This window comes from Caretta caretta, chromosome 9 (genome assembly GCF_965140235.1).
Source record: "Caretta caretta isolate rCarCar2 chromosome 9, rCarCar1.hap1, whole genome shotgun sequence".
Taxonomy (NCBI): Eukaryota; Metazoa; Chordata; order Testudines; family Cheloniidae; genus Caretta; species Caretta caretta.
In genome coordinates, this window is record NC_134214.1 from 28,821,261 (window position 1) to 29,043,595 (window position 222,335).

General features: G+C 41.4%; 4 protein-coding genes and 1 long non-coding RNA gene across 13 annotated transcripts; 1 reads left to right on the forward strand and 4 right to left on the reverse strand.

The window, feature by feature from the left end:
• Positions 1-6,729: 6,729 nt before the first annotated feature.
• On the reverse strand, positions 6,730-32,848 carry GYG1 (glycogenin 1). Of its 4 annotated transcripts, XM_048862831.2 has the most exons (9): positions 32,300-32,387; positions 26,283-26,406; positions 25,990-26,125; positions 20,844-21,018; positions 20,382-20,544; positions 13,339-13,465; positions 9,529-9,748; positions 7,838-7,888; positions 6,730-7,586 (listed from the first exon to the last, which is right to left on the reverse strand). In XM_048862831.2, exons 3-9 carry the CDS (start codon positions 25,992-25,994, stop codon positions 7,401-7,403), a joined length of 927 nt encoding a protein of 308 aa, XP_048718788.1. In that variant the 5' UTR covers positions 25,995-26,125; positions 26,283-26,406; positions 32,300-32,387; the 3' UTR covers positions 6,730-7,400. The 4 variants fall into 4 exon arrangements, with proteins under 4 accessions (XP_048718788.1, XP_048718784.2, XP_048718785.1 ...); XM_048862827.2 differs by lacking the exons at positions 26,283-26,406; positions 32,300-32,387 and adding an exon at positions 32,734-32,848; XM_048862828.2 differs by lacking the exon at positions 26,283-26,406 and having other exon boundaries at positions 32,300-32,397.
• Positions 32,849-32,905: 57 nt separating this feature from the next.
• LOC125642093 (uncharacterized) lies at positions 32,906-171,507 on the forward strand. 3 transcript variants are annotated; one of them, XR_012669883.1, is made up of 5 exons: positions 32,906-33,405; positions 86,692-86,770; positions 88,767-88,912; positions 94,410-94,547; positions 171,445-171,507. It is a non-coding gene; the product is annotated as an uncharacterized LOC125642093 (long non-coding RNA). The 3 variants fall into 3 exon arrangements; XR_007358269.2 differs by lacking the exon at positions 171,445-171,507 and adding an exon at positions 118,977-119,329; XR_007358268.2 differs by lacking the exons at positions 86,692-86,770; positions 88,767-88,912; positions 94,410-94,547; positions 171,445-171,507 and adding an exon at positions 35,730-38,730.
• Positions 58,687-75,541, reverse strand: LOC125642090 (mast cell carboxypeptidase A-like). Of its 2 annotated transcripts, XM_075132188.1 has the most exons (12): positions 75,383-75,541; positions 75,219-75,294; positions 72,890-73,014; positions 70,567-70,669; positions 69,803-69,904; positions 68,340-68,441; positions 66,986-67,096; positions 64,873-64,963; positions 64,488-64,693; positions 61,515-61,642; positions 61,225-61,309; positions 58,924-59,034 (listed from the first exon to the last, which is right to left on the reverse strand). In XM_075132188.1, the coding sequence occupies exons 1-11, from the start codon at positions 75,451-75,453 to the stop codon at positions 61,228-61,230; spliced, it is 1,197 nt and encodes a 398-aa protein (XP_074988289.1). In that variant the 5' UTR covers positions 75,454-75,541; the 3' UTR covers positions 58,924-59,034; positions 61,225-61,227. The 2 variants fall into 2 exon arrangements, with proteins under 2 accessions (XP_048718782.1, XP_074988289.1); XM_048862825.2 differs by lacking the exon at positions 61,515-61,642 and having other exon boundaries at positions 58,687-59,034.
• On the reverse strand, positions 90,598-126,348 carry LOC125642091 (carboxypeptidase B-like). Its single transcript, XM_048862826.2, has 11 exons — positions 126,278-126,348; positions 126,095-126,170; positions 119,684-119,808; positions 111,395-111,494; positions 111,202-111,303; positions 110,243-110,344; positions 106,038-106,148; positions 105,850-105,940; positions 104,949-105,151; positions 94,677-94,761; positions 90,598-93,231 (listed from the first exon to the last, which is right to left on the reverse strand). The coding sequence occupies exons 1-11, from the start codon at positions 126,346-126,348 to the stop codon at positions 93,044-93,046; spliced, it is 1,254 nt and encodes a 417-aa protein (XP_048718783.1). The 3' UTR covers positions 90,598-93,043.
• On the reverse strand, positions 168,485-220,132 carry AGTR1 (angiotensin II receptor type 1). 3 transcript variants are annotated; one of them, XM_075132189.1, is made up of 2 exons: positions 219,863-220,132; positions 168,485-171,473 (listed from the first exon to the last, which is right to left on the reverse strand). In XM_075132189.1, exon 2 carries the CDS (start codon positions 171,422-171,424, stop codon positions 170,345-170,347), a length of 1,080 nt encoding a protein of 359 aa, XP_074988290.1. In that variant the 5' UTR covers positions 171,425-171,473; positions 219,863-220,132; the 3' UTR covers positions 168,485-170,344. The 3 variants fall into 3 exon arrangements, with proteins under 3 accessions (XP_074988290.1, XP_048721177.1, XP_048721176.1); XM_048865220.2 differs by having other exon boundaries at positions 219,845-220,132; XM_048865219.2 differs by having other exon boundaries at positions 219,681-220,132.
• Positions 220,133-222,335: the final 2,203 nt, after the last annotated feature.

Consider the following 222,335-nt stretch of genomic DNA (forward strand, 5'->3'; position numbering starts at 1 on the left):
ACATGAACTGGTGCTATTGTATGCTCTTCCTGATCAGCCTTTTAATGTTTAATTTGTCCGAGGGGTGGGCAGACTTTTTGGCCTAAGGGCCACATCGGGATTCCAAAATTGTATGGCGGGCCAGGGGTGGCCCAGCCCCTGACTCCTATCTGACACCCCCTTCTCCCCCGCTTCTTGCACCCTGATGGCTCCCCCGGGACTCCTGCTCCACCTCTCCCCCCCATTCCCTGTCCCCTGATGTCTACACAGCAATGAAACAGCCCTGTGAGCCCAAGTCAGCTGGCATGGGCTAGTCATAGGTTTTTCTTTGCTGTGTAGACATACCTATTGTTTGCAGCTGAGTTCCTCCTTACTGGAGTGAAGCAGAATAAAATTAATTGTGGCTGGCAGGGTGTTGAGTGATTTTGCCCTTTATTGCTGCAGTTCAAGGGGGCTGTATATGTTTTGTAGTGATTAGAAACTGCAGTTTAGCCGTAGGCCTCTGCCTTCCTTCTGAACCTGCTAATTCATCATTGCGTGCTGCTCTGATGCTGAAGGACAGAAACCACAGGTCTAGCCCCAGGAAGCATACATTGACTATATCAGTATTGCCTAAACTGAGCTGGGAAATAGCATGTCCCAGAGATACGAATGGGGTGTCATGCTGGAGCAAACGTCCAAGTCACTGATTTGCCCCCTTACCTAAAAGTCAAGACCAATAGTTTAATACATCTAAAAGGACTAGATAGGTAAATAAAAACATCTGCTGTTATACTAGGTACAACTACAATGAAGCTTAATCCTCAGACTTTGTAACAAAAGCTGCTCACAAACTGACATTCAAGTCTCTTTGTGATAACCCAGTGCAGGGTTAGATACATGATGGGGAATTTTGCACCTTCCTCTTAAAAATCCACTACCCTATTGCTCACTGCTGAAGATGAGATGCTAGGCCCACTCATCATAGAATCATAGAATATCAGGGTTGGAAGGGACCTCAGGAGGTCATCTAGTCCAACCCCCTGCTCAAAAGCAGGACCCATCCCCAATTAAATCATCCCAGCCAGGGCTCTGTCAAGTCTGACCTTAAAAACTTCTAAGGAAGGAGATTCCACCACCTCCCTAGGCAACCTTTTAGTGTAATGCAGCATGGCATTTCTCTGGAACCCAAAAAAGCATTTGATTCTGAACTGATTGTGCTTTACCACATGCTGCACAATGAAGGCAGCTTTCAGTAGAAATACTTTAGGGATACAGATGGCTTCAAAAAGGCTACTTTAAATAATTTGCCTGTAATCTACCTGACCATTATACTATAGGTGGATATTAAATTTCGTCTGATACTTCTACTCCCGTTGAGCATGTCTTCTTCATAGTACCACCAGTTCAATTTGAATATGGCCACCTAATATTAACTTTAATCAGTCATGCTGCCTGTTTTGAGCAAAGTGCCATGGGAGGGTAAACTATGGTGAGACTTGCTCCATCCTAGTCCTGATCCAGTTCTGCCTCCCAGTAGACACCCTCCATGTTGCAGCAGTTCCTGTATGTGAGCATGAATTTACTTCCCCACTCTATTGAAGGTTCAGGTACAATGGTGCTGGGCAACTTTATAAACAGCCAGTGGGAGATCTCACCTACATACTAGTATATTGTTTGGGAGAAGAGAGTAGTTAAAGCTCAGGATGAGAGCTTTCTTTTCTGGGCCTGTATTTCCTGCAGTATGTCTAGATAAGATAGGTATTTGTCTTAATTGTGGTTGGCTGTATTGAGTGGCTTTCCACTTATTGCTGTTAAAGGGGGCTGAGCAATGAAAGACTCTAGGGGATTGATTGGGGGGGGAATGGGTTCTAAGTGGTTATTTACCCCTTTGGGATGAAATGTAACAATATGCTTCAGTCTTTGCTCTTAAAATGAGTTTTGGGACTACTGACTTTTCCATTTGAAGTGCCCCTGGCTGCCAAGGATGGGTAATGGGGCTTTTGTCTGATTCTGGAAGAAAGCGTATCAGTAATTCATAGGGGAAGAACCTGGAGTGCAAATTTGGGCAACATTAAATACCAATTTAAAATGCCCCTTGCCAGGGGCTTCTCCTTTTGTTAGTTACTCCTGAGGGTATTCTGTGCCAAAAACTTAAACATTTTGCATACAATATTTTAAAATTCTGCAAATTTTATTTGTCAAATAAATGTGGTGGCTCCAGCATGGCATTGGGGAGCACAGGCCACTGGTTGCACAGAGATGGGAGATCATTGTGCAGCTCCCTCCCGGGACATGGACGCAGCAGTGAGGCTGCACCCAACCCCGACACAGCGCAAGGACCAGGCCTGCCCCTCTATGCCAGGGTGAACCACGCGTGGGCAGGCAGGCTCAGCAAAGTAGGATCCAAGTGTAGAGAGACTTAGTATTGGGGAAGCCAGGTGTGGGTTGAGGGGGTTCTGTGTGGGGTAACCTGGGTGTGGGTGGCTCAGTGGGGGATCACTGTTGGGCTTGTTGGGGGGTTCTGGGTGCAGTGGTAATGGGACTCAGCAGGGTGGTCCAGGTGAAGGTAGTTGGGGCTCAGTGTGGGGTGGGGTGGATGTGGGGGGATAGAGCTTGGTGGGGGGGTCTGGGTGTGGGGAGCTCAGCTGGGGGGTGTCCAGATGCTGGGGATATGGGGCTCAGTGTGGTGGGGATCCAGGTGAGGGTGGCTCATTGGAGTGGTACAGGTGTAGGGGGAGTGAGGTTCATCAGGGGGGTTCTGGGTGCGGGCAGGGGTGAGGCTCAGCGGGAGGGTCTGGATGCATAGGGTTGGGCGGATGGGCAAACAGCTACCTGCACAGTGATCCCTCCCCCTGCAGCTGGGGAGTGATGGGTGCAGGAAGTGTGTGGGGGTGGGGAAAGGAGTTTGAAGAGCTTCCTCCAGCCATGGGAGAAATCTTTGGGTGGGACTGACACAGCGTGGATGCCGTGCAGGGGAAGAGGAAGTCCTGTCCCCAGCCCAGCTGGGACTAGCAGCTGAGCCTGGCGCAGGGTAGGAGCCACCAACCGGGTCTTCCCCAGTCCAGTCCCTGCCCCTCAGTGATTTACCTCTCTGCCGGCTGCCCTGGCTACTGAAAAAATACTGCTAAGGAGACTTGCATGACTGTGCTTGTGGCTTCCCTTTGCTTCCCCTGTCAGAAAGTCATTTTTCTGCAGGGAAGTGAAGAAATCTGAAGGGGACATAAATTCTGCGCATGCGCAGTGGTGCAGAATTTCCCCAGGAGTGTGTTAGTGCTCTCTCCACCATGTTACAGGTGTTGTTAGCATGAACAGTTCAAATATTGTGCTTTATAAAAGTAGTCACTCTAGGAGCTGGAGCCTTATTGCTTGAATCACTGACCATATCCAAGGCAGGCTGAGATTCTTGGGGCATTAATGTCACGCACTAGTGATCTTTTCATCTTTGATTGCACTTTTATGTCAGGCATATGAAAACACACTAAACTGGTACATGTTTATAATGCAGAAGCTGGTACTAACCTATAGCATGGATCAATAAGGTTTATTAGCAAAAGTGATATATTTTCTGCAAAGACACAAGCTACCTACATCATTTGGGAAGGAGGTGTGCATATGTCAAAAATCTCAGAGCAGAGAACATACAGTCGCATGAAAATATGTGAGAGAGAGAACAGAGGTGTGTTTTATCCTTTTTTCTGTCACTATGGTGAACATCTGACTTCAGCATTAGAATATGACAGGAAGAATGCATTTGACCATGCAATATTAAACCTTGGAAAATGCTGTGGGAATGATCACTGCACATGCCGGTCAATGTAAATACTACTGCAGTTAAACTTTTTGTTCAGCTTTTACACTGTTTCTTGCCATGTGCTGAGAACAGAATTAAGGCATCTATACCTTACACCTTTACTTCGGAGTTGTTAAAATTGGGGACTTGCATTTTGAGGCCCTATCTCACTGCAGTATTTGAAGTAGAGATAGGAAGGGTGTTACTTTGGTAACACCTAAAAGATCAGAGTAGTGGGAATGGGTATTTCTTCATCTTTCTGCATCTTGGAAATAATATTTAATGAACCAGCAGAGGCTGGGAATGTAGCTGTCTGCTCACATGGTGTGGTTGGTAAAACTAAAGCCATGGTAGTCTCTGCCTACTTGAGATAAAAGTTTGTAGTAAGTGTCAATTTTAAATGACCTTTCCCTACTTTTAAAAAATTGAAAAGCATGTTGTATAGAATTTAAGCTCTACATGCTAAATAGCTATGGCTTTCTTCCAAGGCTGGGCCAATAGACCTTTTAAGTTTTACTGAACTATGATAACTATGGATTGAAGAAGTTGCAGTCTACAACAATGGTAGCAGATGCTTGTAAGTTCTGAGATCAAATTAGCTCATACTTAAGAAATTTTCAGACTACTCTAGTGAACTGACTGCATCTTTCATCAGGCATAAATGGAGGCAATTAAAAGACTGCTTCTGCTCCCCAGCTCTCTGGAGCAGTGATGTATAGTCTTTCTGCTTAATAAAACATTTACTTAGAATATTTGTAGCCACTAAATATTTTTCAGGGAAGAATCTCTCCTAAAATTAGAACTCCCATGTTAGCTTTTAGGCCAAAAACTTCATTAGTTGCCAAGTTGGAAATAACACACTTTAAGGACCTCATCTTTTAATAAGTTTAAACAGTAGTATGGTTCCATGTACAATCTTAAGTCTGATTTGTGTATCCTCCACCTAACAGGGTTAGGGGTTTTTTTTTTTTTTCAAACAATGGAAACACTTAACAGAAGGTGGCTACTGTCTTTTCTGTGGCAAACTGGTGAAGCCTCAGCTTTCTTAGTGAATGTGGTATTGAGAGCTATAGAAGAGCTCCTATGCTTTAAGTGAAAGTGCAGCCCTTTGTCAAACTCCTTGGGAAGGAAAGACCTTGCCCTTAGTGAGTTGGATGGCCAAGGAATTCTGAGATTCATTTATATCAAGTTCATTTTAACTGGCTGTTTCCTTACACTGAAGGAAAAAAAAAAAAATTCAAATGCATGCAGTCTGCTCAGATACTTGCCCCTTCCATTTCAGAGGACATGGGAACTTTTTCCTTCCTAACTGAACACCTAGATGCTTTTGTACAGACCTTCATATACCACTTAGGGCCCACACCAGACTCCCATTAAAAAGAGAGCACAGTACTAGGTCATAAAGCACTCGCTGAGTTTTAAGTCATTTCAGATTCACTTAATGAAAGTGATGTAAACAGTCTTGGTCGAGAGTGTTCTATTTAAAAGCAGAACAATTGCTGTAGCTACTATGCACCCATAGTTGGTCAACAGTACATTGAGAAACATGCTACCACAAGCTGTATGCACAGGCCCAGTATGCTAGTATTGTGGTATTCAGGCAGTAAATAAATTAGTGTGCAGAGATGGATGCTGTTGCAATACTACTGATTGTGTGCCTCCATGGAAGAGCCTCTGGAGGACTGTTTCCTGGTAGTAGGGGATTGGGGTAATGAGGCTAGTCCTGCTAAGTAGGATGCTAAACTCAGAACTATCAGCTGGAACCCTGTCAATACAGTTATGAGCCTGGACTCTCCACTACATCTTGAGTAAGACAACATGCACCTTTAAACATGTGCACAGGCCCTATTAGAGCAGTGATCAGGCACTCACACAGTAAGAAGAATTGGTGACTGCAAGCTAATGCCATTGGCTGCATCCAAAGACACAGGCCGATATGGACTAGTTGTGGGAGTGATGGTCAAACCCTTGAAACTTCAGCATGAGTGGTTCTTTTATCACAGAGCTGTAGCTTCTCTTCTCCCCACACTACCCCTGCTACACACTTCATGAAGCGGGCATGTGCTTGGAGCTATACTAGGCTTCAGTGGAGTGCCTGTGCTCCTGTCACATACTGCCTCACCTCTTGTGGCCTTGCCATTCAGGCCAGCAACTAACAATGGTGAGGAGGCAAGCCACAGTACCTTGCGAGTTTTGTCTTACTCTGTGCATGATTCTTATGTAGCCCTTCTTCCATCAGGGGTACATTTATGTACAAGGGTGCTATGCTGGAACCTGGTGTAGTGGACTTTTAAGCCACAGGTTTACTCAAGACAGTGATGACAGCTTCTACTGACAGTGTTCCTTAGAGCACATTTTAAGGTATCTGTAGGGTTAGAAGTTTTGTTTTTTTTTAAGGCTGGGGAGTAAGCCTACTTACATGGCTAGTCTCTCCCAAGTGTTGTATGCTAGATTGCTGATCTGCCCCCTCCAGCAAGCAGACATCCTGTATGCTTGGTCACCCTGCAGCAGTTTTGGTTGACCTTTGAGGGATGAGATCCTCTGGATCTCAGGTCTGCTTAGCTGACTAGTTTGTTTCAAGAGGTCCCTACAGGACTCCTCTGCTCCGAGTCGGACCAGCAGAAACGTGAGTGTTTTATACTGCTACTCATCACTATTTATCCATCCAGTGGCAGCTACACCAGATAGTTATGTGCTACCTGGAAACTAGGGAGCTTGCCCCAGTCAGCTGGCTATTTGAGTCCCTTTTTTAGAACACTCTTACAATGTCCCCAAAATAAAGATGTCCATTAAGTTGTAGATTCATAGAAGAGTTTGTGAATTTAAGGTTTGGACTAGGAATACCACTAACCTTACAGTTTTTTTAATTACTGCAGTGGTCTCCCATCTCAAAAACAGTCAGGAGTCTGAGACCTCTGCAGATTTCTCCAATATTTTACTTGGAATGGCTCAAGATTATGAGTTAGGGAAGCCAGAAATGCATCATGAGTTTTTATTTTGCAATGAGTGCAATATTACAGGTAAAATTCAGTTTTACTAGTCCCATAGTATATAGAACTAAACAAAAACATTCTACCATGCTGTATGTACTGTACTTAAAACCTGGTCAAGATCTTCAGTGTGAGACTAATACCACAAAGCAGTGCCTTTGCTGTTAGAAGTTGTATTAAGTTTGCATGTATGCTAACAGTTTAGTACTAAACATTTAGAGTAAGGCAGTGTTGCAACCACTTCAACTTCTAACCAATCCCAAAAATATAGGGTCGCCTGTATAAGATAGCAAGAAAAAGTAGTAACGCCATTCATCTTTTAAGAGGTAAAGCACAGCCCTACATGTTTAAAGGAATAAGTGTCAAGCCAGTTTAGTGCCCTGTTCCCGAGGGGTTTGGTTGGTTGTTTTTAAAATAGGCATATCCAGCAGTCTTACTTAGAAGGGAAGGCTTCAGGATTGTGCAGGTACAGCCGGCACAAGGATTTCTACTCTATAGCTTTTGCTCAGTTCTCACCTGTAGTACTGCAAAGATCTTCAGCCTGATGAGTATTATCAAGCTACTAGCAAGCTTAACTGACCATATTCAACACTTTCCTAGCTGCTATAGCTCTGGAACAAGTTCTTGCATCTCTGTGAACATCGGCAATAGAAGTGCTTCTATTGGAGGTAGGTGTCAAGTTTTTTCTTGATATTGTCAAAGGAGTCTGCTCCCATATAGTCAGCCTGGCCTTGTTCCCACTTCTCCTTCCGTTCTTCTGAAGATTCAGCTGGTGGAGGAGATGGTGGTGAAGTTGGTGCTGCTGCTGAAAGTGATATGTGGGACACTGCCTCTGTAACCTCGTCCTGGAAGGAGAGCATAGTAAGTAGACAGTATAAGAGTTATAGGGCCTATTTCTAACCAAGCAATAGAGGGCTGAAGGTGGGAGAACCAATGAGATGTTCTCATGCAAAGCAGCAAGCACTGTTTGGGGGGGAAAAAAAAAATGCAAGGGTTATACAACTTTCCTAGCCAAAAAATAAAAATGAACAAATTGAGAAGTCAATGGAGAGCGCACAGGAAAGTACTGGTCAATATTGGTTTAAGTTCTTCATACCTCTCTACAGAAGCCACAAGAGAAAGCCAGAGAATAGACCAAGCCCGACAGCTGCAAATAGTTCATTAGAAAGGTGTAAGATGGACAAGAGAAAGCATAGCTCTAAAATAGATCAGTAACTTTGGGCTTAGAAAGGTTGAGAACTTAAAAGCTACTTTTTCTGTTATACTAAATTTAGTATAAAGTTACTGCAAAGCTGCATTCCATACATGCTATTAAACTCCATGTGTGAAAAGTAAAATAAAGATAGAAAGTTGCTGTAACCTATACTTTTCACTTACTCTACAGATGCAATCTTCCTAAACTAGCTTTTCTGGCTTCTTTTAGATTAGTCTGACTGAATCCCTAGCGATGTAGGATTCACTTTTTCTCCCCTCCCTCCCATGGAGGGATGGTCAACACCAGCTTGTGGAGTGTCGCAGGAGCACTCATGGCATGCCAAGTTCTTTTAAACATGCTTATAACTATCTGCAGCCTCAGTCTGAGATGCATGAATATTAGTGCAGTTAGTTTACTTTTACAGAGTAGCTTCTGAACTGCAAGGCTGATCACAACCATATATAATATCATTGCGGTGGTGGCCATCATTGTGCGCACACTCATCCAGGGAGAGATCTTAACCACTGTATGAGATTGCTTGTTCTCATCTAACACTCAGAATTCAGTTTTGTGATAAGGGGAAACCTCTAACATAGGAGGGCCCTCCTCAATCCTAGTTTTAATTTTAGGCCATTCAGCATCAACATTTTGCTCTTCATCAGTATTTAGGGAGCATAAGATGAGTGTTTGCTCTGGCCAGCAAAGGGTGGGTTACAAGATAGTTCTGTATGGTCTTTTCCACTGAATGGAATCATTTCCAGAATATCCGGAGTAAGTCTTGATATTCAGTAAAAATTCAGTATTTTGTTACAAGACAAAAATCTTTAAAAAAAAAAAAGATAACTGGGTTAATATTTCTGCAGTATTAGCAGAACTTCAATACTAGAAGTAAACTGAGACAAAGTTTAGTCTCACATGTTCAAGCACTTTCCAACTTGGGATGTGCGGACTTTAGAAAATTAGAGAGAATATTTAGTTCAGCATATTTAGGAACACCTGTTGTAGAACTATTCAAATTTAATCTGGTGAGCTTTAAAACGGTTAACAGCCAGGTAATTCCTATTAGTGAGTACAAATGTTAAATTGCTACAAATTACTTAAGGACTTCAGGATCCTGACTCCTTGTTTTGTCATACAACCTTCTTGTTTGGGTATCACCTGTGGGAACTGACCCCCCAAAACAATTAGCCTTTACTGCTTGAGCTAGAAGACCAAGTCTGTTTGCTTGAAGTCAGTAAGAGACAGGCCTCTGTATGTAGTTTGGGGGGTGGTGGTGGTGGGGGATTTACCCCAATTTGGTTTCTACACAATTGTTAGTAGCCACTTCTTCAGTAATTCTTTAGAGTTCACAGTAGTTATTTAGAAAGGGAGGTGGGTAAAAACAGTTACACCAGCGACCAGACTAACCCAGTTATTTCCTCTGTTCTATTTTATTTCAAACCTTAAACAAGGAGTTGAAGAAAGCTATGCTTCAAGTCAATGGACTCTCCCTGAAGCCTTCAGTAATTTGAAGTCTGGGATGGGGGAAGTACAGAACATCCGCATTTAGACTGTTTCAATGCAGGTATCTAAGATAGAAGATGACGACATACCGCCTTTACACCTGTAGTGGCATCTTTAACAATTCCATGTTGTTCGAGTAGTGGTAAGATGTTGGTGATGAAGGTATGCCACCACATGTTGAGGAATTCTGGGTGAACCACTGTGGGATCACTTGTGTCACCTTTTATGCTTTTTGTTTTGGAGTCATATGTGTAATTCCATGGTTTCATTCTTCCTAGGAAATGCACCACTTTAGCATTTGTGCCAAACCTGCCAAACAAAGGAATTTGAATTAGACATTAGATGTCCAGGAAAAGTACATACAAGATAGCATTCCATCTCCTAAAGAAAAAGCTAAGAAATTGCAACTGCCTACTGGCACTGAAAGCATCACTATGCAACAGGAGAATGCAGATAGAATTCTACCTCAAATAGCTTATTCAGATTGAAAACAGCCAAAACCTAGTGGTTTGGGCCATTTCAGTACTTACAGCAGCCAGTCTCTTGGTAGTTTGGTGTCCATGAGAACTCAGGATGGAACAGTCTCAAGCAGCAGTTGCAATCAGAACAAGTTTTAAGAGTGAGAGTTTCCACTACAGATTCAGTGATCCAAATAGCTAGACACCATACACTTAGCCTAATCAGCCATCAGTGACAAGATCACTGGTTTTTAAGTCTTCAGCCCTACAGAAGGGGAGGTTGGAATTGGTCAGAATATCCAGCTTCAGAAAGCTTCCGCCACTGCAGCTCTGCAGAGGGTAGTTCAGACATCCTAGAAGGATGCAGTCTGTCTCACCTGCCATGGAGAGACTGCACGGAGGTGTTTTAATGATTCTCCCTCCACCCCACTCCTGCCTTGACAAATTTCTTTCTTCAAATACATGGCTGTTCAGAACCCTTAAAATCTCAGCTCTCTAGGTAGATCAAGAGTGTCTAATTACTCTTATTTTTTATGGAAGGGCTACATAAATCATCATGCAGCTATAGTGGGTGTATTTTTTGAAGTCTCTTTACCTTGCTAGTAGTAATCTAGTAGGATCAGAGAGCCCACTCCAGTGGGCTCTTGGTGTTACATTGCTATAGAGTTTCTAGCCCTTCCGGTTGCAGAGGAAGCTTTCTATCAGGAATCTAGTCAAGCAGTATGCTGTCTTCTCAAGTCTGCAGGCAGAAACCTTCCAAACAGTGAACTGCCTCATTTTCATTTTAGTGAAAACTTTAAATCAGTGTTTTTGATCTCCATATTCCCCATTTCACTGCTGATCATTTCAGCAGAAATCAGATTATTCAACAAGCCCAGGTTACGTTCCCAGGTGCCGGATGCCCTGGCTCTCTCATCGGCAGCAGGGAAATACTTCCCATTTCCTCAGATCTTGGGGTAAACATAGCTCCATTGATAAGATCTACAGCATGTTAAAAATTTAGTGTTTTGTGGTAGTTAAACTAAATTTTATTAAATTGTATGTTTTCATGTGTAGGTATAAATGTTTGAAAGTGATCTGAGGCGGTCTGATTTTATACAGCGGAAGGAATCTTACTGCCAGAGTTTAGGTCAAACGCTGTTAAATACAAGCAACATAGAAGAGATTGCTTTGAAGAACTTTGTTTTCAGGCTTTAAGTGCAGGGCCTGAGAGGCTAATAGATCAGAATAGATGGCCAAGTTTAGTTTTTAAGCTAGTCAGGACCACTTTAATGGAATTAAGACAATTCCATTTTGTCCTCTAGAGGGCCAGCCTTCCCTCAATTAGATCTGTTCCAGGGAAACTCTACGCTACAGCACTACATCGGTCCTAAAGAGAATAGAAACAAATGTGCTTTGCACATTCTTGTCTTTTGTTGTGGTTGTTTCTTTTGCTCTGTGTGTGTGTGTGTGTGTGTGTGTGTTTTGCTAGCTAGTAAGTCTGTTTCTGTGAAAAGTGATATTTGTATGTGAACACTGCTTTCCCCCTCAATCACTGCCCAGGAGGCTGTGGCTGCACAAAAAGCCCCTAGTGGCTCCATGTAGCTATAGTGGCCGCATTGGTCGCCACATTTGAGAAGTGCTGGTTTAGGCTGATCCTTCCTGTTGTGTGAATAAGATTAGACTTGTAAAGGAAAGTGGTCTTCTACAATAGTTACACTAGAACATTCCATGCATTCCTGGATTGATCTCTGCTGCTGCTCATTTTAGAGTCAGTCAGGATGAAAGTGCCTTTATTTTCTATAGAAAACTGTTAAGTATGTTCAAATGGATTCCCCCCTCACCCCCCAAACCAGGGGTACCTCCACCCAGTGCTTTGAAGCTGGACAGCTTGTAAGACTTTCTATGCAGGTGTGAATCTTAGCCTCATGGTACAGAGGCTCTGAAGGATTAGATAATGATGTCAGAGTAGGGTTCAAGTTTGGTTCATTACAGCTATTGAACTGTGTCTAGTGGATGTGGGCATCTACATCAAAAATAAATTAATCTAGAATGCCTATTCTGACAGCCCATGTGTTACTTTCAAAATCCAGAAACCACTATCTTTAAACAGCTCATTATGTGCATCTAACTCCGTTCAGTTTGAAGGAAGTTTTTGCCTGGGCCAGGCAGATTCAGCTGACCTTTCATGGCAACAAGGTCAATTGTAAGTTTTTTTTTGTGGCATGACTAATCTCAGCAAGGGAGTAGCTGAGGAGAGTACGGTGTATGTCACAATAGCTTTTAGCTTACTGAATGCTGTTTATTTTGACTACTCAGTAGTGAGTATTCACTGTGGCTTGCATGTATTTCTTCTTAAAATAAGCGTTCTAATTTTAACTTGACAATATTTCAGACGTTCAGATCACAAGACATGGTTTGAACTTGAGCCAGCAAAAATACTGCTTATGTTAGCTGTTGCATTAATCTCTAGCAACTTGATGTCATCTAAAGATCAGTTGGCCTTTTCATGCAATTGCTCCTCATTCGCTTTTGAAGCTAGCAGTTAACATGGTCCAGTTGTAATAAAAAGATCGTAAATTGCACCCATGTTTGAATAGTTTTTCACACTTTATGCTGTAACAATCCTAGAGTTTAGATCAGAATTAGGCCAGTAACAATGCAAAGTACCATTACATGGGGAAAATGTCGCATGCCAGTAATACATTTTAATGTTTTTAGAAGGTCTCTTTCTAGGTCTATAATATATAACTAAACTATTGTTGTATGTAAAGTAAATAAGGTTTTTAAAATGCTAAGCTTCAATTAAATTAAAATGCAGAGCCCCCCGGACCAGTGGCCAGGACCCGGGCAGCGTGAGTGCCACTGAAAATCAGCTTGCGTGCCGCCTTTGGCACGTATGCCATAGGTTGCCCACCCCTGATCTATATAAAAGTTGTCACCATACCCAGCCCACACTGGTTTGGGCTAAACCTCACTCAACTAAACTCTTTAACAAGGACAACTGCTGTGCAGATAATGCCTCTTTGGTCACAGTAGTATACCTGTGATTAAAAGAGTGTTGAGTTATACTCTTGCAATAGAACAGGTCCTTGTCAAATGCACCTGTGCTAGGTAAATTAATTCAAAGAATGAGCTGCTGCCACTGACAGAGGTAGTTTAGGCCACAGCCATGTAAAGAATACTTCCATAATCAATACTTCCATTGATTAGTTTATCTAAATTAAACCATTACATGGTTCAAAGCGAAATTAAGAGATTGCACTAGCTATCACATACCCTTCATTTGGCCTAACCTTGAATCTCCGAACTGAAATTGAGTCAAAGAACTGATTTTATACAGCCTTTTCATCACCTAGTAAGAGATAGGTCAGCTTCACAAGAGCTCTTTTAAATCTGGCCCATATAATGGCTACACTAGATTACGAATCATTTTTCTACAAGAAAGAATGCTGAACTTACGCTTTAAATGCTGGAAGGTAGGAGTATAGAGAAATGCTGCTTAAGTTATAAATAAATGGCAGGTGTTTGTTGATATCTGTTGTTGCCCAGCTGTTGAAGAAGGTGTTTAATAACCCCTGGTCCCCACCTGAAAGGGAAAGATGGAGAGTTATCAGTATTCCTGTTTTAAATTTCTTCACTAAATCACTGATTCAAGACTCAGTTTAGTCACGTGAGCTAGCATACCCAGTAGGAATTAGTGGCAATACAGTAGTATTCTATTTAGAGAAATTAGTTTTCTTAAACTATAACATTTTCACCCTTGGGAGGGCACATTAGCCCTCTTCCTCTTGCCAGAGGCAGCTACAGATTTGTAAACTTAAGTCATACTTTAGGCTATTTTACCTCCCAGAAGACAGCCAAAAGCTTAGAATCCCTAGTGATATAATTTACATGTGAACATGCATTTGGTCTTGCATGATGCAACTCAGTTTCCATTCACAACTTGAAGTGGAGTTAAATTGGAGTAGTAAACATTGGAAGTGTCAGATTTGTTATTTCAGTTGCAGTGAGGCAAATACAGTAGGCCAGATTATGATCTGTCACTCCAGATTTACACATGTAACCAAGATAACTCTGACCCACGGTTGATTATTAGAGGCCCACATGTGGCTCAGCAGTCCTGTACATAATGAAAATGCTTTTTTGGATCAAGGACTGATTGGTTTGCTAAAAGCAAATCTAGGCCTTCATTACATTTTCTGAGAGATGTCATACTAGAAGTCAACTATATTAAAGCTCTTAGTTAGCTTCATAAGCTTATGTGAAACTAGAAGTTTTATGTTTCAGCTGATGCATGCACGAAGTGTTCAGACCCCCATTTTGAATGTAGGCTAGTTTACAACAGCAGAAGACAGTAAATGACTGCCTGGATGCAGAGCAATTATGTGTTTTCCTAAGAGACTTGGAATGCTGAACAGAATGCAGGAATTTGACGAGAAAGTGGATTAGTCAGAGAAATGGATTCGTTTGTGGTGTTCACCTTGACATTTGTTCTTTACTTACAGAAATAGTGTCAGCACTTTTCCAGACCAAGAACTATGCAAGTCCCTCTCTCAGCCCCTTAACTGGGCCATTTCTGTTTTAGGACATGATAGTGCTATTTTGAATTTGATCTTATGTTGGTAAAGAGAAGACCGCTTTGACACACAAGTGAGATTCCTGATGTATGCTTCTGGATTAAGGTAGCATTAAAATGATTGTATTACTACTCTCCCCGCATTGTTAGTCTGACTAACAACTCCACTATATTTACTCCAGCCAGCCAGTTTGGGCAAAAAAGTGCATGAGAAACCAGACGATCACTTGTCAGAATGAAATCAGCACTAGCGGAGCCAAAAGGTGAGCTATAACCATTCTGAAGGAATCATGGCAGTGTTCTACTATTACCTTTTCGCCAAAGCAGCCAATTGATACAGCAGTAAGCTAGAAGTGACATGTGTAAGGCCCTACCAAATTACCGTCCATTTTGGTCAATTTCACGGTCATAGGATTTTAAAGATAGTAAATGTCATGAGTTCAGCGATTGAAATCTGAAATCTGTGTTGTAACTGTAGGGTCCTGACCCAAAAAGGCGTTGCGGGGAGATCCCAAGGTTATTGTAGGGCTGTACTGTGGTACTGCTACCCTTACTTCTGTGCTGCTGCTGATGGCGGTGCTGCCTTCAGAGCTGGGCAGCTGGAGAGCGGCGGCTGCTGGCCGGAAGCCCAGCTCTGAGGGCAGAGCCGTGCCAGTAGCAGAAGCAAGAATGGCATGATATGGTATTGCCACCCGTGCTTCTGCGCAGCTGCCTGCAGAGCTGGGCCCTCTGTCAGCAGCTGCCCCTCTCTGGCCGCCCAGCTCTGAAGGCAGCAGTGCAGAATTGAAGGGTGGCCTGGTATGGTATTGCCACCCTTCTGCGCTGCTGCAGGTGAGGCGCTGCCTTCAGAACTGAGCGCCTGGCCAACAGCCACCCCTCTCCGACCGCCCAGCTCTGAAGGCGGCGCAGAAGTAAGGGTGCCAATACTGCAGCTCCCCCCAAAATAACCTTGCAACCTTCCTCTTCCCCCTCCCCCCCCAACTCTTTTGGGTCAGACTCAGGACCCCCAATTTGAGAAACACTGATCTCCTCTGTGAAATCTGGCCTTTTGTGTGCTTTACCCTATAATATACAGATTTCACAAGGGGAGACCAGATTTCATGGTCCATGATGCATTTTTCATGGCCATGAATTTGGTAGGACCCTAGCCATGTGGGATAAATATGAGAGAGCACAGAAGCTAAGGGAGTTTGTCATCAGATATTATTAGGAAAGCGCTTCCAAGTCAAGAGATATGCAACTATTACTATATGTTGGGAACTTGCATGCCTTTCTTTTGTAAGACTCCTACCATATTAGAAAGCATCTTTGCATGACCTCCCATGTTTTATGTTTGTCTGTAAGTTTAGACAAAGTGATTCTACTATCCTGAGTGATTGTTTGGAACAGATGTGTGTAGACCTAAAGAACAGCTGTATGTTTTGCATCATAGCACTAGTCGTCCTGCATAGTACAGGTTACTAAATTCCTCCCAAACACCATCATCCAATACTTCCTCTCCACTGCATATTCTTCGCTCCTTATGTTATGGACAGTTTCAGTGTCCTAGTCTTACTGAAAACCAAGAGCCCCTCCAATCCCACCAAAGGGAATGCCAGTTCAACTTAGCACTGTATAATAATTGTGCCATATGCTATTATAGTTGCAGGTATAATCAGTACTTTAGCATCTTACATCTATATGTTGTTTTAGATCTGAAACTATTAACTGCTCAAATACCAGCTTGGATCCCAGGCTAGAAGGAAGTCTAGTAAATTACATAACCTATGGAAAGTTTCCCTTGCACTGCTCTAAACTATAAGATAAGCAGACTTTTTATTTTAGCTAGTCTTGCTTTTAAATTCATAAAGCCCCAGGTTTTTAGAAGTTTGCTAGAAACACTGAAGGTAAGCATTGGCCATTCCCGTTATGAAGTTCAGTTTCCCTTCTCCCTCCCCATTAGGTACAGTAGTGTGGACCAAGATTATTGCATCATGTTATCCTAAACCTTTAGGATAGCTGAGTTCACAGATAAGATCAATTTGTCATGTCCCAGAAATGGAAAACTAGTGGATATTTTTAGTCTGTCTTACGAAATAGACATTTTGACTACTTTGTAGTCATGTATTACCAACATTTGAGGCAAGCAGTATCATACTGGAAGATAGGTCCCCAAGAAATTTGTGAACATAAAGAATTAGTATCCAACAGTTGTAACCACTGTGTGCTGTATTAAAATATTCAGCAAGTCTTATGGCCACTGATAATTGCTTTCTTTCTGTAGAATCAAAGAATATCAGGGTAGTAAGGGACCTCAGGAGGTCATCTAGTCCAACCCCCTGCTCACAGCAGGACCAGTCCCCAACTAAATCATCCCAGCCAGGACTTTGTCAAGCCTGACCTTAAAAACCTCTAAGGAAGGAGATTCCACCACCTCCCTAGGTAACCCATTCCAGTGCTTCACCACTCTCCTCGTGAAAACGTTTTTCCTAATATCCAACCTAAAACCTCCCCCACTGCAACTTGAGACCATTACTCCTTGTTCTGTCATCTGCTTCCACTGAGAACAGTCTAAATCCATCCTCTTTGGAACCCCCTTTCAGGTAGTTGAAAGCTGCTATCAAATCCCCCTTCATTCTTCTCTTCCGCAGACTAAACAATCCCAGTTCCCTCAGCCCCTCCTCATAAGTCATGTGTTCCAGTCCCCTAATCATTTTTGTTGCTTTCTGCTTGACTCTTTCCAATTTTTCCACTTCCTTCTTGTAGTGTGGGGCTCAAAACTGGACACAGTACTCTAGATGAGGCCTCACCACTGTCGAATAGAGGGGAACAATCACGTCCCTCGATCTCCTGGCAGAAAGTGGCACTGAGTTAAAATGAGTATTTTAGTGTGAATCTTGTTTACCAGGGTGTAATACCTGAGCTATATATTTTCTTGTACCCGATCCCTTAAGGATTGGTGCTCTGATGAAGATAGCTCTGGTGAACAGATATGTTCACAACAGAATGGCATGCTACTGGAAGACTTCAGCAGTGACATGTGCGAGGTTTTTTTTTTTGGAGTATGGCAGAAATTTAATAAAGTGCTCCTGTTTTAGTCAGTGACTGGTGTAGGAGTATAACAGACCCAGTGGTGGAAACAGTATGAATAGAGTTAAAAAACATTAACAGTGCTCCTCCACTACCCTTATAGGTCAGCCTTAGGCTTGCTTCTTTTTTGTTGCTAGATTCAATACATATAACCAGGTCTATAAAAAAAACAGCTGTTACATTAAAACCTATTGATCTAATAATGCTTATGCACAAAGTTTTTAAGATGGTGACATACTGACAATTCATCTCCCATGTTTAGAAGTGAGATTTTTGAATAACATGTTAGAGTCCCTATCATAGCAGTAATGTAACTTTTGCTTTATAAACAGTGGTTCTCAACTTATTTACCATTGTGGGCCTCATATGCAGTTCTCTAGTCTGTGTTACGTGGGCCGCATCCACACAACATATATACTACCTGTAGGGCCCTGAGGATGTCCATGGGCTACAGCTGTGTACTGATTGAGCAGCAAGTGACCCATAGGCCATGGATTGAGAACCACTGCTTTATAAACATGGGACTAGCTGAAAGTTTGAAGAATGCCCGAGTTTAGCACTCACTGAAATAATTTGAGACAGGCATGCTGGTTCGCTGCACTTTTAGATCATTCGCCATTGTACCATTGTCAATGATGAGGTTATTGTCTGACCCCAAAGAAGCACAAGCATGATTTATTCTGTTAAGTTTGCTGTGTGCTACACTAGTTGCTTTATCAAGCTCTTTATGGCTACACTGGGGATTTTGCATGATAGAGATTAAAGTCATAAACTTCCTGTCTCAAACACCAGTTTGTCAAGCTACCCTAATTTGAAATAGTATTTTAGGATAGCTATAGATTAGGAAGCTATACTATTCTCAGGAAGAATCGTAAGCTTCAAGTGAACCACAGCTCCTCTAAGGTTTAAAAGGTACTACAGAGTTAGTGGGAGACCAGTTGTCAGGAATTTGTCCCAAGTAGATTGGAGAGGCAAGTAGATTGGAGAGGTATTTCTTGATACTAAATTAGATCAAAAGCCTGTTTACTCACGCTTTTATGTATGCCACAGGCATATTGCTTGACTGACATTTTATAACGATATCAAGCAAAATGCCTGTGGCATATGTAAAAACATGAAGTGCAGCGGGACCTGGAGTAGAGCCAGGTGACATGGGGTTACTCAACCCACGGCGTTGAAGTTACCCTTTTGATGCGCGGTTTTCTTCATGAAGTTGAACTTAATGCAGCCACATATGAGTCAAAGCTTCAGTACTACAGAAATACTAAAAGCAGTTTCCAGAAGCTGATTAGTCTAACTTCAGTGTATTCTTGTATGGCTGATACATCAAGTAATTTTGTACTTACATAGCTTGCAACTAAGTTCTATACTTGTTAGCACTGGCTGTGATTAATTCATCTTCAGTCTGTAAACTTTCTCATTACTAGAATTCTAATAGGGATTAACACTGACTAATTCAAAGGCTAAATCTCTGCTTTTTATTGCAGTTGAGGGCTAAAACCTGAGTAAGGGCAGAGTTTCTTTACCATTAAGTACTACCTATGGCAAGTCTTCTCATATCCCTCAAAGTGATAGTCCTGTTTAGTTTGCTGGTCCACAATGTAGCAACTGTATGGGATTTCTGGACTGAACCAGAATCCCTTTTTTGGCATGTCCAGTTATTTAGTGAGGCAGCAAATTCAACTGTACTACCAACTTACTTGAAAATGGTGCTCCAAAGGAAGTTAAACACAGGTCACCTACAGTCAGTAGGCCACCTGTAGAATCTCATTTGGCCACCATTCTAGATTCAGGGGCCCATTAGCAATACCTGCCAGAATGAATACAAAAAAGCAAACAACTGAATGGGATAGGACATTTACTCTTGGGACTATTAGATCTGAACTCTTTGGAGGTAAGAAGCATGCAAGACAGTTTGCTACTCAAAACAGCATGAACAAGGTTGTTAAAACTAGTTAGTAACACCAGAGACGACCTGTGCTTGCCAACAGTGTGTGTTCGGGGGGAGGAGGAGGAGAGCAGAATGAGGGCAGCTGACTTCAGCAGTTGTTACTGAGCATGCTCAGTACAAGCCAAGCCGCAAATGGGTGGAGGAGAAGGGAAGCACAGGACCCTACATGCTTCCCCCACACACATTGCCTCTGAGTAACACCACTGTTGTCTCCAAAGAGACAAATTCCCCCCCCCCCCTTTTTTTTGAGGAAATGCTGCTACTGATTGATAAAAACACCTAATTTTACTCAAAGCTATTTGACTAGCTACTGAGAGTAGAAGAACGTTTCAGAACAAATCATTTCAAAAAGCCACGTAGAGCAATCCAACTTTGGCAATATCATGTTCACCTTATCTCTAAGGATATCCACAAATGATTTTTGTGAAAAGTTGAGTTGATGGAAGCTTATTTTCACTGATTTAATGTTTAAGATGCCAACACAATCAAATCCATTAGTGACTAGTTTTTATCTAAAATGTAGGATACTATACTGGTTTATAATCCAAAGAATGTTCATTCTTCTAGTTGAGAGCTACAGAAAGTTTTAGAAATGGCTGTTTAATTTGGCCTACCTTTGCCACTTAAGACTCATTAAGGTGCCTCTGAAGTCCATCTAGGCCTTTAATACAAGATAAACTTATTAATGTTTGATGTTTGAGTCTGACTTCACTATAGTCAGAAAATCTATCTATAAGAGTCCATGCATATGAGTTTCCTGTAAACATGAGTACTCTTTCCAATGAGGTGCTGGAATTCTAATGTAAGTGGTGTCCTCTAAGGCATGCCCATCTGAGACATTCCCCCGCTGCCCCCATCATTTCAAACAATCTAAACTTGAAAATTGGAGTTGGAGTCAATACATACCATCAAAGCTGCCTTTCTCTGTGGCAAGTTGTAACAGCTGATTGTATGTTTCAATGGAAGGTCGATAAACAAAAACTCCAGAATTAAAACAGTCAGGCCAGCCTGGATCTGGTGCTGCAGATAGCTCTTCTTTCTCAAAAAGCTCATCAATATTTGTTAAAACCTAGTTGTGGGGGGGAAAAAATTGCTTTCTGTTTTCTAGGCTAGACGCTTCATAGCATTATGTTTTGTTGATTTTGCCATCCACCCCAAGATATGAAGGTAAGCATTCATATCAAAGGTCTCATTTTTATGGAGGACAGCTTTGACAGAGATATTCCCTTATTACTGCCAATTACAAAGTTGTTTTGTAGGCTTAAGAGCACTTCCCTGCATACCAAATTACAGTTCCCCAATAAGAAGAGGTTCCTATTGCAAGCCACTAGACGGAACTGTATTCTGAACAGCAAATATATAACTTACCATTGTGTCCGCATCCATGAACACACATTTTGAAAACTGAGTCAGTTCCCAGCAGTGGAGTTTTGTTAGAGTGACACCCAGCTCAGGTCTTTTCATTAGTGCTAGATGGGCTGAATCTCCACTGTCCAAGACATCTACCAATAAGACTTCATCGAAGACTTTTTCTAGCACTTTCCTGTGGAAAGTAGGAATCATTGATTTATTTTTGGAGTTAGTCTTTCCAATATCCCCAACCCCAAGGCAGCTTTGTATTGCCTAGACTCTTAGTGCACAATAAGGAGTTGACTGTCTTGTATTTAGTCTACTTTTATTTAAACAGGTGCGCTACAGTCTTGTCAAGTTTCTAGCATAGAAATACCTTAGTTACCAGTTAGTACTGCTGACTGGTGCTGGAGCAGTAGCAATGAGAACTGAAACGCTGTGTATATACACAAGTCAGGCAGATCATGTCTTGTAGTTTGAGCCCCCTACCCAGTTTTTCAGCCAGACCTGAGAACACTGCCTCTTGGTGAGGTGACAGACTATTTTAAGCTTATTGCAAAGAAACAGGAAGCTATTAGACTGGTCTGTGCAGGACTTTGGACAGCAGCTGAATCCTGAACAGTACTTGTTGATCTTTAAAGCCACAAGGACCAGACCCAACTGCTGCTAGTTTATCTGGCTCATCAAGAGAGTGTTTACTTAGCCACTTAGCTTACTTCAGGTGGCAGTGAGTGCAGTAGGCATCTAGGTAGTTTAGTTTACTTCTTTTTACTTGGAAGTGGTTTCTTGGAGCAATGTTGTGTCCACTGTGAGTTAAAAGCATCATATTAACGCTGAAGAGCTAAACTGAAATAAGATACACTATGAGTTCTTAAAGCTCCTGGCAGTTATGCAAGTCCAATTTATATCATCATTTAGTCAACCTACTAAAATTAATCAGTATCCATAGAGGGATCTTGATTTCTACAGACTACTTTGAGGGACTAATGCTTATGGCTTCAGATTTCTTGACATTTTACGTTTAATGCCGGTAGTCAAGTTGGGCTAGCCAACCCATAAATGTCCTGAGTATTTTGAGCTGCTATCAGGGAGTAAACTGTATATGTGTACAAGCTGAATGGTCTTGAACTACAACTTTACCCTCCAGATTGTCAACTTTTTATAATGAATCAACCATTCCCAGTCTCTATTCAAGCCTAAGTTAATTGTATCCAATTTGCAAATTAATTCCAATTCAACAGTCTTTCGTGTTGGGTCGTCCTTCAGGATAGGTTGTAGATCCTTGATAATGTGTTGGAGGGGTTTTAGTTGGGGGCTGAAGGTGACGGCTGGTGGCGTTCTGTTATTTTCTTTGTTAGGCCTGTCCTGTAGTAGGTGACTTCTGGGAACTCTTCTGGCTCTATCAGTCTGCTTCTTCACTTCTGCAGGTGGGTACTGTAGTTGTAAGAATGCTTGATAGAGATCTTGTAGGTGTTTGTCTCTGTCTGAGGGTTTGGAGCAAATGCGGTTGTATCGCAGAGCTTGGCTGTAGACAATGGATTGTGTGGTGTGGTCAGGGTGAAAGCTGGAGGCATGTAGGTAGGAATAGCGGTCAGTAGGTTTCCGGTATAGGGTGGTGTTTATGTGACCATTGTTTATTAGCACTGTAACTACCTAGTACCCCTCAGACAGGGACGAACACCTACAAGATCTCTATCAAGCATTCTTACAACTACAATACCCACCTGCAGAAGTGAAGAAACAGATTGATAGAGCCAGAAGAGTTCCCAGAAGTCACCTACTACAGGACAGGCCTAACAAAGAAAATAACAGAACACCACTAGCCGTCACCTTCAGCCCCCAACTGAAACCCCTCCAACGCATTATCAAGGATCTACAACCTATCCTGAAGGACGACCCAACACTCTCACAAATCTTGGGAGACAGGCCAGTCCTTGCCTACAGACAGACCCCCAACATGAAGCGAATACTCACCAGCAACCACATACCACACAACAGAACCACTAACCCAGGAACCTAGCCTTGCAACAAAGCCCGTTGCCAACTGTGTCCACATATCTATTCAGGGGACACCATCACAGGGCCTAATAACATCAGCCACACTATCAGAGGCTCGTTCACCTACACATCTACCAAGGGGATATATGCCATCATGTGCCAGCAATGGCCCTCTGCCATGTACATTGGGCAAACTGGACAGTCTCTACGTAAAAGAATAAATGGACACAAATCAGATGTCAAGAATTATAACATTCATAAACCAGTTGGAGAACACTTCAATCTCTCTGGTCACTCGATTTCCGATCTCAAAGTGACTATCCTTCAACAAAAAAACTTCGAAAACAGACTCCAACGAGAGACTGCTGAATTGGAATTAATTTGCAAATTGGATACAATTAACTTAGGCTTGAATAGAGACTGGGAATGGTTGATTCATTATAAAAAGTAACCTATTTCCCCTTGTTTATTCCTTTCCCCCCCCACTGTTCCTCGGACGTTCTTGTTAAATCCTGGATTTGTGCTGGAAATGGCCCACCTTGATTATCATACACATTGTAAGGAGAGTGATCACTTTAGATAAGCTATTACCAGCAGGAGGGGGGGGGGGAACCTTTTGTAGTGATAAACACTCATTTTTTCATGGTCGGTGTGTATAAAAACATCTTCTGTATTTTCCACAGTATGCATCTGATGAAGTGAGCTGTAGCTCACGAAAGCTTATGCTCAAATAAATTGGTTAGTCTCTAAGGTGCCACAAGTACTCCTTTTCTTTTTGTAAGTATTAAAGTTTGCAGGGGGCATGAGTTGTTTCAAATTTGAAACTCTATCTAATTTACCTATATGGCCTCCATTATCCAGGTGCCTCGGCTTTTGATGCATTTATCCTCAAAACACCTATGAGTTAGAGAAGGACAAGTCTCCCCCGTTTTACAGATGGGAACAAAGGCAGAGAGATTAAGACTTGAACAAGGTCACACAGGAAGCTTTGTAGAAGAGCAGGGTACTCAGCCTTGATCGGAGTCCCAAGCTAGTGCCCTAAACTAATGGGCCATTTCCCCCCCTTTTTAATGCAAGTTGTGCTAGGCAGCAAAACAGAACCTTCCTTGAAGAGCTTGTAGTCTAAGGCAATGTCTATACTAGAGATCTTACAGCAGCGCAGCTGCGCTGTTGTAAGCTCTCTAATGTAGCTGCTGTATGCCAGTGGGGAGAGAGCTCTCCCATCAACATAATTAATCCACCCCCAATGAGTGGCGTTAGCTGTGTTAAGAACATAAGAATGGTCTGACCCAGTATTGCCAAAGGTCCAACCAGCCCAGTATCCTGTCTGCCGACGGTGGCCAATGCCAGCTGCCCCAGAGGGAGTGAACTTAATAGGTAATGATCTAGTGATCTCTCTCCTACCATCCATCTCCACCCTCTGACAAACAGAGGCTAGGGACACCATTGCTTACCCATCCTGGCTAATAGCCATTAATGGACGTAACCTCCATGAATTTATCCAGTTCTCTTTTAAACCCTGTTATAGTCCTAGCCTTCACAACCTCTTCAGGCAAGGGGTTCCACAGGTTGACTGTGCACTGACTGAAGAACTTTCTTTTATTTGTTTTAAACCTGCTACCCATTAATTTCATTTGGTGGCCCCTAGTTCTTATATTATGGGAACAAGTAAATAACTTTTCCTTATTCACTTTCTCCACACCACTCATGATTGTATATATCTCTATCATATCCCCCCCTTAGTCTCCTCTTTTCCAAGCTGAAAAGTCCTAGCCTCTAATCTCTCCTCATATGGGACCTGTTCCAAACTCCTAATCATTTTAGTTGCCCTTTTCTGAACCTTTTCTAATGCCAGTATATCTTGTCTGATATGAGGGGACCACATCTGTATGCAGTATTCAAGATGTGGGTGTACCATGGATTTATATAAGGGCAATAAGATAATCTCAGTCTTATTCTCTATCCCTTTTTTAATGATTCCTAACATCCCGTTTGCTTTTTTTGACTGCCACTGCACACTGCGTGGACGTCTTCAGAGAACTATCCACGATGATTTCTCCTCATTAGTTGTAGCTAAATTAGCCCCCATCATATTGTATGTATAGTTGGGGTTATTTTTTCCCCCCAATGTGCATTACTTTACACTTATCCACATTAAATTTCATTTGCCATTTTGTTGCCCGATCACTTAGTTTTGTGAGATCCTTTTGAAGTTCTTCACAGTCTGCTTTGGTCTTAACTATCTTGAGCACTTTAGTATCATCTGCGAACTTTGCCAACCCCCCTGTTTACCCCTTTCGCCAGATCATTTATGAATAAGTTGAATAGGATTGACCCTTGGGGAACGCCACTATTTACCATTTATTCCTACCTTTTGTTCCCTGTCTTTTAACCAGTACTCAATCCATGAAAGGATCTTCCCTCTTATCCCATGACAACTTAATTTAAGTAAGAGCCTTTGGTGAGGGACCTTGTCAAAGGCTTTCTGGAAATCTAAGTACACTATGTCCACTGGATCCCCCTTGTCCACATCTTTTTTAGTTTTTACTGGGTTTTTTAATTTGGGGTATACATTTAAGTGTTGGTGGGAGAAACTCTCCTGCGGACATAGTGCTGTTCACACCAGCGTTTGTTGGTGTATCTCATGTCACTCAGGGTAGTTTATTCACACCCTTGAGCAATGTAAGTTTTATCGACATAAGTGGTAGCATAGATATAGCCTTAAAATACAACACAAACAAGGGTAGGAGAGGAAGCATTATCTCTATTTTACTGGATTAAGGGAGGCGGAGAAAGATTATATGACTTGCCCAGCAAGTCTGTGGTAGATCCAGATATTGAACTTTGATCTGAGTCCCAGACCACTGCCTTAACTACAAGACCATCCTTCCTCTCGTTGGTTAGTGGCTTACGTTTAGCTATTTGTCAGTCTCTTCAGTGTACTACTTGTCAACCAGTATGCTCTGGTTGGATAGTTTACTGCTGGAAGCAGCAAGTGTATAGAAGCTCATGGAATACTAATTGGCATCTACTGCCCTTAGCGTTTTGTAATATTCTGACCAGCTTTAGAAGGTCACTACAGAGAGCTTTCATTTGGGGGTTAAAAATTATTGTAACAAGAGCACTGAATGAACAACTAGGTGAAAATACTCATGAAGTGACATACCGCATGGGAGCAGAGACGTGAGGCGTTATGAGCACAGTTAGTTTCTTTATCGTTCTATGGTGTTGCAGAGATGAACCCAAGACCAGTGCTCCTTTAACATAAGAGTCATTTGTAGCTAGAGTCACAAAAGACTGATCTTGAAAAGGAAGAGAAGTTCTGTTAGTATACACATTTAGTTTTAAATCAAAGTATGCTTGCTAAAATTATTCAGCTCCACCATTGTATTTCACGCCAGAAGGTGCTAGGTAGAGAGTTATGTTGAGGAGCCTCAGAAGAGTAAATAAACCACTCACTGTGTTTAAGATCCCTTGTACATTAGTAGGCATGCACAACATTTATGGAAGAGGTTGGCACAGTTGAGGTATGCTACAGCAACATGTCTTGATTAGATCAGCCAGTGCATTGACAGACATGGTCCTAAATGTAGAAGGAAGCACATTCCATATTGTGTGGAGAGAAATTATCCGACCCTCTAGTTTACCAAATAGAAACTTCATTCTAATATACACTGTGGATACAACTCAACTAGGACCTGGATGCAAATTCCTCATCCAGAAGGAACTCAAAATCCACACCATGGACTGCTAGCTGGGATGTAGACATCAGTTGCAAATGTAAGGTGTTTTTGTTCTGGCCAGCCTGCAGTGAGTATCTGTCTGCCAGATAGTACTACTTTAGTTCTAGCATCAGTCCCTCAGAGAGGCGTTTAAATCTGAATATTCAGGGAGTTGTGTTAGTACATTTGAGATCTACATATGGAGTAACCGTATTCTGAAATTTGATCAGACCTTGCAGATGTGTTTAGCAAGACTGTTGCAAAACTACAATGAAAATACAAGCTTTTAATGGGAAGTGTCTTGTTAGCTCCTATCTAGTAATATGAAAAGGAGTGAATTGCAACTTAAATTGTGGCAACAGTTAAGCTTGTAGAAGTTCATAGTATATCAGGGTTGGAAGGGACCTCAAGAGGTCATCTAGTCCAACCCCCTGCTCTAAGCAGAATCAATCCCCAATTTTTGCCCCAGATCCCTAAATGGCCCCCTCAAGGATTGAACTCATAACCCTGGATTTAGCAGGCTAATGCTCAAACCAGCACATCCCTCGGCCCACGCCGCTTTCCGCAGTCCCCATTGGCCTGGAACGGCGAACCGCGGCCAGTGGGAACTGTGATCGGCCGAACCTGAGGACGCTGCAGGTAAACAAACCGTCCTGCCTGGCCAGTGGATTTCCCTGACGGGCCGTGTGCCAAAGGCTGCCGATCCCTGGTGTAAAGGCTCTATTTGGTAGCCATTAAAATGTTTGTTTGCAACTAACTAGTAAGAATCAATTTTTATTTTACTAAAAATATATATATATGCAAAATGTGATTTAAATAAGTGATTTAAATCAAGATTTTCTGTTTGCTGATTTAAATCAAAGCAGTTTCAACCACCAATTTAAAGTCCACCTGGGTTGCTGCCAAGGAAGATGGATAGCTGTGTTGAGAATTGTGTTTACTGAAACAAGTTTCAGAATTTTTATTTTGCTTTAGGAGATTTAGCTAGATTCCATTAATTTAGTTCATATTTTGAAAGATACAGAAATGTGACTGCAGGTATTCTTCGGGCAACAAGATGGGTGAGGTAATATCTTTTATTGGACCCACTTATGTTGGTGAGACAAGCTTTCAAACTTACACAGAGCTGTTCTTTGCGTCTTTTTAGTAACCAGAGACTTCTGAGCACCTCAGGTGATTGCACGTTTTACTTGAATGTAGAATAAAAGAAATAGTGACCACTTAATAAGTTTGCCAGTTTAACAGCTTTGACACAAACCTTGAAGGTGTGACAAGCTGAGGTAGACTAACACTGTCAAAGGGCTACACTCTTGCAGGAGTTGTTCTGCACAGAAAAGGCTACATTTTCTGAGTGCCACGTGGAGCAACTCAGTGGCAGGTATCATTCACTTACTGCAGTCCACAATGCAAACTGCAGATTTAGGGAGCTGTTCAGAGAGTTGCCTGAGTGTGCAGCGCATATTGCTGTGACAGTTCTTGTGTAAGAATGGTTTGATTAGAATTTGAGGTCTGCAGCTATGTCTTGGCCCAGGGATCTCAAATTCAAATCACCATGAGGGGAGAGATAGCTCAGTGGTTTGAGCATTGGCCTGCTAAACCCAGGGTTGAGAGTTCAATCCTTGAGGGGGCCATTTAGGGACCTGGGGCAAAAATTGGGGATTGGCCCTGCTTTGAGCAGGGGGTCGGACTAGATGAATCTCCTGATGTCCCTTCCAACCCTGATATTCTGTGAGGACTAGTACATTGGCCTGAGGGCTGCATCACTGACACCTTTTCATATAAAGATACAAACCTGCCCCTTCTCCAAAGACTCCTGCCCCTATTCCAACCCCTTCCCCAAATCCCTGCCCCACCTCTTCTCTGCTTCCTCCCCTGAGCCCACAGCTCCCTGGTCCTCCTCCCTCCCTCCTGGAAAGCGCTAAGTGCTGATAGACAGCTGTTTGGCAGCAGGAAGCACCTGAAGGTAGGCAGAGGAGCAGGGACACGGCACAGGAGGGAGGGAGCAAGGGAAGGGAACTTGGCAGCTGCAGGAAATAACTCTGTGGGCCGTATGCGGCCCGTGGGTTTGAGACCCCTGTCTTAGCCTCAAAATGGCAACTGGAGATTCTCCCCCCGACACACTTCTTTGCTGCCACCACCACTCCCTAAAATTTTAGTGGAAAATTATAGTAAATTGGCCACATTAGTTAGGAATCAAATTAAGATTCTTATTACAATAAAATCCAGTCCTTGCATTTGAAATGAGATATTAAAGTTCACATTTAATTTCTATCTAACATTGCAACTTTATATTTTTGCATTAAAATTTTGTGTGGAGTCAATCTTGACTAGTGTAACAAGCTGCTGTAGATGAAGAAAGTGGTGTTCTCAATCTCATAGGGTGGGACACATCTTTGATATTAGAAGTGAGAAGTTAAGGGGTCCTCTTTAAGGCATACATGTTAATTTTTTCCAACTACAGCAGAAGTTGCCTATATGGCAAATTGTAAGCAATTGTAAGAGTCTGATGTACTTTAGGGCAGTTTAGTACCTGGAACCTACATAGCCAGTACCCTTGTGGTCAACAAGTTCTTTAAACCAATCTGAGAACCTTTGGTTAGAATAGCAACAAAATTAATTTAATCTTGGGTCATCTAGATCAGTGCTACTCAAAGTGGTGGTCCATGGACTGGTGCCGGTCCGCAAGCCATCGGCTGCCAGTCTGCGTGCATATTGGGGGGGAAAAAAATTGCCAGTCCCCCACATCAGATAGCGTAATGTAGATCAGTGCTTCTCAAGCTATTTATAAATGTTTTCAACCTAACCAAGTTTTAGACTTCAGAAGAGTTTCTACAGAGTCATGAATGGAAGGGGATAGGTTTCCTACTTAAATTCACTGAGTAGTGATTTGTAGTAGTCCATATTGCTTGGTGTACCTAGGGCCTGTATAGACAGAACAATTCCCAGTCTGTTAACTTCAGAAATTAGTAGCACTAATGGTAAACTACAGCTCTAGAAGTCATGCATACTGTAGGTGTAGTTATCTGGCAAAATTCTGAAGAACTATTTTTCCATTCTGCCCCCAAGGAGCCAGTCTGAATGCAAAAGTTATATAAACTGCTTGCATGAACTGTATCAGACAAGCAAGTTGTTAGTGTCTTAAGCAGTGTAAACATTCCTCTAGTAGCAAACACTTGTGTTCTTGTCCCTGGATTTGCAAATTACTCTTCTCACATTCCCAATAAATGAAAAGTTTTGCCTTGAAAAGCTAAGAATTCACTAGGCCTGAGCCACCAGCATATTACACTTAAAAACAGGGATTGTACAGACAATAATAGTCTGCAAACAAGTGACTGCATCGCTTGTGCCATCATTCAAACTAAAAATCTTTGTCCAGATATTTTCTAGGCAACATGGCTCTTCCAGTGATCTAACACCCTTTTTACTTGTTAAGACCTTTGTATGGCCTTGGGGGGGGGAGGGAAGGGGAGTGGGGAGGGTGTCTGCCTGCCTTTTTGAAACTGCATATTCAAGTCCCACACTGCCGGATTTACTAACCCAACAGGACAACTGAGCAATACAGGAAATTCTTAGAGTAGCCAACATAAGATGTATAAGGATTTATGGTCAGACAAACATTAAATTAAGTTTGAGGATGAACAGAGGAAGTATGGGGAAAGCTAGAAATAAGGCAAATCCCAACTACTGAGTTACTTGCTAGTTTTTCTCCCTTGGGACAGCAAGGCTTTATTTACTTTTGCTTAACCGAAGTGGGGTGCTGGCAACCCCTTCAGAGGAGGGTCATTTGACATAGCTCAAGTCTATGCAGTCTGAAACAGGACATGTTAGTATTAACATGGAATCTACCCTCTCTAGGCTGGTTATTAATGTTTTGTATTTGTGTGGAGATCCAGGCCACTTTTAAATTTGAATACACAACAGTTGTCAGAAATAATGAAGTTGCTCCAAACTGTGCTATCAACCGGCTATGTTGTCAATTGACTTTTTGGTAACGTCTTTCCATCAACTCAGTCCCCTAGCAATCATTTCTTCCCCCCTCCCCACTTTGCTCTATTTATAGGCTACAGCAGCTGAACAGGGGAGTACCCTTCATAATAGTGTGTCAGAGAGGTACTGTGGACACATGTGCAGATCTATAGCCTAGGGCCACCTGCTTTACTTGCCTGAACATAAAGCTTTTGGCTCCCTTCAAAAGGCTGTCTTAGCCAGTGTAGAGCTATATAGGACTGACCTGTTGCTAAGCAATTGTGACTGGCCAAACACCTTCCCTGGAGCAGCCCTCCTTCACATATGCCTGAGGTCATTATATTTACAAGTCTATATGTGCTCTTTGTTTCCATTCTAGGTAGTTTCTTTTTGAGAGAGAGAGAGAGAGAGTGTGTGTGTTCAGATTCAGCCTCTCAGAGTTTTGGACGGTAATAAGTTTAAATTCTGCAAATACAAGTTTAATTAGAAAAATCTATGTCAGATCAATAGGGGCATCTGTATGAGCTGCTGGAAAAAATGCAAGGAAAGTTGTTTAAATAATAATAATTACCAAGAAGTGTGTTAAACCCAGACAAGCAGTACTAATAATCTGAAAGCAAAACTGACTTCCTCATTCCACTTCTCTTGGCCTGGGCCACTAGTAATGACAGATAAGAAATTCTTGTGATGAAGTGTTATTAGGAAAGATTAATAAAGGTTTTGAGTGGACAGCATCCCTTTAGCATTTGCAAGGCAGAATCAAACGAACATCTTCAGACCCATTTAAAAGTACCTCCATTTTTTGTTAGCCACACTTTTCTGAGAGATATTTGCTATTACAAGAGCTAGTATTATAGCTGAAGGATCAGAGCTGTTAAACTTCATGCAATCGGGAGGACGTGGTCTTGTCAGTTTCCACCATGCACAGGGGTGTTACAGCGGGGGGGCAGCTGTCTCTAAGAGCACAACACGGAGAACTTTGCTAAGGACCCCAGGAACAAGCATAGCACCAGAAGGTAGTTTTAAGTCGTTTTAGGGCAACTAGATTTCGACTTGTCTCTCTTTCTAATTTAAGCTTGAGCTGTTTGACAAGCCCCGATCAAGAAGCTGAACAGGACTTTGACTTCCTGGAGATACACCCCCTGGATTCCACTTCAAGGCATAGGCGTCAAGTCCACACCCGACCTTCCCCCAAAGTTCAGGGGACATCTGGGGCCAGGCCCATCGGTTCTGTAAATTACGCTCCCAGGAAGCTGAACCGAGCTGGGCGCACACGGGCTCCTAGACCTCCACCCGGGGGTGGCCCTGTGTGACGGGGCAGTAGCGCTGCAGGGTCGCTTCGGGGTCGTCCCCCGCAGCAGCCGGGCGTGGCGGGGAGGGGAGGGGAGGGGGCATTCCGCGCGGGGGAGAGGCGCCCGCTGGCCGGGGGGAGCCCTGGGGCAGGCGGGCAGCACAGCCAGCCTAAAAACAGGAGCCGCCATGAGCGAGCGAGCGCGCGCGCGCTGGGTCCCCGCAGCGGGGACCAGGCTAGGCCGAGCTCCGCTTCCTTCCTGCTCCGCGAGGCTCGGGCGGCAGCTCCCGCTCGCTCTGGGGGAGGGGCCGCTCTCCCGCTACCTGGCCAGAGCCAGGGGTCGCGCCAGCCCGGGGCCGTGCGGGCAGGGGTCTCAGCGCAGCCCCGGCCGCGGGAGACGCCCCCGGGAGCCCTCCCGCAGCTCCGTCAGCGCCGCTCAGCCCCCGCGGGCGGCCAGGCCTGGCAAGGCCGGGCCGGCTCGGGCAGGGCGCACTTACCAGCCATGGTGCCGGTGCTGCTGGCCCCTCCGCCCGGGACAGATGCTGCGGCCGCCGGCTACTCGCGAGCCGCGACCGGAGCCGCCCTTTATATCTGGGCGGGCGGAGCCACGTGGGGCACGTACGCTGCCCGCAGCTAGGCAGCCTTTCGCTGGCGCGGGGAGTCTCGCCGGTCGTGGGGCTCCCAGCACGGGGCGAGGAGCCGCCCGGGGTAGCCCCCGGACACGGCGCCAGCTGGATTATCCCCCGTGTCAGGCCTGCCTGAGAACAGCCTTTCCTCGGGCTAATTCCTTCCTTCCAGTGCCTGTATCTGCTTTGCACGCACCCACCGCCCTGGTCTAGGTACTGTGTGCTAAGAGGCCAGTTCCTCCCTTCCTTTCCCAGGTGCTTTGTGCAGCCGGAAAGCTGCCCTGGCTGCCTCGCTGGGGATTCACCTGGTGCTAGGGAATTCTCCGACATGAAGATGGTTCCGCCACGTTCATTGCTGGGGTATCTGAAAGGGTGCCCGCCTGCTTTGCTGAAGGGGGGTGGCATTGCCTCCTCTTCCTTTCCCACTGCTAGAAAGAGTTTTGTAGCCTTCCTATGCGTTGCAGGGTTTGTGTGGGGTGCAAGACTCCCACCAAGAATGTGACCCCAAACAGCTTCTATTCTTTGCTTGGTTTCAGAGTAGCAGCGGTGTTAGTCTGTATTCGCAAAAAGAAAAGGAGTACTTGTAGTACTTTAAAGATTAACAAATAAACGTGTTAGTCTCTAAGGTCCCACTAGTACTCCTATTCTTTGCTTGTGCTTTTGGCCAGCCACAGGTTATGTTCTGATAAGTGACCCGGTGAAGTGAGTTTTTTGTATTGTTCTTTCTCAACAACTTCCAGGTCCAATTTGTTCACCTTACAAATAAAAATATATGTTATCTCCACCTAGGATCTGAGAGTCAGGCTGGATTTTGCCTGTTGCCTGCATCACTGCTGCTAATAAATATTGGGCAATCACAACTCCACCCTAAAGGATTCTGTTGATGCATATGAGAGAGAGAGAATCCAGCTGCCTGTTCCAAAGCTGTGTTGGCTCTGCAGGGATAACACAAATAAAATCTTATTTGATTCAGTAAGGTGAGTAGCTACAGGAAGTAAATTTGCTTAACATTTTTACATAGTCATTTTTGTGACTAGAAGTAAATACATTTCCTCAGGAGCCAAATGAAAGTGCTCAAACCGGCTAACCCACAGCCACTGTATTGAGGGTGATACAGTAACTCTTCACTTAAAGTTGTCCCCTTTAACATTGTTTTGTTATTAGGTTGCTGATCTATTAGAGAACATATGCGTTTAAAGTTGTGCAATGTTCCATTATAATAGAGGTGAGCAAACTATGGCCCGGGGGTCACATCCGGCCTGCAGGACGGTCCTGCCAGGCCCTTGAGCTCCTGGCCAGGGAGGCTAGTCCCTGGCCCCTCCCCTGCTATCCCCTCTCCCCCACAGTCTTAGCTTGCAGCGCAGGCAGTGGGGCTGTGAGCTCCTGTTTCTCTGAGCGGCATGGTAAGGGGGTGGTGGCGGTGCGCGCGGTGGTGGTTAGGGGCGGGGGTCCCGGAGGGCAGTCGGGGACAGGAAGCGGTTGGATGGGGTGGAGGTTCTGGAAGGGGTAGTCAGGGAACAGGGGGGTTGGATAGGGTGTGGGAATCCCAGGGGGGGCCTGTCGGGGGAGGGGGTGTGGATAGGGGATGGGGCAGTCTGGGCACAGGGAGCAGGGGGGTTGGATAAGGGGTGGGGGGTCCTGGGAGGGGGTGGTCAGGGGACAAGGAGCAGGGAGGGGTTGGATGGGTTGGGAGTTCTGAGGGGGGCAGTCAGGGGGTGGAAAGTGGGAGGGGGCGGATAGGGGGTGGGGACCAGGCTGTTTGGGGGGCACAGCCTTCCCTACCCGGCCCGCCATACAATTTCGCCCACCCCTGCATTATAAGGTTGTTTGACTCACCCTGCTCCTCCTGCCTGCCTGGTGCTCCTGCCAGGGAGCGGGGTCAGGGTGCAGGGGCTTATCCCACTCTGCCCACCAAGCATTCCAGCTGGGGAGCGGGCAAGCCCCTGACCCTACTTCCCAGCAGGAGCGCTGGACAGGCGGAATGGGGCAAGCCCCTGCCCCGACCCCACTACGCCCTGCCTCAGCCAAGCTTCACAATCATCATTGGTGAGTACAGTATTAAATAGTTTGTTTAAAATTATTTAAAACGTATACTGTGTGTGTATATATGTCTTTTGTCTGGTGAAAAAAATTTCGCTGGAACCTAACCCCTCTATTTACATTAATCCATATGGGGAAACTGGATTCGCTTAACATAATTTTGCTTAAAGTAGCATTTTTCAGGAACATAACTACAATGTTAAGCGAGGAGTTACTTTAGATTATTTTTTTAGGCTAGGGATGAGCACTGATTCATTGCTAGGTGATGTTCAAACACGTAGTGAGAGACAGTTCCTGCCCCAAAACATTTATAGTTTAAATATATAAGATGGGAGGAAACAAAGACAGAGAAAAGTGAAGCAACTTGCCCATGGCCACACAGCAAATCAGTGGCATAGCTGGGATTAGAATTTAGGTCTTCTGGATCCTTCTGAAACTGACCTAGCCACTAGATCAGGAGTGGCCAAATTTACTGACTCTCTGAGCTGTGTATGATGATCTTCAGAAGTTTTGAGAGCTGGGTGTGGCAGTCGGGGCTCCCGGCTTGAGCCCTGTGAGGCGTGTCAGCTGGGGCTTGGAGCATCAGGTGCCTCCCGCAGGGCTGAAGGCCCAAGACCCTCCCTCCCCACAGGGCAGAAGCCCTAAGATCCCCCCACCCCAGTCTGGAAGGTGGAGAATGGGGTGGGGGTGCTCCGTGAGCCGTTCTTTAACTGTAAAAGAGCTGCATGCGGCTCGTGAGCCATGGTTTGGCCACCTCTGAACTGGATTATACTATCACCCATTTGGAGCATCCCCAAAGGTAGGGATTATAGAGAGGGGCTTGGCAGAGTTGGGGTAGATCCATACTAGGAAAAAAGGTGATTTTTTTTTTTTAAACCACATTAGGGGTTAAACCACATTAGGGGATAGCCTAATGTTTACCTCAATGTGCTAACCTATGTTAGAACTGTACCTGCCTTGTCCACACTAGTCTTCTACCATGTTTTAGTTACGACATATTAGCTAACATATGGTAAAAAACCCCACCTGTTTTTCTAGTGAAAACAAGGCCTTGGAGAGGGAACTGCGGCTGTTGGGAAGGAGATAGAGTTCTGGGGAAGCATGGGGCTTTTGAAGGGAATGAGGAGAATATAGCTGACTTTGAAGCAGGGAGGAAGAAGGAGCATTGGTAGAAGAAGGGAACCTTAAAAATGTTTGTATAAGGGAGAATAAGCATCTAAACTGTTTGACTGTCTAAACAGAAATTTTTAACCTTTTTCAGATCTCCCTTGGACTCCTCCAAACTTGAAACCCTATCAGAGTTAAAATAGTGCATTGATTTAAGTTTTCTGTACACACTAAGCTTTTAAGTAATAAATGTTCAAACTATTTATTTGCTCTTTCTATGTTCACAACTATTCACTTCAGTCTACCACAGCTTATTTTCTATGGGCAAGATTCTTATTCGCACCCATGTAAAATGTGTAGTCGTTCCAGTGACATCACTGGAGTTTTACACTGATATAAATCTAGGTCTAGAGTAACTCCCTTGATTTTGCTAGAGTTTACACAAGTGTAATCTGGAGTAACTCCACTGACCTCACTGCTGATTCTCCAGATTTTACAACAGTGCAACTGCTATAACAATCTGTCCTTGATACAGAGTGCCCACAATGTTAAACAAAAATTTTCTGATTTCAAATCTTTAGTAACTATGTTCCACAGTTGCTGAACCTTGCACTGTCCCTGCTTGGGGGCTACCATAACGTAGTTCTTAGTATTTAAAATGCAAATATTTTCTCTTTTTAGTATTTTACTTTCTGATTCTGAAGGGAGTATGAGCTATTCTGTCCACAATGAGCTGTGATTGTTAAAGAGGCATATTGTATGGTTTAGTTGTACTATTTATCCTTTATTTTAACCACCATTTATCATCTGAACCAACCTTGCCCCAGACTACTCAGCAAGCTTTAGTTTATACTCTCCCTAATTGTGGTCTCTAGGTGCTATGAATAATAATATTAAAGTCTTGTATTCTCTCTGGTGAGCATTGTTGTGCTGTTATCTTAACATTGAATGAACTGTAAGGCATCTTGCATTTCAGAATTTATTGCATCCCTTCTGCCAGGAAGCCCTGAAATTGACAGCAGACAGCACAGAAAATGGTGCGATTCTCTGAAATCTCAAGATAAGGAAGTGTAGGCATCTTTCTAGAGGTTGGGAAGAAGCAGGGGTGATACTTACTCATATTAAATCAAAGCCTTTTCTTAGGTTTGATAACTATTTGTGCTGAGACTTCCTTGTTTTTTCACCCACCCTGTTTGGCGATTCTTGGATTTTACTAAGGGCTGGTGCAGTGATTGAGAAAAGGGATTACATGCTGGAAATGACTGACCCAATGTAGATTTGATCAGTTTTGTTTCTGACTGTATTTATTTGACTCTGTCAGTTACACCCCTCTGGGAAAACTCATTTGCTGTAGTCAAGTTGAGACACGTCCACTCATTTCATGCCCCAAAAGTGCAAACAGCTTCAGTGTTGCAAGGTAGGGAGTTCAGTAAGAATAGGCCTTAGCAGTTACCTTCTTCAAACGGCTCTGTAAACATTAATCAATTAATCCTCACAGCTATGACGCAGGTATTATCACCCCCATTTTATAGAGGAAGAAAATGAGGCTCATAGAGATTAAAGAGCATAATTTTTACTCATTTATGCTAGTGTAAAAATACAGTGGAGTTAATCTGGAGTTTATCTTAATTGACTTCAAGAGAGTTACTTCAGTCTTATACTGGTGTAAATTAGAGCATTGGCCCTAAGACTATGCAGCAAATCAGTGGCACAGCTAGGATCAGAATTCAGAAGAACCCACTCCTAGATCTGTACTCAGTCATCAAGCCTTTACTCATCATATTACACAGTAGACTTAGTGTGAGCCTGCAGGTAGATACTCCTGGGTTCTTGACCTAGGTGTGTCAGTGCATGGGGGCAGATTAATAAGGCTTCCTTTTTATAGGAGTTCAGTTTCATAAAGTTGAAATCTCTAGGACTGGCAGGTCTGCATATAAAAGCGGCCATTCATTAGTCAAGGCTTAAACTAGAGTGATGATTGGAGAGAGGTCCCTTTTATAATCCGTATAGCCGTGCAAACAGGCTGCACTAATGGAATTTAAAGCCTATCATGTAAGCAGCATAAATACACTGAAGGGAAGATGTCCTGCCACAGTAATGACTACATGGGTCAGAAGTAAATGTTAACTAAACCAGGCCCCGAGGATTCCCTCCCAAATCAGATTATAGTAATAGTATAGCTCTTATAAGATAAATAATTGTTCTTTTTGCTTCAAAATATAGAAAGCAACTTCCTACTGTGTCACATTTACAGCTTCCATAACAGCTGTACCAAGTATCTTTGCCATCTCAGCTGTATCACTCCAAATAACTCCCCCTACATTAACTGTTCAGTATCTGAATTTACTCCCTGTGTCACAGTCCTCACATCTGTTAGCTATAGCTAAGAGTCTTGCATACATCCAATGCAATTTTAAAAATGCTTTCAAAATAGCAGTGTTGTAGTGGTGTTGGTCCCAGGATATTAGAGCAACAAAGTGGGTGAGAGAAGATCTTTTATTGGACCAATTTCTTTTGGTGAAAGAGACAAGATTTTGAGCTATGTAGAGCTCTTCTTCTTCAGAGTTCTGTGTAGCTCCATAGTTTGTCTCTTTCACCAACGGAGGTTGGGCCAATAAAAGATATTAGCTCACCCACCTTATCTCTTTAAAATAGTGATTCAAGTTAAGAAACTTGGTATCATTTTTGACTATGCCTTTTCCAGAAATTAGCCCCCATGTGTCAGAGATAGTAAGAAGGTGTTTTTCCACATGGTTTGCACAGACTACACAACAGCAACTCATGCCCTTTTCACTTCACGACGTAATTCCTTCTTGTGAGGTTTTCAGCATCTCTGTTGCTCGCAGATTGTTCAGAATGGAGCAGCATGTTTTCTCACTGGGTTGAGCAATTGCAGTCATCTTACACCTGCCCTGTTTCCTGTTTATAAAGTGGCAGATTAAATTTAAGTGGTTGCTGTTGATTTTTAAATCCCTTAATGGTGTAGACCTAGCCTACATTTGCAGTCTCTTTCATGACTTGGCTTGATGGCTATTTGTACTCATATGTGACCTGTCTTTGCCCCGCATAAGGTGGCAGGCCCATAATGTACTTAACTCACTCCTCTGTTGTCTTAGTTCATATCACCCCACTTTAAATAAACAAACCCTCCTTCACTTTTTTCTTTTCCAAGATGTTATTTATGTTGACTACTGTTGGCCCCGTGGTTCTAATCTTACTCCCTGCATATTTTCCCCATTTTTAGTCTTTTTTGACTCCATTGAATTTTGATAAATAAACTTCACAATTGTAACCTGTTTCAAGAAACTGGGTTTGTGCAGTTTTTCACAGAGCCTTTCTTTATGGGGAGAAAAAGTTCGCTTGGGAATAGTGTAGGTGTGAGAGGATCAGTGGTAACATACATGTTGCTGAGTGGTAGTACCACATGTCGTTTGATGCATATATATTTACTGAAATTTATTAGTTGTTTTTTAAAGTTCAAGACAATGTCTTTCATGACATGTTTTGTTTCCTGCTTTGAACAATGTCAAAATTCTAGATGGGCCTAAAGCAAACCCTCAGATCTGAACAACACTGAATCTTGCATGAAGGTTTGGTTAACCCTAGGTGGCTGGCCCATAGCTCTATAATGGAATGAACCAAAACCTGAATCCAAACCCCGTGGAAGTTTGGATCTGGTGCCAAATCAAACTAGTGGTCCACCAAGTCCAGTACCCTGTATCTGACCAGTTCCAGGTGATTCAGAAGAAGATGCAAGAAATCCTGTAATGTACAGGTTTCAGAGAGCATGTTTTTTGCGGAAGTTTCTACATAACCACAGTAGTCAGTGCTTATTCTCTGAGGCATGTGGCTTTGAGTAATTTTTGGTCTTCCATAATTTTTGAATCTTGTCTGATGTAACTGTGAGTGTTTTTATTATTTAAATAAACCATTTTGGAATCCTGCCAAAGTCTTGGATGCAGTATTGTCTTGTAATAGTGAGTTCCCACAGGTTAATTTTACATTGTGTAAAATAGTAACTATAGATTGTAGATACCCTCCCACTTCAGAATTCTCCAGTATCTCTAAACAGAAGCACTGTTTAAAGTGGGAATAGTTTTCAATGTCTTCTAAATGGTTCAGAGGCCCCTGTTTTGATATTTGGAGGGGGTGCTCTATAACCTTGAAACAGTCCTGTTTTATAAGGTACGCAGCATAGTTTAGATCAAAATGTGCCTTTAAAATAATCCCATCTTCCACTGAGAGCATGCCTACTTTACTGAACATCTTTATAAAAATAATTTATAGCTAGGGAGTTTCACAGCCATTATCTTAAATCTAAATTTTGTTTTATCGCTTCTAATACTGGCTGATTTGTGTTAAGAATGTTGCTAGAAAAATAAGATGGAATACATTTATAGATAAAGTTAAAGCTGTTTCATTAAATGTTAATGGATATAGTTGTCCAGCTGAGAGAGCATAGATTTTAGCCTGTATTGTATTAGGCACTTAATGTTGATATGGCTTATGTTCAGGAAGACCATTTGGATAGATAGAGTTGAGCATCACTTACGTGAACGTGGATTGGGGAAGTGTTTTGTTCTGTCAGTAAAAAGAAACAGAGAGTTGACTTCAGTTGGTCCAGAAAACTACAGTTCTGAAGAAAGATGATAGATATATTTTAGTTCTGGAATTACCTTTAATATCAGTATCTTCATTAAAATTACTGCTCTTCCCTCCCCCACCCCATTATAGATATTTTAGGTTTATTTGAGGGCCACAGCTAATATTTGAGTCACGTGTGGAAAGGCTTTAATTGTGCCACATTGTCACATGTGTCGGAAGGAAACTGTATTTGTTATGTACATCTAAAAGTAATTAAAATACAATTTTTAAATTACTTTTGAGGGAATAACAAGACAGAGAAACAGAAAAAACCAAGTTTATACATGGCCAACATTTACAGAGTGCAAGTATATTCAGTTTCCATACCTTAGTACAAAGCTGCGTAGTAAGCAGCATTTGACATACAGCTGCGGAGAAAAGAAGATTTTAAAAAAAAAATCATGGCCCTCTGGTATCCAGTTTCATTCCCAAAGGAAATGGAGTCTTGGCTGATCACTGGTTTAAGAAATCTCTAATGAAAATTATTAATACAGTAACTCCTCACTTCACTTCACTTCAGTTATGTTACTGAAAAATACGACTTTAAGCGAATCCAATTTCCCCATAAGAATTAATGTAAATGTGTGGGGGAGAGGGGGGTAGTTCCAGGGAAATTTTTTTCGCTAGACAAAAGACATTCTATACATATACAGTATAAGTTTTAAATGATTTTAAACAAACAGTTTAATATTGTACACAGCAATGAATGACTGTAAAGCTTGGTTGAGGTGGCGGAGTAAGAGGGTGGGATATTTCCCAGGGAATGCCTTGCTGCTAAATGATGAACTAGCACTCGGCTGAGCCCTCAAGGGTTAATACACTGTTGTTAATGTAGCCTCACACTCGACAAGACAGCATGGACTGAGGCAGGAGGGAGGAAACACAACAGATGCAGGGCAGAAACTGCAAACACTTCCCTGCAAAATCTGAACATGATGATAAACCCATGCTATCCAGCTGGAGCACACCACTCCCTCCTCTTGACAGCACATGTACGGCTGCACAGGTGTTGACTTTCCAAAGTGCTGGGGGGTGCATGCGTGAGTGAGAGAGAGAGAGACGTGTATTGCCCCTTTAAGTATGCTGACCCTACTTCAAGTATGTTGCCCTTTTAAGCAGATCAGTCAGTTCAGACGGGAAGCAAGAGCTTCCTGCAAGCTTCCCCACCCTCTTCTGTCCCCAGCCCTGTCCCTTCCTCCACTTTGTGGAGAGGGGGTATGGAGCAAGAGGGAGGGGAGGGGAGGGGAGGGGGGACAGGAACAGGGGGACATCCTGACATCAGCACCCCTCTCCCCGCCTCCCCCAGCAAGCAGGAAGCTCCCGGGAGCAGCTCCAAGGCAGAGGGCAGGGCAGGAGCAGCATGGCAGTGGGGGGAGGGACAGCTGAATTGCTGCTGGGCAGCTGCCGAGCCACATACTTTACAGGGAATGTAGGGGAGCTGATGGGGGGGGGGAGGGGACTGCTGCCCCCCCCCCCCCAATCTCCATGAGGAGGGGCTGCTCTTCCAGGGTATCCTGCAAGGAGTGGACAAAGCCGACAGCTGCCAAACGACCTTATAAGAGAGCATTGCGCAACTTTAAACAACATGTTCCCTAATAGATCAGCAATGTAACAATTAAACAAGGTTAACCAGGATGACTTGAAGTGATGAGTTACTGTACAGCTTTAGAAAAAAATATTGGAAACACTTATGCTTGTTACTGCTCGGACCTACATTCTTTTGTTTGGCAGGCTTACAGCTTCTTATTCTTGACAAAGAATTTAACCCCACATTTAAAAAGCTATATGTCTTCAAAGGAAATTAAAGTGACAATTTATGAAAGAAAATGTCATGCTTAGATGGTTATGTTTTCAGAATCTGTTAGATTAGAATTGAGCCCAACCGAAGTACCAAATCTGATATCCCTGAAGTTTGGAAAAGTTTATATATGGATTTGAAATTCACTTCATTTCTAAAATTGTCTAAACCAAAATCCAAAGCTAAACAAACTTTGTGGGTCAGAGTCAGACCCATCTTTAGTTTAGCTAAACGTAGTTTTTCCTCAGACTACGAATGATATATTACAGTCGACCTCTGAAAAAGGTAAATTTATGAAAGACTTTTCCTTCTATACTTATTGATGATTTCAAAATGGTATTTTTAATTCTTAGAGATTGGGAAACACTGGGAACATTTGAATTGACAGAGATCATACTGAGTTCATAGGGAGGATCACTTCCCTATAATTTTCTAGTGAGTTCTGAGTATTTTCTAGCAAAGCTGGTAAGTGACATTGAGAAGTTTCTTAATGTCCTGAGATTCAGAGCAGTCCTTTCACTGGGTTGAGTGAGAATATTTTATTTTCAATATTTTGGAAAATTGAGTTTGGACCCCATTTAGTCAATTGGTTAAGATTTGGGGGGAAAAAACCCAACCCACCATTGTTATGTTATGATATTAATTAAAAATACCTATACCATTGTACTGTATTTGTAAGAGGAGTGTTATGCCCTCATCTGTATTTGCAGTATATATTTAGGGTCAAATTTCATAGTCCTTCATTGAACAAAACTACCAACTTGGAAATTGAAGTCAATGGGAGGTTTTCTTAATTAAGGATAATAGAATTTGACCCATATCTTCAGGCCTCTCTGTGGTGGTCATCACTGTAGTATCTGAGCATTTCACAAACATTCATTCTCACAACCTATAACCTTGGGTAGGTACCCTACATTCTAGGTGAGCATCGTAACACCCTTGAATTATAACAGAATTGTTACTCTTTCTCTCTCGCCCAATGACTATTCATTGTCTTTCATAGTGGTACTTCATAGTCATTCATCATTACAAATCATAGTAATTCATAGTGACAATGATTAGTCATTGTGCCAGGGAGCAGTACTAGGACTGATGCTGTAACCTGGTGGTTCAGGCACCTACCCAGTAAATTGGAGACCCAAGTTCAAATGACTAGTTTATTATTTATACAAGGTGGAACATCTTCAGCAGGGGAGCTTGAGAGAAAAAGCACACCTCAAAATATTCGATAGCTCTGTGACTAACATGCCCTTTTGCCATGTAGGAGACTTAAGTTCATCTCCATTCTCCATATCAGGCAAAGGGAGAACTAAACCTTGGTCTTCTGCCTCCCAGGTGAGTACTCTAACCACTGGGCTAAAAGTTACAGAGAAACTGGGTACTCCTCCTCCAGCTGTTTTGTGAATCTAGGCCTTGTTTGTTTTTGTTAAAATACCCAAAATCAAAATGAAAAATTTTGAGTTGGGTCAAACAAAACATTTTGTTCAACCTCACTTGATTTTTTTTCCTGACCTTTAGTTACCAGAATTAAAAAAAAAAATGTTTTCAGTTCAATCTAAAACAAAATGTTTTTTAGTTTTTTTTCTGGAATTGCCAGCAAACTGAAATATCCCTTATTTGCCCAACTCTAATTGTTACCTCATAGCTCCCATTTTTCCAGTCTCAGCTGACCCTGACTGTTTTTTAGGTTTCTGAGTGACCTCCCTCAAGCCATTATAGTCCTATCCGATCCCCTGCTGGCTGGGCAAAGAGAGACAGCTAGGTCTGTCATCCGATAGCAACCTCTCTGGGCCACACTGCAGCATTCTGCTTTATTACAGGGTAGAGCAGAGAGAGCAGCTAGGGCATGCAGTAAGGGAGCTGAAGTGAGAGGAGATGTATTCAGCTGCCATGTCTGCAACCCACTTTTCTGCAACCAAGCAGTGAGCTGGGATTGCAGGAAGAGCCTTAGGGGAAGGGAGAATGCATACAGGAAGGAAAACACAAGTTCTGAAGTGATTTGGGGTGAGAGAAAATGAGGTGAGTTTGGGTAAGGGAGGGGATGGGGAAATTTAGTGAAAGGCAGGAGACTGGATTTTTGGGAGAGGGCACAGGCACTAGCAATTGTGAGAAGAGAATAAGTGAGATTATAAAGGTGTGGAAGGAGAAACTCGGGAAATTTTAGGCCTGGGGAATATGCAGAAATAGAAAAGAGAAGGTGGGGAGAGGTTGGGGCTGGGGAAGGTGAGAACTGGGAAAGGGCAGTTGGGGAAGGAGAGACTTATTTAGAGAGCTAGGGAGGAGAGAACTAGGTGTTTGGGGTAAGGGAGGGAATTAGGTGAATTTCAGAAAAGAGATGTGTGCTGAGAGCAGAGAGAGAAGTTTGGGGGAATGAGATGAATGAGATAGAGGTGGCTGAGGGATTTTAAATAGAGAAGTCTAGAGGGGAAGAAGAGGAGGCCAGAAGTGCTTTTCCAGTGGGTGAAAACTTGTAGTGGCTTCCAAAAACTGCTGCCAGGAAAGCCCTGTGAAGGAAGGATGGCAGTCAGCCAAAGACTCTTCTTTAGGAGGAGAAGCTGCAGAGGCCAAAGTGAGCCCAGAGAATTTGTGGAGAGCAAGAGAGAAGGAAGTAACTTGTGTTGGCAATCTCAGTGGGGTTTTGTGTGTCTTATGGCGCTTCAGGGGCATGGGTTTGTTCATTCCAACTTTGGTGAAACCATCTTTCCTTAACAGAACCATTGCCTCAGCGTTTGAGACATATCTGCTACTAGTGTTCTTTGTCCTTTGTTTTCCTTTGAAATAATGAATAATGTAAATTGTTCAGTGACTGGGACTTGGTTTTGAATATCCAGGAGAACCTTAAGGATGGGTCAGATTTGCAAAGTTGTGCACAAAAGTAGAGTCATTCAAAATGCACGTCTTGTTGGATTTCTGCCTCCCCACCCGGATTAGTATGAAGATTTGAAAGAATGAAAATCTTATACTATAAAAGTGATTTTATTCTTCAGAGTGTTCTCTCTTGCTGTTCCATAGTCCTGCCTCCTTTTCATGGATGATAACATTATTTATAACTGTTTGAGCAATGTTCATGTTGAAAACTAGAAAATGTATACGCCGAGAGCCTTCATCTTGGAAGAGTCTTGTACGGGTGATGCAAAAAGAGGATTCAGCTCGGATTTTTTTAAATCTATCTTTTTATAGGATTTTAGATTTAAACATTGGGCACTGTGTGTAAAAGAAATCCCCAGATCATACATATGGGTTATTGGTGATAACATGTAAATACTTAAGAAATCATCAAACAGGATAAAGTAAAATGCACCCACTGTTAGCTGAGGGGTGGAGTGGTGAAGTCCATACTTTCTAAGAAATTAATACAGGCCCTTTCTGTCCATAATCGACATTCAGAAAACATAAAAATAAATTGATATTTTTACTTTAAGAATGTTTTGCTTGGAAGGATCAAGGGCGCCATTGATGCACTGGTCACTATGAATACTAGTGTGGTTTACAGAAAATGGCTCTTGGGTTGCAACAGAATGCGTTGCCAATTTTTTATTTTTTTTTTATTTGAAGAGAGGTATTTATATGCCCTTGTGGTTTACTGTGTAAAAAATGGTTAAGCCCAGTGGGCTAAATTCATCCCTGATGTAACTCCACTGAAGTGAAGTCAGTGACTTGCTGAATAATTTTAAGACACATTTTGAATATATAAACCTCTGGCCAAAGATAAATGAAGTCACATTTGTGAAATCCTAGAAACTAGTTAACCGGGCTAAGGGTCCTGCTATAGATCTCAGTTGATAAAACTGTATTTCTTCCCCTTTCTCTACACTTTTTTCAGCAGACCTAGGTCCTGATTCTCATTTGTACTAAGGTTGCTGTTTGGCTTGCCACCTTTGAGACACAGAAAAAACCACCTCTGGCAACCCACTGCCAACACAAAATGCCCTAGTGCTGACTATTGCTAATTATTACAAAAATGTTTTAGAGAACCATTTTACACCAAAAAACCCACAATATGTGGATTTTTGTTATTTTATCATTTTTCTGACCTTATCCTAACACGGCACCACAGTCTGGTCTACAGGGGTGTGAACTGTAGCGAATTGTAACGTGTCCCAAGTGGGGTTGGGGAGAGAAAGGCACATTAAATGTTTTAACTGGCAAAGCAGTACAAAAAAGAACCAGATGGCAATCCTAGCTACTGTATACCGCACTGGCAGTGGAAAGGAGATGTAAAGTAGATGGGTATAAAGTAGGTGTAGAGTGGGCCCCTTTATAGGCCAGAGTCAGATCCTCAATAGTGACAACATTCTTTTCCTCAGGATTCAGTTTTACAAACTCTTGGTTTTATTAACTGCAGAAGACTTGTATCCTCCCCCAGAGTAAAGCTCCATAAACACGAGTTAGATTTCAACTCCTACAGCCAGCTATGAACAGAGACCCTGCTCAAAAATGTGAGACTTGCTTCTTATCTGTCTGGAACAGGAGCTCAATTATTCCAAATAAAACTGACCAACATTTGTTTTAGAAATTGTCTGTACAGATCAGTGGCAAGTGAGAGAGAGGGAGAAACATTGCTAGCACATTCATTTTTATCATACTAAGCCTGCCAACTGCAGACAGGGCAAGGATAAATCCTGTTGACAAATTGGCTTTAGTTTGGGCTATGGGAGGTTAATAATGAAGGGACTAAAGTTCATTACGAGATTTAGATATATTCACTCACAAGTATTTAATGTTCTAATTTTCTCTTTTAAAGAGCGTGTATGGCAGGTAATGTGTCCTTTCCCTATTGGTATCCAGAGATTGTTCTTGTTAAATTAGCTTGAGAACCTGAAAGCTCCTTTTATTGAGACATCACACCCATGGATAACATTTTCTAACACTGCTCTGCAGCTCGTACTCTAGTCTAGTACTAGTGTATTTTGTATGCTGTTATTCCAGTGGAAGCCCTCCAGAAGGCATATGTAAATTTTTCGGGTCAAGTGGCTTGCTGCTTACCAGCTGCACAAGAGGGAAGATGGAAGAAGCTTTCCCCACACTGTTCTCCTTGTGCAGTGTCCTAGCACAATTGCACTCCCCGTGTGTCCTAGCACTTCTAGAAATATGTCATCCCAAAACGGGCTGGGGAGCCCCCCTCCCACCACCAGATCAGCAGCATTATCTGGCTGTGGAGATGGGATTATTCTGCACTAAGGGATGATGCAATAAGCACACTACCCTGGGCACCTGAGTGTTTTGGGCAGGATTGTACCTTCCTGAGGCTCCTCAATCCCTTCTGTAGCTTCTACGGAGGTGGTGTGAGTCTGCATCACCCCAACTCAGGGTAGTGTTTTGCTGCAACAGTCAACCCCTTCAAGCTTGATGAGTCCTATGAAAGCCTTTCCTGCTTTCATTGAAATTGCTTTGGAAAGGCAGTCTGGTGGGGAGTTTGTAGCTCTCATATCCTTCTTCTTCCCACCTACTGCCACAGTTTCACCCATGCCTCCTTCCTTAACTTTCTGTTTGCTTCCTTCTGCCACTCTCGTAGTGGTGCCTTCTCCCATGTCACACATTACTCTTGGAACTCCCTGCCTTTCATTGGTCAAATGACCACCTTGTTTTTATTCCAGTTGTTCCTTAACACATTTATTTTCAAAGCCTACCCTCGTTAATCTACCAAAGCCAGACGAACATTAAAAAAATCTGCACTTCTTTGGGACTGCAGCATCTCCTGGCAAGTCTGATGCACTGTATCTAAACTGTATTTTCTGTGTAATTTTAGAATGTAAATTTCTTAGGGCAGGGACCATGTCCTGTACAGCACCATGCACAGTATTGGCACTCAGTAAATTACTAATCAGGGAAAGTAACTGTGCTGATCCTCCTACCAGATTTCCTAAAAGTTTATAATAGTGCGCTACAAAGTTATTTTGTTCTTTTAGAAACTGAATTGCCTCTTATTGATTGGAAAACTACAGGCACGTAACCCAGGGGAGGGTAATTCAGACATCTTGGAGACAGAACATAAAGCAGAGATGACAAAGGGTATCCTTGACTTGCACCTGATGATGGGAACTGGCACACTGCCATTGCTTATTTGAGAACAGAACAATCTCAGTATAGTTTGGACCAAGTCCTATTTGTTTAAATCTCAAAATGGACAGCTTAACTCTACAGTGCTTTGCAGCAGAGCCAGTCCTAGGGTCATGCCAGCCCTTGACACTGGTACCCCCTAAGCAGCCATAAAGCAATTTTTGTTTGAGCTTTGGGGGCCTAGGAGGAATGATGGGGGGTACAGTGCGGGGGAATAAAGGAATTAGTTTCCCCAGGCAATTCTCACACTTCCTTTATATTATATATATGGCTGGCACTGTATACTGTGATATACACAATCATTACCACTTTGGTCGTTTGCCATGTGAAAAGTATCTTACAGCATCAGCCTCTCTTTTCAATGGTCTCTCTGATCTTGATGTTCCAATTTTTGTAAAATAATTATTTCTAAGCTCATTGCTGGAACCAGTGGCAGTTCTGCCCTTGGGACACCTGGGGCCTTTTCCCACTAAGTGAAACATTTACTTTACTTTTATTTTAACTCCGCAAGTCGATATATCATTTACAGCTATTTATCCATGTAGCATGTAGAAGTGTCCATTTGGGGACAGCTGCAATGCAGTGCCACAGACTATGTAGCACACACTACAGCAGAGAGCTACGGAAGATACAGCTGCTGTTGCTAACACTCTTTTCATTCCACTAGTATCTCTGGGGGATGTTAAACAGCACTACTAATGTTAGACATTTTAAAATTAGGAGGTCTAGATAACTTACATCCAAGAGTTTTAGAAGAGCTGGCTGAGGAGCTTGCTGGTCCATTAATGTTGGTTTTCAATAAACCTTGGAGCACTGGAGAAATTCCAGAAGACTGGAAGAAAGATAATGTTGTTCCAATTTTAAAAATGGTAAACTGAATCACCTGGGTTATTTATAGGTCTGTCAGCCTGACTTCGATCCTGGGCAAGATAATGGAGCAGTTAATACAGGACTTGATTAATAAAGAATTAAAGGGGGGTAATGTAAAACTAAATTGCTATCTTGTTTTGATGAGATTACAAGCTTGGTTGTGAAAAGTGATAGTGCTGATGTAATTTACCTAGACTTCTCTAAGGCGTTTAACTGCTACTGCATGACATTTTGATTTAAAAAAAAAACTACAACAATATAAAATTAACATGGAAGACATTACGTGGATTTAAAACTGGCTAACTGATAGGTCTTAAAATGGACTTGTAAACAGGGAATTGTCATTGAATGGGTGTGCTTCCAGAACAGATTAGTTCATTGTCCTATGCTATTTAATATTTTTATCAATGATCTAGAAAAAACATAAAATTATCATTGATAAAGTTTGCAGATCACACAAAAAATGGGGGAGTGATAGATAATGTAGGGGACAGGCCATGGATTCAGAGTGATCTGGATCACTTGATAAACTAGGTGCAAGCAAATAATGTGTTTTAATATGGCTAAATGTACACTGTGACTGGTTCCCCCTGGGGTGTCACCTGGAACTTGGGTACCACTCAGCCCCCTGACCCACCAGCCTGGGCTCCCTCTCACACTGTACTGCTGTGACAAGCTGCAAAGCCCTCCAGTCTGCATTTTCACTAGCATTCACACAGGTAGGGACACACCCAGCTGCAGTTAGATGCAGGCTCTCTAACCACCAGCTTCCCAGGCTAGGAATCCAGAGCTGTACTGTCCTATCCTGGTCAAATCTGGACAGTATATGGGTTTAATACCCGGTCCTCCTCTCCCTCAGTGTGAAGAGGACAATGCATACTTGTGGTAACCTAGCAGAGATTTCCCCCAAGCACTCCAGTCAAAGCTCACTGGTTTAGATTAAAACAAAAACAAGTTTATTAACTACAAAAGATAGATTTTAAGTGATAATAAGTGATAGTAAACAGATCAAAGCAGATTACCTAGCAAATAAACAAAAACACAAACTAAGCTTAATGTACTCAATAGATTGGATACGAATAGCAGATTTTCACCTAACTGATGGTACAACAGGCTGCAGATTCTTAAGGGGCAAGCTTCATTTGCTTTACAGCTTGGAATCTCCTGGTGTTTGATACACAGGCTAGAAATCCTGTTAGCCTGGGTCCAGCAATTCCCCGAGTTCAGTCTTTGTTCCTCAGGTGTTTCCAGGAGTCTTCTAGTATGGGGAGTGAAGAAGCACAGATGATGTCACTCCCTGCCTTATATAGCTTTTGCATATGGCGGGAACTCTTTGTTCCAAAGCTTGGTTCCCAGACCAGATTGTGGAAAAATACTGACATCCCAAGATGGAGTCCAGCATCATGTGGCCTGGTCACATGTCCTTGTACAGTCATAGCAGCCATCACTCACAGGCTATCTGAAGCATTCTCAGGAAGACTCACCAGGTGGGAGATAAGCTTCTCTTAAGGCGTATTGTTTTCCCTAATGGCTCATTGCCCTGAATAGGTCCTTCCTAATCAACTATCTAGACTGAAAGCATTTTGTCTAGTGGGCGTTATCCAGGTGTAACTACATTTGAAATAGTTACATAGTCAATATTCATAACTTCAGATACAAAAATAATATGTACACATAAATAAGATAATCATATTCAGCAAATCATAACTTTTCCAATGACATCTCACACGACCCATCTTGCGTAAAATGCATCAAAATTGTGCCATAATCATATCATATTATCATCCCTATGAAGAACATGGCATGCTGTGTCACATATACATATGGGGAAAAAAGACTGCAGCCCATACTTGCAGGATGGGGGACTCTATTCTAGGAAGCAGTGACTCTGAAAAAGACTTGGGCGTTGTAGTGAATAATCAGCTGAACATGAGCTCCCAACGTTATGCTGTGACCAAAAGAGCTATTGTGAACCTGGGATAAATGGGGGAAGGATGCTAATATTTTGTAGAAGTTTCAGAGAAGAGCCACAAGAATTCTAAAAGGATTAGAAAACGTGCGTTATAGTGATACTCAATCTAGTTAGCTCAATTTATTTAGCTTAAAGAGAAGGTTGAAGGGTGACATGATTCAATCTATAAGTACCTATATAGGGAACAAATATTTAATAATGGGTTCTTCAATCTCGCAGCGAAAGGTATAACACAATCCAATGGCTGGAAGCTCAAACTAGACAAATTCAGACTGGAAATAAGATGTACATTTTGAATGGTGAGAGTAAATACTGTAACAATTTACCAAAGGTCATGGTGGAGTCTCCATCACTGACAATTTTTAAATCGAGATTGGATATTTTTCTAGGAATTATTTTGGGGAAGTTCTATGGCCTGTTATGCAGCAAATCAGACTAGATCAGGGATCGGCAACCTTTCAGAAGTGGTGTGCTGAGTCTTCATTTATTCACTCTAATTTAAGGTTTCGTGTGCCAGTAATACATTTTAACGTTTTTAAAAGGTCTCGTTCTATAAGTCTATAACATATAACAAAACTATTGTTGTATGTAAAGTAAATAAGGTTTTTAAAATGTTTAAGAAGCTTCATTTAAAATTAAATTAACATGCAGAGCCCCCCGGACCGGTGGCCAGGACCCGGGCAGTGTGAGTACCACTGAAAATCAGCTTGTGTGCCACCTTTGGCACGTGTGCCATAGGTTGCCTACCCCTGGACTAGATGATCACAGTGGTCCCTTCTGGCCTTGGAATCTATGAATCTTTAAAAGCAACAGCAGAAACTCAGGAAGAGTATCCATAATTCAGAGAACAGCCCACCAGCCAGAGCAGATGCTAAGGGGCTAAGGTAGCTAAGGAGAACCAGAGTGACCCACCTACAATTTTGATGGAGAGCCGCCTCAGCATAGTACTTTGGCCTTATCGTGGGCTGCATCCAAGCTGCACTGACTTTAGTTTACAAGGAGTGTGGGGAGATATAAATATGGCTGTATGCCACTTTATGCTTCCCCACTTCTGGGGCCAGCCAGGGATCAATCCAACCTCAGTCCTGCTCTAAATTACACCATGGCCAAATGTGTCTATTTCAGCAGCAAGGAATTGCTGGGGCATAGGGATGCACATCCCTTTCTCCTGACAAATATCCCCTATGCTGGGGGCAGGCACTGTGCCATCCTAAAGAATCTATGCCACACTGGGGTTCCACTTAAACTATGGGAGCCCTTGGATATACAGCTATCTAGCTTTCCAGCTGCATTGTGCTTCCTGAACAGACCTGAGGCTCTGTGTCAGTGTGTTGCTTCCGTGTTCAGTAATGCTGCTGAGTGGCATGGCACACACAGTGGTGGGATGATTTGGTCCTTTGAGTTGAGATGGGCCAAATAGAGACTCCCTGGCTCTTATCAAGGCCCCTACAGGAATTTCACCAATAGCCAGCATTGTAGTGACCAATCCTGAGGAACAGGAGTGCACCATATTTTGATTATTACATAATTAATGGAAGACTGTATGGAATGCAGGACTAAGGAGGCGACACTTTCAGAAATGGTGATAACAGCTTTGATCAGCCTTCCTGAGTTTGGCTAATCTATGATTTTAAAGTCTCTACTGAGAATGAGAATGTAGTGTCTTTTACTTACCCTCCCCCAGCCCCCAGAGGTTATTCTACTCAAAGTCCTTCCCATAACTCCCCTCACACTCTCCTCTGCCTTATCTCCACTCTTCTATTTACCATCCTCAACTCCCTAAGCAGGTGAGGGAGTGAAGATAAAGCATCTTGCCCCTTAGGGGTCAGAAGGAGGCCGTTTAGCATAGAGTGCCCTGACCTTACCTCTGCTAGTTGTGCTTTAGGCTAGACATAGGTAGCAAAGCACCAAATGGTGCACTGAAACAAGAGCAGACCCCTCGGCTTGGGATTAAATTCAATGCTATTCCCACAAATTGAGGAGCCTTTCACCCCTGGTTCTGTGTTTTGAGTCTCAAAAGCTGCCTGTGACTGTAAGCACAGGCCCTTCTATTCTCTTAATATGGCCATTGCTCTAATTCTTTTTCTCTAAGTCACTCCCCGCTTCCCACACAGTGTGGCTGAAATAGCCGTGAGCCATCTAGGAAGGAATCTGTGGTGATTTCATGGAAGATCAGGGACTAAAAGTTGAGATGAGGTCAGTCTGAAGTAAAAGTGTGCTCTGCTGCTTCATTTCATATATATGCTGTCTCGCTTTTCCAAAAATTGTCCAGACAAGCAACCTGCTTCTTTTATGTGATACTGTGTTGATTTTGCTCCAGATCTGACCTACAATCTCATTACTAATTGAATGGGAAGAGCCCTCTAATTTAAGCATATATATATATTTAAACCAGCACCCCACTGTGGAGAAATAAGAGGAAACAGTCCAGTAATTTTGCTATTTGATAATGTTTTTTTGCTCCCTTTCTGGCTGTGCAGCAGCAGCTAAGCACTTTACTCAGAGCTGTGCTGACATCATGGTAGAAAGTGGTGCACAAAGCTGATTTATTAAGATAAAGCTGAAATAATTGTTACCAACAAAACAGGCAAAATCTTTCCTATCTCCTGGCTGTGCAAACAGAGCTGGGGGATCTCTGTCTAACTCCTAGATAACAGTATCAAAACACTATTACTAACCACTTGCAGGAAGATTTAACCCAGGACTGAAAGGTCAATAATGCCCAACCTATCTTCTCAGTCCATGAGCTGGTTCCTCTGGAGGCTTGTCTGCACAAATAGTTTGCAGCAAGCTGGGGTTTAAATCTACCCTGCACTAACCTGCTGTGCACCAAGTGTCCATGTGGACTCTGCTGCCACGCACTGAAAGTTTCCTACTATGCTTTAATTTGGCCCCGTCATTTCAAAGCAGGGTAGATCTAAGCACACTAAGGAACTTTTAATGACTGGCAGCAGGGTCTGCATGGACACTTAGTGTGCTGGAGATTTACACCCCAGTTTGCCATGAGTGTTTGTGTGGTAGACGAGCCCTGGATCAGGGTAGAGGCAGGGCAGCGTAGGGAAGTCTGCTGTGATGCAGTGTATGTACTCCATACCAGCAGAGCAAGGCTGGGGATAAAATTTGTCTCTGGAGATAGCAAGAAAATTTGCCCCATCCTGAAGAATCTCCTTGAGTTGCCAGCCCCGGAAAGAGCATACTTAAATGGGAGCTATTAAGGATCAGGTATAAAAGCAGTGATGATTATTTTAGGGTTTTATGCTACTGCCCATCAATCACTGTAGTATCTGAGTGCCTTCCATATCAAATTGTTAGCAATAGAGAAGTCCCTGGTGGGGTTGCGCTGCTTCTGATGAGATGCAGAACGTCTCTACTAACATGAAGAGGTCTCTGTTTGCTGAGCCCTAAAGCCAAGAGCCAGAGTTTATTCTCAAATCTTCCAGCCAAACCAGGAACTTAAGATTTGCTTTGCTTTCAGCACCTGCTGAAATAAACTAATTTATAACTCCCAAACCTTCATATGACTGTTTGTCATTTAACCATGCTAATGCTGGTGGCTTCTATTGTCTTATCATGAGTTGAGACTGCTGGTTTGTATGATGTCCTGAAGGCACTTAACTCACTAAGAGTCTGACTTTTAAATATATCCAATTAAAACTTGAGAGCACATCATAGACTTGACTCTATGATGGGGGTTCCCCTGGAGAAGGCATCTTTGGCTGTCCCCCACTCACCAAACTTAAGGAGTGAGAAATGTTTCTGTATTCTATGTAACCTACTTGGGTCCCTTCTCTCCCTTTGGAAGAGACAGTCTCTTAAAACCCAAGGGATGTGGTCATACTCTTCTGTGAGGTATCTAGTGAACAATGAGGAGATGACACGTATAATGATGAGGGATTATCAGGTAAGAGAGAGAGTCAAAATTTCAGAACTTCAAAATGTTGAAATTTTGAAGAGAAAAATAAAAAAGGAAAAATTTCTCCCTTCATTTTTAACCAACTATGGTGCTGGTCAAATTTTTTCAGATTTTGACATTTTGAATGTTAAAACTCTTATTTTATTTTTCTTGCAAATCTCTTCCCTTTTCTTTTTTGACTAGCTCTATGCAGTAATGACCATTGTGGAGTTTACTGACACCCATCTGATTGCATATGTAACATACCCTTGAGGGAAGTTCATGTCAGACACACATACAGAGGGGGCGCTGTCATAATAGAACAGGATGAACACAACTGTCTTTAGATTCTTATCTAACAAGCAAGGACCCCAACTCATATCACAAACACAGTCCAAACTGCTTTTCCAGTTGCAGTCCCTAGTACTCGTACATCTACCCTTTAGGGTTTTTGATGAATTCTGGAGCAGAAACTTGCTAGGTTTTTGCAGCTGATTCTGGTCTAAGGTAAATTGGTTGCTGTATCTAAGATTCTGTTCTATCTGGTTTGTCTGCACTGCTCTAGATTCCATTGGCAGTTAGACCTATTGTCTGGAACTTCTTTTGGAAGTCAAGTTTAGGTCTGGCTGTGAGCTGTGTGCTTCTCGCTGTCTGTATTCAGAGGGCCCCTTCTCCTGAGGCCAGCCATCTGATCTATGTCAGCCCATTTGTGCCCATTGTTTATTAGCTAAATTTCTATACCAGGTCTGTCTTGGCCCCTTCTTTTTGATAAGCCAGAATACAAATAGTTGTCACTTGCTAACTCTTCTCTTGCCTAGACTTCCTGGACTCAGCTGGCCTGGTTGAGCTGTATGTTCCCTTTTTCCCCTGGTCTGCTTCTCTCTCCAACCATTTTCTAGTCCATGAGAATAGTCAGGGCAGGAAAGAAGACTATTTTGTCCTTTCTATTTCTAGACCCCACACTTTCTCCCCACTGCAGCTTTGCTGCTTCCTGCCAACTGAAGTAATTTCAAACCAACTATTTCAGTGGTGTCCAGCCAGGGTAGGCCATCTCTGGTTGCGAAGGGAATACTGCTGTCTCCCTTACTTTAATATAATGGGCAACCACTATTTCCTGTAACTCAAGAATAGGGGAGAAGTTGTCTGCTCCACTTCTGCACATAGAGTCAAGGACTTTAAGGCCAGGAGGAACTACCAGATCATCTAGCCCGACCTCCTATATATCACAGAACGCCAACACCACCCAACTCCTGCACAATAAATTCAACTACTGAAATTAGACCAAAATATTACAGCCCACAAGAGACTAGGACTCAAGTCAGCCAGCCGTAGAGTCGTCTCACCACCCAATGGCTTCCTCACCATCTCCTTTGCTGCGTTTTCATGCCAGCCCATAAAAGATCTGAGAAGAGGGGCTGAGAGGTATTCTGAAGTGGCAGCCACCACCCCAAGAGGGAGCAGCAATCAAGAAAATTTTGGGGCTTTGGAAAAATCTAAACTGTAACATCTGGGGCAGGTAAGGGTAAGGGTCATAGCAGAGGGAGAGATGAAAACAGTGCTAAAGAGAAAAGAGGAAGGGCAGAAGTCTATGCTGGGTGTAAATCTAAAACTTAAATCCATTAAAATGTAATAAAACACAAGAAGGATTTGGATGATTGACTCCTGACTGCACAAATCACTGAGCTTGTACCCTCATAGCTATGCAACTGCAGCCCCATGAATAATTTACCTGTTTATTTTCTATCTCTGTCTATGTATTTATGGCACAGTGGGTTGTCATGGTATCTGAGCATGAAAATAGAGGAAATTGGCCTTTGTTAGCCTTGGAATTATAGTAACTGGTCTTCAGTATACATGTCTGAAAGCATCTGAGAGAGCACCATTCTGAACAACTTAAGCTGTTGTGGCAAAACCTGCCCACAGAGTGTCACTGTTGATCCAATTTAGAATGTTCTCTGGCAGCGGAAGATATATAAAGAGAAGCAAAATTATGAAATGTTTCTTGTGTCAGTCGTCACCTGAACTCTCAAGACCTCCTCTTCGTCTCTGCGTGATAAATGGCTGTTGAACGTTGGTTCCCAAATGTGCTGTTCCCCCATTGTAAGCACCTTAGAATTCTTTTTCTTGTTCAAAGCCTCTGGCTTCCCAGAATGGTGTTCTAATGAAAATGGTGTGTATAGCTGTGTAACAGGTTTGCCAGGTTTCATTAAGCTTGATGCTGTATGTGCACTTGACAGCACAACTCCCACTGAGGTCAGCGGCTGCAGAATAAGGCCCATGAAGTGCTTGTATGACACATGCAAATAAACTTGTCCATCATACACTTGTGACTGTTCTGCCATTATAGCTAAAATGGAGTGGTGTTGTACCTTTGTTGGTCCCAGGATATTAGAGAGACAAGGTGGACAAGAGCGTTGTGATTGTCTGGTTTCACCCACTTAGTTGCTATTGGGGCATTTAGTGCACTGGATGAGGTGCCCCACATGTTGTTATAGGTGTGAGTAGGAGCCACAGATCTTGAAAGGTGTGTTGGGGGTGTATGTGTGTTGATCTTTGAACAGTGGAGATATGTCTGCAGGCTTTGGCTCTAGTCCTCCAGTCCCCAGTGCTCTGGCTGGGGCTGGGGAGACTGGGGCCGTGTGCTGCCCACCTTCCCGGGGGGCTGCAGCTGCCTGCCCTCCCTCACTTGAGTTAGTTTCCCAGACCTGAAGAAGAGCTCTGTGGAAGCTCAAAAGCTTGTCTCTCTCATCAACAGAAGTTGGTCCAAGAAAAGATATCACCTCACCCACCTTGTCTCTCTCTTATAGCTCATACTTCAGTAACAAAGCGACTGAAAACATGGACGTACTGAGGGAGAAACTCCCCCTGCTGTTACTGCACTTGGCTGCATGTGCTCAGCGATCTATTCCTAGCACACCACATGTCCTGCTCCACTAGTTGAGATCCTGTGGTGCCAGGGTATAGAGCACTGCAGTGAGCTGTACGCTCAGTACTCGTTTGGTCTGATTTCTTCTATATTTACTCTTGTGTTTGTGTTGGCTTCCTGTGTGTGGATGACTGTTATGTCTCCCCAGCACAGGCACCATGCTGGGTGGACACCTGCAGGGAGGCGGGGGAGTGTCTCAAAGCTGATACAGTTTACTCGTTTTTGAAGTGCTCTCCTTCCATCGACCAACCAAATGCAAACCAAAATAGCCCCAGAAGCTTACATTGCCTGAGGCAGCATTAACTCTCATTGGGATATTCATGTGGTTATTCACAGGGCCAACAGGCGATGGTGTTGGTGAAAGCATCTTTATCCCAGCTGTTCTCTCTCAAAACCCAAGGAGCTCAGTACTCCCGGTAGACCAGTGTAACAGTTTCCACTGTGTCCCATGATTCTCCCTCCACTCCAAAAGTGAGGGGATTCTACTTCACCCACACTGGATTTTTGCCATTCACCTAAATGGAGGAAATAAGCTGGGCCCATTAATCTAACTGTTTTATGTTCATAGTGGACTAAAAATCTAATCCATGAGGGGTGGTTTCCTGTAGCCCAAGGCGCAAAATAATATACAGGAAATCTGGAATTGGAAGTGAAAGATTAGTTGCTCTTTTTTGTAAAATAATGTAAAAAATTTGGTGCCCCAAATGCTCTGTATCCCAATTTCCTCATCTGTAAAGGGGAGTTGGAAATTTTAACATTTCCAGAAAAAATAGGAGAAAATGTCTTTTTAAAAATGTTTTGTTTTTTCAACCAGTTCTACTAATTAATGGGACTATTCATGTGCTTAAATTTAGGCATATGCTTAAGAACCTAATTGAATCTGGGCTTAAGAATGAGAAGTGCTCTTATGCTCAATATTAGTGTTTTCTTGAACTCAATTTCTGTTGGCTTATTTTAAAAACTTGTTTATTGGTTTGTAAATATCAGCGATATGTCAGCAAATGCTACTAATAGGTACTGTTTTTTCTTCTATCGGTTGAAAGTGGCTCTGAAGGGAATCAATTTCTAACTATTTGAAAACAAAATATACTCTGTACATATGGCAAGAGTCATGAAGCATAGCTGAGGATATAATTGGCAATAGACTTGACTGCCAGCATAGTCTCCTTACAAGTTGACGTTATCTTAGATTCAGGGAGGAGAAAACCATAACTGCCCTTGTCACGGAGCTCAAAGACGAAGGAGTATTTGATGCCCTGATCATAAGCCCAGTCCACAGAGCTACCAGAAGTAGGGTCTGTAAAACATACAATATTAGCATAATTAGTTGGTACTACAGAAACATAGTGACAGGAGAAAAGGGGCAAGAAACCCTTTTAAATAGGAGGGTCTGTGTGTCAGAGGGATGGGGAGGTCATTGAGATTATTATTATTGTGTATATAGCACCAATAATGTGCTAGGCGCTTAGTAGTCAAGCATGAGGACAAGGTCCCTGCCCAGAAGAGCTTGCAGGAGTATGTATTAGACTAGTATGTAAAAGGACTGAACTATACTAGGGGAGGATCTGGCTCAGAGATTTTACTTCATTTCCTGTGTTGTTCTTTTAATCTAAAATAAAGGTACTTTTGACCAAAAGCATATGGCCATTCATTGAATATGGGAAGTGTAACAATAGGATGATATCTAAACAAAGACAAATTCATTTGGCGATAGTGAAGAAGTCCTTCTGGCTAAAAAGAATTTAAAACAAAAATGAAAAGGTATAGTGGCTACTTATGGGAAAGCAGGAGGCTACTCTTCTAATAATGACAAGAGGAAGAATTCGGGTCACAATTTTTATGGAAATACTATTGAAGATAGTGGCAGGAAAAGGTCCTATTTTTCTAACACTGGTGGAATGAGTGACAGTTGCCGTGTTTACTGTGTTGTTTTCTACTGGAACTGGGCAAGAAGAAGTACAAGGACTTAACAGATAGATGCTTAAAAAGCATCATGTATCAAAACAAGCTTTCTGTTTGAAAGATATAATCTCTAGAGCAAAATCATAAGTCACATAGTTCAATGTACCACCCTTTTTGTTTTCATGCAAGACCATGTAATATTTTGATTCACCAGTCAGAATGAGAAGCCTATTAATAATGAGCCCTATTCCCAAAACCATGATGACACTCTTCATAACAAGTTTGCTAATGCTGATGACAAGAATAAACACTTAGCAAACTATGGTAGGTTGGTTTACATGCTGTAAGAAAACAAAATCAGCATTTGCCAAATAAAAAGGATAAAACTAATGTTGATTTCAAGCTTCCAAACTTTTGTACAAACAGTGGAAAGTTACATAAAAAAGAAAACCTGTTTGGATACTTGACAGTGTCTCTCTAATATGATCCATGTTCCTCATGGTATCTGGGCTTGCAAAATGGACATTTTAATTCCAATCATTACATAGTAAATGTAAACAATAAAACAAGTAAACAGTCCACATGAACTGTTGGTCTCTGCTGTTATAGCCTAGAAGTTTTTTTAATTTTTTTTTTTTTTTTTAAAAAGCTTTTGCTCAGTGAATTTATTTGCCAAAGGTGTTTGGGTTCTCTTATTTACTATGCTTTAATTTGCAAACTTAAATGCTAGCAGCATATAGTGAAATGTCTTTCCTGGACCAAATACATTTTGGATCCTGAATCTTACTGTAAAATTATATATGGCTATCTCACATCTTTGCATGACAATTGTGCACTAAAGCTGCTCCTTTTTGGGTGATCAAAATATTGATGAGTTTGCATTCTTTATTATAATTTTTGATGTAATTTTCTACTCTTCTTCTCTGGTAGAGACAAACATGGCAAAACCTGGGCTTCATGCTGTATTTCTTCCATCAGATCCAATTATAGATCTCACAAACACTGTGCACAATTGTGTATGAGAGAGCTGTACCAGAGGAACATACTGTCCTTCACATGGGTCTCTCCCATGTAGGAGAGAAGAAAATCTTTATCTTCCAGTGGGTGGGGCAGCAGGGTAAGGCACATTAAGTGTGTGAGTGTGTGTGTGTGTGCGTGTGCATTGGCTCCTTTTGATCCCTTCTGCCTCCTTGGCTACCAGAGAGTTTACCTTGCTCCAGAAAATCTTCCTCTGGAGGGATTACTATGAAAGCAGGAAAGTTCATTTAATTAAAGTTAAAGCTGATGGGGTTAATACTAATGTCCTACAGGTTTGATTGGACAGAGAGTAGCCACCCCACACTTCCTGACCATCCCCTCCCCAGCTACAGATTTAGTATCTCCCATGGGGTCAGGGAAGGGAGTTAGGAATGGTACGCAGAGGCAACATTCCTCACTGCCCTGTCCTTGCCAGCACGCAGTTGGGAGTCTGCCCAGGTTTCAGTCCTTCTCTCTTGGAGGTGGAAGGGGCAGCAAGTCCCTGTATTACTAAATAACTGTGGTATGAGTGGTTTGTGTTTAAAAGAAAATGGATTCAGACACCTACAGATTAGAGTGGCCGATGCACCATATTCGTATGTTGTACCATACAGGCTGGATAAAGCTTCCACGGCTGCCTTTGCAACTTCGGTCTGGTTTTCAAAAGGAAGAATGAGAGAGAGTGAAAAGGAGAGCTAGTTGTTTGGAGATTTAAATACTTTGAGCAAATGCCATGAAAGCATATTTGTTTGTTGAACAAAGTCTGTCTTCTTAACAATTAGAACGTGCCTGCCTCTTTCTGCCTGTACTCTCGGAGAACATTACATCATAACTATGGAAAGATACATTGGCTCTTACGTGTAAAAGTTGTTATTGGTAACTAGGGGCTCAGTCCTGCACCTAGTGAAATCAACAAGATTTTTGCTATTGATTTCAGCAGAGCGGGATTGAGTCTCGTCTCCACACATGGCATCTGGCAGGTGATACTGTAAGAAAGGGGATAGATTACATTATTCTTAAATTACAAATTAAGTTCAAAGCAAAAGTGGCCAAGGAAATGGTCATCAAGGAATCACTTATTCTGTGGCCTCATTCAGTAGCTTTTGGAAGAAGGATTACAAAGATTGAGGGGCTTGGTAATTGGATGGGGATCCTTTTGAACCAGTTCACCATTGTATTACTCCAGTTCTGCATTGGTGTTACTCCTTTGGAGTTAACTTGGAATAAAACTGCAGTACTGCCCCAGACCTAAATCACTGGTCTGAATGTGGCACAAATTGGTAGGGTAGTGAATGATTAGACATTTGTTGTTGTTTAGTGGCCAGTTTTATTTTTCATTTGGTGGATTTAGGATATTTCCTATTGTGTCCAAACCACAAATGCCATTGTGGCAGTCTTACTTGAGTGGGTAAGGACTCAGCAAGCAGACCTCGATCCCGACAGATGGGCTTGCTCTAGATCAGCCAGTCACCTTTCTAAATTCACTTACGGAACAATTACGATAAAATCTGATATTTAACAGGAGTTGATCACCTGCAGCTGGCAAACAGAGAAATGGGGCAACAAGCAGCTAATAAAAAGGTCCAGCCAATCTAATAACCCTGACTTTGTTGTTGGATTGCCTAGCTAAGCAAGCAGCTGGAGGAGACACTTATATTGGAGGGTTTGGTATTGTGTCAAAGTTCCTCCTCTGCCTTGGTGGGTCCTGTGCTTATTGGCGGATTTGCTCGCCTCAGAGATTCACAGCAGCCCACAGTTTGGCCACTTTCGTGGCTCAAATCTGCCATTCACTCAGTTAACCTCATCACTGGCCAGCATGGGGAAAAGGAAGAAGAACAAAGGAAGAAGAACAATTCCCCACAGTCTCTGCTGATCCACCTAGTGGATCGGGGAACAGGCCAGAGACCTTCCCCTCTGGTGGAACCCACAGTCCAGTTCAACTCCTCCGGTATCAAGTAGGGAGTTGGAGGAATGGAGGGTTCCAGGGTTCCAGCCCTGGGCCCTGTAGATTGCAGCTGTCTACAGTGGCTCCTGTAACAGGTATGTGACAGCTACAACTCCCTGGGCCACTTCTCCATGGCCTCCTCCCAACACCTTCTTTATTCTCACCACAGGACCTTCCTCCTGATGTCTGATAATGCTTGTACTTCTCAGTCTTCCAGTAGTATGCCTTCTCACTCTCAGCTTCTTGCGCCTCTTGCTCCCAGCTCCTCACACGCACACCACAAACTGAAGTGAGCTCCTTTTTAAAACCCAGGTGCCCTGATTAGCCTGCCTGTCTTAATTGATTCTAGTAGCTTCTTGATTGGCTGCAGGTGTTCTAATCAGCCCATCTGCCTTAATTGTTTCCAGAAAGTTCCTGATTGTTCTGGAACCTTCCTTGTTACCTTACCCAGGGAAAAGGGACCTACTTAACCTGGGGCTAATATATCTGCCTTCTATCACACTCCTGTAGCCCCCTTTTGCGGCGTGAGGGAAACCCTGGAACACATATATTTGGAGTGTGCCAGGCTGCAGCCCCTATTCCGGCTCCTCACGAATATTTTATTATGCTTTTGGTTGCAGTTTTCCCCTCACCTTCTTATTTATACACTCCCTATCCGCGGCCCCACAAAGTCACGGGATCTTTTGGTTAACCTCCTCCTGGCCCTAGCTAAAATGGCCATCTATAAAACCAGAGTGAGGATGTTGGCCATCGGAGTCTCCTGTGACTGTGGGGCCTATTTCCGATCCTCAGTCCATTCACGTATCCGGGCAGAGTTCCTCTGGGTGGCGTCCACTGACTCCCTTGAAGCCTTTAAGGAGCAGTGGGCGCAGTCCGGGGTTCTCTGCTCGGTGTCCCCGTCCGGTTCCCTTCGTTTGACCCTTTGACCACACTCCTGTCCCTGTTATTTCATTAGTTGTCCCCCGTATTTATTTGGTGTCCAGGTCCTATGGATCCCCCTCTTAGGCTGGTGGGGGGGGGATCCTTTAGCAGTGAGCGGGCTTTGCCCAACCACTTCCCGGATCTCAATAGGATCACTCTCCTGTAGCCATCTGGCCTGACCCTGTCACAGTACATATATATTTTTTCTTTATTGGGTGGACATTTAGAGAGGGTGCAGTTTGGAGCTTGTTAAATTTGACAGTGATCCGGTAAGAAAAGGTTGAGTTTGGCTGAAAATGTAGAGAGGGGTATGATCTCCTCCTCTGAGGTGCTAATGGATTTTTGTGTAGATAATGGGAGCAGAGCTGGATTGATAATGGGGAGGGGGAAAATCACAAATAACTTGAAGTCATGTTTATTCCATGTGTTTTGAAAAGAAATGTTTCTGATTATTTGAAATATTTCACAATATTTGTTGAAAACAGAATATGGAAAAAACTAAGTTATCTTATTTTCCCCATTTCTCCCTCTTTCCTCTTTCCCCTTCATTTCCTTCTACTATTTTGCCTCTAAAAAAGAAAAAATACTAAATTGAAAAGAAAATGAGAAAGAAAATCTGACTAAATGTTTCATTTTCCAGTTCCATAAAAAATATAAGCAACACAAAGTTGTGAAAATTTCACATTTTAAAAAAAACGTTTTTTGATTTTTTAAAAAGTTTCAGTTGAAAAATTTTCACCAGCTCTAAATGGGAATTGAAGGTACACAAGAACCCATGTGAAGGTCTCAGTATCTCAGAGTACTGGATTCATAGTTTCCAAAAGTTTACATGAGTACGCTACCCAAGCTGATTCTGATTTCATTTTTCCTGGTGTAAATCATGAATAGCTCTGCTGAAGTCAGTGATGTATGAGATCAAATTCAGCCCTTACAAACTCATCATGGGTCTATTTTTCTCTACATACCAGTTCATCGTGATTAGGTGCTTTATGGAAAGTATAACCATAAGGGAACATCAACATCTGAGAATAAGCATGGATGGTCAGGTAAGCCTTGATGGAAGAGAGGTGGTTACGAATGAAGGTGGCAACAGCTTTAGTCTCATCCTCCGACTCTGGTGCAGATCCATAGTAGGTTTCATTGCATGGGTCATCTGAGATGAAACCAGTAGCTGCAAATAAGATTCGTATTCACAGTTTATCATTATTTGAATTACAGCCTAAATTCAGCTAAGTGTTAATTGGAATATTAAACTTCTTCATTTTCATTGACTGACCAATTTACCCACATCATCAACCAACTCCTGCTGATTAGTTTTAATATCTTCTTTATTTTAGTTAAATTACTTACTGCCCCATGCAGCAGCGAAGTTCCTGTTCAGGTCAGTGCCAATGCATTTGGTGCTGGAGTTTTTGGAACGGTTTTTTCTCCACATACGATCCTGCAAGACAAAATGATTGAAGTATTTAAACCTCATCTTCCTTATTTTCTCAGATTGGGCACATTGTGAAAGGTAAAAATTGATTCAGAACTTGTCTAAAATCCACATGGTTAACAGGAGGACTTTCATCTTTAAAATAAAAGACAATACCAGTCAAAGGAAAAGCAGTCCACAGGGAATGCACATCTAATGAATTTTTCCTGTGTCAGTCTGAGTCTCCAAAGCATGAACTGTACCTCAAGTCTACAATGTGTTAGCAAAGAACTGAACAATTAGAACAGGCATTTTTCTTCCCATTTGCTTGGATTTCGGTTCCCAGCTGGATATATGATGCTTTCAAGTAACTATAAACACAGGACCTGATGTGACTGCAGATAAAGTACTGAGAACTGCAGAGAATACAAAGAGAAAGCGTCCTGTTCTGATCCTTAGAACAATCTATCATATTTGAGAAGCAATGGAGTAATTATTAATGGCTGAAATTCATATATACCCCCTGATCCATATAACCCATGTAATCAAGCTTTGTACAGGGGCAGGGGATAGAATCTACCCCTCACATCCAGTCCATGGACTGCAACACAGCCCCTCCACCAATGTTGTCTGAATAAGGGGCACAGCTTTTGGTGTCCCCTATGCATGGGGTTGGGGCAATTGGATTGGTGTAAGTGTGGATCCACGTATCGTCATCCCATTCCAACTTAAATAGTCTTCTCTGCACCAGCCTGTTTAGGGCCAGTGTAGAGCCCCACTATGGTTAGCAGAAGATGCAAAAGACTGGCTGTGTAACCTCTTCATCCATTTCCCCATCTCCACAAAAGGTCAATGAGGGACTTGTACGGTATCAAGGACTTTGATCAAGCACTCCTACTTTACCTGGGTTAATTTTATCCTAAGATTTTGATAGTGACATGAACTAAAAATAAAAAACCTATGATCCTCTACATGGAAAACGATGTGATTCTCAGTCTTGAACAAGAACTTAGAAAAGCCAAATTGGCTCACAGCAATGATCCGTGTAGCCCTGTAGCCTGTCTTCTGACAGTGGCCAGTGCCAGATGCTTCAAAGGGAATGAACGGAACAGGACTATTTTGAATGATTCAGTTCCTGTCATCCAGGCCAAGTTTCTGGCAGTTGGAGGTTTAGGGACCTCCAGAGCATGGGGTTGCATCCCTGACCATTTTGGCTAATAGCCATTGATGGACCTATCCACCATGAACTTACCTAATTCCTTTTTTTAACCCAGTTATACTTTTGGCCTTCACAATATCCCCTGGCAATTAGTTCCACAGATTGACTGTGCATTGTGTAGAAGTACTTCCTTTTGTTTGTTTTTAAAGATGCTGCCTATTAATTTCATCAGGTGACTCCTAGTTCCTGTGTTATGTGAAGGGGTAAATAACACTTCCTTATTTAATTTCTCCACAGCATTCATAATTTTATAGACGTCTATTATATCCCCCCTTAGTTGGTCTCCTTTCTAAGCTGAACAGCCCCAGTCTTTTTAATTGCTCCCCATATGGAAGCTGTTCCATTCCCCTACTCATTTTTGTTGCCCTTCTGTGTACTTTTTCCAATTTTAATATATCTTTTTTGAGATGGGTTGACCAGAACTGCACACAGTATTTAAGGTGTGTGTGTACCATGGATTTATATAGTGGCATTATTATATTTTCAGTCTTATTATCTATCCCTTTGCTAATGGTTTCTAATATCCTAATAACAACTAGATCTTTCTTGGGTGGTAACAGTTAACTTAGACCCCATCATTTTGTATGTATAGTTGTGATAATTTTTTCCAATGTACATTACTTTGCACTAGAGGGAAGTATTGGCAATCTAAGGGAATCCTTGGTCTATTAAATAATTGGTTACAGTATTGTTCTAAGTTGTACTCTCAGAAATAATAACTTCAAGGTCATAGAGAGATGTTTTTATTTTAAGGGGGGGGTGTAAAATCTTAATGACTCTCAGACACTAAAATAGGTGAGTGATAGAAAATAACTAAATGTGGATAGTACTTGAGTCCAGCTCCAGATATAGCCATCAATGTTGAACACCGGGAGAACATAGAAGTTTAGACTGTCCAATAGATGTGTCATGATCTTGTCCTTCTTATAGGTGCTGGCTGCCTGTAAGAGAGAGACATGTACACAGAAGTATGGTTTAGTTCAGTGGTTTTCAAACTGACGGTCACGACCCAGTACTAGGTCGTGGAATGTAAAGCACTGGGTTGTGGTGGTTCTGGTCAGCAATGCTGACCAGGCCATTAAAAGTCCTGTCGGTGGTGCTAGGCTAAGGCAGGCTAGTTCCTACCTGTTCGGACACCACGCTGTGCCCCAGAAGCAGCCAGCAACAGGTCCGGCTCCTAGGTTGGGGAGCCACGGGACTCTGCATACTGCCCCTGCCTTAGCTCCGGACTCCCATTGGCCTGGAACCATCCAATGGGAACTGGGGGAGGGGGCGATGCCTGCAGGCAAGAGCCGCATGGAGCTGCTTGTGCACTTTCACCTAGGAGCCAGACCTGCTGCTGGCCGCTTCTGGGGTGCAGCACAGTCTGCGGTGCCCGGATAGGCAGGAAGCCTGCCTTAGCATCCCCGCTGCATCTCTGACTGGGAGCTGCCCGAGGTGAGCCCCCCAAACCAGGAGCCCCTTCCTGCACCCCCAACCCCTTCAACCTTGACCCCACCCCGAGCCAGCACCCCCAGCCCAGAGTCCTGACCCCCTCCTGCACCCCAACCCCCTGTCCTAGCCCAGAGCGCCCTCCCACACTCCAAACCCCTCATCCCCAGTTCCGTTGCATTGTGGGCATCACCAATTTTCTTCACCTGGGTCGCCAGAAAAGAAGTTTTAGAACCACTGGTTTAGTGCAGCTCTGTCCCAGCATTACATTGTTGAAGACTCCAATTATGTAATAAAAAATGATTTCACAAATACAGATGAGTTTCAGCAAACAAGTACTTTAACACAGAATATGCCAAGAGATCAAAAAGATCTTTTTCATTATAAATTTGCCTTTTAATTTAGGCCAAAACCCCACCCAGAGGGGTCTTTTTCAGATCCTGCTTCCCTTACTCCACCCCCACAACAGCCACATCGGAGAAAAGGGGCAAGTCTCCAATTTGGCTTTCTTCCCCTCTCCTACAGAACAGTTATTACAGTCTATGAGGTATCTTTCACATTCCATTTAATTGCTGGGGAAAGGATATTTGGCTACTCTTGGTGGAGCGCCCACTATAGGATACGAGTAGTACTCTGTGGTAACTGAGCATGGCTAGGCCTACATAGCTCCATACAGCAAAGGAAGTAGGCCAGGATGTAACCCCTAGCAAAATTCTGGATGTGGAGTATCTGAATGAGATCATGTTTGCTCACCTGCTTCACAAACCACTGGCAGAATGCAGGTGAGATCCATTCTCGTGCATGGATCCCACAGTCCATGAAAATGGCCTTCTTCCTGCCGCTCTCCTTCCCAACCTGCTCAAAGACAAAGATGTTACTCTTCTTCGTTGTGGAGCTGTTCCTCTATTAACTGGGCCCTGTAGAGCCCACACTGACACTTCTACAAGAAAAAACATGGCCCTTTTAGCCTGTGGCCCTTTGAGAGAACTTTACAGGAAAAAAAAAGTATCCAAAGTAGTGAATGCTACACTTTATATGTAGAACATTCAGATCTGATATGAATAGTGATGTCATGAAACCTGCCCCTCTCTTCTGTATGGTAGAAGGAAAATGTCAGTGTAGTTACCTATGGTGCTTGCAGCTATATAACTACTATGATTTTGTTTTCTTTTATGGTTGCTTTAAATATCACATAGACTATTGTCTGAAGAAGCAACTGCCATTTCGTGAGACACGAAACACGCTGCTGTCTCATGAAGACTTTACTATTTTTTGTTCTGATTGTTTTCTCTTAACCTACAGAAAGTCATTCACGCTGAAAATATATAGTTTTTGTGTGCAGAAAACTTATCAAGTGTTAAAAATGCAGTCAGCAAACTCATTTATTTTGCCCCTAGTCTGAATGGGGTAACTGAGAGTCAAGAATACTGGGCTTTTAAACCGTGGGTATTTTGTGTACAGCTAGAACCCAGTTCACTTTTATACTGGCTGCAGCATTTTTAATGCCTTTCTCCTCTGACACAGAATTGAAAAGTCTTGATGGGAAATGTTATTTCAAGCAGGATTAATTCCTTATTGAATATCCATGGCCTCAGTATGAGACAGTGTCACAGAAAGTGGCTGGGCCTCTCTTCCACCTCTCTTTCTGTCAGCCACAGAGTCCCTGTGCACGAGAGGAGTTTCTCCATGGACCCAAAAGAGGAGGGAAATGCTATGAGAGCAGCACTCCATCCTCACCCCGTGGGTGCGATCCATGAGATTTGAGTCCTTCTCACAGAAGTCTTGCCTAAGTAAGGCTTACGGGATTTGGCTCTAAATGAAGACCCGCTGATCTGTGTATTTTCATAGATCTTTTGTTAGGTATTCAGCATCTAGACCATATTTAAGGGACCATAGCTAATGTACTCAGTATTGGCTTATATCTGTCTGTCTGGGTCCTTTTACCACATACATCACTGCAGTATCCTATCTGTCTCTGCAAACCCTGTATCTCCATTGCTATTTCCCAACTGCAGTGTCAGTGTTAAATCTGGTCACTTTCTCAGGCAATATGTCATCTAAATGTGTTTCTTCATATTAGCGTTGGAAATGTAATAGACTAGAGCAGTATTATTTATGTATGATGCTGTTTTCACCTCTACTTAATTAATTTGTAATATATTTGAATATCTGAACCACTCTTCATGTGCGTAATCTCACCGGAAAGAAATGCATACCTTAAGGAGGTACATAGGTCGTTTTTCAAAAGTACTTCCAATCTGGATGCGGGAGACCAGTTTTGGATAAATTTTAGTAATTCTAGCAGTCCAGGCAGCAATCTAGATTAACAAATCATGTGCAGTTACGGAACAAGTTTTGGATTAAATATGATTCAGAATCAAAGGGAGGCTGTCTCTGATTACAGTACTGATTCAGGAAAGCATCCTCATTCAGGGTAGCATGTAATCACATGCTTAAATTTAAGCTAGTAAGACTTAAGCACATGCTTTCTTGTTTTCTTGATTCAGGGCTCCATTTGCCTCAAAGGGTTAAATATCCTTTTCCCCAACCTGAGTAATTTGATTGGCTGCTTGGGTTATATACAGGGGAAAATTGGAGCAATCTCATTTCCCCCTTCCCTCTTCCAGGCTTCAGGGCAGCTGCAGAGATGCTCCTTGGTGGCTACTTGGAAGCTGGAATGGCCTCTCAGTAATTTCTCCCCCTCCTCCCACTCCCTTTGTGCAGAGAGCAGGACTAGAAGATTTGTATGGTGGCAGATTGTCTGATTCCACTTCTCCCCCACAATGTCCCGTTCCCAAACCCCATTGCACATGACTAACCCACAGGGATGGGGCCCCATGCTGTACAAAAGGTGTACACTTTCTCTGTGGCCTTTTCAAATTCTGCTGGAGAGGCCTCTACAAATCCTGCCAAAGAGACCTCTGCAGCTGTGAAGGGGAGACCAGGATTTGCCCGTAAATCCATAAGCTTTGTACCGTACCTTGTACCAGTCATTGTACTTCGTGTAACTGTGTCTGCTAGTAAAATTCCTTTTGCCATCAAACTGTTTTTCAATCTTTTCTTGCAGGTTATGCAATAAAATTCTACAATACAAAATAATATATATGCTGGCTGGTAAAGAAAATATTAATCACATTCAATAAGTCCGTCTAAGACAGCGGTTTTCAACCTTTTTTCATTTGTGGACCCCTAAAAATTTCAAGTGAAGGAGCAGACCCCTTTGGAAATCTTAGACATAGTCTGTGGGCCCCCAGGGGACTGCAGACCACAGGTTGAAAACCACTGATCTAAGGTAATTATAGAGCCCATTGGCATAGCCTGTGAGCACCTCACAGACTTCAATGAGTTTATTCTTACAACACCTCTGTAAGATAGAGAAGAACTATCCCTATTTTATAGATGAGGATCTAAGGCACAGAAATACTTTTGCCTACTCTATACTAGAAAATTAGGTTTGTTTAACTACACTGATGAGGGGTATGAAAAATCCACGCCCCCATGCAGTGATGCTAATCCAACCTAAGTCCCTGTGTAGATAGCATTAGAAGAATTCTTCTGTCGACCTAGCTACCACCTCTGTACCAAACAACATCCAAGAACCATACAACGTCCGTGCAGTCATTCCTTTCATGCAACCCCCACCAACACTGATTCTAACAACAGATGCCTCTCTAATAGGCTGGGAAGCCCACCTAAATGACCGCAAAATCCAGGGCAAGTGGTCTCTCATGGAATTGTTTCTCCATAACAACCTTTTGGAACTAAGAGTTGTCATAAATGCCTGCGCACACTTTCTCCTTCTCATCAGAGATACACAAAAGTTATGACAAACAATATAGAATGCATGTTTTACATATATTGCCAATAGAGTGCCACATAGCTCTGGGGATGATCTGCATCCTGGAGAGGATTTAGGACTGGGTCAGATGCTGGTTTAAGAGTGCCCTCCATGAGGAGGAATTTCAGCTTTAGCTCCCAGTTCTTTCGGGACCTAGCTTTCAACTGTTGGCAGAAGGTGCACTTCTGCAGGATTTTTTTTTAGAATTGAAGAACGGAAATTTTAAAGTACTACTAAAAAGAATGGAAACTCTAAGAAGAACTATAAACTAACACTATTAAATATAACGTAAGTAAGTAAACTGGACTGCTACTCGTTCCGTCTCAGGGCAAGGGCGGCTGAGAAGGAACAAAGGGCAGTTGGCCTGTGCAGCGCTAGATAGCCTTATGGCAGAGCATGAGGGAGGGAGGGCATATGTGTGGGCCAGATGGACTCTGCTACCAAAATTCTCTGATTAGAGGCACAGATGCACCTACAGTGGAGCACCCATACTAGATCTAAGGGCACTAAGCATACTGTAGAGTTTTAAGTGTAGACAAGCCCTAAGAGACTTGCCCAAGGTCACACACAAATTATGTGTCAGAGCAAGGAATTGAGCTTGTGGGTTTCCTGATTCTGAGGCTAGCACTCTAACTACTGGACCATCCTTCCTCTCTGATCAGGTATATTTAAGAACATAGTATTATCAAGCCAAAGAAAAACGCTGTACAGACTAACTGTAGTAAAGTCCTTGTACTTGGTTCAGAAAGATAATAAACTTCCAGGACATTATTTTTAGTATAGTTGAGTTTACTTCAGACGATGGCTTAAAAGCGGTGACGAAAGTTTTAGGTCTCTAGGTACTCAATCATTCTCTCTCTGCTGAGCCCACTATATTAATAGCGTGTGCTATTTCTCTAGGGTCTTTTATCTGAGGATGTCAAAGCACTTGCAGACACTTACGAATTAAGTCTCGCTGTGATGTAATTATTATCCTCATTTTACAGATGGTGACAAGCAGGTTAACACCCAGATTTCCCTTTTTTGGGGGTATCCATCTGAGGACACATTGGGCTTGATTTTCAGCAGTACTGCACATCCACAATGCTCATCAAAGTCAGTGGGACTCCATGTATATGTAAGGGTTGGCCCCATGCATCCTTTACAATACTAGGGACCTTGGTTGTGTTGTTGGGATTCTGTAGCACTAAAACAAATCAGAGAAGTGGTTTAGGAAAAATGCAAAAATCTTAGCACTCGGAACCAAAGTAAAATCTAAATCCTTGGACATTTCACAACCCTAAACAATGGTATTCCTGTGTAAAGATTTTCTTGTTTGAGTGGAGTGCAACAGATATGGGATTAATTGAAAGTCAGAGGAATGTGAGCTCCTTAGACACTTAGGTGTTTCTGAATACCCCCTCACTGGTCTCCAGACAACTTCCTTTTATTCTGCATTGGGCTAGAATAATTAAGTAAAACTTACTCATATTGTATTTCATTCTGTTCCATGAGGGTCTGGACAGATCTAGACTGATGTGTACTGACATGGAAATCCACCTGCATCTGAGTGACTATATGAGGGGCTGAATCTGGGTGCCAGAAGTCAAGCTGCAGAGGGAGAAATTCAAATTGTCTCATTTTAGTATGTAGTCAAGTCAAGCATGCACTTGTGAATGGTGAGTAGTTTAATGCTCAGGAGAACCATTGTAGGTCAGTGTTTTGTTTTCTCTTTGAAATAAAGCCCTATTTCTATATATTTCTGAGAATGGAACCATCTCAGAAGTTCGAGTCTGCTATGAAGGACTGTTTTTCAACTGCTCTGGGATTGATCATTCAACAATAACTGTGCTAAATCATAACTGGTGTCATTTTAGATTATGATTTAAAAAAATATTTTTTCCTAAAATACTCCCTTGAATGCAAACAGGAGAAAAGAACTGCAATCATTGCTCCAGTCGCACAAAACATGTTTTAGCGTATCAACAAACCCGAAGAAACTGAAACTGGGGCCCCAATGAAAAGGTATTACATGTCTGCTCAAACTTCCATTGGTTTCAATTGGAGCTCGATCAGGAGGGTCCTTCATTTAAAACATGTAAGCATGAATCTAAAATTCATCCCATGCTTTTATGAAAAGGTGATGCTCCAGTTCTGCTGCTGTTTAGATGTTAGCAGAACTTCTTTTCATATTATAGTAGAAATCACAATGCTTCTGTTATTGTAGCCAATGGCAAAATTCCCATTACAAAAAGAGAATGTTGACATTGACTTCAATGGGAGAAAGACCAGGCTCTCAAGAGGATATTATGTAAATGCACAGCATTTCATTTTCATCAGTATAGTTAATAATGTGTTAGGCATTCCAAGATCAACACTTCTTTTTGGAGATGTAGACTGCATACAATTTACATTGCATCATGCTGAAAATTATGGAAACTTTCAAACAATATGTTTTTTTATTCTCCTAAAATATGGTCCAGTTTTGTTCAGTATTTTTAAGTGACTTTAGATGTTTTCTTGATGGGGGAGGAAAAATATGTTTAATTTGAAAAATTTTCGTAGCCCTTCAATGTTATTTTGATTATAAACTAGTGCTTCTTTTTGCTTTTATTTATTTGGATTAATTATAGTAACATAGTTTTTGAAAAGTCCTTAGGCTACAGTGTGGAAAAGTCAGCTTGTCATGCTGCCACTGAAGTCATAACAGTTCCATTAAAATGTCGTGGAACCCCTGCATGGTTTTCAAAAACTATTTTACAGTTTTGCTTTATAAACATCTTGAACATACATAAACCCAAAGGTTGATGTGGAAAGGTAAGTGTGCTGAAAGCAGCTGAATTTGCCATATATCTATGTTAGTGCCCTCTTTTCTGAACAGAAATCTTTTTATGCTAAGGTTCACATGAGAGCAACATTTTGTGACTGATTTATAAACTTCTGATAGACTCCTAAGTAAAATAGCCCTGGAGTTGCTGTAATATTGAAATGCTAGGTACAGTACTTTCTAAAAGGCTCTGTATGTAGAAAACCCTTATGTTAACATAAAGGCCACATAGCAGCTAGAAAATATTTTCCTCTGGTTCATTCCATCTGGGAAGAGAAATGGGTTTTCCTCAGAATTGGCATGGGAATTTTTCCCATTAAATCCATAGATCCCTCAAGATCTCTGCATCTTTGTCCAATCAGCAGAAACTTCCAGTTGGAAATCTGTCTAGTTTGCAAAGAGAAAGAGCTTTTGAATAGTCTAGGACTATGGGGAAGAATTCAGCAGAGCTGCAGCTCTGACCACCTCTGTGGGAGTAGGGGATTTTTGGGGTGCATTATTTTACCCTGTGTAGCACAGAGCAGAGGATAGCGTGTAGAGGCCTCTGTCTTCAGAAACTTGACTGCAACCTCCATTGAGTTCAATGGCAGCTGTGCATATATATGTTAATACAGAATTTGTGATGTCTTAACTGCTTTATCTGTCTCTAAACTAGATTGGAAGCCCCTGAGGATAAGGGCTGTGTCTTGTTTAATGTCTGTACAGTCCCAAGCACGTTGTCAGAACTCAATAAAAATATGACATTGTCTTGTAATATAGTCAAGTATCAGAGGGGTAGCCGTGTTAGTCTGGATCTTTAAAAGTGGCAAAGAGTCCTGTGGCACCTTATAGGCTAACAGACTAACGGCTTATGCTCAATACGTCTGTAAGTCTATAGGGTGCCACAGGACTCTTTGCAGTTGTAATATAGTGTTATTTAAAAATTTCCACACCACAACGTACCAGGTATTGAATAACCAGAACCCAAATCCCCCATAAAATTTCTCACCTGTTTAATGTTGGCCAGGTACTTCAAGAAGTTCACTTGTTTTTCATTCTGAGGCTTCACACGGTATACCTTTGCACTTCAAAACATAAAGGAAAGAAGTGAGTAACAGATCTGAGCATCAAAAATGTTTCTATCCAGGTTCAGTTAAAGTGAGAAAGCTCTACCTGTCAAAACAGCGAGAAGAAGTAAGAGCAAAAGTAGCTACAATCAAGCCTAAAGGCACCATAGACTTCATGTTTCTTGTTTCTCTAGAGCAAATACTGTCTGTCAGCTCAGTTCTACTCGTCTTCTTATTGCTCTGTGAGCAACTGACTTCCTCTTGGGGTTTTATTGGACAGCATGAGGTGGTTTTGTGGGGTTTTGTGACTTAACCTACATGCATATTTAATGTAATTAAGATTCATATTAATTATTCCAGGCTAGATGGGAGAAGAACACTATGCCTACTTTGTGTGATCATCTACATTTAACATCTGAAAAAAACCAACCCCACAACTGAAGGTTGGCTTGTGAATAAAAGTCTCAGTGATTAGTAACGTACTCCACAGGAAGTCTCATTTGTTTCAGTTAGTTGTGTAAGCAAGGTACTCTTCATTGTGAGTAAGGTCAGTCTGGCTAAAAGGTACAATAAGAAACAGTTACTTGAATGAAGATGTGATTTGTATAAATTAGAACCCAGCCAGCAACAGGCTACCCATGCCCTTTCACCTACAAATCTCCCATTGAAGTCAATGGGAGCTTATTTTTAAAAGGACTGTGGGAAATGGGCAAGTTAAATAAGACACACTTATTTAGATTTTTTCTCAGGGGATGTCTGTGGTTTCCCCTCCTTTTTTACTGTGCAGATGCATATGGGAGTGGAGTCACAGAGTTATCCCAGCTTGTGTCTAGATTAACTTGATCATTTAAATAACTCATTTATTTCTGCTTGTGGCCTTTTCTAGACTTGAGTCAAATTCTGGCTAATTGAAGTCAATGGGAGTTTTGCCATTGATTTCAATGGGAACAGGATTTGGCACGACGTCTTTAGATGGCTGACACTTTTTCTTCAGACAAGTGTTATGTATGTGTCAGCCACTCCTCAGAAATCTAAACTGCCATCAGAAAATGTCAAAAATGATGGTTAAGACCTGCTTGATTTTTATCCCCATGTCCTTTATCACATATACACATACTGTGTCTTATCTGGATCTAGTACTTTTTGTCAATAGTAGTCTTTCATATCCATTTCCTTTGTTACATGTGTACTATCTAACTCTTCTGCAAAAGTGCTTACCAATGCATTGACTTCCTCACATTCTCTGCTATCAACTGTGAGCTAAATTCTGCTCTCGTTTACACCCCTGTAACTTTAGAGAAAGATTGTAAAGTCTTTGGAGCAGGGATTGTCTTTTCATTATTATATGTGTGCAGTGTCTAGCATAATGAGTCCCCGTCTCTTGCTGGGGACTCCAGGAGCTACTGCTGCACAAATAATAAAATCAATACCTCACATTTACACAGGTATAGTTGAGAGAAATCTTTTCCCCATTTTTTCAAATTCAGCGCTTATATAAGCAGATAGTGCTTAACGGATTTCAATGGAGTTTTGCCTGTTTACACCAGGGCTGAATTTGACCCACTTTCTCATTTTTACTTTCATGCACTACAGATATGTTTGCTAAATGTATTGTTTGAATATTCTTTCCAGTTTGACCAGTTTGATGTTGTTTTAATGATCTATTTTAATACTTATTTTTATAGGTTTCAGAATCTTCCTCTCTACTAGATTTGTTATTTAAAAGTATTTACTTATCTATTCAAAAGTTTTATACCATGTAAATTCCATTTTTCCTTGTTCAACCATATCTCTGCTATTTTAATGTTTACCAAGGAAAAAGTATTCAGCAGTCATATGCATACAGTATTTCTAGATTCGGTTTAAAAGAATGAACATTTCTGTAGCACTTTCCCTTCTTACCTCCCCTTTATTCACCCTTTCTCTATCCTTGGGCCCTGAGCCTACAAATACTTATTGTGCTTAACTGTGAACAGTCCCACTCACTTCAGTGCAGTGAATCATGATAGTAAATTTAAGCACATGTGTAAGTATTTGGGGTCTTAATTAGGGATCCATGAACTTCCCTTTAAATTCTTCTTCCTGTCTCTCTTTCATTGATCTAAAATGCTAGCCAGATTACTTTCCATACTAGTAGTCAGACTTGTTTTGGTAAGGATGAAGTCCATTTCTCTGATAAAATGTTGCTTTTCAATTCAAAAGAATCCTGGGTTTTGCATTATTGTGTACATAATTCTCTCTGCTGATGGCTGAAAGAATTAAGTTCAGAGCAACATTGAGCCTTTGGCCACAAATACAATGTAGTTATAGCTATGTCTGATAATGCCATTAGCTCTTACTATTGCTCGGATTATCATCCTCCAAATGTAGAAACTGTGGACATTCTAGGAGGTGCATAAATAAATTGGGAACTGTGTTAATTGCCTTGCTTTCAGTATATCAGTCTCTTTTTAGTTCTCAGCTTCTGTTAGTGTTTTTCAGGCATTAGAGTTAAGTTCCAAGTCCTAGTCATTCAAATGTAGTTATACAGCCTATGAAAATGGGTAATATTTTGTCATTTATGGGTATAAACAGCTGCTGAGTTTATCTACTCTGACCTATTTCTACCTAGCAGTTCCTCACATGAACTGTAGATGAAACAGTCTCTCTTCTCTCTCAGGAAGAAAGAACAGCATGAGAGGTACAGCACGGACTGTAGAGAAACCTTATGCTATGTTCTCTCTTATCTCCCCCCACCAAAAAAACTTGTTAAGCTCTTTTAAGTCTTTCTCATATAAAGGAATACTGAATCCCCATTTTTCTTTACATTTATAAACAGATGGAGGCTCCATAGCAACCAAAGAATATTTCCGATGAGCATCATGCAGTAGGATTCCATGCATATGATGCACACTTTTACATTCCTTACATTCAACTACCTGAAGAATTCTCTCACCTGACATAACCAGGAGAAGACCTACTGTGAATTACACAAGATTTGCTAGTGTTTAGCAGCAGTTCTGGAAATAAATCTTCAAGACTCCAAGATTTCTTAGGGATGTTGGAGATGAGAAAGTGAACCAGTCCTTATAATAATTAATCCAGGCTCTGACAGTATTCTGAGGATTTGGCTGCAGCTAACACATTGGGGAAATTCTTTGGCGCGTGTGACATAGATCCCTGGCTCCTGAATTGTGTCCCATAGAGGTGAGGCAGGGAGGCTGAGCAAAATAAATTTAGGAAAAAATAATTGGGTTTTTTTATTGGGAGGGAATCAATATCCCTCTGGGGGGAAATGTCAAAGATAAGCTGTTAGGAACAGTATAAGTCACAACAAAAGGTCACTAGGGCTGAATGTTGCTCAGTGAGGTTTTACCTTAGGAGAGGGCAGGCAGAATGAAGGAATCTGCCTGCCCACTGCTAATCCAGACTCTGAATGAAAATGGTCATCAATGAGGACTTTCACAGAACATTACTGGAAGGGTCTTAACAATTCCTGGTAATAGTGGGTCTGAATCTGCTCTCACATCTCCACTGAAACAAAAGGTATAAAATTGGTGTGAGATCAGAATCAGCGACGTGTTTCTTCCTTATGAACGTGGATACGTATGAATTAGTCATTCTGGTTTTCATCATCTGTGTGAATAGCGACATATCCTTTTTCCAGCTGCACTTGAAGCGACTTACACTTTGGAGCGTTCTGTGTGAGAAGTACACGTTTGACACTAAAACACACTGAGATTGACTGGTATCTGGTGTTAGAGACATGGCAATGGATACAAATAACTTGACTGTTAGTTTTAATCTTTGTTTTTTAGAAGAAAGTCTGCCAGGGCTCCAAGATTTAAAAGTAAATAAATCATTTCCAGTACCCAGAGCCACTCGGAAGGGAGTGAAGGTGCCCCACATGAGTGGTGATAGCTGGAGGCTTTGGTTAGTCTCTAAGGTGCCACAAGTACTCCTTTCCTTTTCTTTTTGCGAATACAGACTAACACGGCTGCTACTCTGAAACCTGTCACGTATAACTAGTGGACTTTGCTATATTTTTACAAAAAGTGTTGCTGGTGCATTTCCAGCCACTAGTCATCCCCTTCTGCAGCGGGAGGGGACAACAGTCACCTGTGTTGCATCCTCTAGGGCACTCATCAGTGCTAGCGATAGCAGAGGCCTCATACTTCCATTCAGAGAATGCAGGTAGTTCTGTTGTGGCTGACTCCTGTGTACAAGTGCTAGGAGAAGGACAGGCTCCTGAGTGCTTTGCTCACTGCACACCCATACTGAGTCAGCTGTCACTTGGCCCATAATAATTTTTAAAAAGGCTTTGATTAGTACTTTGAGTCTGTTTAGTACAAATGACTGGAAAACTATTAAGAAAGTATCTGACCCAAAGAATTTGATGTTGCACAGGTATATAGATAGAGCTCCACTGATTTACTCTAGACTAACGTCAGTGCGAGGGAGGTCAGAATCTAGCTCTTTAACTATTTAACTGTCTCAGTGTGAATTTTCTTTAATGTTTGACTTATTTGAAAGAAATGTGATGTAAGTTCATTTTGTGTGGACTTACAAAAAATTGGTAAGAAAAATTGAACATGCTGATTATTTTAAAAGAAGTTTTTTATTGCAGAGTATATTGTCACCACCACGATTGTCTATGACAGCACAACTTACAACTGGAAAGTGCGAAAGGCATAATGGTGACCAAAGCTAAACATAAAACATTTTTCTATCCAGTCTTCCTTTTAAACTACATAAAGCTACATTTCATTTATAAGGATTATATTGTAATTCTTCAAACATGATTCAGAGAAGCACATTCAAAGAAGCAGAGCAAAGTATAAAACATCTTTGTCATTAGAAAGTCTAGCTCTGTTAGAACTGGAAATGTTCTGTTTAGGATTTTTAAAAGCAACTTTCAGCTCCATGAACAGTATTTCCATTTTTAGGAGAGTAAACATAAGAATAGCTGTTTGAAATCGGTATAAAATAGCGCGGTTACTATTCAGACAATTTACGTAATCATTTAATGGTCACATTTTAAAAAATACTGAAGAATTGGCAGAAGCAGCATGAAAACAAAAAAGGAAAAGAAAATACAATTAAATGTTATAACATTACTATTTTTAATTTCCTCTGTTTCTAGTTTGGTTTTGGAGTGGGGTCTGCCTCCCACTTCAGTACACTAGGACAAATCAAGAGTAACTTTACAATGGGATTAAGCTGTCATAAAACTGATCAGAGAAAAGAAGCAGACCCAGAACGTATAGAAAAGCTAGTGTCGAGTGTTATGTACATGAATATTTTAAAAGAAAAAATGATAGCATAAATGCCTCAGATTTCTGATTTGAGATGTACTGGAACTGGAATATATGAAGCACTAAACTTTCAGCACTTGATATGTACTCTCTAGTTATCTCTTTCTGCTGGTATAAAATATAAAAGAAGCCATAAAAATCAAGTACAGGATACTGTTTTTTAACTTGCTATTGTATTTGAGATACAGTAGTTTCAGAAAGAAAGAAAATTTTAATGGCAAGAAAAGCAAATATCTTTAGTATATTTCATTAATTCATAATAATAGAAAGCTTTCATAAAACATAGCTAAGGAGGTAATTGGCAATATACTTGTCTGCCTGCATAGTTTCTTTACAGGTTGACTTTATCTGAGATTCAAGGAGGAGAAAACCATATTTCCCCTTGCCATGGAACTCAAAGGCATAGGCATACTTAATGCTCTGATCATAAGACTAGTCTACAGATGAACCAGCAGCAGGGTCCGTAAAATAGAGATAGCAAAGATTATGTGAAAGAGAAATATCACAAAGCAAATGATTAGAGAGGAAGTTCTGATGGTTAAGCCCAGGACTAGGAGTCAGGAAATCTGGGTTCTCTTTCCATCTGTTCCACAAATTCATTGTGTGACCTTGGGGAAGCCACTTAATCTTTTTGTGTTTCATTTCCACCATTTTAAAATGGGGGTAATAACATTCACCTACTTCACAGTGGTTTTCAGAGGATTATTTCATTAATGTTTGTAAAGTCTGAGATCGTCAGAAGTGCAGGTGTAATAGGTGTCTTGTGTACATACTGGGGAAAAAACTTTTGACAGAAAATGAAACTATAATAATTTACAAGGGACTTTGTGGGTAGAGCCACGAATTAGAGGATGAATGTCTGGGCAAGGAGGCTGGGAGTTGGTGCAGCGATACTTTGACTGCAAATTGGGAGGGTAGACTGGGACTACCTGCAGGAAGGGATAGCTCAGTGGTTTGAGCATTGGCCTGCTAAACCCAGGGTTTTGAGTTCAGTCCTTGAGGGGGACATGTAGGGATCTGGGGCAAAAATTGAGGATTGGTCCTGCTTTGAGCAGGGAGTTGGACAAGATGATCTCCGGAGGTCCCTTCCAACTCTCAAATTCTATGGTTCTATGATTCTATGACTGAGTCAAGGTTCCTAGAGAGCTGAGAGTAGGACTGGGCTGGGAAGCCTAAGGTGTGGTGATTCGGACTGGTTAGGTGAGGAGAATGGGATGGGGATACAGGGGTGGGGAAAAGACAAGTCTATGACCAAGACAAGTTGGAGGAGATGAGGCAGATGGGGGTCAAACGTTAGAGTAATGGGCAGAAAGGTTCATGCCCACTAGAACACACTGCCTTCCAGAGACTGGAATGGACCTCAAGATTCCTGAGTCTCACCTTTGCTCTGCTGTTAGCAAATATCTGTGAAACTCACTGAGTCTCATTCGCTTCTAGTGATTAGTTCACATAAAAGAAGACAACCTACAACTGCTATCAGTTACTCTATTAGCTCAAGAGGCAGATATGTGCTATGGATCTAAAGATTTCAACCCAACTGAGGACCTCGTGGTTTCCATAGGCTGGCACATGATTGAATATCTGTTTGTTTGCTTTTTTAAAAACCTAGGAAATAACATATGAACTATATTAAAAATATTAATGAGGTTTCAAAGTCAAGCATTCAGAATTTAGGAGATGCAGAATTAGGTTGCACAGACAATTCCTATTTTCTGAGTGCTTGACTTTGCAACATTCAGAATGCTCTTGAAGCTCATTAGTGACATTGACAGTTTTAAACTCTGTTGAACAAACCTTCAAACACCTGTATAAATGGGTACATGCTACTAGGGCTGCATGTACAACTACCTGGTTTGTGTGTACAATAACTTAGAATTTGTGCAGCACACCCATTGTTCAGGCCTCTGAAAACTGTATCTGGCATTTCTATTATAAACACTCTGACATCACATGGACTATGAAATCTGGCATGTATAGGGTAAATTGTCTTAAAAAACATGTCAGCTCTTAATCCACACTGGGTTTTGGAGATTTGAAATGAATAACATTTCAGTATTTGACCACTTCTAGCTACACAATAGCTTAATGTTTTAAAGGTAACATATTTTTCACGAACTTTTCAGTTACAGGTATGAAATGCTCCTTGGTCATTACTTTTATTTAAAAAAAAGTGAAATTCAAGTATAAAAAGTTGAGATGTGCATCTAACTCTTCATTAGTACGGATCAGGAGATATGGACATATATTTATTGGGGAATAAAATTCTAGCTACATGATGTCAAGAAGTAAATACTCAGGCAAAATTCCCAATATCTTCAGCTTTGCATGAGTAAGTGCCATGTCAGGGATACAGGATTTAGCCCTCCACCTTGCCTTTATTTGGGGCCTCTAATACTTTATTCCATGAGTAGCATATTTCACACTGATTTCAATGGGACTGCTTGTGGAAGAAGGCACTATTCAACTAGAATAAGGGTGACCCTGATCCAGCAAACACTTAGTGGACACAGTTAACTTTATACATATAAGTTATTCCATTGATTTTAGTGGGATTGTTCACATGCACAGAGTTCTTCAAGTGTTAGCAGAATTAGGGCATTGGTTTGGAAGCTCTCAGGCTAGGGACTGTCATTTACTAGCTTGACGGGGACCTCAGGATGTTGCCTTAATACAAATGAATGACAATAACATACAGTAAAGATTCATCTCACTATATTGTGAGATTTGCTGATGGATAAATTTATACTGTAAGTAGATATTTAGGGTGTAAGTTTGTTATTCTACGTAAAATCTCAATTTAGTACTGTACAACTAAAGAAAAATAGAAAACAACATACAGATTATCTGGGCTATTTGTCCATATTTATATTTTGTGCCATAGAGACTTGATAAAGCATCCGCTGCTTCCTTTGCAACTTCATTCTGAGTTTAGAAAGAGAGAGAGGGAAAGATTCATTTTAGAAAAATTAAATGCTTTCACTTTGAGTCACTGAAAAGATCTGAGCTTTATTAAGCCAGCAAAATGTGCCTCCATAACTTTTGGAACAACTTCTTGTTTTCTTGATCTCATTAATCATGTAAGCCCTAGTTTAGTTGAAAAGGGGAGAGCAGTGGTAAATGCCTCAGAGAAGATCTGTCATTTGCAGGCTCTGTTTCACCCCTATGACAAAGAACAAATGGATTAATCATGTGTTTCAGGTCTAGCCTAATTTGACTGCCACTGGGCTAATGGAAGTTGGCCAATGGCTTTCTTTTTCTTTTTTATATACAAATTATAGTGGGGTTTTGAATTGCACCTGTTCATCTCTTTTAAACATGAATTATGTGGCCAATTTCATCCTTGTGTCTTAAACCAGAGGTATACAGTATGTTTAATTGTTGCGTTTTGCTCATCATTGTTGTATCTGAGAGCATAAGGCCACATAAGAAAGTAGTTTTATACTCAAGACTCCATGCACTTTTACTGTTCAGTTTTCTCTCCAAAGAATTATTGGAAAATGCTGTAGTTTGGTATTGGTTTGTGTGAGAAATAAAACCATAAGAGGTTTGATTTTTTTTAAAGAAAGAAGTATCATTCTGTTTTACACTGAGTGGGAGCTGGGTGTGATGTACAAGGTACTTCAGAACATCGGTGTGTTCTCAGCTGGGAAGCTGAACAAATGTCTTAGGAGTCTTTCTTCAGACAGAGAAGATTAGATTTCATTTTGAAGTTGATTACAGGGACACAAATAGATGGCTGGAGCCTTGCTCCTTTGGGTCCTTCATTATTTCCATCTCGGTACTTCACAATATACGAGATACTGTAATGCACAAAATGTGGTTTCAGGTTAAAGAAAAATTAATGTTGAGGTATTGACTTTACACATATGGCCCCTATGTTTCCCTCCCTGGGGCAAAGACAAAAGAGAGGAACATTTACTTCAAAACCTCTGCAAAGTTTGGAGAGCTAGATCTCCCCTGAATGCTGCTGACAGAAATGTGATGCAGGAAGGGATCATGGCCTGTCTTTATTGTATTGGCTGGTGATCCATGGGAAACACCCCTTGTAACATGGATTGTCAGGACATTGGGTGGAGGAAGTCTCACTTGAGCACCCCCAGGAATTGCAGGCTAGCCAGCCCGGTCTCTGTATTGCCTTTAGGCTCCTCTCCATTCCTCACAGCGCCACTTTGGTCGCCCATCGCTGGAACCCTGAGGAGGGCCCCCTCCGGAGTTTGTCATCTGTCACTGGAACCTTGCACGGGGCTCCCTGTCACCTATTGCTGCTGTGGCCTGTTGCTGGACCCCTGCCAGGGCCCCCCCGCTGGCTGTCAGCTCCAGTAGCCCCTGGGGCTGAAGCAGAGAATGTCAGGCAGGTCTCTGGAAGTCAGGGATTCTGTGACATCAACGTAGCTGTACTCATGGGTCTTAGTGCCACTCTCTCAAATTTGGCCTAGTTGGCCCTCCCTAAAGCCGCAACACCTCAAATGGGTAGAGCCCAGCCAATCCCGTGGGACAGGAGCCAGGAGGTAACAGTTGGTGTCATGTTCTCGGGTAAGTATCAACTGGCAGCCCAATATACCTCCCATCCCACAGCTGGGTGACATCCTGGTATCCATATCCTCTCATACCCCCCACCCTGGCCTCCATCCGCTTCTGCCCCCAAACTCCATCTCCACCACTGCTTTATCCTCTGACCCCCATGGGCCTGTGTGGGGGGCTAAGTGTTTTCTGGGTTGTGTCTCAGCTCACTGCCCCTCTCCCTCAGTTGCCAGTTGGAGGTGGGGGGTTTCTCCAGTTGTTCACATCTGTCCAGAGAGTCTGGACTTTTAGCTCCAAGCCCTCCCTGCATGGTGTGTTTGATGTGTATAAGTAAATGTTACACTCATTAAAATTTGAGAGAGGGGCCCACAATAAAAACCTGCACTGTGGCCCATCTTCCTGTTCTCGTGACACTGGCCCTGCTAACACACAATACTCTTTATGAGCAGTAAAGTAATTCCATGTACTCTGTGCTCTTTTATGTTTACAGACTGTACAAAAACACTCCAATTAATTCATTTGAAACAGTGGGGGGGGAGGGATAGCTCAGTGGGGGGGGAGGGATAGCTCAGTGGTTTGAGCATTGGCCTGCTAAACCCGGGGTTGTGAGTTCAATCCTTGAGGGGGCCATTGAGGGATCTGGGGCAAAAATTGGGGATTGGTCCTGCTTTGAGCAGGGGGTTGGACTAGATGACCTCCTGAGGTCCCTTCCAACCCAAATATTCTATGATTCTATGTTAATTTTTCTAAGAAGCCTCCTATAGATAGTATTGTTAGAACTTACAGTAAAGTATTTTTTGGTCCAACATGCAAATTCAGCTCCATGAAAAGGCTATAACCACTCAATTCTAGGTATAGCTGTAAAATACTTTAAAGGAGGTTTTGGGTTCCAGGACCTGGTCAGATTTGTCCATTAACTTTGAAGGGGGGAAAGAGGGAAATGCTTCATGTTCCTGTCCCCGCCATTTTCTCTCAATTTTCACTCCTTCACTGTCATATGTCCAAGCTATCATTCCTCCAGCTCAGAAATACTTTGGAGTAGCATGGCATCATTTAATGGTTGGTTGATTGAAAAAAAATTGGCTTTTATTTACCTTTTCATTCAGTTAGTGACATGTGTCTCAACACAAAAGCTATTATAAAAGTGTTTTAAATCAGACAAAGCCTCTATACCCTGAGAAGGTACATAGGGCGCTGTTCAAAAGCTGTTCCAACATGGATGCGAGAGGCCAGTTTAGGATGATGCTTAGCCATATTAGCAGTCTGTGCAGAAATTATCAGACCCTGAAATGTATTTAAATAAGGGTAAAGAGCAGAGATAAGTTTGAATATTATCCCTGCGCGGTGAGGCAAATCCCCACCCCCGTCAAGGTGTTGCAGTGCTTCTCTGGCATAATCAGCCCCAGCCCAGTGCACCCATGAGACCTGTCAAGCCTGGAGATGGGTGAGTCCTTAAAAGGGAGGATCCCTGCTCAGTCCAGGGTAGCACTCTGAAGGAATAGCAGTGTAACTCTTGGAGATTAGGGAACAGAATTTGTTTTGACAGAAAAAATATATTTGTTGGTTAAAGGAAACTGTCATATCTACCGCTTGTTTACAGAAACATGTCAACAGAGGGATATTGTGCCAGAGAAGAAAGTCAGAGAGCACATGCTTGTCTCCATTCATCCCCCAAGTAGGTGAGTAGCTTTATAGGCATTATGTACATTCTGGCACTCAGTTTTATTAATTTTGTATAACTAAGGCATGATGAATACTAAAACCATGCTGTAGAACAGTACTAGCATGACCAGGATACATGCTACAGGAATTCATGTAAGGCTGGAGAAGATGGAGAAATTAGTGTTTCTGTGATACACTGCCCAGATGTAATTTTACCTAATTATCCTCTATAGCAAATGACTTGTCTGTTTTGCAGGATTCCCATTGATATCAATAGGGGTACTTTGGGTAGACTAACCTAATATGGCCCTTAGTGAGCAGAATCCAGCTAGGCAGAGAGGCACCACACATTATCAGTCACAGAGACCTAATTTTTCAAGAATGCATTCAAAGTGAACAGTGAACCGTAATGGAATGTGCACAGATCAGAGGAGCAAATTGAGCATCTGATGTAATTGGGAATAGGAATGTTTATACATTTGGTTAGGTGATGGGGGCCTTAAACCCAAGTCAGTTGCAGGTGCATGTCAAATTTTTATAAAGATCATGGAGAAGTTTTGATAAGAGGTAGGGCTGCTCAAAAAATTTCTGTTGAAATTGTTTTTCAATGGAAAATTTGGTTTTCAATGATACGGTTTTTCACAAAAAGCATCTGCTTTCCATGGAAAAATTTGACTTTTTGTCAAAACATTTGTTTTAACAAAATTGAAATTGTTCATGGAAGTCCCCCATCATTTTCTGACAAGCTCTAGTGAGAGAGAGAGAGATGAGTGGGAAGTAAGGAAAGATTAAGAGAGAAGAGTGACATGAACCATGCTCTTGGAAGACAAGGTAGCAAAACTTGCACCTGCTATGCAGAATGGTCATTCCCCCCCCCCTCATTTCTTTTAAATTCTGAGATTTAAAATACAACTTATCTGTGCCTCATTGATACTGTGCATATACCTCTAAAAAGCCTATGTCTTTCTGTCCTTTGGCACGTCAGAAACACCTTATATATTTCCTTATACTGTGAGAGCATTTTTAATTTGAAATCTCTATGTTGGAATAATTTATTATGTGAGGAGTATGGGCAGGTGTATATTGGTGGGAGAGCAGATATCAAAAGGATAAAGGGAAAGGAGAAGGGGTGGGAAGAGAAAAATAAGAATGGAAAAGAGACAAGGGGGAACAGAATAAAGGAAAGAAAATTGGGAAGTTGGGGATTTTGAGAATTCTGAGAAGAGAGATATGTGAAAGGAGAATTAAGGGAACCAGGGGGAAGAGTGACGGAAATAGAGATATTTAGAGGAAGGGGAGGGAAAGAGGTAGGGGGATGAGATAAGTTGAGAGGCTAAAAGGAGAAAAATAGATAGTTAAAAGGCTGAAATGATTTGAAGCTGCAAATAAGAGGAAGCAGATAACAGGAGATGGGCAGGGAGGAGGAAGTGATGGCCAATTTGAAGTTTAGACATTTTTATGCATCCCTGCCTCCCCTCCTCCCAAACCCCCTGCTGGTCTCTACCATCCCTTTTCATCCACCTACTGGAACACTTTGAATAATGTCATCCTAGTTTCAACACAAAACTAGGTGAAATTTGATGGTTTCTACTAAGCTTTGTTTGAAGATTTGGGTTTTGTTCCAGCCTGGAACTCAGTGATCACTTAGAGCAAAACCTAAGTGACTATTCACACAGACCCTTGCAAAATGAAGCTCCTTTTCCTCAGAGCTTTGTTATTTACTCCTTCTAGTGACGGAGCCACACCTGACCACCTACATCGTGCAAGCACCACAGGGTGCCTCCTGATAGTATTGTAATATCTCATCCAAGTGGTCCATCCTCCTACTGTCATACTGTCTATTTTCTGGTCTCAGTATTAGAAACTGCTCAACTAAAAATCTGTAGACAGTTACCAACACACTAACCTAATTGATTACTAGCTAAGAGATTTCTGTTGGAAGAGACCACAAAGCACATGGTCTCCCCTTACTCTTCAATACACATGAACTACTGGTATTTCATTCTGCTCCAGGAGAGTCTGGACATATCTGGATTGAGCCGGAAATCCACTTCCACATTAGCAACTTCATCATAAGCTGAATCCAGATGATGGAAATCGAGCTGCACACAGAAATGAGGAGTATCTCATTTTAGTGCTTACATAGTGCAATTGGCCGGGTGAGTATGTACAGTTGTAATGGAAAACTGTTGGGACAGTGTTGCCACAACTCTAGACAATGCCTGATTTTATTTTTTGAATTGTGAACACACATTTATAAAGGTATTTACAATCCTACTTTCAGAAAACCTCATTTATTTTCTCATTCTTCAGAAGCCTTAGGAAAGCATTTATTTAAATACAATATTGTTAGTACACTCAGATCGGCAAATGCTGTGTATCCTTTAGGGTCTATATTTGGCTCATGGGGACAAATTCATCTCTGATGTGAGTGGATGCAATTCCCTTGATGTTAATGGAGTTCTGCCCACTTATACCATGGGTGAATTTGGCTCGTAGAGTCTTTCACATGTAGACTGTGGGTGAATTTGGCATATCTGGTCTTTCAAGTTAAGTCCATGTGAGTAGTGACCAAAATTGTTATATCTGGTTGTTCTGCTTGCTTGTGGGAAATAAATTTAATCACTTCAGTTCAATTTCTGGTGGACAAGTACCCCCATCACAGAAATCAGGCATTAATTGGCCCCCTTGTTGGCAGCCTCAGAAGAGAGAGAGAGAGGATTGAAAATACCTTCTCAGTACCTTTTGATGAGGCTTTTCTAGAACTGGACAGAGGCACATTGGCAAGGCATTGTCACTGCTGTACCTGTTGTAGGGATAAAAACAGGACTCTTGTCTCTAGGGCTGTTGATCTGGCCACTTCCACAAACACTAAATGTGCTCATAATTATTTTTTAGTTTTGAAGAAGTGCCGTCATTAGTTTAGAAGTCTTGGACTTCCCCTGATTTGTACTGTGGTACTTTTCACATTACCCTAGGCTGATACAATCTTTATCAGCTTCTCTGATAATTCAACAAATTTTTGTCTTGTTTTTCTTTTTTTTCAGTGACAAACATACTTTTTTCTGTCTCTAAACTGGGGTTACATATCTATATCACCCCAGTTACTGGAATACCTGACAATCTTTAATGTATTTATCCTCAGAACACCACTGTGGGGTATGGAGTAACTATTATCTCAATTTTACCAATGGAAACTGAGGCAAACTAAGACTCTGGGTGACTTTCCAAAGGTGACACAGGAAAGTAGAGCACAGAATTGAACTTGGGTCTCCCAAGTCTCTAGCTAATGCCCTAATCACTGAACTATCCTTCCTCTCTTAGTTTCTCTCACCACAAAGCTATCATAAATTGTGTTTATAGCTATATAGAATTCAATTCCTTTATTAATACATTGTTTGAAATGCTTCTCTTGAGTTAAGGGTGTGTTAAATCTTTCTCAGGAAGATGGTTTGTGGCTCTCATTCCATTCAATATCTAGATGGATCAGAACATGAGCCAAGGATTATTACATTTTGGGGAAGTCATGAAATAATCTATTCTGGAGAATGTCCAATGTACTGCTGAGAAGCTCCTCTCACTATAGTGCAGTATTATGGAAATTAGTACAAATTATTTATGAGATGCTAACATAGATTTTACAGTGCTAAAACTTAATATGCCTTTTTCAGGCTTTTCCGCATATATTGCTAATCTGGAGAATGAGCAGGAAAATGTTTGTGTTCATTTTACAACACCAGTAAGATGTCAGATATGACAATGGCTCAAAATAATATTGACACCACCAAATAGTAATAAAAACTAAACGTTTATGATACATAGATACTAAATGTAGCTTGTCAGCTCAGGAAACCAGAAAAAATAGACCACATATTCAACCATACTAAAAATTACAGCAGATCAATCCCTTCATTTCCAACGTATCCTATACTTGCTCTGCCAGTGAGATCCTTTATTGTTACGGGTTGTTGTAAATCCTTTGTTATACAGAGACTGCACCATGGTACACAAGGCTCCATTGTAATCCCAAGATAACAGGTGTGTGTTACTCTATATTTTATAAAAATAATCAGCTACTGGATGTATACGTGAGCATTAGCAGATTTTGTGGGCAAAACTGTTAGATGATATCTAATGTAGCATAACCCATAGATTCCCTTAGACTACTTACATCTGCTCTACCAATGCATAAAGGAGTCTAAATTAACATAACTTAAATGCCCAGGAGCTGGGAGAAGGTGTATATTAAGGTGTGGATGAGGATTCTTTAACACACACTTTCTTATACTTCTTCCACCTGCTGCTTATACTCCTTTGTACTGCAGTGTAGGTGTAAGAGAGAATCTAGCAATGCTACTTTAGGTACCACTTCTGAATTTGGCCCCATATTATAATGATGTATGTACAGTATATGGTGAGTTACACCTGCATATCTGATATTTGAGACTATTGCAAGAAGCTAAAAAAAAATTAAAGTGAAGAGTTAAATATATGGCACTCTGTGTAAAAATGTCTCAGCTGTATGATGCTGGCCAAGTCCTTCATGAAGTTCACTTGTTTGTCATTCTGAGGATTCCCATGAAACATTTTCTCACTTCAAAAGACATCAGTAACCAGTCACAATCATAACTTTACATTGTACAGTCCTGTTCGGTTCCAGCCCCTTTCTTTGCCTATTAGTCCATTTGAAGTAGGGGTCCTCTAATTTGTCTGGTACAGCTCTTCTGTGCTACAAAGTGTACATAATATCAAACTAATGTGATCATTGATACAATTTCTGCCAATGATCCTCAGAGAGCTTTCTACCTGTCAAAGCGATGAATGTGAGGAACAACATGAGTTGCTGCAATCAAGGCTAAAAGCAACATAAACTTCATGTTTCTGCTTGTTCTCTGCATAGCAAATACTGTCTGTCACATTTTATATTCCCCCTTCTTATTGCTCAGCAAGCAACTGACTTTCTCTTAGAGCTTCATTGGAGATGGTTTTATTATTATTTGAACCTTCCTACTCTTCAAATAACTGAGATGCTAATAACACTAATGACTCTAGCCTATACTAGTTGGGAAAACAGCACATCTATTCAGATGGAAAGCTTCTGGGACTTAAAGGTCATGGCTCAGAAAGAGGCTTAATTGCCTTTCTCAGTATACCAATCCATACGTAGTAGTTAAGTAGTTCCTCAAGTTCCACCAGACATCTGTCTTGCATGCAGAGAGAATCCATACAGAATTTGCTCCCGTGGCATTTTGTTTGGTTTTGTTCATTTCTGTTGTTTAGCTATTAAAGTTTTGCTGGGAGTGCAGGTGTTCCTGCATGTCTGTGCATTTGGTTCTCAGTCACAAAATGAAGCTAGCAGCTCAGGATTTATGTTTGTGGTTTTGATTATTTGATTCAAGGATTACATTCTATACATGTAGAAATATAAAGACATGAGCATACCTACCTGATGGATCATATACAACATATGAAATCAGTTACTTATCAGACTGACTTCTTAACTACTGCCCATATTGCTTTAACTAATTTAAAACTGTTGGAACAAAGCCTGAGTAATCAATGTAGCCATTTTCTATATAAGTGTGTGTAGAATTTGTAATGACTGGTGAAGTTTATCAGTTCATTCCTATGTTATTATTTTTCATATTTTCTTTACTTTATTTAATTTTCAGTTCAAATGCTAACCTGTTAAATTTAGTTTTCAGGACAGGACCCCTACCTCCATCCTCATTGTCTGATTTTTGATCTCTGTCTGCCTCTGATATAGGGATGGATTAGATATAGTTATTATTAGGTTTTCCCCCAACTCCATTATTGTTGGGCTCCCATTTGCCCTCACTCTTGTTTCACCTAGGAGCTAGCTGCTATTAAAGCTTCTGATTAATATTAGCCTAGTAAGAGAGGTCCAGCTTCTGCCCCTAGATCTATCATGCAGCTCCACTGAAGTCAATGCCCCATGATTGAATTTGGTTTAGTGATCATTAAAGGGCCTTTAAAAACGTGTTAACTGGCTGAACAGTCAAAATAGACACTGGTGGCTTCTTCATCCATTCAATCCAGTCACTGGAGTAACAGATGTTCTATCAATATTCAAACAGTAGGTGAGTCATTGTCATTTTTATTTGTGATTAATAGAAAAATCCCGAGATATTTTCATTGGCTCTAGAGCTCAAGTGTAAAGGAGAACTAACAGCATTCTGTAAAGCAGAAATCATCAGCCATCAGGGAAAGAGAACAAAGGGGATAGTATATTTGAAACAAGCTTTCTTGAATAATTTTGCAGTACCATTCTAATATAAATGGTCAAGGACGTAATTGGCAATATATTTAACAGCTTTTAGAGTCTCTTCACAGGTTGGCTTTATCTGAGATTCAGGGAGTGCAAATCCATATCTACCCTTATCACGGAGCTCAAAGGTGAAGGAGTACTTGATACCCTCATTATAAGCCCAGTCATCAGAGCCACCAGCAGCAGGATCTGCATTGGGAGAGAAGAAAACTTTACTAGAAAGGGACAAGTCACTGGTAATCAGTGGGATTTATTATAACTATAACTACCATACTACTTAGCTAAAAATATAGGAAGGGCAGAGGAAAAAGCAGTGAGAGTCAATGAACCATTTGTTTGCATCCAGAATATGGAATAGAGCTTGCCCAGCACTTTAATAGCCTTGAAAATGGAAACCTGTAGCTGTAAAAAGAAGAATATAACCATGTCCCCCTTCTAAAAATATAGAAGAAACAATACTGATCAGAATACAGACTCTGAGTTATTTTGCAGTGCTGCTCCCCGCTCACTGTAGAGATCCCTCCTGAGAAGGGGTGGGAGGGGTATCTTTTGCCTGAGGAGAGGACTGGAAGCATGGTATCTGCAGGAGCAAGGATCTATCACATTGAATCTCCTGTCTCTGGAGTATCTCCCTGAGATCTACACAGATCTTTGGAGATCCACAAAGCTGGGGATATGAACTCTGCTTTTTTGTTGTTGAAATAAGCTTTGCTCCTTTTCCTCTCAACGAGAGAATTCTGAGCATACTCTCTGGGTTGTTCCTTGTAAGGAGAGAATGGGGTACTAATATTTTTTATCCTATAGGTGGTCCTCAAAATTGCTAGGAATCCCCAAAAGCATTTTTCTCAATAGTTCTTTTAAACATTGACAAACAATTGCAGCCATTATATTTAAGACAAAAAAAAATTGGCTTCCAGATTGTTCAGTCCTACAATGCTGAATTTCAAGCAGGCGATAGCCTGAGGAATTAGGAGCCAAAACAGCTGAGCTATAAAACTCTGGAAAACTGGGTTTGGAGACACGAGGTCAGCTTTATAATGTCGCAAAGGACATAACACAACAGCTGGGTTTCAGGAGAGTGTTAGAGTGAGGCTGGAATTTATATATTTTTAAAATCACCATACAGTAACAGAAAGTAACAGTCTGCTGGCTAGAGCCATGAAGGCAAATTCTGGTCAAAAAGGTTTCACATACTATTGTCGCCCCTTGTAGGCCCTGGACATCAAGAAACTCACAGGCTGAACGAGCCCAGTTGTCTCATGTTTTAATCTAATTTTGGCTGTTTGTTTTAGGAACTCCTAGTGTGCCCATCACCGTAGTATTTGGGCGCTACATAGTTATTGTGTGAATCTCATTCGTACCCCCAGGTGCATGTTTGCACGTTTGCAGAACCAGATGTGTTGCATCCACACCTTCAGGACAGTGAGGTTAATGGGACTACTTGCGAAGAAAAGTACCATGCAACAAGAGTAAAGATATCACAGTCTACACCCATTAGGAGGGAAGTAAGTAGGGTGTGTATGGGCAGGGCTCATCTTATGGGGTTTTTTTGGGTCATAATACATAATTTCCTCCCACTGTCTAGATAAATAATTCTTACTACAGTTACTTATGATATTTAGGTTAATACTTACAGATTGTTGAAGCAGATGCACCAAAGGTATATTTTGTGCCATACAATGAAGTCAGCTCTTTAACTGCAGCTTTAGAAATGGTATTCTATAAGGAAGGACAATTGCGGAATAATTAGTTATTCCAGACATTTAAAGCTTTCCTTAGAAATTTGAGTTAACTCATGAGGGCCTCATTTTAGAAGTTTTAAATTATTTGTAACTGTTGTTCCTCTTTTAGAATCAGTAACAGAGTTTATGCTGTCATCGTCTAACGATCTGCAAATGTCTACACTTTGTTCATGTAGCATATCAATAAGTAGTCTGTACTCAGAGCTCTAATTATGAAATGTATCTGGAGTCTGGAAACTAAGGGCACAACAGGATCCAGGGATTACTGTATTTAACAGAAATGTGTACTTGAATCTGTGAGAATAAACTAGAATTATGAAATAAAATGATGGTGAGGTTTAGGCAACAGGGGATGTATATATGGAAATTATGAAGATAGCATTTTCTTCCCACTTACACAAGTGTAAATCCAGAGCAACACAGTAAAAGTGGTATAAGTGAAATCAGAATTAGATCCTGTAAAATGCAGATTGCAAATGTCAACAATACTATAGCAGGAGGTGCATGAATTACCCTGGAGTCATATACAGCACTTCTGTGATTTCAGTTTGCATTTCCTGTGCAGATTGGGATCCATCCAAGTCCCCCTGACTTCAGTGGGGGTTGCATAAAGTCTGTCAACACTAAAATGCAGCTCTGAATGTTTGCATTATGAAAGTTACAGACTTTCCTTTGGAATGTGTGGCTTTCCCATTTCTTCATAATATGGCATGTTGACAATAAAACTATGGAAAGTATTCCTAAGGGATGGTAAATATTTGTTTGTATATCGTTAGTTGAGAACAGATGTTCAGCATGCAGACAAACAATGGATTACCATATCTCCCTCTGTAGTTCAGAGTTGAACAGTGTGGTATTCCTAACAATTTCTTCAACTCTCTTGTTTCACTCTACATTACGCAATAAATTATTTTTCCCAAGGAGGAGAGATATTTTAAAACATCTTGACTTCCATTTAGTAGTTTCACATTTTTATGAATTTTCCAAAAGCTGCATTTGAAAATGTTTTGAAAAATGGATAGATAAAGTGACTATTTGTTTCTGTGAAAGTAGCAACAAGCCATATTAATGGTTAAAATGGCAGTTTTTTATATCATGGGATTGTAACTGCTCTCAGTGGGATAAAACAGGTTCAAGGTGCAAAATTCACATTGAGAACTGGGTTTTGTACACCCAAGAATTCTGGGAGTTTGTATGTAGGGCTTTGGTTTGTTGCATTTCATGGAGGCCTTTTACAAAAGCCAGATTTAGATCTGAGAGCAGGTTTCAAACACTCCCCAAAGACTGGGTGGGATTTAAAGGCAGGGTTTTTGTTCTGGCCTCTCTCTTCTCTATACATGTGCTGAAGAAGAGTGCTGTTGTGACATACAAAGAAACAATCTTGGAATTCTAATAATAATCAGAGTAGTTAAATCTTCCACTTCTGAAAATTGCCTTAATGAGATGATGCTTCTCCTATTAAAATCCATGGCAATTTTGCTATGTATGTCCATGGAACCTGTAGTGTTTGGACACGAGTATCTGCTATTAGTGATGTATCAAATTTTGTTCAGGCACCTTTTGTTTATATTGGCTTCAAATCAGTGTGCATGCGCTGAGATCTGCAGATAAAGGATTTCTTGTTCACCTCACAAAAGAGAGTTCTGTTGCAAATTTATAATTTGCCTCCTTTTATAATGAACATAGAGAGAAAACATACAACATGGCGATGTCTTGTACTGTGGATGGGACCTGGTGCTAATATAGTGTCTGTGGGAGTGTGTCATTTCCTCAGTGGCAAGAAACTAAGGAAAATAAAATAGGAATATTTCCTATAGGGAGGAGAGGCATTAAGTATCAGCCAGCTGCCAAATGGCAAATTTAAAACATCAGATACTTGTATCTGCCAAATTTAGGAGACTAGCGATCAGAAAAATATGCTGGGAAAGGTTCCTATGAAAAGGATGACCCTACTGTGGATCAGAATTACCATAATGATCAGGCAGCTGTAAAGAAAGGTGCTTGTAGATCAGTGGTGGGCAACCTGCAGCCCTCGGGCCACACACGGCCCATCAGGGTAATCCGCTGGTGGCCGCCAGACCGTTTGTTTACATTTTTGCAGCCGCCCACAGCTTCCAGTGGCGTGGGGCTGGCTGCTGCTTCCCGCAGCTCCCATTGGCTGGGAACAGTGAACTGTGGCCACTGGGAGCTGCGGGCGGCTGTGCAAATGTAAACAAACGGTCTGGCGGCCTGCCAGCAGATTACCTTGATGGGCCACGTGTGGCAGGTTGCCGACCACTGTTGTAGAGGAAGGACTGAAATTCTCAGCTGTTGAAAGACATCCTCAGGTTTTCCAGGTTGGAGCATGGTAATGGAAATAAATGGCCTATTTTATAATTCGGTAAATTGAGTGTGCCTGTGTGATTTCATCACAAAATGAGTCAGTAGCAGAGCTAGGAACAGAACCGAGGAGTCCTGATATCTGATCTCTTCTTGTAATCATCAGGCAACACTCTTTCCCAATTGCTCGGTTAATGTATGAAAAGGGTGGAAAAAACAAAACATCAGCACCAAAATGAAAGTGCCATTTTATAGCAACCAAAGCAAGAACATTTAAGTAAAAAAAAGAAAAGGACAGGAAAGGAAAAAGGAATAGTGGTGGCAAACAATTATCCTTCTTAAAACAACAGGGAAACTGGATGAGGTTTCACTCTGTGCCTCATCTTGTCTGTATTACTTTCAAAAGGGGAAACAGTATCTCACTTTTGTGAGATGAGACCCAGGCCTAGAGTCTTTATGTTCTTTGTGTTGCTGATAAAAGAGGAGGCAGTGCTGTGGCTTTCCCCCCCTTAACTTTGAAAAACTCTTAGCTCTCTACAGACTCTACAGGTTCTCAAGATTCATTTGAACATCTGGTTTGTTACAGGATTCTCTTTCTGCCTTCTTGGTTTGGGCTCTGTAAAAGGGGAACACTCACAACCAGTGCTGCCTAGTGGTCAGGCAGGGGTGCAGCAGGTTGTCACCCCTTTTCAGTTATAGTCCTGGCCTTCAGCTCCCCCTAGGGCTTCAGGGTTTTTATGTTAGTATGGGGATTTTGGGGCCAAGGTCTTCCCCAGCGGGTCTCTCCACCAAGGTAAAGGCTTTCTTCTTGTGTCATCTTTCGGAAGTCGGAAGGGGAGCCTGGGCCCACAGGCGCCAATCCACAGCCTGATGATGGGCAGGTATGTTCTACATCTTGCAGTGCCACGCAATTGCCCCATGGATCACTTCCTATCCAAGTCTCCCTTTTCCGCTCAGAGAAAATTACAGAACCACAAACAAAGTCTCTGACCTTCACAGTCAGTCACCTGTCTCTCTCCTCTGTAGGTTTTATTAGGTCAGTTTTCAGGCAACAAGAATTCCTGGGCAGTAGTTCCCATCCCCTCCCCCCCTCTGAGCGGCTCTGCCTACAGCTCGTGCAGGCTTTGCAGGTACAGCTGGGCAGGGCTGAACCCCTTGCTCTCCAGTGTGGGGTTTGTAAGACCCATCACTGGCTCCTGCACTGTCAAGAAACCTTCACTCATAGGGGCAAATTCTGGTGCTAGTTATGCTAGTGAAAACCAAGTAGTGTCACTGAAGTGAAAGGACTTACTCCAGATTTATACTGTGTAACTGGGTGCAGAAATGATCTTCCATTCTCTGTCTTGTTGCTGAACTTCCAGAAACTGCCTGTTCCAGGAGAATCTAACATTCTCTGTTCTGATCTCTCAGCTTTGTTTCCATTGCAGTTCCTAGTGATTTGATGTTTTGCTTAATCTTGTGCAGCATGTCAGCTAGTCGGTGTAACAAAAGGATCGTGTTCCCTGATCTCATTATCTCATTTAACTGAAGTTCAGTTACTATCAGTTCAGTTACTAGCTTTTAAAGAGAGGCATGTGATGCTGGCTCCCTCCTAACTGCTTGTCTACACTGGCAATTAACAGCACTGCAACTTTCTCACTCGGGGGTGTGAAAAAACACCCCCCTGCGTGCAGCAAGTTGCAGCCCTGTAAAGCGCGAGCATAAACAGTGCCCCAGTGCTGGGAGCACTCTCCCAGCACTGGGAGCTACGCCCCTTGTTGAGGTGGGTTTTTTAGAGCGCTTGGAGACCTCTCTCCCAGCGCTGCGCTTCGACCACACAAGGCACGTTAAAGCACGGCTGCGGCAGCGCTTTAGCCTTGCCAGCGTAGACTACCAGGATAATATGGCTGAATAATCACCTTTATCTGTTAATAGATTATCTTTTGGGAGCAGCTTCCCCATTCTTGCTCTCATATTCTCAACTCAGATTTGTCTCTGCAAATTGCTGCTGGTTAAAAACACTCCAGGGGCCTTGATTACGCAGTTGCTGCACACAGGCAACTCCCATTGACATCAGTGGGATATTTGATGGGATTATTGACATAATAGGACTCTAGGATCTTGAAAAATCTGTGATGGATAGCAATGCTTGCTGTAAAATTGGGCTCTATGGATCTGCTTGTCATTCTACCTCTATTGTCTTCTTTATTGCCTCTAAGCTCTGCCCTTCTCAAGTCAGCTTTCTGCAAAGAGCTCTAAACTGCACTCTCCTCATTGTAACGCTCTCACACATTGTCCAGGATCCCTTGATTTCCCTTTGAAATGGTAGCACTAAAAGTGAGTTCATCCAATGCAAGAACTTTAATATCACAGTATATAACACTGCCCTTCTTATACCCATCTTTGTAACTACCACATGGACATTCCAAGAAATATGTGCATGTTGCTAGTGTTTTTATCCAGTAGCATCAAGCTGAGGCAAATCTGCCCTGAGGCTATTTGAGATTGCTACATGAGCCAAGATGAAGAAGTGGTTACTGAAGATAGCTCAATTTGATAACAGAACACACCATTGTATGAGGTAATGTGAGAGGCAGGAATATATAAACCCACTTTCCTCTTCTTTACTCCAGTAGCCACTTCTAAAAATAATTTACACCTGTCCATCTTCCATAGGACAGAAGAATCCCATGCACTGCTACAGACTAGGGACCGAGTGGCTAGGCAGTAGTTCTGCAGAAAAGGACTTAGGGGTTACAGTGGACGAGAAGTTGGATCTGAGTCAACAGTGTGCCTTTGTTGCCAAGAAGGCTAACAGCATTTTGGGCTGTGTAAGTAGGAGCATTGCCAGCAGACTGAGGGATGTGATAATTCCCCTCTATTCGGTGTTGGTGGGGCCTCATCTGGAGTACTGTGTCCAGTTTTGTGGCCCACACTACAAGAAGAATATGGAAAAATTGGAAAGAGTCCAGCAGAGGGCAACCAAATTGATTAGGGGGCTGGAGCACATGATTTATGAGGAGAGGCTGAGGGGACTGGGATTATTTATCTGCAGAAGAGAAGAATGAGGGAGGATTTGATAGCTGCTTTCAACTACCTGAAAGGGGGTTCCAAAGAGGATGGATCTAGATTGTTCTCAGTGGTAGCAGATGACAGAACAAGGAGTAATGGTCTCAAGTTGCAGTGGGGGAGGTTTAGGTTGGATATTAGGAAAAACTTTTTCACTAGGAGGGTGGTGAAACACTGGAATGGGTTACCTAGGGAGGTGGTGGAATCTCCTTCCTTAGAGGTTTTTAAGGTCAGGCTTGACAAAGCCCTGTCTGGGATGATTTAGTTGGTGATTGGTCCTGCTTTAAGCAGGGAGTTGGACTAGATGACCTCCTGAGGTCCCTTCCAACCCTGATATTCTATTCTATATTCTAATCTTGGGTCCTGGCTCCTTAAGAGTTCCTTAAGATGACTTTGTTTACAAATAACTTCAAAACGAGCACTAGTAAAATCCAGAACTAGTTTACTGGACCTGGTTTTCAGCCAAGAGGTGAATAGTCATCACATAAATATTCATCATCTAATGCAGTATAGCAGAAATTCACACCTTTGCACATTTTAAGAGCTCAAGTAGGGCTTGAGTGGTCCATAAGCTTGTGCAGAAGGGTTAATTTCCCCTTATACAAACAGTAACCAATATATGAATAGCAAGGTAGCCAATATATGTTCAGGTAACCTGCCTCCTGCTACACATACCACCAAAGCCTGATCTCTGTTGATATAGGATTTCTGTTGCTTGTACACGTCTGGATTTGTCTAGCTTCAACTTCCAGTCATTGGATCCTGTTATACATTCTCTACTAGACTGAAGAGCCTATTATTAAATATTTGCTCCTTATGTAGGTACAAATTCAAAAAGTATGGTAACCCCCTCCAACACTGGCCAAAATGTGAGAAAATTCAATTTACAGCCTAAAATGTTTCTGAAAAAAGTGATTAAATATACACAGAGTTTTACTGAGAGAGCAGCTAAGTGTAAATATTGAAAGAATGCTGAAGGGAAGCTTGGCTGTAGAGTGGATGGACAATTGGTCTGTATCCAACCGTTTTTTTTTTCAGTTATGGAAGGCTGGGGGAAGCTTTTGTTCTTTAAATGGAAGATACAATTTTTTCTGGTTGATCCAAGCACATATTCTTTTTGTGCTGCGCAACATCTGGGGATATGGTAGAGAGTGAGTTGAGGGGAGTTGTGCAATACACAGAATGTATTCTTTTTGGAGGACAGTTATATTTTTCCCCCCAAGAAAACATCATAGGAATATTGTTACTTGTGTGAAATTCCTGAGCTGACCCAGTTTTTCCTATCTTGGGTGGCATTATCTTGGTTGTTCAAGCATTAGGCTCAAGTCAGTTCTAGGGTCAGCATTTTCACTGTTGTTCAAGCATTGCTTGAAAATGCTGACCCTAGAACTGACTTGTGTCTAATACAGGGCTGTTTCCCTTCCCATGGGGAAAAAACCCCATGAATGGGAAAATCCTATGTGCGTACCTTGTGCTCCAGGGAGAACGTACATGGCTTCAACCACTTTCCTCCACCCTGATACTGGAAGCAGTGAAGGGCTACTTTCGTCCCCAATTTAAATTAGAGTAGCATCAAGGCTGCTGTAACTTGTAATGGTCCTCTAGGCCTGAGATCACTGGAATTCCCAGAATGTCTCTAGATGCCCTGTCATGCCTTGGAAACCAAGAACTGTGGCACCATTTTACACACTTAGGGATTGCCTTACACAAGAGAAGGTTCCATCTTGCTCTTTAAGTTAGCTGTTTGTTCTCCTTGTGCTGCCAGGACAGTGCAAAGGGAACAAAATAGGGGCAAGGATCTGGTCCTTGGAGTTACAGGTACATTCTCCTTTCAAGGCTTTATGGAAGTGGCAGGGGGCGTGGCCTGGAAACCATCCAGAAGACATGGGGGCAATCATCTCCACCACTGTTGACCTTGGCTTCTGCTCCCTGTAGCCCCAATCCCATCTGGAAGCACAACTCAATGAAGAGTGCTGTGTCAGTTGCTAATTTCCATAGGCCTGTTCTCTACACTCCTCTTACAGAGGCAGTGAAGGTGTGTAGTGGCATTAATGCTAATTAACATCCTTGTGAATATTTTCTATATATCTGGTTCTAAGAGAAGAAGGCTGTATCGAGTGGCTGCTTTCCAGCATCACCCACCTACCCTGATGTGCCTCCTGAATACCTGCAGAGTCCCACTGCAGACTGTGTCCAAAGGAAGGTTCAGTGGGCTTGGAAGAAAGCTATGTTGACTCCTCTATTCTCCTCATCTGCAGGCTTAGGGTGATTTCAATCCAATTTTACTTGATTTTGCTCCCTTCCTTCAAGCCTCACTTTGGAATGGAGCATTACCCCACAGTATTAAACTAACTTCTGAATTAAACAGCGTGGAGCAATATGTTAATGATAAGCAGGCATGTGAAGTTTTGTTGTTTAACTACATATCTCATCCCACACTGAAAAAGATAAGAAATAGCAACTCTACTTCCTTTAATTTATTAGATCTGTCAGCGTAAAAATAAACATCTAAGATAAGATAATAGTTCTAAATTTTACTTCATTTAGAGCATGATTTATGGTCCCTTTATTTGCCAGAACAATTTATATAAAGCTTTAGATGCCAGTTCTTCAGCCTTTCTCTGAAGTCTGTATCTAGGCAGAACTTTGCTGATATAACACACACATTAAATGGTATATAGTATAATGCCCTTTTATTTTTTCCTCCTTTTTTTCCTGTCTCATTTTTTAACCAAGGAGGAATTGCTAAGAGAAAACCTAATTTCTTTGTGACAGTTCATGCGAACATGTTTAGTTGTTTGAAGTAATCCAGAAAGCTACACCATTAGGACCTGACCCAAAGCCCATTGAAGTCAGTGGGAGTCTTTCCATTGATTTTAATGGGCTTTGGATCAGGCCCTTTATATTTAGCTATCCCAGCTACAGACAGTGCTGATTGGTTGATACTATGATCTCATTCTCAAAAGCCAAGATTTTTGGCTAAAAGTATCCTCCTTTTGTAAAATCAAATATTAGTACAAGTTGAGCGCCTCTGGGACCCTGCTGTTTTTTTGTTGGGAGCTCCAATTGAGGAAATATATTCCTTAATTAGGACATGAGGACAGTTGATCAGATTATCGCCTTTTAGTGGTGACAGGATGGCTCCTTTGTAGCGGAAAATAATAGAACTCCCCCTGGGATCATTGTGGCTGATTTAAAATATAGGATAAAATTACCATGGAAAGACTAACTCATATTAAGTGAGATCAGATGGATGGCTGTTGACATATATATCTTGCACTCCTGAATTACCTTTTTTTATATTGAAGAATGGAAGACTCAATCTCTAAATCAAACAAAAAAAAAAGATCAGGCTTTTTATTATTCATAAAATTGCAAACCCTTGGCATGGATGACTGTCGCCAATCGTCAAGATTTTATATATTCTTCTAGTCTAGAATGCTGTAGAACAGGCAAGTTAATATGAAAATTGTTCATCCAGGATTTTTTTTTTAAAGGAAAACTAGAAAGACTTATTGACCCTGTCTTAGTGTTAATATTTTGTCTGTTTTTTTTAAAGTTAGGTTTTACTGTATTTTTTGTGTCTTGAGTGTCAATAAAACCTTTCCCCATCTGAATGTAATGGTGTTAGAAACATGCTGTACTTGGAGCAATATGTTTCATCACACTTGATCTTGACTCAGCAAGCTGGGCAGAAGACCATGCAAACTTCTAGCATATGGGAAAAATTGTGAGCTTGACAAAGAAGCAGTTCAGGAGTTTATATTATTTATTTAGACTGAGCTCTAATGGGTGAAATTTGAAATATTCAGTAAAAATCAAAGACAAGCAAAAAAGATGTAAGAAATGACTGGAATATTCACAGTTAAAACTCTCCAGCATGTAAAGTAATATAACAAACAAAACAAACCTCCACATCTTAATGCTCTCCTTTCCATTTAAGCTGCCAGAAGTCCAAGGCAAAACTATTAAGTTGGCCATACTCTTCCTTTCTGCTTCAGAATTATGATAGATCCATGTGGGAGCTCTCGTAAATCTGTCATAGTTCTGCAGCAGTAAAGCCAACTTAATGCTATTGCCTTAGACTTCTGGCAGCTTAAAGAGAAGAGAGAGGATCAAGATGGGTTTTTGTTTTGTTTTGTTTGTTGTGTTGCTTTTCATGCCAACAACTTTTAATTGCTAATATTCCAGAGAATTGAAGTCATTTTATTATTTATAATTATTTTAATCTTTTTTTAAAGGATAAATAATTCACATACTAAATTGCCTTTATCAGACTTAAAAAGCTGCAGGGCTTGGGTGTGGCCCTAAACTTCATTAAATAATGATGTTTCAGGGCCAATCTCCAGCTGGTTTAAATCACTCTAACTCTATTGAAGCTATGGAGCTATGCCAACTTACACAAGCTGTGGATCTGGCCAACAGAGCATGATTTTTGTATGTAATGTATTGCAGTCGGATACACTGTAACCCACTGAATAAAGTGGAAGCAGTGCTGTATAATTTACATCTCTCAATATGACATTATTTGCAGACAAACACAGCCTTGCAGACAAATCCAACCTTTGTATGATGGAGATGAATCAGGGATCCTTGAGTTTATCTCATGCCTAAACCCTCTTCAAGGTCTCTTGCTATAAAAGACTAATGTACTTTCAAAAGCTTATTGTCCAGATTTTCTCCAGATGTATAAGAAAAGTCTGAAATTAACCTGATCTAAATATCAAAGATGAAATTTGCATATTCTCCCCAGTACACCAAAATTACAAAGAGATACAATATTTGTGTTCTACTTACCAACTCTGCATAGTTCTCTGGAAGGGAGTAAGTATAAGCATAAGGAAACAGCAGCATCTGGGAATAGGAGTGCATAGTCAAGTATGCCTTTATAGTGGAGAGATTTTTACGAATAAAGTCAGCCAGAGCCTTGGTCTCCTTTTCAGACTCAGGGGCGCTGCCACAATAAGTCTCATCGCATGGTTTTTTTGAAGCACCAACACCTGCAGGGAAGGGCAAATGCTTGTATTTAATGAAACAGAATTATGTTAATGAACCATAAAGATGGGGATTTACTGTCACCAAAGTTATAGTTAAGACTCTTTAGGCAACCTTAAGTTAGTCCCCTGGAGCATATACTATACATGGAGACAGAATATTTATTATGTGCTCACACACTTCTAGGCAATGTGGTGTAGCATTCTGCAAATATTTTTTTTCACAGCTACTATATTTGGAGGAATAAAACCATTTCATACATCACTGAAGTAAGTCATCATATTATGTAAGTGAATTAATGTATGAGAAGTGAACAATTCTGTTGACCTGCAGTGCTTTATTAGGGACCTTTACTTGAATGTCTGCTGCATAACACAGGGCACTTCCAGGAATTAGAGTGGAAGTCTAGTGACTGTCACTTTTCTTGTACGATGCTTTCCCCCAGTATGAATTCAGTGCCCAACAGAAATTTCCAGACTGACAGCCCTGGTGACAGAAGTCTTCTGTTCATCCTAAGGAACAGGTGTACCATGCACAACAACAGCGTAAACCTCCCTAAAGTACATTGATGATGATCCTTGCTCCAGGCCTGGAAGGACCAACTTTAGGAATGAAGGAAGCATCTTTGTGGAAGCATCCTTTTGATGTGTTACATGCTGCACCTTTCAATGTTAACTTTAATCAAATATTAGAAAATACTTACTGCACCACCTAGCATTAAAATTCCTGTTGGGGTCAGTACCAATGCAACTGCTGCCAGAGTTTGTGGAACGTGTCTTCCTCCACATGCGATACTGAAATGGAAAGTGCATGTAAATACTAAAGGATAGTTAACTAAAGGTATTTGACCCATTCAGTGAGATTCTTGTTCAGAAAGAAGAGTGTACATACATTGGTCCAGGTGTAGACATAGCCGTCAATATTAAGGACAGGCAGGACATAGAAATCCAAGTTGTTGAGAAGTTGTGTCATAAGGGTATCACTTCCATAGGTATTAACAGCCTAGATATAGATCAAAGAGAAAGCTGTTGTTTTCATGGAATCAGGAATTGCTGGTGGTTCTGAAATGTATTTTTAAAAACACATGGGTGCGTTATCTTTTGCAGTTGATGCATAATCTTTTTACCTGATATGTTTAATATGGGAATTTTTTTAAAAGACTCTTTCCGCAAACCAGTCCACCAATGTAATTCCAAAAGTACAAGTACATTCTTCTGAGGTAGCCTGCTTCATTAAGGGCCTGATCCAAAAGACACTGAAGTCAATGGGAGTCTTTCCACTGACTTCCGTGGGCTTTGGCTCTGGCCCAAGCATCCTAGAATTAATGATAATAGTTTAGCACTGCAAAGTGATTCCATACATTCCATATCCTGACATGTGCGACTGGCTAAAGCTTTGAGATATTTTTAAGTACTGGAAAGAACAAGGAATAAATCCCAGGTTATATCAGTTGGAACCACACTACTGTTTTAAAGCAGCATTATTCATCTAACTTAACATTGCATAGAGGAACAAGCACTGATCATGAGCAATGCACTAAATCAGCATGCCAGTGGGCAGACTCAGCGCTCTCCACAGAACAACTTCCTATTTAGAGGGATTCAGTGCTCCTGGCCACATATGCTGTAAGGGCTCTTGTGTCCCTGTAGTCCATCGTCTTATTTGTATGCAAGAAAATATTTGTCAATCCCAGAGAGGATCCTCCTGAGACATTCAGTACAATAGATACACTTCTGATTTTGGCAAGCTCTCATCACAAACAGTCTCAAAAGCATAGATAATGGAACATTACATGCTCTTCCCCACTCCTTCCCTTAGCATACAGAGGCATCATCAAAACTCCTGCACTAAAGCTATAGGGCCCGATTCTCCACTGTCTTGTGCTTTGTGTGATCATTACAGATTTACACCTATATAAAGTGAGTGTAAATGGGGCATAGAAAAGCTGCCATTCTGACCGGGTAGTGTATTGCACTCATGTTTCCCTCACTTTGCACATGTGTGAATGACTACACAGGGTGCAAAGCAGTTGAGAATCAGGCCTGTAGTTTGTTGACTGATTAACAGTGTTCAAAAGCAGATTATGGTTATTGGGAGAACTGGTGCTTCTTCCTGCCTTTTGCATATTCTCTAACTCAGCTCATGCCTTTCCTTTTTGTCTTTGGACATTTGTGTCCAGTAGCACTTTTAAATAAACAACGGAGGATCTTAATGTTAAAGTACTTCCTCCTTCCCCAAAACCCTAAAGAAAGTCACCTTCAGTCAAGTACATTCATATATTGACTGTTTCAGCTACAAAAAACCCAATGATTGTAGTAAAAATAATTGCTAAAAGAAAAATGGTACCAGGTACTATTTTCAGTTTTAGTGGGAGATAAAGAGATCATTTTCTCATCTACTTGTCACTTTCAATTTCCGTTGTTCCATATGCAAAGCTACATGGATGTCTCTCAGAGGACAGGAAGATTAGCCATATCACCACTGTGTCTATGCTAGCATGAGCCAATCAAATGCTTTGGTTTTCCTTTATTTGGATTTTAACTACCTCAGGAGTGGCCAACCTGTGGCTCTTCAGAAGTTAATATGCGGCTCCTTGTATAGGCACCGACTCCCGGGCTGGAGCTACATGCGCCAACTTTCCAATGTGCCGGTGGGTGCTCACTGCTCAACCTCTGGCTCTACCACAAACCCTTCCCCCACTCCACCCCTTCCCGCCCTCTCCCCTGAGCCTGCCATGCACTCGTTCCTCCCCCCATCCCCCAGAGCCTCCTGCACTCCACGAAACAGCTGATCAGGAGGTGCAGGGAGGGAGGGGGAGGCGCTGATCGGTGCGGCTGCTGGTGGCTGGGAGGTGATGTGAGCAGGGGTGGGGAGCTGACGGGGGGCTGCTGACGTATTACTGTGGCTCTTTGGCAATGTACATTGGTAAATTCTGGCTCCTTCTCAGGCTCAGGTTGGCCACCCCTGAACTGCCTTCTGCTGCTTCTGTTTTAAAACCTTTAAATGTAGGAATTTTTATAAAATTTGAGAATTAAGCAGCACGGAGTTGTTTTTTAAAGATTATTCTGTGGAAGAGGAGTGTATCTTTTTCCCTTTAGAGGAGGCTGTGTGTACAATGTTCACCAGCACTCCCTACCTATGCAGTGTTAGGAGATATGAGAGAGAGAGAGAGAATAGAAACTTATATTTCTTTTAGGAATTCATAAAGCCAGCATGGAGTGAACCTCACTTCACGTGTGAGTCTCATGTAATAGAAGGTGATGCTTTCTAGTTACAGAAAAATGTTATTTGTTATTATATGTAACAAATTACATTTTAACAGTTAGAAGTGGTAACTCTGAGGCAAATAATACCAACATTATTATTTTCCTCCCCCTGAATACAACATGTAGGGAGCTGTCTTCCCAGCCTTTGATTACATTTCCATAATCTTCTTGTTCTGTTTAGGTGAAGAAAAGCTTCTACCCTTTCTCTTTCTTTTCTTGGAGGAAAAGAATGATTCTAAGAAACCTGGGAATATGAAGCATTAGGAAGACAGGTGTCCATCCTACTTCTATAAAACACACTCAGATGCCTCCTTCAATTTACCTTGACTTCTCCATTCTTTAAAATCACACAAAGGGCTTAATTCTGAGCCATTGAATTCAATGTCAAAACTTCTACATCACAAATTGAGCCAAGAGCATGACTGGATTCATAGTGTTACTGTAGTGTTATAATAATACAGACATGAAGCAGATTCATTGGTTTGTCCGTCTATCACCTCTCCTTCTATACATATATGCTGTGACAAAGCTCTGTCCTTGCCTCCATGGGTCCCGTGTTTCCTGGCTGATTTCACTAGCCTCAGAGGCTCACTGAGACCCTCTATGTAACCCTTCTCTCTCTAGGGACAACAGTCAGTCTACTGAGCCATTTTCATCATAAGCCAGCGAGGGAGGTGAGGAGAAGTTATCCTTCCTTGCACAGTCTCTGTTGTCTCCCAGTCTCAGTGATTAATCAGGGGGCAAAGGTGGGGGCAGGGGGGAGCCCAGGCCCACCCTCTACTCCGAGCTCCAGCCCAGGGACCCTAATAGTATCAGCTATGGTAGCTGACCTTGTAGAAACATGACATGTACAATTCCCTGGGCTACTTCCCCCACAGCAGCCCTCACTTCCTCAAGCTCCACTTCACCCTTACCTCAGGGCCTCCTTCCTTGTGCCTGATATGGTATGTACTACTCAGCCTCTCCACCAGCACAACTTCCTCCCACAGCTCCTGACATGCCCACCCACCTTACTAACTGGGAGGCTTTTAACTAGTTTCAGCCAGCCCCTGATTGGCTTCAGGTGTCCCAGTCAACCTAGCCCTCTCCCTGCCCTCTGGAAAGTTCTTAATTGGCCCCAGGTGTCTTAATTGACCTGGAGCAGCTGCCATTTCACTTATCCTGGTACTAGGGATTTGTTTAGCCTGGAGCTAATATATCTATCTCCCACTACTTTTCCATAGCCATCTGGCCTTGCCCAGTCACAATGCACAGGGGATTCTATTCATACCTACCACAGTGAGAATGGGTAGCTCATTTCTTTTAAATAATTTTAATGGAAATTAAAGGGCAATACTTAAAACCTCAAAGCAAACTTGAGTGGTTGCCTTGGGATTCCCCGGGCAGACAGGCAGAATAGTCTGCACTATGCCTCTGCCTCCCAGCTTTGTCCTTCGTGTAGTGGATGTGGCCAGTGACAAGAGGCAGCCCAGATTGCAGCAATCCCTGGATGTTGGAAGGGCCCCCTTGGGGGTCATCACATCCCTGTGGCGTCCTGATGCTCTTTGTTTCCACAAGCTGCTCAGGTGTCGAATGGCCAGTCCTGAGGATCCGGCCGACAGTGTGTATACACTTCATATCAAGGGGAGATTGGAGCCCAAGTTGTATTATTCCAACCCAAATCCAAAATCAGAGAATAAAATTAGAAAGCACTGGATTAGAAACTGCCAAGGACTGAACTGCAGGATATCGTATTATTGTATTTGTTTCACGTTTTTTATAGTCTGTGTCAGGTTCCTCTAAAGTTGATTTATTTTGTGAAAACTCTTTTTTGTTACTGAGTTTACCAACCTCTTTCACAAACCACTGGCAGAATGCAGGGGAGATCCACTCTCTTGCATGGAAACCACAATCCATAAAGATGGCCTTTTTGTTTGAACCACTTTTCCCCACCTATAGTAAATAAAATGTCATGAAAAAACAACCTATTTGGTGTACACATTATTAATATTCTGTTTCCAGACTGGTGACTCTAAAGGTGAAACTTGACAGCAGTATGAGCTATATTCCTTGATTAAATTGGAAACCTAATACTATCAGAATATATTCTTGCCCCTCTGAACAATCAAGTTGTTTAAGTTAAAATAGTAAAATAGTATTTGCTTTGTTTTTTTATTAATGCAGACAAGCTCATATTTTCGCAGAATATTTCATTACTACACAGTGTTGGTAGATTTCATACGATAGTATTATTAGTTGAAAAGACCAAGTTGGTTATATACATTCTAGTGAATGCTGGTGCTGTTTTGGGTAAGTGATTTTGTCTGTTTCTCACTCCCCTCCGCTCTCTCCCCTTCCCCCCCGCCCCCCGGTTTATTTCTTGGTATCTTATTTATTCATAAGAGTTACGTGACAGAAAATGACATCTGAAGAAGATAGAGAAATTTGTTTGTTTCCTGTTGCCAGCTAGACTGACATTTATAGATCCTTTTATGGTAAGTGTGTTTACAAACAACAGATGGCGTGAACACTTACATAAAGGTAGATTATCATTTACATTGCTCACAGGAATTTGGTTAAATTTATAGGTCTGAGCTTCCAAAATATTTATTATGGGTTTCACTCTATAAACCCTTTACCTTAAATCAAAAGGATAAAAATTCACAATAAAAGTAGCTCTCAAAATCTGTTTTGATTTCCTAGAGAATTTATAATACGTGTTAGAGTTAGTGAGGCCTTAATAAATATTGTAATTTTATTCAAGTTACGAGAACAGACCATACTGGTAAAAAGAAACTAAAAATAATCACCTTGAGGAGGTATAGGGGCCGTCCCTGAAATGTAGTCCCGATCTGAGTGCGAGAGACAAGGTTTGCGTTCTGAGCAGCAATGTCAGCAGTCCAAGCAGCTATCTGTTTAATACAACCATTACGTTAAATGGCATCTCTAACCCCAGTTCAAAAGCAATTAATGAATGAAGAGTGTAGCATATTTATCGACTACCTTTTCCCAGTTGTTGTATTTTTCATAATTGTGTCCAGTAGCACGAACATTGCTGTCAAACTGAGCATCAAGTACCGTCTGCAGGTTGTCGATCAGAATTCTGCAATAAACCCACAGTGATATCAAATCTAGAAAGACTTTTCAGTGGGGTGAAATTGTCCAGCAAATTTGACTTTCCCTGCTGGAGAAAGCATTGGACAGATGTCATTGATCTACCATTTGGAACTACAGTGATTCTGAAATGAAGTGTTTGGGTTGGACTATATTCCAGTACGGTGAATTCACAGCTAACCTATTTTTGCCTTATGTTCTGCTCCAAGGATGGGCTCTTCTTGGCCAGCGGCTGTCCACCAGGCCAGCTCTTTGCTCCCAACCCTCTACAATGCAAGCTCTTTTGGGTCAGCTGCAGGGAAGTTAACAACCTTCTTTTCCCCATGCTCTAAGGATAAGCTCATGGAGCAAGTGCTCTTCCTCGGTGAGCAGCCCACTCCCCTTCACCTCAGTGTGAGCTTATGCAGCCATCATTTTCTTGCCTGTGGACATGAGCTTCTAGGGAACAGGGCCTTTGTTGAGTTGATAGCACAGAATGACATTTACCCCATAATGTCACAAGGTGATGATGTAACATCCCAATGCATTGAAAAAGCACCACCAAGCAAACATCTGTAAAATGGTAACCCCCTCTCTGTCAAACCAAACTCCCAGTATTCAGCTGTGGTATGGCAGCCTCATAGTGCCAATGGACTGAACAGTGTTCCCAGCTCTACTGTATTTGTTGTATGCCAGCTGCAGCAAGGTGAATGCAGTCATCCAACAAACAAACATCACACAGGCACTGAAGTCCTGTCTGCCTCTGGCTGGATCTCTGCCACTCACCTTTCCCATGGACTGAGACTAATGGATAAGGCTTATCATCAGGCAGTACCTTGGAAAGTTTGCTTTTATTCCAGATACTCTAACTTTTGTTTTTCCAGTGCTTGTCTTACCCTGAATGGCTAGAGGGTCAAAGATTGCAAAAACAATATGTTCTTGATCAAAGTGATCTGGATAGAAGAGTGAGAGGTCAATTTGCTGTGCAACACCAGCCTTCATAAGAAACACTTGAACTGGTTGCATTGACATAATTTCAGGGCACTGCAGCTGCAGATCAAAGAATTGTATTTACTTTGGCTGTCACAAGGACATTCTGTTGAAGTTTGTCAGGGACATCCTGCCACCCTCATGGCCTCGCAGTCAGAAGACAGGTGCATGAACTTGTGCAAATTCATGTAGGAAATTCTAGCACATACCAGTGTAACTCCCTTGCCAAACAGAAAATCCTACTTTCAATGGATTCTTATGCTATAAGGGAGCAGTAAGAGCACTGAAAATAATCTTCTTAAGAACTATAATTATATGTTTATTGCCAAAATATATGGGTCTTTCCTTCATAGGGCTACTCTGAATATGTCAGAAATACAATTATCGCGGCAAGTGCAGCATTAATAACACTGCTGTGGTTTTCTTAAGAATTGAAAAAGAAACTGTTTGGTCTTTTAATGTCTTTTAATGAAATAATGTTACTACCACAGATAACTATTGAGTTCTCTGCTTTCATATTAGTGGTAATTTTTTTGTAAATGTCCCATTTGCATTAGTTATTTTGCATACATTTGTCCTATGATATGTTAAGGGGCTCCAGCAAATGTCTCCAGGGATGGATTCTTAACGGATTGAAAACAGAGATTTAGTAGATTAAACGGACTAATTTAATGAGAGCTGCATGATCTAGTAGGAAGGAGTTTGATCTATTGAACTGAGCATGGGGTTGTGAGCCAAAAGCTTGTCTACCCTAATCCAGCTCTGCCACTTGACTTGGTGTTTGTTTCTGTATATTGGTAAAATGAGATAATAATACTCACTTACCCACTATACAATTAATGGTCCACATATATCCATATGCTCCAGCTGTTTTGTACTACTATGGTGGCACAAGTCAGCCATAAACCTTATTAGAGAGAAAAGGTGGTTGAGGTAATATATTTTATTGGACCAACTTTTGTTGGTAAGGGAAACAAGCTTTTGAACTTACACAGAGCTCTTCTTCAGAAAACTTGTGTCTCTCACCAACAGAAGTTGGACCAATAAAAGATATTACCTCACCACCTTGGGTCTCTCATATACTGGCACCAACATGGCTAAAACTACACTCCATAAATCTTATTGGTAGCTGTCTAGAGTGGCACAAAGGAGCCAGAACATATTGCTGATCCTGGCTCAGTGTTTGCATAGTGATTTGAAAATATAAATTAGAGGTGGGATTTTCAAAGGCGCCAAAGTGATTTAGCAGCACAAGTCCTTCACTGTGTGGGCATGAGGACTATCAGAATTCTTCCATCCTGCTCGAGTGCTGCTAGGAGTGATAACTCCTAGGAGCTTCTGGGACTGAATAGTACTGCACCAGATATATTGGAAGACTTTGTAAGAAGTTATATATGTGGTCCCCTTACAACTTCATGATAACTGGATCCAGGACCTATTTGGAGGGATTGATTATATACTCTTCTCCTTAGAACATTGTTTAAGTGTGGGATTTCCTTGAGATCAATAGGGGACTTGAAAATGTATATAATACTGCAACTGTTCCACCTAAGGCCTGATCTGACTTGTATTCAAGTCAGTGGAAAGACTCGCAGTTACTACAGGAGGAGGAAGCATTAACAGAAGGCACTGATAACCCAAGAGATCTTTTCCTGGATTAAATAAGAATAAGATGACTAATTTGCTGAATTTCTAACCATCAAAGACACTGTTTAATGCAGAGACAAGGTGGATGAGATAATATCTTTTATTGGACAACTTAGATTCATAGATTCATAGATTCATAGATATTTAGGCCAGAAGGGACCATTATGATCATCTAGTCTGACCTCCTGCACAATGCAGGCCACAGAATTTCACCCACCACTCCTAAAAAAGACCTCACACCTATATCTGTGCTATTGAAGTCCTCAAATTGTAGTTTGAAGACCTCAAGGAGCAGAGAATCCTCCAGCAAGTGACCCGTGCCCCATGCTACAGAGGAAGGCGAAAAACCTCCAGGGCCTTCCAATCTGCCCTGGAGGAAAATTCCTTCCCGACCCCAAATATGGCGATCAGCTAAACCCTGAGCATATGGGCAAGATTCATCAGCCAGATACTACAGAAAATTCTTTCCCGGGTAACTTGGATCTTACCCCATCTAAAAACCCATCACAGGCCATTGGGCCTATTTACCATGAATATTTAATTACCAAAACCATGTTATCCCATCATACCATCTCCTCCATAAACTTATCGAGTTTAATCTTAAAGCAAGATAGATCTTTTGCCCCCACTACTTCCCTCGGAAGGCTATTCCAAAACTTCACTCCTCTGATGGTTAGAAACCTTCGTCTAATTTCTAATCTAAATTTCCTAGTGGCCAGTTTATATCCATTTGTTCTTGTGTCCACATTGGTACTGAGTTTAAATAATTCCTCTCCCTCTCTGGTATTTATCCCTCTGATATATTTATAGAGAGCAATCATATCTCCCCTCAACCTTCTTTTAGTTAGGCTAAACAAGCCAAGCTCCCTGAGTCTCCTTTCATAAGGCAAGTTTTCCATTCCTCGGATCATCCCAGTAGCCCTTCTCTGTACCTGTTCCAGTTTGAATTCATCCTTCTTAAACATGGGAGACCAGAACTGCACACAGTATTCCAGGTGAGGTCTCACCAGTGCCTTATATAATGGTACTAAAACCTCCTTATCCCTACTGGAAATACCTCTCCTGATGCATCCCAAGATGACATTAGCTTTTTTCACAGCCATATCACATTGGCAGCTCATAGTCATCCTATGATCAACCAATACTCCAAGGTCCTTTTCCTCCTCCGTTACTTCTAGCTGATGCGTCCCTAGCTTATAACTAAAATTCTTGTTATTAATCCCTAAATGCATGACCTTACACTTCTCACTATTAAATTTCATCCTATTCCTATTACTCCAGTTTACAAGGTCATCCAGATCCTCCTGTAGGGTATCCCTGTCCTTCTCTAAATTAGCAATACCTCCCAGCTTTGTATCATCTGCAAACTTTATTAGCACATTCCCACTTTTTGTGCCCAGGTCAGTAATAAAAAGATTAAATAAGATTGGTCCCAAAACTGATCCTTGAGGAACTCCACTGGTAACCTCCCTCCAACTTGACAGTTCACCTTTCAGTAGGACCCGTTGTAGTCTCCCCTTTAACCAATTCCCTATCCACCTTTCAATTTTCCTATTGATGCCCATCTTATCCAATTTAACTAATAATTCCCCATGTGGCACAGTATCAAACGCCTTACTAAAATCTAAGTAAATTAGATCCACTGCGTTTCCTTTATCTAAAAAATCTGTTACTCTCTCAAAGAAGGAGATCAGGTTGGTTTGGCACGATCTACCTTTTGTAAAACCATGTTGTATTTTGTCCCATTTACCATTGACTTCAATGTCCTTAACTACCTTCTCCTTCAAAATTTTTTCCAAGACCTTGCATACTACAGATGTCAAACTAACAGGCCTATAATTACTTGGATCACTTTTTTTCCCTTTCTTAAAAATAGGAACTATGTTAGCAATTCTCCAATCATACGGTACAACCCCTGAGTTTACAGATTCATTAAAAATTCTTGCTAATGGGCTTGCAATTTCTTGTGCCAATTCTTTTAATATTCTTGGATGAAGATTATCTGGGCCCCCCGATTTAGTCCCATTAAGCTGTTTGAGTTTCGCTTCTACCTCAGATATGGTGATGTCTACCTCCATATCCTCATTCCCATTTATCATGCTACCATTATCCCTAAGATCCTCTTTAGTCTTATTAAAGACTGAGGCAAAGTATTTGTTTAGATATTGGGCCATGCCTAGATTATCCTTGACCTCCACTCCATCCTCAGTTTTTAGCGGTCCCACTTCTTCTTTCTTTGTTTTCTTCCTATTTATATGACTATAGAACCTTTTACTATTGGTTTTAATTCCCTTTGCAAGGTCCAACTCTACTTGACTTTTAGCCTGTCTCACTTTATCCCTACATATTCTGACCTCAATAAGGTAGCTTTCCTTACTGATCCCTCCCTTCTTCCACTCCCTATATGCTTTCTGCTTTTTCTTAATTACCTCTCTAAGATGCTTGCTCATCCAGCTTGGTCTACAACTCCTGCCTATGAATTTTTTCCCCTTTCTTGGGATGCAGGCTTCCGATAGCTTCTGCAGCTTTAATTTAAAATAATCCCAGGCCTCCTCTACCTTTAAACCCATAAATTCTTCAGTCCAATCCACTTCCCTAACTAATTTCCTTAATTTTTGAAAGTCAGCCCTTTTGAAATCAAAAATCCTAGTTGCAGATTTATTTTTGTTAATCCTTCCATTCAGTTTGAACTGAATTAGCTCATGATCACTTGAGCCAAGATTATCCCCTACAACCATTTCCTCTATGAGGTCCTCATTACTCACCAAGACCAAATCTAAAATGGCATCCCCTCTAGTCGGTTCAGCAACTACTTGCTGAAGGAATCCATCAGCTATCACATCTAGGAAAATCTGAGCCCTATTATTATTACTAGCACTCGTCCTCCAGTCTATATCTGGGAAGTTAAAGTCTCCCATGATCACACAGTTTCCATTAGTATTTACTTTATTAAAAACATTAAAAAGGGCTCTATCCATATCCAAATTAGATCCCGGCGGTCTATAGCACACCCCAAGCACTATCCCAGGGGAGGCTCTAATAGTTTTCTTCCCCAATTTAATTGTTGCCCAGACAGACTCAGTCATATCCATTTCATCGCTTCTTATTTCTTTACATTCTATCTCATCATTGATATACAGTGCTACTCCACCGCCTTTACCTTTATTTCGGTCTTTCCTAAACAGCACATACCCTTCAATACCTGTAGCCCAGTCATGACTACTATTCCACCAGGTCTCTGTTATACCTATAATATCTGGTTTCACTTCCTGCACCAGTAACTCTAGTTCCTCCATTTTATTACCTAGGCTCCTTGCATTAGTGTACAAACATCTTAATTTTTGCTGTTTGGCCTCACTCACATTCTGTACCCTATTAGGCACGGTTATTTTACTACCAGTATAACCTATTAGACTTGTATCTACACTGCCCTTCCTCCTACCTACAGCTGTATCCACTCTTACTTCATTTTCTTTCCACTCTATGCTAAATTCTGGCGTGGAGATTACCTGGACATCTCCCAACCATCTCCCCCAAATTCCTAGTTTAAAGCTCTCTTAATCAGTTGTGCCAACCTCCATCCTAGAAGTCTATTTCCTTCCCTACTCAGATGAAGTCCATCCCGAGAGAACTGTCCTCTATCCATGAATGCCTCCCAATGACCATACATCCCAAAGCCCTCCTTATAGCACCACTGCCTAAGCCATCTATTGATAGTCATAATCTTGTCACACCTTTGTTGCCCTTCTCTAGGAACAGGCAGAATCCCACTAAAGATCACCTGAGCCTCAATTTCCTTAAGCGTCCTCCCCAACCTAGCATAGTCTCCCTTAATACTTTCCAGCGAGAATCTAGCTGTATCATTTGTTCCCACATGAAGGATAATTAGGGGATTCTTTCCCGCTCCCTTTAGAATCCTTTTCAACCTCAGGTCTACATCCCGTATCTTAGCACCTGGAAGACAGCACACCCTCCTATTTTCTGGATCAGCTCTGGTCACAGGCCTATCTATTCTTCTCAGTAAAGAGTCCCCAATCACATAGACCTGCCTTTTCCTAGTGACGGTGCTATTCTCCAGTCTATCCCCTGTTCCCTCTGGCTGCAAGTTCTTTCCATTCCCATTCTCCCTTGTAATCCTTTTTAACCCATCCTGTATCCTCCTGGGGCTCATATTTGGTGTAATCTCCATTAACTCTTCCCCTTTTCCTATAGGACTAACCGCTCTTCTCTTCTTCCTTGCCCTGTCACCTTCAGTGACTACCTGCTGAGCCCCTTCGTCATTTTCCAACTCTGCAAACCTATTCTGAAGCTCTATTTCTCCTTCACTAGCCCGTCTTTTCCTCTGCCTAGTTCTTTTAGTCACATGCTTCCACTGACCACTTTCCTCACCCAGTCTCCCCTCAGAATTCCCTAGTCCTGCTTCCATCTGCAAGTCTGAGCTTTTCCCTTCAAACTTCTTTTGGTGAAAGAGACAAGCTTTTAAGCTACACAAAGCTCAGTAGCCATTCAATAAGAAATAGATGAGTTGATTCAATATTCTTTGTTGTAACTAAATCATGTTGCTCAAGGTGTTGTATTGTACAGATAGTTTCAGAAAGCACTATGGGATTATTTTGTAAACAGATGCGTCTGTGAAATCTAGGTTTCTAACTCCTGGATACTAGTTTTATGATGATACTTAAAAATGAATGAAAACATTGTTTGCATGAGGAAACCTCTTCCAGTCTCACTGAACTGCTGTTTGGCCTTTGGCAATTCACTTCAATTTGCTGGGCCTCTGTCTTTTCTTGCCTTTTGTCTATTTTGACTTTTTATACTGTAAATTCTTCAAATCTCTTACTATATGTTTTTACAGTGTCTATCTATCATGGGCAGCAGGTGAGCCCCGGCTCGGGGAGGCCGAACTGCCCCTTCTGCCCGAGGCCCTGCCACTGCCGCCGCCGCCGGAACCCAGAGCCCCTTCCCCTGTGCTGCGGCCACCCGAGCACCTCCAGCTGCAGAGCACTGGGAGGGCGGGGGGTGCAAGACCCCTCAGCCCCGAAGTGCCAGGTGGGCAGCATGCCCCCCATTCCCAGAGTGCCAGGTGGGTGGGCATCAAAGCCCCCAGCATCCCCAGCCCCAGAGTGCCAGGCAGGCGGGCGGCATGGCCTCCAGCCCCGGAGTGCCAGGTGGAATTTCTGGCTGCAGGCCAGCCCCCATAAGTCCCAGCCCAGAGACCTGGCCACAGGGGAAGAGCCGTCCATAGCAGAGTGCTGGGAAGCAGGAGGAGGTCTGGTGGCAGAGAGTGAGTGGGGCTATGCAGGGCTGTGTTTGGGGAGGCTCAGCCTCCCCAGCCTTTGATACCCACTGCCCATGACCCTAAACCTAATTGCAATCTCTAGGGGCTACAATAATAATAATTAGTAATTAATTAATAAATATCTTGACTAACAATTATGGCCTTTCTGTTGTCAGAGGTTTGTTATGGGAAGGCCCTTCTGTTATGGGAGGGTTGGCTGGGTAAATTTTCTCAGTATTTACCCTTCTTATATTCAAAATACTAAATAAGAAAAAAAAACATACTCATATTCCACTCCTCTCTGCTCCAGGAGACTCTGAACATCAAAGCACTTGTCCGCTTCAACCCGGAAGTCAACTCTCATTTCTGGTTTTACTTGTGTGATGGTCTCTGGATTCCAGAAATCAATCTGAAAAGTGGAACAGATGAAATTGCGATTGTTAGGTTGGTATCTATGTTGTGGTAACACAGATGTGGCTTGATATGATAATAAGGCAAACTCCATTAACTCAAGACAGCACCAGGGCTATATTCCATTGGTCTACCTAAGTTTTCTAAAATTAAACATAAAATCACATGGAAAATTAACTACAATGATTGTATTAGGACATGTAGTTCACACATTGTGAGATGTAGATTTGCTCAGATGGCAGTGACCGCTTTCCAAGATTTCAATTCAGCAAAGTACTTAAGCATATGTTTAAGAGCTTTTAATGGACTGGGGCCCAGGCAGGAGATGAGCATTCAGGTTCAAAGACAACTTCTGGACAAAAGTGTATGTCCGTCTGAGGAGTGAGTAAATTAGAAATATAATCTTTCATATATTTTTAGGAACAAAAGAGACCATTATGATCATCAAGTGAGACCTCCTGCATAACGCAGGCCATGGACTCTTTTCCAGTAAGTTCTCCAGCAAGACCATAAGTCCTGTTTGAGTTATAGTGCATCTTTTAGGCCTGGTCTACACTATGGGGGGCGGGGGGGATCGATCTAAGATACGCAACTTCAGCTACAAGAATAGCGTAGCTGAAGTCGACGTATCTTAGATCGACTTAGAATCACTTACTTTGCGCCCTCGCGGTACGGGATCGACGGCCACCGCTCCCCCATCGACTCCGCTTCCGCCTCTCACCCTGGTGGAGTTCCAGAGTCAACAGCAGAGCGATCGGGGATTGATTTATCACGTCTACACTAGACACAATAAATCGATCCCTGATAGATCGATCACTACCCGCCAATCCGGTGGGTAATGTAGACGTGGCCTTAGAAAGATATCCAGTCTTGATTTCAAGACGTCAAGTATAGAAAATCCACCATGTCTCTAAGTAAGTTGTTCCAATAATTAATTAATAATTATTAAAATGGAAAATGACTGCCTAGGAAGGAGTACTGTGGAAAGGGACCTGATGGTCATAGTGGATCACAAGCTAAATATGTGTCAACAGTGCAGGGGTGAAAGGGAGCTGGTAGGGGCCGGTACTGCGTACCGGTAAGAACCCGCACCGGCCCATACCCAGCCCACATTAAGGCGTTGCCACGGCAGCGCTTTACTGTCCCTGCCCCTTTTGCCTCCTCTGTCAGGGGCCTTGCTGGTAGGGTCCGTACCGGCAGGGCCGCCGATGGAGGAGGGGCAAGGGGCAGCAACGTTAAAGCGCTGACGCGGCAAAGGACCGTCCTTAAAGCGCTGCCGCAGCAGTGCTTTGATTTCACTGCCCCTTCCCCCTGTCGGCGGCCCTGCCGGTACGGACCCTACCAGCAGGGCCACCGACAGGGGAGGCAAAAGGGGCAGGGACATTAAAGCGCTGCCACAGCAGCGCTTTAAGGAGGGTCCTTTGCCACCGCGGCGCTTTAATGTTGCTGTTTCCAGCGTGAGCGGGGCCTTTAATGTTACTGCCCTTTAATGTGACTGCCCTTTTTGGCCCCCCCGGCCGCCGACGGGCAGGGAGGGGGGGCAAAGGGAGCAGCTGCCCTGGGGCCGGCGATTTAAAAGGGCCCAGAGCTCCGGACGCCGCTGCCGCTATGGCAGCAGCGGCATCCGGAGCCCCGGGCCCTTTAAATCAACACAGGAGCCCTGAGCAGCACGGGCCAGCTGGACTGGAAGGGCTGGCTGGGGGATGCTGACCCCCCCAACCCTGCCCCTTCCACCCAAGGCCCTGCCCCTTCCGGGGACCAGAGCCACCCCGCCCCGTACCAGTAAGTGGCCTCAGTTACTTTCACCCCTCCAACAGTGTAACACTATTGCAAGAAAAGCAAACTTCATTCTGGGATGTATTAGCAGAAGTGTTGTAAGCAAGACACAAGAAGTAATTCTTCTACTCTACCCTGCGCTGATTAGGCCTCAACTGGATTACTGTGTCCAGTTCTGGGTGCCACATTTCAGGAAAGATGTGGACAAATTGGAGAAAGTCCAGAGAAGAGCAACAAAAATGATTAAAGGTCTAGAAAACATGACCTATGAGGGAAGATAGAAAAAATTGTGTTTGTTTAGTCTGGCAAAGAGAAGACTGAGCAGGGAGCTTTCAAGTACATAAAAGGTTGTTACAAGGAGGAGGAGGGAGAAAAATTGTTCCCCTTAACCTCTGAGGCTAGGATAAGAAGCAATGGGCTTAAATTGCAGCAAGGATGGTTTAGGTTGGACATTAGGAAAAACTTACTGTCAGGGTAGTTAAGCACTGGAATAAATTGCCTAGGGAGGTTGAAGAATCTCCGTCATTGGAGATTTTTAAGAGCAGGTTAGACAAACACCTGTCAGGGATGGTCTAGATAATACTTAGTCCTGCCTTGAGTACAGAGGACTGGACTAGAAGATGTCCCAAGGTCCCTTCCAGTCCTAAAATTCTATGATTCTGTCTTAACTGTTAAAACTTTCTGCCTTTTTAATAGTTGACTATATCTATTTTCAGCTTCTGAGCATTATAGCTTATTAAGCCTTCCTCTACAAGTTTAAAGAGCAGTCTACTAACTGAAATCTCTTTCCCGTGATCGTTGCCCCTTAACCTTATCTTAGATAAACTAAATATATTGGGGTTTATGTCTCTCACTATAAAGGCAAGTTTTCTAGACCTTGGATCATTCTTTTAGGTCTTTTCCAACCCCTTTACAATTTTTCATCATTCTTTTTGAAGAGTGAACACTGGAACTGTCCACAGTATTACAGTAATGGTCTCACTAATGCCAACTATGATCCCCTTGCAGCCAAAACTCTTGATTTCAGTGAGAATTTTGTCTATATGAGGACTGTAGGATTGGGCACTTAGACCCTGATCCTGCAATAAACTCGTGGGTAGAACCCTATTAACGTCAGTGGGGAATCTGCATGGGCTCAGTGGTCTGACTTTGGATATCTGCTTGCAGGCATAGGTCCATAGGACAGTGGTCCCCAAACTGTGTGGTGTGCCCCCCTAGGGGGCCATGGAGGAACATTTGGGGGGCATGTGGTGGGGCTGGAGCCAGTCCCCACAGGGGGCAGGGCGGGAGCGCCATGTTTCCAGCCCCACTCCGCCCCCAGCCCAGCTCTGCCACCAGCCTCACTCCTCCCCAAACTCTGTTCAGCCCCCAGTTCTGCTCCGCCTCCAGGCCCAGCTCTGATCTCACTCCTTCTCTGCCCCCAGATGAGCTCCACCCCCTAGCTGCAGCTCCGCTCTGCCCCTGCTGCACTCCCAAGTGGCCTCTGCTCTCATTCCCTCTCTGCCCCCAGCTACAGCTCCACTCCGCCCCTGTTGCACCCCCAGCCTGGCTCTGCCCTCATTCTCTCTCCACCCCCAGGCCAGATCTGTCTGTCCCTAGCCCCAGCGCCTCCCCCATCCCCAGCTCTGCCTTTAGCCCAAGTTCCTCTGCCGAGGAAGCCTTGCCTGTGCAGAAATGTAGGGGGGGCATGGACTGATTTCGCTACGGGGGCGGGGGGGGGACTGAAAAGTTTGAGCAATCGGGGCTATATTTGTATTTATACCTTCAGGTGTATACATTTTGCCTGGGACTAAATAAGCATACTTGCATGAGTAAAGGCTACTGATGTGAGTAAAGACATCTTTTTTCTTGGAATCTAAGCAATGAACAAAATATTATTACCTTGGGGATTACAATAATGTAAACAGGGAGTGCTGTCATCTTAATATACAATGATAAATGTGTGTTCACTATTTAAGATTTATAACTTTCTCTTCCTAACAATAATAAAAAAAATCACATCTTTTGTTGTTTCTGTTGTTGCTCTATTTATTATTTATTTCTTTATTTTTATCTTACTTGCACTTTTGTCATACCATTCCTTATGTGAATATTCCTTACTATGCAATTTCCTCACAGTCTGTAATTTCAAGCATAGTTCAAAGTTTTTTTCTTTTTTTAAAGGATGTCAGGGGGGAAGTTTTGGCAAGCATAAATGTTTTAAAGTACAGGCAACTCTGATTCCAATAACAACAAATATTTTCAAGTATATTTCACTTGGAATAGTAATTTTTGATTCAAAGATGATTATAGTTTTCTTGGTCCTTTTGTAGTCTATATTGTCACTTCCTGATGATCAAGTCTGCTGTTATATGGGCACCAGCATGTTTTCCCCATTATTACTGTATACAGCATAAATATTAAATTTATTAATTATGTGCATGAATTATAACTACCTTTTACAACAGATAAGACCAGCTTCTGCATTCCTTACACACCTATTCAGATCAATGAGAATGCTGGTTTCAAAGTATCTGCAGAATTGGGCCCACAGAGTATCTCTAGTCCACAGTAGCACTGTACACGCACTGTACATAAATCTATGAGATGGAGATCACTGTGTGTATAAATAATTTGGGGCCTGATTCACTAAATCTGGTACAAGGTACAAATTGTAACTGTTCCCTTTCCCCAGATGGGGGAGTTCATCCCAGAGAGGACTGGTGGTGGTACTGCCACAGACTTCCTTTGGGTTTAGTCAGCTTTCAGTCTCACTAGTGGCTTCATTAAAGTCCTATTAGTAGAGGGTGCTGTGCAAGGAGCCAATTCACCATCTGTCCTGGCTATGCCCCCTCTCTGGCCATCACCTCCCAAAGTATAAAGGAGGTTGTGGCTGGTGTGTCCATCCATGAATGCTGTATTTGTGTGTGAGCTAGTTGTTATCCCAAAACTGGTTACTAGTCCCGATTGTCAACTATTTTGGCCATAATTTTGCATAGATTTTTGATTTTCATTTTTTAGGAAAAAGAAAAACCAGCCCTCTAATTTAATTCCTTTATAAGGCACACTTGAAAGGAAGTATGACATGTTAATTTATATAATGAGGGTGAGAAGGCAGTGGCACACCAATAGCCTTGCCTTCTCAGATGATATCACCTTATCGCTGGTGAGAGCGCCTCCACTTCTGCACATCATTAAAAATGTCATGTTTTCATCTCACTGATGATGGTGGTTTTTCTTTGCACAGCTATTTTACAACATCAAAGCTGAAAGGAAGTATTGAAAACACATTTGCTGTCCTTATTATTTTTACGTCATCATCATGTTCTGCGGAAAAGGACCTAGGGGTGACAGTGGACAAGATGCTGGATATGAGTCAACAGTGTGCCCTTGTTGCCAAGAAGGCCAATGGCATTTTGGGATGTATAAGTAGGGGCATAGCGAGCAGATCGAGGGACGTGATCGTTCCCCTCTATTCGACATTGGTGAGGCCTCATCTGGAGTACTGTGTCCAGTTTTGGGCCCCACACTTCAAGAAGGATGTGGATAAATTGGAGAGAGTCCAGCGAAGGGCAACAAAAATGATTAGGGGTCTGGAACACATGACTTATGAGGAGAGGCTGAGGGAGCTGGGATTGTTTAGCCTGCAGAAGAGAAGAATGAGGGGGGATTTGATAGTTGCTTTCAACTACCTGAAAGGGGGTTCCAAAGAGGATGGCTCTAGACTGTTCTCAATGGTAGCAGATGACAGAACGAGGAGTAATGGTCTCAAGTTGCAGTGGGGGAGGTTTAGATTGGATATTAGGAAAAACTTTTTCACTAAGAGGGTGGTGAAACACTGGAATGCGTTACCTAGGGAGGTGGTAGAATCTCCTTCCTTAGAGGTTTTTAAGGTCAGGCTTGACAAAGCCCTGGCTGGGATGATTTAACTGGGAATTGGTCCTGCTTCGAGCAGGGGGTTGGACTAGATGACCTTCTGGGGTCCCTTCCAACCCTGATATTCTATGATTCTATGATTCTATGTCATCATATACCTACATCAAGGTCAGTAAAAAAACTGGCAGCTTGATTGGGCAGGGTAGGAAGCTTTAAAGAAAATCCAAGGAAGAAAATATATCGCATGAGAGGCTAAAGGAAAGTTGAAGTTGGATGCGAGCCTAGTTTTTTAGGTTAATTCTAAGTGAACAAATTCTGTTGTAATTATTAAAGTAAAAACCACTGGAAACTGGAATTTTCATGTGGTGTTTAGCATCACATGTATTCAAAAGTATCGTACCATACATTTTTCTCTTGTTTTTAACATGCAGCTTGGATTATTCAGCTAGATTTTCTAGACATGTGTTTATTTAGCTCCTGCCTTGTAACTTAGTCCGGCTCCCTCAACAGGAAAATTCACATTGACTTGAATGGACTCAGGATCAGGCCTCTAATTCAGCAGTATGACATGCAGTATTTCTTAGATCAATATTGGTAAAACAAAATAGCTTTAAGTTACAGTCTATTCCCCCACCCAACTCCATCTTAATTACCTGCACGTTGCTGGCCAAGGTGTTGAGGAATTCTACCTGCTCTTCATTGTGTGGTGTTACACGAAACACCTTCTCTCTTGGTGGAGGAGGCGGGAGAAAAAGATATGATTAAAACAGGCAGGTCAGCTAAGAGAGTTCTGTTTAGCAAAAAAGTGCTGGTTTAACCTTAATTTGAATTCTTACCCATCAAAGTGGTGACTGTGAAGTGGAGCTGAAGCAGCTGCGGCACCTACAAGAACCAATACAGCCCACATTTTTTTAGAAGGGCATGTGATTATTCTCGGCTGCTTTTATAATCCAGTTTACCCTGCTCTTTACTAATCACTCAGCAAAGTAGCCTTTCATTAGCTGATTGATTATTCTCCTGTCCTTGTTTTATCTGTCCATTGTTTATAAACTGTGTATTTTGTCGCACACCTGTGGAAACAGAGCTGAGAGTCTCACAGCTGGCTCAGGGTGCCCACCACTAAAACTGGATGACCTATTCATAGCGGAGAATTTATATGATGAATCTTGCTCTTTTTTTTCATTTGTGAATTACTGGCGAACAATTTTCATGAATTTTTATTCAAAGTAATTCAATTAATGTACTTGAAAACAAATTGGGTGCACAAGCTGTATGCTAACTGGGCCTACAGTCCTCTGTAGTCCACAGGGGCACTGTACACGTCCTGTACATCATTCAGCGAGGTGGGGATCATTGCTTGTGATTGTCTAGGTGATGATTCATTGCATCTTTAATCTAAATGTCTAGGAGGAATTTGCCCCTAACCCTTCGTATATTCTGAATGCTCACATAATACTCTACTTGAGGTACCGCATATGGACAAAGAAAATAAAATGAAATGTAGTCATATAAATAAAGGGCCATTTTTTCAGCTGTTCCCTCCATTTCACACCTGCAAAAATGCACACAGGTGGTTGCAAAGGAAAAATAGTACTTGCCCCTATTTTGCTCATAACAAAACATGTAACTCAGATAGTTAGATGTCATACTACTCAATTCACCAAGCAATAGATTCATTTTCATTGTGTTCACTGGTAATAACTTAAACTTTGTATTTTAGTCTTTCAAGTGCTTTTGATGGGCTATCCCCAAATGTACAAAAAATGGAGTGTAAGGGCTAAATTCTGTCCTCAGTTATGTCTGAGTGGTCCTATAGATTCTAAGGCTTCAGCCATACATTTTACTAAGGGCAGAACTGGACTTTATGGCTGCAGTTTTGTATTTTGATTTTAACTAATGGATCAACATATTTATATTCCCAGTTTAGAAACTATAGAGTCAATTTGGAAATGCAGGAGATTGAAATAACTAGTATGTTTCTTAGATATTCCTCAGCACAGCAGAATTCTACTTAGAAATAGCTCCATGAGGCTTTCAACAGAGGTGAGCAAATATTTAGGGTTGTGTGTTGAGTATGAGGATGAACATTGTCAGTCAAATTTGGAGGCCCATATACAATCAAAATGAATACTGAATTCAAATGTAATCAATACAGTGAGCCTTTTGCTCAAATAAGGACCACAGATTTTGACCCTACATTATATAATATATCCTTTTTTGTATAAATCCTTTTATGTATAATGACGAAGCACTAGTTCAGTGCACTAATCAGACAAAACTTTCTCCTTTATAGAAATATTGCTGCCACAAGTTTTATGATGGACTTTATTTATGCAATATATAAGTTCCATTTAGTCTGTTCCACTCCCAATGCTATTGTGGTTGCACATGATGTAATTTAGGCTCTTTGATCCAGAGATGGCTGTTTGAATTTGGCCCAAATTGTTGATACCTCTTTTAAGAATGAACATGATTCCACATGTGAATATCCTATTATACTTTTGGGAGGCAATTTTGCAAAACTACACTGAACAGCCTGAAAATACGTTAAGACTGGAACATCCAACATATGCAGCCATTTGCACCTAACAGTCTGATCCCTGATGAATTTGTTGTTTAAACAAGATTCCCAAATTGTACGTATCTTAATAACCTGAGAATAACCTGAGAATTATATTTGCCAAAATATAAGGATTGAATTTAATTTACAACTAATGACCTAATTTTGTGACACTGCACATTGCCACAAACAATAATCTTACTCAGAGTCAAGTCCGCTAAGCAGGATGACAGCAGGAGTTATTCTGACAGACTGCCAAAACAATAATGCAAGGACTTCAAAAGTTTTAATTTTAAGATGAGATCTACCATATTTGATAAAATGGTATGGTCTCACGAACATTGCTAAGACAATAAAGCAGAATGATCAAGCCCAGAACTTGCAATGAATAAATGATCACAAGAAGTAATCAAACAAATCGCAGATGTCATCATTCCCTGTTGAGCTCTAGGAAGCATCTCAGAAATAGAAGACTGTCAGATTGCAGTGTTTGAATTCACTTTTAAGAAATTCTTTGTGCCTTTTCATGCAGTTTCCAACACAATCCCTAACCCAGCTTTACTGCTAGTACTACTGAGCTGCCAAGCTATGTAGAATATTATAATTTCTGATGACAGTCTTTGCTGTGTCCATTACAGATTAGGTCAGAGAAAACTAGTGACATGGAATCTTATTGAAGTGGTTCATTTTGCATCCCAGGATTGATGATTATGTGTCAAATTATCTCATAAACTAGCTCTAAACATGGTCTTGTTTTTCTAACTGTATTAGATAAATGTTCAATATCGGTATGATAAAGTGGCAGCTCAAGGAGAAATCAAATAGCAAATTAAATTTGGATAGACCAGCTGCTCCCTTCATTTTATGACTACAAGACCATAGCACATCAGCTGGACATGGATGAGTAAACCATTGCCATATATATTTGGAACTGACAGAAAAGGTTAGCTAGTGGCAATGCCTGATAGGCCATCTCTAATGGGGTATAGGAAGAAGACCCCAAGTTTTCCCCTATGCTCCAGTTTCCTTATAAAACAGGCTATGCCTACTGGAGTGGGGGTGGATGTGACTAGGGACCCAGAAGAATATTTCTCAAGGTGTAGGACAGGAAGCAGGAGCAGCTGGGCCCAGTCATTAGTGAGCAGCTATAGAGAGGCAACAAGGCAGAAGGAGCTTGTTATAGGGAGAGACATCTCATTCCCTTCCTGACTGGGAAGATATCAAACTGCATATACTGCTGGCCCGGTACCCACTGAAAGCTCTCTTCAAACAAAGAACCTCAGCCTTTTGGGATGCTTGCTCAAAAAAGATATGGCTGATGCCGCAGCTTCCTGTGACATATTGGGTCTTAGGTTTCCCTGGCTCTATCAGATGAAAGCTGTTTTATGAAGAATCTGGGATGTAGGAAAACCACAGCAGTGGAGGAACATACTGTACATCATACATCCTCATGGACTTTTCTTCTCCTTACTTGCCTCCTGTGAGATATAATGGGTATCACTAAGTGTGTCAGTGTTGCCCACTAGTGGCTGAATCACAGAAAGCATAAAGGATCTACTAGTACAAACAGTTACAGAAGCTGGCCTTTAGCTCAAGTGGTAGAGAACTCTGGCTACAGAAGCTGGGTTCTAGTCCCAAATTCCCCACGTGTGTGATTTGTAACCAGTTGTCTGTTGTTTCCAGCACATTGATTTATTACAATGGCCTGAAAGAGTTGCTGCTTCAACTGGTAATTCATACAATTAATGGTAAAATAAACAGGCTCTCTGTCTCCTGTCATCCAGTATGACATCAGATTTTCTGATTCAACTGTACAACAGAAGCACTATGTTCTACAGTAGGGAGTGTGTCTAGGAATTAGAGCAAAAGAGTAGGTGTCAGGAATCTGGGGTCTGTTCCCACTTTCATTATTGATTTGTTAGGTGAAAAGTCTCTATGCCAGGTTACCTGCACCAGTAATCACTAGTATCAGTGGATACTTACTGATCTGTCTCAAGTGAAAATGGATAACAGTGAGCAAGGTCAGGAGGGAATAAGATTGCCTACCTGCATTCCTATGTATTTCATCTTCATTACATCACCAAGTTGATAAATGGGTAGAATAATATTTAGCTTTTATATGGAGTATTTAACATTTGGAAAGCATTTTGAGATCATCAGCTGGAAAGCACTGTATAAATTCAAAATGTTATCATTCCACTTTTATCACTCACTTACAAAAGAGGCTGTTAGATATGTTTGTGCAATAATCTAATCTAGCAACAAAAGGGATTTGTTAATTATAAAATGTGTAGATGGTCTAGACTGGTGTCTGTATGTCGTCTGTGTTCCTGTTGGATAAAAGAGCCTGGGAATAGTCAAAGATCAAAATATTGTACTCTGAACCTGCAAAATTGAATTGTGTGGATGCAGCTGCGGAGCAATAACAGAGCTGCTAAACAAGAAACTGGCTTCTCAGTGGTTTGTTCTTCCTAGAGGTCCTAGGAAAGTTTAGTTTGTGCTTTATAAAGTTAAGCATATGTTAAGAAAACTCAAACAACTGATGCACTAAGCTTCAATACAAAACAATTTCAATTTCTATCTTCCCAGGTACTCTGCAGAAAATCTGGAGTTACCTGAAAATTAAAATGGAAGCCCCTTTGTGAGTATGAGAAATGCAGCTAAAACGCTGTTAAAATGCACTTAGCATCTGGCACAATTTACTGCCACTCCAAGTAACTACCTCAAGTGTTCCTGTCTGGAATAAAAATGACATTCAAATTATATTTACAACTCTGCTAATACTACCCAAAGTCTTGCATTTGTCACTTCCAGCCTGTCTAATTCACGAATGCATTGCAGTCACATCCTTCTGAAAAGTTGTTCTCAAGTGCTGCAATCTGACTGTAGCCCTCTTTGGGTGGAAGATGATTCATGTCTGAAGACTGACATGTTCATTCTTGACAAGATTAGACAGAAAAAAGCAAATCAGTGTACTAGCAATGAAGGGTCCTACCACCCCAGAGACTAGGGCATAGAGAGGGGAAGTAACTTGCCACAGTATTACTCAGTAGGTGAGTGTCAGAACCAGGAATAGACCCCAAGTCTCCTGACTTTCAATTCATTATCCTATCTCTGGACATAGGAACTGTCATATCGATTCAGACCAGCAGTCCATCTAGTCCAGCATCCTGTCTTCAACAGTGGCCAGAACCAGAGGCTTCAGTCGAAGGCATAGACCTCTGCATTAAGTAGGGGATACTCTGTGCTCTTCCCCCCCCCCCACACACATAGGTCTCATCCTGATTTCTGTTCATTAGAGACTAGTTTAAGCACTAAAGCACACTGCATCTCTCAACACTCTCTTAGTCCCTGTCCTGGGCTCTGCATGGACTGAGGGATGAATCAGGCACTAGTGGTACAATCATCCATCTGCCTCCTTAGCATAAGGATTTGGGCAGACTGTTGAAACTCCATCTTGCCCAGTTAAGTGAGCTCAGCAACACTGTCCTGGAGCCAGCCTAGCATATGCCTGGATCACTGTGAATGGTAGAAAAGACAAACTGTACATAAGCTGAGAGTTCAGTATGCATTGTAAAACATCACAAAAGTGTGTTGTGTAAGGTCAGGAACAGAGTAGACAGAGAATTGCTGCTTTGATTCCAATGTGGACTGTAGTGGAAATTTTTTAGGATTGCTGGGTAATTTAGTGTTCTGTTTTGCTTTTGGTGTGTATTGGCCTTCATGGATGATGTAAATCATGAAAGTTCTTTTCTTCTGCATCTGGTGTTTGTGATCCCTAGACGTGATAAAGTTTAAAGCTCAGTGTTTGGACGGTTACCTTCAACTCTGAATGATTTTGAAATCTAGTGGCCTTTGCTTAGATGAGAAGCAGGCTGGGTGAACTACTGTTAGGCTGGTGTGAAGGGATGAAGGTTAGGGAGTTCCCATTTACTAAAACCCAACACATTTTAGAGCTAAGAGAACTTTCTCAATTGTATTTATTGAAGGAAATAAGCCAAATTTACCACTGGCATAAGGAGGAACAACTCCATTGAAATAGGCTCCTGGACACTACAGTAATGCAAATAAATAAATAAATAATAATAAAAATAACAATAAAATAATTAATAAAATAATTAATTAAGGTCTGAAATTCCAGCCGCGGATGAATTTGGGTCAATGCTTTTCCTGTCTACTAATAAAAGATAGAAATTATTTGAGGCACACTAGTATTACTTTCCGCCCTTTCTTTGTAATGCAGAAGATATGGGTCTGTAGTTTGATATATCACATTGTAAATTGTGAAAATCAATAAACAAAATGTGAGAAATCCCCAAACAATCCAAAACTGATAAATTTTGATAAATCAGGTATTCCAGACATAAATTTATTAATCTAACCACAACATGTTCTGTTTCAAACAGTCCCCTTCATTAAGCAAACGTATTCATAAAACACTTCCCATAGTAATTCATTAGTCTAATAAAATAATATATGAACACCCCAAGCAACGCAGTTATTGAACAGCTATGCATTTGTCAAAAGTTCATAGCTGCAGTTTGCTTGTTATCAGAGTAAGGAAGAAGAGCAGATTAGTCAGAAAGAATTGAACCGAGCACTTCTTGTTCCTCTATACATTTACAAGTAAACAGTGCTAAAATATACAAGGGAACCCCTTTAAACAATCATAGTAGCCATTTGTGATAAAGGGCTACGATGCCAAAGACCAAATTCAGTTTATTGAAGTGAATGGGACTAAATCTGGCCCAAGTAACTTGCTCATTAAAACTCCCTTTATTCACCAAAACAAATCAGTAAATAAGGGTAACAGCAGATTTCTCAGCCAAAGGATAATTCATTATGATTCTTCAGTAGGCAGTAGAATGTTGTACGTTACCAGGGTACACAGGGAAACCATAGAAAAAATTATTCTGTGCTTAAATGAAAAAGATAGAGCCATGGGTTCTGATTCTGAACCCACTTACATGAATAAAAACAACAAGGAGTCTGGTGGCACCTTAAAGACTAACAGATTTATTTGGGCATAAGCTTTTGTGGGTAAAACACAACTTCTTCAGATGCATGGAGTGAAAATTACAGATGGAGGCATTATATAATGACACATGAAGGGAAGGGAGTTACCTCACAAGTGGAGAACCAGTGTTGACAGGGCTAATTCAATCAGGGTGGATGTAGTCCACTCCCAATAATAGATGAGGAGTTGACAATTCCAGGAGAGGCAAAGTTGCTTTTGTAATGAGCCAGCCACTCCCAGTGCCTATTCAAGCCCCCATTAATGGTGTTAAATTTGCAAATGAATTTTAGTTCTGCTGTTTCTCTTTGAAGTCTGTTTCTGAAGTTTTTTTGTTCAAGTATAGCTACTTTTAAATCTGTTATAGAATGTCCAGGAAGATTGAAGTGTTCTCCTACTGGCTTTTGTATGTTACCATTCCTGATGTCCGATTTGTGTCCATTTATTCTTTTACGTAGGGACTGTCCGGTTTGGCCAATGTACATGGCAGAGTGGCATGGCTGGCACATGATGGCATATATAACATTAGTAGATGTGCAGGTGAATGAGCCTCTGACGGTGTGGCTGATGTGGTTGGGTCCTCTGATGGTGTCGCTAGAGTAGATATGGGGACAGAGTAGGCAATGAGGTTTGCTACAGCGATTGGTTCCTGGGTTAGTGTTTCTGTGGTGTGGTGTGTAGTTGCCACAGGTTTTGCTTCAGGTTGGGGAGCTGTCTGTAAGCAAGGACTGGCCTGCCTCCCAAGGTCTGGGAGAGTGAGGGATCGTTTTCCAGGATAGGTTGTAGATCATTGATAATGTGCTGGAGAGGTTTTAGCTGGGGGCTGTATGTGATGGCCAGTGGTGTTCTGTTATTTTCCTTGTTGGGCCTGTCCTGTAGTAGGTGATTTCTGGGTACCCGTCTCGCTCTGTCAATGTGTTTCCTCACTTCCCCAGGTGGGTATTGTAGTTTTAAGAATGCTTGATAAAGATCTTGTAGGTGTTTATCTCTGTGTGAGGGATTGGAGCAAATTCAGTTGTATCTTAGGGCTTGGCTGTAGACAATGGATCATGTGATGTGTCCTGGATGGAAGCTGGAGGCATGCAAGTAAGTGTAGCGATCAGTAGGTTTTCTAGTATAGGGTGGTGTCTATGTGACCATCACTTATTTGCACTGTAGTGTCCAGGAAGTGGCTCTCTTGTGTGGACAGGCTGAGGTTGATGGTGAGGTGGAAATTGTTGAAATCCAGCTGGAATTCTTCAATGGCCTTCTTCCCATGGGTCCGTGAGTCAACACCGGTTCTACACTTGTGAGTGAGTCATGATGCGCTGAAGTGATTTGGTGTAAATTATGTAAGAAAAGTGCACTGCAATTTTTGTGTATAACAGACATGAAAATCAGCCTCAAGGGGCTTATAAAATTCCAGAATAAGGCTTTAAAATCATGTTAAATGTGGCATGTAAGAGTTTGATTTATGCTTGGAGGTGCAGTTTGATTTGTCAAAAAAAGTACAGCAGGCACTTAAAAAATAACACATGCATAAGGAATCAAAAGGTCCCCACTGTGTGGCTTTGGAGAAGTTGGTTAACCACTCTGTGTTAAAGTTTCCCATCACTAAAAATGGGGATAATCTAGCTGAAAGGAGTGCTCTGAGGATTTATTCTTAATGTTTCTAAAGAACTTTCAAGAAAAAGGACGAAATCCAGCCCTGGTAAAAGCAGCTGGAACTTCACTGAAGTCCAGGGAGTGGTGCCCCCTTATGCCAAGGTTCAATTTGCCTTGTATGTTATTAATTTTCATACCCCTATCCTGGCTCCCTCAACCCCATATGGGTATAGCTGACTGCAGAATTTAACCCACTCAGATGACATTGTGTAACTCCTCCAACTGAATCCATAAGAGAGGGTTTTAAAGGGTTGGGCTGAGTTTAGGAGCCAAGGAGCATGGTTCTTGTGTTTTACACACTCTCCTTGATCTGTCCATGCAGCCTTGCACATCCTGGCATGAGTGAAATGTGTGTGTAGCTGTGTGAGCATTCCCAGACTGGCCAGAATGTGATGATTAATTGTACTTTTGTAGAATTATTTTGCACATATTTGGGAAGCAACACTGAAAAGGGCATTTTGATTTGCAGCATACACAGAAGGCCATAGTGCTGTACAGAAGAACACTAAGAATTCTGACAGGTTTCAGAGGAACAGCCGTGTTAGTCTGTATTCGCAAAAAGAAAAGGAGTACTTGTGGCACCTTAGAGACTAACCAATTTATTTGAGCATGAGCTTTTGTGAGCACGAAAGCTCATGCTCAAATAAATTGGTTAGTCTCTAAGGTGCCACAAGTACTCCTTTTCTTTTTAAGAATTCTGAGACTCCTTAAAAATTTTAAAACCTCAATGTGAAACTAATAATAAGGATATAATTTTAATTTTCTGATTAAAAAAGCAGTATCATGCCAATCCTTTCCCACCGCTCTCATTATTGCTAGAGGAAAATGTATTTGATACAGTGGATGAGCATTACTCTACGGAACTAATGCTAAATCAACATCCTGAAGGTAATAGGAGTGACTTTGGAATACTATAGGAAAATGAACAGTGGCAGAAGGAAGATTAGGGAAGGAAGAATACATTTAATTAAAAAACTTAACATGCAGGGGATTCATCAGAGCAGTGGCGTGCCATGACATTATTAGTCAGGTATGCAAATCTACAGTTGCATGCAAAATGGCATCCTTCATGTGGCATGGCTTTGCTCTTACCATGTGTGTGAGGTCATGTTGTGTGGAAGACACTGTTTTGTTCTACAGAATGGCATCCTCTGTGTGTGTTTGAGGCCGGACGGAATTGACCCATGGGCACAGCCGTTCCTGGGGAATGTAATGCCTGCCTTGCATGGGAGACTCCAGCTCTGTTCTTTAGTCCCAAGCGGTGAGTGAGCTCACCTCCTAGTAGGAGGAAGCAAAGGTCTTTCTGGTCTCCAAAGGTCTTTGGAGGAAGAGTTGTAACAGTGCCTAATCTCAAGGATGGGGGAGTAAAAACTAGAAGCTCTGTCCTGGTCTGGAGGGGGTGGGGGAGAAGAAGTGGATGGTATCCTTGGAGGAGTAAGATGTGAAAAAGTCTAGAGTTTAAGTTCCAGTGCTGTGCAGACTGATCAACATTGTACTCCTTTCTGGAGATGACCCTCAAAGGAAACAGCATGAAATCTAGAATACGTAACCTAAGTGTCAGACTTTCGTCCATGACAATCGCAGATTGTTCTATTTCCATGTGTTCTTATTTTATTTTCAATTGTGGAGAAAATGTCCAAAAAAGTATTGTATTCCATTAAAAACCATAGCAAATCAAGTACTGTATTCCGTTAAAAACCATAGCAAATGAAGCACTCAGAAGCTAGGAAATGTCAGTGTTATGCTTGTCCATGTAACTTTCATCCTACCTCCTTCACATGTGCATTATGATACATTTTTAATTTACATGAGCACATACTATTTTTTCCCCACAAGGCTCACCCCTGTGCTAAACATGATATGGTAGCTGTGGGAACCATAAGTTTGAGTTTCTTCTTTAAAATTGAAATTATCAATTGAAAATGGAATGCCAGGCTTTGTGGGGGTTGTGATTTTTTATTTGTATTGAATAGTTTTGTAATTTGCTGTTTAGAAAGACTTTGGATGGGAGAATCAGCCCAGCCCAGCTGTACTATAGGAGTAACAACATGGTTTTCCACTTCATAGTGGTGACAGTTCTGGCTAAACATTTGTAAATGGCGATACTGAAGTTTTCCTTATTGTATATAAGAACATTGTATATTGTATATAAGAATAGTCATACTGGATCAGATCAATGGTGTACTTATCCAATGCTTTTTTGAACCCTGTATCCTGGGATGCCCAGCAAGGATGTGACTGTACACATCTATTCACTGTGGGCTTGATTGTCATTTAAACTAAGGCCCTTTTACTCTGCTCTGGCAGAGGAAAACATAACTTACAGAGAACTGTAAAGCAGCATTAGTGTATCTGGCCCTGTATCTATTTTATGTGGATTTTCTGGGCCAAGGTATGCATCCAAACCAGGGAAACTGAAATAATAGCAGGGTTGATGATGCCTCTGATTATTATTATATTATTATGCATTATTATAGCCCTGCAGAAGCATGTGATTATTTCAGTTTGTGATCAGTCTTGTATTTTAGTCTTTTTTTCTTAACCAGTTGAATCTCACGTTGCATGCATGTTTATTTCAATGTGCAATCACTTATTTTTTTTTCTTTTCATTTTAAAATAACCCAAACAAATAAATTTCAGTGCAAATACTATGTTAATGCTTGAGAATTTAAATGCAGAAAAGCCAGGGCATTCAAAATTATGGTTTCCAAGCAACAGAAACAGAGCCACAGGACTTTTCTATCCCATGCCTCCTTAATGGCATATACAATAATAAAAACATATTCCTTTTGTGCAAAGGCATCAAGATACAGGACTTGCAGAGAAAATGACTTTGAATTGTTTTCCCTTTTGCACTCAAATTCTCAACTTAGAAGTTGCATGAAACACAGTTGGGTGACTCGGTTTGTTTGTAGTGAATGTTTTATGTAGTTTGCTGTTTGGAAAACTGCTGGGTTGGGAAATCAGTGTCCACAAAGGCCAGCAGGTTACCCTAGCAATACCGTAACAGCAGTGTGATGGGGTTTATAAATGCCACACTAAGGCAGAGACAGGGGAATGGGTAGAGCAGTGGGCCAGAAAGGCCCCACTCCTCAGGGATTGCCTCAGCAATAGGAGAGGAAACTTCTACCAAGCTCATCTGGCTGTTGTTGGGATTTTTCTCTGAGACCTTTCCACCCAGTTCCCAGGAAATTAGCTTGAATCTGGGCTCATCACAGGTTGTTGTTTTTTAAATTGTCGTACAAGAACACTGTGTTGAGGTGATCCAGCTCCAGTGTAATGGGGTGAGTACAGGGACCTATCACAGCTCCGAAGCACCTAATAATAAATCAGATTATATACATATTCTAAAACAGACTAATGCATGCACATTACATTTTACATTGTACACCACTTCATAATTTCCATACTAATTTTTGTAACCATCCCCTGTACAAATCTTCAACTGTCCACAAGCTGTAAAATATGCTAGTAAGCAAAACTGCAGCTACAAGCTTATCACACATTACTCTTCTTACTATTTCCTTATCTGTTGACTAGCTGTTATTTACGAGGCCACTCGTGAATTCATGCTTTGTCCATTGTTAACCTCTGTTTCCTTACTTCTGTTTTCTCTCCTTGTTCATGCAAGGGTTACAGCGGTGAGACTCTTCTGCCATCCTAGACACTTCCCAAGAGGAAGGGAGAACTGTTGGGAAGGGCTCGAGAAGGCTGCATGCATTGGCCCTAGACTGTGTCGGTTTGAAAGTAAAGACCCTAAGTCCACTGTGACCTTGCCCTAAACTAAAATGCAATGGTGGGAGGAAGCAGTGTAGGGGAAGGTGAGCAAGTGGGTTGGCTGAACTTAGGGCAGTGCATGCTGATCCACTTTCAGGGTCCTGGACCAGAACCTTGTGGAGAGGTCCCCCTAATTACTCTGGAGCTATGTCCCTGGCCCCAAGGAAGGCAGGGCTAGAGGTTATCATCGAAGAGGCCAGTTCAGCTAAGACCTCATCGAGGGGGCAGGGACACCTTGAACTAACAGAAAGACTGGAATTGGAGGCCCAGACCAATAGGCCTGCTGGCCGACCAAACCGTCCTGCAAAAAACTGATAGAAAGAGTTGACTCGGAGGCCTGGACCACTAGGCCTGTTGACTGAACAAACCACTCTACTACAAGCAGTAACAACATGCTCTTTTCATTCATTAGCAGAGGTAGGTATGGCTCAAGTTGATAGAACATTTTTTTTATTAGAATGACAGCTGGGAGAGGAAAACATCTCCACCCACTTCTCCATAGGATTATTATAAAATGCCACCACTCTATGCAGAGGTATTAAAACAACGATGTTTCCTACTGCAATGTTTCACTGAATTTGATTGAATTGGCAGAAAGTTATCCCGAGAAAAATATTTGCTTTTGAACCATACAGTAGTCCTAACATTTTCTAGCCTTGACTTAGTCTCTTCCTACCATTGATGGAGGGGAACTGTCTGCTTGACTACCCCTCTCACTTTCCTACTAGATAATCAATTAATTTTTTCAGCATGCCCTGCATCAGACAGAGAGGAATGTGAAGTGAAGATGTTGAATTACACCTGGTCTAAACATAAAACATAGGTCAATCTAGGTATGCCCCCCAGGGATGTGAAATATTCACACCTCTAAGGGATATAGTTAGGAAGACCTAAGCAGACTCAGCTAGGTTGACGGAAGAATACTTACGTCAACTTAGCTACCGCCTCTCGGGGGGTTGACTTTCTTCAGTGATGGAAAACCACCTTCCATTGCTTCAATAAGGGTCTACACTACAGGGCTACAGCAGCTGTGCCACTGTAGCACTTGTAGTGTAGACATATCCTTACATGTTTTGTGGCCATTTTATTCCCAATTCTTCTCTAGAGACCAAAAAAACACAGAAAAGACTGAGAAGATGGATTGGAAGCCAGACATGTCTGAAATGCCACTAAGAGCAGCACAATAAAAACTGGAGACCTTGAATGATAACAAAAATAACTGAGTTGATAAAAAACGGATTGGTAGGAACCTCATGTAGGACATATTGTGTTTCTAATGTTACAGGTCATTTCTTTTGCCTTTCTTTCGAAACATGTTTTTCCAGTTGATTTCAAGTTGATCCAGCTGTTTCAAATACAATATACTGAGAACATATTCATATGACAGATAACTAGCAGCTATTGCTGGAAAACTAACAAAGCAAGAGATGGATGCTGCCTCTAAGAATGAACTTGTCCTATAGAACCAAACTTGTTCTTGAATATTTTGCTCTTCTTTTGAGTTTTTTTGTGATGAAAGCTGGATTGATGACACTGAGGGGATACATCCTTTCTTGGTTTAGTTCTAGTAAATGTATTTTAAGAAACACATTCAGGTGTGGACTCCTTTTTCACTCTTCAAGCAACTGAACAGAAAGGAGTGTTATATATATAGTTCTCTGCATATGTTTACACTGTTAAAGATGATGCCATTGTCAAATGTTAATTACACCTCTTGATTTATTTTATTCGTATCAATTACTGACAGTAAAGGGTAAGAACATAAGAATGGCCATACTGGGTCAGACCAACTGTCCATCCAGCCCAGTATCCTGTCTACCGACAGTGGCCAATGCCAGGTGCCCCAGAGGGAGTGAACCTAACAGGTAATGATCAAGTGATCTCTCTCCTGCCATCCATCTCCACCCTCTGACAAACAGAGGCTAGGGACACCATTCCTTACCCATCCTGGTTAATAGCCATTAATGGACTTAACCTCCATGTATTTATCCAGTTCTCTTTTAAACTCTGTTATAGTCCTAGCCTTCACAACCTCCTCAGGCAAGGAGTTCCACAGGTTGACTGTGCGCTGAGTGAAGAAGAACTTCCTTTTATTTGTTTTAAACCTGCAATCCATTAATTTCATTTGGTAGCCCCTAGTTCTTATATTATGGGAACAAGTAAATAACTTTTCCTTTATTCACTTTCTCCACACCACTCATGATTTTATATACCTCTATCATGTCCCCCCTTAGTCTCCTCTTTTCCAAGCTGAAAAGTCTGAGCCTCTTTAATCTCTCCTCATATGGGACCCGTTCCAAACCCCTAATCATTTTAGTTGCCCTTCTCTGAACCTTTTCCAATGCCAGTATATCTTTTTTGAGATCATAGAATCATAGAATAGAATCATAGAATCATAGAATATCAGGGTTGGAAGGGACCTCAGGAGGTCATCAACCCCCTGCTCAAAGCAGGACCATTCCCCAACTAAATCATCCCAGCCAGGGCTTTGTCAAGCCTGACCTTAAAAATATCTAAGGAAGGAGATTCCACCACCTCCCTAGGTAACGCATTCCAGTGTTTCACCACCCTCCTAGTGAAAAAGTTTTTCCTAATATCCAACCTAAACCTCCCCCACTGCAACTTGAGACCATTACTCCTTGTTCTGTCATCAGCTACCACTGAGAACAGTCTAGATCCATCCTCTTTGGAACCCCCTTTCAGGTAGTTGAAAGCAGCTATCAAATCCCCCCTCATTCTTCTCTTTCGCAGACTAAACAATCCCAGTTCCCTCAGCCTCTCCTCATAAGTCATGTGTTCCAGTCCCCTAATCATTTTTGTTGCCCTCCGCTGGACGTTTTCCAATTTTTCCACATCCTTCTTGTAGTGTGGGGCCCAAAACTGGACATGAGGGGACCACATCTGTACGCAGTATTCAAGATGTGGGGCATACCATGGATTTATATAAGGGCAATAAGATATTCTCCATCTTATTTTCTATCCCTTTTTTAACGATTCCTAACATCCCGTTTGCTTTTTTGACTGCCATTGCACACTGAGTGGACGTCTTCAGAAAACTATCCACGATGACTCCAAGATGTTTCTCCTCATTAGTTGTAGCTAAATTAGCCCCCATCAGATTGTATGTATAGTTGGGGTTATTTTTTCCCCAATGTGCATTACTTTACACTTATCCACATTAAATTTCATTTGCCATTTTGTTGCCCAATCACTTAGTTTTGTGAGATCTTTTGAAGTTCTTCACAGTCTGCTTTGGTCTTAACTATCTTGAGCACTTTAGTATCATCTGCAAACTTTGCCACCTCACTGTTTACCCCTTTCTCCAGATCATTTATGAATAAGTTGAATAGGATTGACTCTTGGGGAACGCCACTAGTTACCCCTCTCCATTCTGAATATTTACCATTTATTCCTACCCTTTGTTCCCTGTCTTTTAACCAGTTCTCAATCCATGAAAGAATCTTCCCTCTTATCCAACAACAACTTAATTTAAGTAAGAGCTTTTGGTGAGGGACCTTGTCAAAGGCTTTCTGGAAATCTAAGTACACTATATCCACTGGGTCCCCCTTGTCCACATGTTTGTTGACTCCCTCAAAGAACTCTAATAGATTAGTAAGATATGATCTCCCTTTACAGAAACCATGTTGACTTTTGCGCAACAATTTATGTTCTTCTATGTGTCTGACAATTTTAGTTTTTACTATTGTTTCAGCTAATTTGCCCAGTACTGACGTTAGATTTACCGGTCTGTAATTGCCAGGATCACCTCTAGAGCCCTTCTTAAATTTTGGCGTTACATTAGCTATCTTCCAGTCATTGGGTACAGTAGCTGATTTAAAGGACAGGTTACAAACCATAGTTAATAGTTCCACAATTTCACATTTGAGTTCTTTCAGAACTCTTGGGTGAATGCCGTCTGGTCCCGGTGACTTGTTACTGTTAAGTTTCTCAATTAATTCCAAAACCTCCTCTAGTGACATTTCAATCTGTGACAATTCCTCAGATTTGTCACCTACAAAAGATGGCTCAGGTTTGGGAATCTCCCTAACATCCTCAGCCGTGAAGACTGACGCAAAGATTTAATTTAGTTTCTCTGCGATGACTTTATTGTCTTTAAGTGCTCCTTTTGTATCTCGATTGTCCAAGCTACCCCACTGGTTGTTTAGCAGGCTTCCTGCTCCTGATGTACTTAAACATATTACCTTTTGAGTTTTTGGCTAGCTGTTCTTCCAACTCCTTTTTGGCTTTTCTTATTATATTTTTACATTTAATTTGGCAGTGTTTATGCTCCTTTCTATTTACCTAACTATGAATTGACTTCCACTTTTTAAAAGATGCCTTTTTATCTCTCACTGCTTCTTTCATATGGTTGTTAAGCCACAGTGGCTCTTTTTTAGTTCTTTTACTGTGTTTTTTTTTAATTTGGGGTATACAGTTAAGTAGAGCCTCTATTATGGTGTCTTTGAAAAGTGTCCATGCAGCTTGCAGGGATTTCACTCTAGTCACTGTACCTTTTAATTTCTGTTTAACTAACCTCCTCATTTTTGCATAGTTCCCCTTTCTGACATTAAATGCCACAGTGTTGGGCTGTTGAGGTGTTCTTTCCACCACAGGAATGTTAAATGTTATTATATTATGGTCACTATTTCCAAGCAGTCCTGTTATAGTTACCTCTTGGACCAGATCCTGCGCTTCACTCACGACTAGATCGAGAGTTGCCTCTCCCTTTGTGGGTTCCTGTACCAGCTGCTCCAACAAGCAGTCGTTTAAAGTATCGAGAACTTTTGTCTCTGCATTTCGTCCTGAGGTGACATGTACCCAGTCAATATGGGGATAATTGAAATCCCCCACTATTACTGAGTTTTTTATTTTGATAGCCTCTCTAATCTCCCTTAGCATTTCATCGTCACTATCACTGACCTGGTCAGGTGGTCGATAATAGATCCCTACTGTTATATTCTTATTAGAGCATGGAATTACTATCCATAGAGATTCTACGGAACATGTGGATTAATTTAAGATTTTTATTTCATTTGATTCTACAATTTCTTTCACATATAGTGCCACTCCCCCACCCCCACACAACCTATTCTGTCCTTCCAACATATTTTGTTCCCGGGAATGATTGTGTCCCATTGATTGTCCTCACTCCACCAGGTTTCTGTGATGTCTATTATATCAATATCCTCCTTTAACACGAGGCACTCTAGTTCACCCATCTTATTATTTAGACTTCTAGCATTTGTGTACAAGCACTTTAAAAATTTGTCACTGTTTATTTGTCTGCCCTTTTCTGATGTGTCAGATTCTTGTGACTGTTTCTCATCTGATCTGGCCCATACTTTATCCTGTTCCATCCTCTCCTCCTGACTAAAACCTAGAGAATCTCTATCAATAGCCTCTCCTCTAAGGGAAGTCTCTGTCCGATCCACGTGCGCCTCTGCAGCTTCCCCCCATCTCTTAAAAACTGCTCTGCAACCTTTTTAATGTGAAGTGCCAGCAGTCTGGATCAACTTTAGTTTAGGTGGAGCCCATCCTTCCTGTATAGGCTCCCCCTATCTCCAAAGTTTCCCCAGTTCCTAATAAATCCTCTCTACACCATCGTCTCATCCACGCATTGAAACTCTGAAGCTCTGCCTGCCTACCTGGCCCTGCATGTGGAACTGGAAGCATTTCTGAGAATGCCACCATAGAGGTCCTGGATTTCAGTCTCTTTCCTAGCAGCCTAGATTTGGCCTCCAGGACGTCCCTCCTATCCTTCCCTATGTCATTGGTACCTACATGTACCCCGACCACCGGCTCCTCCCCAGCACTACACATAAGTCTATCTAGATGCCTCAAGAGATCCGCAACCTTTGCACCGGGCAGGCAAGTCACCAAATGGTTCTCCCAGTCATCACAAACCCAGCTATCTATGTTTCTAATGATCGAATCTCCCATTACTAACATCTGGCTTTTCCTAATGACTGGAGTTCCCTCCCCCGGAGAGGTAACCTCAGTGCGAGAGGATACCCTAACATCATCTGGAAGGAAGGTCCCAACTATGGGAAAGTTTCCCTCTGTTCTCATTGACTGCTCTCCTTCTCTGGGCCTTTCATCCTCTTTAACAGCGCAGGGGCTGTCTGACCGGAGGTGGGACAAATCTACAGTGTCCCAGAAAGCCTCATCAACATACCTCTCTGCCTCCCTTAGCTCCTCTAGTTCCACCACCCTGGCCTCTAAAGCCCATACACCATCTCTGAGGGCCAGGAGCTCCTTGCACCGAATGCACACATATGCCACTCACCTACAGGGCAGGTAATCATACATGCTACACTGAGTGCAATAAACAAGATAGCCCCCACTCTGCTGCTGGGCTTCTGCCTGCATTCTCTCCTACAGCTAGCTAGGTTAATGATAGGGTGTTTGTTTAAATCAAGAAGTTTTGATTATGGTTTAGTTTAAAGGTTTTAAAGAATGGCAAGTGTACCTCGCCCCCTTTCCAAACTCCCTCCTTGAAACTTCCTTAGCGGTCCCTGTTTGCAAAGCAAAGGTAGATATTTAGTGTATAAGATGATACCATGTATGGCAATTTAAAATATTATGTGGATTTGTGGTGGAATGTCTGGACTCCAGTGATAATCTAATAACCCATGTGACTCTTTCTCATCTCATCTCATCGTTCTTTGAATTCAAGCTTTGTCTTAAATACTGCATTTGCAATTTAAGCACTGCGTCATTCATGCTGCTATTGCTGTTTGCAACTTAAAGTTACACTAGAATGATACTGTATTCTTTGACTGAAGAAAATAACATCTTCGCTTCTTTCTAATAATACTTTTTATTGTTTGTTTTCCAAAACACTTCATACTTTACCTTAAAAGGGAAGAAAAACAGCACAATTTTTTAAACTGGCAATAAAAAGTTACATTTTTATTTTGCATTTAAACCTATAGGGAATACAGCTTGCTTTAAGTTTATTACCATTCTGATCCTCCAGGTCTCATACAATTCAGGCTGACGCTGGCTGCTACAGTACAGCATGACTCAATAACAAAAAATAGATGTAAGTGTACTTTGACCTACTTCACTCTTTTTATCTCAAAGTTTAAAAAGTACTCATAGCTTTTCAGGGGATTTCAGAAAAAATAGGTCAATAGAAGAACCATCATAAAAGTAAGATTTTCCCATTGAAGGTACCTTTTTTGTAATTGAGTGTAAGGAGATAAGATCATTACAGATCTTGATTTGGGGTTTTTTTTGCAGTACAATTCTGCATGGGCTTTTGATTTATACTATTTACCTTGTATAATTCAATCTGCCTTGAACAATTATAATCAAGCAATAGGATAATAAATTGGAGGAACATGAACAGTCTATATAAATGTCTCTATAAATAATCTGAGAAAGCACATAAGCATGTTTTTAAAAAAAAATCTGTTTAAAATAAATCTACACCAGAGGTTCTTATTCAGAGTGTGGACCACATTGTTGGCAAGAGACTGTCTTGTGTACCACCTCCCCTCCCATTCACAAACTGTGCTGACCTCAGCTGCTTTCATTCATAATCACATAACATCCTTGCAGCAATTGGTTTACATGAAAAAAGATGTACTTTAATGTACTTTTGAGCTTGTTTTACTCTACAATAATGTGGAAACAAGGAGGAACCAGCACCATGCCACCAGCCACTCCCCATAGACCACATTTTGATAACTGCTGACTTAGTCCTCAATCCTGTGTGGCCACAGAGGTTCACCTGCATATAGCTCATCATAGACTGGGGGCCTTAGAATATTAAGTAAAGGAATATTTTAAAATCAAACTTTTCACTACTTATGTTGTTTATTTCAGTTTTCTGTTTTTTCTCAGTTTGAACAATAATAAAATAATTGGGTTTAGAGGATAGAAAATTTCTAATCAAACTTCATATTTTTGTTGCTATAAACTAGCCCATTGCTGTTTGGGATGAGATCACTGCAAGGGTACATTTGTTTAAAAAAAGAAAAAAAGTCCTTTAAATATTTCATGTTAACTATTCTCCTGTTTGTCTTAGCTCTCTTAGCTTGTTTTAACATTTTTGGGAACCAAATGTAACCTGTTTTCTTTTAAAGTGTTGTTTCAACTATCTGGCAGACTTTATTATCTTCATGACTCCATAATTGCATTTTTACTAAGTTTAGAAGCTGTTTGGACCGTCTCATGGAATCTGCAAACTGCATGAGCTTTTAATTTTGGGGCTTCAGGCTTACAAACTCTGACTTATGCTAGGAACCTTCAGGAGCCAGTCTTCTCAGACTCATGGTTCATTTTATATTCAGCATTGGCAAGCAGGCAGGTTTTGTAATCTCCATAGGTCTTTCATTTTGGAGTTCACAAAGTTCACAAAGAACTTGAGAATTCTATAATCTTTGCAAATGTTGTATGCATACACCATAATCTCTTCACCACCAAGAGTCACCATACAGCCCCTGAAATCTAACCACTAGATAGTGATCAAATCAGCAGACAAAGGGGACACCAATGTAGTCCTCAACTGTGATGAGTACGATAATGAGGCCAACTGACAATTGTCTGACACCACCTACTATAAAGAACTCAGAGAAGACACCACACCACAATTTACCCAGGAATTTAAGGATATCATCAAATCCTTCCCCAAACAACTCGAAGAGAAACTCTACAAACTCATGCCCCAGAAACTCACCCCTGAGACCTTGTACACAGGGGTGCTGCAACAATATTTATAGTGGGGGTGCTGAGAATCATTGAACCAAACTTAGTCCAGCACCTATGCTTCTACATGCTTCTCAAGATACACAGACAAGAGAACCCAGGCAGACCCATCATATCTGGCTACGGCACTCTTATTGAAGGATTATTAGGACTCCTAGAAACATCCTCAAACCACTGACCGCATAAAGGACTCCAGGACACAACTGACTTCCTCCACAAACTCCACAACATTGACAACCCCCTCCCCCCCCCAGAACACCATCCTTGCCACCATGGATATCACTTCCCTATACACCACCATCCCTCACAATGACGGCATAGCTGCCTGCCTCAAATATTTATTTACAAATGGACAACCCTCATATAGCTACCTCAGACAATCACTGTACTCTCAAATGAACTGACACAGGAAAATGATAAAAGACAAAAACACCCTATCACTTGTGGGTGAACACTTTTCACAAAGCAATCACTCGATATCTGATCTAACAGTCCTCATCCTCAAAGGAAACCTGCACAACACCATCAGAAGACAAGCCTGGGAACTTAAATCCATAACTCCGCTAGACACTAAAAATCATGGACTGAATAGAGACACTGGATTTGTGGCTTATTATAACAATCTTTAACCAGCTATCCCCCTCTTTTTGTCCTATGACTGCAGAGGTGTTAATGGGCCAGTCTTCTTTGAACGGTCCCTTTAGAACAACGTTTCTCAAATGCCACCACCAGGGAGTTTCCCTGCAGCCATGACAGCCTCCTGGGCAGTGATGGGGGGGAAGGGGAAGCATTGGTCCTGCCCCTCCTTCCCTGTTGTGCCTGGATGCGCCACCCTGCGCTTCCTCTGGAGACAGGTGAGGCAAAATGCTGAAGGAGCAAGGTAAGTTCTCTTCGGGGAGGCTTAGTGGGGCTCGGGCTTCAGCCCTGAGGTGGTTGGGCATCAGGGACTCAGGGAGCCTAGCTGTGGACCAAGGCTCCAGCCATGGGGCTTCGGACGTCAACACCCAGCTCTGGCCCTGAGTGCTGACTCCCTGCTCTGGCCATGTGGCCCTGGCCTTCAGCCATGGGGCTTCAGGCTCCAACCCCTGGTCGCGCAGTGGTGGGCTCCAATCCCTGGCTCTGGCTGTGTGGCACTGACCCCTGGCCCTGGGAGCCAATCCCCCAGCCCTGGCCATGCAGCAGTGGGCACCAACCCCAGGCTCCAGTGGGTGCTGGCTCAGGGCGCTGACCTCCAGCCCCAGGTGTCAACTCCTAGTTCCGACCACGCGGCTGCAGCGGGGCCCCGGATATCCATCACTCCTGTTCTCCGCTCCCTTCCCCAGCCCCACATTTATCCTCCCTGGCCCCCGCTGCCTCATCTCCCACCCCTCCATCCAACTCTTAATTTCCCAGGACTTGCTGTGAAAAGTGATATTAACAAAGATACAAATATCACCTTCCACAGCATTATTTTTATTATTGAGTCCACAAAAAACCCCCCACCTCTACATAAATAAATTACAATGATCTGGATGCGTATACATGCATATTTATTTGTTTTTCCTAAAGTTAATTATTTTAGAAAAAAGTTGGTGGCTGCACTCTGAGGACACCAAAAAATTTGTTGTGAGAACCCCGCTTTAGAATATGTGCTAACTATTTCTGCTAAATGATCTGTTCAACCGTGCATTTAGTTGTCACGCTCGAAGTAGCTTTCCCAGACCTAAAGAAGAGCTCTGTGTGGCTTAAAAGCTTTTCTCTCACCAACAGAAGTTGGTCCAATAGATGATATTACCTCACTCACCTTGTCTCTCTAATAATCTTTGCAAGTCTCTTATTTCAATGCTTTCAGGACTTTACAAGCCCTACCCGGAAGCTGATGAACCTTGTAACTCACAAGTGTTTGATATATAAGGGATTCATAATAAATACAAGTCACCATGATTCATGGCTCTTGTAAGATCTGACAAGTGGGTGATAGGAGCTCACATGAGTTACAATCTCCACTGGATTCTTTGCAAGGCTGGCAGAAATTGTAAAATCTGCCATCGGAACCTAAAAAGTGTTGGTTGCAGGGGCTTGCAAACTCTACAAGCCATTAAACAAAGGGTTCATGGGGTATTACAATGCATATGTAGCAGGCTCAGAGTTTATCAGCAACACAAGATGTCTGATGGAGACTAAAAATTGCATGAAGTGAGGTTATGCGCAGACGCTCTCTCTTGACTATTTTTGCAAGCTTACACGTATTAGGGTAGTCATAATATCCCAAGGTCCAAGCAGTCTAGTAACTGCACTGAATTATACTGTGGCAGTTACAAGCTCTGGCAGCTCTGCCACTGAAGCTTCTAACTGCTGCAAACCACAATTCTTTCACATATGGCACTTATGACCTCTCTCAGCTGTGCAAACGGAGCTTATCAGTGTCATGAATTGCAGCTGTAGTAGCAAACCAGCACAGTTTCTAAGTTCCATGAACTGTAATTATTTCTCTCCTAGAACGTACAAACCATGGCAGCTCTGTAAGTACTTTTAGCCATTTATATTTCTCTCTCTCAGCTTTTGAGATGCACTGTGAAATGTAAAGTGGAAAGTAATGGTCTGATACAGCTCCCATTAGTATTAATGGAAAAACTCCCATTGACTTTTGTGGGTGCTGCATTACACTGTAAGTGTTATGATCATAGATATTTCTCTCATAGGATACACAAGTAAATTCCTTTGTAACCCTGGCAAGCCATAGCTCTTTGTATCATTGAGTTTACAACCTCTGCAGATCTTTATTGTTGCTCCTAATGTCTGCAGGACATTTCATAGAAATTATACTATCCTGTGAAACCCCCACATAATGAAAGTTCTATATTTGACCTCTAATAATGTAATTATTCCATCATTTTACACTTAACTTCAGTAAAAATAGCCCCACATATTAGTTGTAATTGAGAACTGCCATAAAAGGAAATTAGAAGTTTTTAGAACAAGCTTTTAAATTACAAATGGCCAAAAGTCATTAGACTTTTCAAAAGGTGAAAAATGACTATTTTATTGTCCCTTATTTCAAAAGCTCCTTGTCCAATTAAACTCAAACTTGCCACTAAATAAAAAAGGCTGCTTTTCAATAGGATTTAAGGGAATTAGTTGCCAAAATCCTATTGAAATTCTTGTGGAAATCCCAGCCTAAATACACCGTTATCCTTTGTTTAGAGACAGGTGAGGCACATAACTTTCTGATGGAAAGGTGTAAATGTATAATGGAGTGTGGAAGATGAGCTTACGATAGAAATAGTCATATCCTCAACTGTGGTGCCACTATCATGGCTCAGTAATAGGATTTTATATTACGGTAGCACCTATAGGCCTAGGGCCCCATTGTACTAGATGTGTACAAATATGTAACACAGAGTCTCTGCCCTGAGGAGCTGACTAGTGTTACTATATATTTATATGAGGGCCTGTCCTTTGAGAGTGCAATCAATGGTTTATGCTAGTAATGATTTTTTTTTTCACGTCAAGTTACATTTCTACATATTGCTTCACTATCTTGGCTGCTAGTGTGTTTATATAGGTTTTGTTGTTACTTATTAATGGTGACTTCTGCTATATGCTAGGCATTTTCCAAAAACTTTAGAGGCTAATTCCTGCTTCAAGGTGCCCATGGTATTTTTATGATCCTCTCTGATTTAAGAGGAGTTGTTCTTGGTTGATGTTAATTGCAAGTATATCAGATTCCAATTGTTTCTGGGGGAGAAAGAAATGAAAAAAACAACAGAAAATTCCACTTCCACATTATCCCTTGATCTGCAAAGGAAACTCATGTGGAGGTAAAGTGCTCAAGGTAAACAGAGCACCCATCTCTGTTGTAGAACTCAGTACACTGTAGAAGACCAAATTTAACCCAAAATTTAATGTCCAGAGGAATAGATCATTGTAACAGATAAAAATGGTTAGTAGTATTATATGTATTATAGAAACTCCTAGAGGTACCAAAGAAGATTAAGGACACATTGTGAAAGATGCTTGCCACAGGATTAATGTCCCTTTCAGGACAGGCCTGGGTCTGTATGTCTCTGCTTCAAGTTTGCATAAAGACAGGTCTTCTGTGAGTTGTAATCTGCAGAGGCTCATGAGATTGTAAAGTAAGCCTTCTGAGAAATGGGTGCAGCACTATATAAACCAAGCTTTGTGCCCTCCACAGTAGTCTGCTGCCTATAGGCTGCATTCCGCCTACTAGAACTATTGCTGGTTCCCTGTCAGCAGCAGGATGTGTCTCTGCTCAGCTCTTAATAGTCTTCTGGTGCTAACTCCTGGGCTGCCTTAAAGGAAGATAGGCAGTGTACGAAGCTGGCCTGGGAGAAGGCCAGCCAGTCCTTTGTGGTTAGGGTTCCAGGACTGGAACCTGTAATACATAGTTCTCACTTAGAGAGATGGTATGGACCGCTCTGTAGCCCAGGGCTGAAGAACTGTGTGTGTTCTGCACTGAGAAGCAAAGCAAGAATGAACTGTTTGGGTTGGGGTGGCCAAGAAATTGTCTAGCCCAGTGAGCCCTCCACTGAGGGGGGTGAAGTCTGTGGCCTGGGGAGGGCCAAAGCTGTATTGTGTGTGCTTTGGACTTTGTTTACTCTGGGAGGGGATGGCTTGTTTACTTTAGCTGGAAGGCCAAAGCAGTAAAACCACTGAATCACTGAAGAACCCAGCTATCTGAGAGCAAGGGAAACCAAGGCACAGATTACCTAACACCAGGTGAGGTAAACTGGCACTACTGTAGTGCTGTACATACTCATACTGGCAGTGTTTTGAATGGGGCAGTGGCGTTGCAAAAGTTTGCTTCTTAACTAAGACTATCTTGTTTTGAGAAGTGACATGCCTGAAGAGTGTGAATGGTACTTTCCAGGTTATTTTATCTGTAAAAGTTCTGCTGAAAGTCCTGCCATGGTGTTTGTAGCCCTGGGGTAAGAAGTTTCAACTCTGCTATAGTAAATGTCATTACACCTGGGCTGAGTTTGGCCTTGTAGCTGTAGGATGATCTATTGCTAAGATTCTGGCTGGCTAGGCTGGGAAAGAAAATATCTGGCCAGATTCTGATCTCAGTTGCACATGTGCAACTCTCAAAGATGTAGTGCTACACCCTGGCCTAGGAAATATAATCATGAGGTCTTCCATTATTGCACATAATATAGATGTTACACTGGAGACTGTATGAACAATTGTGCCTGTCTTTGTTATGCGCTAAAAACTTGCATATTGCAACATCTGATTTGCTTCATCCATTTAAAACCAACCATCCAACAATCCAACAAACAAAAAAACATTTAATTGCTAGAGAGTTAATAATAACAACATATATGTTCTAAAAGTTATAGTAAACAAAATTGTTCCTCTGGTGTGTAGCATTTGTTTTTTTGGATTTAGGAGAGTGGCTCCTTTTTTTATTTTTTTTTGTTCAAAGCACAGAAAACCTTAGAAGGAGAGGTTTTTGTTTGCATATTTTGTTACTTAGTGTACCCAGCTCTAATAGTATCTTTCAAGGAATATTTTTGAGGGATTTGTGCTTTGAAAATTCAAGAAAGCAGGAGTGATTTTACAAAAAATTGCAAATTTTTGTGGCTCTCCAGATAGTTTGCCACTATGGTGGTGATAGTGACATAGTAATCAAGGTTGATGTTTGCAAAATTTCAAAATAACGATTTTTGCTCAAAAAGTGACATTTGTTTCAATCTTGAAACATCTGCCAAAGGAACAGGAGAAAGTGGCAGTGTGCTCTAAAAGCACAGACAGGAACCAGAAATGGGGTGAGTTTTATTTTTGCCCCTATCCCTTACTGGCCTTAATATTTTGCATTTCTACAGCATTTTACTCTCATGACAACCTTGCCCATGTTTAATATGCTAGACCACAGTACTCATTAGACAAGTAATTTTAACTTGTGTTTTTTTTATCTGGTGAGACAGTGTAATATTGACATAAAGAATATAGAACATAAGAAAGGGTATTTAAATTGTACTATAGCATGGTTTACATCAACAAAAATATTTCAAAATATATTGACCTATATCACTAGTTATAAAATTCAAATGCTATTTTAACAATGAATCCTCACTTCTCACTTACCTTTTTAAATTGTAGATCAGTGGTCTCCTAAACATTGGATTTTGGTGAAATAGGGCAGAATTTTCAATGATCAGACTGGTTCCTGGGTTTTTTGACCATATGCGTGAACAGAAATACCTACTAACAGCATTATGAAATAATATTATTTATCCAGCATCTTAAATGCACCCAGCAGTTTACAGAACAAATATATTAAAAAGCATCTCTTCCCCAAGAATTTTCAATCTTAAATTTAAGCACAACATGAACGATAACAGTAAGTGGGGGAGGGAAGGGGAGTCTGAAGGTAGGTTAAGGGAGGACAAAAACACAGATAAGATAATGCAGTTGCTTGATTTTCTTGGAACCAAAATATGTGTATATGTAAGAATGTTTATTTTTTAAAGATATAGTTGTTGATTGTCATGTGTGCCGATATGGAGTGGCAATTGGTAAAAGAGTTGGAAGGGTACATGAAAGGGTTGAAATACAAAGGGGAGGAGAAGTGGGATGAAGTTTCAGGAGAATGGATAGGCAGGGCAAGGGCAAGCAAAGTGTGGAAGAGAAAATGTCCAGGTGGCATGCTCAAACTTTGCTAACAATGGGGAGTTAGTGAATTGAACAAAGTGGAACTGCAGAGGCAATGGCAATACAGAATATAGTATAATTCATATGCATCTATATTATAATTTTGAAACATGATTAAAATCCATAAGGAACATCTGCTTGATTTTTTAAAAATATTCTGTATATCTATTGTCTCTAACTATAAAGAAGGGGATTTTTAAAATAATTACGGTGTTGAAGATAATCATACATATGTATAAAATTCATTCCATGTAGATTTACCTCGTTAATATTTTAGTGTCATGATGTGAATATGAAAGGAAAAAATAGAGAGGGCAGAGTATCTTGTGCTCCAATCCCAAATTTCTGCCCCGTCTACTGCATCTGTTCCCCCTGCAAGATGGATGGGACAAAGCCAGGGGCTGAGTGTACAGTACCTTCTTTGCCAATGCAAGACATCACACCAGGGTCATGATACTAGGCCTTGTAACAGTGTAGAATACTAGGGCTCTACATAATGGTGCAGGTGAACTCCTTTGTTTTAGGCATCCTGTCAGGTATTTGAAGCCTTCGTGAAAATGCAGTGGAATTACTGCTGAGTTTCTTATATGAATTCAACTAACTTTAGTCAGGCTATAAAAGCTTCTCTTCAACATAGAATGAACTAGAGCCTGGGACAGGAGGTTGAGCAGGCAAAACACTTGGAACAGCCAACTGTCTAGAAAGCTTAGGCTAAGATTTGTGTGTGTTTTGTTGTTGTTTGTGTCACCGGTTAAACCCAAACCCCAGGTAGGGAGTAAATTTGAGAATATTCAATGTATGTATAACCTATTGTGGCAAGAGCAGGGTGGGATTGACACCAGTTTACAGGCCTAACTACCAATTTTTTGTCAGTCTTAGCAAGGTGGTGCCATTTTTCCCCTTATTTTCATGCAGTCATATTTTTTAGACTGTTTTATGATCGGTGTACAGAATCTGTTTATACTGTATACCTAGGTGTTTGAGGATAGCTGTTATATCAAGTTTATAGGGATTATTTTATGTTCATGAAAAAACAGCTAATTGTTCCTGCAAAAGTCAGTATTATGTCATTTAAAGCTGTGCAGAGTTTCTTGTAACTTGTGATGGATTTTTTTTGGCCTTCATTCTCTCCAAGAAGCAATGATGTGTAAATTGCTTATTTTGGGCTATTTCATCCTTCTTTGTCTTGATCCATGCTCCTGTTTGGAATGTTCATGATCTTTCTGTGTATATTTAAAATAACAGAAGATGCAAGTGTCAAGCTAAACAGAATGTTGATGTTACACATCACTTTTCTGTGTGTGTGTTATGTATTGCATAAGTGATGTAAAAATAAAACTCTTCATGTTTTGTAATGGGAAGCTAAGGATATACCATTAATGAATTACCCCTCAGCAAGAAATGCTTATCCTTATTATCCAGGATATTTCACTCTTCTATGCAGCTGGGATACATCTGTTCCTACTTGGTTGTTTCTACAATTATATGAAAGTATCAGATGTTAATATGTCTCTCTCATTCAGGGTAGAGGGAAAAAAGGCAAATTATGGATTTGTTTTTCTTTGAGCTTTTCATTCAAGTCATTCTCTTGGGTTTCTGGCATTTGATCCTTAGCAATGGCATATCCATTCGCAGCTGTGTGTTTATGCTCGGGGATCGCAACCTATCATCATGGAATTCAAATTACAGTATTAAAATCTAGCTATTTTTGTGCCTTGCATGAGATACCATCTTGCACCAAGTTGTGTTAACCCAAAGTAAGTTGTCCTTGAATAGGCTGCATGTTTTAATTTGTGATGTTGGTTTTCATCTTGTAGCAGGTGAATTGCTTGCTTGTTCTCAATAGAGAGCTGGCATCTGACTAAGTCATCTGACTTAGGTTTCTGCTAGACCTTGTTTTCAGCTACACGGGCTCTTCCTGAGAATCCCAGGCAAGTGGAGAGTGAGTTTAAGAAAATCCAGGGCAGGGCCCTCACAGGCCCTGTATCTCTGCCCCAATAGCCCCATGTCTGCACTGTGGTCCCACCCCCACACTTGGAGCAGTGCTGGGCAGCCCTCCGCTCATCCTCACCCAGAGAAGTAGTGGCATGAGGCAATATCAGCAGAGGAGCAGGGGCACCCTTTCCCTCTGGAGAAGCAGGGCGACCCTCAATACTTACCCAACAGCCAGAGTATATCTGCTTGTCTGGGTGGGTTGCGCCAGCTGCACTCAGACCTCTGCTTGGGCAGTGTTGGTGGGGCCTCCTGGGCACTAGTGCTTGGAGTTAAGACCCTATTCAGATGAATTGAACACTTCTTAGAACTGTTGTTTCATGCTGTCTGAAGAATCAGGCAAACATCATTGCATAGGTTAACTGTGATTCATGTTTTCAAGCTTTCCTTCACAACCATGAGGAACATAAGAATGCCCACGCTGGGTCAGACCAATAGTCCATCTAGCCCAGCTTCTTGTCTTCAGACAGTGGTCAGTGCCAGATACCTCAAAGGGAATTAACAGAACAGTTATTGAGCGATCCATCCCCTGTGGTCCAGTCCTAGCTTCTAACAGTAAGGGGTAAACATCTACTTTTTTAAAAATGAAAGCTGAGATTCTGATATAATCACATGTCTTCAAAGAGGCAGGGCCTAAGGGCCCAGAGCCACAAAAGTATTTAGGGTAAATCCCTTTATTGATCTGGGTCATAGTGTCTGGGCCTTAATGTGGTCCTGTCAAGTGAAATGAGAAGAAGGTGACCTACAGCAGTGGTTCTTAACCACAGAGGTCTTCTGGGGGTACATCAACTCATCTAGATATTTACCCAGTTTTACAACAGGCTACACAAAAAGCACTAGTGAAGTCAGTACAAACTAAAATATCATACAGACAAAATGAGAAAGTCAGCAATTTTTCAGTAATAATGTGCTGTGACACTTCGTATTTTTATGTCTGATTTTGTTAGCAAGTAGTTTTTAAGTGAGGTGAAACTTGGGGGTACACAAAACTTGGGTGAAACAAATCCGACTTCTGAAATGGGTACAGTAGTTCCTTTCAGTGACGTAGGGGGTCTGTTGGCAGAGAAGCATGTACAGGAGCATGGGCAGGAACAAATGGAAGAGGCAGCTGATACAAAGAGCAGAAGAGACCGTGAGAGCAATCCTTTTTCAAAGAGGAGTAAATACATGTTGTATTAAAAGCAGATAAAAATACACAATGTCTTTCCCAATACTGCTTTTCTATATAAACAAATGCTTTAGTTGCCAAAAGGATGTTGCATGATTTTGAATAGGTGATGGTCTTTCTGAAGTGTGGTCCACATTTATGAACACTATTAAGAATCCCCTGATCTTTGGAATCATTGTTATGTTACTGTAAGTTAACAAGAAAAGTAACGTGTGTTACTGCTAGATGGTAGAAGTAATTCTTAGCTACAAATAAAATTATTGTATATCTTTCTTCAGGTAGCGGTAGAAATTTTAGTGAAATAGCTGAAAGAGCTCATGTAAAATAGACCTTGTTACAACATTGACTTTTCTCTTTCTAACATTTCTCTTTCTGTCATTTTGGCTGTACTTAATAAAATTGTTTCATAACTGCTGTTCCCCTTATAATTCCTTTACTGTAATTGGGTTATATTATGTTGTACAAAGGTGGAAAACATAGAAGTGCTCGGTACAAAGGGCATGTTATTACTTCAAAAACTCTGCTTGGAAGACAAGAATTAATTAGAATTCTAAATTATTACGTAAGTCTTCTGTTCTACGGTGGGAGCTTTAGTGAAATGCTGACACTGGATAATTAACAGGCACTATTCTGTCTCTTCATTTTGGGTTGTCCATAAAAGATTTGATGCTTCCTTTCCTGAAACAAACAAAAACAGCTTCTGAACTGTCAGAAAATAACAGCAGTTCTTGAAGGCTAATCATTACCAGCCTTTGTCATGGGGTTGTAATTGTTTCATGAATTCTGCTTCAATCAGGGAAAAATATGTTTAAGTGCCAATAAATTTTTTATACTGCTATGATTTTTTTCTCCAATTTATGGCTTTATTCTACCGTTTGTGTCTAAGCAACACTGTACGTGTTAATGCAAATTATTCCAAACTCTCAGACAGTGAGGCAGAATCTAGTGCCAATAGCACTGGGTTAATTTTCTGATTAATATATGGCAAAAAGAAATGCTGCTGCACTGGAAAAGGCAGATAAAAAGGCTAGGAAGCTGGGTTGAAGGTCGAAAGGAATAAAAGATTTAATATTAATTTGAGTGACTGTAGCAGTTCCACATTTAATAGCTGTCCATCTTTCTCAAACCAGATGCCCCAAAACTTCACTGCCCAAGGTTCTATCACTTTGACTGGCATTGCTTTTAGTTAAGCAGCTCAGTGGTTTGCACCGTGTACATCCCATTGTGACACAAGTGCTGGCGTTGTGATTGTATGTCACTTTCATATGTATAGTAGAAGAGAGAACATGATTATACATCTGATATTTTACTTTTATTCTGCTCGATTTTCGGTATTGGTGAGTTTCCATTGAAGTCAATAGGAAAACCACCATCAATAGGAGCAGAGCTAAATCAACACTAAGAGCTTCCGATAATCCCACCCATGCTATGCAACCTCTTAAATATTGTTCATTGCAAGAGATTCGAAGTTCTATTTTCTGAACATACAGTACTCAAGATAGTCTCATGTAAAAGGCTAGAAATACAGTTTGTTCCTGAAAGTAATTCTTTAGGTAGAAAGAACTAAGGCAGACCCATCTCAGAATGGTACGAGAGAATGCTAGAAGCCACATGTTTGCTCACAGGAGCATCTTATTTCAGAATTGCTTTTAAGGCTTGGTTATACCCGCACTGAAGTTAATGGCAAAACTATTAGCATCAGGCCCTTAAAATGTTGCTGAAATAAATTGGTGAAATATAGAATCTTCTAACAGTTTAAGTTCTGGGTGTAAAACTTCATGTACCTGCATGTATTTTTACATTTTTGATTGCTATAGTGTGTGAAGATGTAGATCTTTAAAACAAATTAAAAAGGGATTCAGCCTTGATTGGCCCAAACCATGTTGCCCCCCCTTTTTTTTTTAAATAAAGAGCTGAAAAGGGACATTGAAACAGATTAGATTTCAAGTTGCCTAAGTATTAATAGTAATATAGCGAAAAATACCTTCAGATACTACTCCTGCCAATGAGTCCCCTCCCATTTTGTGTGGTTTTATTACTTGTTTTCCATTTAAAAAAAAGTTTTCTGTCCTGTTGTGAAAGATCCACACAAATGGAAGGAGAAACTGACTAAGCAAAGGAAACAGTGAATCTTACTGCACAGGGAGTGGTGTTAACTGTACAAAGTGAAATTTAGAAAGAGAGAAATTGGTTTTAGTCCTTAGATCTTACTTACAATAAAAGATAAACATTTTCACACAGAAACCTGACTTTTTCTAAGCTGATGATGTCCTTTTAAAGTAATTGCACATAATCTGAGGTAATAGACAAAAAAGTCCACAGATAAAAGAGAGCCTCATCCTTTCTCCTTGTGTTTTATAGAAGTGTATTGGATTTAAAAACTAGAACCATAAGATGATAAAATTATGGATTGCATCCTTGATATTGTCCCATGTGTTTTCCTCTGTAGTTTACAGCCACTTTAACAGCTGTGGATCAAGTATTATCTGAAGGTTAAGAAAAGAACATGTATTGCGAGAATTAAGCATAAACTTTGATACAGTTAATCAAATTTAGCACCTGCCAGATCCTAAAAACAAGCCAAACCTGTACTTCATTAGCATTTGCAGTGTGTGAGAATGTGGCTACAACACAAATACGGCACGTGTTTGCTAGTTGGTATATGCAGTAATTTATAAAGGAAAATTAACAATTCAGGCATGGACATGGCTGATTTACTGTAGAATTAAAAAAAAAAAACCAAAAAAACCCCCAACAGCCTATGCAATTCATTGGGCCAGATTCATCAACCTTGCTCACTTTAAGTAGGCTCTTACTCCTCAAAACACTACTCAGCATGTCTATAGCTGGAATTTATGGAGTCCTAGATTTGACAAAATACTGCTAGCCTCCTCTGTTGCACAGACACATTATCAACAAAATGGTAACACAGAAGAGAGCTGCTCTTCTACTTTACCATTACCACTTATTTTACAGAAATACAATGGGCCAGATTCTTTGATAGTGTAACTTTAAGTCAATGGTTAAGTTAATTTTTCAGAGAATTTGACCCTAAACCAGCCCCAAGATAAGCAGTAAAATGCAGGGTGAAAAATGTGTCCCTTGACTGTAACTTATTTAAAGTTTGCAGCGTTCCATTGGAGAGTGGGTCAAAATTGAAGAACACAACTTAAGATTTTTTTAAATGTACCATATTATTTTTGTAACATTATGACAATACCATAGTTCACTGGTTCACATAAAGGCAAAAGGTAATGTACTGATCACAAACCTGAATTTTAAGGTTTCTTTTTGGCCCTGATCCTGCAAACTCTTAGGCACATTCTTAACTTTATGCACCTGAGTAGTCTCACTGAGTTTAATAAGCATTTATAGTCTATCATGTAAACTAATTTACAAACCAAAATCATCGGCAATGTAAAAATCACATTATTGTTTCCTAACCTTTAAGAGTATATATTGTAGAGTAGACAATTTGCATTTCCAATTGTAACCCAGCATTCTTTTGTTTTGTTTTGTTACATATACTGGGACTTATTTAAACTGATTCTCTGTAGCACTGTTCAACCAAAGATATCACACTGGTATTGAGAGGCTTCATATTTTTAAAGCAGTATGATTTTTTTTTTGGATGGGTAAACAAGTCACAGAGAGGTAAAGAGACTCTCCCAAGGTCACATAAGGTATGTCTACCCCACAGTCGGGACAACACGCTTAAGCATACCAGAGCTGGCTGACTGAGCTAGCTTGCTAAAAGTAGTGTAGTGTAGCTGTGGCATCATGTTAGCTGCCCATTTGTTTGCCTAGGATCTCAGGTGGGATTGTACTCAAATAGCTAGCCTGAGTTGCAGTTCAAGCTGCCATGGCTACCTTGCTATTTTTAGTGAGCTATCTCAATCAAAGCTAGCTCAGATATGCCTACCTGTGCAGTAATCATGCCTACCTGTGCAGTGAGCCCTACCAGAGTCAGCGGCTGAGCCATTCAGAGCCCAAGTGTCTTGTCTCCTAGTTTGTACTGTCAAATAGTAGCCTCAGTAGGTTCACAAATATCCTGCTGAAGCTGAACACCTGCATTAGACATCATAGGCAAACAAAACTTGAACAAACCACCACTGGTTATGAACTGAAGATTAACTTGAACTAATGCTTAGTTTAAGTGCGGCTGAGGTTGTTTTAATGTTTCTGACAGCTTAAACTTGAGGGAAAACCTTTTGTGAAAAACCATTTACTATTTCTGAGACTAGTAGTATAATTGCTACTGGATTCCTCTCAAAATATTGATAGTCATGTATTACTAGTTTGAAAAAAATCTATCAAAATATCTAATATCTATTTAATGATTATGCAATAAACACATCCGCTGTTCAACTCTCATGTAAAGATTAAAAGAATGAAACATCAGGGATAATAGATAAAATAGGTAATAATCAAAGTTAGTATAAATACCCCAAGGTCAGGCTTGACACAGCCCTGGCTGGGATGATTTAGTTGGGGATTGGTCTTGCTTTGAACAGGGGGTTGGACTAGATGACCTCCTGAGGTCCCTTCCAATCCTGATATTCCATGATTCTATGAAACTACTCCATTTATAAATATCAGATATATATAATTTCCATATGGAAAGCACAGAGAAGCTTTGTAATATCATACGGAACTGTGTATAATATGGGAAAATACACACTATCTTTTCTGTATTTTTCTGGACATTCATACTAAAGTAATCACCTGAGCCAGCTTCTTTAAAAAGTTTCAAAATTAATATATTTTATTGTCTAAAATGTACACATAATAAAATCTGTTTATACCATATCACTGAAGGGTACACTGCAGGTCATTTACATTCTTTCTTGGTGGTCATACAGTGTACACAGTGAGGGGATGGGGGTGTGTTTAAACATTGTTGGCTTACCTGATTATTTTTCACAGTGAAAAATTACATTCAAAGTTACAAAAATAAATATATAGACTCATCTTCAGCTTTGATTTGTTTTTTTTCTATGTATATATTTTATATATAGTAGGTGTATATCTTTTGTGTAATGAACTAAGGAATATGTGATCTCAGGTTATTTACGCATAGCTAATACACATTGCTGAGAGCAGTATATTCTAGCTTTTCGTGGCTATAAAATGATCTCTTGCAGTGGTTTTCAACCTTTTTTTTCATTTGTGGACCCCTGAACAATTTCTGAAAACTGACAGAACAGAATTAAACGATAAATGTTGCACATGCTCAGTACAGCATTGGATGCAGCATGAGAAAGGAGCCCACATTTTTGTGCCCTATGGTAATGACAACACTTCTGGGTTTTGACCTGTGGATGGGGATATTCACATGCTTTTGATTGACTGGAAAAATGGAATGCCTTTTCTGGGCTCTGAAATTTTTTATTTTCATAGTCCCCCTTTTATGGACCCTTAGATGTAGTCTGGGGACCCCCTCATGGCCCCCAGACCACAGGTTGAAAACCACTTCTCTATTGGGTTCTTAAGGGAAAAAAGGCAACTTCTTTCTATGAAAGAGCTGCCAAGCAGTGGCAACTAGCCACTAATAGATCCATCCCAAATGTTCTGGCCCAAAGATTTTTTTATTTTATTTATTGTGTGAGAGTGTTTATATTAAAAAGTCTGTTTTTATGAAAATTTTGGGGAAACTTTTTGTGTGCATGGGAAACATTGTCCCCCCCACCCCAAGAAAGCACCAAATTAAAACCTTTACAGTATTCTGTTTTTCCCCTTTTTTAGTGGCAAAGGGAGAAAAAGGGGCAGAAGGACCAATTTGAAATATTTTGTTACAATTTTTGGATTTAAAATGTAGAATAAATGGAAAAATTGCTCTTTTTTTAAAACCTGTGGGATGAAAATGATTTTGAAATTTTTGCACTTTTGTCAGAAATAAATAATCTTTATTCAGTTGGTTTCTAGCTATTGCCAATATTCTCCCCCAGTTAGACTGTAAGCTCCTATAGGCAGGGATTGTGTCTTCTCATGTGTTTGTATGCCTCCTATTAAAATGGGCCCTGATCCTGACGGGCCTCTGGGCATTACCACAATACAAATAAAAATAGGGATAATTAAAGTACATAGAGACTAAGCAAGTTAAATAAAAATGTACAGGCCCAGATCTACTATAATCCTCCTCCTGTTTTCTACAGTGTGGAAAGCTCTACAAGGCTATGCCTACAGGGTGAGCACAGCTAAGGATTTGCATGGTTTTTAGAGTTCAAAACATGGATGAGAGTTGTGCCATTTGATTTCAGCCTAGAAGTTCTGAGCACTGTCTTTCGGCCCAATCCTGCATTCTTTCTGCAAATAAACACTCCATGGAGTCTGGTGCCTAATCCAATTTACAATGAAGTCACACAGAGTCTTTGCATTTATTTCAAAGGAAATTGGATCAGACCCTCCCTGGAGCACAAATGAACGCAGTATAGTATTAATTATGAGAACTTTGGTATGATTGGTAGTGATTGAGGACCAGAGCTAACATTTCATTCAAACTGCCATTATATTTGCCACTTTCTCTAGTTTTCAGTTTTTCATCATAACTCTAATACTTCTTGAGTATTTGTAATAAAATGGAAACATTTTAACTGTCACTCCCAACTGGCCAACATAACAGGAAAGCTGCCCCTATGAAAAACATTATCTATTAAATGATGACCCAGGCATTATTGTTCATAATAAAGACAACAGAAGCAACTCTTATCCCATACAAGAGTAATAAAGTTACACAAGAAGGCTTATGAAATTTAAAGTTATTTCTAAAAAAGCAACAAACAGTTAACATTCACCATTTTACAAATTATCTCCACAAAACCACTGCAGAAAACATTCTACATTTAAATCTTGTTGCTTAGTTTTTTTAAACGTATATTTAAAGTTATAGGACACCATACTAGCCACTACGGTTATCATTACTCACTGCTACACTGCTTTAAATTCATGTTATCCCCCCCAAAACGATCGGAATGAGTGTATACACATGGCTTGGACCTAAGGCGTCCGTCAATGGCAATGAGCCTGACAACTCTTGCCATTGGGATTAGCAATGTGCTAGTTCAGGGTTGGTAGCAAGGTTGCTGGGGAAACAGACTTGATGATTGATAACACAGCCTCGTCAGCTTGCACCCTCAGGTGTCATGGGGTTTTTGCCAAGCCCTTCAGCATGATGTAGAGGAACAGCGTTGAGGAGACCTTGGCCTTGCAGTGGGATAACAATGGCTTGATGAGGATAGATAGATATTGTATAGCTGGATCCGGTTATGCTGTTTTCAAAGATATGCCTTTCAAAACTTTTTCTAGCTATTACTAACACAATGAACGGATTTTGTGTTTCGTGTTATAACATCACATACTAAAAACAACTTTCTACAAACTCCAATGATGAAAATTTTCAATATAAGAAACCTCCCACTTTGTAGGGTTTTTTTTTTCAGGGTTTCTGACATTTGGCCCTCTTTCCTTTGCAAAACTTATCTTGGGGAACATCAGCATGTACAATTGTAATATACAGTATTTTTTGACAGAAGTCACATTAGATGAGAAACAAATCATTACTGGAGCTACACAAGGAAAAGAGAAAAACCTGGGAATCACATACACAGCCACTGATGCTGCCAGAATTTCAAGTACATGATGAGAATCTTAACAAAATGATAATTCTGGAAAATCAGAAAAGCCTTTTGGCATAATCACTCTGCAGTATCTTGATGAACACTGTAAAACAGAAATCATTAAGATAATGCGCCAGATTCATCCCTGATATAACTCTATTGTCTTCATGGGAATTTAGCCCAGTAAGTGCGCATGTATATGATGAAGCATCAGAACAAAAAGTACAAGCTAGGAGGATGTTCAGTATGAAACATGAGTTGTATAAAGTACTATTACACAATAAATAGAAATAAATATAATGCACATCTCAGGTATACTATTGCTTAAACATGATTCTGCCAGCAGAAAGGAAATACAAAATATTCATTCAAACATGGCAACAGCATATATGTGTGAAGTGACAGGAGTGGGTGAAGCAATTCCTGTATTTAGGGCTGTACACTGTCCTTGATTCACAGCTACAGACTCCATTAACATCTGCAGGAGTTGCCCATACTAACAGAGAAAAGTATAGAGACAGATTCATAGTTGGTAAAGTGCTTTGGCCCGTCTCAGGATGAAAGGTGATCTATAAATGCATCTATTTTAAAATAGCACATTATAATGACCTCCTCACACATTAAGCTGTGGGCACCTTTGGCTGGCTTGTTGGAAAAGGTGTGTGCCCCTGTAAGGGCTAGAGAGCCAGGGAATGACTTTGCTGCAGCTGATGACCAGGTCAGCATGGGGATGTTGATCCATCCCTCCCAGGTTTACCAGAAAACAGGGGGGACTCTAAAGGTCCATGCTGCTGCAGGAAAAGCCCTCTTTTACCTGAACCAGACGGAGCAGCACCTATCTGTGGAAGTAGTGAAATCCCAGGTTTTGTCAGGCTTTGCTGTGGGTATTGTGTTATTTGCTCCTTTCTTGGGGTGCTGGGAAGAAATTTTTCCTTCACTGCCAGATTGGCCAAGGTGAAGTGGGGTTTTTCCACCTTCCCCACAGCGAGTTTTAGGGGGCTTAGTTGGGGCAAACATGAAATGGGAGTTAGGCTATAATATCACACATCCTCACATGGTTGGGCGGATGTCCATTGCCAGTACTCCTTAGGGAATGGATACAGGGATCAGATAAAGTGGATTGGTAAAGGATTTAAGAGAGCAGAAACAGGAAGTGTTTGGGGCTCCTCCTTTATAGCCACCCCCTAGCCCTCATTTTGGTGAGGTCCCAGCAGCCAGCTGGCTGGGGACCAGGATGGGTAAGGGGGTAGGCTGATGGAAGCCCCCTGGGTACATAGTGAAATGATTATGGAATTACCTACACTGTACACTTTTATCTGCTGGGTACTCCCAGACATTTAAGAATAAAGTTGTGGCCTAATTACACCACATCTAGTGTCTCCTGTTCTTCTTCCAGCGCATATGGACAATGTGTACAGTATATTTATTAAACCCTGTATTTATTAAGCCCTTAGGAGTTTGTTCTCCTTAGGCCTATATAACTAGTATTTATATTGAGGGCAAATTATATGTGCCTGATTAAAGGCCCATTGAAGTGAATGGGAGTCATCCGAAGTGTCTAAGGAGCCAAATCTTACTCCTTCCTTCTGACCATAGGCAAAGAGCTGAACTGCGGCAGTAGAACTGTCTCTCTTCCCCCCCTCTTGGCTCCCCCCCTTACACATAGCTGGTTCAGGCAGACTGTGTGCAAGAGACCAAGACTTGGCTGGTGGAGAGCATTCCAGGGCAGGTTAGGAGGTATGAGGCACAGAAGCAAGAACACTTCTGTGCTGCTGCAACGGCCCATAGCACTAGCACCAGGGATGAGCCTGCCCTTAAATGTCAATTTGGTGGCTTTGCGGAGGGCCTGGGAACTGCACATATTGTCCTTCCCACTCTTCTGACTGTGTTTTAAAAGAGTTAGCAGTGCTGCCTCCACTTAGGGTCCCTGGAGGCTGCACACTTGGAAGCTTGGTCTTCCTTTTTTTTTTAAGATTTCTTAATTTTAATCTGTAGTATTTGGGTTTCTTATCCACCATCTGTTAATTTGTTTTTGCAAATGCTAGACTAGGAACCACACACATTTAGCACCTATTCTCTTCCTCTCCTCCAATAAAAGCCATGACTAAAGAATTATTTAGCAAAAGATTAATCCCCCATTCCCTCTAATTACCAATGTGGGGTTGGCTGTTCTTTAAAAACACACCACGTGCACCCATTCTCTACCTCTCCCCTAGTCACACACCAAGTACACATCTCTCTTATTTCCTCCAGGATTTGTACAGGCTTAGAACCCTGAGCAGTAGTTTTCCTGCACTTGTTACTAAGCCACAAGCTTCCCTGAGGCCAAAATGATCAAAACCACTGACCAGTGCACCTCTCTGTTCATTTTCTGCTGTTAGACAATTGTTTTTTCCCCCAGATAATTTAAAAAATAAAACTCGCCAGCCTGTGAGGTGGTTACTCCTATGGAACTCATACCCCAGATGGGAAGATGAATTGGCTTTCACATGCATGAGAAGACAGAGAGATCCTCTCTCATCTTAAGCTGATATATGAGTGTCCAACATACATATAAGGCCTGGTCCACCAGATAGCATTCACAGCCAGCCAACCTGCAAATGGGAAAGATGGATGCTCTCTGGTAGATGAGGCCCTAAATATCAATGCATATATATATATAATACTCCTGGTTCAACTTATTTTGTATTTAATGCAATGCAACTACTTTGGATACTATTCAAAGTATAATGGACCAAATTTTGCCTTCAGGTACGTATCTCGCCTTGGTTTTAACTGAATATCATGTACATATCTGAGAGCAGAGTTAGCCTAAATGTAAGGTATTAAATACATAAGTAGAAAGTTTATTTAGGTAATTATCATTTACATATATTTCATTGTCTAATTCTGAGCTATACTTTTAATATTAAAATCAATATTATAAATAACGATAATGGTGCCTTTCATTTTCCACAGTGAAAATAAATCCTGGAATAATATTTCTCTGTGTATAATATCTATCTATATTCAGAAGTTAGGGATAATCCTACAACTCACAATCAGACTCAAAAACTAGTTAAATGTGTCATCTCTAATTTGTGAAAATACTACATTTAGGATAATAATCTCACTGTTATGTATTTCTTTATACCATTCATCTGAAATTATCAGGAACTTTTTCTGAAACTTTTATCTTTCTCTGCCAGACTATTTTGTAAACGGATGATTTGCTTTTGGAGACATTAGACAATTTTGAATTAGAATTGAACAAAGTTTTCTGGAAAGTTATTCGGTGAATTAAAAAGGAGGTAAGAAAATATGATTATATCATTAGTTTAGGTTTCCTCAAAGAGGTGTCACTATTCTCATTTAGAATTCTAGAATCTTAGAAATGTAGGGCTGGAAGGGACCTCCAGAGGACATTTAATCCATCTCCCTCACTGAGACAGCATTAAGTATACCTAGACTATCCCTAAAAAGAAAAGGAGTACTTGTAGCACCTTAGAGACTAACCAATTTATTTGAGCATGAGCTTTCATGAGCTACAGCTCACTTCATCAGATGTATACCGTGGAAACTGCAGCAGACTTTATATATACACAGAGAATATGAAACAATACCTCCTCCCACCCCACTGTCCTGCTGGTAATAGCTTATCTAAAGTGATCATCAGGTGGGCCATTTCCAGCACAAATCCAGGTTTTCTCACCCTCCACCCCCCCACACAAATTCACTCTCCTGCTGGTGCTAGCCCATCCAAAGTGACAACTCTTTACATAATCAAGTCGGGCTATTTCCTGCATAGATCCAGGTTTTCTCACATCCCCCCCACCCCCATACACACACAAACTCACTCTCCTGCTGGTAATAGCTCCAGCAGGAGAATGAGTTTGTGTGTGTATGGGGGTGGGGGGGATGTGAGAAAACCTGGATTTATGCAGGAAATAGCCCGACTTGATTATGTAAAGAGTTGTCATTTTGGATGGGCTAGCACCAGCAGGAGAGTGAATTTGTGTGGGGGGGTGGAGGGTGAGAAAACCTGGATTTGTGCTGGAAATGGCCCACCTGATGATCACTTTAGATAAGCTATTACCAGCAGGACAGTGGGGTGGGAGGAGGTATTGTTTCATATTCTCTGTGTATATATAAAGTCTGCTGCAGTTTCCACGGTATACATCTGATGAAGTGAGCTGTAGCTCACGAAAGCTCATGCTCAAATAAATTGGTTAGTCTCTAAGGTGCTACAAGTACTCCTTTTCTTTTTGCGAATACAGACTAACACGGCTGTTACTCTGAAACTAGACTATCCCTGACAACTGTTTATCTAACCTGTTCTTAAAAATCTTCAGTGACTGGCATTCTGTAATCTCTTTAGGTAACCTGTTCCAGTGCTTAAATATCTTTTATAGTGAGAAAATTATTTTAAAAGTTAGAGGTTTATTGGCAAGAATTTGTCTGCAAATATTTTTTTTATTGGGCCAGATTTTGTTCTCAGTTATTCAGGTGTAAATAGGGGAATAATTCCATATCCTTCAGGATATCCTTCATGATCAAATTCTGCTCATAATTACTTTGGTTTAAATATAGAAGTTGAGAGCAAAGTTTAGTCCTACATTTTCATTTCTATGATTGAGAGCAGAATTTGCCAATAAGTATTACATTTTTGCTTTGTGGAGTTTTGCGTGTCCAGAAATACTGAAGAAAATGGAACATTTTTAGGAGTTTGGAAGTTCTGAGTGGATTGAATTAATGTGTTTTATTTTTCATTTAGTGCTGTAATTATTCTATGAAAATAATTTTGGCTGATCCTTTGAAGCTTGCTAACAATCTCTATCACAGGATGTCCATATTTTGCTAATATGGGGCAGATTCTGATTCTCTTACTCATATAAAGTAAAATTTTATTCCATGAGTAATCCCACTGAAGTCAATAGGGGATATTCATGGTCAAGTGAAAGTAAGACTGGTTAATATATAAACTATGGCCATAAAAATACCCACCCTACATTTAACATACTGATAAAAATGTGTGTGTACAAAGTAATGTTTCCTTGTATGACATATAACTAATAGAAACATAGATTTATAAAAAATATATATTTAATAAATAAAACTGCATTTTATTTCAGATATAAACTTTTGCCATGTTTAAAATGAATAATAGCAAAAAGGTATGTGAACACAGTCTTGAAGTCCTTAAATCTCAATCTGAGATGGGAATGAGACCTGCATATATCTATTTTCACCTTATTATAAATGTAATGATACGTGATATTTGTATCAAGGAAAAATGGATATTTTTCATATTTCAGACGTAACTCTGTTCTCCACCATCCCCACCAAATATAATGTGAAAGAAAACAAACATTCTGTTTGACTCTCGTAACACTTTGTATAACAATTCCAAATGGTTAGTTTAGAATTGCTTATGTATGTTGAAAGCAATTTCTGCAGAGTTCATATAATTCACAAATGATCATGCCTTAACCTAAGTTCTGAGATCTTTCCAGGAGCATCATGTACGCTTCTTCCAAAGTTCTGAGCTCTGAGGCAGGATGCTAAAAGACTCCCAACTGCCATCTTCTTGGGTTGCTTCAAATAAAAATAACAAACAGTCCTCTTGACAATATAAAAGGCCACTTCTAAATCTTCCAAAGATGATATCTAGTAGATCATTTAAGTAATGTGCAATAAGCTGTGATGGTCAGGACTATGGGTGAACTTTGACACTCTTGCTATTTCATATACAAGGTTGTTCTAAAGCATATAGCATGAAAGACATCACTCAATGTCAAAAGACCCAATAGTCTTTTTCATGGATAAACTTAAGTTTTCTGATGGTCGATAGGAAAGGGAGCTCATTTTTGTTGTTAGCCTTGGATGTGCTCTGACATTTGGTGGAATGTATTTTAGTAGCTGCAGGAAATATTTTTTAAACTTTTTTCCAAAAAAACCATAAAGAAAGGGATTCAAGCAGTTGTTGAAGTAAGCTATGCAGATAGTGAAGGGCATAGCGGTATCCACAACATCAACAATTTGGCAATCTGTTATGATACGTAGCTGGATTAATACATCCAGAAAGGTAAACACTTGATGAGGAATCCAGGAAAAGAAGAAGAAAAGTACTATTGCCACAATCATCTTAAAAATCTCATCATTTCTGGTCTTGTTTTTCTGAATTTGGTAAGCCTTCTTCAGCGTCTTCCAGATTAAGGTGTAGCTTGTTAAAATTATCAAAAAGGGAATTAAAAAACCCAACATGTTCTTAGATAAACCTAGCCCAACAGGCAGTGTTGTATTATGGGTCTTGTACCGAAAAGCACAAATTGTCATATTCATATTCTCAACAAAAAATACATCACGGTGAATTAAGACAGGCAAACTAGCCAGTCCTGCTAGCAGCCAGATGCCGATGCAAGTTATTTTGGCAACAAGCATGGTGCGCCGAAGTCGGGACTTCATTGGATGTACTATAGCCAGGTAACGGTCAATGCTAAGACATGTGAGTAGAAACACACTGGCATACAGGTTGAAACTTACCACAGCTGATGCTATTTTACATAAACAGTTGCCAAAAGGCCAGTGGTATTCCATGGCTGTGTAGGCTGCCCACAGTGGCAAAGTCATTAGGAAACACAAGTCAGCCAGGGCTAAATTCAACAGAAAGATGCTAGCCACAGTCTTTAATTTCATGTAGAAGCAAATAACAATGACCACCAAACTGTTCCCAAATATGCCTACAATAAAGATGATGCTGTAAACAGTTGGAACCATAATGTATATATAGCCATGCCTTCCTGAAACGGGGCAGTCAACATGGATTCTTTTAACAGTCTCTTCGGTAGATGAATTAAGGCTCATCTTGATCTTTTCCGCTGCAGGTTGGATTCAGGCACAATATAAACTTTATCTGGATGAAAAAGAAAAAAAATCACGAGTGAGGATTTTTTGCAATTAAATTTCAAGATTGTACCTTATGTAGCAATGATGAATCCAGTTCACTGAAGGAAATTTTAACTACACTTCTAAGGAAATGAGGAGGTGAGAAATTAATCTACTTTTCATTAACTGAACATCTTCATTTGATTCAGTTGAAGTCTGGGTTACAGGCCAAATCCTTAACGAGCCCTTGTTCAGGCAAAATTCCTATTGCAAACTGATGGGCAAACATTTTCCAGTTCTTTATATTTCTCTCAATGTGTGCTGTCTTCTCTTTGTATTAATGTACCCCTGGCTATACATGCTTATTTTATGTATTTAACACTACCAAAATCCTTAATTCTTTTTAACCTCTTATCATTGTATTTATTCTATTTCATTTTACACTCCCCTGGCCATATCTTGCCATCATTCTTTATGAAATCAGAATTTCAGTGCACAAATGGATGTCGGGATAGGACCTTTGGTTTGTTTCAGGTGGAGGCAAACATTCAGTGGTTTGTTCTAGGAGTACAAACTCACAGGTCTATTTTCCCCAGAGCCTTTGCACAAAATTCCCATTGATATTAACTGCCTCAATCCTGTAGTTGTTTCTTGCCTGGAACTCTTATTGACTTCAGTGGGAAATTCACACAGAGAATTTCTATGTAATTGGACCTAGGTGGAAATGATGTGCCTGGAACAGGTAGAATATAGGTGTTGCTGCACAGGACCAAATATGGAGTATGATACAAGTTGTGTATGATATTTAAATTCCCTGCCCACGTTTGCTCTCTCATTGAGCCAATGACGTATCTCACCCAGCCCTGTTCTCTGATTTGGGATGAGATCTAAAGCCAGGTAATGAATTAAGGGCCTGATCAACTCTCGTTGAAATCCACAGGAATCTTTCCATGGACTTCAGTGGGACTGGATTGAGCCTCTGCAATGCACTGCCCAATACCAAAGCCGTAACAAAAGAACAAACCCAGCTAAGGGAATCCTCAATACTGGCCCACAAACAGTATGAGGCAAAACTCAAACAAGGAACAAACACAATGCCCAAAATGAAAAGGAATACTTGTGGCACCTTAGAGACTAACCAATTTATTTGAGCATAAGCTTTCGTGAGCTACAGCTCACTTCATCAGATGCATTCTGTGGAAAGTGTAGAAGATCTTTTTATATACACACACAAAGCATGAAAAAATACCTCTCCCCACCCCACTCTCCTGCTGGTAATAGCTTATCTAAAGTGACCACTCTCCTTACAATGTGTATGATAATCAATTTGGGCCATTTCCAGCACAAATCCAGGTTTTTCTCATCCCCCCCTTCCCCCGCCCCCCCACACAAGCTCACTCTCCTGCTGGTAATGTCAGTACTGTTCTGGAAGGTAAAAACCACTCCACTCCATTGTATCCAATTACAGACAGGAAATTTTTTTCTTCCCATCCCCAGAACTGGAAGTCAGCTGCTTCTCTAAGCAAACCAGCAGGTATGGTTTATATACCACAGTCTTTAGTGGAGAACAGCAGGCTGAAACTGACAACACTCAAATGGAAAAGTATTACTTATAAGTTGCCTTATTGCATACAAAAGAAATGGGGAAAAGAAAGAGGATGTGTAGCGGCATTCCACATTTTTCTGTGGTTCTGTAAATAAAAAGGAAAGTTTTCATTTAGCATAAATGATTCCTTTATTTCTATGACACTATCTTTCTAATGTCACTGCAGTAAATACTAAAGATAGTAAATTTCCATGGTTCCAAATGTCCTTGCTTTCTGTTCCAGTTCAGTCATGGGGAAAAAATTGAATTTTAACCACCTAAATAAACAACTCTGAAATGCAGTGAGAATTTTGTATCTGTCCCAACATATGTTTAGCTGCTCTCTGGAAGCCATGGCAAACTATATGAATTGTGTTGAAGAGATTTGCTTTTCAGCCTTCAGAGGTTTACCAGCATTTCTAACTCTCCGAACATGCACAAAACCCAGAAGACCAGAGCCTCAGCTGCTATAAATTGTGATGGCTCCATGGATTTCAATGGAACTATGCCTGCTTACACCTTCTGATGGTTCAGCCCACAAAGTGTTCTTACAAATTCTAAAATGATATTTTTCATAACATTTTAATTGTAAATGTAAAATTCTGAAGTGCTTACTCAGGTAATACTATTAAGAAGGACAATAGATCTTTGCCAACTGAACTGAACCGAACATGCGTAAGGACTTTAGGATTTGGCTCAATATTGATAGCTTCTTTTTAAGGCAAGCTAAAACTCAGATTCAGTATAATTTTCAATGAGGCTGCAACTTAAAGCAGAAATAGCTAATGACTATATGCAAAAAAGCCTCCCTGTGATAATAGGCAGAGAATAAAAAAAAACGCAGGTAATTACATTTTAGAAGAATCTTCTGTCTATCCAGGCTACTTTTTCAATAATCATAAAGATGATGTGCCAAATGGACCAACTTACTCGGATGTCTTTTAGATTCTATACTTAGATGTCATGTTTGCCAGTTCATACAGTAAATATGATACATGTGCCATAAGGCTAGAGTTTTATCTAAAGCTGTGAATTCAGGCTTGGTACTTATTTTGTTCTATGGTATCTGTCCTCTAATGTTCTTTCGACATAGTAGTTTAAGCCTAATTTCTTAGGACTATTTAGAGGTTACATAGGCAGAACTGAGTGGGTCTTACAACTTAGTGGTCTGTTGCATTCACCAGGACTGTAAACACATAAACCACTTACAAATTACACATCCCAGTAATTTAGATAGAAAAATATGATGTTTAATTGACAATGGAAAACAAATCTGTAAAAATCCAGGGCCAGATTGTTTTTGTTCCACACTGAAACTTTTAGAAAGGTTTCAGGGGAAGGAATCACAGCTCCTGTTACCTCTTCAGTTAGTACCTAAATATGGATCTAAGTGCCTAAATTTAGGAGCCCAAGTGTGAAAAATGTTGGCATAAATCTACTAAAAATATGTCCAAGCTACGTAAACATGTGCAAATTGTGTGAAGTCTATTTTATGGGGCACCTTTGGCTTTGCTAGGGCTTCTGTGGTGTGCAAGGACAGGCAATGGAAAACTTCAGGGACTAATACTGATACTTTGTTGTTGCTCATTATTTGTACTACAGTAGTACCAGAGGTTCCAATTAAGATCATGCTAAAAGTTTTACATAGACACAGTGGGAGACACCTCCTGTCTCAGACAGCTTAAAACCTAAATACACAAGACAGACAATGGGAGTATTATTTTCCCTTTTTTAAAAAATGGGAAACTGAGGCACAGAGAAATTAAAGCTCAGATTTTTAAAGGTATTTAGGTGTTCTGCTCAGTATTGCAACATCTACCTGACTTAGAAGTCTACGGGCTTGTCTACTGAACTAAAAGGTACCTAGTTTGTACCAATGTAGTCTTGTTAGAAGAGGACTAAGTTAACGCAAACTATGTATCATGCTGGCAGTGCCTGCATGGGGGAGTTACAGCACAACACTTTGGTGCTCACTGCAGTTCACACTCCTGTAGTCTGCACTGCAGCACAACATAGAAATAGCTTCGGAGTATGTCTACACTGCAGTTGAAGGTATGATTGCAGTTTGGGTAGGCATACCCATGCTAGCTTTAATTTTGCTAGCATGCCTGAAAACAGCAGTGAAGACACAGTGGCTCCTTACCCAGGATTCAAGGGAGGCTTGTAAAGCATACACAAGCTGCCATCACACCTCCGACTGCAGTGTCAACATAGCCTAAGTCTCACTGAAAGTTAATGGGACTTAGGTGCCTAGGTGCCCAAGTCACTTTGGCCTTCCGGTATTTAGCTGAGGAATGCCTGAAAACCTTTACAAATCTGGGCCTAAGTGACTTGCTCAAGATCACACAGGAAATCAGGCAGAGTCAGAAATTGAATTAGATCTTCTGAAGCTCAAGCCAGTGCCTTAGCCACCAGACCATCCTTTTACTTTAATAGGTTGCTCTTTTCTAAAAATAGAGTGAGCCTCAAATATGTTTTTTTCATGAGTAATGATCTGTTAATGCCTCATTTATCCTTCTGATACACTTCCTTGTTCTAGGAATAATGCTGGATTTACTAAACTGATTAATTTAAAAAAAGCTAAAAGGGCAATTTCAAGATTTCAAGCTTCTTAGGAATTACATGAAGACTGGAATATCTAATTAAATGTAGCTTTAAATACAAAACTTTTATCAAGAACTACAATTAATTCCTCCCAATCTCAGCAACTCCTTCTGTAAATTACAATCTAGGTACCTTGTTTGTTACAAATGCCTCAAAAAACCAAAACCAAACCTAAAACCTCCTAACCAACCCTCAGTTATTTTTACCATTTTTTTCAAGTAAAAAAGTCATGCTAAACCCGCTAGCACAACAAATACCTTATATTCTGATTATCAGTGGCATGCTAACTTATTAACCCCTCAGGGCTCAAATTCATGGCTGTCCTTGCCTCACAAAATCTGGAATGTCACAGGTTTTAGCTTTATGGCCAGTCACACTATCCAGAGCTTATAAGGAAAATAGCTAATACGCCCCTGAAGCACGTTGTGGAGCCACCCAACACGATGTGAACTCGTGTGAATGCATATTTTTGTAACTTGTGCTCTGCAACAACATGATCCATCTTTTCATAGCTTGCCTCAGCTCCAGGCTGGGACTGTACAGTCTATTAGTCATTATAGCCCTTCTTCATTCATATAGAATCATAGAAGTATAAGTCCCCAGAAGGGACCTCCATAGATCAACTAATCCAGTCCCCTGCACTCAAGGAAGGACTAAGGGCAGATTTACCCTACAACCTAAGTCGATATAACTTGCATTGCTTGGAGATGGGGAGACTTTTTCACACCCTTGAGCGACGTAAGTTTCATGCTGTCCACATCGACGCTATGTTGGCGAGAGATGCTCTCCCACTGACATAACTTCCGCTTCTTGACGAGGTGGAGTAATTATGCCCATGGGAAAGCGCTCTCTCATCAGCATAGCATGTCTTCACCCAACGTGCTGCAGCACTGCAGCTGCATGGATGCAGCTGTGCTGATGTAGCACTGTAGTGTAGACTTGCCCTAGTAATAACTAGCCCATTCCTGACAGGTGTGTGTCTAACCTGTTCTTAAAAACCTCTAGTGATGGAGGTTCCACAACCTCCCTAGGTGATTTGTTCCAGTGCTTAATCACCCTGACAGGAAGTTTTTCCTAATGTCCAACCTAAACCTCCCTTGCTTCAATTTAAGCCCATTTCTTCTTGTCCTGTCCTCAGAGGTTAAGGAGAACAATTTTTTTCCCTCCTTTTTGTAACAACCTTTTATGTACTTGAAAACTGTTATCATGTCCTCCCTCAGTCTTCTCTTCTCCAGACTAAACAAACCCAATTTTTTCAATCTTCCCTCATAGGTCATGTTTTCTAGACCAATCTAGACCCATTTCTCCACATCCTTCCTGAACTGGACATAATATCCAGTTAAGGCCTTATCAGCATGAAGAAGAGTGGAAGAATTACTTCTTACAACACTCCTGCTGATACATCCCAGATTGCTGTTCAATTTTTTTTGCAACAGTGTTACACTGTTGACTCATATTTAGCTTGTGATCCACTATGACTCCCAGATCCCTTTCCGCAGTACTCCTTCCGAGGCAGTCATTTCCCATTTTGTGTGTGCAACTGATTGTTCCTTCCTAAGTGGAGTCCTTTAATTTGTCCGTAATGAATTTCATCCTATTTACTTCAGACCATGTCTCTAGTTTGTCCAGATCATTTTGAATTTTAATCCTATCCTCCAAAGAACTTGCAACCCCTCCCAGTTTGGTATTCTCCACAAACTTTACAAATGTACTCCTTGTGCCATTGTCTAAATCATTTATGAAGATATTGAACAGAACCAGACCCAGGAATGATCTCTGCAGGACCCCCTATTATATGTCTTTCCAGCTTGACTACTAATAACTACTCTATGGGAATGGTTTTCCAACCAGTTATGCACCCATCTTATAGTAGCTCCATTTAGGCTATATTTACCTAGTTTGTTTATGAGGAGATCATGTGGAACAATATCAAAAGCCTTACTAAAGTCAAGATATACCACATCTACCACTTCCTCTCATCCACAAGACTTGTTAGCATGTCAAAGAAAGCTATTAGGTTGGTTTGACATGATTTGTTCTTGACAAATCCATGGTGACTGTTAGTTATCACCTTATTATCTTCTAGGTGTTTGCAAATTGATTCCTTAAAAATTTGCTCCATTATCTTTCCGGGTACTGAAATTGCAGACCAGTCAGCTTAATTCCCCAGGTTGTCCTTATTCCCCTCTTTATAGATTGGATTTATTTGCCCTCTTCCAGTCCTCTAGAATCTTTCTTGTCTTCCATGAGTTTTCAAAGATAATCACTAATGGCTCAGATATCTCCTCTGTCAGTTCTAGGATGTATTTCATCAGGCCCTGCTGACTTGAAGACATCTAACTTGTCTAAGCAATTTTTAACTTTGTTCTTTTCCTACTTTATTTTCACTGGCATTCACTATGTCAGATGTCCAGTTGCTACTAACCTTTCTGGTGAAAACTGAAACAAAAAAGACATTTAACACGTTTATCATTTCCAGATTTTCTGTGATTGTCTTTCCCCCATCATTGAGTAATTGGCCTGCCCTGTCCTTGGTCTTTCTCTTGCTTCTAATGTATTTGAAAAATGTTTTCTTGTTCCCCTTGATGTCTCTAGCTAACTTAATCTCATTTTTTGCCTTGGCCTTTCTAATTTTGTCCCTACATGCTTTATATTCATCCTTTGTAATTTGACTTATTTTCTACTTTTTGTAGGACTCTCTTTTGCATTTCAGATCATTGAAGATCTCCTAGTTAAGCCAGGGGAATCTCTTGGCATAGTTCCTATCTTTCCTACACAGTGGGATAGTTTGATCTTGTGCCCTTAATAATATCTCTTTGAAAAACTGCCAGCTGTCTCAAACTGTTTTTCCCCTTCGGCTTGCTTCTCATGGGATCTTATCTACCTACTCCCTGAGTTTGGTAAAGTCTACCTTCTTGAAATCCATTGTCTTTATTCTGCTGTTGTCCCTCCATCATTCCTTGGAATCATTAACTCTATCATTCCAGGATCACTTTTACCAAAAGACAATTATAGATTTGAAGGCTGGAAAGAACAATTATCAATCATTATATCCTCTAGTCTTACCTCCTGTATGCTAGCTAAGAACCTGATTCTACCAGTGTTGTGCTGAGCAGGACCTTACTGCATGAGCAGATCCATTGATTCCAAGTAGTAAGGTCCTACTCTGTGTGTAAGGTTGGTGGAATTGTGACATAAGATATGTGCTGAATACAACTGTGGATTTCATAGCAAATAGTCAACAGTGTCATGTCTAATGCAACATTTGGTAATGTCCCTCTGCAGAGGGGTTAAGTATTTTCCTCTCAAAACAGGCTGCAGCTTTTTATGGTTGTGCAGTCTACAAATCTTGAAGCACTTCTAATAACCAGCAGGAATACTGGGCTTTCTCAGTAGATTGGCCCCACCTTTAGAATTTATTCCCTTTGGCAATGCACCATGTAGCTAAAGTCTAGTGTGCTTTGGGGTATGCATCAGTATTTAGGTTTTGACTTCCCCCTCCTGCTCACATGGTAGCTAATGTTTCTGGTGACAGTAGTGACCTTGATTAATGCTAATTATTCTTGTCTGTGTTTTAAATGTTTGTAAACAAGCACCTACCTTATATGTTCTAAAATTCATTACAATCAGCAATAAAATCAAGTTTGGTAATTTAAGCCTGACCCTGTAAGTTTGTGAGCACTTTCTGTGAGGTACTGAATGGCCTCAACTCCCTTTTGAAGTGAGGGGGGAAATAAGGAAGTTCAGCATTTTATAAATAGAATCAGGGTGTTGGCCAGGAAAGAGTTTTGAAATGCTGTACATGAATACTAAATTAACACAGCCATTTCAAAGTTAACAGGCCAAGCTCATTTCTGGTGTAACATCACTGATTTCAGTAGAGTTACACCAGGGATGAATTTGGCACGTTATCTCCTTCAAAGTATATCAAGCAATTGCAAATATTTTATTAATTATTCAAATGCACATGTACAAAAAAAGAAAATATGCTAATTCTAATTACAAAATGAGAAATACCAAAATTATAATTAAAAATACTACAGAGCTAAGGAAATGGAGAGTGGAGAAAGAGGTGATTATTAAGAAGGAATAAGGTAAGATACTTAATTTTGTTGCATTTTCCTTATAAGAGATTTTGAGGCATCAGAAAGAAAAGAATGTTTTTGTGGATATATTTGAAATGTTAGAAAAACACAGAGTAGCTCTGTAAAGTTTTGGATGCAATAGGAATATGGAAGGACATTTCCTTTGAGTGCAAATAAAGGGTGTGGACCATGTCTTCCTAGGAGATGTGTAAATTTCCCTTGATTGACTAACAGTGACACACACTTGTAACCTTATCACCTGGCTGTATAACCTTACCATCTATAAAAGAAAAGGAGTACTTGTGGCACCTTAGTGACAAACCAATTTATTTGAGCATGAGCATTCGTGAGCTACAGCTCACTTCATCGGATGCGAATATAGACTAACATGGCTGTTACTCTGAAACTTACCATCTATGTTGTGCTCTATGTATTTGAGAGCACAAATGACTTTATATCACTGTGTGACTGAATTTCTGAATGGCCTGACATCTTAAGTTCCAGTAAGGAAAGCATTGCTAATGCTCAAATGGGACTTTTACCGTCCAAGGAACTCTTAACGTTTCAAAAGAAGACACAGTTGGTTTTGCTTCTCAGGAGATGCACATACCCCTCACTCCTCTGGAAACTTTAAAGCAATAAAAAAAGCTTCATACCTGAAATGGAAACTCATTCCTTCTGAAGAACTACTCAAGATGGCAGCTCTGTAAGGTGTGATGGAACATCACTGTTGATATTAATTCCTTGCAGTGAACTGTGCTCTTTTTTTGCTAGATGTCATTAGGGTTTAGTTACATTAAAGCTATACAGAATAGAATACTTTAGTGTAGAGACACTTCACCTACTGCAATCTGTATCATTACTTCATTAATAACTGCCAAAGCATCAAAATAGTCTGAACGGTGCATAAAAGACAAACACAGAGGCTGCAGACAGAAAGATTTTATTCTAGCCAGTGCCTGGGAACTTTAAGGGTGACATGGCAGTAGCGTTTGCTGAAAGGATTGATTTCAAGTGACTGAGAATGGGGGTGTGTGTGTGGGGAGAGGGGGGCTGCTTGACAGTCAATCTGTAAGCAGGTTTCAGAGTAGCAGCCGTGTTAGTCTGTATCCGCAAAAAGAACAGGAGTACTTGTGGCACCTTAGAGACGAACAAATTTATTAGAGCATAAGCTTTCGTGGGCTACAGCCCACTTCATCGGATGCATAGAATGGAACATAGAGTAAGAAGATAGATATAAGCAGTGTGTCTGGGGAGCTGCTAATCCTTGTTGTACGTTACTGTCCTGTTTGACCTTTTATTTTTTTAATTACAATGATTATAATAAGTCACTTGTAATGCAGGGTTTCAGACTGTTCTACCAGCTATTATTCACCACTCTATTCATTTCCTGTGTTGGATGAGCATGCATCCTAATTAAACTGCCTGTGGTAACAAGGAAGGATGCTGGGCCCAGGCAAGGTAAATAGTGCTTTGCCAACTGAAACATATGATGAGATACCACTGACTCCAGCTTCCTGTGAAAACTTCATTAGCTATAAATGGGTAACCAGATGTCACAAGTCAGGTTTGAAACAAACAAACAAAAATGCTTTCAAAATTTGTGCTTTGGCACTGACTCTACTGATATAGGCAGACCCAGCCTTAAGCATTTAGCTGTATTACAGTAGGTAATACACCCTTTTTCTTCTCCTGATGCTGGCTGGATTATTTGTTCCCCCTATAAATGAGAAATAAGACTTTTCTGTGTTTATAAGGATGAAACCTTCTTTTCATGTAAGACGGCTGTGGATTTAAATGCTGACATAACTCAGAGTAAACTTCCCGAGACAGGCTGGAAAATGTTTTGGAATAATATGTTCTATACTAAAAAGTGTTTGCTTATTGTTCCTTTTTTAAAAAAACTCGATCCCGGGTATTTAGTCTTCCTTTTGTTCCTTCTCTAGGTCTATTGTTACTGGTTGCTGCAAAACTGTTAAGGTTTTACAAGCTTTTTATGTCATTGTTCTTTTCCTATGCAGCCGTATAAACAACATGTTCATCCCCACAGCCATAAGTGACTGTAATTTCTTCTACCTCATATGATCACAAGTTCATCCTCCTTTCCTGCTCATCTACCAGGACCTCGCTTCTCATGGCAATGAGACAGACTGCATCTTGTAAACACTCTGCCACCAACTAGTGCCAAAGCCTACCCACAGAAAAAGCAGGCGGTGGTAGAATTCGTGTTTAACAAACACAGATACCAAAGATAAGGTAGCAGATATACCTAATGACATTCCTCTCTGCCTCTACATGACAAGATACTTGTTTGGCAGAAAAAATACAAGTGCTTAAATAGGATAGTTAATGCAGGGTGGTCCTAATTCTAAAGAGCCCTGTGATCGACGGATTGCTCCTGTGCCCATACTTATGGTACAGTGGGAAGACTTGATGGTGAACCCTGATGACCACTGCCAGAGAGGCTGCTTCCTCTAGGTTGCTGGTTCAATCCAGTACAAGTCAATAGAAACAATAAGTGTTTACAATACGATGGCTACTCAGTGGCCTGTCTAGAACAAGCTGCTGTTTCCAGTCTGTTCCCTAGTGGGCAGCTTTCCATGTAACAGCTGTAACTTGCAGTTCCAGATGGAAACATGTTCAGATTTAAAGATAAGTTTATTTACATTTTTTTTATAATGTATACATAGTAGGCTGATGGGCACTATACACCAGGCTTTCCAAACTGTGCAGCCTGACCCCACTTTAGTTCCAATCCTAAATAAGAATATGCAAATAGCTGCAGGGGATTTTCTTTCATATTTTCTGTGTGCCTGTCCAGCTCCAGCTAAAACCTATCACACACCTAGCAGGGCTTGAGCGGAGCCGCAGGGTTTTCCCTGCAGTTACAATTCCTGGACTTCAAGAGTTCCTGTGGTGCTGCCACTGAAGGCAGGGAGACTGGCTCTTCTCTGCTCTCAGTGCTCACCTTAGTGGCATCCAGCTGGCATGGAACAACCAGGTGGGAGAACAGGCAGCAGCAGCCTCAGGGCCTTGCTGGCAGGGAGGCAGAGACCGGAATGGAGGGTGGCAGGGCTTCAAATGGGATCAGAATGCTGCTTGGATCAGAACTAACAGCCGGAGACTTTCCCCGGGGTGTTTCTTATAGGTTTTTAGGGAGCTATGACATGTGCCCTGGTCTGGCAAGACACGAACGCCTCAGACCTGCCAAGCTCAACCTGCTGTTCAGCCACAACCTGCCCTTCTGCTGGGTCAGGGCTTTCTAACCAGTCCAGAGTTACTGCTGAGGAGCCCACATGGAGGCTGAGGAGACTGTAAGAAATGTGTTCCCGCCTTTAAATTACACCACGTATTTTATAAGTATTGGAGTCTTCCTGTTTGCATGGGCTTTACATTCACGTGACAACCTCCCCACATGTTCCATGATGCTAAGACTTTAACCTTTAAAAAATGGAATCATGAAGAATAGAATTAGAGAAATACAATTCAGAATTGGAAGCCTTTCTCCAGATATACTCATTTGTATCATACCAGCATACAGAAAAGAAACCTACAAAAACAGCTTTAATAATAATTGTTGAATTTGTTGCTGCTTGGGCAAATTTTGGAATAATTAGATAAAACAGTGGTTTAGCATGTGCCACCAGAAATTCCAGGAACTATATGCCTTCCTGTCCATTTCTAATGTATGTGGACTCTTTCACTAAGCAGTTACCATAATCACATGAGAACTCACTATCAGTATTATTTGTTAAGTGCTTTCTTTCTGCTAAAAGAAAAGGAGTACTTGTGGCACCTTAGAGACTAACCAATTTATTTGAGCATGAGCTTTCGTGAGCTACAGCTCACTTCATCAGATGCATACCGTGGAAACTGCAGCAGACTTTATATATACACACAGAGAATATGAAACAATACCTCCTCCCACCCCACTGTCCTGCTGGTAATAGCTTATCTAAAGTGATCATCAGGTGGGCCATTTCCAGCACAAATCCAGGTTTTCTCACCCTCCACCCCCCCACACAAATTCACTCTCCTGCTGGTGCTAGCCCATCCAAAGTGACAACTCTTTACATAATCAAGTCGGGCTATTTCCTGCATAGATCCAGGTTTTCTCACATCCCCCCCACCCCCATACACACACAAACTCACTCTCCTGCTGGTAATAGCTCATCTAAACTGACCACTCTCCAAGTTTAAATCCAAGTTAAACCAGAACATCGGGGGGGGGGGGGTAGGAAAAAACAAGAGGAAACAGGCTACCTTGCATAATGACTTAGCCACTCCCAGTCTCTATTTAAGCCTAAATTAATAGTATCCAATTTGCAAATGAATTCCAATTCAGCAGTTTCTCGCTGGAGTCTGGATTTGAAGTTTTTTTGTTTTAAGATAGCGACCTTCATGTCTGTGATTGCGTGACCAGAGAGATTGAAGTGTTCTCCGACTGGTTTATGAATGTTATAATTCTTGACATCTGATTTGTGTCCATTTATTCTTTTACGTAGAGACTGTCCAGTTTGACCAATGTACATGGCAGAGGGGCATTGCTGGCACATGATGGCATATATCACATTGGTGGATGTGCAGGTGAACGAGCCTCTGATAGTGTGGCTGATGTTATTAGGCCCTGTGATGGTGTCCCCTGAATAGATATGTGGGCACAATTGGCAACGGGCTTTGTTGCAAGGATAAGTTCCTGGGTTAGTGGTTCTGTTGTGTGGTATGTGGTTGTTGGTGAGTATTTGCTTCAGGTTGCGGGGCTGTCTGTAGGCAAGGACTGGCCTGTCTCCCAAGACTTGTGAGAGTGTTGGGTCATCCTTTAGGATAGGTTGTAGATCCTTAATAATGCGTTGGAGGGGTTTTAGTTGGGGGCTGAAGGTGACCGCTAGTGGCGTTCTGTTGTTTTCTTTGTTAGGCCTGTCCTGTAGTAGGTAACTTCTGGGAACTCTTCTGGCTCTATCAATCTGTTTCTTTACTTCTGCAGGTGGGTATTGTAGTTGTAAGAAAGCTTGACAGAGATCTTGTAGGTGTTTGTCTCTGTCTGAGGGGTTGGAGCAAATGCGGTTGTATCGCAGAGCTTGGCTGTAGACGATGGATCGTGTAGTGTGGTCAGGGTGAAAGCTGGAGGCATGCAGGTAGGAATAGCGGTCAGTAGGTTTCCGGTATAGGGTGGTGTTTATGTGGCCATTGTTTATTAGCACTGTAGTGTCCAGGAAGTGGATCTCTTGTGTGGACTGGACCAGGCTGAGGTTGGTGGTGGGATGGAAATTGTTGAAATCATGGTGGAATTCCTCAAGGGCTTCTTTTCCATGGGTCCAGATGATGAAGATGTCATCAATATAGCGCAAGTAGAGTAGGGGCTTTAGGGGACGAGAGCTGAGGAAGCGTTGTTCTAAATCAGCCATAAAAATGTTGGCATACTGTGGGGCCATGCGGGTACCCATAGCAGTGCCGCTGATCTGAAGGTATACATTGTCCCCAAATGTGAAATAGTTATGGGTAAGGACAAAGTCACAAAGTTCAGCCACCAGGTTAGCCGTGACATTATCGGGGATAGTGTTCTTGACGGCTTGTAATCCATCTTTGTGTGGAATGTTGGTGTAGAGGGCTTCTACATCCATAGTAGCCATGCTGGTGTTATCAGGAAGATCACCGATGGATTGAAGTTTCCTCAGGAAGTCAGTGGTGTCTCGAAGGTAGCTGGGAGTGCTGGTAGCGTAGGGCCTGAGGAGGGAGTCTACATAGCCAGACAATCCTGCTGTCAGGGTGCCAATGCCTGAGATGATGGGGCGCCCAGGATTTCCAGGTTTATGGATCTTGGGTAGTAGATAGAATATCCCAGGTCGGGGTTCCAGGGGTGTGTCTGTGCGGATTTGATCTTGTGCTTTTTCAGGAAGTTTCTTGAGCAAATGCTGTAGTTGCTTTTGGTAACTCTCAGTGGGATCATAGGGTAATGGCTTGTAGAAACTCGTGTTGGAGAGCTGCCGAGCAGCCTCTTGTTCATATTCCGACCTATTCATGATGACAACAGCACCTCCTTTGTCAGCCTTTTTGATTATGATGTCAGAGTTGTTTCTGAGGCTGTGGATGGCATTGCGTTCCGCATGGCTGAGGTTATGGGGCAAGTGATGCTGCTTTTCCACAATTTCAGCCCGTGCACGTCGGCGGAAGCACTCTATGTAGAAGTCCAGTCTGCTGTTCCGACCTTCAGGAGGAGTCCATCTAGAATCCCTCTTTCTGTAGTGTTGGCAGGGAGACCTCTGTGGATTAGTATGTTGTTCAGAGGTATTTTGGAAATATTCCTTGAGACGGAGACGTCGAAAATAGGATTCTAGGTCACCACAGAACTGTATCATGTTCGTGGGGGTGGAGGGGCAGAAGGAGAGGCCCCGAGATAGAACAGCTGCTTCTGCTGGGCTGAGAGTATAGTTGGATAGGTTAACAATATTGCTAGGTGGGGTGAGGGAACCATTGCTGTGGCCCCTTGTAGCATGTAGTAGTTTAGAAAGTTTAGTGTCCTTTTTCTTTTGTAGAGAAGCAAAGTGTGCGTTGTAAATGGCTTGTCTAGTTTTAGTAAAATCCAGCCACGAGGAAGTTTGTGTGGAAGGTTGGTTCTTTATGAGAGTATCCATTTTTGAGAGCTCATTCTTTATCTTTCCCTGTTTGCTGTAGAGGATCTTGATCAGGTGATTCCGCAGTTTCTTTGAGAGCGTGAGGCACAAGCTGTCAGCATAGTCTGTGTGGTATGTAGATTGTAATGGATTTTTTACCTTCAGTCCTTTTGGTACGATGCCCATCTGTTTGCATTTGGAAAGGAAGATGATGTCTGTCTGTATCTGTACAAGTTTTTTCATGCAGTTGATAGATTTCCACTCCATACGGCTAAATGCAGTGCCTTGCATAATGACAGGTTTCAGAGGAACAGCCGTGTTAGTCTGTATTCGCAAAAAGAAAAGGAGTACTTGTGGCACCTCAGGTCGGAATATGAACAAGAGGCTGCTCGGCAGCTCTCCAACACGAGTTTCTACAAGCCATTACCCTATGATCCCACTGAGAGTTACCAAAAGCAACTACAGCATTTGCTCAAGAAACTTCCTGAAAAAGCACAAGATCAAATCCGCACAGACACACCCCTGGAACCCCGACCTGGGATATTCTATCTACTACCCAAGATCCATAAACCTGGAAATCCTGGGCGCCCCATCATCTCAGGCATTGGCACCCTGACAGCAGGATTGTCTGGCTATGTAGACTCCCTCCTCAGGCCCTACGCTACCAGCACTCCCAGCTACCTTCGAGACACCACTGACTTCCTGAGGAAACTTCAATCCATCGGTGATCTTCCTGATAACACCAGCATGGCTACTATGGATGTAGAAGCCCTCTACACCAACATTCCACACAAAGATGGATTACAAGCCGTCAAGAACACTATCCCCGATAATGTCACGGCTAACCTGGTGGCTGAACTTTGTGACTTTGTCCTTACCCATAACTATTTCACATTTGGGGACAATGTATACCTTCAGATCAGCGGCACTGCTATGGGTACCCGCATGGCCCCACAGTATGCCAACATTTTTATGGCTGATTTAGAACAACGCTTCCTCAGCTCTCGTCCCCTAAAGCCCCTACTCTACTTGCGCTATATTGATGACATCTTCATCATCTGGACCCATGGAAAAGAAGCCCTTGAGGAATTCCACCATGATTTCAACAATTTCCATCCCACCACCAACCTCAGCCTGGTCCAGTCCACACAAGAGATCCACTTCCTGGACACTACAGTGCTAATAAACAATGGCCACATAAACACCACCCTATACCGGAAACCTACTGACCGCTATTCCTACCTACATGCCTCCAGCTTTCACCCTGACCACACCACACGATCCATCGTCTACAGCCAAGCTCTGCGATACAACCGCATTTGCTCCAACCCCTCAGACAGAGACAAACACCTACAAGATCGCTGTCAAGCTTTCTTACAACTACAATACCCACCTGCAGAAGTAAAGAAACAGATTGATAGAGCCAGAAGAGTTCCCAGAAGTTACCTACTACAGGACAGGCCTAACAAAGAAAACAACAGAACGCCACTAGCGGTCACCTTCAGCCCCCAACTAAAACCCCTCCAACACATTATTAAGGATCTACAACCTATCCTAAAGGATGACCCAACACTCTCACAAGTCTTGGGAGACAGGCCAGTCCTTGCCTACAGACAGCCCCGCAACCTGAAGCAAATACTCACCAACAACCACATACCACACAACAGAACCACTAACCCAGGAACTTATCCTTGCAACAAAGCCCGTTGCCAATTGTGCCCACATATCTATTCAGGGGACACCATCACAGGGCCTAATAACATCAGCCACACTATCAGAGGCTCGTTCACCTGCACATCCACCAATGTGATATATGCCATCATGTGCCAGCAATGCCCCTCTGCCATGTACACTGGTCAAACTGGACAGTCTCTACGTAAAAGAATAAATGGACACAAATCAGATGTCAAGAATTATAACATTCATAAACCAGTCGGAGAACACTTCAATCTCTCTGGTCACGCAATCACAGACATGAAGGTCGCTATCTTAAAACAAAAAAACTTCAAATCCAGACTCCAGCGAGAAACTACTGAATTGGAATTCATTTGCAAATTGGATACTATTAATTTAGGCTTAAATAGAGACTGGGAGTGGCTAAGTCATTATGCAAGGTAGCCTGTTTCCTCTTGTTTTTTCCTACCCCCCCCCCCGATGTTCTGGTTTAACTTGGATTTAAACTTGGAGAGTGGTCAGTTTAGATGAGCTATTACCAGCAGGAGAGTGAGTTTGTGTGTGTATGGGGGTGGGGGGGATGTGAGAAAACCTGGATCTATGCAGGAAATAGCCCGACTTGATTATGTAAAGAGTTGTCACTTTGGATGGGCTAGCACCAGCAGGAGAGTGAATTTGTGTGGGGGGGTGGAGGGTGAGAAAACCTGGATTTTTGCTGGAAATGGCCCACCTGTTGATCACTTTAGATAAGCTATTACCAGCAGGACAGTGGGGTGGGAGGAGGTATTGTTTCATATTCTCTGTGTGTATATAAAGTCTGCTGCAGTTTCCACGGTATACATCTGATGAAGTGAGCTGTAGCTCATGAAAGCTCATGCTCAAATAAATTGGTTAGTCTCTAAGGTGCCACAAGTACTCCTTTTCTTTTTGCGAATACAGACTAACACGGCTGTTCCTCTGAATTCTTTCTGCTACAATCTTTTGAATTGGATTAAGCTACTTTTTGGTTTTATATTTCACAAGTATTAGTGAATGTATGTCCTTGTATTGATTGTTAAAACGTACTGTGAAAAAGTGCTATTGTTTGAAAAACAATGCCTATATGTAATATCTGCAATGATATGCTTTTGGCTGACCCTGTGCTACTCCCATGTAGGTTCCAGTCCATTTATACAAGTATATAATCCCAGTGAGCTCAGCAGGACTACTCCTGTGTGTTCAAGTGTTTGCAGGATTGGGGCCCTAACTTGCAGTAATTATTTTGGTTGCTTTCTTTCATTGTGTTTCTATTTAGGCTTTGTCAGAATGACACAATTAGGCTAATTACTTGTGTACTCTATGTACTCTATTTTCAGCTGAAGTCATGCATGAGTAGAGAGACTGAGTTATTGCTTGCCCTGGACAGTTAGATGATCTAAATATCATTTTTTTAGAACAAAATACTTTTAATTTTAAATATCTTAACATTTTCAGTTTGTGACAAGAGTTTTCAAATACTTGACAACAGTTTTTAAGCTGCCATGGTAAAAGCTAGGCTGCTTTATGGTATCATAAAGCATAGTTCATAGTCAGCAAATAAACTGCAAGGGTGAGGCCTGACATCTTAGGAGGATGTGAATTTCTCCATTAGAGCGAAACACTGACTTTCCTTGTCAAATTAGATATCATGTTATTGGCTCTGGAGTAGCAGAGGCCCAGCTATTGTTAGCCTGTAAACTGGTACTATTTATGCACTGTGATGCTGAGAACTCTCCTCTATATTTATTCCTTCTGCATACTTCAATACTTAGAAGAATCAAATTATTTTCATTTTCTTGCTTTTCTTCCTTACTTCCAGTTGGTTTTCATACTTTCTTCCCCCCACCCCCATCTGCTTTCCTGACTTTGATTAATTTTTTCATTTCGTTCTCAAACCTCCTTCAACTTTGCTCAGTTTTACTAGTGCAAGTTTCTGTAAGGGAAAAGTGCAGATTAATGTGAATTCTCTGTGGGAAATCATCTGCTTTCAGAAGGAGTAACCAAGGTTGAAATTATGGGGAATGTATTTTGAAGGATGTTTCTGTGTTTTTTTGGAATGGAAAAGCAATGGAAAGAAGATAATAGCAATAATCATAATGATGCTGTTTAATTTGCTCCAAAATCTACTTCACAATATATATGACATTCTGACCACTAGAGGTCTGTATTTCCTATTTTAAAAAATACAAAAACCGTTCTTTTATTCTCAAGTGTCATTCAGTGTCAACCCCAGAATGTTGTTTACGTGAAGAATTGCTTCAAAGACACAAACGCATTTAAGCACCAAAGAGTATACCAGAGGAACAATTTTAGGATGGATTATAAGACATAATAGTTTTCTCTCTCCAATTGCTATTAATCTAGGATATTCCTGGTTTTGCTGACATCTAACCTAGTATCCTGCTCTAGTAAATCATGGAGCAAGATCCTGACACTTGTTTTTCTAAGGACACATGGAGTTTGATCTCCCTAAATTTCCTGAGGCAAATTTAAAAAAAATGTATCTTCAGTCTGGGAAAAAATTATAGTGTCCTATAAAATTTAAATGAAAATACTTGACAACTAAATATTATTCTGTAAGATTTTTAGCTCTGTGTTATTAATTATACAGCATTTTTTTCAAATACCAGCCAGAGAATAATACTGAAAGTAATTTTAGCTAATTCTAGGTCTACTTGACTTAAACATTCATTTTCCTATTTAGTGGGCAGTGTTTTTGTTGTTGAAGTTGTATGAAGATTCCACTTCAGATCTACTTTGGTTGTTATTAAAAGAGCACCATTTTTTTTAATTGGAATTTTGGAAAAGTACATGGCAATGTGATTCTATATTGATTTTTAGTGCCCAAAACCGTCAGTTTTAGCCGTAAAGGTCTTGACATATTTAATTTCCTGTAAAATCAGTTCCAGGTTTTAAAATAATAGTTGTCTGGTTTTCCCGCCCCCCCCTCCCCCCGCTTCTATTTACACACCTAACTCTCACATTAACCCTTGGGACCCTTGTGAGACATGATGGTGTTTATATAATTGTTATACTAAAATAATTATCTGTTGAGCTAGGCAGTCCTCTAGTCCCCATAAAAGTAAACATCATTATAGCACTTTCCTCCATATGAGACTTCTAAATCTATGGAGAGGTGAACCTCTGTAGTAGTTGATTGCTACAGTGGTATTTATTTATATGAGGACTGGAAGACTATCATGTCAATAGAGGAACAACAGGGAGCCACAAGTGAGTTATATTACTTCATGCCAGACAAACAGAAATAAATTGTGTATTCTATTTTTCACTACCATGTCTCATGTTTGTGTCAAATAAGGTAGTTACGTTCTGTCCGATGATGAATCCTTATGGAGTTAAGGAATGACAGGTTGTATCATCTCAGAGCCAGCAAAAACAGCAATATTTTTGAGAGAACACAAAGGGATCTGAGAAAATGAGAGGTGACGGGGGGAAGAAGGGTTGGACATCTGTGGTGGCTGTAAAACCCAAGGTGAATGGATGTCACCAGCGCCACCAATATTCTAGGCTGGGTTTAAAGAAATAAAGAAAAAAAGGCTTTCACCTGCACAGACCCAAATTCAGCACTTTGCATGAGAGTGGACTATATCAGCAGGAACAACAGGCCTCACATAAATGCTGGGGTGGGGGACACATCTGCCCTTTTGCAGAGGAACACTCCATGAGGCTCTCCTTGGGAATTTCCCCCAAAGTAATGTCATTGGAGGAGGACTGGATTTGCCCCTTACCCCTACCAACACACAAAATGAGTTCTTCTGCCCCCAGAAGCCAGCAGATCCTTCAAGATTCAGAAGAAACAAGGAGCATCTGCATAGAGGGCCTGTGCTTTGAGGTTCCAATACCCTTTTCACTCCAATGTCCTATCTGTGCAGCTCCAATAGGACTACATTGCCAAGGCCTCTCTTGGCCAGGATTTCCCTGGCACTCCAACTCAAACAGGGGTTCCACAAGGTTCAGCCTGAAGCAGCATTCTTTCTTTCTAGTAATCTGCATGGGGTTGGTGAGGAGAATACATAATTCTACAGAATTATACAGAATATATAGAATTATACAGAATTATACAGAATAAATAAGCAATTACAGCCTTATTTCCAGCCCACCCTCTTATCACAGAATCACAGGACTGGAAGGGACCTCAAGAGGTCATCTAGTCCAGTCCCCTGCACTCAAGGCAGGACAAAATATTCTCTAGACCATCCCTGATAGGTGTTTGTCCAACCTGCTCTTAAAAATCCCCAATGATGGATATTCCACAACTTCCCTAGGCAATTTATTCCAGTGCTTAACCCCACCCTATTGACCAACCTAAACTACCCTCGCTGCAATTTAAGCCTATTGCTTCTTGTCCTATCTTCAGAGGTTAAGGAGAACAATTTTTCTCCCTCCTTCTTGTAACAGCCTTTTATGTACTTGAAAACTGTTATGTCCCCCAGTCTTCTCTTCTCCAGACTAAACAAACCCAATTTTTTCAATCTTCCTTCATAGGTCATGTTTTTTAGACCTGTAATAATTTTTGTTGCTCTTCTCTGGACTTTCTCCAATTTGTCCACATTTTTCCTGAAATATGGCGCCCAGAACTGGACACAATACTCCAGTTAAGGCTTTATCAGCATGAAGTAGAGTGGAAAAATTACTTCTTGTGTCTTGCTTACAACACTCCTGCTGATGCATCTCTGATTGCTGTTCAATATTTTTGCAACAGTGTTATGCTGTTGACTGATATTTAGCTTGTGATCCACTATGACCCCCAGATCCCTTTCCGCAGTACTCCTTCCGAGGCAGTCATTTCCCATTTTGTGTGTGCAGCGTATTGTTCCTTCCTAAGTGGAGTCCTTTAATTAGTTCGTAATGAATTTCATCCTATTTACTTCAGACTATGTCTCCAGTTTGTCCAGATCATTTTGAATTTTAATCCTATCCTCCAACCCTCCGAACCTGGTATTGTCTGCAAATGTAATATGTGTATTCTCTGTGCCATTACCTAAATCATTGATGAAGATATTGAACAGAACCCTAGGTGTGCTCCATCACTGCTCTTTGTCTGCATGGACCTGCCCATTCTGAAAGCCAAGAAATTGGAATAGGATGAGTGACCCACCTGCCGTGTATGGGGCAGAAGAGAGCTGCATGGGCATCTTTGGACAAAGTCATACCTCCAGTACAGGGGTGGGCAAACTTTTTGGCCTGAGGGCCACATCAGGGAATAGAAATTGTATGGCGGACCATGAATGCTCACAAAATTGGGGTTGGGTGCGGGCGGGGGTGAGGGCTCTGGCTGGGGATGTGGGGTTGGGGATGAGGAACTTGGGGTGTAGGAGGGTGCTCTGGGTTGGGACCGAGGGGTTCAGAGGGCAGGAGGGGAATCAGTGCTGGGGCAGGGGGTTGGGGCATGGGGAGAGGCTCAGTGGTGCAGGATCTGAGCAGCGCTTGCCTCAAGCGGCTCCCAGAAGCAGTGGCATGTCCCTTCTCCAGCTCCTACATGGAGGCATGGCCAGGTGCTTCTGCATGCTGCCCCATCTGCAGGCACTGCCCCTGCAGCTCCCATTGGAGCGCTGGAGGGGGCCATTGGAGCATGTAGAAGCCGGAGCGGGGCCATGCCGTGACTTCTGGGAGCCACGTGGAGCAGCCCCTGACCCTGGTCCCCGGATGGAGCACCGGAGTGGGACCGAGCTGTATGGTGGGGCCCCCAACCCAGAGCCCTGGCTGGAGCGCTGGAGCAGGACAAGCCCTAGATTCCACTCCCCAGCGGGAACTCGCAGACTGGCTTAAAATGGCCCGTGGGCCATAGTTTGCCCACCCCTACTCCAGCATATCAAAATCATAGGGCCTGACTCCCGTTGACATCAGTGGGCTTTTGATCTGGCCCTTAAGGCAGGACTAGCCACGTACTAACAACAACTTTTATTCAGAAAAATTTTTGCTTTAGTAAAACATCTTGTTACTACTAAAAGGAAGAAATAATGTTTAATAATACTACAGTGTATCAATAAAAAAGTGTGCCAAATTGTCTACACATTTGTTGTGAGTAGGGCTGTCAAGCGATTAAAAAAATTAATTGTGGATAATCGAGTGATTAAAAAAATTAATTGTGAATAATCGAGCGATTAAAAAAATTAATCGCGAATAATCACGCAAATAATCACGCTGTTAAACAATAATAGAATACCATTTATTTAAATATTTTTGGATTTTTTCTACATTTTCAAATATATTGATTTCAATTACAATACAGAATGCGAAGTGTACAGTGCTCACTTTATATTATTTTTATTACAAATATTTGCACTGTAAAAAACAAAAGAAATAGTATATTTCAGTTCACCTAATACAAGTACTGTAGTGCAATCTCTTTATCATGAAAGTTGAACTTACAACTGTAGAATTATGTAAAAAAAAACCTGCATTCAAAAATAACACAATGTAAAGCTTTAGAGCCTACAAGTCCACTCAGTCCTACTTCAGCCAATTGCTCAGACAAACAAGTTTGGTTACAATTTGCAGGAGATAATGCAGCCCACTTCTTGTTTACAATGTCACCTGAAAGTGAGAACAGGCATTCGTATGGCACTGTTGTAGCCGATGTTGCAAGATATTTATGTGCCAGATGTGCTAAAGATTCATATGTCCCTTCATGCTTCAACCACCATTCTAGAGGTCGTGTGTCCATGCTGATGACCGGTTCTGCTCGATAATGATCCAAAGCAGTGTGGACCGATGCATGTTAATTTTCATCATCTGAGTCAGATGCCACCAGCAGAAGTGGTGATTTTCTTTTTTGGTGGTTCAGGTTCTGTAGTTTCCGCATTGGAGTATTGCTCTTTTAAGACTTCTGAAAGCATGCTCCACACCTCATCCCTCTCAGATTTGTCGGCACTTCAAATTCTTAAACCTTGGTTCGAGTACTGTAGCTATTTTTAGAAATCTCACATTAGTACCTTCTTTGTGTTTTGTCAAATCTGCTGTGAAAGTGTTCTTAAAATGAACATGTGCTGGGTCATCATCCGATACTGCTATAACATGAAATATATGGCAGAATGCGGGTAAAAAAGAACAGGAGACATACAATTCTCCCTCAAGGAGTTCAGTCACAAATTTAATTAACGCATTTTTTTTTTAACGAGTGTCATCAGCATGAAAGCATGTCCTCTGGAATGGTGGCGAATATTTAGCATATCTGGCATGTAAATACCTTACATCGGTGGCCACAAAAGTGCCATGTGAACGCCTGTGCTCACTTTCAGGTGACTCTGTAAATAAGAAGCAGTCAGCATTATCTCCTGTAAATGTAAACAAACTTGTTTGTCTTAGTGATTGGCTGAACAAGAAGTAGGACTGAGTGGACTTGTAGGCTCTAAAGTTTTACATTGTTTTGTTTTTGAGTGAAGTTATGTAACAAAAAAAAATCTACATTTGTAAGTTACACTTTCACGATAAAGAGATTGCACTACAGTACTTGTATGAGGTGAATTGAAAAATACTATTTCTTTTGTTTATCATTTTTACAATGCAAATATTTGTAATAAAAATAATATAAAGTGAGCACTGTACACTTTGTATTCTGTGTTGTAACTGAAATCAATATATTTGAAAATGTAGAAAAACATCCAAAATATTTAATAAATTTCAGTTGGTATTCCATTGTTTAACAATGGGATTAATCGTGATTAATTTTTTTAATCATGTGAGTTAATTGCGATTAATTGACAGCCCTAGTTGCGAGTAACCTACAGAGTGGTAATTCCACATGTAGGAACTACATCAGTTGTAACAATGATGAAACTTTTGGTTACAATTTTGCGTTTGCACTAATATATATAATGTTCCTGGACATTGTAAGTATTTCTTTACATTTAGTAGCATATAGTTAATTCTACATAGACCTAGGAGCTGTAATTTCCCATCTCTCATTTGTGCTCTGCTGCCAGAAGTTGGGATATCTTGATGTACAATTTCTATTCATACATGATAGATTGCACTACCCTAGGACTGTGTACTTTACTGGTATTCAGACATTAACACTAAACTGGCTTTTTGTTTTAAAATACTTTATATATACCAAAATTTGTTGTATGCTGTTTGCTGCTTTGCAGCACATTTGTGGAAGGTTTAGCTGAAACAGTGCTATTTTCCAATTTGCCATACAGTTTTAGCAAAGTACTTCACTTTGTAAGTTTCATTTTTCAGATCAGTTGGATTTGGTTCAAAAGGTGACCTTTGATTTCCATATGCTCTTCTTCCTTATAAAGGGCCTGACTCTGCTGTGACTGCAGTTAACGGAAAAACTTTCTCTGACTTAGGACTAAACTCAAAAATGCTGCAGAATCACTGCATTCCAAAACATTACAGATTCACTGGATGTTCATCACAACTTCAAAAGCCATTGGTTAGGTGATGCAGAGTGGGCAAAACATGATGCCAATGGAGGCCACTTCTCTCCACTGAAAAACAGCCTATAATCAGCAATCCCCATGTCATGGTGTACTCCTTGCTCTCTCACAGACTTCTGCAACCTTGTGATACAGGAATTGCCCAGAATCCACATGTTGGCAACCCTGGCTGTATACATATTTATTTTCCCTCAGCAGTCAAGGTACCTGCATTGTTAGTTCTAAACCTTGACCCTATGTCTCTTTGCAAATGCCACATTAATTTGTCCTGAGGTCAGGAAGAAGCCACTTGCCCTTCCCTCTCTCTCCAGGCCTAGTAAAATACAGATTTTTTCATCAAACAAACACTTCAAGGTTTACTTACTACCCATCCTCATTGCCCACCTTCTCTTCCCTTTTCCTGTCCCTCATCCTCATCCCCCTATGTCTCTAGTTCCTCCCCCACTGATATAACAAACATTTGGATTAAACCAAGTGGTGACTATTCTGCTGTGTTCACTGTAAATCTTCCCATAAAATAAAAACATATTCTATTATAACAGAGACAACTTGTGGCAAGCAACATGAGTTATTAAATCTTTATTGCACAGGCGTACAAAGATTTGGACTGGACACATCAGTGTCAAGGTGTTCATCAGAGTAATGGCATTGACATATTCCTTCCTACTGCCTAGGAAAACAAAGTGGCTGCATAGAAACCTTCTCATGGTTTCAGGCCCAGTGAGAGAAATTTGAGGCCCTGGTACATCATATTCAGTGGGGTCCCAACCCCTCCCATTTCACTTTATACAGATGTTACAGATGTTTTGGGGCCTACTGAGTTCGGGGCTCAATACAATTGACACTCATTCACTCCCAGTTCGCCCTGCGTGTTTTTTTCTTTATTGGTGCATGCATATTGTAATCCTTCCGGACTATACATCTTCACAAGCGAAGAAGTGAACTTGTTCTTAAATACAATAGTCAATTTGAGTCCCCCAAAGATTTAGTGGGGGCTGTGCACTTCCTTAGCAGAGTGAGTTTGACCTGTATGAAATCAATAGTTTGAGCTGTAGCTCTGTGCAAAACTACGCCCGTAGAAACTTTTTGAAAAATGGGCTATTTTTTTTTCAGGGTTATATCTCTGGAACCCCTATCTCAAATGACTCTCTCCCTCCCACACTTTGGGTCAGTAACCCTACCCTGAACTCTCCAAACACAAAATTTCAAAGGAATCTGACTAAACATGTTGATTTTAGAAGCCTTAAAAAGGTCAACCTTTACACAGAAATTGTGACACAACCATAACTGTTGCACCACAGTAATAACAGAGACAGTCCCTAACCAAAGAGCTCACAACCTAAGTGAATTTGTGGATGTGGCCAGGAGTTTGAGCACGAGCTGGCGGGCACTGGCAGAGTTGTAGGATGTAGGGGGATTGGGCTGCACTGGCAGAACTGGGGAGTGTCATGCCTCCCTCATCTTTGTCCCACCCTTTCTCCCCTCCCCTACCACTTATCCCCATTTATCCCACTATCTATAACCTCCTTCCCCTCGCTGCAGCCCCGAGCCCCTTTTCCCCCCTATTCCCTCACTCCACCCCGAGACCTCTCCTGGGAAGCATTCATATGTTCCTCCTCCTCCCCACAACTTACATGGCCCCCAAATTGCCACCCATGACTCACAAATTGTAGCAACCTCCAGCCATTCAGTCCAAAACTCCTTTTGTTTAAGGTGGGGGGCTTGTCATTCACTTACCCTTCATTACACGAATTGAAGGGTGAGTTCACAGCCATCAACCTCAACAAGGTCTGTGACATCCAGGCTTGATTATTATAACTTGTATCTAGAACCACAGGTGCTGGCTTCCTCTGGGCCCCAGGGGTGCTCACCCCATGCACTGCCCCAGGTCCTGTCCCCACCCGATCTCTTCCCCCCAAGTCCCCACCCCGCCCCATCTCTTCCTGTTCCCGCTCCACCACTGTCCTGCCTCTTCCCACCCAGTTCCACCCCCCCGCACCCCATCCCTGCTCCTCCTCCTTTCTCCCAGTGTCTCCTACACACTGCAGAACAGCTGTTCATGGCAGGCTGGAAGTGCTGGGAGGGAGGGGGAGGAGTTGATTAATGGGGCTGCTGGTGGACAGGAGGTGCTGGGGGACATATGGGGGAGCTGGCTGCCAGAGGGTGCTAAGCAGCCACGGATTCTTTTCCATGGGTGCTCCAGGGCTGGAGCACCCACAGCGGTGCCTATGTCTAGAAATGAAGCCACTGCCTTGATAGAGCTGAAGATGCTACTAAAAAACAGTGCATTGTCAACACAGGTCACAGTGAATGCATCTCTGCATTGGCTGTCCCTTCAATAGAGTCCAAATGAAAATCTTTGACCTGATATTCAAAGCCCTCCACAGGATTGGGCCTCACTACCTGAGAGATATTCCTCCCCCCATGGCTGTGACAGCTACATTCCATTGGAACAATGAAAGTGTTGACCATTGAGGAAAGGATGTTGAGTGTGAAAGTCAGAACGTTCACAGGGCTGAATGTACACTATGGAATTCACTTCTGCAAGAAATAAGGATGATCTTGGAAGTAACTACATTCAGAACAATATACATAACCTATTCCTGTGATTTAGCTTTCCTTCAATAAGTTACACACAAACACTAAACTACTCAAGCTATTTCTCCTACAGGCAGGAGAGCTAGAGAGATTATTATTGTTATTTCTATTTTTATATACTTGGGAGGCACCCAGATGCTATGGTGAAGAGGACCATATAAGTACCTAAAAGAGAGAGCTGAAAGGGTAGATTAAAGTGGATATAGAATTTACATGCCAAGTTTAATACTCAGCAAGCCAGGAGCCATTTTTAAAATGGTCAGAAAGGAAAATTGATCAATATTCCTGTCACAGGTTGCTCTACTTACCGCTGGATGGCACTGCCTCTTGGCAGTTCTGGGGATTAGCTTGGTCAGGCTAACGCTCCTTCCAGTGGTTACACCCCATCAGTTTCTCCTCTGTAGCCCCACTTGCATGAGCTTCAACTGTCCTCTTCAATGGCTATCCTCCATGAATTTATCTAACTATTTTATGAAGCCAGTTGTACTTATGGCCTTCACAACATCCCCTGGCAACAAGTTCCACAGTTTGATCGTGTGTTATATGAAGAAATACTTCCATATATTTGTTTTAAACCTGCTGCCTATTAATTTCATTGAGTGACCCTTGGTTCTTGCATTATGTGAAAAGGTAAATAACACTTCCTTATTCACTTTCTCCACACCAATCCTGATTTTATAGACCTCTGTCCTATTGCCCCCAGTCGTGCCTTTTCTAAACTGAACAGTCCCAGTCTTTTTAATCTCTTCTGATACGGAAGCTGTTCCATACCCCTCATCATTTTTATTGTCCTCTCTGTACCTTTTCCAATTCTAATGCATCTTTTTTGAGATGGGGCAACCAGAACCGCACACAGTATTTAAGGGTTGGGAGTACCATGGATTTATATACTGGCATTATGACATTTGCTATTTTATTATCTATCCCTAGCCTAATGCTTCCTAACAGTCTGTTAGCTTTAACTGCTGCTGCCCCTGGAGCAGATGTTTTCAGAGAACTGTCCATTATGACATCTTGGTTCTTCACTGACTTCTGACCCAAAGAGACTCCTGGAAACACCTGAGGAACAAAGACTGAACTGGGGGGAAGTGCTGGACCCAGGCTAAAGGGATTTTTAGCCTGTGAATGGAACACCTGGTGATTCCAAGCTGTTAGCAAGTGCAGCTTGCCCCTTAAGAATCTGCAGCCTGCTTGTATCCTCAAGATACAAGATCTCTTTCTTGAGTGGTAACAGCTAATTTAGAGCCCATCATTTTGTATGTATGGTTGGGATTATGTTTTCCAATGTGCATTACTTTGCAATTATCAACTGAATTTAATTTGCCCTTTTGCTGCCCAGTCATTCAGTTTTGTGAAATTTGTTGCCCAGTCACTCAGTTTTGTGAGATCCCTTTGTAATTCTTCCCAGTGAGCTTTGGACTTAAGTATTTTAGTAATCTTATATTATCTGTAAACTTGGCCACCTCACTTTTACTGCTTTTTCCAAATCATGTAAGAATATGTTGAACAGCACAAGTCCCAGTACAGATCCTTGGGGGAGCCTGCCATTTACCCCTCTCCAATATGAAAACTGGTGATGACTTTTTGGAGTCTGACTCATAACTTTTGAATGCTTGTGGCTGGCAATACTAAGTATACAAAGGGGACAAAGGGCAGGGAGCAGGCACACTCCTAGTTAGTGTGGTTGGCAAAAGGACAGTGTCCTAGGAGAAAAATGTCTGAGGCACAAGAACCCAAAAACTGTATTGGGTGTAGAGAATCCTCTTGTGTGACAGCCTTTTTATTTGTCAAAGACGACAATGGAAAGATGAAGACATCAGGTAGAAGTTTCAAACATATGTTGAGAATTCAGTTTGTGTGATATTGGTGGAAGTTATTTTTATACAGGACTAAGGACTGTTCCAAGATTAATAATCTCAAAAGTACTCCTTAACTCTCTCTTTTGTGAGTTTGAAATCTTTCATCCTTTGATTTTTTTCCCTATATACACTTTTGGTTTTAATTTATTGAAGATCATAGTTGTGACACAAGGAATCCCATGGGGCTCAATTCACCAAATAATTTTTCAGATATTTAGTCTTTATCCACAATGAAATTTAAGGGACTTCTTGTATGAGTAAGGACTCTTCACATAAATTAGGGATTGCAAAATTGAGCCTGTGATACTGCACCCCACATTCTTCATAGTGATATAATTATGATATGATTATGGCATAATTATGATGTATTATAGGCAAGATAGGTCATGTGAGATATTATTGAAAAGGTTATGATTTACTGAATATGATTATACTATTTGTATGCATGTATACTTTTTGTATCTGAAGTTAGGAATATTGACTATGTATCTGTATTTCAAATGTGTTTATATCTGGGGAATGCCCACTAGACAAGATGCTTTAATTCTGAAAAGCTGTGTGGGAAAGGGCGATTAGAGAAAACAACAGACCTTAGAAGAAGCTTATCTCCCACCTGGGGGCCTTCCTGAGGATGTTGCAGACAGCCTCCAAGTCATGGCTGCTGTGACACTACAGGGACATGTGACCAGGTCACCTGGTGCTGGACTCCATCATGGGATATCAGTATTTTTCCACTGGCTGGCGTGGGAACAAAGCTTTGAAACAAAGGGTTCCCGCCATATGCAAAAGCTATATAAGGCAGGGGAGTGACATCATCTTGGTTCTTCACTGACTCCCGACCCAAAGAGACTCCTGGAAACACCTGAGGAACAAAGACTGAACTGGGGGAAGTGCTGGACCCAGGCTAAAGGGATTTTTAGCCTGTGAATGAAACACCTGATTCCAAGCTGTAAGCAAGTGCAGCTTGCCCCTTAAGAATCTGCAGCCTGATTGTATCATCAATTAGGGTGAGAATTTGCTATTCGTATTGGATCTATGTTGTATATTAAACTTAGTTTGTTTCATTTATTTGCTAGGTAATCTGCTTTGATCTGTTTGCTATCCCTTATAATCACTTAAAATCTATCTTTTGTAGTTAATACATTTGTTTTTACTTTGTCTAAACCAGTGTGTGGGAGTCATAACTCGGGGCAGAAAGCTATTGTGTATTCCTCTCCACATTGAGGAGGGAGCGAATTTCATGAGCTTGCGCTGCATAGTTCCCTATGCAGAGCAAGACGGTATAATTTTGGGTTTACACTCCAGAAGGGGGTATGTGGCTGAGTAGCTGGCAAGTTCCCTAGCTGGAGCCTTCCCATGCAGGGCTGATCACAGCATCTGCATGTAACTGCAGCTGGGTGTGTCCCTTCCTGTATGTGTGCTGGTGAAAGTGTAGGCTGGTCACATCAGTACAGTGTAAAGGGAGTCCAGGCTGGTGGGTCAGGGCTCCGTGGTACTCGGGTTCCAGGTGGCACCCCAGGGGGAACCCGTCACAGAGCCCCTGGGTATTAGAGTCTCTTGGGCTTTCTTTGCTCATGGAAATAAATAATACTGATTCTCCAGGATGTAAGAGACTACAAATATACATAAAGGGTTTTCTACCAGTTCACAGAGTGTGCAAATATTTTAAAATTTTGTTTTTATTAACTTCAATTCAGAAAGTTAAATCTCGTTTAACAGCTCTTTCTGCCTGAGTCATTCCTATAAGAGTAAGAGATTCCTATTCCACAGAAAAGTGGTGCTACTCTAGTAGAATGTCTGCAGGGAAATGATTTGTAATTGTCTTAATAAAGTTCACTTTTCTTCTAGACTCTCCTGTCCCTTGCACTGGGGAGGTTTACCACCCTCAACATTTGTTAGCTATGGATGAGTCAATGATTAAGGAAAATATCAGATAGCTGTTTCTGAATCATGAAGCGTATCAAGGCTATTAAGTTTGGATTGAAGTTTTATGCACTTCAATGTGGGCCTATGCGCCTTCTCAGCCTGGAGAGAGAAGGAAAAGCTGACGAAACAGATTTATCATTCATATTCTCTTGCATTTGCAAAAGCCATAAAAAGGCCTGTCACATCAGAGAGGGGGAGAGTATGCTGTGCTGGGAAGGTATAGGAGAGGATTCAGGACACTTGGCTTGGGAAAGTCACTTAATCTCTCTGTGCCTCAATTTGTCATCTGTATAATGGGGATAATACTTCTCTACCTCCCAGGGCTGTTGTAAGGATAAATTCATTAATGTCTCTGAAGTGCTCAGTTACTATGGTGAGGAATGCCGTAGAAAAGCCTGTAAGTAAATCTCTGTCGACACTTGGCACCCATTTTTGATTTACAGTAATTCCAAGCAAGAACATACGTAGTTTATTTGGGGTGCCTGACAATTAACCAAAAAATAGGGTTTTGGAAATCTAAAATTGGGGGATTAGAATATTCCAAAGCATTTTCATATGGAGGTAATATGCACAAGGCAAGAGACCAACATCATTAGCATCCTTATTACTATGGACAGAGATAACACATCATTACAAAAAGAGAGACCGAAGATATAATCACCTTCTGGGCCAAGTCATTCACTCACACAGAAAAACTTGTGGGAGAGGAAGAGTCCTGTTGTAACTCCAAGCATTAAACTCTTGGGCCTGACTCTGATCTCATGTATACCATTATGAATTAAAAGTAACTCCAGTGAAATCAATGGAGTTACACCTTATGAAAATGGTGTAAGTGATGTTCTAAGCAGGTCCTCAAATTTTCTGCGCCAATCTTGCTTCAATAGGGAAGACTTTTTTCTGCATGAAGAAAGAATGGGACATGGCTGGCAAACCCTGAAGAGCTCAAGAAACTGTGGGCAAAGACTGCAGGGACTTCCTCTACTTGCTGTCAAATTTTGCTTTTTGCCTTTCCATCCCTCTCCTCTCTAGTAGCTTGGCTTATTCAGAGACCATACTGCCATTGGCCTTCTCCCTCACAGCTGCACATTTCTCTCCCTCTGCAAAGGCAGAAGGTGGTTTTTCCCAGCCAGCTCTCAGGTCATCTGCATATGACAATATGTCTTGTAAGGAACAGGGGCTACCACAAGCACATTACACCTGTCCTCTGCTCTTTATGCTGGCTTCCCATGGAATATAAAATCAAGTTCAAGGTCTTGGTCCTTACCTTTGAGACACTCTCTAGGCCCAGAACACCTACAAATTTGATTAAAACTCTGGGATTAGGAATGTGGCTGATAATTTCATCCCTTAGGTACAATGCAGCTATTCACAGGCAGGGTAAAGCTTGTCTATGCAGGAGACAGAGCCCTTGGGGGCTAGTCCCAGACAGGAATAAACTCCCACAGGAACTCAGGCTCTCAATCCTCTCCACCTTCCATTCACAGCACAAGGTGTGCAACTTTGACTTTGCTGATATAAGACGCACAACATAGTGTACATATAATTAAATAACAAGCACTGTACTGCACACACACTCTTACCCCTGGGAAGAGGATGAGAAAGAGATGAACCATACCTGACAGATGTTAATGCACTATTCGAATGTGCTTATGTACTCCGGTGATGAGGGTGGTGTAAGAACCTGGATAGAATAAAATAGCCCCTTCTGCAATGGCAAACTGTTTGGCCCCTCTAGATGGTGTGCCCTTGGCACACCAACATTTGACAGCATTGTGGCTACACAGTAGGCTTTAGTTCCTTCCAGGTAACAGGAGCAACAGTGCTTATATTTGGTGTGCAGAGCCCCATGGTTCAGGGAGAGATTTTCAAAGACACAGTGCTTGACTGACATACGTGCCTTTGAGAATCTCCCCCTAAATTCTACCCTTATTGCTCATTCCTGATGTTCAGGTGTGGTATTTCCACCAAGTTAGTCCTTGGCAAGACCACCTTTCCACGTAACTTTCTCAAAGTCACCAGATATGAGCAGTAGTTCAGCAATACACTGCTAGAGCCCTGTTGCCTTAAAAAACAACCTGGAAGAGAAGGAGAGTCTTTTATTCTTGGAACTAAGGTGTTACTAGGATTCACCTGCCGGACAAGTATAATTTCATGGCTCCAGGATAATAGATTTGCCACTGAAACCTTTTAGATAACCACATTATAGCACATCATGCATCTTCATCTGCAACTAGGAGTAACCTCACCAAAATAAAACCAAACTAACTCATCTCCACACACAAACTGGGAAGAGAAACCAAGTAACTTCATGTTGGCATACTGCACTCAGGCATCATCCCCCTGAAAATTAAAATCTCCCCACTCTTTAGCCAATGTAAAGAGCCTATATGACCAATTAATCAGCTGTAAAAAGTATTTGATATTACACTTTATACTTATGAAGAGAGGGTTTCTCCCATCTACTAAATATAAGATTTACTGACTATGATTTGGTATAGTACATAAGAATATTCCCATTTGGTACCAATGAGGTTAAAGTTACTGACAGAAGCTTTTACTTTAAGAATGTATGCCAGCACTAGCTTATAAAAATATTTACTCATGCTAACACTATTCTCACATGCACGCATACAAGTGTGCCTGCATTATGTCCCCAGATAACAGGCATGCTTAGAAATCCAACTAACACACAAATTATGGCATCACGATCTTCACATTATAGTAAAAGAGCTGTCAGGAATTCTATTATAATCCAAGGTTTTGGGGAGAAAAAAATCCTTTGTGCTGAAATGTTTTAAGGCTTCAAACTGAAAAAGTAATGTTTGTCCTCTGATTAAGTCTGAAAATAAAAAGACAGTTTGAGTTCAGATGCACAAAAATAGCTGTTTATGCCCCCCCAAAACCAAAACAACTTGTACTTTTATAACTCAGAGATACATGTTTTCAATGTGTTGTTTTGATTTAGTCTTCAGTAACAGGATGCAAGTGTGACTGAGCCACTGGGTTACTCTGACCCTTGGGTAATTAAGTTTGACATCCTCCCAGCAGGGGCAACATCCTAAGACACTATGCTTCAAGAAAGGAGACTTTAAAGAAGGGGAGGATGTTAGAAACAGCCTGAAGGAAAAACGTTAAAAGAATAAAAGCCACAGAATTAGCATTAGTCATAGTCATTATAGTCTATAGACTATAGTCATTATAGTCTCAGAAGGAAACCAAAGGTGAGAAGGTAAAACAGTATGGTTAAATGGCAAGGTACAATAATTTACTCAGACAAAAAAACAAAAACAAACAAAAAAACCACCCCACCACGGTAATGCAGCCCAGCCCAAGTGAGCCTAGTAGGAACTTAAGCATGAGCAAGTATGATGCGGAAAATATAGAGGGCCCAATCCTGCAGTCCCTACTTACACAAAACTTCTATCTAATTTTGAATGCAGGGTTGGGTCCTAAGAAGGCTAGAAGGACATTTGATGAACAAATAGCCAAAGATATAGACGAACGATAAGTCTTTAAATACGTCGGTAATTTTGGGCAAGTCAATGAGACCACTACAGTGCTAAGTGGACAATCAAAGAGGATGAAGAACCAAATTCTGCCACATTTATCCATGTATAAATGGGGATACTCACATAGTAAATTAGTACTCCCTCTGAATAAAAGTGGTAGAATCTGGCCCCAAATTGTTTGTAGCAGACTTCATTGTGGAGAGTGATGGCAAAATACTTATGCTGCCAGAATTGTACAACTCAGTACAGGTTTAATAGTGTTTGTCTGCAAGGAAACAATGTAACTTTTAGCAGTCTGAGTGAGAAATTAATTTAATTAGTTTATTATTAGGTTTACAAATATCAAGTTCTTATTTCTGTGTATTTCAAAGATGTATGTTACCGGTAATAAAGATGAAGCCCAATCAGAGAGAAAGTTACCAAAAACAGAGATGATGGAACAAGTTGAGAAATTAAATAGATTGCCATTGTACTTTATGTTGTGTGGGGCCTCAAGCACCTTCTACTTTAAAAATTAAATATTCTTCAATTGTAATGAATCACCAGGACCAGCTGGTATCCTCCAAAGGAGATCTGAAAGTAGTGAAGAATGGAGCAGCTGCACTACTAACAAATACTTGTAGTCTGCCATTGTAATACAATATATTTTATATCATTTCAACATTTATGGGTCAGAACCTGCTTCACCTGATAAGGAAGGCAGAATCTGGCTTTAACATATAATAGATCATTAAAACATCTACAGTGAAGGTTGGAAGCTGACAATAATACTTAGCATTTAGGTAGCACTTTATATACGGTATTCCAAGCACATAAAAATGGCCACATTCAGTCAGACTAGTGGTCCATCTAGCTCAGTATCCTGTCTTCTGACAGTGATCGATGCCAGATGCTTCAGAGGGAATGAACAGAAGAGGGCAATTTATGGAGTGATCCATCTTCTGTCAGATAGTTCAAGCTTCTGGCAGTCATGATCACTTTCACCCAAATTGTCTTCCACCTTCAGATTCCTAATGACATTGGCCTGGAATGGCTAATAGCCACTGATGGACCTATCCTCCATGAATTCATCTAATTCTTTTTTTGAACCCAGTTATACTTCTGGCCTTCACAACATCCCCTGGCAACAAGCTCCACAGGTTGACTGTGTGAAGAAGTACTTCCTTGTATTTGTTTTAAACCTGCTGCCTATTCATTTCATTGGGTGATTACTGGGTCTTCTATTATGTGACAGGGTAAATAACCCTTCCTTTTTCACTTTAACCAGACCATTCAAGAATCTGTAGACCTCTTTCATATTACCCCTCAGTCATCTGTTTTCTAAGCTGACCAGTCAAAGCCTTTTTAATCTTTCCTCATATGGCAGCCATTCTATACCCCTAATAATTTTTGTTGCCCTTCTCTGTAGCTTTTCTAATCTAATCTATCTTTTTTTCAGATGGGGCTACCAGAACTGCACACACTATTCAAGGTGTGGGCTTACCATGAATTTAGATAGTGGCGTTATGGCGATTTCTGTCTTCTTATCTATCTCCTTTCTAATGGTTCCTAACATTCTGTTAACTCTCTGAACTGCGGATGCACATTGAGCAGATGTTTTCAGAGAACTATCCAGGGTGACTCTAAACACAGTACAGACATTAACAAATGTCATTAGGAATCTGAAGGTGGAAGACAATTTGGGTGAAAGTGATCATGAAATGATGGATTTCATGATCCTAAAGGAAAGGAAGGAGTAAAAGCAGCAGACTAAGGACAACAGATTTCAAAAAAAGCAGACTTTTACAAATTCAGAGACCTGGTAAATAAGGTCCCATTGGAAGAAGTACCTTTAAAGATAGTACCTATCTTTAAAAGGGGGAAAAAAGAGGACCCAGGGAATTATAGACCAGTCAGCCTAACCAGTGATACCTGGAAAGATACCAGAACAAATTATTAAATAATCAATTTGTAAGCACATGGAGGATAATGAACAATAGTCAGGTTGGTTTGACATGATTTGTTTTTGAGAAATCAATGCTATTTTCCATCTGTGACAGGTTTACTGGCTGAGTGGATGGGGGGAAACAGTAGTTGTGATATGCCTTGATTATAGTTAGGCTTTTGATACAGTTGTGCATTGCATTCTCATAAGCAAACAAGGGTGCATGCACAACTGGTTGAAAGACCATACTCAAAGAGTCGTTATCAATGGCTCACTGTGAAACTGGGAGGGCATATTTAGTGGGGCCCCACAAGAGTCAGTCCTGGGTCCAGTACTTTTCAATATTTTCATAAATGACTTGTGTAATGGAGCAGAGAGTATGCTTATAAAAAATTGCAGATAACACCAAACTGGCCAACTGGGAGGTTTTGTAATAACTTTGAAGGACAGAATTAGAATTCAAACTTCCTTAACAAATTGGAGAACAGGTCTAATTCAACAAATTGAAATTCAATAAAGACAAATGCAAAGTGGTTCATTTAGGAAGGAAAACTCAAATTCACAACTACAAAATGGGGAATAATTGGCTCAGTAGTAGTACTGCTGAAAAGGATCTAGGGGTTTGGGTAGATTACAAAATGAATATGAGGCAGTAATGTGATGCAATTGCAAAAAAGGCTAACATAAGAATATAAGAATGGCCATACTGGGTCAGACCAAAGGTCCATCTAGTCCAGTATCCTGTCTTCTGACTGTGGCCAATGCCAGGTGCCCCAGAGGGAATGAACAGAACAGGTAATCATCTAGTGATCTATCCCCGGTCGCCCATTCCCAACTTCTGGCAAACAGAGGCTAGGAACACCATCCCTGCTCATCCTGGCTAATAGCCATTGATGGACCTATCCTTCATGACCTTATCTAGTTCTTTTTTGAACCCTGTTCTTGTCTTGGCTTTACAACATCCTCTGGCAAAGACTGATTGTATGTTGTGTGAAAAAAATGCTTCCTTTCGTTTGTTTTAAACCTGCTGCCTATTAATTTCATTTGGTGACCTCTAGTTCTTGTGTTATGAGAAGGATAAATAACACTTCCTTATTTATTTTCTCCACACCTGTCATGATTTTCTAGACCTCAATCATATCCCCCCTTAGTCATCTCTTTTCCAAGCTGAAAAGTCCCAATCTTATTAATCACTCCTCCTACGGAAGCCATTCCATGCCCCTAACAATTTTTGTTGCCCTTTTATGAACCTTTTCCAATTCTGATAGATCTTTGAGATGGGGAGACCACATCTGCACGCAGTATTCAAGATGTGGGCATATCATTGATTTATACAGAGGCAAAATGATTTTTCTGTCTTATTATCTATTCCTTTCTTAATGATTCACAACATTCTGTTCGCTTTTTTGACTGTCATTGCACATTGAGTTAATGTTTTCAGAGTACTATCCACAATGATTCCAAGATCTCTTTCTTGAGTGGTAACAGCTAATTTAGACTCCATCATTTTATATGTATAGTTGGGATTATGTTTTCCAATGTGCATCACTTTGCATTTATCAACATTGAATTTCATCTGCCATTTTGTTGCCCCATCACCCAATTATGAGAGATCTTTTTGTAGCTCTTTGCAGTCTGCCTTGGTCTAAATATCTTGAGTAGTTTTGTATCATCTGCAAACTTTGCCACCTCACTGTTTACCCCTTTTTCCAGATCATTTATAAATATGTTGAATAGGACTGGTCTCAGTACAGATCCCTGGGGGACACCTCAATTTACCTCTCTCCATTCTGAAAACTGACCATTTATTCCTACCCTTTATTTCCTATCTTTTAACCAATTACCAATCCATGAGAGGACCTTCACTTTTATCCCATGACAGCTTACTTTGCTTAAGAGCCTTTGGTGAGGGACCTTGTCAAAGGCTTTCTGAAAATCTTAAGTACACTATATCCACTGGATCCTCCTTGTCCACATGCTCGTTGACCCCCCTCAAAGAATTCTAGTAGATTGGTGAGGCATGATTTCCCTTTACAAAAACCATGTTGACTCTTCCCCAACAAATTATGTTCATCTATGTGTCTGACATTTTGTTCTTTACTATAGTTTTGACCAATTTGCTGGAGTACTGAAGTCAGGCTACCAGCCTGTAATTGCCGGGATCACCTCTGGAGCCCTTTTTAAAAATTGACGTCACATTAGCTATCCTGTAGTCATTTGGTACAGAAGCAGATTTAAATGATAGACTACAGTTAGTAGTTCTTCAATTTCACAATTGAGGTCCTTCAGAACTCTTGGGTGAATACCATCTGGTCGTAGTGGCTTATTGCTGTTTAGTTTATCAATTTGTTCCAAAACGTCCTCTAATGACACCTCAATCTGGGACAGTTCCTCAGATTTGTCACCTGAAAAGAATGGCTCAAGTTTGGGAATCTCCCTCACATCTTCAGCCGTGAAGACCGATGCAAAGAATTCATCTAGTTTCTCCACAATGGCCTTATCATCCTTGAGTGCTCCTTTAGCATCTCAATCATCCAGTGGCCCCAATGGTTACTTAGCAGGCTTCTGCTTCTGATCTACTTAAAATGTTTTTTTGCTATTACCTTTTGAGTCTTTGGCTAGCTGTTCTTCAAATTCTTTTTTGGCCTTCCTAATTATATTTTTACACTTCATTTGCCAGAGTTTATGCTCCTTTATATTTTCCTCACTAGGATTTAACTTGCACTTTTTAAAGGGTGCCTTTTTGCCTCTCACTGCTTCTTTTATTTTGTGGCTCTCACTGCTTATCATTCTGGGGTGTATTAACAGGAATGGTGCATGTAAGACATGGGAGCTAATTGTCCTTCTCTACTCAGCACTGATGAGGCCTCAGGTGGAGTATTTTGTCCAGTTCTGGGTGCCATACTTTAGGACATATGTGGACATATTGGAGAGAGTCCAGAGGAAAGCAACAAACATGAGAAAAGGTTTAGATATCCTGGCCTGTGAGGGAAGGTTAAAAAAACTGGGCAAGTCTTTAGGCTTTTCTCAAGGAGCATAAGCTCTGGCAAATGAAGTGTCAAAATATAATTAGGAAGGCCAAAAAATAATTTGAAGAACAGCTAGCCAAAGACTCAAAAAGTAATAGCAAAAACATTTTAAGTAGATCAGAAGCAGGAAGCCTGCTAAGCAACTGATGGGGGGGACCTCATAAGTCTTCAAAGATGTTAAGGGCTGTTATAACAAGGATGGTGATCAATTGTTCTCCCTTTCCATTGAAGGTAGCACAAGAAGCAATGGGCTTAATCTGCAGCAAGGGAGGTTTAGATTAGATATTAGGAAAAACTTTCTAAGGAGGTCGTGGAATCCGCATCATTGGAGGTTTTTAAGAACAGGTTGGACAAACACCTGTTGGTGATGGTCTAGGTTGACTTGGTCCTGCAACCTTCTCAAGGTCCCTTCAAGACCTACATTTCTATGATTCTATGAAATTACTCATCACAACATTCCTGTAAGACTGGTGGATAAGTGTTGTTATTCCCATTTTACAGAAGTTGAAGAAACTTGCCTTGGATCATAGAGAGAGTAAGTAGTGACAGAGCCAGGATTAGAATTCAAGCTTTCCTGACTCCCTGTCCTGTGCTCATTTCTCCAGCCCTCACAGAGGTCCAGGGTAGTCCCCACCAGAAAGTTCTAAGAGCAATCCCAGCAATTATGTTCCAGTGAGCTTTACTTTGGTACCACGGATATAGTAGAGAAAATTGATACTAATAAAATTACCTTCTGTGTGAAGGTAGCCTAACTGTATGATAGGAACATTATCCACTGTTTTGTTAAAGGAGAGTAGGAAGATGTAATTTAGTTAGACTTTTTTAAAAAAGTTCCCTTATAAGATGCTTTTAAGAAAATTTGGTAACTGGGTTAGAGATTAATCTTGTTGTGAATCTACACCCCATATTCTTCATAGAAATATTGTTATGATATGAATATGGCATAACTAAGATGTATTTTATGCAAGATGGGTCATGTAAGGTATCATTGGAAAGGTTATGTTTTACTGAATACGATTATCCTATTTGTATACATGTATCACTTCTGTATCTGAAGTTAGGAATATTGACTATGTAACAATTACAACTGTGGTTACACCTGGGAAACACCCACCAGACAGTATGCAGTTGGTCTGGATGAGCCATTAGGAAAGACACGGGGTCTTTGAAGATGTTGCTCTCTCATCTTCCTGGAGTTCCTTCCGGTGGACGTTACAAATAAACCTTGTCTGATGGTGGCTTTAACACTGCAAGGTCATGTGATAATGTCACCTGGTACGGAGTACCACCTTGGACACTGCTGTTATTTTTCAAAGGAAACAAAGGATTCCCGCCTTATGTAAATCCTATTTAAGGGCCGGGAAGTGAGTCAACCAGGGCTCTTCTCCCTTGCCTCCCCACCCAAGAAGGAAGACTGTTGAAAGCACCTGAAGACAAAGGAACTAAGCTGGGGAAAGGCAAGGGCTGAGTCCAGACTGAGACGGGCTCTAGCCTGTGAAGAGAAATAACTGGAACTCTGAGCTGCAGACACTCTGCAACCTGCCTAAAACAACATTTAAGGTGAGAAATTACTATTTGTAACCTGTTTCTTTAGTGTATTATGCTTGTTTGTGTGTGTTGTTTTATTTGCTCTGTAATCTGTTTTGTTCTGTTTGCTGTGCCTTATAATCACTTACAATTTACCTTTTGTAATTAATAAACTTTATACCGAAACTCAGTTTGTGCAATTCATAACTGGGGGGGGGGGGGGGGGCGGCAAAAGCTCTGCATATCTCCCTCCACCTTGAGGGGGTGGGTGATTTTTAGGCGCTTATGCTATATAGATCTCTACACAGCACAAGATGATATAATTTTGGGTTTACATTCCAGAGGGTGTGTGCACAGGAGAGCGGGGCATTCCCCTAGCTGAGTCTTCCCACATAGAGTTAATCTCAGACTCTGTGTGATTCTACAGCTAGGTGTGCCCCTGTGTGTGTGTGTGCTGGAAAGGGACTTGATAGCCTATCACAGCAGCACAGAGTAAGGGAAACGCAGGCTGGTAGGACAGGTGGGCTCAGTGGGACCCCAGCACATCCGGCGGCATCCCGAAAAGGGGGTCCAACCTGTCACACTTGTCATAGGTTAAAAACTGATTAAGACAAAGAAAGCAAAGAATAGGAGTAAATGACATGGAAAGATATTAATAGTGGGGAGGTATACCTCTGTGCAGGGCAAGAATAGCACTTCTAAAACACCTGTTGATACCCACTCAGTGCATGCAGCTAAATGGAGCAGGAGCATGGGTATAGAAAATGCAGTGTATTCAGTAGGGAAGAGGAACCAGGGGCTGTTGGAGGTTGCTGCTGCTAGGGAGAGGTGGGTAGCAGAGTGTGTGTCTCTCTCTCTCTCTCCATTCCAGGACCTCAAAGAGGCACTTGCCTCTCTGTTTCCAGCTCCTCTCATGCTTACATTAAACAACATTGAGAGAGAACATTGAACAGAGACAGTTGACCTACCCTCAACCCTTTGGGTACCTGGAGCATAGGTGGGGGGATAGTGGGGCAGAGGGAAAGGAAGCCTCCCAGGAGAAAAATGATAGGGAGAAAAGGAGGAGACAGAAGTGGAAGTGTGGGGAGATAAATTCAAGGACAGAGTGAAAGAGAAAGGGGAACTTCAGCGGTGTGTGGAGAAAAGCTTGTTACCCCTATGAAGGTAGATTGCATGGTACATATGTTATTTAGGCAACAATGTTCAGGGTGATTGCTCACCTTTTGTGCCAGGTACTTCAAGCAGACAAGCTTGCTAGGAAAGAGCAATACTAGAAAGAGGGCCAGCCGCAGGATATTGCCAAGAGAAAGAACATTTTCTATTGAAGTCAGACAAAATGTTTCTTTTCCTTGCACAAGCCTGCCAAGATGAAAGGAAAGTTGTTGTGCAGAAGTTTCCAGGAATGTTTCCCCAGCTTTACATAGTCTGTCTGAGGTAGAAATGCTGAGGCACAATACTCCATTCAGTATACACCTGTAAGTTTTGGGCAAGGTTAGAGTGGAGTGCGAAATCTGTTCTATTTGGGGTCTTCTACAGCACCTATCAAGTGGTGTCTAAGCACTGTGGTGTCATTAGCCAGCAATCGGGAAATGTGTATGTTCTGAGAAGTAAGGAGCGGGGCAGTAGAGGTACCCACTCTTGCTTTTCTATCAGGGAGTCTCCCCTCAGGGGACTCTATCATCAGACACTTGGTAATATCCATTATTTCTGTGGTCTTGTATCTAACACAGCTATTTCCTAAAAGGCACCAGGGAGAGCATCTTCCCTTCATGTGCCGCCTTGTCACCCTACATCTTAGGGTGCTTGACTTTAGCACGGTTCTTCAGATACTGCCAGTGCTGCCTTCTGCTGCTGTTTCAATTTTTCTCTCCCCCACATCATGCCACTAACTGATGCCTTGTTTTATCAGTGTGAGGTTGCCTTCAGTTTTTACCCCTTTTCTACCCCTACAGGAGATGTGCTACTGAATAATGATACCAGATAAACACCACAAATGATAACCAAGCATGCTAGCCAATATTTGTACATAGTTGATACATGTCGTGCCGGGATAGTTCTATCTCGCAGATACCATATGGAATGAAGATTGCAAGAGGTAATTAGGAGAGTAAATCTGTAATAGTTTGAGGAGGTAGCACAACAGTGAATAGAAAGATCACACCTTGCTGATCATCCTGTTTTCCACTTTTAGTTATGATTCAGTTGAAAGCCCAAAGTCATTTTAGCCTGGTCCATCATTTATCTAAAAGATAAGTCTGTAAATGATTAGACTAACCATTTAGTTTCATGGACATTTTTGTTGCGAGCTATCACAGTTGCTATGATTTATAGTAAAAACAATCTCCCAAGACTGCTGGCTAAAAAAGACCCAAAACAAAGTACCAGGAACTATATATTTTATGGTGTCTAAAATATTCTTATTATTCATTGAGTTCCCCAAAGTGTTCAAAATAATGCAGATTCTTCTTAGTGCGAAGACATGGGCTAAACACCTTTACCAAATACTATTTTTTGCCAAAATATATTTTGCAAAGTATAAAAGTTAGAAACAGCAGAACAATAGGGATTAGTTAGAGCAGGGGTTCTCAAACTGGGGGTCGGGATCCCTTAGGGGGTCGTGAGGTGATTACATGGGGGGTCGTGAGCTGTCAGCCTCCACTCTAAACCCCGCTTTGCACCCAACATTTATAATGGTGTTAAATATATTAAAAAAGTGTTTTTAATTTATAAGGGGGGGTCGCACTCAGAGGCTTGCTATGTGAAAGAGGCCACCAGTACAAAAGTTTGAGAACCACTGAGTTAGAGAAAGTTGATCAATATTTCAGATCAGGTACCTACAAAGAAGGGAAAGAAGCATGAACATTTGTATGTAGCTCTGTCTACTTTTAACTTTTCTTCAGAAGCTCTGATTTGCTACTGAGTATTTGACTGAAGAGTGCACAACTGTATTGGGTGAGAAAGTATGGTGTGAGATACTTGTACACTCATGCTCCTTTAGGCAGTGGTGTTTTCAGAGGGCCTGCTCTGTAAGTGGTACACGTAAATGGAAATGATATTGGGGGAGAAATCTGTTGATGTCATTTAAACTGGAAGAAAATGTGTCTAACAAAAGCTTGCCCTGATCCGATACCTTGCTCTACACCTTGTAGAGTGTGGAATTATGTTAAAGTCCTAAGTGGGAACAGGAGATTAAAATTACGCCACGTTTAGTAACTTTGCTATATGCCTGCAGCTCCTGTTGTGTTCAGTAGGAGTTCTGCATATGAAACCACAGACAGGAATTGATCCTTTGTGAAGTTCACTGGGGAAGAGAAGGAGATGGAATTGTTAGGCACATAGCAGTGTGCCTAAAATTCAGAAAACACTGTAGGTTTTACATAACAGGTCAGATGCTGAAAATGTGAAGAATTATAGTCAAGAGAGCTGTTACTTATTCTCCTGCTACTGCTTGGCATCTCGTTGGGGCCATACTGGGAAATGGTTGCAGTCTGAGCACTGCAGGAGAATACTGATCATTATAGAGGAGCTTTGGGCTGGCAAGAAACTTGGCTGGTTTTTTTCCACATGTGAAAAAGATGTTCCAGAAATATCCTGAAGAAAATGGAAGATTAGTTAGTACTTGAATGCATGACTGTGAATGTTTGGTCTAGTATCCATACGTGGGGCTCTCCTTTCTCGCTAGTGAGGGTTGTTTAATTGGTACTCTGTTTGTGACTGGAGCTTGTAATTTATATAACTTTTTTGAAACAATGACATTCCCATATTTGTGTAGTTAATGTGACCCATGGTATGGAAGCACAGGGGATTGCCAGAGAGATTGGTAATACTGAAATAAGAGATTGGATTTTTAAATATTTATTCCTTTACAACATATGGTATTTAAAATGATTACAGTACAGAAACGTATGCAGTGGGCCCAAATAAATGCAGTGCTTTCCCACCATCTGAAATGAAATTGTCAAGAATGTGAAGTATCGTACTCTGAATATTAGCACTTTCTGAACACCTTCTGCTCCAGAGAGCAGCTCCCTTTATATATTCATGATATCTGCTTAATTTACTGAGTAAAATAAATATTTCCTACCTCTTACACATAATAGCTCTGGAGATCCCATACAGCACCAGGAGACTGAAATGGAATCGATTCTGGCTCATGCATTATCAGCAGAATTGTTAATTAAATTCAGATTATGGAGACTCTAGTGGTGTTAATCCATGAGCCAGAAAAAAAATCCATTTGATTTTGAGATCCCAGGCTGAGTTTGGATGGCTGGTAGCCTTCAAAACTAGCTTTTAACTGAACAGATTTTATCCAGAAGTCATTGAGAAGCAATAAATATGTAACACCATGATGACAATTTCAGTCAGTTCTCATAGTAGACCAGCACTTTAAAAGAATAGATTATCTAACCCAAGAAGAGTTTCATGTATCAGTTATGCTGTAGACTTCAAGGGGGGAAAAATCACCTTTATGTGTGCAAATACAGTCCAATATTTCAACAGTGTAATTAAAGTGTAAATAGGACTCTATTTCCACAATCTGTCTCTCTGCCTCTTTCTTTTACACACTTACAATAGTGACAAAAAGGAAGCAACCAGGCAGACATTATTATCAGTTTGCAGATAAAATGTAGAACTGAACTTCTTTTTTGTCTTACACTGGGAGATTAATTAACAATTTCTAGAGTGGTGATGTAACCTGACAAGACAGCATGCTCTGCCTTTCTGCAATGTTGTGGTACTAACACCTCTGGCTGTCATTATTGCCATAGAAACGGATAGCTTCCCATTACCATGGGTTGTATGGCATGTGCAAATTGCAAAGTGCTGTTCCCTGGCTAGAAGATAGGACATGTCACGCCCCTGAAAACAATGGGCCTGATTCTCCTTTCCCCTTCTCTGGTGTAAATCAGGAATTAACTCAATTTCAGTCAACAAAATGCACAAGTGTAACTAAGAGAACTGTGCCCACTATTTTCAAATCTCAAGATGAACATCGTTCCCCCTACAACAAGCAGTAAAGGGGCAGATTAGCTTCCCACTCTTGGCAATACTCTTAGCAAATACATCAGGAAGTACTCAAGGGATATATTCCTGACTTAACATTGCTGTGAGAATGTGGTGCAGGGTTTGTAGAGATGAAAAGTACACAACAGATGCTCAGTTCCTGCTGGAGAATTATACCAGTAAAGCAAAAACTAGTCTAAGCTCCACCCTTCCAACCCTCAGTTTAATTGTTGCTTAATATTTAGACATTTTGTGGTGTTTTAAAAGATTATGATGGCAATAAAACAAAAAGGATCACCCTAATCAAGAGATTGAAAGGTTTGTCTAATCATAAAACGCTGCTGCCACAGCACTTTAACATCACCACATTAATTACCGGCTTTAGGCCATATTCAGCCCCTCTTATTCAGGCAGGTCCTACTGACTTTAATTCTAATGTACTGTAGCGTTGTTGTGTTCATACAGCTATGTTAAAGGGAGTGGTGATTTCCCATCAAGAATATAAGAACAAAACCTCTCCAAATTCAGTACTTCCAGCAAGTACAAGTGACAGGTTCACTGAGTTTATTCACTGAACTTCCCCACATTATGGCACTTGGTTTTTAAAATACACTATTGCTACACTCCAATACCTGTGGAAATTCAAAATGAATTGCAAACTGTTGTGGTCTGAATCCTGCCATTCATTCCAATTGACTCTCTATTAATTTCAGAAGAGTTGCATAGGTGTAACAAAGGGCATAATTTGACTCTGCAAGTTGATTACTTGTAAATACTGGGAACCAATTGGTGATTTATCCAGTTGCTTTGCTGGCACCAATGGGTTTGCTCAAATCTTGAGATATTCCAGGATGCATGTCTGTAAATAACATATCATAGATTTTTACAAGCATTGTACCTCATACATTTAACGGCTGCAGTCACTTAAATATTAAATGTTAAAATATGGAAACGTCCTGTTGTATTTTTTTTTCACATTCAGAAAAAACTGAATGAAATTTGGTTATGCAGGTAGAAATTTACAAAATCTAGACCAAACCAATATCTGATACGAGATAGCAAAAGCTGCATTTCGAATGTTCAGTCTGGATCTGTAATAAAAGCAAATAGAAGAGATTTCACCATTGGCATCTCTGGTGCCTTTAATGGAGTTACACCAGGACTCCCTATGGCCCGTTATGAATAGCTGGAATAATCTCCTGAGTCAGAGGGGTCACTGCTCTAAATTCCATCACTTTTGGTAAGTGGCATCTTTACTCTGTCTTGGAACTGTTGACAAGATATTAGAGAGCATCCGCATGCCATGGCTGCGCGTTTGCAAGCTGGCCCTATCTAGCTAGCCGCAAAATAAAGATAAATATGTGGCATGGTTTCAATAAATTGGCCTTGATGCAACGGTACTATCTTCATGCTGGGGTCTGCTTGGAGATGATTGCATTTTGGCAAGGGAAAAGGGATTCCACTTCCAACTTTATACAAAGTATACATTTATCATAAAACTATGGAACAGATCAGAAACCGTGGATACATTTTTTCATTAGGCAACTGGACATTTTTTCTGTGAAAATAAGAGTAAATTAAAATAATCTGAACTAATACTCCCCTGATGAACATGAAACAAAAACACCTTCCAAGGGAAAATGTATTGCTCAACAAATACGAATTAACTCCCTCAAATATGCTGTACCCGTATCGTCCTGCAATTCTGTCCTATCAATTAACTTTAAAAAGCAATTGAACCAAGACACAATGCAGAATAGATTTTAGTGCTCTCATAAAGCAAATGCAAAAAAGCCTTAAAACTTTTCACTTCTGTCTAGAAAGCAACCCCCGCAGCGCTTGAGCGGCAGATGAGCACAAAGCCAACTTACCTGACCCTGGCGTGGGGAGAGGGCAGGAAAACCACAAGGGCGGTTACTACCTCAGTTACTGGCAGACTTAGAGTTACTGCCCCCTCCTCGGTGCTGCTAAAGCACCCGCACCCCAGGCGCCCTCAATACAGTCTGTGCATGAAGCCCCGGCTGGAAACACTTACGAGGCAGCAGGAACTTACAGGCTGGTGCGCACGCCGCGTGGTGAGCGGGCGGTGCAATGGCCAAGCCGGGAGGTCCCGCCCGGGCTCTCTGCGCGCTGTCTGGAGCTGTGCAGCATCTAGCCGGGCGAGCCGCTCAGCCCTGGGCGAGCCAGGCTCCTCCGGGTCTTCCCCGCTCTGCTAGGAGCAGCCCGCCGCCGGCCCGCCTGTCCCCTGGATAATTGGCCGCGGCTGTCACGCGCTGGTATCCCTTTGCGGCTCGGACCCCCAACATTTATAGCAAGAGGCACAGCCGGGTCCCGCTAGTCTCTCACTCCCCTCCTGGGAGACCCCCCTGTGCCCTCTGCCCCTCCCACTTCCCCCCACGCAGGAGTGGAGCCGAGAGACTCCCCCTAATTCATCAGCCCCCTTCCTCTCCTCCGGTTGCTGCCGCTTGACCCCCCCCCCTCCCCGGGGTGCAGTTTGCATCCAGAGTCGGGCAAGGCTGCGTTGTCTGCCTCTTCCCACTGGGCTCCGCCGCCGCTGCACACGGCGCTGGACTGGTCTTTCTACCTTTTAATTACACGCCTGGAGCTGGGAACTTTTCGTTCCTCCTCCAGAACTTGGCCCAGTGGGAGGGGAATCGAGGGGACTGAACGAGCTGCAACTTCGCTCTGCGTTGTCTGGGCTGCTCTGTTTCCGATATTCCCCTTTCGGTTGTTCAGCTGTTTGCTGGCCACTTGCGTGCGTTGGAAGGGGAAGACACACATGTTGTGGCGAGCGCTGAATAAAATAAAGGCGACCTTGTACACGGGTTTCCTGCTTCCCTGCCATTAGTACAGAAGAGCTCAGTGTCCTATATTTCACACCCTAAAACAGCGTCCAATAGACATGCTGCCCGGGAGCCCGAGGGAAAAAAGTTACTTTAGAGGGAGGGCCAACTCCACCATAAATGCGGATAGCATAGTTTGTGTGGGGCTAATACATGCATGGTGTGTGTGTGTTGGGGGGGGGGGGGGGGGTTGGTTCATTCTCTATGGTGCGTGCTGCAAGAAGAGGCCTATACATTTCCAGTGTGCATAGAGTTTCAAAAGCCCACTTGTAGGCATCAACAGAACCATGTGGCAAAACATTAACAGTGATCTGAGAATTAATAATATACAATAAATCAGTCAAACTTTACTACTTGCAGTGGAATACCCAAACAAACAAAGGTGAAAGAAGGGGACAGGGAAGCAGTCACTTTACATCAGGTTGGAAAATATGCCCTCTAAATGGGCACACACTGAAGGTCAGTGCCCGACAATGAATTTTTATTTATCTTACGTCTGATCTCAGTTAGCTTGAAATAGAGAAAGTTCACAAGCAGGCTATCTAAGCTCCTTATGATGTTGCTGGATCAGCACAGAATTTTTTAGATATGCTACTGGGAATGTGTTTAAATGCCACCTGTCCATCGTTAAATACATAGACCCTTCTGTGAAGGGTGGTAGGTGCTGGTATGATGCCATACTGCGAAAAAGGCTGATTCTAAATGTCTACTGTCCAGGGTAAATTGTCCACTAAAGAGGATGACCTTGCTACACAGGATAGTAAAACTCACTGAGTGTTAGTGTATTTTCATGGTGTCTAGAAGTAGTTGGAACCATGGAAATACATTACTATGCCATACCACAAAAGAAAAAAAAGCAAATGAGGAAAAATTCCAATTTTATACTATTGCTGACATTAGCTGGAATAACATATGTTCTTCAGCATCTGCATATGTGTATTCGATAGGGATTTGTCTGGCTACAGGTCTTTTTAAACATCTGTTAGCTAAACCAGAGATTCAAATGAGAAATATAGAACTCGGAAGCATGACATGGACTTAAATTCTTTTAAGGAGTGTCTTATTGCACTTAGCAATGAATGAAATACCTGGAGACACAAATACATCCGTGGACACAATGTTGTCCTAATATTGTTCAAGTTATGTAAAGAAAAAGTATCTTTCCACCAGAATAATACTGTGAAATTTCTAAAGGAGAGAAGCTTCTCTGTGCATGAGTAAAATGACTAATGTATAACAATATCACACCACATTTAAAAGCTCCATAGTTCTGTGATTAGCAATTTAGGCACAATTTTCCTTTATTTTAAAATCCCATGTGTTCAGTAACTCACTAGAGTGCTTATCCAAAGTGCATTCTGAGGTTGCAGTAATTGTGGAATGTGTTATATGTCAGCAAAATGGGAGGCATGTCACACAGGCTTTTTTGACAATGATAGAGCAATTTGACTTTGCCATGTGTTAAACTAACAGTGTTGTAGCAAGCCCACGTGACTTTGCACAGTCCAAAAGCCATGTGTCCCAGACAGGGTACATCTGGCTGAAATTGCCTTCTCCTCAAAAAAATGTAAGGCTGAAAGGGCCCAGAAGAAGTCAGCAAGTCCAGCCCCCTGTACTGAGGGTGGAACGAGTAAACCTAGACCGTTACCAACAGGTGTTTGTCCAACTTGTTCTTAAAAACCT

Excerpts from the sequence above, each read along its gene's own strand:
- GYG1 (XM_048862827.2), bottom strand. The coding sequence starts at position 32,833 with ATGCCACCCCCCTTCAGCAAAGCAGGCGGGCACCCTTTCAGATACCCC. Across the intron at positions 13,466-20,381 it reads AGAGAAAGGCAGCTTTGATG|GTGGGGACCAGGGGTTATTA; the intron begins GTATGTATTGAC and ends TTTCCCTTTCAG. Across the intron at positions 9,749-13,338 it reads TACCTTCCAGCATTTAAAGC|GTTTGGCACAAATGCTAAAG; the intron begins GTAAGTTCAGCA and ends TTTGTTTGGCAG.
- LOC125642090 (XM_048862825.2), bottom strand. The coding sequence starts at position 75,453 with ATGAAGTCTATGGTGCCTTTAGGCTTGATTGTAGCTACTTTTGCTCTT. Across the intron at positions 73,015-75,218 it reads ACCTGGCCAACATTAAACAG|CTTGACTTCTGGCACCCAGA; the intron begins GTGAGAAATTTT and ends CTCCCTCTGCAG. Across the intron at positions 69,905-70,566 it reads AGTACAATGACTGGTACAAG|ATTGCTGCCTGGACTGCTAG; the intron begins GTACGGTACAAA and ends TTGTTAATCTAG.
- LOC125642091 (XM_048862826.2), bottom strand. The coding sequence starts at position 126,348 with ATGTGGGCTGTATTGGTTCTTGTAGGTGCCGCAGCTGCTTCAGCTCCA. Across the intron at positions 126,171-126,277 it reads CACAGTCACCACTTTGATGG|AGAGAAGGTGTTTCGTGTAA; the intron begins GTAAGAATTCAA and ends TCCTCCACCAAG. Across the intron at positions 105,152-105,849 it reads TTTTAATGCTAGGTGGTGCA|GTGTTGGTGCTTCAAAAAAA; the intron begins GTAAGTATTTTC and ends CCTTCCCTGCAG.
- AGTR1 (XM_075132189.1), bottom strand. The coding sequence starts at position 171,424 with ATGAGCCTTAATTCATCTACCGAAGAGACTGTTAAAAGAATCCATGTT.